Source organism: Heterodontus francisci, chromosome 10, assembly GCF_036365525.1.
Source record: "Heterodontus francisci isolate sHetFra1 chromosome 10, sHetFra1.hap1, whole genome shotgun sequence".
Taxonomy (NCBI): domain Eukaryota; kingdom Metazoa; phylum Chordata; class Chondrichthyes; order Heterodontiformes; family Heterodontidae; genus Heterodontus; species Heterodontus francisci.
In genome coordinates, this window is record NC_090380.1 from 28,308,601 (window position 1) to 28,596,958 (window position 288,358).

At 42.2% G+C, this 288,358-nt stretch overlaps 4 protein-coding genes across 8 annotated transcripts; 2 read left to right on the plus strand and 2 right to left on the minus strand.

The window, feature by feature from the left end:
* Window positions 1-5,736: 5,736 nt before the first annotated feature.
* serpine3 (serpin peptidase inhibitor, clade E (nexin, plasminogen activator inhibitor type 1), member 3) lies at window positions 5,737-29,655 on the plus strand. The gene is made up of 8 exons (XM_068039857.1): window positions 5,737-5,995; window positions 17,451-17,684; window positions 20,736-20,933; window positions 23,446-23,644; window positions 25,362-25,462; window positions 25,782-25,868; window positions 27,590-27,659; window positions 29,601-29,655. The coding sequence occupies exons 1-8, from the start codon at window positions 5,737-5,739 to the stop codon at window positions 29,653-29,655; spliced, it is 1,203 nt and encodes a 400-aa protein (XP_067895958.1).
* A 706-nt stretch (window positions 29,656-30,361) lies between these two features.
* On the minus strand, window positions 30,362-165,358 carry LOC137374367 (integrator complex subunit 6-like). 3 transcript variants are annotated; one of them, XM_068040336.1, is made up of 18 exons: window positions 164,992-165,358; window positions 151,592-151,669; window positions 149,559-149,708; window positions 125,690-125,779; window positions 119,165-119,348; window positions 109,403-109,531; window positions 105,823-105,986; window positions 105,098-105,250; window positions 100,012-100,144; window positions 92,160-92,254; window positions 77,538-77,648; window positions 71,159-71,374; window positions 65,292-65,418; window positions 61,242-61,384; window positions 59,188-59,416; window positions 54,581-54,949; window positions 49,575-49,668; window positions 30,362-31,187 (listed from the first exon to the last, which is right to left on the minus strand). In XM_068040336.1, the coding sequence occupies exons 2-18, from the start codon at window positions 151,628-151,630 to the stop codon at window positions 31,094-31,096; spliced, it is 2,520 nt and encodes an 839-aa protein (XP_067896437.1). In that variant the 5' UTR covers window positions 151,631-151,669; window positions 164,992-165,358; the 3' UTR covers window positions 30,362-31,093. The 3 variants fall into 3 exon arrangements, with proteins under 3 accessions (XP_067896437.1, XP_067896436.1, XP_067896438.1); XM_068040335.1 differs by lacking the exon at window positions 164,992-165,358 and adding an exon at window positions 151,819-152,278; XM_068040337.1 differs by lacking the exons at window positions 30,362-31,187; window positions 49,575-49,668; window positions 54,581-54,949; ... (5 more) ...; window positions 92,160-92,254; window positions 164,992-165,358 and adding exons at window positions 97,844-97,960; window positions 151,819-152,284.
* Window positions 165,147-222,681, plus strand: wdfy2 (WD repeat and FYVE domain containing 2). 2 transcript variants are annotated; one of them, XM_068040339.1, is made up of 13 exons: window positions 165,277-165,347; window positions 167,240-167,394; window positions 179,517-179,584; window positions 187,443-187,516; window positions 191,410-191,464; window positions 193,487-193,637; window positions 193,756-193,868; window positions 196,430-196,556; window positions 196,667-196,772; window positions 201,991-202,092; window positions 212,377-212,507; window positions 214,628-214,736; window positions 222,308-222,681. In XM_068040339.1, the coding sequence occupies exons 3-13, from the start codon at window positions 179,578-179,580 to the stop codon at window positions 222,335-222,337; spliced, it is 1,005 nt and encodes a 334-aa protein (XP_067896440.1). In that variant the 5' UTR covers window positions 165,277-165,347; window positions 167,240-167,394; window positions 179,517-179,577; the 3' UTR covers window positions 222,338-222,681. The 2 variants fall into 2 exon arrangements, with proteins under 2 accessions (XP_067896439.1, XP_067896440.1); XM_068040338.1 differs by lacking the exon at window positions 167,240-167,394 and having other exon boundaries at window positions 165,147-165,347.
* A 14,000-nt stretch (window positions 222,682-236,681) lies between these two features.
* dhrs12 (dehydrogenase/reductase (SDR family) member 12) lies at window positions 236,682-284,801 on the minus strand. Of its 2 annotated transcripts, XM_068040340.1 has the most exons (10): window positions 284,449-284,801; window positions 266,410-266,543; window positions 258,633-258,715; window positions 254,469-254,564; window positions 251,441-251,522; window positions 246,356-246,417; window positions 246,094-246,198; window positions 241,595-241,685; window positions 241,327-241,464; window positions 236,682-237,854 (listed from the first exon to the last, which is right to left on the minus strand). In XM_068040340.1, exons 1-10 carry the CDS (start codon window positions 284,502-284,504, stop codon window positions 237,733-237,735), a joined length of 969 nt encoding a protein of 322 aa, XP_067896441.1. In that variant the 5' UTR covers window positions 284,505-284,801; the 3' UTR covers window positions 236,682-237,732. The 2 variants fall into 2 exon arrangements, with proteins under 2 accessions (XP_067896441.1, XP_067896442.1); XM_068040341.1 differs by lacking the exon at window positions 254,469-254,564.
* Window positions 284,802-288,358: the final 3,557 nt, after the last annotated feature.

A 288,358-nucleotide genomic window follows, 5' to 3' on the forward strand; every position in this document is an offset into this window, starting at 1 on the left:
CTATATGAGATACATTGCTGTGGGGTGTCAGAGAGATGTGAAACTAAACGCAATACGTGTAGAACTTGTAGGTACAATACTGGCGAAGAATGAAGTGCGGATCAGCCATGATTCATTCACTGGTTGCAGTGAGGTCGTTTATGTAGATTCAAAAAATAACTAATTCCTCAAACGCCTATGCAAATCTCAATTCCTATTTCTGACATATAACAAGTGTCAGAATAACTTTCAGAATGGTTCAGTTATCATTGAGGTGGACCCAGGTAGCAAGCCACCTGCTATTTGCTGGACATGGATTGCTTGTTGAAATTGATCACATTTCCATGATAAGACTTCAGGTTTCGTGAATGCAACGTGAAGAGGGAATGGAAAAAAGAGAGGGACAATGAATAAATAGAACACCAAATGGACGCAGGAATCGCAGCTATGTTGTAATAATAGACAGTGTACAAGAGGACGTGGGTTGTTTGAATGGAAGGTGCTGTGTGGGATTTGGGATTTGTTTGTGGCTGTGACGCGCTGTCCCCTCTCTGTTCGTCTGGCTCTGTATAAGAGTCGCTTGCAGGATTCCGGGGAGAGTGGTACAGACATCGCCGACAGAGAGAGAGAGGGAGAGAGCCAGAAACTGCAGACACTACCCACAGCATTAGACTCAGTCTTATGACTTCACTCAACTGGGTATGAAAGAGAACGTGAGGTAGAAAGAGGGCAGGAGAGCTAGAAAACAATGTAAGTAATTCAAATAACGTTGTCATTGTCACTTGCAGAAAGTAATTTTAAAATATGCATTTTAATAGAGAAATTAAGTAGCATAGTTTCAAATATTGAAATCTCTCCAAATGTACTGTTCACTTTTCATTTAACAAAGGTCATGCCTAATTAAGTAGAGTTGTGACGTATTTTATTATTTAAAGAATTATAACAAAGTATATAGAGGTTTAAAAGGGAAAGTTGAGAGTGGCACTTAATAAAACTAGAAAATATAGATAAGTGTGAAGTGGTACATTTTGGTGGGAAGAATAAGGAGGCTACATACTCCTTAGATAATAAGAATCTAAATGTGTTCCAGGAACAAAGGTGCCTGGGGTACAGATACACAAGTCATGAAAAATAGCAAGACAGGGTTAATCAAGACATAACAAGACTGACAAGTTCATTTCTAGAAGGAAAAAAATTGAAAAGCAGAAAAAAACCTATGCAGGACCTTGGTTAGACCACACTTGGAAGCACTGGGCACAGTACTGGTCTCCATGTTATAAAAAGAATATACAGGCACTGGAGAAGATACAAAAGAATTTACAAGCATGATACTAAAGACCATAACTATCAGGAAAGAATAGAATAGAGAAGGCTGAGGGGGCGAACTGACAATGGTCAGTAAGACTGTGAAAGGGTTTGATAGGTTCAAGGCAAGGATGATGTTTCCACTTGTGGGGAGACCAGAACTAGGGGCCATAAATATAAAATAGTCACTAATAAATCCAATAGCAATACAGGAGAAACTCACTATCATATGGAGTAGTTGAGGCAAATAACATAGATGCATTTAAGGGGCAGTTTGATAAACACATGAGGGAGAAAGGAACAGATGGTTATGTTAGCAGTGTGAGACATGGAGAGGTAGGAGGAGGCTTGTAAGGAGCCTGTTTCTATAGGTTCTAGGCAATTGTGTGTAAAATAACCTGTAAGGAAATTCACAACCCGAGGGAGAGCTGTAGATGTGTCCCAGTGCAGTTGGGAGTGTGAGGGGCAGGATGGGTTGGGGAGGAGGACATCAGACAACAGGTTATGGGTTAGACCAGTGTATAAATCAGTCTGTTCATTTATATTTGGTAAAGAATTTCAAGTAATATGAAGCAAAAACCAACCGCAGTACAATTCATTAACAAATTAGTTCTTCCATTCTGATGGGTCATTTATATTTACAATCAGGAACCAAATGTCATTTTGCGAACGCTTCCAATTTCTTGGAAAGTTGCAGTGTAACTATGGTATAAGAACAGATCGGCTTCATTTTTGACCAAGGAAATTTGCGCATAACTGATTTGCACCGAAACATCATTACCTGCAATTTTCCTTTACCTTTTGCCCCTTGTTCAAGTTACTTCTGCGAAAACTCCACTTGTCTCATTAACATAACTCTGTCCCCATGCAAAACACCGGAGAATGAGAGTTTCCTGAACAGTCATAAATTTACATTCAAAATTCGAAGTCACTATTTCTGGCGTTTTATAGTGATTTTTCAAAATAATTGAATATTCCTTACAGAGAGCTGCACTGCATTTTATGTATCTTTTTTAATGCCTTCAGAATCTGTTATATTAAAAATAAAAGATTTTGTAATTGCATTTTAACTGTGCTGTTCCTATTGTGCATAAATGACAGTTTGATGGCTTCAATCATTAATTTTACGAACGTCAATAAGATAAAGAGGGACTTACAGAAGGACAATGTTCCATTCTTTCCTTGGACCTTGATTGTATCCACTGGTTATTACCTTCCAGTATGTGATGACAAGATTTTGGCGAAAGTGCCCATCACCAGCATTTTCACTGTGGAAATTTCAGTGTAATTTTGCCTCAAGTCGGATTGAGGAAATTCTGCCCAATAACTCAGTCTTACTAGCGGTAACAGTGATTGCACAGATTAATTGATCCGACCAAACAGGTGAAGTGTATTTTAACATCCTGAAAAAAATGTGGAAGGCGCCTAGTTGGAATTACAAATTACAGTACGACAAGTGAGATGAACAACACATGACTTTAAACCCCCTCCCTTTGGCTCAGCAAGTTTAGCCACTGAGTAGCAAATTCTTACCAAGCAGGAAAATGCCAGCTTCAAACCCCACTGATTGCTGGTAGCTGATCTTTAATGGAGCATCAGTTGGCTTCTGTGCCATTTGATTAAGAATGAGGAAAAGAATCATCCAGGGTTTCCACTCCTGACTGGCATCTCATGACTCCTAGATAATCATTTAGGAATTGGGAACAATTGTTTTTTTATCCCTCTTCACCCTACTTCATCTCACCCCATCAGCATATCCCTCTATTCTTTTCACCCTCATGTATAGCTTCTCTTAAATGCATCTGTACAATTTGCCTCAACTACTCCATGTGGTAGTGAATTCCAGATTCTCAAAAAGTTTCTTCTGAATTCCTTATTGGATTTATTACTATCTTACATTTATGGCTGCTAGGTTTGGACTCTCCATATGTGGAAACATGTTCACTACATTGACCTTTTCAGTCCTCTTCATTATTTGAAAGACATCTGTCAGGTCATCCATCAACCTTCAGGCTCATGTGGAGCATAAAAACCAGCATAGACCTGTTGGGCCGAATGGCCTGTTTCTGTGCTGTAAATTTAGGAACATAGGAACAGGAGTAGGCCCTTTAGCCCCTTGAACCTGTTCTGCCATTCCCTGAAATCATGGCTGATCTACGACTTAACTCCATATACCTGCCTTTGCCCCATATTCCATTGATTAACAAAGATCTATCAATTGCAGTTTTAAATTTAACAATTGATCTATCAATTGCTGTTTGCAGAAGAGAGTTCCAAACTTCTACCACTCTCTGCATGTAGAAGTGTTTCCTAACTTCATTCCTGAAAGGTCTCGCTTTAATATTTTTTCAAAGTGACTCCTGACAACGCGGAGCATGCCCAGAGCCATCATGGATGTCATCAGTGTGTGCAAACCTTTGCCAGCTTGCCAGTATGAATGTGCGCATGACGTCACCATGCAATGACATCCTCACTTCTCAATAGTCGTCTCCATTCACCCGAACAGTACTCTGCTCCCTCCCACCATCCCTGCTTCAATTGCCGCTTCACCCCGCTAGATCCCCCCCAACACGGCTACTCGCTCCCGCCCCACCGGCTGCTTCCCCTCCTCAGCCACTCGCTCCAGACTTCGCCACTGCTCCGCCCCGATTCCCCTCGGCTGATTGTTCCCTGCTCCTCGTTTCCCATTCATTACCCCGCTCTCCAGCAGCCTGCTCCCCGCTTCCCTCCCGCCAGCAGCTAGCTCTAGGCCGCGTCGCTTCTCCTCACCTGGCCACTCGCTCCTACGTCGACCAGTCACAAAGAATGATCGAACGTGGGAGCGAGTGGCCAAGATGTGAGGAGTGGGGAACAATCGGCTGAGGGGAGTGGGGGGGGAGCAGTGCCAAGGTCTTGAGCGAGTGGCTGGGGCGGGGGGGGGTTGAAGGGGGGAGTGAGTGGCTGCAGGCAGCGGGGAGCAAGCAACCGGAGGCAGGGGGGAGCAGTGAGGCTGGAGCCAGTGGCTAAGGGAAAGCAGCGGGGAGCCAGTGGCAAGAAGACGGGTGCAGGAGGGACTGGTAAAGAGAAGCACAATGGCAGGAGGGAGCAGGGAGCTGTTGGGGGTGGGATGGAAATGACGATAGCAACCTTTGAGGGCATTTTCGGGTTGAATTTGTTTTCTGTGATAAATTGAGCAGCGCCATCTTTAATCCTGGCAGCTGCCTGAGACGTCGCAGACAGTGACGTTTCAGTAGAAGAGGCTGCATTGGCGCATGTGCTAGTACTGCGCCACCTAGTGGTTGCATTGTCAGCAAACGCAGCCTTTTTTTTTTACCATGCCCCCTAGTCCTAGGCTCCCCAACCAACAGAAATAGTTTCTCTCTATCTACCCTATCCGCTCCCCTTAATATCTTGAACATTTTGATCAAGTCACCCCTTAAATTTCTATGTAATTTTATGTAAGTTACCCTCTAATCCAATTGCACTGAAGTCCTTTTAACATCTCCACTACCATGTGTGGATATTGAATAATTACAGGAGCATGCTTGGCTGTGGTTCCCCCTGTACTCGAACAGGTCATTATTGCAGTTTGTGGGACCTTGCTGTGCACATATTGGCTGCCATGCTTCCTATATAGTAACAGTGACTACACTTCCAAAGTTCTGTATTGGCTGTAAAGTGCTTTGGGTCAACCTGAGATTGCGAAAGGTGTTCTATAAATACAAATTCTTTCTTACCGATGGTGACATCGTCTAATACAGCCTTGTTGTGTGTCAGATGATGCTGTATGTACATTAGGACCATATATATATTCCTTTGGCTGCTTTGCATAAGCTTCAGTTGTTTTCTTTGCAATTGGTGTAGCTAAGAATAGGAACATCTGACTTCGGAGCAGGAGTAGGTCATTCGGCCCTTTGAGCCTGCTCCGCCATTCAATAAGATCATGGCTCATCTGGTTGTGGTCTCAACTACTGTCTGCCCCCCATAACCTTTGACTCCCTTGTTGATCAAAAATCTATTTGACTCAGCCTTGAATAACTTTAATGACCCAGCCTCCACTGCAGTTGGGTGAAGAGAATTCCAGACTAACAACCCTTTGAGAAAAAAACCTCTCATCTACATCTTAAAAGGAAGACCTCTTATTCTTAAACTGTGTCCCCTAGTTCTATCTGCCCCACAAGAGGAAACATCCTCCCGGTATCCACTCTATCAAGTCCCCTCACGATCTTATATGTTTCAATAAGATCACCTCTCATTCCTGTAAACTCCAATGGGTATAGGCCCCAAACTGTTCAACCTTTCTTCATAAGCCCTTCATCCCCGGAATTAGTCGAATGAACAATCTCTGAAGTGCTTCTAACACAATTATAGCCTTTTTCATTGTTTTGTTTGTTTTGCCCATTTACCTATATTTATAGATACTACATCTTTGTCCTGGCAGACTCAAAGCTCACAACAAGCTACTTCAGCATCATGTGTTCCCTCTCAATGCCCAATTTGTTGCTGCACTTGCTATTCATCATGAGGAGGAGCTGTGCTTCCCAGGACACCATCAGACAACTGAACATAGAGTTTGCTCAAAACCTTTACCAAAAATTCACAGAGGGTGAAGAGAACCGCAGCATCATCATATCTCCAGTGGGTGTCAGTGTTGCATTGGAGCTGTTACAGTTAGGAGCCAAAGGAAACACCTTCACGCAGTTGGAAAACGCACTAGGATACACTGTTCACGGTACTGCTGAATCTTTCTCATCTGTGCTATACACATTAGTCACTGAGTTTAAAGAACAAAATAAGCAATTTGATTTAAGTAGGAGTAGAGTTTCCACAGGTCTGATCAGCGCAATCCAGGTGACATCAGCCAAAACAGTACAAAAGATCACAAAATTTTAAATGCAAGTTACATGGAGTGTGAATCACATCAAGGGTAAATTGAGTCTCCACGATTTTCAACTCTTGGTTTTAAAATCACTTTGCCTGAAACTGGCCTCACCAGCAGAAATAATGAGAATGGTGCATTTCCACCAATTACAGTGGAGGCTCTTCAAATTGAATCTGTTATATTTTCAGGCACACAGGCACTAAGAGGCAGGTTTTAAAAGTTATACATAAGAATTATTTAGTTTAGTAAGAAACCGACTAGGGTACAGCAATGAAGCTAGGAAACAGTTCAGAAATCTTCAAGCCATTTTAAGTGATGTAAGATCAGGTTTATAGCAGATGGTGGACTAATAACTTATTAAAATGCTTGTTTTATGGATAAACACATTTTCATCTTAAACTGCACCAAGTGACCACTCTTAAATACATAAATGAATATTTTTTAATGCAAAAGGAAAAAAATAAACAATTATGTTTTATTATGCTAGCTGATTGCGGTGGTTTAAGAAAGATTTTAGGTTTATCATTATGCAAATGAATGTTCGTGGAAGCTTGAACTGTAACCTAATAAGAGTAATTTTAAGTACAATTTGCACCCAAAATCTGAATTGAGCCCAAAGCAGAAACTTAACATCACCGCCCCCACCCCCCAATATGTAAGTGACAAGCATTGATTTCCAGAAATTTATGTTCTACTTGAAAACTAAAATGCTTTTTCTGTCTCTGCCCACCCTGAAACCCTCATCCCTGCTCATATTCAAATAAATCTCCTCTGCATGCTCTCCACTTGGGTGAAATAGTCAGACCTGGGACTGAATTTTACCAGGCCTCTGGCGTCGGGGGTCGTGGCATGGGGGCCCGGAAAATTCTTCTGGGAGAGGCCCGCCACGACCCCCAACGCCAAGAAGGCCCTGCTGCATTTTACCAGCAGCAGCGAGGCCTCAGTGCGGCCTCCCGCCGCTCAGCAGCGGGGCCTTGATTTGCCTAATAGAATTTATACAAATGCATGTTAATTAACTTACTTGGACCTGAGGGCCGTCCCACACCAATATTCTGACCGGTGGCCAGAAGTCACGTGCCTTCCAATCTCCGTTTAGGGATTCAAGGCGAGACACGGGTGGGGAGGGAGAGGAGTTTAAATTTCAGGTCGGTGGGGGGGGCGGGGGGAACAGAGGAAACTTATTCCATTGGCTGAGGGGATGGTGGGAAGGGCAATGATCAAAAGTTTGGGGGTGAAAGGCCAGGACTGGCAAAAATGGTTTTAGGAGGGGGAGAGGGAAATAAATTTATTGGTTGATGATGGGGCATGCTCATAAAATTCAGCCCTTGGTCTTCAACTATGGAGATAGTGCAAGAGGCATGAGGTTGACCTCTCGCTCTCAAAGAATGGAGTGATGGAGAAAGACTGGAGAAACTGGGGTACTTTAGCCTTGATAGATGAATGAAAGGGAGACTTTTTAGAAATATACAAAATGTTAAGCAGTAGATTAAGGTTAGAGCACAGCTTTCAGGTATGTCAGGATACTGAAGCAATGGGGGAAGGTGGTGAAAATTTAGAAGAGATCAAAGAAGTTATTGGAGTAGCATTAGGGGTAGGATAGACAAGCAAAGGGAAAATCTTAGATTCATTCAGTGACCACTTCAAACATGTGATGGGGAAATGTGCATCCTTTATTGAGATGGATGAGCCAAGTTGGACCAAATGGCTTTCCTCAAACCTTGTGTCAACTAAGATAAACAAAAGTAATTGTCCAAACACATTAGCCCACTTCATACCCTGCAGAGTGAGGTGACAAGGCCATTCAGCCCATTGAAAACTAATCATCTCTACAAACTGCTGTCCGCTCCTTACACACACAGTAAGGCTCCTGAATCAAGTATAACTCTTAAATACAATACAATACCAAAGTCTTCATGATTCAGCTCCAAGCAAGAAGGAATCTTGGTTCAAAGGAACCAAACAAAATGCCCTAATAAAAAGAAAAATACTGGAAAACTGAAATAAAAACAGAAAATGCTGGAAGTACTCAGGAGGACTGGCAGCATCTGTGAAGAGAGAGAAACAGGATTAATGTTTCTGGTCGATGATGTTTCATCATAACCGATTTCTGTTTCCCTATGTGCTGCCTGATTTGCAGACTATTTCCAGATTGTCCCCTTTTTATTTCAAACAAAATGCCTCATTTAAAAACAAACAACCCTCATTTAAAAAAAGAGCCTAGTTTTCTGACTGGAGGGCAGCAATTGAATTACCCATGTTAAAAACAACAACAAATTGCATTTATATAGCACCTTTAACATAGTAAAATGTCCCACGATGCTTTACTGGAGCATTCAAACAAAATGTGGTACAGAGCCACATAAGGAGATATTAGGGCCAGTAATCAAAGGGGTAGATTTTAAGGAGTGTCTTAAAGGAGAAAAGAGAGGAAGAGAGGCGAAGAGGTTTCAGGAGGGAATTCCAGAGCTTAGGGCCTTGGCAGCTGAAGGCACGGCCACCAGTGAGGCTGGAGAAGATTACAGAGCTAAGGAGATTCAAGGCCATAGAAGGATTTGAAAACAAGGATGAGAATTTTAAAATCAAGGCACTGCTTAATGGGAGCCAATGTAGGTCAGTGAGCACAGGGGTGATCGATGAACGGGACTTAGTGCAAGACACTAGCAGCAGAGTTTTGGATGATTTCAACTTTTGGGCGGGCAAATGTGAGAGACCAGCCAGGTCTTAGTGATTACATGGATTTGTGGTTGGAAGCTCATTTCAGGGTCAAATACGACACCAAGGTTGCGAAGAGTCTGGTTCAACCTCAGACAGTTTCCAGGGAGAGGGGTGGAGTTGGTGCCTTGGGAATGGAGTTTGTGGTGGGGACCAAAGGCATTGGCTTCAGTCTTTAGTTGGAGGAAATTTCTGTTCCTCCTGCATAGGGTGTCAGTCAAACAATCCGATAATTTAAAGACACTGGAGGAGTCGAGAGGGGTGGCGGTGAGGTAGAGCAGGGTGTCATCGGCATACAGGTGGAAACTGACACTTTGCCTTCGGATGATGTAGTCAAACATGTAGATGAGAAATAGGAAGAGGTCAAGGATAGATACTTGGGGGACACCAGAGGTAACAGTGTGGGAGCAGGAAGAGAAACTGTTCCAGGTGAATCTGTGCTTACGGTTAGATAAATAAGAACCATGTCTGTGCAGTTCCACCCAGTTGGATGACAGTGGAGAGGCATTGGAGGAGGATGGTGTGATCAACTGTATTAATGGCTGCAGTCAGGTCGAGAAGGACAAAGGGAGAAAGTTTACCTTTATCATAGTCACATAGGATATTATTTGTGACTTTGATAAGGGCTGTTTCAGTAATGTGGCAGGGGTGGAAACCTGATTGGAGGGATTCAAACATGGAGTTCTGGGAAAGATGGGAATGGATTTGGGAGGTGACATGTTCAAGGATTTTCGAGCGAAAAGGGAGTTTGGAGATGGGTGGTAGCTTGCAAGGACGGAGGAGTTAAGGTTTGACGTTTTTGAAGAGAGGGGTGCAGTTGTAAGCAGCAGCTCAAAGGTAGTAATCTCCGGATTACTCCCAGTGCCACACTCATGCGAGTAGAGAAATAGGAGGATAGTACAGATGAATGCATGGCTGGAGAGTTGGTAGCTGAGGGAGGGTTTTAGATTCCTGGGCATTGGGATCAGTTCAGGAGGAGATGGAACCTATACAAGCAGATAAGTTTCCTCAACAGGGCTGGGACCAAAATTATGGTGGAAGGATTTAAAGTAGCTTAGCAAGAGGATGAGATCCTGAGCTTAGATTCAGTACTAAGAAGCTGTGTAAAGTTTTAGTCTCATTTAAGGAGGAATATACTTGCACTGGAGGCAGCTCAGAGAGGGTTCCCTAGGCTGACTCCTGAGATGAAGAGTTGTCTTATGAGGAAATGTTAGTGTTATACAGCACAGAAATAGGCCATTCAGCCCATCATGTCTGTGCTGGCCATCAAGCACCTAACTATTCTAGTCCCATTTTCCAGCACTCTGCCCTTGTATGCTATGGTGTTTCAAGTGCTCACCTAAATACTTCTTAAATGTTGTGAGGGTTCCTGCCTCTACCACCACTTAAGGCCCGTTGAGCCTATACTCATTGGAGTTTAGAAGAATGAGAGGTGATCGTATTGAAACATATAAGATTCTGAGGGGATTGACAGGGTAGATGCTGACAGAATGTTTCCCCTCATGAGGGAATCTAGAACTAGGAGACACCATTTCAGAATAAGGTATCTCCCATTTAAGATGGCAATGAGGAGGAATTGTAAAATCTGGCACAGACACAATAGGCTGAATGGCCTCCTCCTGTGCTGTAAATTTCAATAAATCTATATAAGTGAATTGGAAGGGATCTTTTTTCCCCAGGAGTGAACACTGATTGAAGTAGGGTTGGGAGAAGGAAGTGAGTTATGGGTGGTGAATGATACAAGGTGGTGATCAGGGTTGGCCTTATCTGTAACAAAAACAAGAAATGCTGGAATCACTCAGCAGGTCTGGCAGCATCTGTGGAAAGAGAAGCAGAGTTAACGCTTCGGGTCACTGACCCGAAACGTTAACTCTGCTTCTCTTTCCACAGATGCTGCCAGACCTGCTGAGTGACTCCAGCATTTCTTGTTTTTGTTTCAGATTTCCAGCATCCGCAGTATTTTGCTTTTATTATGATGAGTTGAGATGCAGGTTGAAATTACTGGGGATGAGAAATTACTTGGTGCAGAGGCTGGGGGGGAAAGCAGTGAAGACATTTCAGTGAGAACATTTTTATGGTGCTTGAGCGGGCAATAAAGAACCATGACTTTAGATGAGAAATGAGATGGTGGAACAATTTGATACTCGAGGAGAAAATGCCGGAGGACAGACCAAGAGGTGATTTGGTGATAAGAGTCACACCATCACTGTGATGGCCTGGGCAGGAAAGTGGTAGAAGGTATAGACAGATGGAAAGGCTTCATTTAGGGGGAAGTGTCATAACTCCTCAGCCAAGTTTCTGTCAAGGCCACGATGTTGATGCAGTCAGCCACAATGAGCTCGTGGATAACAAGTGCCTTGCTCACAAGTGAATGGACATTCTGGAGGGAGATGTGGAGAAGGGAGGTAACAGCTGATCTGCAGGCAGAGTCTACAGGATCAGCACTGGGAGAGGTGAGCTGGACGGGGAGGAGAGTGGCAAGATTAGCTCCCAGTGGGTGCATTGGGTGGGTAGGTCAGCGAGTGTTTAGGATGGGGCAGTTGTTGCTTGTTGGGCCCTTCGGAGGATGCCAAGGGGGGCGCAAAGGGAAGCTGTAGGCTTATTGAAGAGTGAGTCAAGTGTGGAACAGGGCAAGGAGAGTAGGAAGGTCAAGGAGTACTGAAGGCTTGGGATAGGGATTTGGGAGGGCAGAGTACTCATGAGGACAGAAATGAAAGGAGGCATGACGACTGAAGGGTCTAGGAAGGATAAAGAAAGAAGTAAAAAGTGATGGGGGAGAAAAGGTGGAAGGATCGGGTTCGGACCTGGAGCCAAAACACACACACACACGTGGACACAGAAAAAACTTAAGTTACATCGGCCTGGTAATGTATCAATTATTAGAATATCTATCCTGGTAGTAAATGGGGAAAAGGAGGGAGCCCAGAGTTAAAGTTAGAGGTCCCGTGGTGGGATTAAGTTGACATAGATATGGTGGATCAGCATGGTGCACGAACAAACTGTTGTCCAATTTCAGAGTCAGGTATGGCAAGTGAGTGAAGTCCTGAAGCTATTTGTAGGGTATATTATCAGAGGGCACACTGATGGAGATATTTCATAGGATCATGGTATCATAGATTGTCTACAGCACAGAAGGAGGCCGTTCGGCCAGTTGTGTCTGTGCTGGCTCTATGCAACAGCAACTCACCTAGTCCTGTTCCCCGGCCGTTTCTCCATATCCCTGCAAACATTTTCTCTTCAGATACTTGTCCAATTCTAGTTTAAAGACCTTGATTAAATCTGCCTTCTCCACACTCTCAGACAGAGCATTCCAGATCCAAACCACCCGCTGCATAAGAAAGTTTTTCATCATGTCGCCTCTGGTTCTTTTGCCAATCAACTTAAATCTGTATCCTCTGGTTCTGGATCCTTTGGGCAATGGGAACAGTTTCTCCCTCTGTACTCTGTCTAGCCCCCTCATGATTTTGAACACGTATCAAATCTCTGCGTAATCTTCTCTTCTTCAAGGAGAACTGCCCCAGCTTCTCCAATCTATACACGTAACAGAAGTTCCTCATCCCTGGAACCATTCACGTGAATCTTTTCTGCACCCTCTCTAATGCCTTCACATCCTTCCTAAAGTGTGGTGCCCAGAACTGGACACAATACTCCAGTTGAGGCTGAACCAGTGTTTTATACAGGTCTATCATAACATCCTTATACTTTATGCCCCTATTTATAAATCCCAGGATCCCATATGCTTTATTAACCACTTTCTCAATCTGCCCTGCAACCTTCAATGATTTGTGTACATTTATCTCCGCAGGTCACTCTGCTCCTGCACCCATTTTAGAATTGTACACTTTATTTTTATTGCCTGTCTACGTTCTTCCTACTAAAATGAATCACTTCACACTTTTCTGCATTAAATTTCATCTGCCACTTGTCCGCCCATTCCACCAGTCTGTCTATGTCCTCGAAGTTTATCGTAGTCCTCCTCACAGTTCACAATACTTTCAAGTTTTGTGTCATTCGCAAGTTTTGAAATTGTACCCTGTACGCCCAAGTTTAGATCATCAATATATGTCACGAAAACCAGGGGTCCGAGCAGTCTCGGACTTGCTCTTGAAGCCATTGTATTTATGTGGCTTTTCCAGTTCAGTTTCTGGCCAATGGTAACCCCCAGGATGTTGATAGTGGGAGATTCAGCGATGGTAATGCCATTGAACGTCAAGGGGAGATGATTCGATTCTTTCTTGTTGGAGATGATCATTGCCTGGCACTTGTGTGGCTAAAATGTTACTTGCCACTTATCAGCCCAAGCCTAGATATTGTCCAGGTCTTGCTGCATCCAGACATGGGCTGCTTCACTATCTGAGGAGTCGTGAATGATGCTGAACATTGTGCAATCAGTGAACATCCCCACTTCTGACCTTATGATGGAGGGAAGGTCATTGATGAAGCAGTTGAAGATGGTTGGGCCTAGGACATTACCCTGAGGAACTCCTGCAGTAATGTCCTGGGACTGAGATGATTCACTTCCAACAACCACATCATCTTCCTTTGTGCTAGGTGGGACTCCAAACAGCTGAGAGTTTTCCCCCTGAATCCCATTGACTCCAGTTTAGCTAGGGCTCCTTGATGCAATACTCAGTCAAATGCTGCCTTGATGTCAAGGGCAGCTCACCTCTGGAGTTTAGCTCTTTTGTCCATGTTTGGACCAAGGCTGAAATGAAGTCAGAAGCTGAGTGGCCCTGGTGGAACCCAAACTGAGCATCAGTAAGCAGGTTATTTCTGAACAAGTGCAACTTCTAGCCTTGTCGACGACCCCTTCCATCGTTTTGCTGATGATCGAGAGTAGACTGAGAGGGAGGCAATTGGCCGGGTTGGATTTGTCCTGCTTTTTGTGTACAGGATATACTTGGGCAATTTTCCACATTGTCGGGTAGGTGCCAGTATTGTAGCTGTAGTGGAACAGCTTGGCTAGGGGCCCAGCTAGTTCTGGAGCACAGGTCTTCAGTATTCTTGCTGGAATATTGTCAGGGCTCATAGCCTTTGCAGTATCCAGTGCCTTCAGCCGTTTCTTGATATCATATGAAGTGAATCGGATTGGCTGAAGACTGACATTTGTGAAGCAGGGGACCTCAGGAGGAGTCCAAGATGGATCATCCACTCGGCACTTCTGGCTCAAGATGGATGCAAATACTTCAGCCTTATCTTTTGCACTGATTTGCTGGGCTCCCCTATTGTTGAGGATGGGGATATTTGTGGAGCCTCCTCCTCCTGTTAGTTGTTTAATTGTCCACCACCATTCACTGCAGAGCTTAGATCTGATCTGTTGGTTTTGGGATTGCTTAGCCCTGTCTATCACATGCTGCTTCTGCTGTTTGGCATGCAAGTAGTCTGTGTTGTAGCTTCACCAGGCAGATACCTCATTTTTAGGTATGTCTGGTGCTGCTCCTGGCATCCTTTCCTGAATTCTTTATTGAACCAGTGTTGGTCCCTCAGCTTGATAGTAATGGTAGAGTGTGGGATATGCCGGACCATGAGGTTACAGATTGTGGTTGAATACAATTCTGCTGCTGTAGGTGGCCCACCATGCCTCATGGATGCCCAGTTTTGAGTTGCTAGAGCTGTTCAAAATCTATGCCATTTAGCACGGTGGTAGTGCCACACAACACGAAGGAGGGTAACCTCAATGTGAAGATGGGACTTTGTCTCCATGAGTATGACTATGCCAGGCTATTGCTCAACTTCTCTGTGGAGCAGCTCTCCCAATTTTGGCACAAGCCCCCAGATGTTGCAGGGTCAACAGGGTTGTGTTTGTCATTGTTGTTTCAGTGGCTAGGTCGATGCCGGGTGGTGCATCCGGTTTCATTCCTTTGCTTACATTTTGTAGAAGTTTAATACAACTGAGTGGCTTGCTAGGCCATTTCAAAGGGCATTTAAGAGTCAGCCACATTGCTGTGGGCTTGGAGTCACATGTAGGCCAGAGCAGGCAAGGACATTGGTGAACCAGATGGGTTTTTACAACAATCGACAATGGTTTCATGGTCACCAATAGACTAGCTTTAATTCCAGATTTATTAATTGAATTCAAATTTCATCATCTGCTGTGGTGCGATTCAAACTCATGTCCCCAGAGCATAATCCTAGGCATCTGGATTACTAGTCCAGTGACATGACCATGATACCACCACCTCCCCAGTGCCCTGTTTTATGGCAGTTTAGCGAATGTCTTTTTAAAGTCCATGTATACCACAACAGGATTATCCTTATTAACCCTCTTTGTTACCTCATCAAAAAACTCAAGCAAGTTAGTTAAACATGATTTGCCCTTAACAAAGCTATGCTAGTTTTCCTTAATTAATCCACATTTGTCCAAATTAGTTAATTTTGTCCTGAATTATTGTTTCTCAAAACTTTCCCACTACCAAGGTTAAACTGATTGCCAAGGTTAAACTGATTGGCCTCTAGTTGCTGGGCTTGTCCTTGCACCCTTTTTTGAACAAGGCTGTAACATTTGCAATTTTTCAGTCCACTGGTACAACCCGTGTCTAAGGAGGATTGGAAAATTATGGCCAGTGCCGTCGCCATTTCCACCCTTGCTTCTCTGTATCCTCGGATGCATCTCATCTGGTCCTGGTGACTTATAAACTCCAAGTACAGCCAGCTTGTCTAATACCTCCTCTTTATCAATTTTTAGCCATGGTAATGAAGATCCAGGAAATGTGCAGAATGAGTTGTGGGGCAGAAAACAACCATGCAAAGTTGGAGGTCACGAAGATGCAGGAATGGCTGAGAATTATATTTCAGCACAGGAGAGTGCATCTCTGGGCGGGAACCAGACTGTAGCTGAAGCTAAAAGAAAAGTGAGGCGGTAGCAAGCTCAACATGGAGCAGAGGCGATGGGGAAGGGCTGTAAGATCAAAATTACTTTGAAATTTAAGCAACAGAGCAGCAGATGAGACACACCAGAGCTGAAAGGTGTAGTTGGATGCAGAAACAAAGTCTTAATGGACAGAAAAGTCCAGGAATTTGGAAGCCAAATTTAAGAAAAGATCTAGTGCCTACTGAAGGCAACAGACCAGAGATGGGGCAGTGGTGTTTTAAATTAGCAGTTAACCTTCAGTAAGGGGTAAAATGCAGCCAGTATTAGAGCCAGCGAAACAGTGGAGGAGAGAAGATTGCGGGAAAAAGGGCAACAGATGGATAAGGAGAGAGCTACACAGTAAGGAAGTTGCTTGGGAGCAGACTGTGCAGGGGTCATCCTGTTTTATTGCAAAAGCAAAACAATGCAGATTCTTGAAATCTGAAATAAAAACAAAATGCTGGAAATACTCAGCAGGTCAGGCAGCATCTGTGGAGAGAGAAACAGAGTTAACATTTCAGGTCGATAACCTTTCATCAGAACTGGGAAAAGTTAGAAATGTAATAGGTTTTAAGTAGGTCAAATGGCAAAGGGTAGATAAAAAACAAAAGGGAAGATAGAAAATGCTGGAAATTTGAAGTAAATACAAAGTGCTGGAAATACTCAGCAAGTCTGGCAGCATCTGTGGAGAGAAACAGTTAACGTTTCAGGTTCTGATGAAAGGTCATCGACCTGAAACATTAACTCTGTTTCTCTCTCCACAGATGCTGCCAGACTTAAGTATTTCTAGCACTTTCTGTCATTATAGATCTCATATTTTCACACTCTTCCCTTTGAGAAGTGTGTGAAGTAGTGCAAGGATTCACAGACGAACAATCTTACAGTCCATAGGGCGGCACAGTGGCGCAGTGGTTAGCACCGCAGCCTCACAGCTCCAGGGACCCGGGTTCGATTCCGGGTACTGCCTGTGTGGAGTTTGCAAGTTCTCCCTGTGTCTGCGTGGGTTTTCTCCAGGTGCTCCGGTTTCCTCCCACAAGCCAAAAGACTTGCAGGTTGATAGGTAAATTGGCCATTATAAATTGTCACTAGTATAGGTAGGTGGTAGGGAAATATAGGGACAGGTGGGGATGTTTGGTAGGAATATGGGATTAGTGTAGGATTAGTATAAATGGGTGGTTGATGTTCGGCACAGACTCGGTGGGCCGAAGGGCCTGTTTCAGTGCTGTATCTCTAATCTAATCTAAATGTGAACAATCCTTCCATTGCATAACCATGCATAAAGTAGCTGAATGCGTGGCTAGTCCTATACAGCAGGAGTGTTTTATGGGCTCCCACAATCCATAAAAAAGGGGGTGGGGCACCCACACACACACCAGTCACAAGAGGGGGGAGGGGGGTGGGGGGCACCCACACCAGTTACAAGTATTCCACAAGATTCGGAGCTGGAGCTCAAGTAACCAATTTACTGGGAATGGCTGGGGACGGGGTTCGACTCAAGCAGGAAAGATATTGCTAAATCAAGTCATCTTATCAAAAGAAGCACATTCTAAGATGCCCATCTCATGACTGACATCACTATTGGTCTGCCTCAATTTGTGTTTTGAATGGTTTTATTAGATTTTTAATTTACATAATAAAGCAGAATAAGTATTAGTACAATTTTTAAGGTTAGTTACCATCGCTAAGCCGTCTTCCATAGCAGTTTCTGGATGTATTTGAAACGCAGCCGTATATATTTTGCAGACTCGCGAGCACGGCATTTCTTGCGGAGCGTGTATGGGAATTTGACACACTCTACCCACACTCCAGCAGTTCAGCTGGCCTGTGGCCTCTTTGTGGAATCCAGCATCCAGCTCTCTCCACATTTCTCAGAGGACACTGCAATCTGGGTAAATGGCAGCCTACAACGGGTGAACTTCAACAATCCCAATGAAACCGCAATGCTGATAAACAAGTGGGTTGGCACCAAGAGTCGAGGTAACCAGCACTTGCCTGAACTTTTTATCATGTGCTGATACTTTGTAGCATATTTGCATCTGAATTTCAGATGATTACAAATGGAAGAACTTGATTTGTTTAAGAGATAGAATCACAGCTAGGATATTATTACACTAACTCTAGTTTCTGGAAAGAAGAAAGATTTGCACCGGTAAAATGCCTTTTCCAACTGTGGGACGTCCCAAAGTGTTTTACACCAATGACTACTTGTGTGACATCTAATCACTGATGTAATGTAGGAAATGCAGCAGCCAATTTGCATGGAGCAAGATCCCACAAACAGCAATGCCAAAATGACCAGATAATACTTTTTTTTTTCAAGTTTTAGGTTGAAGGATGAATATTGGCCAGGACACTAGGGAGCACACCCTGCTCTTCAAAATACTTCCACTGGATCTTTTATGTCCACCTGAGAGGGGAGGCAGGGTCTTCATTTAAAATGTCATCTGACAGTGTATCTGTGACAATGCAGTGCTCCCTCAGGACAGCAATGGAGTGCCAGCCTATATTATGCATTCCAAGTCTCTGGAGTGGGGCTTTAACACTCAATCTTCTGACTCAGAGGTGAGAGTGCTCCACTGATCCGAGGCTGACACCGAAGAGAAAAGCTAGCTGCTCTGAAAACTCTGGTGCAGTTTGAAAATTTAAATTGTTTAAAAATCTGGTCATAAAAAGCCTACACCAATAAAAGTGACTATGAAGCTATCAAATTGTTGTAAAAACCCAACTGGTTCAGTAATATCCTTTAGAGACACAAACCTGCTGTTCTCACCCAGTCGGGGAGTGTATGTGACTCCAGTCTCACACCAGTTGTGTGAGGACAATTGCTGTCCTCTGAAATGGTCTAGCAAGCCACATCAGTTGTATTAAACTGCAACAAACGGGCTACAGTAGTTCTAGAATGTGGCTCACTACTACCTGATCAAGGCAGAGAGATGGGCAATAAATTTAGGTCTTGCCAGCATCACCACATGCTGAGAATACAATAAAAGGCTCACTATTATATGCCATTGTAATCTTGAAGACATTTCCCAGTTTAACCTTTTATTCTGCATTGTGGAGCTGCAGCATGTTGGAGTATCATGTAAGGGCAGAATGCACATTCAATTTCCAGATCTGCAGGGTTCCTGATGTCCACCACATTGTTATGTGGAGGTGATGAATACAGGTCCAGGTGGAAACTTGGGGGCTGGTCACTCAATCACCCTCTTGGTTACGGCCACTTCTTGGCTCAGAGAAATAAAGGGATTCTATAAAGAAAACTGAATTTACAATGACAAAATAATAATCAGGACACAAATAAAAGATAATTGGCAAAAAGACACAGAGGGGAGATGAGAACTATTTTTATACAGTGAATGATGATGATCTGAAATGCACTGCCTGAAAGGATGGTGGAAGCAGATTCAATAGCAATCTTCGCAAGGGAATTGGATAAAACACTTGAAAAGGACAAGTTCTTTCAGGCATGATGGGCTAAACAGCCAGTTACTGTGCTTTAAGATTTATAATCCTGTAGAGAATTGGAATGGAGATGGCATTGGTTCCTGATACCTTCATCTCTGCTTACTCAAGTTGATTTGCAGATCAGTCCAACTAATGCATGGCTCCAATTTGGTTAATGTTTCAGTTAGAAGGGTGTTGAGATTAGTAAACAGTTGTTTCAATTTAGTTTCAGCTTCCATTAGCACTCAAAGGGGTACTTCAAATATTTTTTAAATCTTCATTTTCAGGTCTTTTGTGGTTGCTGTACGAAATGATCTGATTGGCCCTAAACATGTGACCAATAATACCATACCATTAGCTTGGACTAAAGGGAGAGTGTAGAGAGCTTTTCTCTTCCCTGTTGAAAGGTTGTGGGGTCTTGAGCACATGATTTATGCTGACACTCCAGTGCAGTACTGATTGAGCACTACACTGTAGGAAGTGCCATCTTTTGGAGGAGATGTTAAATTGAAGCTCAGGAGGATGTTATAGAGCCTGTGGCTGAAGACAATGAGAGGACGTCGCCCTGGTGTCCTGGGCAATATTTTTCCCTCAACCACCATCAGGAATAGATTTTCTATTGTTTGTGTTTGTGGAACCTTGCTGTGAAGAAATTGACTGCCACGTTCATGATCTTATAGCAATGACTACATTTCAAAAGTATTTCATAGGTATAAAGCACTTTGGAACCTCCCGATATCATAAAAGGTGCTCTACAAATGCAAGTCTTCCTTTTCTTTTTATTAACGCGTCCTAGATATAGGCATTCATGCATCAGATACCAAATTTCTTGTGGACATTTACACACACATCCAAAACTGCATAATGGCATAAGAAGTAAAACCTTTAAGACCCAAAATTTATTCTGTCTGAACGGTTGCCTGCAAGGGGTTATAACTTTTTTTAAACAAATGATCCTAATATTCAATAGGTAAACAAAGAGGGTGCATCCAACTAATTAATAAGAATGTGATTCTAATACACAAACAGTACAATAAAGGCATTACGAAAGGCCTCCCCAATTCAGTAGTCTGCTTCTGATTAAAGCAACAAACTAATATTTTACAAGTCTCAACATCTGGTCTGTTTGTTGAATATCCTATTTGGTAGGTTTTGCTCTTCCTTCTCAGAGGGCACCTGAATTGAAGGTTTGAGAAAAGGGTGTGAAGAAACAGAAATCGTTGCAAATCCAGTCTCCCTAGCACTCGCACAGACTTCTAGTCTTGGAGCTACACATAAGCCCAGGAGAGTTTATTTGTTAGTCATTAGAAAATGAGCCAGTAGGTGAAACCTGCTTAAAACAATATCGCAATTCTATTAATACTTGATGACTTTCATTGGATAAAGGTAGCCATAGCTTGCAACTACGATACATATTTGTAGATTTGTCAAACCACAGTTATGACATTGTAAAATTCTTGTGCAATTATGGTATCAGTCATATTCCACCATTGTTAAATGCAAATTTTCAATACACTACATTCTTGGAAATGCTTAGGACCGAAATAATCTGGCATTCTATAACAGTGTCACTTATCTTTACAGGTGAAATTAAAGATTTTATGTCACGACCCATGGCAAGTCCATCGCTTACACAGATTGCTGTAATCAGCACTATGTATTTTAAAAGCACGTGGCAGAATCCCTTTTCACTCTCAAAGACCCAACACCTCTCATTTACCAAAGCAGACGGCTCTGTCATTAAAGTGCCCATGATGTATCAAACATCAGCGGTAAACTATGGTACGTATCATACCATGACTGGTAATGCAGTGGTTATAGGACTGGATGAGTAACCCAGAGAACGAGTATTCAAATCCCACTATGGCAGTTTGGGAATTTTAACTTGAAATTAAAAGCGGGCATCTGTAAGAGTGACTATGAGGCAGATAGTAAAAATCCAACTAGTTCACGAAGATGCTTTAGGAAGGAACCCTGCTGTCCGTTCCAGGTAATGGCCATTTGTGGTGCAGTTCCACACCAACGTGGCCGATCATTAACTGTCCACTGGACTGGCCAAGCAAACCATTCAGCTGAATTGTTACATCTCAGGGCAATGGGTACCAAATACCAGTCTTGCCAGCGACACCCAAATCCTGAGAATAAATTTTAAGCATTTGATGCAAAGTGTCAATTCTGACCTTCAAGTTGACAGAATTATGTTTGTCCATTTAAGAGGTAAAAGAAAGTTGCAAATGTTATTGGCAGCTTGGATTTAAAAACAATGTACAAGTTAGAATCATACAGATTTTATCCCTACTAGGAGCTCTTGACATTTGTGTCATCAAGGACAGAAATTGAACAGAAACCAGGAACATCTATTGAGCAAGCCAGTGGGAATTATGGAAGTATTTTCAAAGAGCCAACAGTGGATCAGCTTCCTGCCCTCTTGACCAAAAGACATTATATGGAATGCAAGAACTGAACTAAAGCAGTGAGAAAAATAACTAGGAAAAATGTCTGAATGATAGAACCGAAAGGAAAAGGGAGAAGGCTTTCCACATAGGAACAAAAGTCAGCCATTCAACCTCTCAAACCTGCACTGCCATTCAGTTAGATCTTTACCTCAACTCCAGTTACATGACTTTACTCGATATCCTCACCCAACAAAATCTGTCTGCGGGCTACCTGCTGGTCAATATTAGTACTTGGCCTGGCAAATTTGAGAGTTCACACAAAAGAAAAAAAGTTAGTTGCATAAATATTGCAATTACATGGTTCCAGGTTCAAGTCCCACTCCAGGGCTTGAGCACAAAAATCTATGCTGACACTCCCAGTGCAGTACTGAGGGAGCACGGCACTGTTGGAGGCACCGGCTTTCAGATGGGATGTTAATAAAAGCAAAATACTGCAGATGCTGGAAATCTGAAATAAAAACAAAGGGCTGGAAATACTCAGCAGGTCAGGCAGCATTTGTGGAGAGAGAAGCAGAGTTAACATTTCAGGTCTGTGACCTTTCATCAGATAAGATGTTAAACTGAGGCCCCATCTACTTGTTCAGGTGGATGCAAAGATCCCATGGTACTATTTCAAAGAAGAGCAGGGGAGTTATCCCTGTTCTCCTGGCCAATATTTATCCCTCAATCGACATCACAAAAATAAATGATCTGGTCATTATCACATTGTTGTTTGTGGGAGTTTGCTGTGCGCATAGTGGCTGCCGTGTTGCCTGCATTACAACAGTGACCACACTTCAAAAAGTACTTCATAGACTGTAAAGCGCTTTGAGATGTCCAATGGTCACGAAAGGTGCTATATAAATGCAAGTCTCGCTTTAAAAAAAAGTTGTACACAGCCACTTCTAAATCTTAATTCAATCTTAAGTTACATTTGCCATAACAATGTAAAACTGGGACATCAGACTGATTTTTTTTTTAAAGCACTAAGTAAAATAGAAATGTTCTGGCCAGAAAATTTCTGGTTCAACCAACCTTCCCTTCCAAACTTACCAACAGGGTCTTTAATGGCAATTGGGGAACTAAGAGTCCAGCTTCCACTGTCCTAGCTTTTTAAAAACCTGTCACTATCCCTTGATTTATAATTATATCAGCCTCTTATCAAACCAAATAGAAAAGCAAAATACTGCAGATACTGGAAATTTGAAACATAAACATAAAATGCTAGAACTACTGAGCAGGTCAGGCAACGACTGTGGAGAGAAAAACAGAAAAAGTGTCATGTCTGCGTGTGTAGCTTCTTATTAAACAGACTAATTGAATTGCTCTTTCAAAGAGCTAGCACAGGCATGATAGGCTGAATGGCCTCCTTCTGTGTTGCATGGTTTTATGTTTCTCTATGTACGATTTCCTCATTTAGCTTCACTATTCTGCAAGAAATGTTGCAGGTCAGTTTACTTAGCAATCCATTTACTGTCTAATTAACTGAGAGACCCACTGCCCCTTATTTTGTCCCAGATGGTTCAGTATTTTATCCAACATCACAGCAGAAAAAATATTCTTCTTTCACTTTTTCAAGTCAAGTTGCAGCTTGCTAAAAATCTGCTCCCTGTGGGGATTATTCCAATAACAGATACATGTCAAGTCTTAGTCAGCACCTTCTCATTTAAGCATAAGATTTCCATAGGGGCTATTACAGCTTCTTTGCAAGTATATTGAGAACAGAATGTGTGTGACAGCCTGACTCTCCTTGACATCTCTTCCCCACCTCCCTGAATATAAACTGCCCCATTATGGTTTATTTTTTGTCAAGGCTACTTTTAATACCAGTATTTTCCCCTTTCCTTAATAATTTACAGGCCAAATCAAGACTGGAAGTAATCAGAGGTTTATAGTGGTTGAACTTGCCTATCTGGAACATGCGGTAAGCATGTTCATTATCATTCCCAGTGAAAGGAAAAACCCTATCTCCTCTGTAGAGCCGCACATCACAGCTCGAACACTTTCAACATGGACCAATAGCATGAGAAGAATGAAAATGGAAGTTTTCTTACCCAAGTAAGTCTGCTCTGTATTATATACCTCAATGGGATCCTCAGTAACCTCAATGTGTTGAACTTTGTAATTGCTATTGATGTCAGTGATCGATTCATGAATCTATCAACTCCAGAAATCTATTTCCCATCAAAATAAATCCAAACTCTTGCAGTGGCTGAAGCACAAAGCCACCACTCAAATTGATCTGTTGAAAATGACAGACTACTGTTGTACTGTGATCGGGACCGCAGTTTTAGCTTCATTTTAAAATGTAAGACACCTGCTGAATTAAGCTTATGATGAGCTTCCAAATTGTGCTAATAGCCATTTCAGTGCCTGGGAGACCCACTTATGAATGAATACATCTCATCAATTTATTTTTGGCTTCCTCTTGGTTATTTGATCTTCCTGATTGTTCGGTTCATTTAATGTTATCTTGTTTAATCCTTTTGTGCTTCAGATGAAGCTAGTTGAGCTGGGATATCCTTCAGCAGTTGTTCCTGCTTTACAGTGTGGTTAATTTGTGATCATTTTTGATGATTAAATTTCTCTGTCATTATTGCAAAACTGAGCCAAATACATTAAGATTGGTGTTTACTGCAGCTATTTTGTTTAATTTTAGGGAAAAATGATAATATATTCATTTATTTCTTCTTCTATAGATATGTAATTGAAATCTCTTCTGCTACCTATGGTGAGATTTTATCCCACTCTTTGTTTAGTGAATGTGGTACTCAATAAAATGAAGGGCACAGTGCTTGGGAATGCATTATTTTTCTGCTATTTTATAGGCAGTATCAATAATATGATCTCCCAGCCAGATGCAGAGCATAACTGCCTCCACTTTGCCCCAACCAGTGAGCTATTTCCATTCCCTGCAAAAGCCATCCTGTACCACTGAATGAGATTGCCAACTACCAACAAGTTACATGACGATTTTCACAATGGATTAATTAAGATCCAGGAAGAAGCAGGGACGAGGGTGAATTTTGGCCAATCGACCTGGACTGGACTGGAATCCAGATCTGAGGTGAAAGGATAGTGCTGCAACTTGTAGCAACACCCAATCCCTGAAATTTCATTTTCAAACTTTCCTTTTGGTCTATTAATCCAATTTGCCAGTTTCCTCAATGGTACATTCAATCTGCCTTTAAACTTTGCAAAAAAATGTACAAAGAGATCAAGGCCACTGGCCATTGGATTTCCTCCCTCCCCATGGAGCAACTCATTGCAACTGAAATATATTCTAATAAGTAAGGCTCCCTTTACAGTAGGGAAATCATGGCACATACAGGCTTTAACCATGCTGAATTGGAATACTGCACACATGACCTTTAGCAATAGGTTTTGTTTGACGCTACAAGAACATATTCCTCTCTTTTACAAATTTCTTTTACTTCATCTTCCCCCAGACCATACCTCTCGTGTACTCAAAGCAAGGTGCGGATAATCTGCTCAAGTCCAGACTTAGTCCACTGGAAAGTTAAAATTAGTGGGGTGGGGAGTGGTTGAGAGATCAAACCTGCATCCCACCACTCCATGATTGCATACACTTATATACTGCTATGTTGTTTTAATGACCCTCAATTTTTAAACAATCATATTTGGGGGTAATTTTAATCTACCCCATCTGACAGAAAACTGACAGGATCAGACTGTCTACCTGTCTTACACTACACCCACTGTCTTGTAGTAGAGCATTAAACTGACTGTATCTTGTCCCACTTTTAATCTGTAGGTTTAAGGTGCAAAACAAGTTCAACCTTAAGACGGTGCTAACCACTTTGGGAATCACTGACCTTTTCAGTCCCAGTAAAGCAGACTTCAGTGGAATTTCTGGTAAGCAGCATACTAATCCTAATAAGCCAGGATAGGTTTATATTTCAGTTCAAACTGTAATATTTTAATAAGATGACTTTTAATATTCTTGTATAGTCACAACCAATTTGGATCTCCCGTGGTAAAATCTTCAAAGCATACATGCAGAAAAATTATTTACTTGTTGACATTTTAAGCATTTTTTTTCCAAGATGAAAGAAAGTAAGCAAATGGCTTCCGGCAAACAACAATGAAAGAAACAAAAATCAAGCTCCATCTTTAAATGCAAAATATGATTTTGAGTGTTTGAGTAATAACTTGTGTGGTTTCATAATTTTAGAGCAAGAAAAACTGTTTGTTTCTGAAGCTATCCATGAAGCAAAAATAGAAGTAACAGAGGATGGCACCGAAGCAGCAGCTGCTACAGGTATTTAACAAGAAATGCTGGAACCACTCAGCAGGTCTGGCAGCATCTGTGGAAAGAGAAGCAGAGTTAACGTTTCAGGTCAGTGACCCTTCTTCGGAACTGGAACTGGTCACTGACCCGAAACGTTAACTCTGCTTCTCTTTCGTGACCCTTCTTCGGAATTGGAACTGGTCACTGACCCGAAACGTTAACTCTGCTTCTCTTTCCACAGATGCTGCCAGACCTGCTGAGTGGTTCCAGCATTTCTTGTTTTTATTTCAGATTTCCAGCATCTGCAGTATTTTGCTTTTATGCTACAGGTATTTACTGTCTTGAAGGAGGATCCCAGAGTATTGAGGAGAACAAGTTTCTTTCACACCATGATAGACATTCATCTGAGACATACAAAAATAAGGACAAATCTGTTCCCTTACATTGGAATGGCAGATGCAGTGCTCAGACATGGTGAGAGGGCTCATCATACATTTTCTGGAAAGTTAGCAAGTATATTAAATCTGCCTTAAACCTGTGGTGTCAGCTGTGGACAGCACTCTTACCTTTTGAGTCAGAAGGTTGTAGGTTCAAGTCCCACTCTAGAGACTGGAGTAGAGTGTCTAGGCTGATACTCTAGTGCTGCAATGTCAGAGGTGCCATGAAACCATCTGCCCTTTCGGGTGACGTAAAAGATCCCTTGGCACTATCATGAAGAGCAGCAGGGGAATCCTGACCCTCAAACAACATCACTAAGATGGGAGTATCTGATAATTTATTCCATGACCGTTTGTAGGACCTTTCTGTGCACAGATTGGCTCTTTCCCCTGTTGGGGTGGGGGTTGGGGGGGGCAGTCAAAGCGCATCTAAACTCTGTTAGTGGTCGAGGCCTTAAAATTGCCATGTCTCATCCCAAGAGAGCATGTGGAGGATGTTGCAAGGATAAATGGATTTTTAAGTGTTAGTTTCAAAAAGTAAAGCTGGGATAGGTGGCAGGGATATGAAAGGAAGAGCATTTCACACCTAATCTGATTAGATATAATCACTTCTCCTCACTTGTCATGTATATGGCAGTGACCTTTTCCCAAAGAGGAAATGCATCTGGTCAAATATACCAAATTTAGGGTTCAGATTCCAATGTCAATTGGGCTCATAAAAAGGAAAGTAAAAGGGTAGAAAATTATACGATACAAGAGATTCCTTCAAGGCAGTAAAATGAAGGATGTACAAAATGGCTGAAGGATGATCTGAAGGATAGATCTATTCATAAGCAATGTAATCATACGGCTAATAACAGAGCAATTTACAATTAAATGAAAGATAGGCTGAGCCAATCTCAGCTGATGCAACAGAACCCGGGGTTTGGTGGTGGTGGGGTGGGGTGCCAACTGACAGTCTGGGTTTCTATTCCCATGCGGGGAGAATTCACTTGCATGGAAAATGTGAAGATCAGGGTTGTAGCCAAACAGCCTTACCAAGAAGCCTGTACTTCAAGAACAACACTTGGGTGAAGCACCAGAGGGTTGGTAGCACCCACAGAACATCAAATTCAAGTGAGGGGCACAGGGGGAGAAAAATTTGAGTGGGGAGAAGAAATGGAACAGTTAAGACAAATGTAAACTTAAAACGTGGGTATTAAATCTTACTTAAACCTAGAAAGTATATTTCACAACTATAGAAGTAAACACAAACCATTTTGAATGGCCTTAAACTTACCGTAGATCTCGTAACTATATTCCATTTTGTTTTAGCTATGATTTTACTGAAAAGGTCCCGAGCACTTGCATTTAAGGCGGACAGACCATTTTTCTTTCTACTGCGGCAAGCCAACACAGGTAATATATAATATTTATATCTATTGTTTATTATGCACAACATAAGTAATACGACTAATCTCAGCTGCTATAGCTCTTGTTCAAGGTCGAATGTATTTTACACACTAACTCAGTCGTACAAACAGCAAAACCGGGCAAGGCGATTGAACAACCTGCCCCTATGTTGCACAGAATGTGTTCAATTCACAGCCAGTAGAAACAAACCAACATTAGTTATAACTTACATTTTTATAGCACCTAAAATGTAGAACATCTTAAGGCACTTCACAGAAGCACCAGCAGCCAAAAATGGCCACCGAGCCAAAGAAGCAGATAGTAGCAGGACTCACTAAACTTTTGGTCAAAGGTGAGCTTTAAAGAGAGTCTCCTGACTAGACAGGTGGAAAGGTTTAGGGAGAAAATTCCAGAACAAAGGACTTACAGGGCTTAAGGTATGGCTGCCAAAGGTAGGGTTGCCAACAGTGGGGCAAAGGGAGGAAGGATGCATACACACTAGAGTTGGAGACAGAGCTGTCAGGGGAGTTGTGGGTCAGCTGGGAGAGGTTACAGAGATAGGGAGGATCAAGGCTATGGCGGGATTTAAACACAAGGATAAGCATTTTAAATGTGAAGCATTCAGGATTGCGAGCCAATGAGCACAGGAATAATGGGTGAACGGGACTTGGTCCAGGATAGGATACAGGTAGCAGAGTTTGGATGAGCTCAAGTTGACAGAGGACAGAGAGTAGAGGATGGGAGACCAGCTAGGAAAGCATTGGAAAAGTCAAGTCTGGAAGTAATAAAGGTGCAGCTGACCGTTTCAGCAGATGGGCTGAGGCAAGGGTGGAGAAAATCCCACACAAGTTAGAAAGACTGCATTTTCACCCAGGATGCTGACTGGTATACTGCACATAACATGGGTAACTCTCATTGCAACACTGCTCCACACCTTGCAGCTGGACCGATTGTACTGGATGCAGGACAGAAATGAACACAGCCGTGCTACACTGAAATATACTCTTGCTTAAACCATGTTTAGTGTGAAGTTGGTTATCCTTCAATGATAAGGGAATGAAAGCCACCCATCTTCATGCATCTGTCACCTTGATTCCCATCTTGATAAAAAGTACTTCACTCCGCGCATTTCCACCTCTGCAAGACTTAGAATGGTACAACAGAGGTGGCGGCCCAGTCAGCCCATCGTGCCTGTGCCACTTCTTTGGAAGTTACTAATTAGCCCCGCTCCTCTACCTTGCAAATTTTTCTAAACGGAGATCTAATTCCCTTTTGAAAGTTACTATCGAATCTGCTTCCGCTATCTTTTAGGCAGTGCATTCCAAATCATAGCACGGCTAGTAAAAAAAATTCTCATCTCCTCCTGGCTTTTTTGCCCATTATTTTAAAATCTGTGTTCTCTGGTTACCTGCTGCCAGTGGAAACAGTTTCCCCTCATCTGCTCTATTAAAATCCCTTATAATTTTCGATATATCTATTAAATCTCCCCTTGACCTTCTCTGCTGAGGAGAACAATCCGAGCTTCTCTAGTCTCTCCACATAACTAAAGTACCTCATCCCTAGTACTATTCCAGTAAATCTCCTCTGCACCCTTTCCAAGGCCTTGACATTGTTTCTAAAATTTGGGGCCCAGACTTGAAAACCATACGCTAGCTGAGATCTGATCAGTAATTTATAAAAAGTGACTTGCCTTACTTATGGTATGTGTAGTATATCAATTCATGTTTCTGGTAATTGCATCAGTGACATTTTACATACTGACTGTAATTAAATCAAACAGTTGATCATTTGTAACTACTGCTCAAAAATAACACTTCTACATATGAGCTAATAATTATAATACAATACATAGCATTCTAATTCTTCAAACTGATTGGACTTTTAGTTTTTGATTTATGAATATGTAAAATGATAAATATTAATATTGTCCCTTTCATTCCACAGGAACAATTCTTTTCATGGGCCGAGTAATGGATCCTCTTGAATAAAGACATTCCAAAGTGTGTGCTTTTTCCAATTTTCAATTTAGACATTCTGGCTGTTTGGAGAAATTTATAGTGCATTATATTTATTAACTACCTACCTTGTCAATTTAAAAAGCAAACAGTCTAGCTGAAAGAGGGATTATATATTTACCATACATGTGCTTTCTTATATAAATTTGGAGTGCCAAACTAAGTTTGCATGCCATTATACATCAATCCTTATTTAATCGACAGCATTGTAATGCTAAAGACTGCAGCTAACATGCACGCATTGAACACAATAGTTCCTGTGAACATTAATATTTCTGCTCATCGCTCTTCTGCCAATCAGCATTTGCTCAGTGAAAGTGCTATTGATATGCGTCAAAGAGTGAAGTCATCCATGAGAATTTTACACTGTCAGTACATTTCATTCCCTCCAACCTTCCCTCCCCTTTAAACATTCAGGCTTACCTTGTATAAAAGGGGACGTTCAATCCAAATCTCATGCAACCTGTGACCACCAATTGTGTGTGCTACCAACACATTACACAGCTGAGATGATAATGGTCAACACTGGTAAAAGTGGCATCCACTCCAGTAGGCAGTATTTTTTTCATTGCAATGGAGCCAGTCACTTCCCCTTTACTTGGGGTAAAAAAAAGCACCCAGAGTCCCGGAGGCTGGTTACATATACATAGGAAAACAATCCAATATAAAATAGATTTTTTAATGCAGAAAATAGTAACAAAGGCATTTTAAATAATTTTCAAAATATGGCCATTTACAACACACACAGTGTTCCATTCAAAAATAATTTGCTATAGACAAATCTTAGCTTTAAGACAAATGTTCTTATATTGTGTATACAGTTTGTTTGGCAAGGGCCAGTTTCCAAGGATTTACTAGAAAGGTTCACCTGGGAAGCTAAGCCAGACTAGAAGGAAACTGTGACAAAATGCAAAGCAGACAGAAAAACATTTCAGAATTCATCGGACACAAAAGACTTTTTTCTCCTTTAATTCCAATGCAACATAAAATCAAATTGGGTTCACTGTTGCCAAAATGATGCATCCCAGTTTTGAAGCAAGCTGCTTCAACACAAAAACAAGGATTAATTACAGAAAGCAAATGTTGCTACAAAATGGTGCCTTTCAGAAGGTAAAAACAACATACAAGTCATCCACTGGGATAGTGAAGTGTCTCTTGCCCAGTGTGCTGAATGTGTTGTACAAACATCTCATTAACCAAGTGGCAGATACACCATCAGATGGCACTTTAAAAAAAATATTCCTTTTGCCAAGGTCCAGATAATCTAACCGTGCAAAGAAAAATGAAGGCAAATTTAAGCGCAGAGCAGGTGAAAGTACAGTAAAAATACGCTTGTGATCCAAATGGGGCTTTCTTGGGTGCTCTAAGAGAATACCAAAAAGAGTCCAATTTCATGGTTTTTCAAGATTAATTATCTGTTATTGATATGATTTACCCGACTGGATTTACTTTGTATTTCTTCCAAAATCCCTTCAAGCTCTTCAATTAGTACTCGTTTTTTAAATCTATATAAAGGAAAAGAAAACAGCATTAGTGTTATGTGGCGTATCCACCACCAACCTGCTCATCCCAGAAAATACATAAATAAAAGAGCATGAAAAGTGGGTAGACATTTAGATCGTGAATATGAACCGTTGAAATTTCAAAAATCGACATTTTTCCCCGTCACTATTAGCTTAGCTTCCTTTTCCAGCCTCACTGCTGCCAGTTGTTTGTTCTAGTCGTTTTGCATCATATATCACAGATTAAGATTCACATCTATTTTCTGGTCACTAGGCAATATGAAGCAGTGCAATGAGTCATCCTGGGTAACTTCCCTTCCCTCTTCCATTTACATCAGGATGCAATTAATCTCTTGGATCTCTGCTCGACAGGAATCTCAACCACTTCATTTTTCCTTCAAGATGATACTGGTAAAAAGCAGCTCTTCCTCACTTTTCTCCCTCCTCCCAAAAACAAAACCGGTTAACACACTTCTCAAAGTTCAACCCAATTTACTTGCCATGACACATGCACCTGACCTGAAGCCCGAGGACCGAGAGTCTTAAACGAGTTCATTCACTCTATTTAGTATCTACCTATCCAACAGCATAATCTGTGGGTGTAACCATACCATCCCTTGTCACCTAAACCTAGTGCATCTATCACACATGTATTCTTTCACTCTTTTAATGTTTGAAACCAGAACAAGAGGACAACCGGTGAGACATGGTTTGATTTGATAAACTGCCTCATCAATTAGTACAACTTATCTTCACATAATGCTAAATGACAAATGTGCTACTTCTTTACTTCAGGTGAGTCAACTCACTGGACTCAACCAAGATGTCCAACTGCCCAGAAGCATTTCTATGCTCAGTCAGGTCAAAAGCTCTTGCAGCTTTCTCTTTCAAAACCTGACTGATTGCTGCTTTTTTCCTTCCTCTCTTCACAGTTGGAAAGATACCCAAATCCTTCCAACACAACGAGCTGTCCAATTATTGATAAGCGTAATTAACTGTGCATTAATTAGTCTTTTAGGTGCCTTTTTAAAAAAAATACTTTGGTTTAAAAGCCCAACATTGAAATCAACTTTTTCAAATCCTGTGACAAAAAAGATTAAAACAATTACAACATTTAACAGCTTTCCTCTGCTTTCTTTGCTTCACCATTGTGACAACATTCACCAGCTCGCCCAGAGAAGCAACTCTGCTGCAGGCAACCATTTGGGCCAACTTACCTGTCAAAGGCTAACCTCCTTAGTAGTCTCACCATTTCTCTTACTGCTATGCACCACCTGCAAACCCAGTCAGATGAATCTATCAAATTCCTTCAGAATCTCTCCCTCCAGGCTCTCCTCATTCAGGACCTCATAACAAATCTATTGCCAGCCCAGAAACCTTACTAATGGGCAATGACAGTCATCACTGAGCTTCCTGGCTGGCTTCACATTGCATAATCTAACTGACCTAAGGGAAAGTTTGAATGGATACTTTTCACCTTGGCTTCTGGAACCTTCAAGCAGCTCACTCTCTTCAAGCCTCCTGGGGACAAGAATTGTTCCCCTGCATTATAATTAATTCAATATCAAATTCCAACACTCGCTCCTCGGGTCATTGATGGACGGTTCAACTCTTTTACCATCTCTCACAGAAACCCACGTTCCCACCAAATCATTTACCATCTACCATCACTCATCATTTCTTTTTCTCCCACACCCTGCTTCCACCAATGCTCTGAATCCCACCAAATCATTCAGTGCCTCTTGTCCAACTGGCCCCCAGTATAATGCCTGGAAATGCTACTGCATGATTTCGAAGAAGGGCTATTCCACTTGGTCTCCAGGACACCTGCCAGGTGACAGAAGTGCAGCATTCTCTGGAAGTGACAGCACCCAAGGTCCACGCTGGCTCCAGTATTTGCAGAATCATATAATTAAGATGGTGGCAGCATTTCAGAAAGCTGTTAATATAAAGATGCTCACATCAGAAATAAATGTGCCAAAATGAAAGGCAAGAATGGTCAACCACAGCAACGCATACACGAATGCCACCTCAATCCCAAGCTACCCTACTGAGATCCAGCCACTACATTTACCCCCTTCCACCTCCACCTACAAATGATCAGTAAGGAATAAAGAGAGTGCACAAGCACCTAGAGGAAGTGCCAAGCAAAATGCAGTAAAATTACACAGCACCCCTCCTCAATAAAACCCACATTTGAGCCCGCTGTCCTTGCAAATTAATGCCCCATCTAGAACCTCCTTTACTCAACAAAATCCTTGAACATGTCACCTCCCAAATCTATGCCCACCTTCCCTGATACTAAACGTTTGAACCTCTCCAGTCAAGTTTCCGTCCTGCCACATTACCAAAAAGGCTCTCGAGTGAAAAACATCTTACATGAATGGGACAAAGGTAAACTATCCCGCCTCATCCTAACTGCAGCCTTTGCACAGTTGACCACATCATCCTCCTCCAACACCACTCTTCTGTCGTCCAATTGGGTGGGACTGCCCTTGCCTGGTTCCATTTTTACCTAACCAGTCGTAGCCAGAGAATCACCTGCTATGGCTTCTCTTCCCATTCCAGCATCTCAACTTCTGAAGTTCCCCAACGAAGTATCTTTGAACTCCTAGCTGCTCCTTGGCACCATCAACTGAAAGCATGTTCCACATCTACCCTGATGACATCCATCTCTACCTCACCACCACCTCTCTTGATCCTCCATTGTCTCTGATTTGTCACACTGTTTACCGACAGAGTACAGGTTGAGCAAATATTTCATCCAAAAAAATAGGAGAAAGACCAAAGCCACCGTCTTTGGTTCCTACCCCAAACTCCATTCCTTTCCCCACTTATTTTGTTAAATTTTGAAGATTTGTGTTTTAAACTGGAAAGCAATCCATTAACTTTTTTCCTTTACAAGAGTCACTGAGACGTCTGGACAGACGGGAAACAGAGAGCTGGAATAAATGGGTCTTTTTCTGGATGGCAGGCAGTTACTAGTGGTGTACCGCAGGGATCAGCGCGTAGGCCCCAGCTATTCACAATATAGATTAATGACTTGGGTAAGGGAACTAAAGGTAACATTTCCAAGTTTGCAGACGACACAAAGCTGGACGGGGGCGGGGGGGTGGGGGCAGGAAATGTGAGCTGTTAGCAGGATGCAAAGAAGCTCCAATGTGATTTGGACAAGTTGGGTGTGTGGGCAAATGCATGGCAGATGCAGTATAACGTGGATAAATGTGAGGTTATTCACTGATTGTAAAAACGGAAAGGCAGATTATCTGAATGGTGACAGATTGGGAAAGGGGGAGGTGCAACGAGATCTGGCTCTCCTTGTCCAACAGTCGCTGAAAGTAAGCATTCAGGTGCAGCAAGCAGTTAGGAAGGCGAATGGTATGTTGGCCTTCATTGCAAGAGGATTTGAGTACAGGAGCAAGGATGTCTTACTGCAGTTCTGCTATTATACAGGGCCTTGGTGAGACCACATCTGGAGTATTGTGTGCAGTTTTGGTCTCCTTATCGGAGGAAGCATGTTCTTGCCACGGAGGAAGTGCAAAGACGATTTACTCGGCTGATTCCTGGGATGGCAGGATTGACGTATGAGAGGAGATTGGGTCGACTAGGCCTATATTCACTAGAGTTTAGAAGAATGAGAGGGATCTCATAGAAACCGATAAAATTCGAGCAGGACTAGACAGGCTAGATGCAGGGAGGATGTTCCCGATGTCTGGGGAGTCCAGAACCAGGGATCATAGTCTCAGGATACAGGGTATGCCATTTAGAACCAAGATGAGGAGAAATTTCTTCACTCACAGGGTGGTGAACTTGTGGAATTCTCTACCGCAGAAGACAGTAGAGGCCAAGTCATTAAATATATTCAAGAGGTAGATAGATATATTTGTTAATGCCAAAGGAATCAAGCAATATGGGGAGAAAGCGGGAACAGGGTACTGAATTAGACGATCAGCCATGATCTTTTTTGAATGGCGGAGCAGGCCTGAAGGGCCAAACGACCTACTCCTGCACTTATTTTCTATGTTTCTACTGTGAACAGTTACCGGAAAGCACCTGTCTTCAAATAATTACCCAGCAGAGGTTGTTTTTGACTTGGGGAAAGATGTTTACGTAGTAGTGACAGGTCAAGATTTATAGGGGTCAGGAAGCTTGACTCTTGTGACATTGTTGTTGGTTTAGCCTTGGACAGCAAGTTGGGATATGGATGGTTTGAAACGACAGTTGGAGAAAGCTTGCCAAGGGAGCAAAATCCCAACTCAGTCCGTTCCAGCTCTTTGGAAAAGCCTGCCAGTTTTCTATCTCGAGAAGCTGAGAAGCAAGTGTAAGAAACTGCCTGAAACCCCTCTTACTGCATTTTCCCTGGAAAGCCTGCTCAAACTGATCTTCAATGTCGCCTGACAAAAACAGTTCCAGAAAGATCCCAGTGACAGTCTTCAACACATATTTGGGACGCCATACCAAAAAAAGGACATCTAACATTTTTTCATATCTTCTCTTTTGTCTTCAAGAATTAACAGGTATTCGGCCAATGTAATTTTTTTGTACTAGAGCTCTAAAGAGTAAATCTCTTTTCTGTTAACCAGTGTGTGTGTGTGTGTGTATATATATATATATATATATATATATATATAGAACTTTTATATTTAATTCTGTGTGTTTATGTTTTGCTACGTTACTGGTTAAGCTTTGTTTTATAATAACCTAATAATTTTGTTGTTTATTAAAGAAACCTGGTTGGTACGTTTTATTCTGGGATAAAAATAGAGTCTATGACTGACCGTATTGGTAAGTGGGAAAAAATGTAATTATATGTCATGACATGTGGAGAAGTGGAACTAGAACAAACGGTGCACTCCTCCTGCCTTGGTTGTAACATATAATTGGGGGCTCTTTGCAGATAATCCAACGCCGATGACGTGCAACTGTAAGTGCGGTAATAATAATTGAAAAGAGTAAAGATGAAAAAACAGGCTCCTTGTGCAGAAGATTAAAGATTACACTTCTGGAATGTCTCTATCAGTTACTGCAACCTTTCTGGGGAAGGAGGATGTATCCGAGTGATTTGAGAAACTTAACGAAGGTTAAACTAAAGGATTTGGCAGAACTGCTGGTGTTGAGTTAAAACCAGGAGTTAAGGAAGTGGACATAATTGAAGGAATAGCACACAAAATGGAAGGTGGTGGCAAACCAGAGGGTAGTGCAGCTGAATTAGCAAGGATTCAGTTGCAATTGGAAATGATAAAACTTGAGCAGGAACAGAAAATGGAAAAACTTAAGCTTGAACAGAAAAAGGAGGAAAAAGAATTGAAAAAAAACTTGAGTATTAAAGAGAATTAACAATGAAGAAACTTGAATTTGAAAAAGAGGAAAGGGAAAAAATACAGCATTTCAAAGAGAAAGAGAAGGAAAGGAATTCAAAGTTAAAAAGATAAAACTAAGACAAAGGGGTAGCCTCGACTCCAGTGAAAGTTCTGGTGAGGAAAGATCTGGCGCCAGCCCAGATCCCAGTGGTGAGCTGTGAGCTGTTTAAATTTGTGCAAGCCCTCCCTAAGTTTGAGGAAAGGGACGTAGAGGCATTTTAAATTTCTTTTGAGAAGATAGACAGATGAATTGGCTGAACATAAGCGGGACGCTACTTATGCAAAGCAGGTTGATGGGCAGAGCTTATGCCATGCTTTCTGAGGAGCCTTCTGCAGATTATGAGATGGCAAAAAAGGCCATTCTCGCTGCGTATGAGTTGGACCCTGAAGCTTACCAGCAGAAATTTCGGAACCTCCAGAGATTGTCTGGGCAGACTTATATAGAATTTGAGAAGGTAAAGCAAATTAATTTTGATCATTGGATATGGGCACTAAAGGTTGAGGCTACATGTGAGAACCCTAGGGAACTAATTCTCCTGGAAGAATTTAAAAATTCACTCCCTCCATTAAGAAGAACCCATGTGGAGAACCGGGAAGTTTCAATGGCCAGAAAGGTAGCAGAAATTGATGATTACGAGCTTGTTTATAAGCTCAAATCCTTTGTCCATCACCCCCACAAACCCGAAAAGAAGGCAATTCGCCGGGTACAAAAGGAGACAGCTGGGAACGCCCCAGGATCTCCTCCTCAGGTCAGAAAGGTGCCAAGGCTGGAAGTGAAGTCTGCAAGCCTAAGTGTTACCATTGTCACAAGTTGGGATACCTTCATGCAGATTGCTGGATGTTGTGGGGTAAACCCATGGGACTTATTGGGGTACACAAAGTCAATGTAGAGAAAGGGACCCTGAGCGAGAGCATGACAGATCAAGCTGCAGCTCTGACTGCAGCAGTAAGACCAAGTACAAAAACGGCTGTGAGTGCGGGGGTTGTGAATAAGATACCTGAGAGTTATAGGGAATTCTGGTCAAAAGGAAAAGCAACTCCTTATCCCTCAAGTGAGGCAGTTAAACCTATAGTTATACTTAGTGATACAGGAGCCACCCAAACTCTTTTGCTGGGGAAAGGCTTAACATTTCCACCAGAGAGCACACTGAATGCTGAGGTTTTAATGAATGGTATTGGCCTTTGGGGGCAGGGTGGGGCGGGGTTGCATATACCCGTACCTTTGAATCGGGTGCACCTAGAGTGTGACCTAATGTCTGGAACTGGAACTGTAGTTGCCCATAGTTTGCCAGTAAACGAAATTGACTTACACCTGGGGAATGAAATGGCCAGAGCAAAGGTAGTAGCTTCTGCAGTGGTCATGTAAAAACCAAGTGAAGTTAGAGACAGAACAGTTGCAGAAAAAGGTTCCAGGAATTTTTCCTTCATGTGCAGTAACCCGAGCAATGGCTAAATAAGTTCCATTGTCGGAGGTAAAGTTGGCACCACAGATGGATAACCAAATATCTGAAACGTTCTTTGGGGATTTGGATAATCTGAAAGAAATGTTCAGTAAATCTTCTCTGATCAAGGCTCAGCAAGCCGATCCAAAGTTAAGTGGCACAATGACCTCTACCAGAAGCTGAGACAAAAGGAGTTCCAGAAGGCTATTATATTAAAAATGGGATTCTGATGAGGAAGTGAAGAGCTCACAGACCTGCAGATGAAGAATGGATGGTTGTTCATCAGATAGTGATACCGCCAAAGTATTGCTAGGAACTATTAAGGATACCCCATGAAATTTCTATAGCAGGACATGTGGAGATCCGGAAGACCCATTCAAGTATAAGTCGACATTTTTACTGGCCAGGTCTTTCCAAGGAAGTGGTGCAGTTTTGTAAAACGTGCCAGATTGTGGGAAAACTGCAACCTGCCATAAAACTGGCACCTCTAATTCCCATACCTGTTTTCGGGAACCATTTAGTAGGGAGTTGGCAGACTGTGGAGGACCCTTACTGGAAACAAAAGTGGGACATCAATATACACTCTAACATGGATATGGCTACTCTGTTCCCACAGGCCATTCCCTTGAGAACAATTTCTGCTAAGGTAGTGGAAGAGAAGTTAACCCAATTCTTCACCAGATATGGATTACCGATTGAAATTCAGTTGGATCAAGGTTTCAATTTTATATCGAAAATGTTTTATCAAGTTATGGGTAATTTGGGTATAACTCAGTTAATGTCTTCAGCATACCACCCACAGAGACAAAGAGCTTTTAAAAGGTACCATCAGACCCTCAGAATGATGATTAGGGCATAGTGTCATAAATATCCCCACGATTGGGATGAAGGGCTAGAATTTCTTTTGTTTGCCACTATGGATTCACCAAATTAATCTACTGGTTTTAGACCTTTTGAATTAGTTTATGGACATGAAATAAGAGATCCTATAAAACTACTTAAAGAAAGGTTTTTAGACCAGAGACGAATCTTCTGTGCTAGATTGTGTATCTGTGTTCCGGGAATGGTTCACGAGAGCTTGCATAGTGGCTCAAGAACACCTTAAAGCTTCCCAAACAACGATGGAGAAATGGGCAGACAAGCATGCCAAGACCCAAGCATTTCCACCAGGAGATTAGGTAATACTGTCTTTACAGGGTGAACTGCTGAAAGCATGGTTCAGTGGTCCATATAAAATGGTCAAGAGAACTGGTAAAGTAAATTATTTGATTGACACCCCAGAGCGCCAGAAAAAGAACCGGCTGTGTCATATCAATATACTGAAACAATATTCTCGCAGGGAGAAGGATAAGCAAGCACAGGTATGTCAGGTAGTAGGGACAGAGAATGATGAAAAGGATACTGAGGATGAGGCAGAAGGAGGCCTAGACAATTCTCAAATTGAACCTCCGACTATCCGGTTAGCAATACTGAATTGTTAGGGAGATTGGACACTATGCTTTCATATTTAGATTGTTATGATCCTGTAGTTTTTCCAGGAAGAACGCGGTGTGCCTTTAAGGCTGGAAAAGGAGCAGTACTACTTTAAGGCAACAAGCTCCAGAGACTGAGTCAAAAAATGCATTCTTGTTGCCCCGGAATACAGCCACTCAGGACTAAAGACACGAAATTCATTGTTGTCGATTGAAGTCTGAAACTAGTTGAAAAACTGGATTTTGACAGAGACACAGACAGACAGCTGGACCAGCATATACTGAAGGAAATGAGAGCTCTCTCTCTCGGTTTATTTAAACCTTATTTATTATACTCTCAAAATTCTGATGTCAAGCCAGATTAATTTCTTAGAAGAAAATAACCAAATTCCTTTAACTACTGAACTGTAATTGTTGAAATTCATCGCTGGAAAAGAGGAGCATCAATTCAACCGCTGAATTAGACTACGGACTGTTCAACTGTTAAAGAACCTTTTTTGTCCCCCCCATCGAACAGCTGTGAGGACTTCAAGCAACCTTGGACTATTCCACATTGGAAAATTTCACTTCGACAGGAGTATAAATATGCAAGAACTCAAAAAAAATTTCTATTTTAAATGTTGTTTACATCTCAATAATGTTTAAGAATTTAGTTTTTCTAATTAAACAGTTAATTTGTTGATCTAAAGACACCTGGTTTAGTTAGCCTCATTCAGGGGTTAATAGATGGTACAATTTGGCTGGGTCTTTCTTTAATTTGGAAAGTTTAAAGTGATATGTTAGGTAATCTGTGGAGGGACGGGACTGAATCAAAGATGCGTTTCTCCCACCACGATCAGAATCGTATATTTTGATTGGGGGGGCTTTGACTTGAACGGTTGGTCGTAACAAGATACAGAACAACGAGAAGACCTAACACTACTCACAGCATTTAAAAAGGAGTCTGTAGGGATGAGCCACGATGTACAACCTTAGACACACATCATGTGGATGTAGGGGAATCCTTTCCTATAAAACAGCATCCTTATCGCTGAAGTCCAGAGAAACAGGCTCAGGTAAAAGCAGAAATCCAATACATGTTGGAAAACCACCTCATGGAATCCAGTCAAAGCAGCTGGATTCTGCATAGACTACAGAAAGGTTAATGAGGTAACAAAGACAGACTTTTACCCAATTCTTCGCTTGGAAGACTGTATTGACAGAGTGGGCAGTGCCACGTTTCTTACAAAAACATATGTGTTAAAGGGATACTGGCAAGTTCCTTTAACACTTCCAGCTAAAGATTGGCCTTCGTCACATCAGACGGTCTTTTCCAATGCCGTGTGATGCCACTTGGGCTAAAAAAAATACCCCAGCAACCTTTCAGAGACTAATGAACCAAGCGGTAGCTAGTCTTCCTAACTGTGTAGTTTACCTTGATGATGTGCTGGTATACAGTGACACTTGGAAGGACCACTTGGAATAACTAGAAAATTACAAGTGGCTGATGTAGTAACAAACATCGCCAAAACTTGAATTTGTAAAAGCAAGAGTAACCTACCTCAGGCATATAGTAGGGTAAGGACAAGTGTTGCCAAGAACAGTGAAAGTACAAGCACTGGTGGAGTTCCCCACCCCTAGGACTAAGCGAGAAATCATGAGGTTTTCGGGGATGGGTGGTTTCTACTGCAAGTTGCCACCAAATTTTAGTACTATTGCTGTCCCACTGACAGATTTACTACATAAAAAGAACACAAAGGTAGTGTGGTCAGGGGAGTGCCAAGCATCTTTTGAGAGGCTGAAAGCCATTTTGATTAATGAATCAGTGTTCATTTTTACTAAGCCCTTCAAGGTAGCAACTGATGCTAGTGACCTGGGGGTCGGTGCCGTCCTGTTACAAGACAATGAATCAGGTATAGAAAGGCCAGTGGGATACTTTTCCAAAAAGCTAAATCCACAACAAAAGACATATTCAACAGTGGAAAAAGAAACCTTAGGTTTATTATTGGCTCTTAAGCATTTTGAAGTCTATGTCCGCTACGACTAGCGACACTGGTATATACTGATCATAACCTCCTCGCCTTTGTGGAAAAATTTAAAAACCAGAATGCCAGACTATTCCGATGAAGACCGTATCACTTAAAGATCATCCACATTGCAGGCAAAATAATTTAATTGCAGATTCTTTATCTAGAATCTAACGTTACTTTGAGTTATCTGAGTGCAAAGATGGTACAAAGCAGAACTGTATTAACTACAGGTAAAGAGTGAATGAATGTGTGAAAATGTGTTGTAAACTTTTTCATCTATTTTTTTCTACACTTTGCAATGAAACACATTTAAAATGGTGTTTCATTCCTCCAAGGGAGGAGGTCTAATGATGCTTCCATTTTTTAGTTAAATTTTGAAGATGTGTGTTTTAAAATTGGAAAGGAGTCCATGGATTTTTTTTTTAAAACCAGGGTCACTGAGAGGTCTGGATTGTAAGGTTACTGGAAGGCACCCGAGTTCAAATAATTACCCAGCAGGGGTCGATTTTGACTTGCGGAAAGATATTTACAAAGCAGTAACAGGTCAAGATTTATAGGGGTCAGGAGGCTTGACTCTTGACATTGTTTTTGGTTTCGCTTTGGACAGTGAGTTGGGATATGGACAATGGTTTGAAAAGACAGTAGGAGAAAACTTGCTCAGGGAGCCAAACCCCAGCTCAGTCCATTCCAGCTCTTTGGAAAAGCCTGCCAGTTTTCCATCTCTTGAGAAGCTGAGAAGCAAGTGTAAGAAACTGCCTGAAACCTCTGTTACTGCATTTTCCCTGGAAAGCCTGCCCAAACTGATCTTCAACATCACCTGACAAGAACTGTTCCAGGAAGATCCCAGTGACTGTCGTCTACACGTATTTGGGATACCAAACCAAAAAAGGGCATCTGTTTTTTTTTTTTTAATATCTTTTTTCTTCAAAAATGAGCAAGTATTTGACCAACGTATTTTAAAAAAATTCTTTTGTACTCAAAAGGAAACTTTAATACTTCAATCAGTGTATTTAAGGTTTGCTACGATACTGATTAAGATTTCTTTCATCATAAACTGATAATTTTGTTGTTTATTAAAGAAACCTGGTTGGTGTGTTTAATTCTGGGATAAAAATAGAGTCTATGATTGACTGCATTGGTAAGTGGGAAAAAATTTAAATATATGTTGTGACCTTTGGAGAAGTGGAACTAGAATAAACAGCACGCTCCTCCTGCCTCGGTCGTAACACTAGCAATTGTCTGAAGTAGAATCAGACCATTCACAATCTTCGGTCTGTATTTGACTCAATATAAGCTCTGGGCCACATATCCACTCCATCAGCAAGACTGCCTACTTTCAACTCTCTATTGTTCCCCAACTCCACCCCACCTTGTGCATGCCCATTAGCTCGAGACTTGACTATTCCAATGCTCACCCGGCTAGCATCCCATTTTTCACCCTCCATAAACAACAGCTCATCCAAAACTCTGTTTCCTATATCCTGACTCACCAAGTTCTGTTCACCCATCACCTGTGCTTGCTGACCGACACTGACTCCTGGCTCACCATCAGCTCCATTTTAAAATTCTCATACTTGTTCTCAAATCTCTCCATAGCCTCGCCCCTCCCCATCTGTTACTGCCTACAACCCTCAGGTCTCTGTGCTCCTCCCATTCTGGCCTTGAGCACATATTCTTTGCTCCATTAGCAGCCAAACTTCAGCTGCCAAAGTTCTGAGCTCGAGAATTCCCTCCCTCAGCCTCGCCGCCTCTTTCCTTCATTAAGACCTCTCTCTTTGACCAAGCTTTTGGTGATATGTCCGAATATATCCTTACACGCGTTGGTGCATTGTGTTTGATGACACTCCTGTGAAGTGCCTTGGACATTCTACTATGTTAAAGGTGCTATATAATTGAAAAGTTTAATATAAGTTACGTGTGTAATTTTATAACTAGATAAACTGTCTAGAATTTATTTGTGGGTGCAAAATTAGGCTGCAACATAAAGAATGGTTATGGTTGGCAACTGAGGTAGTATTGGGGACAATGTTGGGGAAAGCATTCTGGAACACTTAATTGAGTACATATGGGTTCATTAAAAGGTGTTGCTAAGGTACTTAGTTGAATGTGCCATATGTGAACTTGCCACATGAAGCTTACTGGCTGCAAATTATATTCCTGTGGCAACATCCTCTTTGCCATGGTCTGTGTCTAGCTCTGGCTTTCATTGAAGGTGACATTCCCTTCTTCATGGTTAAGCCCCTTCATATTGCAAAACTGTACGAGACAAGCAACAGACGATGTTTTTTTTAATTCATTCATGGGATGTGGGCGTCGCTGGCTAGGCCAGCATTTATGCCCATCGCTAATTGTCCTTGAGAAGGTGGTGGTGAGCTGCCTTCTTGAACCGCTGCAGTCCATTTGGGGTAGGTACACCCACAGTGCTGTTAGGAAGGGAGTTCCAGGATTTTGACCCAGCGACAGTGAAGGAACAGCGATATAGTTCCAAGTCAGGATAGTGTGTGGCTTTGAAGGGAACTTGCAGGTGGAGGTGTTCCCTTGCATTTCTGCCCTTGTCCTTCTAGTTGGTAGAGGTCGCGGGTTTGGAAGGTGCTGTCTAAGGAGCCTTGGTGCGTTGCTGCAGTGCATCTTGTAGATGGTACACACTGCTGCCACTGTGCGTCGGTGGTGAAGGGAGTGAATGTTTGTGGATGGGGTGCCAATCAAGCGAGCTGCTTTGTCCTGGATGGTGTCGAGCTTCTTGAGTGTTGTTGGAGCTGCACCCATCCAGGCAAGTGGAGAGTATTCCATCACACTCCTGACTTGTGCCTTGTAGATGGTGGACAGGCTTTGGGGAGTCAGGAGGTGAGTTACTCACCACAGGATTCCTAGCTTCTGACCTGCTCTTGTAACCATGGTATTTATATGGCTACTCCAGTTCAGTTTCTGGTCAATGGTAGCCCCTAATGCCATTGAATGTCAAGCGGAGATGGTTAGATTCTCTCTTGTTGGAGATGGTCACTGCCTGGCACTTGTGTGGCGCAAATGTTACTTGCCATTTATCAGCCCAAGCCTGGATATTGTCCAGGTCTTGCTGCATTTCTACACGGACTGCTTCTGTATCTGAGGGGTCACGAATGGCGCTGAACATTGTGCAATCGTCAGTGAGCATCCCCACTTCTGACCTTATGACTGAAGGAAGGTCATTAATGAAGCAGCTGAAGATGGTTAGGCCTAGGACACTACCCTGAGGAACTCCTGCAGTGATGTCCTGGAGCTCAGATGATCGACCTCCAACAACCACAACCATCTTCCTTTGCGTTAGGTATGACTCCAACCAGCGGAGAGTTTTCTCCGATTCCCATTGACTCCAGTTTTGCTAGGGCTCCTTGATGCCATACTCGGTCAAATGCTGCCTTGATGTCAAGGGCAGTCACTCTCACTTCATCTCGAGTTCAGCTCTTTTGTCCATGTTTGAACCAAGGCTGTGATGAGGCTGATTGCAGTATTGCCCTGCCAGAGTTTTATCAAAGCGCCACTTCGTGTCCATTGAGACATTTGAAATGCTGCTTGAAAATCTCTGCTATGCTCTAAAAGGATAGCAGTGGCTGTATGGGTTTCATTATGGTGCTTTGCTTTGGTCAGTGGCTTAGGCAAGAAGGACATAAACCATGGCTGAAGGGGTTAACTTGTGTCATCCATGCAGTTCATCTTCGCATTCAATGAATGTTTTACAATGAAAGTATGGATTATTGCCTGGGATGCAGACAGTAACTGGCATGATCTGGTACTCCTCAACAATGATGGAGTGGAATAAAAACAAAAAATGCTGGAAATACGCAGCAGGTCTAGCAACATCTGTGGAGAGAGAAGCAGAGTTAACATTTCAGGTCAGTGACCCTTCTTCAGAACTGAAATATTAGAAATATAAAAGATTTTAAGCAAGTAAAGCGGGGGGTGGGGCAAGAGTTAACAAAAGAGGTGTTGATAGTGCAAGGTCACAGAGAATACCTGACCAGAAGGTCATGGAACAAAGGCAAATGGTATGTTAATGGTGTGCTGAAAGACAAAGCGTTAGTACAGAGAGGGTGTGAATAGATTGCAAAGCACAAAACACTCCAAGCACTAACATTAAATTTTTTTTTAAAAAACAGCAACAGTGGGTAGGCACAGTAGAAACAAACTAAGCACACTAAAATGGCTAAAATAAAATAACCAAATAAAAAAGAATAACTAAACATAAAAAGGTAGGGCCCATCATGCTCTTAAATTATTGGATTCAATGTTCAGTCCGGCAGGCTGTAGTGTGCCTAATTGGTAAATGAGATGCTGTTCCTCGAGCTTGCATTGATGTTCACTGGAACACTGCAGCAATCCCAGGACAGAGATGTGAGCATGAGAGCGGGGTGGGGGGTGTTGAAATGGCCAGCAACCGGAATCTCGGGGTCATGCTTTCGGACTGAGTGGAGGCGTTTCGCAAAACGGTCACCCAGTCTGCGTTTGGTTTCCCCAACGTAGAGATGACCACATTGTGAGCAGCGAATACAGTATACTACATTGATACTACAGTATCGCTGCTTCACCTGAATGGAGTGTTTGGGGCCTTGGATAGTGAGGAGAGAGGAGGTAATGGGCAGGTATTACACCTCCTGAGATTGCAGGGGAAGGTGCTGTGGGAAGGGGATGAGGTGGTGGGGGTAATGGAGGAGTGGACCAGGGTGTTGCGGAGGGAACGATCCCTTCGGAATGCAGACAGGGGAAGGGAGGGGAAGACACGTTTGGCAGTGGCACACGCTGGAAGTGGCGGAGGACGATCCTTTGGATATGGAGGCTGGTGGGGTGGAAAGTGAGGACAAGGGGAACCTTGCTGCAGTTCTGGGAGGGAGGAGAAGGGGTGAGGGTAGAGGCGCGGGAAATGGGCTGGACATGGTTGAGGGCTCTGTCAACCACAGTGGGGTGGGAATCCTCAGTTGAGGAAAAAGGAAGACATATCAGAAGCATTGGTCATGGAAGGTAGCATCATCAGAGCAGATGCGTCGGAGACGGAGAAACTAGGAGAATGGAATGGAGTCCTTACAGGAGGCAGGGTGTGAAGTGGTGTAGTCGAGGTAGCTTCGGGAGTCGGTGGGCTTATAATGAATATTAGTAGACAGCCTATCCCCAGAGATGGAGACAGAGAAGTCAGGGAAGGGAAGTGTCGGAGATGGACCATATGAAGGTGAAAGAAGGTTAGATATTAGAAGCAAAGTTGATAAAGTTTTCAAGTTCCGGGCGGGAGCAGGAAACGGCACCGATACAGCCATCAATGTACCGGAGAGAGTGTTGGGGGAGGGGGCCTGAGTAGGACTGGAACAAGAAATGTTCAACATATCCCACAAAAAGACAGGCATAACTAAGACCCATGCGGGTACCCATAGCAACACCTTTTACTTGAAGGAAGTGAGTGGAGTTGAAGGAGAAGATGTTCAATCTGAGAACAAGTTCAGCCAGGCAGAGGAGGGTGGTGGTGGATGGGGACTGGTTGGGCCTCTGTTCGAGGAAGAAGCGGAGAGCCCTCAAACCATCCTGGTGGGGGATGGAGGTGTAGAGAGATTGGACGTCCATAGTGAAGAGGTGGCGGTTGGGGCCAGGAAACTGGAAATTGTCAAAATGACGTAGGGCGTCAGAAGGGTCACGGATGTAGGAGGGAAGAGACTGGACCAGAGGAGAAAAGATAGAGTCAAGATAGGAAGAAATAAGATCAGCGGGGTAGGAACAAGCTGAAACAATGGGTCTGTTGGGACAGTCCTGCTTGTGGATTTTGGGAAGGTGGTAGAAGCGGGCTGTCTGGGGTTGCTGGACTATGAGGTTGGAAGCTGCAGAGGGAAGATCTCCAGAGGAGATGAGGTCAGTGACAGTTCTGTGGACAGTAGCTTGATGTTCAGTGGTGGGGTCATGGTCCAGGGGGAAGGAGGAAGAAGTGTCTGAGAGTTGGCGTTGAGCCTCTGCAAGGTACAGGTCAGTACGGCAGACAATAACAGCACTACCCTTATCTGCAGGTTTGATGACCATGTCGGGGTTAGACCTGAGAGAATGGAGCGCGGCAAGTTCAGAGGGGGGCAGGTTAGAGTGAGTGAGGGGGGCAGAGAAATTGAGACGGCTGATGTCTCGCCAACAGTTTTTAATGAAAAGATCAAGAGCAGGTAAGAGGCCAGAGGGAGGGGTCCAGGTAGAGGAAGAATGCTGGAGGCAGCAGAATGGGTCTGCTGGTCGGGGGGAGGACTCCTGGTCAAAGAAGTGAGCCCGGAGGCGAAGGCGACGGAAGAAGAGCTCAACGTTATGCCGAGCATGATATGACGGATGGAATCTCTTTCAGTTCATAGAGATTATCAGGTTCTGGGTGCAATGACTACCATATGGGAATCAATGGTCTCTTGGTAATCCAAAAATACTATGTGAATTGGCCAATTATGCCATGCTACTATTCAGTTGGCAAGAAAATGAATGAGCTCAGCATTAAAAATGAATTAATTACTAGCACGACACATCTGTGCGCTGCAAATTGGTTTGTATTAAAGATATCCCATGTGGGAGCCTACTAGGAGCCTTAGGCAGTACTGATCTTGACTGTCCATGTTGGATTTCTAAGAGGGCGGGGGACATTGACCACAGATCTGTTTGCAGCTGATGGCACTGTTCTGCAAATACTTCCTATGTAGGGGTACAGTAGCATACAGGTTATGTTACTGAACTAGTGATCCAGAATACATCTAAATACTTAAAGATGTATTTATTGTGTCAAAGCCTTTTTGTAAAGCATTTTTCAAAAGACTTAACATGCTCATTTCATATAGTCATAAACTGTGCCAGCCACAATTGCATATTAATGCAGTAAAGAGGGTGTGCAATAACATCTGGGTTATGATTTGAATTAAAGATCTTACAGCAAGCCAAGGTACTGGCCAGAAGCACAAAGTACATCAGCCAATGTACCTGGCTGCTGTGTATCTAGGTTTCTTTAACAAGACATGGCCTCAGAGGATTGTTTGCTTCAATACCAGATATTGCCAAAACTACTTTAATATTAGCACATCTACTTAGATGAGGGCCACTGCTGCCTCCTGTTTTAAAGCTGAGGTCAAGGTTGAAAAGATATTCAGTTGGTGTTTTGAGGATAGCACAGTTGAATTGTTATAATTCACCTTCAGTGTAGTCTGCATACGTTTGTTTTGAATGCACTGGGGTTCCACAATTTGTGCTCATGTAAAGAGAGCAGAGATCTTGATTTTGCAACATGTCAAGCTTCAACAGTAATCAGTTTGAAATTAGTACATGCATTATAAAAAAATGATGCAAGCATGGAAGGTGGCGCAAGCACTTTCACTGCGGCAAAGTTTTGGTCATACGAAGTGCAACTTCTAAATATGAACTGAGAGACCAACAAGTTCGAGATGACCCAAGTTAACTTCCATCAGCATGCCACAATTTCAACATGTCTGGACCAGAAAACAAAATACAACAGTCCTCCAAACAGAAGCTGCTACAGACAGTAAAGAACACCAAGAGAAAATCAAAAAAACTTATGAACTTCAAAATAAAAGGCTACAAAATATCATTCATGGGGAAATTGTTAGCTCTAGTACTGTTGCTGAGAGTGGGAAAATAATTCAGAATGATACTGAATTATATATATGTGATAAGCAACACCTGCATGACTAATTTGCGGTTGAAAAGAACAGTATACTGCTTACTCACCCTCCCCTTCCCAAATTGGAATTTACAAGGATGGGTGAATTTGGAAAATATCTATTTCTGAATAAAGCCAGATGAGATGCCAGATTTTCTGATTTTTTGTTCTTTAGTGGGCTTGGGCAATTTATACCACTTTCTAAAAAGTATCCAAAATAATCAATCAGGTATGAACTGAAGGAACAAAAATAAGGTTATAAGTGGTTCTTAAAATGAAAGATGACAACAGATCAGTCTGAAATGTGAATGGGACAAGGCATTTAAAAAAAAAATCCTGATTATGCTACTACAAGTATGTATTTGTTTAACTTGGTCGCTTTTGATAATTAACTTAAGCTTTATTGGACATGATAGACTGACCTTTCATTGATATTCCAAATGTCTATTAATAAGAAATTACCTTGCTGCCTCTTTAATGACATTTTGCACAAACACCATTCGGGTCTCCAAACTGCCTTGCACTAGTTTCAATAAATAGAAGATATTTTCATAATCTGAAAGGAAAAAACAATGATCAAATAGGCAACACTGCTGGAACCCATTATAGTTTTTTTCTAAAACACAAACATTATACGTTAGTACCAATTTTTTTTTTTACTGTGGCATACTTGGATGAACGTTGTGATACCCTCCAACCAATCCTATATTTGTGTAATGTCTAGTGACAATGGGATTATGCCCCCACACACATTAATATTCTGACTCCTGCATCCCGAACATGCCACAGAACAGAAATGGAAAACTGAACAAGGGGTTTTAGTTTGATTGTTACTATTATGGATTATGACAGACCCCCTGCCCCCAACCATGCCAGTCAGCAGCAAGATGCATTATGATGAATACGACTGCAAATAGCACAAGTACTGGGAGAAGATCTCAGGATGCTTGGCCCCTTCAGAAAAGCTTGATCCATTTCATAGATTCCAACTTCAATGTAACACTCCAATCTTTTCTTTTTCCCTAACCCGCAGAGACTATTTAGCAAATATGAGGAAACAAAAAGGATTACTTTTCTCCAATTAATGTTTAAAATTAATATGGCTTTTTACAAAAGAATGTCTCCTTACCTGCTACATATTTTATACATCAAAGATCACCGCAGAACCTGTTCTAGCACACACAAGTTTTTGTATTGTCAAAAACGTCTATTTACATCAGAATCACTTTCAATCCAAGTTAACACCCAAAGGAGGTTGATTGCTGATACCATCTTCAGTGAGTGATCGGAGACAGGGCAAATCTGGCAGATTTAGGTCTTATTCACAACAGATAATACCTAGCACTTTTGCAATGAAGAAAGCTGCCTCTTTGAGTTGTATGGTGCACAACAGGCATCAGCATATTGCCTGGTTGCTGCAATTCAGGTGTTGCCTTTCCTTCCAGAGAACTTTGATTCAGTACGAGGGGCAAGAGCATTAAGATTTTTGGGAAGAAAAACTTCAACAGAAAACTCTCGAGTGCAACCATCTCCACAGTTTAGAAACAAATCTACTGTATGTACCAAATCAAAAAGCCTTCTTGGTTTCTACACAGCATTTAGTTTTATGAAACCTCAAGTGCAAACATTCCAGTACCAAAAACAGAATTTGTGCTGTAAGGTAGTGAGAGAGATGGACAGATTATTTAGAAAGTCATGGTAACTCACATTTAAGATGGAAAGCATGCAATGCGTTGAAAACTGAAATGGCTCCCAAGACATTTTTTCTAACCCACAGGGCAGAAATCTTAGATCAAGAACTCATGAAGGAAGGCTCTCCTTAATGGGCCAGTGCATTTGAGATGGGATTGGGAATCTGCAATGTTTTGTCAGCTCTAATATAAACTGTATTATATTAGAATGATTTAACTGTTTCCATCGTCCTCCATGTAAAATTGAGTTTTAATTTCCGGGTCTCATGTCTGGTCGAGATGCTTGGAAACTGTAGGGGACGGGTGCCACTATCCCAAGTTATCACCCATTGTCTACCAAGATACTGGACAGTTGATATTGTCTGCGCTTTTAACAAAGCAAGTTCAAAATAACTTTCCTTCAGTGGCCAGCAGTGCAGCCACATACAACAAATCCAATAAGTGGATGGCACGTTTGTTACAGTAGCAGTCATGTCAGGATATAGCCAAGAGGGGCTGGGAGAACAGTGGAGTCTAACAGTTATCTGAGTTTTCTGCATTGGTAACAATCACTTACACTGCACTGTATTCTGTTAATATCTTGGATTATGCAAATTTCCAATTATAAAAACCTGATCACCAGTTTAAGCCTGTACACGGTGCTATTAGCAAGAGATAGGAGATTTAGTGGGCATCCACCATGGACCTCAGTAAGTAATTTACTGTGATTGGGTTTAATTACCAGACCACAGTTACAGTAGTAGCACAGTACAGCAGAGAGCAAATAGTGCAGGTTTCAGCTTGAGAGACATGGTCTGCTTAAGAAAACAAGTCAACCCATTTGAAACAAAAAAGAAGTGTCGGGAAAGGCCCGAAAGTAAGGATCCTGACTGCTTCTTCAGTTATTGGTGATACTCCCTGTCCAATGGTTACAGGGTACATTAAAATCCACTGGCACAATCAGAAAATGAGAGATCACTCAATTCCCCCTTTTGGTGTGCGCAAAAATGCCGGTCACTTTTTCAAACACGAGAGTCCGCATACGTCGAAGTAATTACATAAGAAACATTTAAGGGCTGTGGAAGCTCAATTATTGAGCATGTCAAGACAGAAATCAATAAATTTCTGGATACTAATGATATCAAGGGATATGGGGATAGCGCGGGAAAGTGGCATTAATGTAGATGATCAGTCATGATCTAGTTGAATGGCGAAGCACGCTCGACGGGCTGAATGACCTACTCCAGTTTCTATATTCCTATGTGCCTATGATGGTGTGACACAAATGCAAATCAACCTTTTCCCAAAAGGTTGCAAACCCCAAAACAAGTTCCCCCATTCTAAGTCTTGAAATGTCAACTACTCACTGACCTAGAATCATTGTTTGGATTTGGATCTTGAAAGACTGCAGGTTGGGTCCTCATGCAGCTCTTTTACTATTACTGAACTATTGCTGAATGATGTCACTTGAATTCTGTTGTGACAATTTCGTGGTCACAAAATAGATTCTGATTGTACTATATTCAAAAAAGCCCATTTGTCCCATAGCATGTGTTTGCATTGGAAAGGAAAGAATATGGTTTTAGAACAAACTATCAAAAAGTTGGATCACTTTAGCTAAGCAAAGGTGATGTCTCACTGGCAGATCTAATACATTCATATCCAGGATATCACAAGCTCTTCGGAACTGTAATATAACTGTTCACACAGTCAATAAAGACAAATTGCATAAAGCTTGCCTAATTTACTTATTCACTAAAAAGGGAGTGGGGGAGGGGGAAAATTTCTACAAATCAAATATAATTCTGCAAAATCTGTTGGTGCAGTATTAGGTCAGATCCTAGGAATTATCTTGTTTTTCAGAAACCAACTTCCAAAATGTGGGGAGAATGAAGTTGGTATCGTCCTTGATAAGTGAGGTCAACATGTTCCCAAGAGAAAAGGACAGCAGGAGGGCAAAATGACAGGTCAGAAGTATAACAGACAATGGTGGCTCCTACAGCTCACTTTAAATTCAGTTTTCCCTTAATTGACCAATGGATTTTTGCCTCTTCTAGGAAAGGGCGTTATTATAGGGTGAGAGGACAGTATGCAAGATGAGACTGTTCAAGAATGGGCAAACCTGCTGGATGTTTACAAAAACAGAAAATGTTGGGGTTTACATGTCTGCCAGCAACTGTGCAAATAAAACCCGTCTCTTCTCTTTGCAGATGCCAACAGACCTGCTGTTCCTCGTATTTCATGTTTCTATACCTGATCAATAGTCGGTCTTACCTGAATATCTTTTGGGTACACTTTGCAAACTGAAAAATCTAAACGCTCAATTCCCCAGCTGGAAGGATGCCAGAGTTTAAACAATTAACTTCAAAACCATTCAAGGTAGTGACTAAGTGGGTGGTTCCTCGTGCTTGATTCACACGATTAGCTTTCCCTAGAGATACAGTGAGGGTAGTGATGGAAACAGCTCTCTGGAGTACAGGTTATGATGCAAATAATCCAATCCGCTATCACAATCAACTGACTTAAGGTGGATTTTCCCAATTGAAGACTGGAGGAACTGTCTATAAGGAAAGTCTTCTTGAAGGTGGTGGTTTTGATTTCTTGCCCTCGATCACATTTGCTAATGTGAGGAAAACCTTCTCCCCCTCACTGATGCATCTCGTGGCCAGCAGGGTGCAGGAGATAGCTTGTCTCGGCAACCTATAATAAATTCATATCTCACCCTAGTCAACTTTAAGCAGGAGGTAATTCTGCACTGCAAACTACATTTAATACAGGCTACTTTGGAGACTGCTTTTGTTACCCCTCTTAATACCAACAGAGACTGAGACCTTACAACTGGCTTCAGTGCCCCAGGTTAGGGAAGTGACAAAATCAACTACTGTTGACTGTAATTCAATGACAGATTGTAGAAAATGTGTATGGATGACTATCAAATAACATGACCAGGCTCAGCTGGGTCTTCCACTGCATAACAGCTTAACACCCAAGTTCACATTCTGAACAGATCTGTGGAACTGTGCTCAGCCAGACTACGCGTGTTCATGCAAGGAAGAGAAACACCAGGGAAAATCTCCCAAGCATTTAGGATAACCTGACCAGTTCTCATTTTTAGCTATTTCTTAAGAAATACTTTTTTTTTTGGTAATTATAATCAGAAAATATTGAGAAGGGAATTCTGTTTTTGATCTACTCACCAGCCAAGCGGTATTATGACTATAAGGGCTGGGAAAAGCAGTGACCACTAATATTGTACCCAAGAAGCTGATAAGGATTAAATGTTAAAACTTGATGCATACTTGTTAATAGATTGGAAGTTGACGACCATCACCAGAGAATCGTAGTGTACTCTTAAATGCAATTGTACATGTCTAATCCACAGATCCAAATTGGTGCAGTTCTGCACAGCTCATTTCTCAAATAGTCACAGGAAGATTGGGAAAGAGACTAAACGTGGAAAAGCTAAAGAGGATTGAGGAAGTCACAGGTAGCTACATCAAGTGAGGAAAAGAAAATCACATGAAGCAATGAGGCAATGCAAGGGCAAATTCAATGGGACTGCTTTACTGGATCAGAGCCTCGCCAAGTGGAAGTGCAATTCACACAATGAGCTTTAATATAATGGCATCCCAAATGTCCAACCCCAGCACCTCTGGAACCAGGAACACAAGCTTGCTGTATTTGCCTATTGGTCTCAACAACAAACATTCTGAACAATTCCAATATGGAGCAGATTGCTGCAGACAGTCACTCCTGTGGAGCAAAACTAATGATATGTTATTTTTCAAACATACTTACGCCTGCCTGGTTTACGGATCTCCTTAAAAATTTGTGCCCTTAGTTCTGTGTTAGTCTCTTGCTGCTTTGACTTCATAAGTGTTTTAATGGCATTTGGTGAAGATCTGTTCAAAAGGCCATCCTGACATATTTCACTGTCCTTTGATTCCTCATGGTTAAGCTCAACACTGCCGATTGAATTACTGACTACTAAAATACCACTGTTCATCTGATGATTTGTTAATTCTTCTGTGGACTCCACACAGCCAGATGTTGAGTGGATTAAAGATGGTGCTGACTCAAGTCCGTGTGTTGGAATTTCATCTTGAAGTGGGTCTGCAATATTATTTTCAACATAGTCAACGCAGAGAGTCTGGTTTTCTTCAGCTTCTGGAAAGGAGAAACACGCGATAATAGAACTCCAAATAGACACAGACTTTTTTTTTTATATTTACCTGAAACATGCACTTTTAAAAAATAACGTTGTCCCATAGTTCTTTTTAAGTGCCATCTTGCTTCAGTATTAGCATTCTCACCATAATCAAAAGATCGTGGGTTCAAGCCTTAAAACTGGACTTGCACCCATAATCTAGGCTGGCACATCAATGCAGTACTGAGGGAGAACTGCACTGTTGGTGTTACTGTCTTTTGGATGAGATGTTAAACTGAGGACATAGCTGCCTGTTCAGGTAGATGCAAAAATCTCATAACACTTTATCGTAGAAAAGCCATGAGTTCTCCCAGTCTCCCTGCTAACTTTCGACACTCAAGCAACATTGCCACAGCAGATTAACTGATCAGTACTGTTTTAAGGATCTTGCTGTGGACAAACTGGCTGCCATGGTCGCCTACACAACCACAGCTACTACACTTCAAAAGTAATTAAATTGCAGGTGCTTTGGGACATCCTGAGACTGCAAGTGCAATAGAAATTCCCTCTAAGCCCATATGCCAGATACAATACCCAAGACAAAATGAAGTATTGTTGTTTGATGTGTAATTGATTTTTGTTATAGTACAGATCGGATTAAAGACTAGGTTCTTTCAAAATGAACTAGCTTATTCTGAACAGATGTTATATCTGAGACAAGCATCCAAGTCAGGACCAAGTTACTCAATTAAATTAAATTAAAAGGTTCCTTGTGAAATTTAATGAATTGGCAGCTCTATCTGAGCTTAAGAAAGAGATCATAAATTTCCTCATCTGAGTCAAAGTTTAAGAATATCTGCAGTATTTTACTTTTATTTCAGAATATCTCAATCTGTTTCATTTCGATTAAGGGGTTTGTCTGAAACCAGAAAGATACATTGGACATAGTACAGGGAGAGTTAGCCATAAATCTTCAAACTCAGTTGATTCAGGGACACAGACAGGTTTGGTGTGACAGACACAAGTATTATTTTCTATCGCCGGAGGAGATATAGTGAAGGTACAGTGTCTCACTTAAGCTGATGTACCAATTTACAATACAAAAAACCCATTTGGCTGTTTTCTGTTGAAGCCATGGTCTACTGGAGCATTTATTCTGCTACCAATCAAGCTCGAGGAAGATCTCTAAGGCAGGTGATGCAACAAGTTAACCAAAATACAATTACAGGATTTTCAGTTCAACCCAACTACTTAGGCTAGATATTGGGTAAGTAAAGGCACACTCCATTTCAAAGGAGGAAGGAGTTTGCTTATCAGTGACCCGACATACTGAGGCACAGAAACATAATTGGGGCAAAACTTCAACAAAAAAGCACAGGTCTTCCTGTCAAACAAGCAAATGGTGCAGTAAATTCAGGCGAAGGGTAGATGCGCAGTTAAACACAAATATTCAAAAGCTGCTGTCGGAGTTGCACCATTCTGCTATTATTTCTGCAAGAACGACATCTTGCTGACTGTCTCACCATTGAAATGCATTGAATGATGTGAAGTTGCTGTAGTTGTGCAGTACATACCAACTAAACTTACCACAAAGTCTTGTCTATTCCAGTCTAAGTACCCTCTTAACGACGTGGTAAGTGTAAACTACTGCCAAAAAAATTCTCTGGCGCTACAAATTAACTATTGAAAGTGTGGAGACTCATGCCTCCCGTTTATAACTGTTGGAGGTGTTGAGTCAAATTCTAAATTTCAGTTTTTCTTTAAACTTTGCTTCTCCCCCTCTGGACACTGTTGGATTCCCTCCTACAGCAAAATCTGTCCTGATGCAATTTATTATGGCATCGAAAACAAATCGGTTGAGAACAAGAACTACTGTTGCCAACAGTGCTGTCACACTCAAGATATTAAAAAGTTAAGACGAGTTATGCTGGAAGCCAATTTAAATTCACCTGTTAAATGTAAAATTGCAGCACAATAACCTCACTGAGCATACTTAATGTTAGCAATTTGAAAACCTTTGAAGTGAATAAACTCCTTCAGCACCACAGAACCAAACGATGTTACTTACAGATTAGTCGCTGAAAAATAAAGGGACGCAAAATGGATGCTAAGTTACAATCATCCAATGTTGGGGTTCTCAATCAGGCTTCCGCGAAAAGATTTCAGGGCTTCTACCAAATCAGACTCAGAATTCCAGAACAAAACGCACCAACAGGAGCTCTGCAGAAGTGCCGGCTGGTGAACTTAAAATCATTTACTAAAGCAAGTTGACTGCTGCACTCGCAGAAGACAGCCCTGATCCTCATGGTTTCAACAGACCTGCCTTGATAGATTTTGGGAACCACCAGCCAGTTTTCTGACGGCCAACTGGGTTAGTTCCATTAGCACTATGTCCCCCCTTTGCACAAGCCAACTTAAACAGCACAGACAAGACGGGCAGCTTTGAGCCCACGGATGTGTCAGCTTTAACTTTTGTCATTATGTCCAGCAAAACTGCACGCAGGCTAAGCATTGCCTTCTCCACCTCAGCAAGCCCTTTCCCCTGCCATTGACCCAGAGAAGATCCGATGTTCTGAACCAAAGCGAGCAGAAAACTGGGTCAACACACCCTCTTGCCCGAGTCAATTGGGGCCAGCGCAGCCAAATAGCACGTGGCAGTGCAAGCGCTTTCCAATGAGCAACTCCCGAGGAAACTGGACTCAACTCTGGAGCAAAATGCCTCCGACCGGGGCTGTATGAGGGAGGGAATGTACAATGGGAGATGAACCAAGGTAACTCCAAGCCTCTGCCCCCAGAGGACAGCACTCTCTCAGGAAGGTAACTAACCAACTATTGAGAACAGAAAGTGCCGGAAATACTCAGTAGGTCTGGTGTTTTGAGGGCGCGCGCGGGAAAGTGTGGCTGTTACATAAAAGAATTAAATCAGTATAGTCGCCTGTGATAAAGACATAAGGGTAGACTTCAAAGTTAGTTTCACATCAACATCTTCGGTGGCAGCTGCAGAATCTCAGTAAATAATATGCTAAACTCCTTTTGGTCACTGGGACACCCAATTTGCTGGACCTTTCAAAAGGTAGAAACTGCACTCTTAATTAGGATCTCGAGTCCCACTGAAGATTTTCCTCAGATTATGTTGCTAAATGATACTGCAATCTTGAGCGCAATAGACATTACTTTCAATAAGCAGCATACACACAAACTTAGCACTGCTCTATCCTCAGGTCAAGACAAGATATTTCAGCAAATGCACCCAAGTTCACTAAGCAGGCAGCAGGCTTAACATTAACATGGTATCCAAAATAGTTTGGCCAAGGGCTCAAAATGACTGATGCACAACCAAAGTGGTATCAGATGAAACAGTGATGCTCAAGCCTATGGTTTTAATGGGTGATCCAGTTTTCTGAACACTTCTGTGAATTTGGAATCCTTGGTGTACTCCTGTAAGGTGCTCCCATCCATTTGCAGCAGTGGTTGGAACACTCTAATGGAGCTACAATTAAGCTCTCCAAAGTTATATAAGCAACTGGCTGCATTTCCTTGCTAGTGTTAAGAATATAAATTGTTATTCTGACAGCATCTGCCTAGAAACTCTAACAGCTCAGGTTAGAAATTTCCAAAGGCTCAAGATCTGACAATTCAGCCCTTTCTGTATGCATTAAATAGCGCAATGTCAGCATCACTTTGTGCTAGCTGTCCCATTTTAAGTTACAAATGCAATAAAAGCCCACGTAAATATATTGGGAAAAATGAAAACGACAATGTCCCAGGTTTAATCCTGGTCTGTGCGGAGCTCATTGATCCTGTGGGTAGGAGGGGTGTAAGGATAGTCTTTAAAGCTCCTGAACAATGGAGGGAAAATGTTAGTTAGAGATGAAGCCACGCAAGCAAAACACAGGACATATAAAAATAGTAGCAAAACAAGTCTCCAGCATGGCATTCCAGAGAAGGTGGAGGGTGAGAAAGCAAAATTATAAACATGCTCAATTTCATAGTGTATTCAACAAAAACAGTAATTAGTGTGCAAAATGTCTGAATTATATTACAAGTCACTATAGTTTAGGCAGATTCAACAAAGCAGTCAGCAGATTTTGCCTTCGTTAGTTTTATTACATCAAACATTCATATGAGTCTGGAGATAACTGGTTTTCACTGGTTCCAAAAGGCTGCCATCTAAATGTGGGCTTCTTTCAAACCTCAACAGTATGACGCATCTACAACAGTGGACAGACTAGAGCACTTGGATTGTATACCACCTTACCTTGAAGAACAGGTGCATGCTTTAAAAGGTCTGGCTGTGGCTGTGTAACTGGTATAAGGGGAGGGCCCTTTCCTCCAATGTAATTAGTTGCTGTTAGTGGGCATCCCTTCAATAATGGCGACATACAGCGACGCCTTTTTGGAATTCCTGCCATGCTCTGCTCCATCGGTCGTTTGCTTCTGTTCTGAGGTCCAGACACAAATTCGTCTGCTTCATCAATCATCATTCCCTGTAATGGAAAGGTCTGTAACTTTAATGCCCACAAGAGAAAATAGCTTGCATTGTAGTCAAATTATATTACCTTGACCTATCAGCAGATACTGATCAACTCACTTTAATCTCAAGTTACAGCACAGACATAGCCTACAGAGCTCACATTCATACACCAGAAGTTACAAAAAGACTTCACTTTCTAACCTTTGCAAATGACATCAGGTAATCAGACTTGGGGCAACACTAAGCGTATGCCTTTAGGATAGAGGCTGTTGACGATCAATTATAAATCACGATTTATAAATCACTGTACATTTCATACAAGTGAGCTTCAGAAAAGGTATCAAGTGATTCAAAGTATTGCAAAGTGTTTCCCATGAAGGATCAGAAAATTCAGTGTGAAGTACACCATCACATTATACTTGAAAAGGAAAAATTTGTAGGGCTAAGGGGGGGGGGGGGGGGAGAGAGCAAGAGAATGGGATTTATCAGATAGCTCTTCTGATACAGGCACGATGGCCAAATGGCCTCCTTCTGTGCCGTATAACCCTATATGATCAAATAAAATATAAACAGGTCCTGTCAACAAACAGCAAAGATGTGCAAAGTCAAAGGTTCAGAGGAAAGGAGCTTCTGCCAAACATTCCATTTGATCAAGTGGGTTGCTCGCTCGGTCAGGGCAACAGTATGGGGGCTCCTATTAATCTCATCACATCTACTTTAGGGAAAGAGAACACAAATGAAGCACCAAAGTTCCAACTCCTGCTAGCCATCCAGCAGCTTGTGCTGCACGTGTGTGTGTATCTGCTAAAGATGCATTCAGCCTTGGCTGAGGTAGTCAAATAACCTACACCGTCATCAGAGGCTCACTCATGATCAAAGCCTACTTGAGGATGCTGGAGGGTACCCAGCACCTGTTCATCTAGTTTTGATTATGGAGTGAATGTTTTTAGGAGGGGAAGAAACTGACAAAAACAAGTTTGATGGGATATCCATTATGGCTTAAGAACTTAAGAATTCTCCAGAATTAAAGGCTGATCTGACTTTAGATAAAACATTCAGATCAAGAATTCAACAATCAATTCAGCATATCATTTGGAAGAGATATTTAAAGAAGCAGATTCATTCTATATCCAACTTGGAAAATATAGGGATATTCAACATTTAAGTGATTTAATCATGAAGGGATATTGAAGGAATGTTTAAATATATTGATGGCGGTGTATCAAAGTTTTTGCAATAATTCTAAAAATGGAAAAAACTTAAGTGCCCTGTATGTATCAACTACATTTCCACACCTTTAAATTTTATTGAAAAACAAAGTTCATTTTTAATGGTCATGATCTGCTCTGAATATTGTGCAGCAACTTTTTGCCCCTTCCAAATACAATTGTCACAAGCAACCTACAGCTTAAGTCATCAGCTACTACTGAAACTTACTTGTACTTAAAAAAAAAAAAATGACGTATGCCATTCTATTTGCAGAATTGAACAGTGGCTATATATGCAAACCACAGGGTAGGTGACATCTGAGCACTGATTTAACTCGGATACTAAATGCTGTACGTAATCAAGAGCAGAGTCAGAACAGCCAAAAGACTCATGGGGGCCATTAGTGTGTCTATCGAATTATTTATGCCACTTACAGATCCACCACCTTAAACATCTCTAAAATAAGTACTAGGGTAAAAATAGCAAATAGCTCAAGAGACTTAAATCATATTACAGCTGTAAACAGATGTTTAGAGACCTTGCAGGAGCACAGAAATGCACAACCTCGAATGAGAAAGGACAAGGCACTCTCAGTCCAGCAGACTAAACATGAATAAATGGTTACAAACCTTCTTGTCCAGTTTGAAAGGATTTCCAAACGTATGAAGTCGTCTGGGCTGATCAGGGTCAAGTTCACGTAGGGGTGAAGGCACATGCTTCAAGAACTCCTGGTAATTGCCCATTTGTGCTATTGGGACACTGTGCACTTGATCTACAGGGAAAAGAAAATCATATGCAAGGGGCCACACTCCCAGTTTTTCAATGCTTCACTGAGGCCTTGAGCAATCACACCAGAGAATCTGCAAAAGTACAACCTCAGCATTTCTATAGCAAACAACCGTACTATTAACTTGCAGTATTTCATTAACCCTGAACTCAAAAGCAGCGTTACAGCAGGAATTAACCGTACATACAAATTACACAACAAAAAAGATAAATATGTAGATGGGGCACTTCATATAAAACTATAAAACACAAGCCATGCATGAACTTGGGGCAGAAAGTTATTTGCCCACAGTTGAGCATGTTTGGACAACTTTTCACATCTTTGAGCTTACGAAAAGGTTGCATTGCATTCCTAGAAACTAAAAAAAAATTAGATGTCAAGGAAATACTCATTTACAAAATTATGTTATGAGTAGCAACTTTAAATTTAGAGTTGTGTGGGGATGGGGAGAGATTAGACTTAAAACATGAAATATAAACTACATTCACTCTCCATTTTAAAACAGTAGTAGGTTTCTACCTTCAGTTTTCTTCCCCTCTGCCCCACCACCAATAAGGTGGCAACATATAGTGTCTTTAACACAGAAAAACAACCCACATGCCTAAACATCTCGTTAAAGATCACCCATTGTTCTGTGACAGTTTTTCCTGTCAATCTTTGGTTCCATTTTACCCTGGCTAGATCCCCCCTCATCCTACTGAAATTAGCCCTCTTCCAATTTAGAAGTTCTACTTTAGATTGGTCCTTACTCTTCTCCATTACAAATCTAAACCTTACGATACAAAGATCACTTTTACTCAAGTGCTCCCCCATAGACACTTGGTCCATCTCATTCCCCAACACCGGATCCAGCAATGCATTCTTCATAATTAGACTGAGAACATAGTGGTCATGGAGGTTCTCCAGAACACATTTCAGGGATCCTCCCCCTCCTTGCCTTTTCTACTCTAACATTATCCCAATCGATATTTAGGTAATTAAAGTCCTCCAATATCACCAATATTTTGTTCTTGCACATCTGATTTCCTTGCAGATTTGCTCCTCTCTCACTATTTGGAGGCCTACAAAATAACATGATCATCCTCTTTTTGCTTCCCAGCTCTAACCAAATGGATTCTACCTTTGCCCCCTCAAGAACATCCTCTCTTTGCAATGTGTTCCCGAATCAGTACTGCCATCCCACCTCCCTTTTCTCTTTCCCGATCTTTTAAGACTTTGTATCCTTGAATATTGAGCACCCAGTCTTCATTTTTAAGTCACGTATCCGTTATTGCCACTATATTATACTCCCATACAGCTATTTGTGCTTGTAGCTTACCAACTTTATTTAGCACATTTTATGCGTTTATATGTATGCAATCGAAACCAGTCTTTGCATCCCTCAGTTATTCTTAGTCTGCTCCTATCTAACATGGTACTACTTCCTTCTCTAGTACTATCAAACATTCACTTCTTTATGCACCTTATTCCTCTTTTTTACTGCTATATGATGGTGTGCATTCCCTGCCAATTTAGTTTAAACCCTCCCCAACCACAAGTGAATCTCCTCGTGAAGACACTGGTCCAAGCCCTGTTGAGGTGCAACCTGTCCGTTTTGAATAGATGCCTCCTGCTCCAGAACTGGTCCCAATGTCCCAAGAATCTGAAGCCCTTCCTCCTGCACCATGGCTCAAGCCACAGACTGATCCTCCCCATCTTCCTATTTCTACTCTTGCTAGCACATGGCACTGGCAGTAATCCAGAGATTATTCGCGTCTAAATCCTACTTTTTGACTTCTTCCCTAGCTCCTGAAAATCTGACCGTTTGGCCTCAATACCTGCTTTTTTTATATTGTTGGTACAGACATGTATCACAACTTCTGGCGCACTCCCTTCCCCCTGCAGAATATTCTGCACCCTCTCCATGATGTCCTTTACCCTGGCACCAGGGAGGCAACACACCATGCAGGACTCATGACTACGGTTACAGAAATGCTTTTCTGTCCTCCGAACTATGGAATTTCCTACAAGTGCATTTCTACTCTTTACTGTTCCCTCCTGGGCAATCCCTTGCTCATTGGTGCCCTGGTCTAGCCTGCACTCCTTCAAGGTGTTGACACTCCCAGCAGTCTCCAAAACTCAGTATCAGTTTGAGAGTGGCACACACCCTGAAGACTCCTGTACGTCCAGCCTCTCACCACTCTTCTGGATGGCCACCCATCTTCAATCCTTAACTCTGACTTTGGGATGGCGACCTCATGGAGCGGACGATCTAGGAAACTCTTGACGTTACGCAGTGACTCCAGCTGCCCCTCAAACTTGGATGTCCTGAGTTTGAGCTCAAACATCTGGGGTCACTTCCGACACAGGTGATCAATTACCTCAAGTTCCCACATGGCGCTGGAATTGCAGGAAAGGTCTCAGCCACCCAATGGAGCCTTATTGGCAAGTTAAGTTATAAATCTTCACATATTTCAAGCTGCGATTCCAAAATAATTTTTTTTTGTTTTGGTTCAGTGCTATCACTACGGTCCAAATCAGAAGGCTGTAGGTTCAAGGCCCACTCTAATATTCAGCATACACTGTAAGTTGATACATCAGCGCAGTACTGAGGGACTACTGCATTGTCAGAAACTCTGTTTCAGATGGCATGTCGAGCAAAAACCCTGTCAGCATGTTCAGGTGGATGCAAAAGATTTCATGACACTAACCTACAAAGAGCAGGGTGGTTTCCTCACACCCTGGTCAATATTCTCAGCTCAAACAGTAGCAAAAACTCATGTATTGTTGGAGGTGGAACTGTACAAATTGGCTATTGCAATGCTCACCTGTTCGGCCTCCCACCCTCCACAAATTTCAGCCCAAAGGCTGCTACCTGTATCTATCACACACCAAGTCTCATTCACCAGTCAACCTGTGCTTGTTCACCTGCAAGAGCTCCACATCCACCAACGCAGCAATTTGAAAATTCTTATCCTTGCACTCAAAATCCTTCGAGGCCTCACCCGCCCCCATCTTTGAAACCACCTCCAGCCTCTCAGCCCCAAGAGCTGCTCTTTTATTCAACTTTGGCCTCTTCTGCAATCTGACTCCATACGCTATGCCTTGGGTCGCCTATATCCTACACTTTGGAATTCTGTCCCTAAATTTCTCTGCCTCTTACAATGCCCTCTTCTCTTTTAAGATTCTCCTTAAAATCTACCTCTTCGACAAAGCTTTTAGTTAACCCTCATGTTTCCTTTTTGGCTCAGTATCAATTGTTGTCTGATTACCCCGCTGTGAAGCGCTTTGGGATTTTTTTCTGGGTTAAAGGAGTTAGATACATGTAAATTGTTGTCCTCTTTGCCTACATAACAATGAGAGTAAAGTACTTTAGGATTTTGTCAGGTGATAAGATGCTATATAAACTAATTTCCTTTCCCTTCTGATTTTGGAATAGGTGCAAGCACTTCTTTCCAGATTTCCAGCTCACTAAATTCAAATAGAATAAACAATAGAAGAAAAAGCACATAAGACAGCTGTTGGGCATTCTGTGAGCCAGACTGTCGAGATTCAAGTGACCACACGTGACCTGCAGTTTGGGTCTTGCAAACTGCACAAGTATGTTGTCTTTTAGTGGCACCATTTAATAATGACGAACGACACCTCACCTAAAATAAATCAGCAGCAGTCCAGAGCAAGAATTCATTTTCATTATTAGCTGACTGCTGTAACTCAAAGGGAAATGGGAAAACACTACATACTTTCACAATGTATCACAAAATCATGCAGTTATTTGCTCTTAACACTTGGCCCTTTTAAAACTGAAAAGGACGCCTGTAATTATAGAAACAGTGCGGTGTACCATTACCATGGCACCCATTCAAATGAAATATAAAAATTGTTAGGCTACATCTTGTAATTTTATTTTTACCTTCATCTTGCCCTTTCAATGCAGCATGTGCTGTTTTCAACAGGTTTAACCTCATGCGTGTAAGTTGATCCAGAAGATTTTGCCTTGGTATGTCATAAGCATTCTTGTAACTTTGAGGCTTCAAATCCTTAAAAATAGAAAAAGATGAGTCTAATGGTACCATCCAGGTGGCATTGCATTTTTTGAGTGCTGAATAGCATTCCCAAAGATACACCTTTACCTCAAGTAACCAGGTTCTGTTGGCAGGGGAGGTATGGTACCTTTGCATTTAAGGAGTGACAACTCCATGTAAGATACATACACTTGTGTATATGTACACACACACACATAAATAAACAACTATACACACATATCTGCACATAGTTGGCTGATTACTGCAAGTTTTTCGAAATCAAGCTCATTCCTGCAAGCCAGAAGTGCCAAGTGGATGATCCATCGCTGCCTTCTCCTCAGGTCCTCTGCATCACAGACGCCAATCTTCAACCAACTCGATTCACTCAATGTGAAAACAAGAAATCACAGAATCGTCACAGCATAGGAGGCGGCCATTCAGCCAGTCTTGTCTGTGCTGGCTCTCCGAAAGAGCAGTTTACCTAGTGCCATTCCTCTGCCTTCACCCTGTATGACTGAATACATTGGATACAGCAAAGGCTATGGGCCCCAACAATATGCTGGGTGTAGTGCTGAAGACTGGTGCTCCAGAACTGGGAGTGCCCCTAGCCAAGCTGTTCCAGTATAGCTACAACACTGGCATCTAACCGACAATGTAGAAAATTGCCCAGGTATGCCCTGTACACAAAAAGCAGGACAAATCCAATCTAGCCAATTATCATCACTATCAGTCTAATCTCAATCAGCAAAGTGGTGGAAGGTGTCGTCAACAGTGCTATCATCAAGCAGCACTTACTCAGCAATAATCTGCTCATAGATATTCAGTTCGAGTCCCATCAGGGTCACTCAGCTCCAGACCACAACCACAGCTTGGTCCAAACATGGACAAAAGAGCTGAATTCCAGAGATGAGGCAAGAGAGACTGTTTTTGACATTAAGGCAACATTTGACAGTGTGACATTATGAAGCCTTAGAAAAATTGAAGTCAATGGGAATCAAAAGGAAAATACTCCACTGGTTGGAGTCATACCCAGCACAAGGATGATGGCTGTGGCTGTGGAAGTCAATCATCTCAGCCCCATAACATCGCTGCAAGAGTCCTCAGAGGAGTGGCCTAGATCCAACCATCTTCAGCTGCTTCATCAATGACCATCCCTTCATAAGGTCAGAAGTGGAGATGCTCGCTGATGATTGCAGAGCATTCAGTACCATTCTCAGGTAATGAAGCAGTCCATGCCTGCATGCAGCAAGAACTGGACAACAATCAGCTTTGGTTGATAAGTGGCAAGTAACATTCGTGCCACTCGAGTGCCGGGCAATAGCAATCTCCAACTAGAAAGGATCTAAACATTTCCTCGCGATGTTCCACGGCATTACCATTACTGAATCCAACAGCATATCACAGACTGGGAATTTTGAGGCAAGGAACTTATGTCCCGACTCCTCAAAGTCTGTCAACCATCTACAAGACACAAGTCAGAATGTGATGGAATACCGTCTACCTGCCTGAATGAGCACAGCTCTAACAACACAAGAAGTTCAACACCATCCAGGTCAAAGCAGTCCACTTGATCTGCATCCCATCCACCGCTTGAAACTTTCGATCCCCTCCCCACTGGTGCACAGGCTGCAACTCGCCAAGGCTTCTTTGCCAGCACCTTTCAAACCCATTACCCCTCTCACCGAGAAGAACAAGGGCAGCAGACTCATGGGACCACCACTACCTGCAAGTTCCCCTCCAAACCACACACCATCCTGACTTGGAAGTACATCATTCCTTCACTGTCGCTGGGCCAAAATGCTTAAACTCCCTCCCTAGCAGCATTATAAGTGTACACAAACCACATGGACAGCAGCTATTCAAGAAGCCAGCTCCTCACCATCTTCTCAAGGGCAATTAGAGATGGGCAATAAATGCTGGCCTTGCCAGCAACGCTCACATCCCATGAATGAATTTGAGAGAGAGAGAAGGGGGGAAGCAGCTGGAGACTCTATGTTGGTGATTTATGCCTCACACGTAGGTTATGTTATGGATGCTCTGTCAAGGGTGATTACAACTGGAGTTGGTGAAATGCTTTTGAAGATTCAAAAAGTTGAACTTAAATGCAGTCTACCATATTGTCTTAATGCTACTGGTTAACATTTACTTACACACGGCTTACCGCCGAGGTCACACAATACTCTATTCTTCCATATATGAAGGCTGAGCATGAGGAGAAGCATGGATCAGATCAGAAAGTTATTATAGAAACAAGGACTTCGGTTTGACCCTGAGGCAACACAAGACACTCAAGTTGGTAAGGAGCAAAGGCTCAATTACAGGAATGGCCTTCGGCACTAAGCACAAAGGAAATATCTGGAATATGGCTAAAAATGTAACAATCGCACAAATTATTTTAATGCAAATGTTGGATGCAAAGGCAAGATAGGAGGGAAGCCTGGCATCTAATGAAGGCTGCATCGAAAGCATGTGGTGACCAGACAGTTATTAATTAGCTGATAACTACTCTTCAAAATGAAGTCCCTGTTGCGGTGCTGGCATGTAGCTATTCTCCAGAGTTCTCAAAATGACAGTATGACACAGCCAAACACAGATTTAAATCTGGAGAAAATGAAAGGGTTTCAATTCAGTGTTGATTTAGGTATTTAAAGCCAGTATTTGAATTTGTAAAACTTGCTAAGTATTTGCCCAGGGAAAAAGCCATCAGGGTAAAACAAAACTCAAAATTGACATTGGTTAAGGCTATATCACATAGAAGTAGCAATCAATAGTCTTTGTTAAACTAACTTCCTCAATAAATCACCCTTTTCTTTCATTAGTTCAATTTTGCACCTGGAAAATGCTGAAAATAGGGCCCCATGATTTGTGTGCATTGCATGACTGGCATCCTCACTGCCACATATGCTATACATGACACGTTAATGTCACGTGCATCTGGGGGACGTTTTTCAGTCTAGATTCTTTCAAGGGAGAATGGTCCTGAAGCCTTGGTCAGTTCAGACTTTGCAGTCTTCAGAATCACCTGTGATGTCTATGTGCCAACTACTGAACTGGAAAATTCACATGGTGCCTGATTAAAAGTTTTCCAGCGATAATTTTCCAACAAGTTTTAGATGACTTCAGAGCAAGACAAAGGTAAACAAATTTAAGTTACACTACCCAAGCTGAACTTCAGTGTCTATCATCTACCTCTGAGATCACACATTCAGAACTGGCTTTAGACAAGCATAATGAATCATCAAATGGAGGGTCATTGGTTTACTTTAAATTGGCTAAAGATGGAGAGGGATTCGCTGAAACATCTTCTTTAATAGAATTCTGTCAGTTGTTTCAAGTTGCAGGTGCTGTGGTTGTATTAAGACATTGGAGATTCAAGTGACCATGCATCAAGTTGAAGTTTTTCAGTGGACCAATAATTATTTTTGGCAGATAACCAACCAAAGCATAAAGTAAAAACATTCCTGTAAAGATGAAAGGATGCAGATAAAAACACTAACCACTGCCTTGCAGCATGGCCTTCTTTCCAAAAATGAAGTTCAAAACGCAAACAGATCAGCCATGATCTTCTTGAACGGTGGAGCAGGTTCGAGGGGCCAAATGGCCTACTTCTGCTCCGAATTCGTATGCTCGTATGTAAATGTAGTTAATCCAACTCATGCGAGCATAAACTTTTGAGTTGCCACTCAGAACCACTCCCACCAAAAAGGCAGTGCCATGAATCATAAAAATAAAAAAACAATACCTTAACTGCAGCTGCTTCTTAAAAGACCTTAAATTTCCTTCCAAATAAAAACTGACTTTTTCCAAATTTACCCTTTATTGGGTTCAATTTCTTCCTCCTGCCTTCACTCTCCCTAACAATTTTGATGCTTAAATTAGAACTTGTCATGAAGTTTGCAAGTTCTCCCCGTGTCTGCGTGGGTTTTCACCGGGGACTCCGGTTTCCTCCCACCACCAAAAGACTTGCAGGTTGATAGGTAAATTGGCCATTATAAATTGCCCCTAGTATAGGTAGGTGGTAGGAGAGTATAGGGACAGGTGGGGATGTGGTAGGAATATGGGATTAGTGTAGGATTAGTATAAATGGGTGGTTGATGGTCGGCACAGACTCGGTGGGCCGAAGGGCCTGTTTCAGTGCTGTATCTCTAAATAAAAAAATAAATTAAATAAAAAAGTTTGTAAATTAAGAAAAACAACTTCAGCAATTCTTAGCTATAAGGCTCAATCTGCTACTCCAGAATATTTAAGAGTAATTCTGTACTTCAGTTACCTCTACAATTTGTTCATTTGACAACTAAACATGTGCACAGTCGTTAGATAGCAAAGAGTATCAAAGCAATGTTATAGTCATAACAGCACAGGTGGCCATTCGACCCATTCAGCCCATGCCAGCTCTCTGTAGAGTAATGCGATCAGTCCCATTCTCCTGCTCTATCTACATAACCCAGCAGGTTTATTGCCCTCAAGTGCCCATCCAATTTCCTTTTGAAATCATTCATCATCTCCGTTTCCACCACCCACATAGGCAGCAAGTTCTAGGTCATTACAACTCGCTGTGGAAAAAAGTTCTTGCTCACATCCTGCGTTTCTTACCCAAAACCTTAAATCTGTGTCCCTAGCCCTTGTATGATCAGCTAAAGTAAACAGCTTTTCTTTGTCTACCTTATCTAAACCTGTCATCGTCTTGCACATCTCTATCAACCAGGTGTAGGAAACCTGCGTTCCTGTATATTAAGCCCAATCATTGCACCATCAACTAACTCAGTAGCAGCCAAGGACTCAGACTTGGGACATACCAGGTCTGGACACATCAGGATCACACATTACGCCAAAGGAACCCATATGCTACCTTTCAAGGCTACGTGGCCCTCACATAAAGACCAACCCAAACATAATTGTTTGACAAGAGTACAGCAATTGCTTAATGGCAAAATTCCTCGATAGGATGTCAAAATTCTCATATTTGCTATTAAGTTCATTCCATTATATAGCAATACATCACAGTATTAGAAAAATCTAATTTCATTTAGGAAATAATCATTTTGAGCTTGTTGGATAAGAAATCACAATACTTCATTCCATAACGATGATTTATCCTTCCCAAGTTACCATCAGCACCAGGTGAGCTAACGTATGATAACTGCAAGATATAATGTGACAATTCTGAACAATTTTTGCTTTCCTATCTAGATATCAAGCTAATTTCAGAGTGTTAACTCGGAAATGATGGCTATGGAATGCACCATATCGCTCATTAGCAGAAGAAAATGCCTTTACTGGAAGGATATTTAATTCAGGATGCTTCTTTCTGCGCAGAAAAGTTCTGTTATAAGTTCTTGTGCAGCATTTGCTTCCCAAAGACACTTAATTCAAGTAGTAACTAGAAATAAAGGTCTATTGCTTCTGAGAATTGCAGTCTTGGAGATTCTGGTTCAAAATCTCACACGGTAAGCAATGTGACACCAAGGTGTTGAACATAACTTGTAAAATCTACACTGAGACAGCAAAGTATCAGAAAAGAATAAATCTTAAGTGCTCACTACAAGTTTCCCAGCTAGTTTTTGGGCCAAACGCTCCAATCAACATGAGGATTTAAGAGATTTCCAAAACCAGAAACCTTCGGCAGTTATTAAAAATGTTAAATCTTTCGAACTATTACAATTGCTGACCTTTGCACTGAAGAAATAATTCTGCAGAAAAATATATTCTTGAACTTCAAGTCAGATTAAAAATACCTGAAAGAAAGGTGTCTCACCTTGTTCAGGATCCCAATTTGGAATCCAGCAAACTCCTTCACATTTAAATCCAGAAGTCTGTAAGGAAGCTCCCCCGTGATCCCCATTAGGATGTGCCTCAAGTCTTTCCGATGAGCTAACGAGAGATTGTTACTTCTGTTTTTCACTTTAATGGCAGACTCTTGAACTGGCTTCTTACCCACTGAACTTATGATTCGGTCAGATTCCAGTTTAGCCTGAGAATTGGAAGCAAGGACAAATGGTTTATAATCCAAGACAAATGCCTGCACAACAAAGTATTTCAAAAATAACTTAATACCAAAAACATTCAGCTGAAAAATTGTTAAATCATAAGGATTATATACAGTGACTGAATTAATATCTGAATAAAATATCCATAGAAACAAAACTAAACAATTTGCTTTCAGTTAAAAATCTATGACACACACATGCATACACACAGAAATTTCCTATTCCTAAAAAAGGCAAAGAAGGAACTTGAATTCACATAGCGCTTTCCCAACCTCAGGATATCCCAAAGGGCTTTACAGCCAATGAAATACTTTTCAAGTGTAATCACTGTTGGACAGTATTTAAGCTCCAGCATTTATCTCATGCACCAAATCTGGTTGAAAACCTTGAGCAGGCAGACTTCATGTATAGTACCTTCTGCAAATAAGTCACTACACTTGCTTAGTATTTAACAATACCAGTTTTGAAGGGGTCAATGAAAGAATATGGAAGCACTGGAGTTTGCAAAAAAGATTTACAAGGATGATACCAGAAATGTGAGGTTATACCCAACAGGAAAAGATCAACATGGATGTCAAGGATGTGTCTGAACGGACAGGGGGCATTCTGAAGGGGGAGGGTGAACAGCCAGAGGTTGTGGTACAAATCGGTACCAACGACATAGGCAGGAAGACTGACGAGGTCCTGCAGGGGGAGTTTAGGGAGTTAGGTAGAAAGTTAAAAGACAGGACCTCTAGGGTTGTAATCTCGGGATTACTCCCTGTGTCACGTGCCACTGAGGCTAGAAATAGGAAGATAGTGCAGCTAAACACGTGGCTGAACAGCTGGTGTAGGAGGCAGGGTTTCAGATATCTGATCATTGGGATCTCTTCAGGGACAGGTGGGACCTGTACAAGAAGGATGGGTTGCATCTAAACCGGAGGGGCACAAATATCCTGGCTGCGAGGTTTGCTTGCGTCACTCGGGAGGGTTTAAACTAGTGTGGCAGGGGGGTGGGAACCAGAGCAGTAGGACAGCAAGTGAAATAAATGAGGGGGAACTAGTAAATAAGGCCAGTAAGACTAAGAGGAAGAGCAGGCAGGGAGATGTTGCGGAGCACAGCGGGACTGGTGGTCTGAAGTGCATTTGTTTCAATGCGAGAAGTATAACAGGTAAGGCAGATGCACTTAGAGCTTGGAACTATGATGTTGTTGCTATTACAGAGACTTGGTTGAGGGAAGGACAGGATTGGCAGCTAAATGTTCCAGGATTTAGAAGCTTCAGGCGGGATAGAGGGGGATGTAAAAGGGGTGGGGGAGTTGCATTACTTGTTAAGGAGAATATCACAGCTGTACTGCGGGAGGACACCTCGGAGGGGTCATGCAGCGAGGCAATATGGGTAGAGCTCAGGAATAGGAAGGGTGCAGCTTCGATGTTGGGAGTTTACTACAGGCCTCCCAACAGCCAGCGGGAGGTAGAGGAGCAGATATGTAGACAGATTTTGGAAAGATGTCAAGGTAACAGGGTTGTAGTGGTGGGTGATTTTAACTTCCCCTATATTGACTGGGACTCACTTAGTGTTAGGGGCTTGGATGGGGCAGAATTTGTAAGGAGCATCCAGGCGGGCTTCTTGAAACAATATGTAGATAGTCCAACTAGGGATGAGGCCGTACTGGACCTGGTATTGGGGAATGAGCCCGGCCAGGTGGTCGAAGTTTCAGTAGGGGAGCATTTTGGGAACAGTGACCATAATTCCGTAAGTTTTAAGGTACTTGTGGATAAGAGTAGTCCTCGGGTGAAGGTGCAAAATTGGGGGAAGGCTAATTATAACAATATTAGGCAGGAACTGAAGAATTTAGATTGGGGGCGGCTGTTTGAGGGTAAATCAACATCTGAGATGTGGGAGTCTTTCAAACGTCAGTTGATTGGAATCCAGGACCGACATGTTCCTGTGAGGAAGAAGGATAAGTTTGGCAAGTTTCGGGAACCTTGCATAACGAGGGATATTGTGAGCCGAGTCAAAAAGAAAAAGGAAGCATTCGTAAGGGCTAGAAGGCTAGGAACAGACGAAGCCCTTGAGGAATATAAAGACAGTAGGAAGGAACTTAAGCAAGGAGTCAGGAGGGATAAAAAGGGTCATGAAAAGTCATTGGCAAACAGAATTAAGGAGAATCCCAAGGTTTTTTATACTTATATAAAGAGCAAGAAAATAACCAGGGAAAGGGTTGGTCCACTCAAGGACAGAGGAGGGAGTCTATGTGTGGAGCCAGAGGAAATGGGCGAGATACTAAATGAGTACTTTGCATCAGTATTCACCAAAGAGAAGGACTTGGTGGATGATGAGTCTAGGGAAGGGAGCGTAGATAGTCTGGGTCATGTCGTTATCAAAAAGGAGGTGGTGTTGGGCGTCTTGTAAAGCATTAAGGTAGATATGTCCCCAGGGCCTGATGGGATCTACCCCAGAATACTGAGGGAGGCAAGGGAAGAAATTGCTGGGGCCTTGACAGAAATCTTTGCATCCTCATTGGCTACAGGTGAGGTCCCAGAGGACTGGAGAATAGCCAATGTTGTTCCTTTGTTTAAGAAGGGTAGCAAAGATAATCCAGGAAATTATCGGCTGGTGAGTCTTATGTCAGTGGTAGGGAAATTATTAGACAGGATTCTTCGGGACAGGATTTACTCCCATTTGGAAACAAATGAACTTATTAGCGACAGGCAGCATGGTTTTGTGAAGGGGAGGTCGTGTCTTACTAATTTGATTGAGTTTTTTGAGGAAGTGACGAAGATGATTGATGAAGGAAGGGCAGTGGATGTTGTCTAAATGGACTTCAGTAAAGCCTTTGACAAGGTCTCGCATGGCAGACGGGTACAAAAGCTAAAGTCACACGCGATCAGAGGTGAGCTGGCAAGATGGATACAGAACTGTGGAGGGCTGTGACTAGTGGTGTTCCAAAGGGATCAGTGCTGGGACCTTTGCCTGTTTGTAGTATATATAAATGATTTGGAGGAAAATGTAGCTGGTCTGATTAGTAAGTTTGCGGACGACACAAAGGTTGGTGGAGTTGCGGATAGTGATGAGGATTGTCAGAGGATACAGCAGGATATAGATCGGTTGGAGACTCTGGCGGTGAAATGGCAGATGGAGTTTAATCCGGACAAATGTGAGGTAATGCATTTTGGAAGATCTAATACAGGTGGGAAGTATACAGTAAATGGCAGAACCCTTAGGAGTATTGACAGGCAGAGGGATCTGGGCCTACAGGTCCACAGGTCACTGAAAGTGGCAACGCAGGTGGATAAGGTAGTCAAGAAGGCATACGGCATGCTTGCCTTCATCAGTCGGGGCATAGGGTATAAAAATAGGCAAGTCATGCTGCAGCTGTACAGAACCTTAGTTAGGCCACACTTAGAATATTGCATGCAATTCTGGTCACCACACTACCAGAAGCACTTGGAGGCTTTCGAGAGGGTAAAGAAGAGGTTTACCAGGATGTTGCCTGGTCTGGAGGGCATTAGCTATGAGGAGAGATTGGATAAACTCGGATTGTTTTCACTGGAAAAACAGAGGTGGAGGGGCGACATGATAGAGGTTTACAAAGTTATGAGCGGCATGGACAGAGTGGATAGTCAGAAGCTTTTTTCCAGGGTGGAAGAGTCAGTTACGAGGGGACTGGGTGAGAGGGGTTTAAGGTGAGAGGGGCAAAGTTTAAAGGGGATGTGCGAGGCAAGTTCTTTACACAGAGGGTGGTGAGTGCCTGGAACTTGCTGCCGGGGGAGGTGGTGGAAGCAGGTACGATAGCGACATTTAAGAGGCATCTTGACAAATACATGAATCAGATGGGAATAGAGGGATACGGTCCCCGGAAGTGCAGAAGGTTTTAGTTTAGACAGGCATCAAGATCGGCGCAGGCTTGGCGGGCCGAATGGCCTGTTCCTGTGCTGTACTGTTCTTTGTTGGGTCTCTTTTCTCTTGAAGAGAAGGTTAAGGGATGATCAAACAACAACTTGTATTTATGTCGCACCCTTAATATAGTAAAACATCCCAAGGTGCTTCACAGGAACATTACCAAACAAAATACAAAATTTGACCGAACTACATAAAGAGATATTAGGGAAAATACGTGGCAAACAAAATAGATTTTAAGGAGTACCTTAGAGGAGGAAAGAGAAGATGAGTTTAGGAAGGGAATTCTGGAGCTTAGGGCCTTGTGCTTAGGCACAGTGATTAAATTGGGGACACTCAAGAGCTGGAGATTCCAGAGATAGGGAGTGGTAAGGCCGTAGAAGGATTTGAACAAAGGATGAGATTTTTCAAAACAAAGCATTGCTTTATTCAGAGACAATGTATGCAGGTCAGCAAGCAAAGGGAGGATGGGTAAACAGGGCTTGGTGAGAGTTAGGACACAGGCAGCAATTTTGGATGACCTCAAATTTATGGAGGGTAGAAAGTAGGAAGCCAACCAGGATTTCGTTGAAAGTGTCAAATCTAGAGGTAACACAGGCATGGATGAGGGTTTCAGCAGCAGATGAGCGAAGGCAGGGATGGAGTCGGGCGATGTTGCAGAGGTGGAAATAGTTGGTCTTAGTGATGGTGTGGACATGTGGTCGGAAGCTGATCTTGGGGTCAAATAATATGACCTGATTGGAAGGATTCAAACATGGAGTTCCAGGAAAGATGGGCTCAGATTTGAGAGGCAGTAGCAGGTTCAAGGGAAGAAAGGGAGTTTTGTAAGGGTGGGACAATTAAGGGTTTTTTTTTTTTTGAGGAGAGAGGTGATGATGGTAGATCTGAAGGAGAGGGGGACAGTGCCTGAGAGGAGAGAAAGCTATTAATATCAGCTAACATGAGAGCCAGTAAGGGAAGTTGTGGAGGTCTTTAAAATTATGAAAGATTTTGATACAATAGATTCAAACAGTGTTTCCACTTGTGGAGGAGCAAAACCAATATAGGATAGTCACCAAGAAATCCAACAGGGAATTAAGAAACTTCTTTACCCAAAGAGAGGTGAGAATGTAGAACTCAACCACCACAGGGAGTAGTTGGGTTGAACAGAATAGATGCGTTCAAGAGAAAGCTAGATAGGTATATGAGAGAGAAAGGAATAGAGGGTTATAGCGATTAAGGTGAGGAAGGATGGGAGGAGGTTCGAGTGAGCATAAACACCAGCATAGACTGGTTGTACTGCATGGCCCATGTCTGTGGTGTATATTCTTATTAATTCTGTAGAGTAACTGGGATGCGCTTGGGTTATCTCTGTAAATTGGTCATGGGAGTGGCTCAAAAGAGCTTAGATGTGATGTAACTTCTTTAGCCAAAGCAGCATTAGAGGCTGGAAAATAACTGGATCAGGGTATTAAGACAATACTCAGTGTGCATTTTGCCATTATTTTGATCTTTTTTAGATAAACTATTTTGTCCGAATCTGTAACAGAATCTGCCACGGTAAACTGGTCACTAAGGCTGAAAGGTGATTTGATAGAGGTATTCAAAATCATGAGGGGTCTGGATAGAGTAGAGAGAGAGAGAAACTGTTCCCACTCAAAAAGATAGAGAACGAAAGGGCATAGATTTGAAGTATTTGGTAAGAGAAGCAAAAGTGACATGAGGAAAAACTTTCTCACACAGCCAGAGGTTAAGGTCTGGAATGTGCTGCCTAATAAAGTGGTGGAGGCAGGTTCAACTGAAGCAGTCAAAAGGGAATTAGACAGTTCTACGAAAAGGAAGAATGTGCAGGGTTATGGGGAGAAGGCGGGGGAATTGAACGGAGGGAATTGCGCTTTCAGAGCGCCAGTGCGGACACGATGGGCTGAATGGCCTCCTTCTGCGCTGTAACCATTCTGTGATTCTGAAATTACTGTACTGCAGGCCAGAGGTTGGGGGGGGGGGGGGGGGCGCAGCGGGGAGATATTTAAAAAAAGAAAAAAGCATACCAAGGCAATTTCTCAGCAACACCCACTTAGTGATTGGTTACAAAGTGTGCCAATTCACATGAAGTGGCTTTTTTTTTTGCTTTTATCTTTGGTCAACTTTGTCCTTTAGAGATATAGTTTGACCTGCTGACAGACCTAGTGCTACCCTATTGACTTCAGAAAAACACAGTATAGGAAGACAGCTGGGAAGAACGAAGTTAGATAACTTACAAAAATAAATGGGGATTCTCATCTTACCTGTTGACTAAGTTTTTTGAGGTACGAAATGACACTGTAGCTCAGACCATAATCCACACCTTCGGCAATCAGGTTAGGAGCTCCCATCATCCTCAGCGCCTTTTTCAAAGGCTGTTGGTGAAATTCAACACAAAATATTTACTGAAACGTTAAAGCATAAAAAAAGTCAATCAACTTTCAGGGCATCAAAACACAGTCTATGGTGAATTTTTACTGGTCACAGGTCACGTAAAACCTATACAATGCACGAACAGTTGTCCAAATAATCAAATTGTGATACTTGAGGTTTGAACAGCCTGAAGAGGAAAGTAACTGAAATTAAGATTTATACAATAAAAAGTGTTTGAAACACACGCAGTTGTCCAAATGTTGGGAACATCCACAAACTGCTGTCTCTCTTGACACATTGAGTCACTATTTAAATGTCTAAGATCAGCCTGACATTTTTGAAATTCATTTTTGTACAACTTATTCACTTGTTTGAAAAATTTGAAGTTCCTTGGCAAGCCAGAATTTGTGGTCTCCTTAAAGGCGCTGATCGCATACTGCAGCGATAAGAACAGGGTACCCAATACTTTTCTTGCGCCATTCTGGGAAACCACACGACAATCCATAGAAGCCACATTATTTACATACTCCTCCACCAGTGTGAAAAACTGCAAAACTAGAAAAATCTAGTGCAAGACAAATGGAGCTAGCAATCTGGTATAAATGACTAAGCGAGTCCCAACACTGGTGAAAGGCAAACTCAACAGTCTGTCATCAGTGGCAACAGAAATCTCCCAATATACCATGATTAAATATTTATGAGCAGAGAGACAAGCATCGGAAATCAAGTGTACATCTTGCAACACACACAGATCAGTCCAATTAATTAGGACAGCAAAGGCCAAACCAGTATCTGTCCATCACCCAGGAATTTGTACACTTCTACACCTTAGAATCCCAGTCCAGTTCACAGACATGCGCAATTCTGTGGTATGACAAAGGCATCATTAGACTAGGTTAACTTAACAGAAGGCAGATTACACCCTCCCAACAACTGAGACGATACCCAGCGTACACAGCATTTGCAAAACTCCAAATTAAAGATCGCCTCCAAGACCCAAACATGCTCTCAAACTCCAAAGCCAAATTATCTGCAGTTCGCTGACATGCTCCGATGGGATATATCGCAATTCTCAGTACCACATTTACTTCCAGGTCAACAGAAAACACAAAAAGAATTATTTTAGCCTGGATGTGAAACCTAGGTCACTGGATAGCATAGAAACAATGAAGGCACAGAAGCATATCCTCTAAACATAATGTCCATTAACATTGCGCTTATCGTACAGCTTTCTGGGGGCGATGCAGCCATGGGGTACATTACAGCACACATTCTGGTCCTGCATCCCTAATTCAACTTTTTAGGATAACAATTCATCAAGTTGCAGTGTGGTTTGCAGGCCTAATGCCTGCCATTCCTGAAAGCACACAACAACTGGGATCACACCCAAGAAAGTCACCAAAGCCACAAACTCAACCCCCTACTGCTACTCTACAAGGCACAATGCCTGAGCCGACACAACTTGTCACATTTCTAAAACCCTTGATACTGTACCTCCAATCCAGGGGCCATCACCAAATCATCCTGGACCTTGAATAGCATTCACCATAGCCAGTATATGTACAACATATCAACTATTTGACTGTGTCAATACCCCTATAAATATACACCCAAGTATCACGTGACAAATAGCACAGAAACTTGTTTTTAAAAATTATGTAAATTTAAAAAATTCAGACTCCATTACATTAAAATCTCCAAGGTTAAAAATTTAAATTCAACTGACTGGTGTTCCCCTCTTCCTAACCTACCTTGGCACCCTCGCATTGCCACACTTGGTCTGTTCTAACTGATGTCACTGCCTTCTCCACCTTATCCAGTGCTCACAAAACCTACTGTTTCTTGGCCCATTGTTTATTGAGTATTCTTGGTCTGGAGGGTTGGTAGAGGCTTGCTCCCAGATTGGTGCATTTAGACCACTATGGGATCGGCCTTGCCCAAACCCATCAGGGTTCAATTCACCAGACTTGCAAAATTCAAGATGTTACAACCAACAGAAGACATTTGTGCACAAATAAAAACTATGCGCATCTTGGATACCCACCCTGTACAGAACAGTGTTTGAGTGCCTGATATAAAGAAAGCAGAAATCACTGACTCAAATCACTTACCTCTGTCTCCCAAAATTCTCAGGCCCCATTTATTTTAAAATGTTTTCCAGCATGAGCCACGCCAAGAAATTCTCAGATTCTTGCGCCTTTCTAGTGAGTCTGCATTAAAAATAAAATTTTCTCTTCCTAAACTGGTTTTTCTCTCACCCCCTTTCATGGTGCATCTGAACTCATTTCCCAATGTTTCTGCCTCTCCCATTCCCTTCTGCTTCTCTTTTGGAAAAAACACACCTTTGAACTCAAATTACCCTCAGTACCCTGCCACCAAGCTCCTAATTTTTTTTTTTAAGTTGCAGTGATGTTATAGATGCACAGCTTCTCGAATATTGCACTGTAAAGAGACAAAATCTCGACTAATTTCTCATCAGCAATAGCAGAACCTATTTAGGAATTAATTTCCCCTTCCCTCAAAAAATTCAGATAATACAACATATTTTAAGGCAGAATATTTTTAAATGGAAACTTCCAGTCATCAGCAGGAAAGTCAAGGAATTTTTTTCAAATAGTAATGATTCCTGAATTTAAAACAGGTAGAGTTTCATTGACTGGTTCAGTTTTATAACGGAGATAAAAAGAACTCGGGTCTTCAGAATATTACATACAATGTACAGCACAGAAACAGGCCATTCGGCTCAACTGCTCCACAATGGCGTTTATGCTCCACAGTAGCCTCCTCCCAACATTCTTCATCACACCCTAACTGCAGATCCATCTATAACTTTCTCTATTATGTGTTTATCTAGCTAGAGTGGTCACTTCGCGTATTCGTACTCGTTTTAACCGAATTAGAGTTTTAAGGTTAATAAACTTCCACCTTTCTTGTTTAAATCTAAGAAAACCTGTCTGGTTGATTTCTTTGCCTTACAATTGGAGAGCAGTGAACAAGGATTCACTGAGGGCGAGCCAAAAACAGTGTTTTAAAAATTAAACCCTGATACAGTTAAACCAGGCGAAGGCTAAGAGGAACACCCTAGATCCCTTTCTCACCTGGTCGCAACAGAAATTTGGGGCTCGTCTGGAATTTGACCCCCAAACAAACGAGGAAATCGGAAGTGGGAAGCCAAATTAGAGTCAGAGTTCTTCGGCCCATCATGTCTGTGCTGGCCATCAAGCACCTATCTATTCTAATCTCATTTTCCAGCACTTGACCTGTAGCCTTGTATGCTATGGCATTTCAAGTACTCATCAAAATACTTATTAAATGTTGTGAGGGTTCCTGCCTCTACTACTAGTGTGTTCAAGATTCCAACCACCCTCTGGGTGTAAACATTTTCCTCAAATCCCCTCTAAACCTCCTGCCCCTTACCTTAAATCTATGCCCCCTTTTTTATTGGTCCCTCCGCTAAGGGAAAAAGTTTCTTCCTATCTACCCTATCAATGCCCCTCATAATTTTGTATACCTCAATCAGGTTCCCCCTCAGCCTTCGCTGCTCTAAGGAAAATAACCCTAGCCTATCCAGTCTCTCTTCATAGCTGAAATGCTCCAGCCCAGGCAACATCCTGGTGAATCACCTCTGCACCCTCTCCAGTGCAATCACATCCTTCCTATAGTGCAGTGACCAGAACTGTACACAGTACTCCAGCTGTGGCCTAACTAGCATTTTGTATAGCTCCATCATAACCTCCCTGCTCTTATATCCTATGCCTCGGCTAATAAAAGCAAGTATCCCATATGCTTTCCTATCCACCTTATCTACCTGTGCTGCTGCCTTCAGTGACCTATGGACAAGCACACCGAGGTCCCTCTGACCCTCTGTACTTCCTAGGGTCCTACCATCCATTGTATATTCCCTTGCCTTGTTAGTCCTCCCAAAATGCATCATTTCACACTTCTCAGGATTAAATTCCATTTGCCACTGCTCCGCCCATCTTACCAGCCCATCTACATCGTCCTGTAATCTAAGGCTTTCCTCCTCACTATTTACGACACCACCAATTTTCGTGCCATGTGCGAACTTACTGATCATACCTCCTACATTCACATCCAAATCATTAATGTACATTACAAACAGCAAGGGTCCTGGCACCGATCCCTGCGGTACACCACTGGTCACAGGCTTCCACTCACAGAAAAAACCCTCGACCATCACCCTCTGCCTCCTGCCACTAAGCCAATTTTGAATCCAATTGTCCTGGATCCCATGGGCTCTTACCTTCTTAACCAATCTCCCATAGGGATTGATCCGTCTCAAAAAGAGAAAAGATTTCAATACAGGTTTTCTTGTGGTTGCGTGTGCTAGAATACGAACATGTCTGTGACAGAAGCCAGGGTGAAGTAATTTGGAATAAATCAAAAGCACTGTCTATGGAAGAGTTGAGAAAAATGGCTCAGCAATGTGGAATCACTGTCCATGCCAAGGCTAGAAAGTCTGAACTCCTAAGACTAGTGGCCAACCATTTTTCCCCTGAATCTGAAGCAGAAGAAACAGGGCTGGAAATGGACTCCGACAGGGTACTGCTAGCAAAGATGCAACTGGAACAGAGGAAACTTGAACTAGAAGCGAAAGGGAAAGAGAGAGACAGTAGAGAGAAAGAACGAACCTTCCAGAAGGAATGCGAGGAGAGCTGAGGCAACTTGAGTTAACTAGGGGATGACAGATAACCCCAGTGAAAACATGGCCAATATGGAGGATCGTAATTCAGGGTTGGGTACAGAATTGTTAAAACTTTCTCAATTGATTCCAAAATTCAATGAGGGAGATGTGGAAGAATTTTTTGTATCTTTTGAAAAACTTGCAAGGCAGTTAAAGTGGCCAACTGAGACTTGGACTCTCCTGCTACAAAGCAAGCTAATAGGAAAAGCCCATGAGGTTTATTCCTTGTAGCCAGATGAGTGAACTGATGAAAAATGCTATAATCAGCTATGAGTTAGCGTCGGAAGCCTATCGCCAAAAGTTTAGAACCCTCAAGAAGCAAGCTGATCAAACTTACTTGGAGTTTGCGAGAAATAAGCAGCTGGCTTTTGATCAGTGGCTGAGGGCTCTTAAAGTGCAGCACAGCTATGAAAATCTCCGAGAGGTAATTTTGCTCGATGAATTTAAAAACTCTCTCCCATTCTCCATAAACACACATGCAAAGGATCAAAATGCTCATAGAGCCCGGCAAGCCGCAGTTCTGACTGATTAGTTTGCTCTCATTTCTAAGTCGGTTCCCCAGGGGAAAACCTTTCCTAGTCACACCCACAAATCCGAAAAGGACAAAGGGTGGGAAGGTGATAGAAGCCCAAACAGTCCTGGGAGGGAAAGAAAAGCAAGAGACACAGGAGCCCTCCTCCAGCCAAAAAGGTGCTGTAAGTAGGAGTAAGACCTGGAGACCTGTGTGCTTCCATTGTAATAAAGCAGGGCATCTAAGAGCTGACTGCTGGAAACTAAAGGGAAAACCTGTAGGGGTTAATCAGGACACACCCACTCAGTGAAGGAGAAAGGAACCTGATGGAAAGCACAGCAGAACAAGCTGTGGCTTTAACTGCAGCAAGAGTGAGACCCAGGATGCCTACTGCTGCAAGTGCAGGAAATTTTTATAGGATTCCTGAAGGTTATCAGGGTTTTGCGTCTGAAGAGTAACCCCATACCACTCGAGTGGGGCAAGCAAGCCCAGAGTAATCCTCAGGGACTCAGAGCCACTTGATCCCTTTTACTGCGAAAATGGGATGCAGGGTGAGCTCGCAAATTGGATACAAAATTGGCTTGGTGATAGGAGGCAGAGGGTGGTAGAGGAGGCAGTGGTAGAGGAGGGTTGTTTTTCAGATTGGAGGCCGGTGACCAGTGGTGTGCTGCACGGATCGGTGCTGGGCCCTCTGTTGTTTGTCATATATATTAATGACTTGGATGTGAATGTAAGGGGCATGATTAGTAAGTTTGCAGAGGACACCAAAATTGGTGGTATAGTGGACAGTGAAGAAGGTTGTCTAAGGTTACAACAGGATATAGATCAACTGGGAAAGTGGGCAAGGGAGTGGCAAATGGAATTTAACGCAGACAAGTGTGAAGTGATGCAGGACATGAATGGCAGGGCCCTGGGAAGTGTTCTTGAGCAGAGAGACCTTGGGGTGCAAGTACATAGTTCCCTGAAAGTGGCAACACAGGTAGACAGGGTGGTGAAGGTGGTGTATGGCATGCTTGCCTTCATCGGCCGCATCTGGAGTACTGTGTGCAGTTCTGGTCACCGCACTACAGGAAAGATGTGATTAAGCTAGAGAGGGTGCAGAAAAGATTCACAAGGATGTTGCCTGGTTTGGAGGGCTTGAGTTATAAAGAGAGATTGGATAGGCTGGGTGTTTTCCCTGAAGCGAAGGAGGCTGAGAGGGGACATGATAGAGGTATATAAAATTATAAGTATAGAGAGGGTAGATAGCCAGAGTCTGTTTCCCATGGTAGGGTGACTAAAACTAGAGGGCATAGATTTAAGGAGAGAGGGAGGAGGTTTAAAGGGGATCAAAGGGGTAAATTTTTCACACAAAGAATAGTGGGTATCTGGAATGAGCTGCCTGAGGTGGTGGTGGAGGGAGGAACTGAAGTGACATTTAAGAGGCATGTGGACAGGTACTTGAATGAGCAAGGCATAGAGGGATATGGTATTAATGCAGGCAGATGGGATTAGTATAGATAGGCATTATGGTCAGCATGGACGGGGTGGGCCGAAGGGCCTGTTTCTATGCTGTACGACTCTTTGACTCTAAGGTCTGAGCTTTCCCCCAAAGAGTGCAGTAAACACCAGAATGGTGATGAATGGTATTGGAGGACAGTGTATGCCTGGACCTTCACACCAGGTGCACTTGGGAGTGTGACCTAGTTTTGGGACTGGTGACCATAGGGATTGTCCCTAGTTTGCCCGTGGACGGGGTTGACCTGCTCCTAGGTAATGATCTGGCGGGGGCGAAGGTGGTAGCTTCCCCAGTAGTGAAAGAGAGACTACAGGAGATCAGAGAGACAGGGCACTGGCAGGAGATGGTCCCCTGCAGTTTCCCTGACTGTGTAGTAAATCAGGCCATGATCATACCAGCTCCCCCAGAGGAGACTGAATTGACACTGCAGGCAGATGACCATGAGGTCTGTCTGTCTGAGACTCTGTTTGGAAAGATGGAAGACCCAGGGAATGAATTAAATGAATCTTCCCTAGCTGAGGCTCAGCGAGCTGACCCAGTATTCAGAGAGTTAGCATAGCCTGCCCAATCTGAAATTGAAACAGAGGGAATCCCTGACTGCTACCATTTAAAGAATGGGGTACTGATAGGGAAGTGGAATTCTCCTCACAAACCTGAGGGCAAGGAGTGGACAGTGGTTCACCAGTTAGTGGTGCCGCAGAGGTACTGGAGAGAAATATTAAGAGTGGCTCATGAGATTACAATGGCTGTACATGTCTGCAGAAGACATCAGTTTGACTGGTCAATACTCCACAAAGATGTGGTGGAATACTGTAGTAGTTGCCACGTGTGCCAGGTTGAGGGGTAACTCCAACCTACACTGAAATCTGCACCCATAAGTCCAGGATCAGTGTTTGGAGGACTCTCCAGCAGAGCGCTGGTGAACTGTAAGGGACCCCTGCCGAGAACAAAAGGGGACAGGCAGGCACAAGGTGGCAAAGGGTTAAAAAGGAAAGGGGAAAAAGGGACAAAGAGGACAGGTTAAAGGAATTTTCGGAGGATTCCCAAATGGAAACCCCTAATGTCCGGTCAGCCAACCCCGAAATGTTTGAAACGTTAGACCTCACATCCTCCTATATTAATGCAGGCACGAGAAGCACCCCAACAGTGTTGCTAACAGCATTTACAGGAACCTGCAGAGACAAAGAAAGTCCTCAAGATGGCAGAGAAATCGTAAGGGTGATGCCTTACCTAGTCAAAGTGCCACAGGTGGGTGCAGTAGAATCTGGACAAATACCTGAGAGCAGGAGTGTCCCAGAGGTCAAAGGGAAGATTAGCAAAGAATCCTCCACAGTCAGGACAAAAAGGGAACCGACCATCCACTAAAGTGACAAGCCTTTGCATGACCCATCAAAGCACTGAAAGAGTTCAGAGTGGATCCACCCACTGCCGACGCCCATGAGCAGAACTCCAACCTAAGGCTAACTAAATCTAATCCTCCCCCCGCAGACCTCAACAGAAACAAAGACACCCTAGGCAGTCATGGAAATGTGCAAACTGAAAAACTTCTCCAAAAATCACATGTTTATTGGGATGGCAAAAAGGCAGTTGAAAGCAGCACTGCTACCAAGAAAAGACAAGCTGTAACAAGTTTTAGGATTTCTGAATGAATGAGAGAGATGCATGTGTGTTTTCCTGTACCTACTCTTCTTTCTACTCCCTTTTAATGAAATGCTCTTCAAAAAAAAAAAAATCGCATTGCGTTCCTCTGGGTGTGGAGGTGTCATGAAGATCCCACCTGACACGAATGAAGCATATTAATTTTTCATATGAACATTAATTTTAAACTGTTATTGGACTGAAGAGATGAATTGTTTTAAGAGATCAGCAGTAGCTGGAAACATTTGCATACTAAGACAATTGCCTAGAGAAACAATAGAACTGCTACCTGATCCAATTAACCCAAATGGATTTTGATCACCAGACATTGAATGTGCAAGAAAGCCAGCATTCCAGGGTGTCTGCTAAGATGGAGAATCCACAAACGCAGGAGTTTGTTTAAAAAATAACCAGTCACATGACTAACCTGCTGGCCCAGGTTTGGTTTTGAACTGCTCACAGAATTGTTTGGGTCAGATTACAACTGAACTTGGAAGAAGAGAGCCTCTCTCCTGCCTAGCTCTCTCTCTCTCACGAATCTCCGGATCCACTGAAGTCATTTAAACCTCAAGAGAGAAAAGACTCCTACATCGAAACAAGTTTGAAAGTGTCCACTGGGCCTCAACACAAAGTCAAGATCTAATCCTCTGACTTATTAAAAATAGTCACAAGAGTAAAGTAAATATGAAAAACTTCCAAACCTCTCATCTCAGTCAGTAGGTTGTGAATGCAAGTCCCACTCCAAAGACTTCAGCATAAAATCTAGTTGACACTTCAGTGCAGTAATGAGGGAGTGCTGCACTGTCAGCAGTCCAATTAAACCAAGGCCCAATCTGGCCCCTCAGATGGACATAGAAGAGCCCATGGCACTATTCAAGGAACAGCAGGGGAGTTTTTCCTGGTGTCTCTGCAAATATTTGTCCTTCAACCAACATCACATCATCAGATTATCCGATTATCAAATTGCTGTCTGTGGGAGTTTGTTGTGCACAAAGTGGCTGACACATTTCCTAAACTACAACAGCAACTACACACTTCCAAAGTACTTCATTTACTTCGAACTGCTTTGGGATGAAAGGTGCTATATAAATGCATCTTTTTTCTGTTAACGATGATTTACACTATTACGCAAGTATTGTTGATACCTGGTGGCATTACGCAACAGAATGCTACGACTTGTTCTTACCCCGCCCCACCTAGAGTGCCTAATCTTAATTAGGCCAAAGCTGGCAAATAACAGCAAATGGAAAGAACACTACTGTAAAAAGGGAAAAGTTCCAACACCATTCAGCATGTCGTGCTCATGTGCAGCCACAATGTCTGCCTCTAGACCAACATTAGTGTTGGCAGTTATTAGCACTATTCCATTTCTTAAGGTACTGCATCTTTTCAGTCACTTTTGGAACAGTAAGAAATTTATAAACAGCAGTTTTTATGACTTTATTTTCATTTGAGCTCAGAATGCCCAGACTAGATACGAACTAAACTATTTCCCAAGACCATTTTTAAAGTATACCAGAGACTTTTTTTTTAATATACAAGTATGCTGTGAGAAGTACTTCTTGACATGCCAGCATCAGGAAACTACAGTTCTTAAAGTTCTAGTCCCCATAATGTCACATGCTGCATTCAGACAAAACCACAATCCTCAGGCTAACCCATTACCAGCAAAAAGGGCTCAAGCAGTCGAAAGTAAAGTGGGCAATTTCCACCATGGCATGGAATGATTCAGCCACTTCACATTTAAATAGATATATTTTATTCAACTGTGCTGGGAGATAAAAGCAAGTGATGAAGTATTGTTTGCAAATCCAGTTAATCCTCAGAGTGACACTGATATGCATCAAACCTTTGTTTAGATTAAAAATGTCACCTTTGAGATCTACTTTGGAGGAGTGTCTAACATACATTTAAATTCTGAGTTATTCATGAGCCAGAAACACTAACCTCCAAAAATACAGCATCAAAATTTGATACAATAACCACCCTAAAATAACGTAACAGGGAGCAAAAGTAAATTAGCCATTCAATCCCATAAACGTCAACTCAAACAGCCACCGAGTTCAATCAGGAACACCCTCAGAACTAACAAAAGGAAAACTTAATCTAAGTTCAAAGCATTTCCGTGCAGTAGAACTATCAGCATTGAAATCAGAAATAACAGGCCCCCTTTACCTAACCAAAAGAAACCATATTCATACAGCAAAGCCTGACATTAAGAATATGTAACAGAAAGTGCTGGAGGCACCCAGGTCACACAAAATCCAATCAAAAAAGTGAGACAATTAATATCTTGGGTATAAACCCTTTTTCAAAATAGAGATATTACAGATGAACTGCATTTAGGAACAAACAGAACAAGGGGAAAGACGAAGAAAATAGACACAGTTTAGAATGACCTGTAAAGTGCTTTGGTGGGGATCAGGAAATGGTTGAAGGACAGAAGTGATATCAATACACAGCAGACAAAAGGAAGCACAAGAAAACTCAAAGTTAAAAGAACAGAGAAGAATATGTAATCAAACATTTTCTGTTCTCTCCACTGATGCAGACTGATTAGCTGAGTGACTTTGGCATTTTCTGTTATTTTGTGGTTCCCAGCATTTGCTTTTTTTTTGCCTTTCATTAAAAATGTTAAGACATCAACACAGCAATGCAAACCTTAAATGGGAATAGAAAAACTACATTTTGCATTGATCAGTTTCACTGAAATTTGCCAAAGGCCAAAGCAAAAAATTTCTGCACAATGGTGAATATCACATGACAGAAATTACAACACGATTCATAGTCCACTACATTGTATTCTAATTGGAGATACAAAATGCAGTAGGCTGTGTGGTACATTTCCGACTACTGTAGTTCTCTGGAATGGTCTTATTCATAAATGTCAGCTGGTATTTCAAAGTTGCCAAAAGCCCAACAATCCAGTCCCCTTTTAACAGGTCAAGAGTCAAAACAGATGTCAAATGTTACTCGAATTATTTGAATCTGAGGGGACTAAAGTTCAAGTGTATGGACCACAACTTATATTTATATAGCACCTTTAACGTAATAAAAACATCCCAAGGCACTTTACAGGAGCACTATAAAACAAAGTACAACACCGAGCCATTAAGAGATATTAAGTTAGATGACCAAAAGCTTGGTCAAAGGTTTAAAGTAGCATCTTAAAGATGCAAAGGAGGAGAGGCAGAGAGGTATAGGGAGGGTATTCCAGAGCTAGCGGCCTAGGCAACTGAATGCGCAGCCACCAATGGTGGAGTGATTAAAATCGGGGGGATGCACAAGAGGCCAGAATTATATCTTGGAGGGTTGTGGGGCTGGAGGAGATTAGAGACAGGGAGGGGCAAGGCCATGGAGGGACATGAAAATAAAGGATGAGAATTTTAAAAATCAATATGTTGCTTGACTGGAAGCCAATGTACATCAGCAAGCTCAGGGATGATAGGGAAGGGGACTTGGTGAGAGAGTTAAGACACAGGCAGCAGAGTTTTGGATGACCTCAAGTTTACAGAGAGTTGAATGCGGGAGACCAGCCAGCAGTGCATTGGAATAGTCAAGTCTAGAGGTAATGAAGGCATGAATGAGGGTTTCAGCGGATGAGCTGAGACGGAGGCGCAGTTGGGCGATATTATGGAGGTGGAAATAGGCGGTCTTAGTGATGGCACGAATACGAGGTCAGAAGCTCATCTCGGGGTCAAATGTGACATCAAGGTTGCGAACAGACTGGCTTAATCTCAGAATATTGTTAGGGAGAGGGATGGAGTCAGTAGCTAGGGAATGGATTTTGGAGCAGGGAGTGAAAATAATGGCTTGAATCTTCCCAATATTTAATTGGAGGACATTTCTGCTTATTCAGTATTGGATGTCTGATAAGCAGTCCGATAATTTAGCGAAGGTGGATGAGCTGAGAGAAGTGGTGAGATACAGCTGAGTGCCGTCAGCATACACGTAAAAACTGTGAATGATGTTGCTGAGGGGCAGCATGTAGATGAGGAACAGAAGGGAGCCAAGGATAGATCCTTGGGGGACACCAAAGGTAATGGTGCAAGAGCAGGAAGAGAATCCATTGCAAGTGATTCTCTGGCTACGAATGGACAGATAAGGATGGAACCAGGTGAGAGCAGTTCCACCCAGCTGTATGACAGTGGAGAGACTTTGGAGGATAGTATGTTCAACCATGTCAAAGGCTGCAGACAGGTCAAGAAGGAGGAGAGAAAGTTTACCTTTTGTCACAGTCACATAGGATGTCATGTGATTTTGATAAGAGCTGCTTCGGTACTGTAGCGGGGCGGAAACCTGATTGGAGGGATTCAAACATGGAGTTCCAGGAAAGATAGGAGTGGATTTGGGAAGTGACACATTCAAGGACTTTGGAGAGGGGAGGTTGGAAATGGGTACGGTAGTTTGCAAGGGCGGTGAGGTCAAGCGTTAGCTTTTTTGAGGAGGGGGTAATGATGGCAGATTTGAAGGAGAGACAGAGATAACAGCCAAAGAGGAAGAACCATTTACAATATAGGCTAACATGGGGACCAGGAGGGGAAGATGAGTTATCAACAGTTCAATAGGAACAGGATCAAGGGAACAGGAGGTGGGTTTCATGGACAAGATGAGCTCAGAGAGGGCATGAGAGGAGATAAGAGAGAAACTAGAGAAAGATGCGAGTTCAGGGCTAGGACAGGGGGAGCATTAAGAAGTTTGAGGCACCTGATTGGCTAGCCTTGATTTAGTGACAAAGTAGTCCATGAGTTCCTTGCACTTCTTATTAGAGGTGAAGGTGGAATGCTGACCAAGATAAGGGTCAGTGAAATGCTGAACAGGACTCAACTGTTGACCTTAGCTCAATGAATGCATAGTTACTTACTCACATTACACAGTGAACCTAAACTGAATGATCTAATGCATGTTATGCGTCATTTTAAGAGCAAGTAAAGAAAATTGCTTGAAGATAACTAGGAGAGTAAGACAATGAAGTGGATATGTGTGCACACAAAACAAACTGAAGCAATACAAGAGCAAAAGCAGAGAAACAATAAATGCTTTCATATTCCATTTGTTCTTTCTCCTGCAACCTCTCGGAAGAGAGACCATTGCAAGCCTCCAGTGATTCCCTGTGGTGGCAAATTTGAAACAGTAAATGTTGGAGATTCAGAAGCAAGAAGCAACGTTACACCTTTGGGTTTCCTTATGGTGTCTCTCAAGCTCCACTTTGAAGTGAGCCTTGGCTGTGTCATGAACAGTATTTTCATTGTGTAGCATCCCTTGTAACAAACAGAAAACTCTCATCAGTTTATTTCAGCCAGTTGTTTTATGACCTGATGCTCCTGGTCTTCAGAAGGCAGCACAGTAGCACTACACTTTATTTTGACTGATAAACAAACTTATGGTAAGAGAGCAAGCAAATCAAGCAGTCATAAACTAAGCTAGCTCCTCCAGTGGAGAAACTGACTGCTGTGATAAACTACAATCACAATAACATGTAGAAATTCCTCCTCTTTCCTATAAATCATAGAAATTATTTCTTTGAAAGCTTTAGGCAGACTTCCTAATTTGAACAGGACAGGCTAATAAATTAATACCTTCAAAAAGTGACAAAGAGCAAGCAGACTTAAAACAACTTCAACTCAAAAATGTCATCAAACATTTCTGAACAAATTCCACAATGTGCTTAGATTTGAATGGCATGGCTTGATTCTGCGCTCTGCCATCAGGCTCAGACAACCAAACCCTGCAACAATTATATCGAGTTAAGTTAGGACATGTTGCGAGTGAAACTTTTGTTTACCCCCTTGATACCATAAATAGACAGAATGAAAGCCAATACCACGCTAAATTTTAAGATTAAATTTTAATACTTGTTTCGTTTGCCCTACTACTTCATAGCACAGCACAACAGAACCATCAGTTAAAAACCCACAATCGATGGCCTCTGTGCATCAACATTCAACTAAAGCAGCAGTGGCCTACTGCAAATTAAGGAACAACCTTTCTCCCTGTTTGACTGACACAGGTGCAAAAGTACAATTAGAGGATAACATTTTTAAAACTTCATTCATTTGTGAGTGTTAACTGACTGTAGGCAAAGTGCCTCATCTCCAATATTGAATCCATATATATAAATGCATAATTTACAAAAATGCAAAATATTAAATTCAGCATACCCCAATATAATAGGGAGGCATGGTCTTCAAGTAATTTTCAAATGCCTGCCGCCATTTCATATTTGGCTTCAGCTTATGCACTTTGAACAAATCATCTGCAAAATAAAAATCAAACAATGAGATATTATGCCAAAGTCAATCAGGAAATCCCATTTTGCAACTTGATCTGGATTCTTAAAAAAAAAATTAAGTTATTCTCTAGTGACGATAAATAGATAGATCCCCAGTTTTCACCCTTTTTTTTAAAAAACATCCTACGCTTCTACCATCAGGAACGTGGCCTGCTTAGATCTTGGTCAGTGCCAGAGCAGGAACTAAAGAGAGAGGAGTAAATTCAGACCTGCACCAGCCCATCAGAACTCTATTGCATCCTCCAAGTTATAAGGTGGGCTGACTCTGAATCCCAAATTCTGAAGTTCTTCAATGATACCTTGAGAGTACATCCAGCAGAAATCCACATTGCAATTAACCTTTGGATTCTGGGTTTAAAATAAAACAAGAGTGGTAGAATGAATATTTCCTCTTTTCTGGCTGTAAAGGGCCATCAAATGAGTTTGGGCAGTCTCTCTCTAGTTCCTACTGTGTCTGGGTACACATCAGAAGCCACTTACATACTGCTGCTAATTTAGATCAGATTCCAGGGAACCGGCGTCCATTACCCATTCTCCGCATTTACACAACTAAATCTGGCTTCCTTTATCGTGGCAGCAGAACCTCATCTCCTGAAAACCAATCTAACCAAGCATAAATATAAAAGTATCACCAAGGATGGCTGCTGTTGCACTTGGGGATGCTCTTCCAACATTTGTTATGAAAGCTTTTCAGTGTGGTAGAACAGAAGGAGCTTTATTCTATAATTGGCCACACTATATCCGACCTGCCAAAGTCCAGGCATGCCTAAAATGTAAAAGTGCTCTATCCTCCATCTTGAACATTCCATCCTTTGTACACAAAAATTAATCAAAATTTAAAGTCACCGGGAAATGTTAAAATCCAATTTGTGGGTCAGTGTAAATTGGTGGCATCACGATGTTAAAATTTACAATCAAAGTTGAGAAACTTGATTTTTTAAACAAAATACATAACCATACCAGAGCTTAAGCATGCACTTGACTATACTTTCTCTTTGTTAAGGCATCAATTGATGAATGTGATTTTTTTAATAGAGAGTCGGGTCACGTGGTATCATTTAACATAACACTACACAACTTCATAAGGAATCCAGTACTCAAAGGCCACTAAAGATATCAATGGAGTAAATATGCTCCATGGAACCACCAAGATGAAGCATTTCTATTTGTTTTGGCTCATGGTATTCTAGAATACTGAATTTGTGTAGTAGTTAGCCAAAGACCATGTAAAAGGCCCCTCTACATTTCAGCCAGGTCTCTGCACAGCAAAGCAAAACTTATTCAAATTCACCAATTATAAAGCTAGTTCTGAATGCCATGTAGACAGGGTTGAAAATGGAAACCTGCCATTCCAGCCTTGCTAGTTCTATCAGGATGCACAGAGTGAGCTAGCTTGTGAATCTGCTGCTATGCTCATATCTTGCGGCAGTGTGCCCATGTCATGGTGTTGTTTCCCACCACAATGTTGAATATATAACATAGCAACATAATTAGACTATTTAGTTATTTTGAGCTTGTTCTGCCATTCAATGAGATCATGACTGACCTGCAATCTAACTCCATATACCTGCCTTTGCCTCATATTTCTTAATATCTCTAGAAAACAAAAATCTATCAACTTAGATTTAAAATTTACAAATGATCTAGCATCAATTGCCAACTGTGGAAGAGGAACTTCATGTGTATGAATGTTCCTAATTTCACTGCTGAAAGGTCTGGCTGTATTTTTTTTTAGACTATGCCCCCTAATTCTAGACTGCCCAACCAGCAAAAATAGTTTCTCTCTATCCATCCTATCAGTTCCCCTTAATATCTTGGAAACTTTAATCAAATTATACCCTAGCCATCTAAATTCCAGGGAATACAACCCTAGTCTGTGTAATCTCTCTTCATAATTTAATCCTTGAAGTGCAGGTTTCATTCTGATAAATCTATGCTGCATTCTTTCCAAGACAAGTAGCATCTTAAGGTGTGGTGTCCAGAACAGCTCCCAGTATTGCAGATGTGGCCTAACCAAGGATTTGTACAGCTGAAGCATGACTTCTATCCCCTTGTATTCTAACCTGCAGATAAAGACCAGCATTCTATTAATTAAAAAACAAAAAATGCTGGAAAGATTCAGTCTGGCAGCATCTGTGGAGTGAGAAGCAGAGTTAACGTTTGAGGTCTGTGACCCTTCATCAGAACTTGCAAAGATTAGAAATATAACAGGTTTTAAGCAAGTGAGCAAGGGTTGTGGGGGGGGGGGGGGGGGGTGGGAGGTGGGGGAGGTGGTGAGAAAGAGAACAAAGGGGAAGGTGCGTGATACGGCAGAGGGCAGGAGAGATTAACAAACATGTCATGGGACAAAGACAAAGGGAGCGCTAATGGTTGTGGTGAAAGAGTGTTAATGACAGAATAACAGACAATTCCATTCAGAAGCATAAGCATGAAAAAACAAGTTTAAGGCAGGCACATGGTTGAAAAATAAAATAAAATGATAAAAAAAAAGGCCAGTCCTGCTCTGAAATTATTGAACTCAATGTTGAGTCCGGAAGGCTGTAGAGTCCCTAATTGGAAAATGAGGTGCTTTTCCTCGAGCTTGCTTTGATGTTAACTGGAACACTGCAGCAGACCGAGGACAGAAACATGGGTGAGAGTGCAGTGGTGTGTGTTGAAATGGCAAGCAACCGGAAGCTTAGGGTCATGCTTGTGGACGGAGTGGAGGTATTCCACAAAGTGGTCACCCAATCTACGTTTGGTCTCCCTAATGTAGAGGGGACCACACAGGAAGCAGCGAATACAGTATACTAAATTGAAAAAATTACAAGTAAATCGCTGCTTCACCTGGAAGGAGTGTTGAGGGCCTTGGATGGTGAGGAAAGAGAAGGTAAATAGGGCAGGTATTACACCTCCTGCAATTGAATGGGAAGGTGCTATGGAAAGGGGACAAGGTGTCATGGCTAATGGAGGAGTGGACCAGGACGCCAGGGAGGGAACGATCCTTTCGGAATGCTGACAGTGGAGGGGAGGTGAACATTATTTTGGTGGTGGCAGAAATGGCGGAAGATGATCCTTTGGATGTGGAGGCTGGTGGGGTGGAAAATTAGGACTGTCGCACTTCTGGGAGCGAAAGGAAGGGAAGGGGTGAGGGCAGAAGTATGAGAAATGAGTCAGACACACTTGAGGGCCCTGTCAACCACAGTGGGGGGAATCCTCAGTTGAGGCAAAAGGAAGACATATCAGAAGCGCTGTTGTGGAAGGTTGCATCATAACAGATGTGTCAGAGATGGAGAAACTGGGAGAATGGAATAGGGTCCTTACAGATGCTGCCAGACCTGCTGATTATTTCCAGCACTTTCTTTTTTTATTTCAGATTTCCAGCATCTGGAGTATTTTGCTTTTATTCCAGCATTCCATTAACCTTTCTGATTATTTTCTGTACCTGTTCATAACATTTTAATGATTATGTACCTAGACCCCGACCCCGCCCAACTGTCTTTGGGTCTCCACTTTTTCTAGCTTTTCACCATTTAGAAAGTACCTTGTTCTATCCTTTTTAGGTCCAAAGTGAATGACCTCACAATTGCTGATAGTGAAGTCCATTTGCCAGTTTTGTCCATTAATTTAAGCTATCAATATTGCTTTGTAATGTTATGCTTGAAGTGCTGACCCAATTCGACAGGCTTTGGGAGCAGGTCAACAGTGGAAGAAAATGGCAGGACACAAAAAGTGGCTCTCTGCTGCTCTTGCCAATAAACACCATGAACTCTCCCCACTTTGTCTCAAATCAACTGCTCTTTAACAAGAACATCTGAAAATTACACCTTTCTGAGCATGGCCACAATCAGAAAGGGCAAACTTTATGATAGCAGCATTAAATAAATTTTGGGAAGTGGGGGGTGTGGAGAGAGCTTGTGTCTCCACAAGACACAACTATAGGAACAGAACTTTCTTTTCAAAAACCTTTAGAGTCACATCAAGGAACTCGGGACATTACAAGCACATCATAAATAATGTCATTAGTTTGAGGGCAAAAGCCATTGTTACACAGCATTACAGGATTTTGGGATTGTAATTCTTCAATTAATGCACTGAAATATAGGACTTCGAAAAAAATTGAAGTGCATATATGCCACAAAGAAACTTGGGAGTGAGACTAGAATATATGCAATGCTGTGCTAATCCTCTCAACAGCCACCCAAAATAGTGAGGTGAGAAGCGTGCAGCTTACATGGACATTCCAAGATGGAGTAGGATTTTAAGATGTCCATCTGTATGATGCAGTTTGCACTTGCAATTATAAATCCTCTCTCCTATTCCCACTCAGTTCCTCACTGCAGAACTACCCAAAACTCTACAGTATTTTTCAAATGGATACACAACGGATTTTGGCATGTTTTGAGTTCCTCAATTTGCACAAGTCATGTGCTTGTATGAGAGAAGGGGAGAAACAAAAGAAACCAAGCAATACAATGTGGCTATAAACCACGATTAACAATTTTCAAAAAATAAGACAACCAGTTTGAAACAAATGTGCAGTGTAGTAGGGCATATTCCAATGCTATGACTGTAAAACAATGATTTAGTTTGGTCAATGTTAATGCAAGGAAATCTGTTTGTGATCATCATTTTATAGTTCTTTTGAGTGTAGGAAGTAAGATGGAGGTGAAAGAGGAAGTAGTAGTCACATTATCAAAATTCTTCAACTGAACGGAGTTTAGAAGCACTTCTGTGGTAATGAAACAAACTCAGACCTGAGGAAATGTAATGAACATTGAGAAAAATTTTCTACGTAACACCTTGTTTCAACAATGACAACTTGCATTTATATCGCATGGCAAACGTCCCAAGGCACTCCACAGGAGCGCGAGACAATAACTGACACTGAGCCCAAGACAATGACACAGGGACAAGTGACCAAATGCTTTGTCAAAGAGGTAAGTTTGAAGAAGCATCTTAAGGTGGGAAGGGAAGGGGGAGAGGGCAAGGGCAAGGGCATTCCAGAGTTTATTGCTCAAAATGGCTGAAGGCATGGCGGCCAATGGTAGGGCAAAGGAAGTGGGGGTGTACAAGATCCCACATGTCGAAGGGTTGAAGTGCTGGAGGAGGTCAGAGATATGGAGGGAAAAGACAATGATGCAACTGGAACACAAGGCTAAGAATTTTAAAAATCGAGGTGTTGCTGGACCAGGAACCAATGTAGGTCAGCAAGGGGTGATGGGTGAAGGGGACTTCAATGTTAACTCATTATGAAGAACAAATATTAACTGCCAAATCAGTTTTGAACATTGCTTTCAAATATTTCATCCGCTTCTCTAGATGATGTCACATCGAGCTCAACGCTTGTGCATAGAGATACTCAAAGAAATGCAGTTTATTTGTTGATGCACTATCAGATCCCAGTAGGTTTTAGCATATTCTATTACTGGTCTACAACATAACCCACTGGCAAATCATACTAATTAAATTAAAATGTAGCTACATGAAGAAATCCCAATGAGTTGGAGGGAAGCAACTGCACGAGAAAATGTAACGTAATACCCGAGTTCAGCAAAAGTTACCTACCCATGAAACAATGCAACAGCAATGGCGGGCCTTGGTGTCGACCAATGAACCATGTTTTCTGACTGTCAGAGGAAGTCGAGAGAGAGGCTTATTGGTCAGGCCCAGTTCGTGCTGATTGCATTTCTCCGGACATGTAAAGACACACACATATATACCATCATTAGATTCATGTACAACAAACAAATGCAACATATAGCAATACCAAGGCTGAGAAGCAGAGAAGCAAAAGCAGGCTCATTTTTGTTCTATAACTGTACAAAAATTAAGCTGTAAAATAAAGTTTCACCCAGTTTTGCGAGCATGACCACCAGTGACGAGCTACTCTGCCAATTTCCATGTCAAACACAGTGCACATTCCTTACATTAACAAACCATTAACACATATTAATTGAATAGACTGAAAAAAATACTACTTTTGGAGCGGCAATTAGTACACAACTGGAAATAGGCCAGACTGCAGCGTCTCATCTTCTATGCAAAAGATTAATTACGTTGCAGTACAAGTTCAAAGAGCAGGAAGATATTTAATTGTAGATTTTTTTACATGTATATATAGACAGATGATGCTCAGCCCTTCGCATCTACAATGTTTAAAAACCTGATCACTGTTTTGAGTTATAGCATCTTCTTTCAAACAAGAGCAAGCTCCTGCATCCATGTGAGGTTTGCTTTGTTAATTAATAAAAGAACTTCATGCCTCAATCCAATTTTCTCCAGGTTAACTGGCAGACACGATGGTGAATTCATCATGTCTGTTACAATCCTATGAGCAGTGTGTGAAATGGGTGGGGTTAAGTCTCATTTGGGCAGAACATTCTATCTATCTTTCAAGAGGTAGGCCTCTGCCAATGCCACCAAAGGCACTTAAAAAAAAAATGACAATGTTCTAGGACTTGCAGTGAGCAATGAAACATTTTTGCTAGGACATTTTAGATCCACAATAGCCATTTCATCAGCATTTATTATACATATATTTTTTAAATTAAATTTCATCCCCAGGCCAAGGGCAGGCAAGATGCCTGTGCATGGTTTATGATGCTCTTGAATAGACTGCTAGGACGAGCACAAAAATCATCCAGTGCATTAATGCCCTCCTTTCTTTCCATCCACATGGCAAGGCTTTTGATTTCATTAAGAGCAGGAATTCAATGCATGAAACATTCAAACACACCAATGCACTGCATCATCCTCAACATTTTTCTTAAATTTGAATCAATATTCTGCAGTTTCCAAAACTCTCATATTCCAGCTGTTACCCCACAGTGCAAATACAAAATTTTGTTTTATAGTATTAATTTTTAATTGATTTAACTTTTAGTATTAGTCTGCTTGATTTGAATAAAGTACTATATAATCTTTGCTAAATGTGCAATCAGCACCCAATGATCATAAATAGACACTAGGAATGACAGTCCATCAGCGCACCATATATTGGTAGTTATTATCTTTTGACTCATGGTGCCCCAGCGCAGCTGAGTTTAACCCGAAAAATAAGAGGTAGAGAATAATTATTTTTCTTCCAGGCCAATTGTTAAATATACAAACAGAGGAATCCTGATTACACCTTCTAGAGGATGCTTTAAAAGATGCACACTGGCATGACTCTGAACAAGTATACACTCTTGCCAGCAAAAAAAAGGTCAACCAGGCTAACAGCCCAATCTGTCACCTTTCATTTTAATGTGCAATGCTTTCAAATTTCAATTGCTTTACTGGACACTCAACTGTGAGTTGGCAATCACACAACTCAGGACAATTCAATGCTTCTTTGCAGGATGATGATCTGCAGTCAGTGTTAAAATAAGATGACTCACAACAAAAGCATCGATCATATGATTCTATTTCAAAAGGTATTCCTTTCAAAGCAAAAACCTAACTTATTGCAAATTTTGAAAGGGACAGATGGCATTTTCTGCCTTAATAGAACCTTTGGCTTAATTGCACAGACACTGCAGAAATTATTTCAATTCAATAACTTCTCGGTTGCCAATTTCCATTTGTATCCATAGAATAAATAGATGTGGTGACAGTTGTTCACAGCAAAATTATACATTTGAAACATTTTACCTCTTGTAACAAAAATGTAAAATAAAAAAGCAAGTAACGCACACACTTTTACTGTTAACCTCAAAACTTGGTCTTCCATTAGAATCCTTGTAAAATATCATACTTACCTAAAAGTGGAAGCAGTACAGGATAGTTGTAAGGCATCACAAAAAGGTTAACACAATTCAAAGCTGTACTAGCTTTTAGGTAACCAAAAGGATGACCCAGGTCACTATACTTCCCACTGTTGTTCACATACACCTGGAATGACAATTTGATGGGTTACAATTTGTTATACAAAACTCTGAACTCTGGTTTGGAACTCAATTGCCTACACAACTACTCACTGATATTTTCATTCAATAGAAAGAAACTACATACGTCAGACCAAGGTTAGAGCAGGGAACATTCAATATGTTAAAGCTCGCCAAAAAGTAATTGGAGGAAAAAATAAAGTTTATGCAACAAGAGAAATTTCTCACTCCTGCTTTTGCCTCAATTTTCTTTCACTAATTAGTCCATAGTTCTCACTCAACACTGATCACCACATAAATCTTTAACTCTCCAGCTGTGGTTCCAGTGACCTCATCTCTGGGAAACTCAAAGCCAAAAGAGCTTGAAAAATTAGACTACCTGAACATCCATTTGATTAACACCGTACAAAGACTGAACTTAATAGGCCATTCAACCCTTGAGCCAATTCTGCTATTCAATTTGATTATGACTGACCTTTACTCCAGTTACACAGCTTTGCTACATATCTGTCAATACTCTAACCTGACAATCTGTTGATCTCAGTCTGGAAAATTTCAACTGTCCCCCCAGTTTCCACAGCCTTTTGGGGAAGAAAGTTACAGATTTCCAGACCAAGGGGTCTGTACAACTGAAGCATAACATTGTCATTTTTAAATTCCATCCCTCTTGAGATAAAGGTCAACATCACATTAGTCTTTCTGACGACTTTTTGTACATTTGCACCAGAATGATAGTTTCTTACACCACAGGAGGCCATTAAGTCCATTATGCCTCTTTCAAAAATATAGCCAAATAGTCCCTGCCCCCACAGCACTGCAAAAGTTTCCCTTTAAATATATAGCCAATTCGCTTTTGGAAGCTACTATTGGATTTGCTTCTTCCACCCTTTCAGTGATATGTATATGGACGCCTAATTTGTTTTGCTCCTCCACACCACTAACTTTCTCATCACAAAGAAAATATCCTGATTGGTCTTTCTCAGATTCCAAGTGAATGACCTCTTGTATTCCCACATTGAATTCCATCTACCATGCCCACTTAAGTCTGCCTACAACTTCCTTCTCCCATCCACACAACTTACTGTGTCCTAACTTAGTATCACCTGTAAACCTGGATAAACAACTCTATCCCTTCATCAGGGTGATTAATATATGTTTAAGTAGATAAAATCTAATTCCCTGGTACAGATGCCTGGGGAACATCACATCATTTCCCAATCAGAAAACATTCCAGTACTGACCAATGTCACAAGGCTACCTCGAAATCTGTGCACTCTCATATTTGCTAACAATCTCTTGTGCAGAATCTTATAAAATGCCTTCTGAAGGTCCACATACATGACATTCATTGACACTTCCCTACCTACTTTATTAGTGACCTCTGCAAAATATTCAACTAAATTAATCAGACATGACCACAGAATATAATCTAGAAATTCACTGCCTTTGCTACTTGAGCTGCTCTGCTCCTCCAGTCTGAAAAATAAAATCTATTACCATCACATTGTTTTTTCCATGTGTTTCTCTAACCTCCATATTTATACAGCTGCATTGATAAGCAGAATTTGTGATTCTATTATAACCATGAACAATCAGAATCTATTCAGTTAATGCTGTCATATCTGGTTTCACCAGAAAAGTCAGATTTCTAGCATTAAGACTTAGCTTTCTTCATTCTTGACGCTTACAAATGATGCAGAGGAAGATGACATAAGGCAATAGCCATCAGTTTTAAAGCACTACATAAATGAGGCAGTCATGTAGTCTTCTTTCAGCTCTTGCACTTCAGGCTTCTTTCTGAAGCATAGCTTAGTGCAAAAGAGACAAAGAGACCAAATTGATATGATAAATTAAACAAAAAAAAATGGAAACTCAATACCCCGAGAGAGAACCAAGGGGAATGCAGGGAGTGGGTTGTGTGCATGGAGGTGTCAGGAATAAGGGAGATTATACCTATTTTAAGTAGTGGAACATTATTCTACATACATTCAACTAGCACAAATTATTCATATTACAGTAGTACAGAAATTAAGGGGTGTGGGACACTAACTTACTACTGAGGTCACCTTAAGGGGTCAAACCAAGACAGTACTGCTTTATAACAGTAATGTCTAAACTCATGCAGCCATTTGGACATATTGCCTAAAGAAAAGTGGCCACTGTACAAACAGAAGGAACTTTATACACAGAAAATAACAGGTGCACTACACTGGAGTGAACACTGTTTAACGATGAAGCCTTCTCAACCAATTACCAAATGTTCTTGGACGAGGTCTCAGCATAAAACTAAAGTTGAAGCTTCCTTTTAAAACTAAGCATGGGTCGATAAAGTTGCAGTACGTTGGTTTTCGGCAACAAATCTTGATAAGATTTAACTTCTAAATGTGTAACTCCAGTTTGGGCTTCTGAACTTTCTTGTATAATATGACATTTTCCCCTTTCTGCCAGCTAAAAGGTCCTACATAACATTATTTTGTGCAGTTTCAACATCATTTCTTAATTAGCACATATTTGCAGTGTCAAACCTTCTACAGTTTGGCAGAAGTTAACAATGGTAGCCAATGGAACCCTCAAGTTAACTGTCGTAGATATGAAAATAAATTCACCTTGGGGTGCAGGAGGGACAGCCTTCCAAGGTTATCAAACAGCAGGAAGGGTTTTACTCCATCGCGCTGTCTTATGCTTGGACAGACTGTACTTGAGATTTATATGGGATGCCCAGAAGAAAATTGGGATCAAAGGGCAACATAAACAAGATCAACTGGGTCGTATGCTCATTGCAACTGAAAACCCACACCCACTAAGTTGCCTAATAGAGTGGATATTAAAGGCACAACAGCAAATATTGCTGAAAATAAAAAGCTCAATGTTATCTACTAATCATCAAACAATAGTTTTAGAAAGCATCAAACTTTACTGAAAGGACTCTCAGACCTTACCATTCCAATCCACTTAAATATTGAATCATTTGGACAGAGCAGGAAATACTCCAATGCATTAAAACTTTTAGCTAAAATAAAATTAACCATCAGCCTGAGCTCAGTATGCAACATGCAAATCTAATCCACTTTTGGCCTTCCCAATGAATGAAATTAGGTTTTCCCAAGAGTCGTCACTGAAACATAAACCACCGGCCAGTCACGGTAAGAGCCACAAAACTCCTGCTGCAAAAGGAAGTAATTACAATGACTATGCCAGTACTATTTACCTAGCTATGGAAACTTGCACGTGTGGTCATGTTGGCTGCTTGCACTGGCTAAGCAGTGGGGGCAAAGGGAGTAAGGTCTGCATAGGATTGCTTTGTGCCCACATTTTAACCTCCAATTAAACACAACTTCTTTGCAAGCTTTTCAAATGAATGGGTACTTGGGTGAGGAGTGCTAACAACTGTACACTGGCAAGAGTCAGCAAGTACAAGTGAGGAGTGAAGGAGGAAACAGGAAAAATAAATCTCCCTTTCAACAGAACAGCCATTTTGGCAGTTGTTTAAGAGTCTAAAAATGTTTTGAAGTGCAACTAACAAATAGTTCCGTGCCAGGTGCAGTTAAATTAGCATGAGAAAATTCACTACACAGCAGCTTTGGGGTTTGTGCTGTGTAACGGCAGTCCCTCCACTGTGTCGTATCAGAGGACGCTCAACCACCTCATCAATGATCAGCTACCCTCAAACTCAACCATAGTAATAAATCTAAGACTTGGATGAAGTGGCAAATGAAATATATAAGCCGAGTTTCTTTTCATCCCTCTTAGTCAGATGTTTCCAATGTGCTGTTCTTGATGCATCCATTCTGCCAAAAAGGCTTTCATTTTATGTACATACAAACATACAAATTAGGAGGAGTAGGCCACTCAACCCCTCGAGCCTGCTCCGCCATTCAATAAGATCATGCTGACCTGATTGTAACCTCAACTCCCACATTCCCGCCTACCCCCAATAACCTTCCACCCCCTTGCGCCCTGGAGATGAACAGAAATTATTTCTCTGAGGATCGTGAGTCTTTGGAACTCTCTTCCTCAAAAGGTGTTGGAAGTAGAGTCTTTGAATATTTTTAAGGCAGAGGTAGATAGATTCTTGATAAGCAAGTGGGTGGATGGTTATCGGGGGTAGGCAGGAACGTACAGTAATCAGTTCAGCCATGAACTTACTGAATGGCGGAGCAGGCTCGGGGGGGCGAGTGGCTTACTCCTACTCCTAATTTGTATGTTCGTATGTTGCTCATCAAAGAATTAATCTACCTCTGCCTTAAAAATATTCAAAGACTCTTCTTGCACCACCTTTTGAGGAAGAGAGTTCCAAAGACTCATGACCCTCAGAAAAAAGATTTCTCCTCATCTCCGTCTTAAATGGGCAACCTCTTATTTTTAAACAGTGATCCCCTGTTCTAGATTCTCTCACAATAGGAAACATCCTTTCCGCATCCATCCTGTCAAGACCCCTCAGAATTTCATGTTTCAATCATGTCAAATTGTCAAGAAATATATCACATTCCAGGTCTGAAGTGGAGGTATGAAGATATGCTTGGTGGCACTGCAGTTAAAAATGATAGTGTTGAGTTTTAGTTCCATATCTCTCACAACTTGCCATTTCCTGACTTAGTCACTATTCACTTGCAGTTTGTACTTTCTAACATGCCTATCTGTTTAATCTGAGGTGTTATTTGTTTCTGACACACCAAAGGTTCAACTCATTAACCCAATCTGGTCTCCATAAATTATATATGCTCAACCTCAAATACTAGCTGGATGAGCAAAGGTACAAGCTTTATTTTCTTTGTTGATAAATTTTATAGACAATATGAAACAATGACCACTGCTCTTGACGGACAGAATAATTAGAATTCGGAATCATCACAATTAACAGTAATTAGGATATTCTTCAATAATTTCTGGCAGGATTTCACCTGAAGATTAATTTTAAGGTGGATATACAAAAAGACAAACCTGTATGGGACCATCTTACCTGCCAGCAGGTGTGAGGAGATTTGCGTTCTAGAATGTACTGGGTTAAAGGTGAAGGTTCCAGCTCATACTTATCAAAAGGCAGTTTATCAATAACCATCGGCTCACAATCAATACAGGAAAATTTCACCATAGGATGAGCATTGCGAGGTGGCTGGTTTAAGAAAGTGTACATCAAATACACTAAATTAGTTGCACAAATTAAAATAATTCTCTATAATACTCAGTCAGTTAAGTTATTCTGGAATTTGGGTGTATATATTATGCATTTTAAATGTTGTTTAAATGAGAAGGGTAAGATATTATCTAGACTATGAAATATTTACATATAATACACACATTTCGCAGAAGTTCCTTGATTGACTGTTACCTTTCTAGAGGTACCTCGAACTTAAATAATCAAGTGGTCTTAAAATGTGTAAAGGTGCTAGAGCAGTCAGGAAAAGTTTCATCTCCTTTGATTCCCACCTGGCAAGTTTTGGAACCGTTTGTGCACAGAGAGGCAACCAAAGTCCAAACAACTCCCATAGGGTGTCAGCTGGCTCAGTGGTGTTCTCGTGCACACACAAACAGCCAAACACTGCAAGGTCGCAAGGAAAATAAAATTCTTTCAATTGCCATTTTAGACTAATATATACACACTTGAATACAGTACTTGTAATTATTTAATATGCAAGAAATGTCCTGGAGATGAACAAATGCATTAGTAGATTGGCAAAAACTTACTAGGGTTGGAGAGTTTTGGTCTGGCCAGAAGGACTCTGGGATTGGCCAATGCCCAACTGGAACACCAGTTTTGTGGTTGGGCCGTACATAGATGAGTTTGTGACAACTGTGCCAAAGATGTGGTCCAAACGGAGGGGCAGATTTAAGTGCATCAAGAATACCATCTAGACAAGATTAATAAAATGTAAGTGACAAACAACCATACCTACAATTCTTTGGTTCAATTTACTGTAATATGTTGCTTACTGATCCCATCTTATTTTCAGCCTACTGTACACATCGATTAGAATTCTAACCACAAGGAGGTGAACATACTAGATGACTCAATAAACTATATACTGGCCTTTCACTTGAGACCTGGGTTGAAATCCAACCCAGACCAATAGGTTCAATGAATCCTGTGTCTGATTTTCAGGAACTTATTTGAGGAGAGTTTGGGCTATCTCTAGTGTTTGGTGAACACAGTCTGACAGCATAAAACTGTCCCTAATAAAACACGAATTGGCAATCACGCTGTGTGGAAAACAGATAAGCTATCATGCTGGTGTAGTTGATGGCTACATCGGGCCTAGGTGTGCTTGATGTTCCCTGAAATGCAGAAAATTTCCCTCTCCAGCACCAACAGCCTTGATGACCACAAAAATATTTACAGCATAGATAACCACAAGGGCCTCCAATAAAGGCAGTGAAACTTTATCCAGCGCTATTCACTCGGCTGCTGACACTCAGTCAAGGCTCACTCTCAAGTGAAGGCAATTTGGGGGAGTCATCAGTGGGCCACCGGCACCTGTGGATCTGTACTTCAGCAAAGAGTCAATATGTTCAGGAGAACAGGGAAGATAGACCAATTCAAAAAAACACAGAAGTCCCCAGTTCTGATAAAGGGGCTACAAGAAGTTAACTTTTCTACTCTCTGTACAGATCCTGCACATTTCCAACATAGCTTTGCTTTCCTTATGAGTAATTTCCTTCCCAATAAAATGTTTATAGGGCAAGGATGGCCAAGTTAACAATGAGCAATCCAACAGAAGGCAAAACCACCTTCATGGAAACATGCACTCTACAAATATAGTGGTCTCAGAGGTGTTTTCACCATTTTAGGCAGACAGTCTTCTTCATACATGTTGCATCAAAAGGAAAATTTGTTTCAAAGATAGTCAATAAAAGCAAGGAAGGATGCAGGTTCAATGCAATTCAAGATGGCCTAACAAAAAGGTTCTAAAAATCTGTATTAAAATGTTGGTCAAAGGTTCATTAAATAACAAATCAGGAAAAACATTATCTTCATAACTAGTCATTATTTACATCCAAAATGAAAGCAGGTGCAGAACTGTCTATTGACTCAGGGAAGATAGAAGTTTCATGGATCAATCTATTGATGTATGTAAATAGCCTGTCGATGTCCTATAATGATTAATCAAGGGTGCTCCATCACCATTTGGGGTGGTGGAGGTGGGGGGCGGGTGGGGGGTAGTGGGGCAGAGAGAGAGGTTGAGAGTTACCAGCAATGGCTCCTTCCTTTAATCTCCAATTATTATAAAAGAGCTGTTTTGGCCTTCAGCGTGAACTCGAAGAGATGCAGAACTAATGGGAATTATAGCGGTGTAATGTAATCAAACCTCTCAAATGAAGTCATTCCCACAAAACTGATACTTGACTCACTTTTTAATCTTAATTCCAGCTGCACTACTGCTTCAAAATCCTTTGTGGGCAATTTTGGCTGTCACAAATCTTTTCAGAATGAAATCAGAATTCATTTGCTTTTACATTGGGGAAAATAATTTCAGCAATTTCAGGTTCTATGTTGCCACTAACCCCTTATGCCCTTTTGTGTTAGTGCATCATACGAAGTGTTGAATTCAACACTCTGAAGCATTTGACCTGGTCTTTCAATTTGACCTAATTTTCCAGATCCACCTTCTCTATAACATTTATCATAATACACCTCCCTATCACTTGCCTCTTTTCATTTCTCAAATCTTTTCTCATACCGCTTACACTAAAGATCAGCATAGCCCTCCTCCCTGAATGTCTCCTTCATACCATTGACCAGAACTGGACACAATTCCTGACCAGAACACTCTACAGTTTGAGTGGTACTTTGTTGACTGTTACTCCACCATGCTGGCAGTGCTGGAAGGATACTTCAGCATCTGATTTATTTTCTCAATTACTGCTCTGCACTGATTTGATGTGTTTAAGCACTGAGCTGATGGGCCGAAGGGCCTGTTTCTGTGCTGTTTAACTCTATGACTACGACTCCTCAATCACATTCAACCTCATTCTTATTTTGTCACCGCTATAAGCAGTACTTTACATTTACCTGCATTAAATTTAACTAGCCACTGTCCCATCCACTTAGATAATTTGTCGACCTTCTTTTGTATTTCACAAGCAGCATCAAAATCTACTGTCCTTGCTACTTTGGACCATAAATCGCACAATTAACAGGGTCCTTATGACATGAAACACCAGCCCTATTATAGCTGCAACAAGACTGACGATGCAATTAACATTAACAGCATAAATCCAGCAATTTTGTGACACAATCAATCAACTTCAATTGGGATACTCAGTGACGTTACAATTTATTTTAGTGTTGTTGAGACTAATAGCGAAGTGGTGCAAATCGTCCAGCAGTTTGTGGAGAATCAGAACTCATGGCATATCTCTTCTTTGCCACAAATTGCAAGATTCTTTTTAAGGACTAATAATGGTGAACACCATTAATGTGTCATTGTTTTTCCAACAATTTCTGGGCAAGATCTATTGCATGTGGAGGACATGGAATTCAAGTAGAATAAAGTGAAAGGGCCTTCGACACTGAAGATCTCTCACTGTGACTCAAAAGTCATCTGCTATTAAGTATATAATCTTATTAGAAGGATGGAATGCTGGAACACTTTCCACAATAGCTCCAATATCCCTTTATTGCATCATGCAACAAAGCTACCATCATATTCAGAAGACCATCACGGTGGATACACAATATTGATGGCTAGATGTCAAGTTTTGTCACTTGCTATGCAAGATGCCACCCAAGCTCATGCGCGACAACCTAATTTAGGGATTTGATAGGATAGAGAAACTATTTCCTCTGGGTGGTTGCATGCAGAACAAGGGGCCATAACCTTAAAATTCGAGGGTGATGTCAGAAAGCATTTCTTCACACCAAGGCTGGCAAAAAACTGCAACTTTCTCACCCCGAAGCAGTTGAGGCTAGGTCAGTTGAAAATTTCCAAGCTGAAATGGATAGATTTTTGTTAAGCAAGTCTATTGAGGCTTAAGGAAACAAGACTGGAGTTAAGATTGAGATCAGCCGTTATCTAACTTAATGGTGGAACAGGCTTGGGGGGAGTTGCCGGGCTTAATGATCTACTCCTGTTCCGATGTTCCAACATACCAAACCAGCCATTCCATTTTTAGTGCCATCACTACTAAGTTGAAATTTTAGAGGGCTGATCTCAACACACCATCTCATTACCCACATGTCTTTGAACAAACTCATTTCTAAAAGCCATAGGGATTAAGCAAATTAGTTTAGTTTAGGCAGTCAATACACACAAAAGCATAAACTTACCTTCTGCAACAGGTGCTGGATCTGGGCCAGTTTTTTCAAAGTTTAGTACCACTCCACTTTGCACTTTCTGCACGAGTGATTCCAGACACTGCAGTAGCATCCGCTGTGTGCACACACAGTATGAACGACCTGGATTATTTTCACAAAGAAATGCAGATAGAGCTATATTTGGGTGCACTTCAGGTATAATCAGCAACAGCAGATAACAAATATTAGGTTAGTTTCCAGTTTTATGCACTAACTGAAACTCAGCCACCATCTATTGAATGTGGTTCAAATTTGAAAAGGCAATAGAATGTCAATTTATATGCAATACTCAAAAGGCTTTGCAAGTTGATTACTTAGATTAAACTTAGTGGAGATAAAATGCTAATACTTTTAAACATGCATCAGAACCTGATTCACCTCTCAAGGGATAGAACTGAAAAGCACAGAAGTTATGTTGAACCTGTATAGAACCGTTACACCACTTGGAGTACTGTGCACAGTGCTGGATTCCATATTACCAAAAAAAAGCACAGGAGTAAATGCAAATAGATTAGAATAATACCAGAACTGAGAGGTTATACCAACTCTCTACAGATGACTAAGAAGTGACCTGATAGAGGTCTTCAAGATTATGAAAGCATTTAATAGGGTAAACTTAGAGATGTTTCCACTTGTCAGGGAAACTAGAATGAGGGGGCCTTACATATAAAGTACTCAATAAATTGAATAGGGAATTCAGGAGAAATCTCTTTATCCACAGAGCAATTAAAATGTAGAACGTGCTATCACAAGGAGTTGAGGTGAATAGCATAGATGAATTTATAAGGGGAAGCTAGATAAATACATGAGGGAGAAAGGAGCAGGACGATATGTTAATGGGGTTGGACGAATAGGGGTGAGAGGAGCCTCAAGGAACAAAACCACCAGCATGAACCTGTTGGGACCGAATGGATGTTTCTGTGCTCCAAATACTTTGAATGGAAAAAAGTTGAAAGTTGAAATATTTGTCATAAATAGGTTGCCAACCACTCTAGTTCCAACTCACCTACAGGGGTGGGAGCTTCCTGTCACTTGTCATTCTAATTCTTCACCTTGCTCCCACTCTGACCTTTCTGTTCCTGGCCTGCTAGTGTTCCAATGAAGCTCAACGCAAGCTTGAGGAACAGCATCTCATCTTTCGATTGGGCACTTTACAGCTTTCCAAACTCAACACTGAGTTCAACAATTTTAGATAATTACCTCAGTCCCCATTTTCCCCCTTCTTTTCTTTTATTTTGTTGGTTTGTTCCCCCCCACTGCCCCACCCTTGTTTCTTTCTAAGTCCCTTTACTGTGTATTCAGATGGCTGCTACCCTGCCATCTACACCTCATCCAGACACATTCTTTGTTTCTTGACCTGGCTTTGTACTATGAAACCTTTTGTCATTTAATCCCTCCTGCCCTCTACCCTATCACAGACCTTCTCTTCTGTTCTTCTTTCACCCACGGCCTTCCCCCTTTCACTTGCTCAAAACCGATCACATTTCTAACCTTTGCCAGTTCTGATGAAAGGTCAGCGACCTGAAATGTTAACTCTTCTTGCCTCTCCACAAATGTTGCCTGACCTACTGAGTATTGACAGCAATTCTTGTTTTTGTAGCAAAGCAACAACCCAGGCCAAGCTATTGAATGGAGCAACAGAGCACTTCACTTCAGGTGGGAACAGTTTTTTTTGGGGGGGGGGGGGGAGGGAGTGTGTGGCAGGGGCGTGGTGGGCGAGTGGTGCGTGGAGGTGCAGGTGTAGACAGAAGTCGGGAAAAAATAGTGTGAGAAGAGGAAACAACAAATTAGCAACAATCAGGCACTTGCCCCTGTTGCAACAATACTTCCCACTGGTCACCACGGAGTAAGTTCGCAGATGACATGAAAATTGGTGGTGTCGCAAATAGTGAGGAGGAAAGCCTTAGATTACAGGACGATATAGATGGGCTGGTAAAATGGGTGGAGCAGTGGCAAATGGAATTTAATCCTGAGAAGTGTGAGGTGATGCATTTTGGGAGGACTAACAAGGCAAGGGAATATACAATGGATGGTAGGACCCTAGGAAGTAAAGAGGCTCAGAGGGACCTTGGTGTACTTGTCCACAGATCATTGAAGGCAGCAGCACAGGTAGATAAGGTGGTTAGAAAGACATATGGGATACTTGCCTTTATTAGCCGAGCAGGGGGGATTATGATGGAGCGGTACAAAACGCTAGTTAGGCCACAGCTGGAGTACTGTGTACAGTTCTGGTCGCGACACTATAGGAAGGATGTGATTGCACTGGAAAGGGTACAGAGGAGATTCACCAGGATGTCGCCTGGGCTGGAGCATTTCAGCTATGAAGAGAGACTGGATAGGCTAGGATTGTTTTCCTTAGAGCAGAGAAGGCTGAGGGGGGACCTGATTGAGGTATACAAAATTATGAGGGATGTAGATAGGAAGAAACTTTTTCCCTCGACGGAGGTGTCAATAACCAGGGGGCATAGATTTAAAGGTAATGGGCAGGAGGTTTAGAGGGGATTTGAGGCAACATTTTTTCACCAAGAGGATGGTTGGAATCTGGAACACACTGCCTGAAGGGGTGGTAGAGACAGGAACCCTCACAACATTTAAATAGTATTTCGATGAGCACTTGAAACGCCATAAGCATACAAGTGTGGAAAATGGGATGAGGATAGGTGCTTGATGGCTGGCATGGACACGATGGGCTAAAGGGCCTGTTTCTGTGCTGTATAATTCTATGACTCTAACCCAAGTGGATATATGTATAGCCTGCAGCAGTATCGTGCAACAGAAATCACCACAGCATGCCTTACAACAATGCCATTATAGCCACATGCACTAATGTTATTGGTTAATATATTGGACAGCACTGGACTACACAATCCTTTTGACTGGAATAGTGTTGTCAGTTACCAACATTAAGGAAATAGTTTGTTATTTTCTTCCCTTCCCAAAGACACAGTGTTAAGACACATCACTGCAATGAAAGTGATAAGTTACTTTCCGCATCACAACCATTCTTTAAACTTGGATTTACTTCAGCTACAGAGTTATCCAAGCTAACTTTGACGTGGAAACTATAAGAAACTTTGTTTTTCTTAAACAGAGTTTTTGGGTGAGACTATATCTTTTGCTCCCCCTTATTATTCCTATTTAGTTTAAGTGAAAACTTTCTCTGAACTTATTACCCAACCACCACCACTGCCTTAGCTTTCAATAAATTGTGGACCTGCTACAGTTGAACGACTTGCAAATGTCGCACAGCAATCTGTCACCATGAAATGCAAGAGATGCACTCACCACATGGCACAAATTCTGGGCCACCAGGGCAATAACTTCTTGGAAGTTGGTATAATTTGTTCACCTGCAAAGCCACAACATTCATTATGGGAGCGGGGAGAACTCTAGCTTTATGGTTTCGCTTATCCTTAATCAGTATCAGAAAACAAAACCTTGGTCCCAACAGACAGTAAAATACAGCCACACGAGAATTGGGGAAATATGCATTTTTGGTCGTAAGTCTTTGTATATTAACACAGATGAGTACAATCTGTTAAGATCTTTGTTCTAGGCAAGTGGTGAGATAGAGATTACCCTGTTAATGGTGCCCCACAGATGAATGGTAGCAGCTGAGCAGTGTCTCAGGAGACACACGATCGCGTCAGAGATTCTGCCTGGGAGAGCATTTTTAATCCTCTCATACAGGCCAAGAGAGTTGATTGATGCATCAACAGGTCAAATGCTTCTGTTCAGAAAATGGCACCCTTGCATACAGTTTAAATTTGCAACATAATTAGCATAAAGTGCTTGGGTTGTTAGCTGATGTCACATCCTGTCAGAATTGTCAAAAGCCTCAGATAAAAAGGAAGGAATCTTAATTTCTAGTAGCTAAAAAAGGAATTGAATTTCTAGTAGCTACCTTTGAAACAAACCCTAGATGTGATTTCAATACAGCCTTCATCTGGGGGGTATCAATGGGAGCTTATCCGGCACACAGTTGGCCGAGCCATCCATTGTCAGATCTGGTTTATCAAGCACTGTTGTGCTTCGCATCTCCTTAGCCAAAATAGCCCAATATCCCTAAGATCATTCTGGAGGGCAAGGATGACCGCAAGCTCCTATTCATAATAATCAATCACTCCTTAAAACCAACTCATCCACCTTGCCAGTTCAAGTACCAAGTGTGAGGAGCTCCTCATGATCAAGGATGTCTGCACCAACACCTCAAGTTTACAATAACCATTCTCGTAAAATTCCTCAAGGCCTTGCCCAACCTTTTCGCTGCAAACTCTCCCAGTCTATATCGCATCACCAACATTCCCATTGCCTGATTTGGATTTTCCTTCTCCTTTTGCCCAGAATTGGCAGCGGAACTTCCAGTTACCTTGATCCAATTCTCAAATTCTTACTCTAAATCTCTGCCTCCTGCCTCTCTGTAGAACCATAGAAAAGTTAAGGCACAGAAAGAGGCCATTCAGCCCAGCATGTCTGCACTGGCTGAAAAAATGGGCGTTCAATCTAATCCCACCTTCCAGCACCTGATCTGTAGTCTTGCAGATTACAGAACTTTAGGTGCCTGTCCAGGTACCTTTTAAATGAGTTGAGGGTTTCTACCTCCACCACTGATCCTGGCAGTGAATTTCAGACACCCACCACCCTCTGGGTGAAAACGCTTTTCCTCATGTCCCCTCTAATCCTTCTGCCAATCATCTTACATCTGTGCCCATTGGTAATTGACCTCTCCACTAGGGGAAATAGGTCCTTCTTGTCTACTCTATCTAAGCCCCTCATAATTTTGTACACCTTAATTAAGTCACCCTTCAGCCTCCTCTGGTCTAAGGAAAACAACCCTAGCCTATCCAATCTTTCCTCATAGCTGCAATTTTCAAGCCCTGGCAACATTCTTGTAAATATCCTCTGTACTCTCTCCAGAGCAATTATGTCCTTCCGGTAATGTGGTGACCGGAACTGTACCCAACACTCCAGCTGCGGCCGAACTAGCGTTTTATACAGTCCCAGCATTACCTCCCTGCTTTTGTAGTCTATTCTTCGGCCAATAAAGGAAAGCATTCCATATGCCTTCTTCACCACTTTATCTACCTGTCCTGCCACCTTCAGGGACCTGTGGACATGCACTCCAAGGTCTCTCACTTCCTCCACCCCTTTTATTATGTATTCCCTTTTTTTTCTTTGCCCTCCCCAATTACCTCACACTTCTCCGGATTGAATTCCATTTGCCACTTGCCGGCCCACTCAGCCTTCCTTTTTTATCCCCCCTCTATCCTGCCTGAAAACTCTATATCCAGGGATGTTGAGCTGCCATTTTTGCCCCTCTTTAAGCCAAGTTTCCATTTATAACAATGATATTATGTTGCCATGAGTCTATCTGTGCCCTTAGCTCATCGGCTTTATTTGCTATACTCCTTGTATTAAAATAAATACTTTTTAACACTGCCAAATTCCTGTGCTGCACACTTTTTAACCTTTGCTTCTTTTGGCTTTCAGAGTCACTCGCTAATTTTCTGCCTCCCATTCCCTGCTCTGAATTTGTCCTATCTGTAACTGCCCTCAGGTTCCCAACCCCCTGCCAATCTAGTTTAAACCATCCCCAACAGCACTAGCAAACCTTCATGCAAGGATATTCATCCCGGTCCTGTTCAGGTTCAGATCGTCCAGCTTGTATAGGTCCCACCTTCCCCAGAACCTGTCCCAATGCCACAGAAATCTGAAACCCTCGCTCCTGCATCATCCCTCCAGCCACGCATTCATCTGGTGTATTCTCCTATTTCTATACTCACTAGCATATGGCCTTGGGAATAATCCAGAGATTACTACCTTTGAGGTCCTGCTTGCTAATCTCTTTGCTAACTCCTTAAACTTAGCCTTTTTCTACCTATATCGATATATACCAAAGTTGACCATGACCTCGCCCTCCAGAATGCTCTGTAGCTGCTCCGTGATATCAATAACCCTTGCATCAGGGAGGCAACATACCATCTTGGAATCACATCTGCGATCACAGAAACGCTTGTCTGTTTCCATAACTGTACAATCACCTACCACTATTGCTCTACTGTCTTTTCTCCTCCCTCCCTGCACAGCTGAGTCATCCATGGTGCTCTGGTCCTGACTCTCGCTGCACTCTCCAGAGGAACCCTCTCAACCATCAGTACTCAGAACTGAATACCAGTTAGAAAGGGGAATGCCCTCCAGGAACTCCTGCACTACCTGCCTTGTCCTTCTTGTCTGTCTGGCAGCCACCTAGTCCCTCTCTACCTGCGCTCCCTTAAGCTGCGGGTGACCACCTCCTGAAACGTGCTATCCATGTATCTCTCATCCTCGCGAATGCACCTCAGTGAGGCCAGCTGCAAGAACAAAGCTAGAATTATGCACTAGCCATTTGAGCCTGGAGATCAAATTAAAATTGTAATCCTGTGGTCCAACCAGTTTTTTTTTGGAGATATTTGGGTAATTAACCCGTCAATCATGTCTGGAGACCCCACTGCTGCAAGTGACAGACTGATTTTACACACATAACGTGTACTTAATTATTCTTTACTCACTGCATTTTACTGGCAAAATCACCCTGCTTTTATCAGGAGACGTTATTGCATTTTCAACCATACATTCTGTTTATTGTATTTTGTAAACACTTTTAAAATAGACTGTAAAGTTTTTGCTCTCGTGCATTATTTAAACAGCCTATTTTGAACATCCAGACTTAGTCTGCTTTGCAGCTTGCAGACTTTGAGTCCTACCCTCCTCCAACTCATTGGCTGACACAGTGAAGTCAATAGGCACACTGCACAAAATGACGCAGGACAGTGGCACAGTGGTTAGCACCGCAGCCTCACAGCTCCAGCGACCTGGGTTCAATTCTGGGTACTGTCTGTGTGGAGTTTGCAAGTTCTCCCTGTGTCTGCGTGGGTTTTCTCCGGGTGCTCCGGTTTCCTCCCACAAGCCAAAGACTTGCAGGCTGATAGGTAAATTAGCCATTAGCAATTGCCCCTAGTATAGGTAGGTGGTAGGGAAATATAGGGACAGGTGGGGATGTGGTAGGAATATGGAATTAGTGTAGGATTAGTATAAATGGGTGGTTGATGGTCGGCACAGACTCGGTGGGCCGAAGGGCCTGTTTCAGTTCTGTATCTCTAAACTAAACTAAAATTTCTAATTTGTAGCTATTTACACACACACCATAACAGTAGTGTACTAACCTAGCTGTTTAGATACTCCCTAACAGCAGTTACTCACCAACCAATCACCTTACAGATTTCCTGTGATATCACTGAAATGTTTTGTAAATTCAGTCAGTACGCACCAACTCCTGAAGAGGTGCTCCCTTTCAGGTCCACCTCCAGCTCTCTCAGCTCCCGAAGATAAGTGCAGGTCCTGAGCCTGGTGTTGTATTTATTCTCTTCTGGGTCTAACTGCTTCCTCGCAGGTCCAGTTCCAGCCCTCCCAGCTCCTGAAGGTAACCTCTTCAAAACCTAACCATTAAACCAACCTTTTGATTGCCCCTCCTACTTTCAGCTTTCCAAGTTTGGCATTCATTTTGCACATGCCCATTTTGAAAAGGCTTGGGATGTTTATCCTCAAGGAAATATATAAACAAAACTTGCCATTAAATATATGATAGGTGAGATGCACCAAAAACATATGATTATTTCTCTGTCAAAAAATGTACATCAGAAACATAGAATGATGGGTACTGAAATTTCAAGAGAATCTGAAATTGTCCTCGGAATAATACTCATCCTCAGCTGGTGGTGCAATGAAGAAAACAGACAGAGTGCTGGTTTGGATCACCATACGAGTATACAAATCCCTGGAGATGATGCTGGGGCTGGATGAAGCAATGGTCAGACTTGAACTGGAGGAAGTTTGATCAACTCTGTTCACCACACCCCAAAAGTTAGTGACGGAGACAGTACAGAGACCTCAGGACATCCCAAAGTATTTTAGAGCAAATGAAATCATTTTGTAATGTAGGAAATGTGGCAGCCAATTCACACACAGTAAAGTCCACAAACAGCAATTTGATAACGAGCAGATAATTTGTTTTCGGGATGCTGATTGAGCGATAAATATTGATCGATAAATATTGATCAGGACACTGGGGAGAATTCTCATGCTCACCTTTAAAACAGTGCCATGGAATCTTTTACTTCCACCTGTGAGGGTACACAGGGCCTCTGTTTAACATCTCATCCAAAGGACGGCATCTCTGAGAACACTGCATTCCTTCAGTAGTCCACAATCAGAATCAGCCTGGATTGTGTGGCTCATGTCTCTGGAGTGGAGCTTGAACCCAAAAGCTAACGACTCAGAGGAGAATGCTGCCAATGAGCCACGGTTGACACTATTATAAAATATTACACTTTTGATAAGGTAATATTTCAAGGTAGACCAGGAAAGGATGAATAGAGGATATAAGTTCAAGTTCATGAGAAATAAATTTAAAGTACCTATTGGGAAAAATTCTTCACTCAGGGTGAATTGGCAAAAGCACAAACAGGTGAGTAATATAATGGATACCAGAGGGATTAATTTCGGTGGGCTGCATCACTTCTCATTCTGAACTTCTGTTTTGTTCCTAAGCGAGACAGCAGCCCAGCTGGAAACATTGGCCAATGCTGACGCCAGTGTGACAGGCAGAAGTGGTTCCAGAAGTGCAAGAACTGCACCCTTAGCAATACTATGGAAACTAATCAAAAAAAAGAAATGGGCACATCCCTTTACTTGTCAAGGTTATTTATTAACTAATTCATTTTGCTCAGATCTCCAAAGGGATAGATGTCTCAATTAGTGTTCTTAGTCTGTTAAACTTGGAGTCATGTACATTGTGTTACAAACATGAGCTGGATAACCTGCATGAGCATTTGACAATTGCATCTTTTGAATGGCTGGATTTTTCACTAGCCACAACAAGAAAGTATACTCAATAAAGTTTCCACTCCCTGTTGCAAAACTAACCCAGTTTAAGACAAAATGGTTGCGAAGGGAATATGGAAGGAAATAAAGTGGTGAGCAGAGCATTATAAGAAACAGCAACATAACTGCACACAGCTAAAGCATAAGGACACTATAAGGGTAGGAGTGGATTACAAGACAGTAATCCAAATCGAAACTTGAGAAGATGTCAAACTGCAAGAACAAAGCTAGAATTATGCACTAGCCATTTGAGCCTGGAGATCAAATTAAAATTGTAATCCTGTGGTCCAACCAGTTTTTTTTTGGAGATATTTGGGTAATTAACCCGTCAATCATGTCTGGAGACCCCACTGCTGCAAGTGACAGACTGATTTTACACACATAACGTGTACTTAATTATTCTTTACTCACTGCATTTTACTGGCAAAATCACCCTGCTTTTATCAGGAGACGTTATTGCATTTTCAACCATACATTCTGTTTATTGTATTTTGTAAACACTTTTAAAATAGACTGTAAAGTTTTTGCTCTCGTGCATTATTTAAACAGCCTATTTTGAACATCCAGACTTAGTCTGCTTTGCAGCTTGCAGACTTTGAGTCCTACCCTCCTCCAACTCATTGGCTGACACAGTGAAGTCAATAGGCACACTGCACAAAATGACGCAGGAGTACAAAGATCAGGGTCTGCTGACATGTAAAGCAAGGGGCCAGCATTTGTGTCATGGCTAATTTTAGTTAAACAAATGAAGCAAAAAATATATTTCAAAAAAGATGGTCCATTCAAAATTTCAACTATATACCATTTTGATCTCACCTCCTGTAACCTCACACATGGGTGTAATGGCAGATTCATCAGATGGCACACTACCCAATTGCTCTGCTTCAAGAGGCATCAATCCAGGAAGACGCAAGACGAGGGAAAACAGTCGCTGATCCCATCGAAATGGCTCCTTGGTTAATTCACTCCCTGGCAAGGGAGAATTGAGCGGTAGGTGGAGCTGGAATTGTGAAAAGAAACCGCATACTTAGTATTTTACTAATTTGGTAGTACAAATTTCTTCATTTCTCTCTAAATTGTCAACTTTTCAATAATTTATACAATTATGGAAATACCAAACACAATTAAGTTACAGTTAAGTCAAGCGATTCCAAGCTCTCCATTAGCAATTATTTAAAAAAAAATTAACTACATTGACTTCGTGGTGTAGTATCGAGCCATGCAGACCAATGAGATGCAAACCTGTGCTAAGTCAGCCCCTCATGGCCAGGGTGGCAGACGAACTGCTTCAGCATCCCTGAGGTGGACAGCAAGCAGAGGGTGAAGGAGGTGGATGGAGAAGAGCCAATACTGATCAGTGTGGGACCGGAATTCCTCCCCCCCACCCCCACCAACTGGACTTTGCGGAGTTTGGGAAAGGAAGCTCAACCCCCACGGGTACTAGTACTGTGAATAAGAGCCAAACCTCAACACAAAGCACACAGAGGCAGGCTGCATTCCGATGAGTCAATTTTCAAACATCACAACAGAACTGATACTGTTAAATGACTGGAATTTGGGACATTATAACAGTGACACAGGATAACTGCCATCATGTTAAGTGATTGGGGAGGCCATTGTTACAACTAACTGGCCCCAGAACATAGCATTCACTCCTGTCAAGATAGGAGAGAAATCTCTTTCATGGATATTAGTTTTGGAGCCTGGATTACCTCACCTTGGTGGAGTTCATTGTTCTCGGTCAGTGAAATCTTTCTTTTCTTTGGCCTCCTTGTCTCGAGAGACAATGGGTAAGCGCCTGGAGGTGGTCAGTGGTGTGTGGAGCAGCGCCTGGAGTGGCTATAAAGGCCAAATCTAGAGTGGCAGACTCTTCCACAGGTGCTGCAGAAAAATTTGATTGTCGGGGCTGTTACACAGTTGGCTCTTCCCTTGCGCCTCTGTCTTTTTTCCTGCCAACTGCTAAGTCTCTTCGACTCGCCACACTTTAACCCCGCCTTTATGGCTGCCCGCAAGCTCTGGCGAACGCTGGCAACTGACTCCCACGACTTGTGATCAATGTCACAGGACTTCATGTCGCGTTTGCAGACGTCTTTAAAGCGGAGACATGGACGGCTGGTGGGTCTGATACCAGTGCCGAGCTCGCTGTACAATGTGTCTTTGGGGATCCTGCCATCTTCCATGTGGCTCACATGGCCAAGCCATCTCAAGCGCCGCTGACTCAGTAGTGTGTATAAACTGGGGATGTTGGCCGCCTCGAGGACTTCTGTGTTGGAGATACGGTCCTGCCACCTGATGCCAAGTATTCTCCGGAGGCAGCGAAGATGGAATGAATTGAGACGTCGCTCTTGGCTGACATACGTTGTCCAGGCCTCGCTGCCATAGAGCAAGGTACTGAGGACACAGGCTTGATACACTCGGACCTTTGTGTTCCGTGTCAGTGCGCCATTTTCCCACACTCTCTTGGCCAGTCTGGACATAGCAGTGGAAGCCTTTCCCATGCGCTTGTTGATTTCTGCATCTAGATACAGGTTACTGGTGATAGTTGAGCCTAGGTAGGTGAACTCTTGAACCACTTCCAGAGCGTGGTCGCCAATATTGATGGATGGAGCATTTCTGACGTCCTGCCCCATGATGTTCGTTTACTTGAGGCTGATGGTTAGGCCAAATTCATTGCAGGCAGCCGCAAACCTGTTGATGAAACACTGCAGGCACTCTTGAGTGTGAGATGTTAAAGCAGCATTGTCAGCAAAGTGGAGTTCCCTGATGAGGACTTTCCGTACTTTGGACTTCGCTCTTAGACGGGCAATGTTGAACAACCTGCCCCCTGATCTTGTGTGGAGGAAAATTCCTTCTTCCGAGGACTTGAACGCATGTGAAAGCAGCAGGGAGAAGAAAATCCCAAAAGGTGTGGGTGCGAGAACACAGCCCTGTTTCACGCCACTCAGGACAGGAAAGGGGTCTGATGAGGAGCCACCATGTTGAATTGTGCCTTTCATATTGTCATGGAATGAGGTGATGATTTTTAGTAGCTTTGGTGGGCATCCAATCTTTTCTAGTAGTCTGAGGAGACCACGTCTGCTGACTAAAAGGATCTGTCTGGTTCAGGCAGATGACAGAGGAAAAGGATTAAAAGGTGCTAAGTGCTGACCATCCAGCAGGATGGCTTCAGGAGATGTGACCATGATATTTCAATGAGGATCATCATAAAATGACAAGATCGAAGGGTTTGGCATTGCAGTCGAGGAGAGGGGGTGGGTTCTGGAATGGTCAACCTGGCTCGTGGACCTACAATTCTCACCGGAAAGACCAACCACATTGAGGATTGTAAGTAATCAGCCAAATCCAAGGGGTATTTGGGGCCGAGAGTTTTAAACAATTTTAAGTGTAGCAACCAAATCCTGGGAGGGTTTGGGTTTTGAATTGAGTGAATTTGGGGCAGAAACATGGGGTTTTGCCTGTGGTTTTTTCGAAATGGTTTATTTTATAAGTCGTGGTGACTTGTGTGCTTGGGAGAGCGCCGAGGTTAAATCGTGGAGGGATTTAAATCAGACTAACCAATCAAGGTGTCTTGTGGTGTCCTTTAAATTAGTTTTGAGGTCTTTGTAACAGGGTGTTAGGAGGGTTTTTGTTTTTTTAAATAAACAAATTTGTGGTTCAGCCCAACCTATGTCTGTGCAATTTGTCCTTTATAAAATCCTAAAGTCAAGAACCATCAGTAAGGTGGCAAACGGGAGCGGGAACCTCGTACATCAGTTTGCTGATTTATAATTGGTGTTCCAATCAGCCCGTCTTTTGGATGTGAAAAGAAATGCACAAAAGGCACACGCGAGATTACAGTATCCAGTTCACATAAGGGGTTTCATTGTTACAACCCCCAAGTGAGAGAGAGGGGCAAAAAATACAGTTTCGCATTTCCATATATATATATATATATATATATATTAAAAATTTACATACAAGGATGAAGTCTGAGATAGCTGAAACATTATTTGACAACAGCGCAAAATAGAGGTACATTTTTAATTTAAATTCTGTTCACTTTTACTCACTGTGCTTTCAATTAAGGGGAAGGTGAGTTCATTTTCTGTTTAAAAAAAAACAGCAAATGCATATGGGGTTTTAAGCTAAAGAGGTGTGAAAGAGGCCCATGGTGTTCATGAGGAGGGTTGTTTTCTGTTTCATTCCTATTTAGATGGCTAGATCCCTCACCCTTGTTTTGTTTACAAGCTTCCAGAATTCTTAACTCTGGACAGCAGATAGCTCCTTCTATGGACACACAACAGTTAACCTTACATCAATTACACGACTTCGGATGTCCTGTGTCATACGTAAACCAACTACCCAACAGAACAGTCCTCCAAGGTTAGACAGATCTATTATTCAGCCCAAGACCACAAGTGATATTATGTTTCAAATTAGGGCACACTATTTTGTTTACAATAGGTTGATCAAAAGCTGGTAGTGCTAAGCCAAATCAAAACCTGATTTGTGCTGTCAGAATTGGTGCATAATCATATCTCGTCACTTATACAGTTAAATCGCAATGTTGGGGTTTGGGAAAGTGAAGGATGGGATTTTAGTGGAAACAGCAGGAAGGGAGAAACCAGTTCCTGCTTCCTTTGAACAAGAAATAAGAACTGGCCTCAATGTGACAAACTGCTATTTTCTCCAGGTATATTTTAGTCAACTTGTTCATTAATAAGTTTATCTCAAAAAGCATTTAAAACCAAAATGGATTTTTCCCCACCAACTCAAATGCTAATGGTTGACATGACATTGTAGATGCCATGATTCATTTGACAGTTGGATAACCAACCAACATCACACAGGACAATAATAGCATTTTCATTTGCCACAGACTGGTGGGGGGGGGGGGGGGGGGGCGGGGGTAAGTGAACAAAGCTGCTGCATGCCATCATGCATTGCCTACGAGTGCAGTTGTGTTGAGTGACCAATCTTCTGGAACCTGTGGGATGAGGACAGGGAGGAAAAGAGTGCTGATCCAGCATGGCTCTTCCCACCATAGCAGAGTACTGCACAGTTCATAGGAATGACTCAATCAAGGAGGAATACCAAACATTCAGGGATGCCCCCCATCAGCCCCACCAAGTCTGAAGTGTAGGTCAAAATAAGCCATCCAATGGTCAAATAACCCATTTAATGTTTTCTCCACATTTGTGGACTCAGTAAAAGGAAGGACTCTTCCCTGGTAGCAGTGAGAATGTGCCAGTCTCCCTTTTGGGGCACTATTTGATTCCTTTCCCACCTCCCCCCCCACCACCCCCCTCCTCCCCCACAAGCAAGCACAGTAGGGAACAGGGTGGATTTAAGGGCATACAAAGAAAGACTAGCTGGCGCATATGGCATCCTGGACTACCGTCCAGAATGGTTGGATTTGTCAGGAATGGGAGGCAGGGAGGATTAGCTGTGTAAAGGCATGGTGTGAATCTCTCCAACACCCTGGGATGGACCCAGATGGTTCTTGTCGCAGTGGGTACAAGGCAGCCCGCAGAACCCCTCTGAATGAGAGCAAAGCACCAGACAACACTTTTTGTCAATTCGTTCTTGCAGGAAGAGAAATAGGTATTGAAACTTGTCGAGGTTAGTGTGGTCCAAGACAGGTGCAACACAATGAAGTGTTCTGCTTGGAGGACAAGCAGGACAGATATTGTCACTTGTCGCTGAAGATAGCAGGTGGCTTGATGCACTTGAAATGCAGCTCATTTCTAAGCAGAATTCAAAACAAAGCAAAACAAAAACACAGCTTCCAGTTATCTGTATAGCTGGTACTTTCAGCCTTGATCCCAAAGTTCTTGGGAGGATCACCAATCACCTTAGCATGCCTGGCACGCAATATTGTGGGTGATCTTCCTAACTGTATTGTTCCTAACAAGGCAATAGAATTATGCAGTTGGGAGGCCTGACTCAGCACAGAAAACCAACTATCTTCATGAGACACCTTCAGAAGTACTGGATTTCCAGCTGACAGAATCTTAAAGAGAACAGCAATATGTTAGTTACTAGCCAGCAAATTGCAATGACTCCCAATCTTTCAAACCCCCTGCTCCACCCCAAAAATTTCACAAACCCACTCCCCCAACTCCCAATGTCATGAACCCCCTCCCACCACCACCCCCCCCCCCCCCCCCACCGACGCCCTGGGGTCTCTTGGGGGTGGTGCTGCTGCTGTGCAAAATTTTAAGTTCCACCCTGACATGTGTCTCCTATTCCGGGATACTTAACAACCTGAGGTGCAGAATATCATGGGTCTGATGAAACTTTCCTATGGATTGAATGCTTAACACCCCTAGTTTAAACACTTGTGTTAGGCATCAGAAATTTATCAGAGGAAGATATGGCAGATTTTGAGCTAACAAACTATAGGAAGTTGGTGATCAATCTAAACAAGTTTACATAGGCAATTCCAATTATAAATGTGGATATAATGGCATAAAGTTGACAAGTGTAGACAGAAACATGAAAATACAAAGTCACAGACAGGAAATATTAGATGTACCATACACTCTACATACTAAGTAAATTACTTTCAGTTTTTTTTATTCATTCATGGGATGTGGGCGTCACTGGCTAGGCCAGCATTTACTGCCCATCCCTCACTGCCCTTGATTAGATACAACAGAGTGGCTTGCTAGCCCATTTCAGAGGGCATTTTTGAGAGTCAACCACTTTGCTGTGGGTCTGGAGACACATGTAGGCCAGACCAGGTAAGGACAACAGATTTCCTTCCCAAAAGGACATTAGTGAACCAGATGGGTTTTTACAACAATCGACAATGATTTCATGGCATTCATTAGACTGGCATTTAATTCCAGATTTATTAATTGAATTCATGGCCTTCCAATTATCTGATCTGACTGTGGTATCATGTCTCTTTTCAATACCTTCACTGGTACTGTTAATCACAGGAACATTGATGCATTTTTCATCTTTCACATTAATCTCTCAGGTTCCAAAATCTGCTCCACATCCACAGATACGCCCTCTTCCTAGCCCAGACATTTAAATCTCAACATATTTTACTGATTTTCATGCAAGTCAGCAGGGCAATTATCAAATCTATTTCCAATCTTCAGAAAAGAAACCTATAAGTTTTTACTGCATGATACAAAAATTGGATGTAAATGACATAAAATGTACGTTGAGAATTTGCTAAAAAAAAGAGTTCAACAATTAGCTGACTCTAAATTCACTGGATTGAATATAGATCCCCAGCCATTGAGGTAATCAAAACAACACTCCAGGGACAAGAGCATAAGCACAAGGGAAAAATCTATTCTCATTTAATAGAAATTGATATGAACATTGACAAAAACAACTTACTTCATCCTGTATACCACTATTGTTTGTCAATTTGTTCCCATCAGTAATTGTAACGATGATTGATGGTTCCAGAAAGAAAGGATTTCTCCCCTGAAAAAAAATCCAAGGAGGAAGGTAATGCATATTTTAGAAAAGCTACACGCTGATATTGATGTTCCTACCAGCATCTCAGCTACTACAAATTCCAAGCTAGCCATTAAATTGGGAGAGCAGAGAAAGGAATATTTTTACTTTTTTTTTTAAACAATGAGCAATGGCACTAAGTCAACAAGTTTAGACATTAAATCTTAACTAAAACTGAGAGGCAAAACAAGATGCAAATACAATTAATCAAACTGATACTGAATATCCTAATTTCACAGCACTTCCCTTGGGAAAGAAAGATCATATATTTGAGGAATACGGGAAAGACAATGATCAATAAAATAACTTTAACCAATTTATTTTTTGGTGGGGTGCGAGGAATAGAACATTTTTCAAAGGATCAGCAAAATCCTTGAGGGTTGAAAATATAACACAAATAAATCAGTCTTGTAAAAGTAATTCCTCTTGAATATGCCTCTGCATGTGTCAGCTATTCAGATTAATTTCTGGAGATATGACTGGTCACAATCTTTACCTTTCAAGTAGGTTAATTAAAAAATGCTGCACCTTTGGACATATTTTAATAATTAGGTAAGGAAAAAACTAGGACCTGTAACAATAATATTCATCAGGATACCTGTGATCATGCCTGAACTGTTTAATATCCAGCACAGGCGGAGCAAACGCGACAAGTGACATAATATTTTTCTTCATTTGAAAGAAAGCTTCTATGAAGGACAAGACAGGATTAATCTGCTGCCTGACAATTGGAATTTTTGTTAATTGTTTACAAATTCTAGCAGTTCTTAGCCTGCTGAACCCCTCTTCTTCTACCTCAGCAAAAAAACTCAACCAGCTTCAGATGGATATAGCTGACATTAGCTTAGAAAAGCCACAGCTGCCAAAAACATGCTCATAGCCAATGTCGCAAGGTCAGACAAGCAGTAAGAAAACATGCTGATGATCGCCCCATTCACACTATTTCGGAAACTGACCCTAATGTGAAACTCCTTCCTAAAAATCAACTAGAGTGAGATCTCCAGTCCAGAGATGTGTTGAACTTCACCTTCATGGTTCAGTCAATTAACACCATGGTTAGGATCAGTCAAAAAATTTAACAGCTGTGAAACCAACAGTTATGCATCTAGTTGGCAAAAGTAAGTCACTTGGATTTGGAATCCTCAGGTTCCAACCTTTTGTGAAGATGGTGCCTGGTGTACACTCAAATGCTCTCCTCCAACTTCTCTGGATTCTGGCTGGAACTAAAATTGCACTCTGCAGAATGCAGGCTCAGAGAAAATGTAGGGCAATGCCCAGCATCCCCTCTGACATATATAGAAGTGAAAAGGATATGGCTCAAATGGAACTTAAAATGATTTCGAAGAGTGCAAGCTGCAGATATCAAAAGCAAGGCAGTGATTTTACATTCTAAACATGCATTTGTTCTTTTTAAAGAAAAGGTAACAGCAAAAAGAATGTTTAGCTCAGAGCTATTTCGTCCATCAAGTCTATGCTGCTGTTCGTCTTCATTTGAGCAAGCTGGCCTCATCCTACTCTCCTAACTCCCAAACTCTTCAATAGCCCTCTTTTTCAAGTAACTATCAAATTCCTTCAAAAAAAAGATTGATCCATCTTCAATTATTCTAACCATCCTTTCTGAATTTTTTCCCGTAATCTCTTTAAAATGAAAAGGTTACTGAAAACATTTGAAAGGACGGAAAAGGCAACGGTATTCAAAACAGGAAATAATTTAACAAGAGATCAGAGTGTTTAATTCTGTTTCAACATTAGTTATATTTAAAGTGCACACAACTGGGTGCAGACAGACTGGAAACTGCCAGAGCACTAGCTCTGTGTACTTGAGTGGGTGCATTATTAAGCTATTTATGTCGTGACAGTGTATTAGAAAACTAAAGAATAGACAATTAACATGATGGAAGATAGAAGACCCAGAAAATCACAATCTGCACTGTTGGCATTCTCGACAGGTTGGGTTATTTATATCTGGGAATGCCTTCGATGGTGCTATCTTACACAATTGATGAGAAGTAAGCTTCTGACTAATGCTACTTACCTGCAATATCCAAATAAATCAAATTCCCTTTTACTACATGGGATTCTAGGGTCTTTACGGATGTCTTGGGGATCAATTTTCACAGCACTGCCCACTTTTCATACATCAATAAATTTGTGTCTTTGTTCATATTTGGCTGTATTGTGGTATTTTGTACTTCACAGTTGTGTTGCCAAACCAAATCTGTGCGCAATGAAAGATTTCAATTGACCATATCTAGGATGTTAAAAACTTCTTGGCCAGTGGTGCAAGATTAACATTAAATGTGTCCCACATAACAGTATAATAGACGTTAACTTGCATTTATAGAATGCCTTTAACATACAATAACGTCCCAAAGCCCGTCAGAGGAGCATAATCAGGCATCAATTGACACCAAGCCAAAGAAAGAGGATATTAGAAGGGATGACTAAAAACATAGGCTTTAGAGAAGTTCTTAAAGAGAGGTGGGAGAAGTGTTGAGGGAATTCCACAGCTTGGGTGTAAATGGTTGAAGGCATGGCTGCCAATGGTGGGGCAAAGGAAATGGGGCGGATGCAAGAAATCATCCACAGTTTAGAATTGTGGGATTGCGAAAGGTTATAGAGGTCGGGAGAGGTGAGGCCACAGAGGGATTTGAAAAAAAAGATGAGAATTTTAGTAGACTGGGAATCAGTGTAGGTCAGCGAGCACCAAGGTGATGGGTGTACAGGACTTGGTGCAAGTTATGTGGGCAGCAGAGTTTGGATAACCTCAAGTTTATGAAGGGTGGAGGATGGTTGGCCACCCAGAACAGCATTAGAATAGCAAAGGCTCGAGATAATCAAAGCATGGATGAAGGTCTGAGCAGTAGATGGGGTGAGTCAGGGGTGGAGACGGGTGATTTTACATAGGTGAAAGCAGGCAGTCCTTGCGATGGAAAGGATATGGGTTTGAAAGTTCAGCTCAGCACCAGAGAATGAATAAATCAAGCAAAGTACTTGCTCAAAGGAGGTACAGGGAAACACAAAAGCTTAGTAAGGGTACAGAAAGGTACAAGAAAACTAGAAATCCTTTCAATTTAAATACTCCCATATAAATTATTTCAATCAGTTGGTCAGGACTGTAGGTCAACTGCTACATAACATCTAAATTAGTGCTATTTGTACAGTGCTGTAGCAGTGCTACATGCTCAAACACCAAACATACAGCCCTAATCCATGGAAAGCACTCAATAGCCAAGCAGCATCTCCCAATCAGTAAGAGATGAATCAGGATAGGTAGTCCAGGGTAGCAGGAAAAAGCAGCGGTGTCAAAGGCCTGGAAGCAAGAAAACCACCAAGACTGATATTCTGTAAAAAAAATAAACAAACAGGAAAGAAAGCAGGCATCCACCCTCATTAGAAGTGTAAATACAGTACCACCAAAATATGCTTTGGCGCTCATGTAAATTACCAGTTGAATAGGAGTACTTAAAGGTGATTATTTTTCAATAAATTGCTGATCAGTGCAGCTGGCTCACTAAATGAGTGAACTGTGTAATGAAAGCCCAGGCAGGAAGCCATTCCAAACAAATTAGACTGCCGCAAAAGCTATCAATGTAGTATAATGTAAATTTGCAGGTGGGAGGGTGGAGGAGGTGGAGAGCAGCTATCTTTTGGTCAAAGAATATCAAGAACGAGGAAAATGCTTAGGGTTCAACTCAGTTTGCTCTGCCATTTTGTTAGACATGGCAGCTTTTAAATCCAGAATTTCCTCTCCCATCTCCAATAATTCCTCAACACCATCACTTCCCAAGAGACAAATTCCTCACACTTCAACTGACTTTGTGGCTGTGATCCACTGCAGCTGCATGTTTCAAATGCTCACAATTTTCTGTGTAAAAATGCTTTTTCCTGAATTGACTTTTAGCTCACTAAAACTTAAATCTAATGATACCGCCATTTATATTCTGGTGTGGAGTTCAGATGAAAGATCACAGACCCGAAATGTTAACTTTATTTCTCTCTCCACAGATGCTGCCTGACCTGAGTATTTCCAGCACTTTGTTTTTATGTTCTGGACTCTCCTAGTAGAGGGAATAATCAACCCCCACTTTGTCAATTCCCTTCATTATTTTCAACATCTGAATCAGATCATCCCGTAACCTCATCTCCAGAGGATTATCACATCGCTGTACTTTCGGCAAGGTCAGTATATAGAATCATAAAGCACACAAGACCATTCAGTTCATCATGTCTGCGTCAGCCTTGAATGAGGTGGGCAATTTGTTCCATTCCCCTGCTCTTTTCCCAAAGCCCTGCATTTTTTCCTTTCCAAATCTAACAATGCCACTATTGACATTAAATTCAATCCCACTGTCACTTCCTTTTTGTTTTAAAAGGAAAAGTGTAATATTTACCACTCAATCCTCTAGTACTATTCCCAAAGACAGCAAGCTTTACAACATTGAGATACCCCTTGCCTCACTTATTTCTTTTCACAGCCCCCAGTGGAAATGATCCAAGGTTTCAATCCCATTGGTTTATCTATTAATTCTTCTATGTATATTAATCCCTGAAAATTTATCCTGACCAACTTGAGGCCTTTCCTATATCTCTAGTATTGTGTATTTCTCCACTGCAAAGATCAAAGTAAACCAATTTAGCATTCTGCCATATCCGACCATTTCCTTAGCATTTACCAGTGTCCTGATGAAAGCTGTTTCCAGAAGGGCCCACTTACTCTAGCACTCTCCTTGGTGTACGTATTAAACCCTTTGAGATTAGCCTGGCAAGAGTTTGTTTTGTAAAACACCACATTCTCCTTTTTGCCTTCCTTCACTACTTCCTATAATCCTTACGATCCCCATTGTTGCTTATCTTTAAATAAGACACCTCCTTTTGTTCAATACTCATCCTACTCTGAACATTACTGCAGTATCCCTGAAAATAGCCATTTCAACTTTCAGGGACAAACCAACAATTTCCTTCGTGAATAAATTGCACTTTTGTGTTGTATATTTTCCATGATAGGGTCCCAACAAATAATCCAGCCTAACTCCATGGATTATTGGAGGGTCCCGAAAAGTAATCTGTTTGATAATTTCATTATTGGGTCTTCATGGCTTGATATCTCCATGGATTATTAAAGGCCTTTGTGAAAGTTATTGATGCAAGTATGGAGGTGGCAATGATGGATGGAAGAATCCCAGCAAGAACCTTTGGCCAATCATTAGCTTCAGTCCCAGCACAAACTGTTCCCTCACCACTGATTCCATCCCTCTCCCTGGCCACTGTGAAACTGCACCACTGTTCATAACTTCGGGGTTCTATTTGACCCTGAGCTTAGCTTCCAGCCCTCTACCCCCTCGTGACCAAGACTCCCTACATCCACCTCTGTAATATCACCCATCTCTACCCTTGCCTCCATCCATGTGCTACTAAAACTCTCATCAATGCTTTTGGTTCCTCCAAGCTCAAGTAGTTCATTCTTGGTGGCCTCCCATATTCCACACTCTAAACTTCAGTTCAGCCAAAGCTCAGCTGCTTGTATCCTGACTCCCACCAAATACCATTCACCTATCAACACTCTGCTCACATTAGCTCCAAGTCCAGAAATACCTCAAATTTAAAGTGCTCTTTCTCATGTTCAAAACTCTCCAAGGCCTTGCCCTGCTCATTTCTGTACCCTCCTCTAGCCTACAACTTGGAGAAATCTGATCCTTCAATTCTGGCCTCTTGTACTACCCTGATTTCCTTCACCCCTTCATTGGCAGCCGTGCTTTCAGTTGTCTAGGTCGTAAGCTCTGGAATTCTCTCCCTGAATCTCTTATCTTTTCAGACACTTTGACCAAGTTTCTGGTCACATGTCCCAATCTCTTATGTGGTTCAGTGCCAAATTATGTCTGATAACACTAAACTATAAAACTATATGGCAGCTGTTTGGGTTCCCACTAGCTATAGACAATAGCAAACTTAGCTATGGTAGGGAGCATGGCTCCTACTGATTTTGCCAAGTCACTGGCTTATTCAGGGAGTTGAGAGCCAAGAGAAAATGCCATACTTGCCTCAGTGTGCTCAAATCCTCCTCTCCAAGATGGCCTCTGATGTTTTAACAGAGCAGATGGGGACCATATCCACTTCAATGGAAATGTGGTACCCATCCCCCATAGTTAAGGCAGAGTACAATGCCAGAATTGTTTGGAAAAGTTTTCAAATTATGGTTTGGGAAGCTTTCCAATATCCCTCATAGGAATACTTTATTTTAATTAGCATTGAAGTATAGCTCTAAGGATGCCCAATAACAACGGTCTTGGGTGATGCCTCCAACTTGAAGTTGAGAAGCCTCTCAGGGGATTCTTGTCTGATTGTGCTCATATTTGCTTCCTTTGAGATACCTTTAAATGGTACAGCATTCATGTAAAACAAGTTATCAGTGCCAGTGAACTCTCACCACTAAGCAACAAAAATATTGGCTGTTGCACCAGTTGATGAGCAATTGCTGGTGTATCCTTGCATTAATTATTCATGCTCAGCAATATCTAACTGGAAGCTTCTGGAGTTCTTGAGCTTAATATGTTTGTCAATGTTATGAACAATGCAACTATCAATGCAGCCATTCTTGAAGAACAATTAGGGAGGGGAAATACTCGCCTTGCCAGCGATGCCCACGTCCCAAAAATGAATATCAAAAAATATGTTTCATGAGCAGTCTGGCAAGTCACAAGGTAAGATTTAGGCATTGTGCATTTTACACAATGATCAGGACCAGTCATTTTCAATGAACAATTGTATTTTGCACAGTATTTAAAATACTGTGTGGGTTAGTGGTGATGGGTATACCTCATTACAGCCTGGCTGGGACAGTCTGTTCAGTCTATCAAACTCTAATACATTAACCCCTTGCATACTCATGTCCATTTATTTTGTCTGCTTTATTTGGCCTCTACTGACACAAGAGGAGTCCAGCATTCTGCAAAGTCATTTGTATTTGACTTGCAAACGCATTAACATGGAACAAAATTGATGTTTTTCTTCTAAATGCAGTGCTTGCATTGTTTTATTTTGGGTGGTTGACACAGTTAAAATAAAGAGGTCGTTGGAAGCGCATCAATATTTGCAGGGGTTGCTGTCCCCTTTCCCCACAGAAAAGTTTGAAAAGCACTGATCAGGACAATTTAGAATTGGTTGCTGCTGTTACCACATAAAATTGAGCATAGCTTATTTTCAATTTATTTATATGCCTGTACTGGTAGCAACAGCCTAGTGTGTTATTTTCTGGAAGCTTGTCATTTGATAACACCCAGCATCTGAAACCTGAAAAAGAAACAATGAAGTCCAAACAGAAAAGAGACATCAACAGAATGTTTGATAGTGTCTGACTGTTTCAACCTACTCCTGTAGACTGACTGGACACAGTTTACTGTATTGGCAGTAAGAGGTTCAATGCAAGGAGCAAAGCACCTTAAGCAGGAGAAAACAAACTATCACAATGGCACAGATACTGAGGCTTTAGGAAATGAGGGATGAAGAGACTATACACAACAAGACTTGTTGGATATTTCCATGCACCTGCTCAACATGTAGATTCGCAAGAATACATCAAACTTGGGTCAGATAGTGCAAAATGCAGAATGAGGAATGAAAATTCTCTAAGTTCACTTTAACTAAGCCATTGCTCAACTGAAAGAGTGCTAAACTCTTCATATTGTCACAACTCTAGGAGTGAAGAAGAAAACAAATTCAATGGATGGTACAATTAGTCAGTTAAAGTAGACTGGTCAAGGCTATATCACCAAGATGGATGCTACAGCCAAGGCTTAAATCAGGCTACCTGGAACATGAATTATTCCACTTTAGAAATCCACAAATGCCTTTCCTTTCAGTATTGTGCTCGAGGAATCCCTGTCTGTTTTTGCCCATCCTTTACAGGGCAGTCCCTGTGGAATTGGCTAGATCCAGGACTTGGGAAATTGTGTTCCATTCCTTTAAACTTGGAATTTTGTCTGTTTATTCATTGATCTTTTACAGCTTTGTGTCTGTGGTCCAGGATTAACTAGTTAAGAGATCTATAGAAAATCTATGAAATTTTACCAAAAATGCAAGGGGAGTGGCGGGGGGGGGGGGGGGGGGGGGGAGGAGATAAGAGAATCTACAAAGCTCTGTGATAACTTAGTGTCAGCTGTGGTTCAGTTGGTAGCACTCACCTCTGAGTCGAAAGGTTGTGGGTTCAAATCCCACTCTAGGACTTGAGCACAAAAAATCAAAGGCTGACACTCCAGTGCAGTACTGAGGGAGTGCTGCACTAACAGGTGCTGTCTTTTGGATGAGACGTTAAACTGAGGCCTCATTTCTACCCTCTCAGGTGGACATAAGAGATCCCATAGCACTATTTCGAAGAGGAACTGGGGATGTTATCCCCAGGGTCCTGACCAATATTTATCCCTCAACCTTCACTCAAACAGATTATCTTGTCATTATCACATTGCTGTTTGGGGGAGCTGCTGTGCGTAAATTGGCTGCAATGTTTCCTACATTACAACAGTGACACTTCAAAAGTACTGATTGGCTGTAAAGCACTTTGGGACATCCTGATGTCGTGAAAGGCGCTATAGAAATGCAAGTCTTATTTTTTTCTTTGTGGGTAACAGGTCTATTCAGTGTAGTACTAAGTTATACAGATCACAAGGCATTAGGCTCAATGCCTCGTCTGTGTTGAGGAAACTTTTATTTAGAGTGGTAGCTAAGTGTGTTACATGACCCTGAGCAACCCTGTGCAACGGAATATTTTTTAAAAACACCTCCAACTGCTATCCAGCGGCCCCTTCTGGAAAATGCATGTGTGGACTTCAGGCGATAACAAGAAATACGTTCACTTGCGATACATACACTTAAATCAGATCCTAATACACTTTTTTGGATTCACACAGAAAAATAGCCACTTGGCAAGATACCATACTTCACTAAATCAGAGCCTTTACAGGGTGGAAATATTGGGGTAAATCAATTTCATAATAGTGCAGGAAGAGTAAAAAAGAGAAAGCCAGCTCTGATGTGTTCCTGATTAAACAAAATCACAAACCGACATTCAAACTTGTTGAAAAATGATGGCAAAATTCCATGTTTTAACAAAATCGAGGAATATTCAAGGAGTTCATATAACTTAAGACAAGCTTGATCTTTTATGAAATACAGTAATAAAATACAGAAATGTAATAAAGAATCACAATTTAGTAATCAAGGGATTTGGAGCACATCATAAACAACAGGTTAATGCAGTTATTTGTTTTTGAACTTGTTTCAATTTCTTTGGTTACCCCTCCTCTCTTGAGGACACTGATGAATGGGCAATGAGATTCCACAGATAGCAGCAGCTCTCCAAAAATCTTTCCCAAGAAATCATTCTTATAAGTAAGCCTAGACAACAATGCCAGTGGACTATACTTCCATTCAGCCATCAGAACCAAACACAAACCTGTCCTCACCTATACTTGACTTTTGAGCAAGGAACACTAGATAGTTATTATGTCCTGGAATCTTGGCCTTTTTTACCCTCTTCAGCTTTCAGTCAACTCACTGTTACGATAGATGTGATCAGCTAAATCAACACAGGCTAGAAATCCAAACATAGGACCTTCTTGACTGTCATGGATCAGTGTTAGTTGATGCACTGACCCACTATTTAAGCATCAGTGTGTAACTGAAGCACTTGTCAATTTTCCGTTATGTGGCAGATAAGGCAAAAGCAGCAGTCAATAGGGTCATAAAGCAGCTGTAGGTACTAAGGCACCAAACACTTTTCCAACATAATGGGAGCAGTTAAACACTTACTTAGAACTGCAAACACCTTAAACGCCAAGTTAGGCACCCACTCTAGGAGGCTAGCCTCTCAGGAAGAAACTTAGAGTAATGTGACTCATTCTAATACCACTTTGGGGCAAGTTTCAGAGCAGCATTAATAGAAACTACAGAATCAATAACTGCTGTACAAGTCTGAACGTTCACAAGTGAAAATAAGGAAATAAAAGCAGACTTCAGAAAGGCAATTAAATCAAAAGCACATTAAAGTATTCAGTCCATACACAGCGAGTACAAGTGCTTGTTCAGAACATCTAAAATCTCACATTTAGCTGCTAGGTCTACCGCATTTTACCAATCCAAAAAATTCACACAGCCAATGATTCTATTCAGCATTAAAATTCCTGGCAGAAGTCATATTTTCCACTTAAATTACCTAAAAATCTGAATTATTTAACAGATAACAGCTGAGAAGTTCATGCTATAATATTTTGATCAGATACTTTGAAATAAACAAACTTTGAACTGAGTAAACTGTACTGGCATATTTCAGAAATTAATTGAAAATATATAATGCTGTTAGGAGACTCTTTACTGTGGCAATATTGAATTTTATCTCATCATAACCAGGTCTGACAGGGACACTTTGCTCATATGTAGAAAAATCAAGTTTAGTGACCACTGAACATGGTTTAAAGTGTAAAATCAGATTATGCCTCAGTTCAGAAGACTTGGTTGGGAGGCAGATTACATGCCAAAAGTTTAGTTTAGTTTAGAGATACAGCACTGAAACAGGCCCTTCGGCCCACCGAGTATGTGCCGACCATCAACCACCCATTTATACTAATCCTACACTAATTCCATACACCTACCACATCCCCGCCTGTCCCTATATTTCCCTATCAACTACCTATACTAGGGGCAATTGCTAATGGCCAATTTACCTAAAAGTGCTAACAAAGTTATTCCTTTAAGATGACCATTACCACAGATGGAACTGCTGATTACTAATTAAAGGGTATTCAGTACAGGTATAAATATTAATTCAGGATAGTTCGGAGAGGGTCAAATATAGCATTATCAGGAATACACTACATGGAGATCTTTAATTCTTGTGAACAAAGACCCCTGCAAAACATATTATATACAAGTCTCCCTGGACTATGCAAGCTTTTAAAATACAGTGTAGAAACACAGCATATGATACCATCAGTTTCTTTCATAACCTGCCAAAATCATTTTAATTCAATCACACTAACAAGTTTACTCTTCAACATTACAAAAGAAAAGCTTTTCAAAAAAGCTGGTAGTGGAAGCTCTTTATGTTGTGCACCAGGGTTTTGCAGGGCACAGCCTTGCACAAGACTGCTCAAATGCAGTTTCTTTCACTAGTTGCAGTCCATCTCATTTTCTAGCTCAATAAAGATTTTTTTTTCTTCAATTGCATTCATTGCCTTCATTTCTTCAACTAGAGTACTGGTATACCATGCGTGCAAGACCAAAACGTAGGAAACTCATTTATCAGCCAGTTTCCAATAGCCACTGGAGGTTCCGCATCATGAAGGCAGGTAATGGAGGTTTCACAGCAGTTGCCTATCTGTTTCCTTACTGAAGTTAAAATTGGAACGCAGCATTTTAATATCAACTTCTAAATATGGAAATCGCAAGTCTTCTACTGAGATAAAGGGCATAACCAAGAAGCAGTGGCAAAAAGAAAGCAGCCCCTCACCCATATTATAGCAGCCATGACACCACAACAGAAGCTTAAAAGCAAACCACTTGCCTGATTCCTCAGGTGGTCACCTGCATGCATTCCAAAATGAGTGAGGGCCAAAAGTTGAGAAATTAACCAGTCTACTAAAGCCTGGCTCGGGTATAAAATTAAAAACCGTTCCAGGCCCGACCCGACAACAGCCGAATCCGACCTGGGCCCCGAGTCCTTTAATTTTTAATTTTTTTTAAATACCCTACCCGACAATAATGAATATATTAATGAAACAGAAAAAAATTGTAGATTAAAATGAAAATACGAAACAAAACAGTACAATACAGCCTTATACCTCAACCTTAAAATGAAATATTCCTGTCTGCAGGCTGTAAATGGGTTGCATAAAATGATTCTGAACTTGGGCAGTTTCAAGCTATTTACAGTTAGCATGGGCCTTCAGTATAAAACTGTCCCAGTTTTGGCATCAATTGAGTGTGTTGCAAACAGGCCTAAGGATGGTTGGTGTAGGAAATTGAAAAGGACGCCTTGCAGTTACAATAGAATATTCAGATAGCAGCCATGGTACAATGCTGGCACGGAGTAAAATGAGCTTTCTTCGACACCTAGCTGTGCAAAACCTGACCAGAGACAGATTGGTGCATTGAGTGTCTGAAATGGAAAGTGTTTCATTCTCCCTATTCCTCTTGTCTTAAGAAATTTAGACCTCTCTAATCTCATCCCACAACAGCCAACAGATCTTTTTCAACTGTATTTCCACCCAAAAGTAGAAAGAAATAAAATCTAGATCTCACTACCTTATTGCTTACTTATAAAGTCCAACTAGGAACTGGTCACAAGTGAGGCTTGATCCAAATAGGAGACAGTCCTGGGGCCTCTATTTGAAAGCTACTGCAGTGGAGATAGACTTCATATCCATCCAGAGTCCAGCAAAAAACACAACTAAAGCTGGCTAACCTGAGCTTCCTTCTGCAGCTCGGGTTAAAGCAACTGTCACTCAGTTTAACTGCCTGGTTGACCAACTCAATCCAAACCTATGAAGCTGAGGTTGAGTTTAGCACTTAGAGCAGCAGAAGTTATCTGACAGCCCACTCTTAGCCTACTGAACCACTCAGCATGATTAATTATTTCATCATACAGTGAATCAGCATCCATGCTGAATGCCACTGAAGTTAATGTGATCAGCTATCTGCATTATTCACTTACCTAGCATGCTCTAAACCATTTTGATAAACTGCATTGTATGTTACATCACTGGGAAAAAAAAAAACTAAAGCAGATGTGCCATGCTCAAATTACATATCTTAAAACACAAGTCAAGCACAATTGGGAGCACAAATGTTGGCAGTGGACCTTTAAAACTTCCTTTCTACTCAAATAGCAGCTTTCAACCGTCCCAGTTTCTGACCTGCAAATATTAGTTACTGCAGTTTTGTTTTTCTGAAAAGAAAGCGCATCATTTGTTCCATTTTGTTTCTCCATACAAACCTAAGTGACATCTTGCCGGCTGCATAGTTCCTTTGCATACCTGCAATAACCAAATTCTCACTGTTCATCCAGTGAAATAAGACTCAATCCAATCTTACAAATCCATCACTCCAGCTTTGCACTCCAGGCAGCAAGGTATTAACAGTGCTCTTTATTCACCTTAGGTTTCTGTGGAATAAGGTCAATATATTATACTCCCTTCCTGAAAATTAAGCAGAGCGAGCAAAGAGGCAACCCAGAGTGGGAGTGTCTGAATGACTCCCACAATTTCTCACTGGTGGACCAAGGGTACAGTATATTAATCTCCCAAATTCACCGCTCAAAAAAGGATGCACGTTTGTGAATGATTTTCCACACAGCAAGCTGACGACCTTCACTGGGCTCTTGCAGAGAGGCACTTGTTTCTTGTCCTGTGGGGAAGCAAACATCAGTCTGCATGCATCCCAGCAGCCAGTCACAGGACAATATCAACAAGATGACTGTACAGGTCATCTGACCATTCAGCAAGGGAAACACAGTGTACAATGGCAGATGAGAGGGAAGGAGAGTCAACGGGGAATTTGGAAAATAGCAAACAAAAAAATAACAATTTTCTTTTCAGTTTTGATACTCTGGGCTGTAGACTTTAAAAACAAGGAAACTTTTAGTTATCAGTACTACATTTCTATTTCATCTACTTTCTAAATCATGTCCCAACTCTCTCTGCCACAAGAGCTAAAATTCCACTGGTCGCTATTTATAGAACTCTACTTACGACACTTGCATAAAACACATATGGTGCATAATCTTAATAATCCCTTGGATTAATGGTAGCATTTTTGCCTGAGTCAGTTGGTCATGAGTTCAAGCCCCATTCCACAAACTTTGCACACTATCTTGACTTACATTATTGACGGAATGCTGCAATGTCAATAGTGCCAACTTTCCGATGAGACATTAAACAAAAGCTACGTCTGCCCGCTCAGGCAGCTATAAAATACCCCATGGCATTATTTCATGGATCCAAAGCAGGGAAATTTTCCCTGATGTCTTGACCAATACTTATGCCTCAAATTATTAAAACACATTATCTCATTGCTGTTTGTGGGACTTTATGTATATAAAATGGTTTTCATGCAGTCCCAATCACAAGTGGCAACACATCAAAAAAGTACTTCATTGGCTTTGAAACACTTGGCACAATCCAAGGATGTGAAAGTCTCCTTTTATTTAAGATCATTCTCAGAACATGGTCACCACTGGCAGGGCCAGCATTTGTTTCCCAACCATAGTTGCCCTGAGATAGTGGTAGGAACATACTAACAGGAGTAGACCATTCAGCCCCGCGAGCCCGTTCCACCATTCAATGAGATCATGTTTGATGTGTATTCCAATTCTATCCTTGGCTCCATATCCCCTAATAATCTTGATGAGCAAAAAAATTCTCAGAATTATAATTGAGCTAGCATCTATTGCTTGTTGTGGGACAAAGTTCCACACCTGTAACACTCTTTGCATGAAGAAGCGTTTTCGAGCATCTCTTCTAAAGTGACCTGGCTCGATTTTAAGGTTATGTCCCCTTGTCCTAGACTTCCCACCAATGGAAAAAGTTGCCGTCCATCTACCTCATCAAATTGTTCAAAAAAATCTTAATCAAACCACCCCTTGCCCTTCTATATTCCAGGGAATACAAGCCTAGTTTATGCAATTTCGCCTCACCCTTGGAACCTGGTAACATTCGAGTGAATCTGCATAACATTAGTGTCCAGATATGGTTGAAGCAGGGTTCTGCATAGCTGTAGCAAAACATCTTCCCCTTTACATTCTAGCCCACTAGTTATAAAGGCTAACAGTCTATATTAGCCCTTTGATTTTTTTTGTAAAAGACAATTTTAGTGATCTGTGCACATAAACCCCTTAAATCTCTTTGGATCTTCTCTGTTCATAACTTTTCACCGTTTAAAACAAAACTCATGCTTTTTTGGTCCAAAATGGATGACCTCACTCAACTGTACTGAAATCCATCTGCCAGTTTTGCCCATTTAAATTAATCTATCAACATTTCTTAGTAATTTTATGCTTCCATCTACACTACTTACTATGCCTCCAATCTTTGTGTCATTGGCCAACTTTGCCATGTGGCTATTGTGTTATCCAATGCATTAATAAATAGCGGCTCCAGCAGAGATCCTTGTAGGGCATCATTGTCACTTCATTCCAATTCGAATAGATACCCAATATGCAGATTATTTTCTACTGCCTAACCAAACTCCTTCATCGCTCTTTGGGCAAAGAAGTATGAGTGTGGAACTTGCTACCACCAGGAATAATTAAGACAACTAGCATTTAAGAGGAAGCTAGATAAGTGCATGAGGGAGAAAGGAATAGAAGGATATGTTGACAGAATTATCTGAAGTACATAAAGTGGGAGCAGGTTCATTTGGAGGATAAACACCAATTTAGGATTGGTCCAAAAGGTATATTTCTGTGTTTATAAACTCTCAAGTTTTACCAGTATCACGGCCAGCATCCTGCCCTCAACCATTGCATACACACAAATATCAATTCATTCAACTCATTTCTGAGATCTGGACAGTTACAAGTTGACTGCTGCATTTGCCTACACAACTGTGACTGCACTTCAAAAGTATTGCATTGTATGTGAAACTTGTTGGGACATCCCAAGAATATGAAGAAGCTCTATGTAAAACGACAGCAGTTTGTTTTGCTTACATCAGTATGATATCTGGAATCAATGTCTCAGACTCTTTTAGGTAGAGATTAGGGCAAGAATTGCATAATGAAGGGCATCTTCATTCTAAAGCAGTAAACTTTGGCATTCAAATTACAAGTGAAGCAATAGCTCCCCCAGTGGCTTATTGTGTAAATACATCACCTGGTGTAGGTACATAACAAAACTGGCCCGTTTGTTTCGATGCTTGGTTTGTAGAGTTCACCAATCTCATCGGGGCAACAGTAACAATGTCACAATCAGCATTTGCACTCTAGGCTGGCAAGTTGGATTGGGCATGTGGGGGTGAGGAGGAAGTGAAACCAAAATCTACTTCCAGGTACTGCTGGATAAATATAGGTGCGGATATCATTGAAGACAGTCTTGTGCCGTGCTGTGATAATATTTCTCCCTGTATTTCAGAGTCAAATAGCCTGATGACGGCTATTATCTAGCGTAATCCACTAATATCCCGTTGGGTAAGGTACAGGAAGGCAGTGGTGTGTCTCAGCACAATACTGCACAAAAATCATAAGCTAATGATGAGACCATTTAGCCCATCAAGCCTACTCCTCCAGAGTGGGAAAGAAACAACTGGAGGGTGTGAAAAGTTTTTTTTTAAATAAACACCAATTTAAGTAGGCATTTTACAGAATAAATCAGTTTCAAGATGAGTTCAGCTTGTTTTTTTCCTGATCTGTCCCACCCAACTAACAATTCCAAATAACTCAACTGCAAATCTTCAATCCAGAACTGGGACAGAAAAAAGCTAATGTGAAAAGGGAAAAAAGTAACATGATTGAACTTACCGGAACCTAAGATTGAGAAATTACTCTTTTTTTTAAAAAATGGAGGGAATAGAAAGGTGCAGTTCTTCATAATTTCACAAGAACAGTGACAAACTTACTCTACTGCGAGGATAAGCATCCTACAGAAACACAATCTCACCACAAAAATGCTAGGAATTCAATTTCTGACAAAACGAATTTGGTCACATTTTTGCCATATGTATGGACATGTTATGTACAATAAAATATTGCTGTACTTTATTGGTCGTGACAAAAAACAATTTTAGGAGATCTGTTGCATTATATATGGTTTGCTTCCTTATACTTGTCTGGGAAGGATGCACTGCTGGGCTTGATTGAAAAACAAACACTGGTGCTTTAAGAAAATCCTCCATCAGGTTTAACTTAAAGGAAAATCTCATGGATCACAAAGTACTCCTCGAATAGAGAGCATTTGGTGACTACTGCGATACAAACATTTAGCCCAGGTAGTTCCTCACCTTTCATCAGACCTTGAAATCACAGCATTGTGACATTTAAATTCTATGAAAAGCATTGTTCGACTCTGTCTTTGTATCAGTGCCATTTTAGAGGTTCTAAATAAAAGCAGACTTGAAATATTTTCAGGCATGAAGCCCAAGACATTGCACTTTTCACTGCATTGAAAGTCTGAACCTGTATCATTAATTCAGATTACAGAACTCCAGCACTGCAATAAAACAACTGACTATACTTTGTCAAAACTCCACCCACCTCCCAGTTTGATTCTTGTTGAAGTAGTTCATTCATGTCATTCATGAAGCTCAAATTACTGCAGGAGCATTCTGGGAACAGAGGCAGATTGAATGCAAGGTGGAAATAGCTTTTTCTGGGGACAATGTGAAGCCAATATACTTTGCGTAATGATGTTATGAGCCAGTTGAAAAATAGCATTTTAAAAAATCCATCAGTCTCTATGTTTATAAAGTTAAAACAAAATTTGGAAGCTTCAGATCTCAAGCAGGCATGTCAATTTGATACTGCAGCCTTCCTGAGAATAAACAGGACACGTTGCGCTCCTTAAGGGAGCCATAGAATTCAATTACTGGTTTGTATCACTACTTGGCCTATTTCTTGCATTATCGACATTGATTAATTCTATGAAAATATATGATACATTACTTTAAAAACCGAGAAAGGCAGTGAAATCTGATTTGCTTAACTAAAAACTGTTTTCACACTGATAACCAAACTGAGAACCGGTGACAGAAATGTATAGACGACAAAAACTTTGCTTTTTTAGTGTGTGGGCAAACCATAGTATTTTCAATAAATGGATTTCAAAGTACCATTATAGAACAAACTATATACTGCATGAGTGATGGTCACAGTATTGTTTCCTTCCTACACCAACCAGAGGGGTTAGCATACTTTTATTTTTATGATGTCTATTATTTAATAATATTTTTTCCACAAAAAAAATTAAATTATATAAAAAGTAGTCATCAGCTCTGTGAATTGGATTGAAAGACTTGAAATTTGGAAAATTACACAGTGCATTCATTCAAATGAGACAGTTGTCAGAGATGAAGAAAAATGCGCTTCACCAGTCCAAAGTGAATTTCCAAGTAATCAGTACACAAGGAAAACTGGACATTAGCAATCATGGAGAACTTATATATGCAGTAAGAAATGCTCTTCACATGATGGGGTTGGCACAGAGGCCATGTATGAACTCAAGATTGCCAGGATAAACTAGGCATCACCTGTGTTTTCTCAAAATGTTCCGCTCCAAAAGTTCTGACCTGATGACCAATGTCCAACTGCAGAAAAAAATGTTGCAGATCACATGACATCTCAGTCCAGCCTAGTCAACTAGGAGATTTTTTGTCTGAGAAAAACTTATCAATTGTAATTTTATGCCAATTTATATTTTTTTTAAACTCAGTATAAAACTTATTCCATGCACAGTATAACTATGGAAAAGCAATTTTCCTGCTTTAAAGATTCCAAAGTTTAACAGTGTAGTTAAGAAATGAGCCCTCCAACATGATTTATGGCATTGAAACCTTGCTTTGTCAATGAGACCTTGGGCCCGATTTTAGTGAATTGGTTTTGAGTGAGTTAAAATCAGGCCCCTTATCACAATAGGGCAACTATGCCAAGACTGGCAGCATGCATTATAGTGCAAATTGAATGGAATGCACATCTACCTTTACTGAAGTCCAACAGTGATTAACTTTTTTTTCTAAACCCAGTGTCATAGAAGGTCAAGGTACAGTTTCCACATGGGGGAAGGAGAGTGGCGTAAATGGGAAAATAGAATTAAAGATAAAAGTTGCCTGTATCGAAGGGGAGACCATCAGCTTAACCATCTGGCTAATAATATCCCGATTCCACATTGCCTGCGTCAGATCTTTTCCAAGCGTATTGGTTAGAGGACAATGATGAATCTCTACTTACAGAGACATTATTTTGTTTATTTACAGGTGGCGTGAGGAAAATGAACAAGGATTTTAATCTTCATTTCTGCCACATACTCCCCTCTTTTTTGTCTTTGGATCACTGACTCTTGCTGGAGTAGAGGCTGACAGGCACCAGTCCCCCTCTAATACTTGACCCAAGTGGTGACTTTTCAGCTGTGAGCTTCAACAGCAAGTACTAGCAGGCCATTTGATCTCAGAGGCATCACAGCCTGCACAGGTCCACACGAGTATTTTCTGATGGTTCATTGGATAGCAATCAGGACCAAAAGCCCCAGCTGAAACCTTCCCTCTCCAATCAACCCCAGACCAGTTAAGCACAGACCAGAGATAATCAAACCTGAACACTCAGTGTAACTTAGTATCCATGATGCCTACAGCAGTACTGCGGGGGAGGGGGTGGTGGTGATGAGGATGGAAGAGGAGGAGAAGCCCATTCTTTTTCTCCCGCTCCCAAGCTCTTTCTATCCAGTTCCATAAGCAAACAGCAGCCTCCAATAACTCACCAACACAATTATTCAGGTGAGAGCCAAATCGGGCTATTCAACTGCGGGGAATCAAAGTCCAATTTATCGGACATCTCAAATGCACTCAGAGCATGGATCCCTACTGCTGCCACGGCCAAGATCAGCTAAACCAAGGTCTCAACCTGAATCTTGATCTGCTCTGCTCAACTACTCACTAGAGATATCTGGTAAACCACCAAATGAGCCAGAACCACTTATAGTGTAGTTTTAAAATAGATTGCGTTACTGAGCTTGTCACACACAAGACAGCCCAAAATCAAATATAACTTTTACTCATCATCCTGTCCTCTTGCTCTAGTGCAAGAGACATTATCCAAATGGGTAGAAGCTGCAAGTTGCTAAATATTGAATTTTCACATTAGCATCAGAGTTATAAATGGTTTAATGGGCTAAAAGGCAGTTAGTTGAACACATTTCTAAAACTGAAAATGTCCAGAATCCCATTGGCAATCGAATCAGCAGCTGACAAGTCAGGGCTCCTGGATGAACCTATGCCTTGAGAGTCCACATTTAAATCCCTGCTCACAAGTTTAGCTCACTGATATGAATTTGACTTACATTGGTGTCTACTATTTATTTAAGTCCAGTATGAACTAAAGGCTTTTCCACTGTTGAGCGGCAGTTTATGGCATATTGTTGACAAGTACGATCAAATTACCTTTACTCACCATCACTAGAGAAGCATTCCATTTGATCTATAGGCATGTAATTCCCATTAGAACCACAACGTACATCTTCAAAAGGACACAAGGGAGCAATGTAGATTGTTTATGGCATTAATCCATGTGTATTTTGAGCCTCCCCATCAATGAACATCAGTCTTGTGAAGCTTGCCCAATTGGTGCAGATGGTCAACTTAATAGCTGAACGATATAGACTGTGTCAAGTTAACTGATCTCAGTTGGGACATACAGAGGCAGTCCACTCAGATCACTCTCTACTGACACTTGCTCAAAGTGTATGCGCCAAATGTTGGGGCAAGGACAGATGAAACTCAACTCTGATGCTTCATGGTTGAATAATCCACCCAAACTCATTATCTATGGTCTGTCATTTAGAATGGTAACTTGGACAACGTAATGGAGGGCACTCAAGCAAGGCATGGAAAAAATGTAGTGGGGAGAGGAGGGAAAAAAGAAAATCAAGCCAGCCTCGTAGCATACTATAAAGCATTTTAAAGTTATTCAGGTCCAAATATTGCTCGGCTCACTGCAGGATTATTGAAAGAAAGTCAGAGTCTGACAAAATGAAGTCACTTAAATGGTATAGTTAAAATTACACAAAGCCTTTTCAAGTTGCTTTCAGTTGAGCAAGATTAGAACAAAAATTGCTTATCTTTGCCTTCCACAACTTCTCGAAGATTAAAAATGATGAGATGTTACATGAAAATTTCTTCAATCCCAAATAATCACTCCATACATCAATGCGGGCAAAACAGCATATTATGGAGCAAGGGCTTGCAAAACTAATCTTAGACGAGCTCTTTAGGGCCAATGGGTGGGGTTAAAAAGAAAGAGGAATTAGGTTTGTTATCAACTAATAAGCCTTTCCAAGCTGATCTTCCATTTATGATAGCAGCCAGCAGCAAGACTTGGATTAGAAGTTTGAACAGTGCACAACTCAAGAATTGCCAAGGGAGGAAGAAGTTTTTTTTTAATGTAAGTGAAAGGGAATATTTCATTTTTTTTCAAATGTTGCTTTAAGGAGGATTAACACGAAGTTGGAACTCTGTCTCACTGCTTTTAGAAGCAGACGTTAAATCAAGCAGTGGCAGTTTAAGTCTTGCTCAATGCTATAAACTGAAATGTTCCATCACAGGCACTTGACGAGTGCAAATTCAGCCCTCTCCAAATGCTTTTGTTTACTAACAATAGTATAAATGTTCTTTAAATAAGCAAGATATTCATAACTAAATATAAATTACTTAATCTTTGCCTTCCATTCTTCATTTTCTGAGGAATGTTTAAAAAAGGTCAAATAAACTATTTATGGAAGGATAAAATAAGCTGCAAAATAAGGTTGTTATATCTTTTCTACTGGAGACTTATACATCCATACTTTGGAGATGGGTCCTGTGTTTTGTAAGAGAACATTTTTTAAAAAAAGATGTTACCATTTCCCAAACAGATTCCCTGATAACTCGGCCAGGGTAACTTGAAAAATTCAAAATCTTTCAAGCTGCAATGGAAAGCAGTTATTGATCAAGCATTATTATATTAGTATTTTGGCTATGAACACATATGCACAAGGCATCTTCAGCTGGTTCACCATGAACCCAAATCAACTGTAAATGATCGAGCACAAGAAAAACTTTTAAACATGAAGATTCAAATATTGGAAAATTTAAGTTTTACATGTGCAGGAACATTATGTAGAATGATTTTTTTTTAACCAGCAGTTGAAGTTCACACTTCAATCAACCTAGGAGCACAATGCATTAATGGTAAGACACTGGTTTCAATGCCAACCTCAGAACATTTGTGCTTTCAGTTCCAGTTGCCCATCCTTGCCATCAGATGCAGATCAGCAAAGGCATGGTGCTAAGTCAATAAGGATAATAAAAATAATCAGCACTGTTACATATCTGGCATGTGTTCAATTTCTATATACATACACTGGCTCACCACAGTAAAGCTGCAGAGATCTACAGTTGTCACTCATTCTTTCCTACAGCCTAGCTTTGGAGATCGTGAAGTTAAGAAATCGAGATAACGTGGACGCACAAAATTTTTAAGAATATGGTCTAACAAGACATTCATGAAGGGTACTTTGGAAGTAATATCCTGTCCATCCAAGTGTTATTCTGATCTACAGAAGTGATTTTTTTTTAAAGTTATGACCAAAACACATTTTACAATGTAAGTTTTAAACTCATACTTCAACTTTCATCCAGATCTAGGAGATTCACAAAAGTTTTAAGACAAACTGACACATTCAAGCACAATCTTCTCTCTTCACCCAAAATGCACTGGGCTTTACTTTCCCTTCTCTTGAAGACTGTGCTTGGGTACAGTTCTGCTGCCGCCAGTTACCTTGAGTAACATTCCTAAGTGGCCATTATTAATGCGTATGCCTCAACAGCAAGTATCAATAGGCTACTTGACTGCTGGAGTTGGGGGCCAGATCACAATGAAGGCCAAGCACACACTCTCTCAACCCATGTCCAGCTGAGGCCGTTGCATGGCAATATCAGTGGGAGGACAGATAGTTATCCCCTCCAATCCTTGAGACATTGAGGCTAACTTAACTGTACAACCTCCAACCCAGCACAAACCAGGGATCAAACTAAGGATTTTCCTGATCTCGATGGCCAGCTATTGACTGGATAAACTCTGGCATGGGGGGAGCCACAGTCCATGTGATGACTTGAGCTGCAAGGAGCATTCCAGGAATATGCTGAAATCATCAGAAAGTAATGGGTTGAAGAATTAGAGAGGAGTTGAGAACATTTTTCACTTAAGAGGGCAGTGGGTGTCTGGAACTCACTGCCTGAAAGAGCAGCAGAGGCAGAAATCCTCATTGCATTTAAAAAGCACTTAAATATGCACTTGAAGTGTCGTAACCTACAAGGACACGAACCAAGAACTGGAAAGTGGGATTAGGGTGGAGAGCTCTTTGGCTGACAGACAAAATGGGCTGAATGATCTCCTTCTGTGCCATAAATTTTCAAGATCCTGTAACTCATGGCGCACTGCTCTTGTGCAAAGCTGCATCATTCATACCCCACTCATTGTTTGGTCCATAATTCCTCCCCTCTTCTCCTGAAGATATCATACTGGGATATAACTAATGCCAGCCTCCATCTAGTAGGCTCAGCGGCCATTCTTCAGATAGATCAGCGAGTTGTATTTAACTTTCCATGTCAATCATGCCTGCATACACGAACTTTGCAGCATGGACTACTGTATCACTACTGATGATGTTCCCTTCCTTTAGCCCAGGGACAGTATACCACCACCCTAGCTGAGATCAGATAACTAACCACAGAACAGCAATCAGGCCTTGGAATATACCCATTATGTTGAACAAAGTGCCATACCAGGCAGCATATTCGATCCATAACAATTAGGAGGGGTGGGAAAGAAGGGTAATCAAATCGCTGAGTTATGCAAATATGTGCAAGTATGAAGTGATTTGAATCACCCAACTCCATCCATGTGGTTTTCTGCATTGAAAACTGTGAAAGGAATAATTATAGGGAGTTTTTATTTCACCTGTGTGTAGAGGGTTTACTTTTTTGTAAAATTAGATATTTATGCTTGCGTTAAACATACCTGCCCATAGTTGTCTATTCCAGTAACTAATCTATTTAAATTTAATAAATCAAAGGATGTCCTTAAAGACTGGCCAAGAGTTGATAGTCCTACAGCTTGAAGATTTTTCAATTCGTTCATGAACGTTGCATGGTTTTCCTTCCAGCCAGCCTGAAAAATAAAACATTTCAGTCATGCTTTCTCTGTTCAGAATACATCCAATTCTTTCACTCAAGTTGCAGGAAGTCAGTTTTCGCAGGTCATTTTAGCAGGATATCAATACAGAAAAGGTACAGAAATTTGTGAATTAGTAATTTCAGAAAAATAAAGTGCAAAATGCAACACATTTTCATAACCTCTACACTGTTAAACTTGTTTGCCTTTCTCTTGTCAATTTTCCCCGCACCCCAAACACATTGACTCTTCATTAGGGAGATAGCGCTGCAGACACTGGCGCCTCATCGAAGTGGTCTTTAGGCATGAGTTTTAACAGTGGTGTCAAAAAGCATCATAGTCCAAATTGATCCTGTCAATCAGCTTCAACCCATCTGTACTTCCAGCAAGGCAATGTAAGGGAGGGGGAGAAGCAGTCAGCTGGAGCCAATTTTATAGCTGAGACAATTCCAGTTTTGAATCCTCCTTGATCCAGGATCACTAACAGCCTAATGCTGTCCCAGTTGAGATTTGCTAACATGCTCTGGACCTAGATCAGACTTTTTTTTAAAACTTTGAGCACATACCCTTTTGGTTCATCACCCCCGCCCAACCCCAATGATCTTGACATACCTTGAGGCCTATACCACAGCCTTTACCACTCTTTGACTATGTCAAGAAAAGCATCATAGCTGAGTCTGCCCAGTTTTTCCCCTCTCCCACTGTAAAGTAGCAGTTCCCCACTCCCAAAATAATGAATAGTGCCCAAATAACATGGCCCAAGATGGAAACTCAGGAGTACATATTAATTTAAGCTGCTTCTGCCCCTTCCACAGCACATTACCACACTATACGGCATTATGTGCATTTTTAAGCTATTCCTCACTTGTGTTTGTGCTTGTATCTCAGTAATTGCAGTTACTCAGAAACAGGTTTAATTACAAACCCACAAAACTGATCAACACAGAAAAAAAACTGGCCCATCAAGTCTTCAGCTACGAAGGCCCTTATCTCTGGAATGGCCTCCCTAAACCTCTTCGCCTCTCTAGCGCACTCTTCCTTCAAGACACCCCTTACAACCTATCTCAATCTGTCAATACCTCATATGTTGCTCATGAGAAGTTTTATTTACTAACATTCTTCTTGGGCAATTTACTACATTAAAAATGATACATAAAATTCAAATTACTGTTGTACACTGTGCCAAATTTATTTCTAGAAAGCAGGAGAATGTTTAGAGTTCCACAAATCCTTATGAGAGGTTGGTTTCTCAAGCCACAGCTTCTCCATTTCCAACAGAGCTGCTCCAAGACCTTCATCAGTGATATAATAGTGTGACTTAGCCAGACTGAGAACTAAACTACATGCAACTCAAAAACATTTAAAGTTAACTTTTTTTCTATATAAAAATGGGAAGGAATCAATTTAAAGAAAAGGTATCTGACTTACACTATCCTTCCCCTGAGAAAGTCTGACTACTCATCTTAAGACTGACGTTCCCCTTGAAGAAACAAGTCTGGACACTTGCCTGTCTGTTGTGTTCCCCTTTAAAGGACCAAATCTGTCACACACCTAAGTAACTCAATTTCACAAGGGAGTTTTGCGCCACACTTAGATTCACCATAAAGTCGATTTAAACATCTGTGAAACTGTCTAAGTTAGTTTCTTAACATCAGTTTCCCCCCCACCACCACCTTCCTTGTTATGCTAAATAAGGCGGCGTGTCCATGGTAAAACCATCCCCCCGCCCCCCCACGCCAATCACCCTGAGCTGTACAGCAGGAGGAATATGTCGGCCATGTTTAGGGTTCCTGAGTGGAGAGAGAGCAGGGAAACCCCTCTCAAACACACCAACATACAAAAACCAGAAAAGCCCAGCATTAATGAGGGTGTGGGTTTACCTTGATACTGTACGGCGGATCATCGAAAGTCACCAGCATGTACCTGTCTCCCCGGCTGGCAGGGTCGCGGGCTCGCAGCTGTTTACAGGCGGGGAGTAAGATGGAGGCAGAGGGAGAGAGAGAGAGAGACAAGTTAGGATCTTATTCGGCGTTAGCGCGGGGCCTGAGGCCTAGCTTCCCCTCGCCAACCCCCCTCCCCCAACCTTTTCAATTCCTTTTTTTTTTACCTTCATGAAGGTTTCAACCGCGCCTTTGGCTATGTCCAGATAGGTGGTGCCCAGATGGGTGCGCTGGCTCATGGAGGCGGACGTGTCTATGAGGAAAAGTAAGATGGGCATGATGGGGGGGGGTGGGGGTCAATGAGTTAGACAGGGGGTTGGTGGGGAAAGAGAAAATGTATTGTAATCAAACTCGAGCCCCCGGACTTGGACGAGGCCTTGGGATTTGGAAGGGGGTGATTACACTCGGGAGCTAAACCTCGGCTTTCCAGTCAGCTGGGCACCACTGGCTCAACTTTCTGTGGGAGAATTGGAGGAAAGGATTTGGGTGATGGGAGGGCATGAGGGTCTCTGCCCTGTTGTGTCTGTCTTTCACCTTTCCCCCCCACCCCTCCCTTTTCCCCCGAGCTCTGGGGCCGCTCCGTGGGCTTGCAAACTCCCCACTCCGCCCCTGTGACTGTCTCTCCCTTAAATGCCGCTCAGCACAACTTTGCTTCTCGTTTCAACTCCCCTCCCCCAGCCCACTCGCCGCGGCATCATGTGACGCGCTCCCTCCACCCACCGCCAACTCTGATTGGTTGGCGGCCAGCCCCTTCGTTTGCATATTGGAACTCACCGCTGCTGCGAGCCGCTGCACGAGGCCCCTTGTGCGCATGCCCGCGCTGGGCGAGGGGAGAGAAACACGTCATTTGCGGTGCCTGCGCATGTGCGGCTTTTTTCAAACGCCACCTTCCTTCTAGTCCAGCACATGCGCAGTGGGTGAAGGGCAACTCCAGCGGGTCTGGTGCTGGTACCCAAAGGATTCTGTCATGAAATATAAACACAATAGACTGCAGATGCTGGAAATCTCAAATAACAGCAGAAAATGCTGGAAATACCCTGCCAGTCACGCAGCATCTGTGGAGGGAGAACCAGAGTTTTAATGTTAAAGACAAGAACCACTTGCATGAAAATAGCGTCCTCCCCGACCACAGGTTGTCCCAAAGCGCTTTTCAGCCAAAGAAGTGCTTTTTTGAAGTGCAGTCACTGCTGTAATATAGGAAGCATGGCAGCCAATTTGTGCCCAGCAAGCTCCCACAAACTGCAATGGGATTGATGATGACCAGGTAATTTGTTTTTAGTAATGATTGAAGGATAAAGGCCAAGTCACTGGGGATAACTCCCATGCACTTCAAAATAGTATCATGGGATCTTTTACACCTACTTGAGAGGGCAGACAGGGCATCAGTTTTAACATAAAACAGAAAGTGCTGGAAATACTCAGCAGGTCTGACAACATCTGTGGAAAGATCTGTCTCCACAGATGCTGCGAGACCTGCTGAATATTTCCAGCACTTTCTGTTTTTATTTCAAATTTTGAGCATCCGCAGTATTTTGCTTTTACCTCAATTTTAATATCTTGTCCAAAAGACAGCACCCCCAACAGTGCTGCACTGGAGGGTCAGCTTAAATATTTGTGCTCAAGGCCTGAGGTAGCACTTGACCCCACAGCCTTCTGCCTCAGAGGTTAGACTGCAACTGAGCCATGATTGACACTTTTGAATAACATTTCAGGTCGATGAAATGATACAGGATGTTCTGTTGAATTTAGAGGCTTGGGGAGCTACCAAATGCAAATTGGGAGACCGCTTTGCAGAATATCTCCAATGAATCAGCAACTGTGACCCTGACCTTCCAGTCGCCTGTTAGTTAATTCTCTACCCCACTCTGACTTCCCTGTCCTCAGCCTCCTACACTGCTCCAATGAAGCTCAACATAGGTGCGTGGAACAGCACCTCATCTTTCAATTAGGTACTTTGTAGCCTTCCAGACTCAACATTGAGTACAACAACTTTGGATCATAACCTCTGCCTCCACTTTTTCAGATGGCAGCTGTTGGCAATGATTTTGTGATTCCCATTTACAGCTCCTCTAGACCCATCTGTTAATTGTCCCATCACCATCTTCTTTTGCTATGTCCCCTCATCCCGTTCCTCATTTAATTTCCTCCTGCCTTCCACCCTATCACAGACCATTCCTTTTGTTCTTTCCCCCTCCCCCTTTTGTTTGCCTCTGTACTTGCTTAAATCTTGTTACAGCTTTAACTTTTTTTTCTGTTTTGACGAAAATTCATTGATCTGAAATATTTCTCTCTCCACAGATCTGATGCGTATTTCCAGAATTTTCTGCTTTTATTTCAGCTCTGTCATAAGCCTTTCTTTAGCTAGTACATTTAATTCAATGATTTGATGCACTTTGTTGTGACATACATTGGCCATGATGATCCATAAGCCAGAGTTTGTGCATTGGACTTAAACTGAGATGAGCCCAAACCTCAATAAGCAAACATCCCCACGAGTCCTGATATATCCAGCAAATACTAACAAGCGAGTTCGTCAAAATTTATTGATTTATGGATTACGCCAGTGAAAAAGACGCGATTGTGTTCACCTCAAGAGCTCAGGCTTCCCTTATGTAACATGTAAGAGCTGATAAAGATGATGGTTCCTTATAGACCCCTCAAATACTAGAAATACCTGCTTCTTTCTACCCTATGAACAGATGCCCCTCTACGTTGCTTTCATTGATCTCACCAAAACCTTTGACCTTGTCAGCAGATGTGGTCTCTTCAGCCTACTAGAAAAGATTGGATGCCCACCAAAGCTACTAAGTATCATCACCTCATTCCATGACAATATGAAAGGCACAATTCAGCATAGCGGCGCCTCATCAGACCCCTTTCCTATCCTGAGTGGCATGAAACAGGGCTGTGTTCTCGCACCTACGCTGTTTGGGATCTTCTTCTACCTGCTGCTCTCTCATGCATTCAAGTCTTCAGAAGAAGGAATTTTCCTCCACACAAGATCAGGTGGCAGGTTGTTCAACCTTGCCTGTCTAAGAGCAAAGACCAAAGTACGGAAAGTCCTCATCAGGGAACTCCTCTTTGCAGACGATGCTGCATTAACATCTCACACTGAAGATTGTCTGCAGAGACTCATCGACAGGTTTGCGGCTGCCTGCAACGAATTTGGCCTAACCATCAGCCTCAAGAAAACGAACATCATGGGACAGGACGTCAGAAATGCCCCATCCATAAATATCGGCGACCACACTCTGGAAGTGGTTCAAGAGTTCACCTACCTAGGCTCAACTATCACCAGTAACCTGTCTCTCGATGCAGAAATCAACAAGCGCATGGGAAAGAAAGGCTTCCACTGCTATGTCCAGACTGGCCAAGAGAGTGTGGGAAAATGGAGTACTGACACAGAACACAAAAGTCCAAGTGTATCAAGCCTGTGTCCTCAGTACCTTGCTCTACGGCAGCGAGGCCTGGACAACGTACGTCAGCCAAGAGCGACATCTCAATTCATTCCATCTTCGCTGCCTCCGGAGAATCCTTGGCATCAGGTGGCAGGACCGTATCTCCAACACTGAAGTCCTCGAGGCGGCCAACATCCCCAGCATATACACCCTACTAAGCCAGCGGCGTCTGAGATGGCTTGGCCATGTGAGCCGCATGGAAGATGGCAGGATCCCCAAGACACATTGTACAGTGAGCTCGTCACTGGTATCAGACCCACCAGCCGTCCTTGTCTCCACTTTAAAGACGTCTGCAAACGCGACATGAAGTCCTGTGACATTGATCACAAGTCGTGGGAGTCAGTTGCCAGCGATCGCCAGAACTGGTGGGCAACCAAAAAGGCGGGGCTAAAGTGTGGCGAGTCGAAGAGACTTAGCAGTTGGCAGGAAAAAAGACAGAAGCGCAAGGGGAGAGCCAACTGTGTAACAGCCCTGTCAACCAATTTTATCTGCAGCAGCTGTGGAAGAGTCTGCCACTCTAGAATTGGCCTTTATAGCCACTCCAGGCGCTGCTTCACAAACCACTGACCACCTCCAGGCGTTTACCCATTGTCTCTCAAGACAAGGAGGCGAAAGAAGAAGATTTACCCTATCCCTTCATTTTATAATTTTAATTACATATATCATCCAAAATATGCATTTTTCTGATGAAAAATACAAATTTGGAAATTTTCTTTCTATTTGTATTTCCTCACATCAGGTGACATCCTAATGAATATTTTTTGTGTGCACTCTCTTCAAAGCCTCAATATCCTTACAGACTGGAGCCTAATACTACAGCATCTAAGATCTTAATGAGGATTATATGAGCTTATCATCACCACATGAAAGGCCGCAGCAAAATTTCAAGATTATATGAAGGTAAATATTATCAACTGATAATTCAAAGTTGTTTTCTTTGCTTTAAAAAATTGAACAGGAACATATGAACAGGAGGAGGCAATTTAGCCCCTTGAGCCTATTCCACATTCAGTGAGATCATGGCTGCTCTGTGATCAAACTCCACATGCCGACCTTTGCCCTACATCCCTTAATACCTTTGGCTAACAAAAATCTTATCAATCTCAGATTTAAAATTAACAAATGACCTGGCATCAATTGCCGTTTGCAGAAGACAGTTGCAAACTTCTACCATGATTTGCATGAAGAAGTGTTCTCTAATTCCACTCCTGAAAGGTCTGTCTCTAATTTTAAGACTATGCTCCCTAGTCCTAGAAAAATAAGTAGCAATAGTTTCTCACAACCTACTCGATCTATTCTCCTTAATATCTTGAGCATTTTAATCAAATCACCCCTTAACCTTCTAAATTCCAGGCATTACAACTCTAGTTTGTGTAACCTCACTTTGTAATTTTACGCTTGGAGTCCAGATATCATTCTGGTAAATCTACATTGCACTTCCCAAGGTGTCATGCCCAGAACTGCTCACAGTACTCCACGGATCGTCTAACCAGGGCTTTGTTAAATTAAGCACAAAGCAAGGTGTAAGCTCAGTGGTAAAATCTTCTCCTCTAAGCCAAAGGGGCAGGGTTCAACCCCACTGTGGATAGTCCTGAAGAGGGGAGACTGGAGCTCTGGCTCTGAATTCTGGTTTGACATTCAATGGGATACTTGCGACTGATGAGTGTGAATGCCCACTCCCCTTCATCATATGGGTTGTGGGAGCCCATAAAACCCTCCCAGTGTACATGACAAGCTGCCCTATTAACTGGTAGAAAGATGGTTCCCACCATGAAAAGAGCCTTCAGGTGTGACCTATCAGCCTGTGAATCCTCCCATTATTTCATGTTGTTTTCCAAGGGAAGAGTGTGTGATAAGAAAACAACAGCAACATAAGGATCTAATGTTTAAAAATGAACTATCAGGGAAGTTGAATTAATTGTGAAGAGAAGCAGACTGTAAATGTTTACTTAGCATTTCCCATTATAAATGGTTATATCATAAATACCAACCGAAAAGCCTGACTCAAAAATAGTAACTACAGGAAGTAAGGCAGTGCGCACTGTAAACAGAAATAGGCTGGGGAGCACAGCATTGTGTGGTAAGCAGGGTCGCAGAGGCCGGGTGTGGGGGGTAAACACTCCTTTCATGGCCTTAACCATCTTTATACCAGTAGGTAGGGTGGTTTGTCATATACAGAAGGGGGGTTTTGTGGTCTCTCACAACCCATGTGATAAATTTGGGGGTGGGCCATCCACACCCACCAGGCACAAATATTCTGTTGGATGCCAACCCAGAGAGTTGAGTAGGCCTGATTTGGAGCTCTCTTTGAGAAGCATTTGGGCAGCAGCCAGCCGTGAGGAGAAGCAGAAGAGAAGCTCAGTGATCTTTGTGGCATTTTTCCTGAGGGACTTTTGAAAGAAGCAGAGTGGGAATTAACAAAACTATTTTAAGAAAAATACTCGCAAAATTAAACAAGTTTTGAAATGATGTTTACTAGTTATGGTTACACGCCAGGGATTTCGGGACCTGAGCTTGGAAGAGTTGTGAAGAATGCAACAGCACTACTCAGTGGTCACAGCCTGCAACTATATTGTATTGCCATAATATCCTATCATCCTGTCCAGGACAAAGTGGTCTATTTGACTGGCATCCTGCCCACCAGCTTAAACATTTACTCCCTCCAAAACCAGCCTGGTGTGGCTGGAGTGTGTACTATCTTCAGGATAACTGCCAAGCTCGCCAAGGCTTTTTAAGCAGTAATGCCCAAACCCACAACCTCCACCACTTAGAAGGACAGAGGCAACAGGTGCATGAACACCTCACTTCCTAGTTCTCCTCTAAGCCACATACCATTCTGACTTGGATATATATTGCTGTTCCTTCATCGCTGCTGTAAAGTCCTAGAACTCCCAGCCTAACAGCGTTGTAGGATCACTTCCACCACATGGACTGCAGTGGTTCAAGAAGTAGACCATTCACCACCTTCCCAAGGCCAACTAGGATTGGGCAACAAATGCTGACCTTGCCAGCAGTGCCCACATCCCAAGAATGAATTGAAAAAAATGATATACCCTTTCAACACTGAACATATTGAAATAAAAGTGTAACCAAGAATTGTGACAGTGGGAATTAGGTTTTCTGGACCGGAAGTGTGCATTGTATACAAGTGTTTTAATATTATGCCAGCCAATCACCCATGACAAACAAAGGTTACCCCTCAGTCTTCACTTTTCTGGAGAAAAGCAGCCCAGCTTGTTCAATCTTTCCTGGTATTTCTAACCTCTTGTTCTGGTATCATCCTTGTGAATCTTTTTTACACCTTCTCCAATACCTCTATATCTTTCTTACAGTATGGAGACCAGAATTGTGCATAGTACTCCAAGTGTGCTCTAATCAAGGTTCTATAAAAGTTTAACGTAACGTTCCTAACAATGAACCGCAATGCTTTGCTTGATTTTGTTATGGCCTCAGTCACTGTACATAATGGTTTTCTTCTATCGGTAATCCCAGATTCTTTTGCTCCTCTACGTCATTTCGATTCCTTGTTATCCAAGTAATACATGACCTCCTTACTCTTCCTACCAAAGTGCAGCACCTAACACTTAATTATATTGAAATTCATTTGCTAAGTACATGTCAATTCTGTAAGTTTATTGTCCTCTTGACAAGAATGTCTTCGTGTATTTTGTTGCAATCTTCCTTTGGCTTAACTCAACACCCCAATTTGGTAGCATGTGCAAATTTAGAAATTGCTCTTCCGATTCCCAAGTCCAATTCATTAACGTTAATTGTTACAACGGAATGAAGTTGGTCATTCCCTGGGAATTAAATAAAATATTCCTTTCCAGGGAACTGCTGCAAGTAACCTGTGAAAAAAATCACATGGGGCATTTAAGTGTTTTTTTTTTACATTTTCTTTGAACACTTTTGTTTATAAAAAATATTGATGAGAAAAAAGGCTGTTTGACTGACAATCAAGAATCATCCAAATGGCGTGGAATGGTGCAACACCATGAAAAGATCTTGTTGGGTGAACAATGGTGCTAGGGTGGCAGCGTGGTGGTTGAAGGAGGGAGTCATGTGAAATTCCAAGAATACATGCAAACAAGGTTGATAAACTTAGTGTGGGCATATTTAGAAATTTTCCAATAGGTCATAAGTTTTTGTAGATAGAAAGTGCATGCAAAGACAAGATTTTTAATATGTTATTTGTCAAACTTTTGTAGCATTACATACTGTGAGTAAAGACCAGATCTGATTTTCAGGTGATGTGGGGTTAGACAGCAGGGATAATTTGGACAAGTGAACAAAAGGAACTAATTCTCCATTTAAAACCATTACATTCTGTTGTTATTTTTATAGTTTCCATTACAAATTCCTCAGCCCACATTGGCAGCTTCCGTTATAAATGTAAAATTGAGGCACCCTAATTACACCCTCCTGCCATCATATTTGTTCCAATGAAACATCATCGACCTGAAACTTATCTCTGTTTTAGATGCTGCCTGACCTGTTGAATATTTAGAACATAGAACAGTACAGCACAGTACAGGCCCTTCGGCCCACAATGTTGTGCCGAACCTTTAACCTACTCTAAGATCAAACTAACTACCTACCCTTCATTCTACTATCATCCATGTACCTATCCAAGAGTCACTTAAATGTCCCTAATGTATCTGCTTCTACTACCACCGCTGGCAGCGCAGTCCATGCACCCACCACTCTCTGTGTAAAGAACCTACCTGACATCTCCCCGAAACCTTCCTCCAATCACCTTAAAATTATGCCCCCTGGTGATAGCCCTTTCCGCCATGGGAAAAAGTCTCTGGCTATCCACTCTACACAGTGGCGCAGTGGTTAGCACTGCAGCCTCACAGCTCCAGGGACCCGGGTTCGATTCTGGGTACTGCCTGCGTGGAGTTTGCAAGTTCTCCCTGTGTCTGCGTGGGTTTTCTCCGGGTGCTCCGGTTTCCTCCCACAAGCCAAAAGACTTGCAGGTTGATAGGTAAATTGGCCATTATAAATTGTCACTAGTATAGGTAGGTGGTAGGGAAATATAGGGACAGGTGGGGATGTTTGGTAGGAATATGAATATGGGATTAGTGTAGGATTAGTATAAATGGGTGGTTGATGTTCGGCACAGACTCGGTGGGCCGAAGGGCCTGTTTCAGTGCTGTATCTCTAATCTAATCTAATCTAACCTATGCCTCTCATCATCTTGTACACCTCTATCAAGTCACCTCTCATCCTTCTTCGCTCCAATGAGAAAAGCCCTAGCTCCCTCAACCTTTCTTCATAAGACATGCCCTCCAGTCCAGGCAGCATCCTGGTAAATATCCTCTGCACCCTCTCTAAAGCTTCCACATCCTTCCTATAATGAGGCGACCAGAACTGAACACAATATTCCAAGTGTGGTCGAACCAGGGCTTTTTAGAGCTGCAGCATAACCTCGCGGCTCTTAAACTCAATCCCCCTGTTAATGAAAGCCAACACACCATACGCCTTCTTAACAACCCTATCAACTTGGGTGGCAACGTTGAGGGATCTATGGACGTGGACCCCAAGATCCCTCTGTTCCTCCACACTGCCAAGAATCCTGTCTTTAAGCCTGTATTCTGTATTCAAATTCAACCTTCCAAAATGAATCACTTCACACTTTTCCAGGTTGAACTCCATCTGCCACTTCTCAGCGCAGCTCTGCATCCTGTCAATGTCCCGTTGCAACCTACAACAGCCCTCCACACTATCCACAACTCCAGCAACCTTTGTGTCATCGGCAAACTTATTAACCCAGCCTTCCACTTCCTCATCCAAGTCATTTATAAAAATCACAAAGAGCAGAGGTCCCAGAACAGATCCCTGCGGAACACCACTGGTCACCGAGCTCCAGGCTGAATACCTTCCATCTACTACCACCCTCTGTCTTCTATGGGCCAGCCAATTCTTTATCCAGACAGCCAAATTTCCCTGCATCCCATGCCTCCTTACTTTCTGAATGAGCCTACCATGGGGAACCTTAACAAATGCCTTGCTAAAATCCATATACACCACGTCCACTGCTCTTCCTTCATCAATGTGTTTTGTCACATCTTCAAAGAATTCAATAAGGTTTGTGAGGCATGACCTGCCCCTCACAAAGCCATGCTGACTGTCTCTAATCAAACTATGCTTTTCCAAATAATCATAAATCCTGTCTCTCAGAATCCTCTCCAATAATTTGCCCACCACCGACGTAAGACTGACTGGTCTGTAATTCCCAGGGTTATCCCTATTCCCTTTCTTGAACAAGGGAATAACATTTGCCACCCTCCAATCATCTGGTACTACTCCAGTGGATAGTGAGGACGCAAAGATCTTCGCCAAAGGCGCGGCAATCTCTTCCCTCGCTTCCCGTAATAACCTTGGGTATATCCCGTCTGGCCCCGGGGACTTATCGATCCTCATGTCTTTCAAAATTTCCAGCACATCCTCCTTCTTAACATCAACCTGTTCGAGCATATCAGCCTGTTTCACGCTGTCTTCACAAGCGACAAGGTCCCTCTCACTAGTGAATACTGAAGCAAAGTATTCATTAAGGACCTCCCCTACCTCCTCCGACTCCAGGCACAAGTTCCCTCCACTATCCCTGATCGGCCCTACCCTCACTCTGGCCATCCTCTTGTTCCTCACATAAGTGTAGAACGCCTTGGGTTTTTCCTTAATCCTACCCGCCAAGACTTTATCATGTCCCCTTCTAGCTCTCCTAAGTCCATTATTCAGTTCCTTCCTGGCTACCTTGTAACCCTCAAGAGCCCTGCCTGATCCTTGCTTCCTCAACCTTAAGTAAGCTTCCTTCTTCCTCTTGACTAGCTGTTCCACATCTCTTGTCATCCAAGGTTCCTTCACCCTTCCATCCCTTCCCTGCCTCATCAGAACAAACCTATCCAGCAGTCGCAGCAAGTGCTCCCTAAACAACCTCCACATTTCTGTCATGCATTTCCCTGAGAACATCTGTTCCCAATTTAAGCTCCCCAGTTCCTGCCTAATAGCATTGTAATTCCCCCTCCCCCAATTAAATATTTTCCCATCCCGTCTGCTCCTATCCCTCTCCATGACTATAGTAAAGGTCAGGGAGTTGTGATCATTATCACCGAAATGCTCTCCCACCGAGAGATCTGCCACCTGGCCTGGTTCGTTGCCAAGCACCAAATCCAACATAGCCTCCCCTCTAGTCAGCCTATCTACATATTGAGTCAGGAAACCTTCCTGGACACCTGACAAAATCTGCTCCATCCAAACTATTTGCACTAAGGAGGTTCCAATCAATATTAGGGAAGTTGAAGTCACCCATGACAACAACCCTGTTACTTCTGCACCTTTCCAAAATCTGCCTCCCAATCTGTTCCTCCGTGTCTCTGTTGCTATTGGGGGGTCTATAGAAAACTCCCAATAAAGTGACTGCTCCTTTCCTGTTTCTGACTTCCACCCATAATGACTCAGTAGACAAACCCTCCTCGACGACCTCCCTTTCTGCAGCTGTGATACTATCCCTGATTAGCAATGCCACTCCCCCACCTCTTTTACCTCCCTCCCTATTCCTTTTGAAACATCTAAACCCCGGAACATCCAACATCCATTCCTGCCCGTGATATCCAAGTCTCCGTAATGGCCACAACATCGTAGCTCCAAGTACTGATCCATGCTCTAAGTGCATCACCCTTATTCCTGACACTTCTTGCGTTAAAATAGACACACTTCAACCCATCATACTGGCTGCAACTTTGCCCTGTCAACTGTCTAACCTTCCTCACAGACTCTCTGCACTCTGTATCTGCCTGTTCAACAGCTACCTCATCCACTGATCCGTAGCTCTGGTTCCCATCCCCCTGCCAAACTAGTTTAAACCCTCCCGAAGAGCTCTCCCAAACCTCCTACCCAGGATATTGGTGCCCCTCCAGTTCAGATGCAACCCGTCCTTCTTGTACAGGTCCCACCTTCCCCAGAAGGTATCCCAATGATCCACATATCTGAAGCCCTCCCTCCTACACCAGCTCTGTAGCCACGTGTTCAGCTGCACTCGCTCTCTGTTTCTAGCCTCACTAGCACGTGGCACCGGTTTCAATCCTGAGATTACTACTCTGCTCGTCCTGCCTTTTAGCTTCCAACCTAACTCCCTATATTCGCTTTTCAGGTCCTCATCCCTTTTCCTAGCTATGTCATTGGTACCGATGTGTACCATGACTTCTGGCTGCTCCCCCTCCCCCTTAAGAATCCTGCAGACTCGATCCGAGACATCCCCGACCCTGGCACCCGGGAGGCAACATACCATCCGGGAGTCTCGTTCGCGACCACAGAATCTCCCGTCTGTTCCTCTAAACATTGAATTTCCTATCACTATCGCTCTCCTATTCTTCCCCCCTTCCCTTCTGAGCCACAGAGCAAGGCTCAGTGCCAGAGACCTGGCCGCTGTGGCTTTCCCCTGGTAGGTCGTCCCCCCCAACAGCACCCAAAACGGTATACTTATTATTGAGGGGAACGGCCACAGGGGATCCCTGCACTGTGCGCCTATTCCCTTTCCCTCCCCTGACGGTCACCCAGCTACCTTTATCCTGTAACTTAGGTGTCACTACTTCCCTATAACTGCTCTCTGTCACCCCCTCAGCCTCCCGAATGATCCGAAGTTCATCCAGCTCCAGTTCCCTAACGCAGTCAGTGAGGAGCTGGAGTTGGGTGCACTTCTCGCAGGTGAAGTCAGCAGGGACACAAGTGGTGACCCTTAACTCCCACATCCTGCAAGAGGAGTATGCAACTGCCCTAGCATTTTCTATTTTTGTTTCAGATTTCCAGCATCTGCAGTATTTGCTTTTGTATATTGTAATTGCCTTAATGAGGGGAGAAATGCAGGATATTTATCACAGAATCACAGAATTGTTACAGCGTCAGAGGCGGCCATTTGGCCCATCGTGCCCACTCTAGCTCTCTGAAACAGCAATTCACTTAGTTCCATTCCCCACCTTCTCCCCATAACCTGCACATTCTTCCTTTTCATACAACAGTCTAATTCCCTTTTGAATGCTTCTGTCGAAACTGCCTCCACAATTCCCGGCAGTGCATTCCAGACCTTAACTTGTCGCTTTTGCTTCTTTTACTAATTATTTTAAATCTGTGCCATCTCATTCTCAATCCTTTCATGAGTGGAAATAGTTTCTCTCTCATCCCGTCCTGCCACCTTCAATGACTTATGTACATATACACCCAGGTCCCTCTGCTCCTGTACCCCCTTTAGAGTTGTACCCTTTATTTTATATTTTCTTTCTATGCTATTCCTACCAAAATGAATCACTTCACATTTCTCTGCATTGAACTTCATCTGCCACCTGTCTGCCCATTCCACCAACTTGTCAATGTCCTTTTGCAGTTCTACACTATCCTCCTCACAGTTCACAACGCTTCCAAGTTCCGTATCATCTGCAAACTTTGAAATTGTCCCCAGTACACAAAGGTTTAGATCATTAATATATATTAGGAAGAGCAAAGGTCCCAACACTAACCCCTGGGGAACTCCACTACAAACCTTCCTCCAACCCGAAAAACATCCACTAACCACTACTCTTTGTCACTCAGCGAATTCCATATCCTCGTTGCTACTGTCCCTTTTATTCCATGAGCTATAACTTTGCTCACAAGTCTGTTGTGCGGCCTTGTATCAAACGCCTTCTGAAAGTCCATGTACACCACATCAACAGCATTGCCCTCATCAACCCTCTCTGTTACCCCTTCCAAAAAAACTCCAGCAAGTTAGTTAAACCAGGTTATAACCAGCAAAACTGATACAAGCAGTAAATCCAATTACATTTGTGAAGTTTTATTTAAGCGACAATGACATCAAAATAGGTAACATTTTAAACGACCATAAATTACTTTATTCCCAATAGGCCGTCCACAGCGTACAAACACATTCCTCGTCCAGGCTGTAGTTCCTCTATTTCCGGGGGAAACATTTCTTTGTCGCACTGGCTGGACTGATTACGGAGCTGCACGGCTGCGATAGTTTCCGGAGTTGCGCTATGGTGGCTGCGCAGTAGTTGATGTGACGCAGGGTCGGGGCGGTCCGCTCAGAGCAGGCACAGGAGCCTCAGTATGGCTGCGGAGAGTAAACCCAAAGCGTTGACTCGCAGACCCGTTCTGCTCAGCAAGATCGAGGGTTCCCAGGATGTGGTGAACATGGCGGCTATCATTCCCAAAGAGGATGGAGTCATCAGCGTCAGTGAAGACAGGTCTGTGCCAGGAAGGACGGAGAGGGTGGGCGGGGGGAGAAGTAGGGGTCAAGGGGTTGGAGAGGAGAGCTGAGGGGAGAGAAGAGTGGGGGAATGGAAGGGATAGAGTGGAGAGGGGGAAGGGGCAGGATAGCGGGGGGAGGAAGGAAGATCGGACGAGAGAGGAGCAGTGGGTGGAGAGGAGATGAAAGCAGGACGGGGTGGGCGAGAGGGGCGGGGATGGGAACGGGATGTGGGGGTAGGACGGAGTTGTGAGTAGTGGGGGAATGGGATGGGAGAGGAGGGGGGCAACAGCGGGGCAGAGGAGATGGTGAGGTGGGTTGGTGGGGGGAAGGAGATGGGGTGGGGTGGAGGACCATGTAGAGGGGGGTACGGGATGCTGGGGGAGGAGATGGCAGGGAGGGAGGTGGATCGGTGGTGGGGAGGAGATGGGGACTGCACGGCAGTGGGGAGGAGAGGGGGATGGCGGGGGCAAGAGAGGAGTTGGGAGTGGGATGGTGGGTGGGCAGGAGAAGAGGGAGACGGGCTGGATGGTAGTGGGGGAAGGGGATGTTTGAGAGGGGTGGTGGGAAGGAGGAGAGAGGGACGAGGCAGGACCAAGGTGGGAGTTGAGGTAGGGAGAGTTGAAGAGGTTGATGGGACAGAGGGGGAACGAGAGCAGCATGATGAGATGGGGAGTAGAGGGAGACGGGAAGTGGGACTTGGGCGGGAGGGGGAGGCAAGGGGGACCTGAGTGGCATGGCGTAAGGGAGGCGAAAGAGGGACTGGGGTAGCACAGGACGAGGAGAGGGGGACTTGGGCGGCATGGCGCAAGGGGGATGATGGGGGACTTGGACGGTGAGAGGGGGTGTGGGATGGCAGAGAGGAGAATGGACAGAGAGGGAAATGAGGGGGCAAAGAGGGTGTGGGGTTGAGGAGAGGGACAGGTCAGAATGATGAGACTGGGATGATGAGGTCATAGGAAGGGAGACATTCATGGAGTGGGTGGAGGGAAGACAAGTGGATCGGGGCGAAGAGTAGGACAAGGGTGGGGGGAGGTGAGGGACAGTGAAAGAACGTGATTAGTTAAGAGGTTGAAGAGTGGGACATGAGAGGAGGGCAAGAGCAGCAATGTCTGCTGGAAGCAGTGGACAGGAAAGAGGAAAGGAGAGGGTAAGGAGACGAGGCAGACATGAGGAATTGAGAATTGGAGAAGAGAGAAGAAGGGTTGTAAGGGAGAGAAAAGATGTGAGGCCCCCGGGGCAGCCATGGGACCATAGAATAGGAAAAGGGGAAGATGTGAGAATTGGGGATGGGGAAAAAGTGAGAGTTCAGTGGAGGGATGGAAATGAGAGGTCAGTAAGAGTAGGGACTAAGGAGAGAGATCAGCGAAGGATTGAGAAGAAGGGGTTCAGAGCAGAATGGGATAAACACAAGGGAGGACAGAAAAAAAATTCTATTAACAATAGCACTAAATAAAGAGAAGTAATAGTTTAAAGATACTGTGTAGACTAATAGATTTAGCTAAATGTAGATTTATACATAGTGAAGTTACCATGTAACTAAGTCATCAGTTGATAAGAAGTGAAGCACTAAAGATGAAGTATTTTCAAGAGAAGCTGAAAATTTATCTGTCACCACCTGTTTCCAGCTTATGTTGGGTTTTCAGAAGAGGGTAGCCAAGTGGAAGGAAGTTGTTGATACTTCTGCGAAATGTGTCTTCCACTCGTGACTTAGAAAAATCACATCACTTCCAAAACCTTAACAGTTAAAATGGTGGCTGGATACTACTTTTATAAATGTTGTGGTGTTGTCTTCACGCATTCTTAAAAGCATTGTTTTTTCTGAAAAAAAAGACAGACCTCTGAGCCTAATTCCGGTATTTCCGACACTTTCTGTTCTCAATCCAACAGGTTGTGGTCTTACTCTTTGCTACCTTAGCTGGAGTGATTTGGTTTTCCCCTGGGATTGTATTACATACATCCTGAATTATGGGTCAAGCTTCTTGATCATATGCCACAATGGAAATGGGCAAATTATTGAGCATCCTTTCATACTGAATCTGCAGGCAAGTTTCAGCTAATTTTCAGTTGGACGTTAATTGCTAGCACTGATTTGGAAGATCTGGGGTGAGATGTTAATGCTTATGAGAGAAACTTCCAAGTCTGTTTATGAAGAAGGCGCTGAGACTGTTCATTGCTTGCCACAGAGCTTACTTCTCCACTCCTAACACCCAGCACCTATTCACCCTGTTAACCTTCAACTATTAGGTATTTAATCATTAACACAATTATTAGACACTAATAAATCCCCCTCTTTTCTTTAAATTAAATACATATATAAAATGAAAAAGAAGAGAAAATAATACATTTTTCTTTATCTTACATTATACCATCGATCTTCAACAGCACCAGCCATTAACATAATGTATATTAAACCTTTTTTAAAACAAAAAAAAACTTGTTTAAAGAATTACAAAGCAATCTTAACATTTAAAAAAATCCACATTTTCCTAACACATCATAACACTAGACATCCCTCTTTTTTTGAACAAGCATCTCTCTTTTTGTGAAACAATCCGACAACCGATGCCTTGCTTCGACCCATTTTATTTTGGAAATTTCTTTTCTTTCCAACATTTCTTTCACACTCGCTAGATCAATCCTCAACCTCTTTTCTGTGACACTTTTTGTCAAATGGACATTGTCCCAGAGAGAATGGTTATCTATATAGCATTCTATAGGAAAGTTTTTCTCCGATTGCCCCTTAAATATGAGTTCCTTTAAAATACTTGATAAATACATACCCATATCTATCGCTTCTGTCAGTGCAAGTGTCTCAGCAGCTAAGGTACTTTTAACTATCCTCTTTATTTTCTTCGATTCCCAGGCAAATAGACAGCATTTATCATTTCTCCCCATCAAGCTAGACTATGATGTATTCGACTTGAGCACCGTGCTGAAACATGCTACTGTTGGGGAAGTGCTGAAAGCAATAAAACATTGAAGAAATTGAGTTTAGACAAATGTACACTCAAGTTCCAGCATTGGGTGACCCAAAAGAAATGAAAACCCTGCTGCGATCGAATAATTATTGGGAAGATTAGCGTGTGAGGCATCAATTACTTCCCTTTGAAATTTCTTCCTTTGCAATTCCCATGTGTGTGTCGATAAAAGGGCTAGGAATATCATCAAACTTGCTTTTCCTGCTGTTGAGTCTATTGTAACTTCTTGGTCGCCTAGCTGTTCCTCAAATCCCTGAATTACAAGTCTGGCCTTAGCTTTGTATGGACTACCAGGAAGTACTTTCTCTGTACAGATCCATCGATGGGACAATGCTGGTTGTCCTCGATCTGGCACCTCTGTGTATATGCTAAACTCTCTCCAACTGTCAAGCTCTTTTTATTTTGCATCCTTTACCAACTTACTATCTAACATAAATAAAAACAAAAAATGCTGGAAATACTCAGAACCCTGAGCATCAGTTCTGATGAAGGATCACTGACCTGAAACGTTAACTCTGCTTCTCTCTCCACAGATGGTGCCAGACCTGCTGAGTATTTTCAGTATTTTCAGCATTTTTCGTTTTTATTTCAGATTTCCAGCATCTGCAGTATTTTGCTTTTATATTACCATCTAACGTAGCCACTAAAGCTTCTCTATCACAAGGTCTCCTACTTCTTGTGGCACTCCTCGCCTACACTCTGGTCTTTGCTGTTGTGAAACCAGGTCCCCTACTAGATTTCCTATCCCTTTCTGGACTACTACTACTCAACCTGTCCCTCCTACGACCAGGCTTCTTTTCACAAGTTTGTGACCCTTTCCTTGGACTATGATCATCTTCAGGCCCACTGACTGAACTTACACTACGTTTTCTAGCCTTCCACATTTTCACTTCCTTCTGCCAATCTATAGATCTGATATCCTGTCCCTTGTCTTTCACATTCAGCCACTGTTTGTATTTCACTGTGGCTTTTCCTGCCCTTGCTATAATGGTGGCTTCCCTCCATTCACTAGTCCCTTCTGGCATATATGTCACTCTAGTCCCAATTTCCGGTAGTTGCCCTTTGGGATAAATGGCCTTATCTGGATCTTCACGATCACTTGGCCCACTCTCAGTCAGCCCATTATCTGCCATAGTCTGTTGCTTGTAAAGGTCAGACATATGTGCATGCGAAGTACATGCTGCATCATCAGTGTCCATCATTTGTTCAGATTCTGTTAATGTATAATCAGTCCCAATAAGCCGCGAGGAATGTACTCTAACGGTTTGGTTGCCATGTTGCAAAACTACCATCTATCATCTATCCATTCTTTCTGCCCTTCTCTTTTGTAATACACCATGCCCCTGGTATTAAAATTCTTTTCTGTTGGTCTGATCCGATACCTCAAAGCTGTCCTGAGTTTTTCTGAAACCTACACCGTAATAAATGCTCTTCTCCCTGCATGCATGGCATTCAAGTGTTCCACAAAAATTGAACTAATTGTAGTCCCCTTTAAAACCGGAGGATGATCCCACATTACCAAAGGTATTTTTGGATTCCTGCCATAAATTAATTGATGAGGGCTGTAGCCCCCCACCATTTGAAGCGTGTTTTTCACATGTACTGCCCACCCAGAGCAGTCGTCAATTTACAGTTTGGATGGTCAGCTAAAATTTTTCAGTGCATTTCGTCAATCACGGCATGATTTCTCTCTCAAATTCCATTACTATAAGGACTTTCTGCTGCTGTGTGCATTGCTACAATATTCATATTTTTGCACATGCTCCTGAACTTATCATTGGCAAATTCTCCATTGTCAGTTAGAAGCCGGTGCTCCCAGTCCCCTTCCTATCCACCTTTCCATTAACTTGTCCTCTATTACTTTTTTATCTTTACTATAAATTACTGTTGACAGACTGAATCTAGTCACTATGTCTAAAAAGTATAGCAGAAAAATGGTTTTGTCTTTATCCTGTACCTTCAAGTCCATCGCTACGGTTTCATTAAAGTCCTTGCTACTGGGAGACTCACTACGGGTCACGATGGCGTCGTGTATTTTTTTTTTTTACAGATATCACATTTTTCACTGATATCCTCGAGAAATTTAGCGTAATCATAATCTATTACCCTTGCATCTTTTAACAGAATCTTCAACCTTTGACGAGATGGAAGTGTAAATTGTCGATGTAGTTTTGAAATAATTTGCCCTTTCTCCTTTAAATCCATAACCCCGGATGCCATTAATGCCTCTAACATCCCGCTTAGAGAGATGTTGGGTCTCGCTAAAGGAATACAATAATGTCCCGACTTTGTAAACTGCAAAGCTACAGATTTCCCAAAGACAATCGCCTTATCATATTCCATATCCAATTTCATCTGAGCCTTTTTGATAGACGGTTTATTTAACGACAAAGGTATTTCACTGAATACTACATCTGCACTGATAAAGTGGTTTGCCCCTGCTATTTTACATGGTGTTATCATCCCCAAACCTAAAACAGGTAGAACTGTCGTGTTCTTTGACCTTACCTCGGTCTTCTTTACTTAAAGAATCCATGTAACACCTTAACCAGTCCACTCCACATAGCATGGACGTACACTCACTGTCTAGTACTGCGCAATTGAATGAATCTGCGACTAGGACACTCATTACCGGACTGAAGCTTTTCATGACCAATACAATTCCTTCTGATTGATCAGTAGCGTCATTTTCGCCTTCCGAACCTTCCACGTCATGTGTCATTTCAATGACCCTGTTGTTCCTTTTTGGACAATGCAACGCATAATACTACTTTGGGTCACATAGGAAGCATCTGTTGACCACCCCTTGGTTATTCCTGGGGTTCATCTTTCTGCCATAATTGCCTAATTCCTGCCATCTGTTATAGCTGCCTGTAGTGTCTCTATCCTCATTTGTTTTGTTTGTGATTCTCCTTTCGCACTGACGTTTGGGCCCCATATTTGAACAGCTTCGAAATACAGCTAGCATTGTATTCACCACCTTTGGTGTCACCGCTGAAGAGCCCATTTGCGCCATGAAAGCAGCCGGAAAGGAATGTTTTCGCAAAAGATTTTTCAGGGCGTCAGACATCTGATCAAAAAGCGTATCTCTTTCTTTGAATCTAACTCGGGTTATTACCAGGAGCCTATCCATGTTCGATATCCTAGCACAATCCAACAATTTGAACGGTCAGTTAAACACGATGATCTATTCTTCTATGGAACAACCATCCATTTTTCAAAATTTATCAAAGTCCGACCACGCCTCATGGGCACTCGATAACTCATCTTTCATATAACTTTTATCCAAACCTTCTTCATTGTCCAAATGATGAGCCTCTAGCTCTGAGAACACTTTGTCCCTGATCTTGCTTCTAACAGGAAGTGCAAGGGCTATTCCTTGCTTGTTTTTAGTAGATCAGCTTCACTCTTCCATTGATCATAAGGTTCGGCTTCACAAAACAGCGGTGCAGAATCATATCCTGACACCTTACACCTGGTTTCAGTCATCTTTCTTCAAAAAAAACCCTCCAGTTGTAATCTCCTGATTGAAAACAAATCGTTGTCTCCAATCTTCACTTTCAGGCAACCATCCTCTGCTACCAGTGTTAGCGAAACTTCCAAGCCTGTTTGTAAAGAAAACACTGAGACTAGGATACTTTGATGAGGACTGTTTGTTTATTGCTTACCATAGAGCTTACTTCTCCACTCCTAACAACACCCAACACCTGTTCACCCTATTACCTTCAACTACTAGTTTTTAAACATCCATTAACAACTTATTAGACAGTAACAATGCTGAGGCCCCATCTTTCTGCTCAGGTAGACAGAAAAGATCCAATTGGCACTATTCGAGCATCTGAAAGTAGGAGGCCATTCAGCCCCTCAAGCTTGTTCCGCCATTCATTTAGATCATGGCTGACCTATATTCAACTCTATTTACCTGCTTTTGCTCCATATACCTTATACCCTGTCCTGATAAACAATCTATTCATCTGTCTTGAAAGCTCCAAATGTTTCAGCTTCCACAGCCTTTTAGGGGAATGAATTGTGATTTCTACTGCATGTTTGTGTGAGAAAGTGCTTCCTGATTTCACTCCTGAAGCAGAGCAGGGAGTTCTCCTAATGTCCTAGACAACACTCTTCCCTCAACCGATGCAACAAAACCATTTGTTAATTTTTCTGTTTGTGGGACCTTGCTGTGCTCAAATTGGCTGTGCATTTCCCTAGATAATAACTTCAAAAGTAATCAATTGCATGAAAAGCACTTTAGGGACATCTGTGAATGTGATAAGACACTAAATGCAGTATCTTTCTTCTGACTTGAATTCCCAGTATGTGTACATAAGACCCACATTTATCCTTTCTTAAAATGAGATATTCATGAAAAGTTTCTGGCAATTTAACTTTGGCTGGTTTCCTGAGCCAGAAACTCGATCCAAGGCGCGAAAGCAGAACTTCTCTGGTCAGGAACCCAAAGTCTGAAAAAATAAATCAATGAAAATGCTCATTTGCGTTTTTGCTGGGTTATGCCAAGCTGAGCCTTGATTCCCAGGGACATTAGCAAATAAGTGGCATCTCACAATAAGGCAGTGAACTAAACCTACCCACCTTCCAAATGGTGGTGGTTTTCATGTCTTCTCACTCTTTCTGTAAAGGAAGAGTATGAAATAGTGGGAGGATTCACAGGCCATGACAGGAAGGCTGCTCCCATGGGAGTAACCATCTTTATGTCAGCTGATGGCATAGTGAGTCCCCTATGGCGGGATGGTTTAATGGGCTCCCACAAATCATGCAATGAATTTGCGGGTGCGGGCACCCACACCTACCAGACATGAGCTTACTGCTGCATGTCAACCCAGAATTCACAGCTGGACCTCTAATCTCCACTCATTGGGACTGTCTCGAGTGGCATTTGAATTTTGCACCTTCTGACTCAGACTGGAATGCTACCACTGAGCCAAAGACTCAATCTTACAGTGAGATAACAGGAGCACCATTCCATTGGCAGATCAAATAAATCTGCAGCAATGCTAAAAATCCAAGAAATAGTTCCCTTTAAAATCACTAAGAGACAACCAAGCAGTTTGGGTCTTGATTTATGTAAATGCTATTCTCTGTGCTGCCTGCTCTTAACTTGTGTCCATTTACAGATATTCTGCTTTATGTATCTGCGTTTCTTTGGCTTGTATTGATTCCTTGCACTGGAGTATTTTTAGATGGTGGAACTATCCTTTAGCTTATCTCATTGTGACATCATACACATTTATACTTTTACTGCTTTTTGTATAAAAAGTTCCAGAGGCAGCTGAAATGCTTATTTCTAATCCATTGCAAGGGAAAGGGGTGACTGCATTTAAAGAATCATACAACACAGGACATCATTTGGCCCATCTTGAAATTAGGGATAGTATTAAATCCAAAGATGAGGCATATAAAGTTGCCAGAAAAAGCAGCAAGTCTGAGGATTGGGAGCAGTTTAGAATTCAGCAAAGGAAGACAAAGAGGTTGATTAAGCGGGGGGAAATAGAGTAGGAGAGTAAACTTGCGGGGAACATAAGCTGACTGTAAAAGCTTTTATAAATATGTGAAGGGAGAAAGATCACTGAAGACAAATGTAGGTCCCTTACAGTCAGAAACTGGGGAAACTATAATGGGGAACAAAGAAATGACAGAACAATTAAACACATACTTTGGTTCTGTCTTCACAAAGGAGGACACAAATAACCTCCCAGAAATGTTAGGAAACCAAGGGTCTAATGAGAGGGAGGAACTGAAGGAAATCAGTATTTGTAAAAAAAAAAGTGCTGGGGAAATTATTGGGACTAAAGGCTGACAGATCCCTAGGGCCTGATAATCTACATCCCAGAGTATTAAAGGAAGTGGCCCTGGAAATATTGGATGCATTGGTGGTCATCTTCCAAAATCCTGTAGACTCTGGAGCAGTTCCTACAGGTTGGAGGGTGACAAATGTAACCCCACTATTTAAAAAAGGAGGGAGAGAAAAAGCAGGGAATTACAAACCAGTTAGCTTTACATCAGTAGTGGGGAAAATGCTACAATCTGTTATAAAGGATGTGATAGCAGAACACCTGGAAAGCATAAATGCAATTGGTCAAAGTCCGCATGGGTTTACGAAAGGAAAATCATGCTTAACAAATCTACTGGAGTTTCTTTGAGAATGTAACTAGTAGAATAGATAAGGGAGAACCAGTGGATGTGGTGTATTTGGATTTTCAGAAGGCTTTTGATAAGGTTCCACATAAGAGGTTAATGTACAAAAAAAGCACATGGGATTGGGGGTAATATACTGGCATGGATTGAGAATTGGTTGACAAACAGGAAACAGAGAGTCGGAATAAACTGGTCTTTTTCTGGGTGGCAGGCAGCGACTAGCGGGGTACCGCAGGGATCAGTGCTTGGCCCCAGCTAGCCACGATTAATGACTTGGGTGAGGGAACTAAATGGTACATTTTCAAGTTTGCAGACGACACAAAGCTGGGGGGGGGGGGGGGGGGGGTGCGGGAGGAGAGCGAGAATGTAAGCTGTGAGGAGGGTGCAAAGAGGCTCCAATGTGATTTGGACAAGTTGAGTGAGTGGGCAAATACATGGCAGATGCGGTATAACGTGGATGAATGTGAAGTTATCCACTTTGGTTGTAAAAACAGAAAGGCAGATTATTATCTGAATGGTGATAAATTGGGAAAGGGGGAGGTGCAACAAGATCTGGGTGTCCTTGTACACTAGTCACTGAAAGCAAGCATTCAGGTGCAGCAAGCAGATCGGAAGGCGAATGGTATGTTGGCCTTCATTGCAAGAGGATTTGAGTACAGGAACAAGGATGTCTTACTGCTATTATACAGGGCCTTGGTGAGACCACATCTGGAGTATTGTGTGCAGTTTTGGTCTCCTTATCTGAGGAAGGATGTTCTTGCCATGGAGGGAGTGCAAATAAGATTTACTAGGCTGATTCCTGGGATGGCACGATTGACGTATGAGTAGAGATTGGGTTAACTAAGCCTATATTCACCAGAGTTTACAAGAATGAGAGGGGATCTCATAGAAACTTATAAAATTCGAACAGGGTTAGGATGTTCCCGATGGCTGGGAAGTCCAGAACCAGGGATCACAGTTTCAGGATACGGGGTATGCCATTTAGAACCGAGATGAAAAATTTCTTCACTCAGAGGGTGGTGAACCTGTGGAATTCTCTGCAGAAGGCAGTGGAGGTCAAGTCATTAAATATATTCGAGAAGGAGATAGATATATTTCTAATGGCCAAAGGGATCAAGGGATATGGGGACAAAATGGGAACAGGGTACTGAATTAGACAATCAGCCATGATCTTTTTGAATGGTGGAGCAGACCCAAGGGGCCGAATGGCCGCCTCCTGCTTCTGTCTTCTATGTTTGTATGTCTGTGCCTGTTCTATGAACAAGCTCTCCAGTTAGTTCCACTACCCTACTCTTTCCCTGTGGCCTTGAAAATTTCTCTTTTTTGAGGACTTATCCAATTCCCTTTGGAAAGCTGCTATTGCACCTACTTTCACCTCCCTTTCAACCAGTGAATTTTTTTTTTTAAAGCCTTAATAGAGATATTGCTCCTGTAGTGTGTCTGGTTTTTCTTTTTTGAGTGTACGTGCCTCAACTAAGCTCAACAGCTGTCAGCGTTGGGACAGTTGAACTTGGGGGCAGAGTACGAGGAGCCACAGCTGCTGCCTTCTAACCCCACCACTCTGGCGCAGCATGTTGAAGCACTCGTGAAGCTAGTCCTCAAGTAAGACATTGGTTGGGATTTTGGACCTCAATGAAACATTGAACATGTAAACCAAGTCTATATAGATTAAAAAAGAGGAATCAATTAGCTATTTACTAAATTGTTACAAAAATCAAAATCAGTGTTAGTGAAAACCACAGGACTTCATCAGTCTCTTCTAGGCAAACCGATGAGTTATACAGAGAGAGGCAGATGTTCAAGTTCATTTTGATGAGGCTTTTATTTATTGAGACATGCTAGATGTATTGCTGACCGGGAGTTAAATATTAGGGCAACTGATAATTGCTTCTGTAGCTGTCTACTTCCTAGTAGCTAGATTATTGAACTGTCAGGTGATCGTGTCGTTCACATGCTTCAGAGATTTCAAGCTCAAACAGATGGAATTTATTTTTAAATAGACTTTTTATTTTAGTTTCATGTCACACAGCTAAAGGCAATATAAGAGGATGTTCACTTTTCAAGCCCTAGTATTTTTGGACCAAGGAAGCTCAAACCCATGCTTACAGTTCAATGAATTGAGTTAGTTCCTCTTTCCAGAAGTCTGCAACACAAAGCCTGAATGATCAGACTAAGTTCTTGGGGTTCTGTCGTGCACAGTGAATTTACAATGTTTCTATGTGAGTTTAAAATTGAACTTTATTGGAGACCATTTTTTGTAATTTGTGTGCTTGGATTCAGTTGTCAGAGTCAAAGGGCCTGGAATCCTTTTAAAGTGCTGAGTGTTATGTTCACATTTTATCTTTGCAAAGACAGAAGCTTAAGTTTATTGGATTTTGATAAGTATGATTTTTTTCCCCCTAAAAAAACACTTAAAATTACAATAGGAATTGACCCATATGAATATTCATGGGAACATCCCAAACAGTTATTGGTGACATTTAGATTTAATTGTTTAGATACAATTTCATTCGGTTAGCATTCAGGGTTTATTATAGAAATTAGCTTAATGGATCAATTAATAGTCTTTTGTTAGTTTCCTGTCCTTCCCCGCCTCCATTCTTTCAAGTTGTTGACTCTTGTTGTGGTAAGATTCCATAAGCAGCAATTCCTCTGCGTCTAATTTTGGCACCATTTTCAAGCTGGACCTGTGTATGGTCGCACGGAATAGTAGAATGTAGGTTCACTCCCCATCTTAGTTATGATCCTGACCATGGCTGCATTCTGAGGTGTACTAAACAGAGAGGGAACCATCTCCATGTTTAACTCCTGTACCTCTTGCAGTCTGTTCAGAGTGATATTGATGGAGGCCTCCCATAATGCTGTTGGGTAGGGAGTTTGATCCAGTGACAAATAAGCAATGGTGAAATATGTCCAAGTCAGTATGGTATGTGATTTGGAGGTGATAGCATTTGCTGCCTTTGCTTTTCTACAAATGGAAGTTGCGGATTTGGGAGATGCTACAATAAAAGCCTTGGTGAGTTGCTGCAGTGCATTCTGTTGATAGTACAAACTGCAGCAACAGTAAGCTGGTTGTGGTGCTGATCAAGCGGACTATTTCCTGTCCTCTTGGCTTGCCTCTACTCATACAACTGGGTTTCTATTTGCTGCCCATCTGCTTGCGTGGCATTTTGGGTTCAGTGCTGTCATTTCTCCTCTAGCTTTCCTGTGAGACCAAATTAAGTTGGCCCAGCACTCACTGAGCTGATTCACGTGTGGAACATAAACGTTTAAACAAGCTTTCAGTCCTATTGTTTCTCCCATTTCTTGAGGGCAAGTGCATGAAGTTCATTTTGAAACTGTCTAACTTTGTTACTGCAGCGGCATCGCAATTGCTGAATAGCAGCAATAAAAATCAGTTTCTCTCTGTCCCCTCCCAAAATAAATGTTATGTGACCAGTAAATAAATTGAAGGCTATAATTTTGTAGTGGAGTTTAGATGAACACACCTCTCAACTTAGCCCTTGCATTCAGTTACAGACAAACCCACCCCTTCTATTTTTATTGTGGGTATGCTGTCAGTGGCCATGTTGGTAGCATTCTTGCCTATGACTGACAAGGTTCCAGGTTCAAGTTCCACTCCGGGGCTTGTGCACAAATGTCAAGGCTGACTGTCCAGTGCAGTACTGAGGGAGCGCTGCACTGTCAGAGGTACTGTCTTTCGGATGAGATATCAAACCAAGGCCCCCTCTCCCTGGTCTGGTCTTTTGCAATTTCAAAGAAGAGCAGGGGAGTTATCCTCAGTGTCCTGGCCAATATTTATCCCTCAATCGACATAACAAAACACAGATTATCTGGTCATGATCACATTACTGTTTGTGGGGGTTTGCTGTGTGCTTACTGGCTGCTGTATTTCCTGCATTACAACAGTGGTTACACTTCAAAAAATTACTTCATTGACTGTAAAGCGTTTTGAGATGTCTGGCGGAGATGAAAGGCGCTATATAAATGCAAGTCTTTCTTTCAACAGCAGTGATAAGCATCTCATTCTTTTCTTGCAATTTCCCCTTTGATGAAGGGCAGGCTATTGTACTGTGTGACGTACAATTGCCCATTGCAGTGAAATCCATAGCAATCATCTTTGTGGCCCAGTTGGGCAAAAGATTGCGAAGGAGCTGGTGTCTTAGCAGAGACTCTTGATTCATGCTTGTTTCCTGCAAGAAAACTTAAAATGAGCTTTGTTAGTCACTGTATTAAGTTTGCATGAACAGCAAATATATTTGGCACCACATTGTTGATTTGAAGTTTTCATATTTTTAACAAAAGCAAGAAAACATTTTAGCAACAAATATGCTTGAAACAATCTCTAATATCATAACATCATTGAAGCCTCTGTGGTGCGTAAATAAAGTCTTTGCAGGACATTTTGAGTGGCTTTTAACTGGTGCTTGATTTGCTTAAACTTGGACAGCAGCTCTTTTAAACTGGTTGCTTTCTTCCCAGTGTTAATCTGGCTCTTTTATCCTGGTGTTGGAATTGTAAATTAATCGTGATTCCATGAGCAGGTTAAGGGAGCTGGATTTAGCAGTCTAAATGTGCAGATATGACTCGGGCACATTCCAGAATTCATTGCAAAGGAACACCATTGTGAACATGGCTTTTGCTGTCACAGCATTGCCTGAGATTCAAACAATTTGGTGGTGAGCTCCAGGCTTGAGATATCTCTATTTCATGAATTTGTTTTTTTTTCCTGCTCCTCTGCCATTGTGAAGATGTTGACTTTGCTGTGAGTTAGGCACATGGGAGCAGAATGCCCTCTGGCACCATGCCCAAGTATCCATTATTCATGTGCCTTGATGTTGAGTGTTGGCAGGTTACCATGGCTCCTAAACAGAGCCTCGTGATCTATTGTTTTTGATTGTGTATGCAAAAGTCAGAGGTAAGCCCAATGCAAATACGTGTTTTGAGAACTTGAACACTTGTTTGTTCCCCTACTTTATTGAATGAGTGTGTGAAGAAAAATTAATGTAATGCTCTTTTCTTTCCTTTTCCAGAACAGTTCGTGTGTGGATTAAGAGGGAGAGTGGGCAGTACTGGCCAAGTGTTTATCACTCAATGTCATGTAAGTGTGTTTTCCATCAAAATCTGAACACGAGGATGCCTCTGGCAATAGTCAGTCTGCGTATTAACTGACATGAAATAAGAATTAAAGTTATACTTCTGGAATAACTCAGAAAATCTTATTTGCTCTTCCCCCTACTCCAACAACACTCCTCTTCCAACTCCTGTGCACTCATTTCCTTCATAAGAGACATCTCCTTTTGCAACCTTGCTAATCTGTCCCCAGTTCCTGACCATTCAACTGCTTCTCAGTTCAGTGCTCACTGACCTTTTAACAGGTGTTGTTTTTCCTTCTTCAAAACTGTCGCTATCATCCCCACCTAAAAACAAACTCGACTGCAAATCATAAAATCTTGCAGCACAGGAGGAGGCCATTTGGCCCATTGTGTCTGTGCCGACTCTTTAAAACAGCTATCCAATTAGTCCCACCTCCCCATCATCCCTCGTTCCCTCCTGCTATTAGTCCATCACAGTCCTCTTTACCGACAGGTCTTTGAACATGTTGTAGAAATCCAGATCATCTGGAGTTTTAAGTACAAATTGATGGGTGACTCATAGCCAGTGTCTGTAATGTGAGTAAATCAACAGGTTGCATCAAAAAAGGCGTAGGAACTGCTGACATTGGAGGCACTGAGAATTATCAGACATGCCATATTACATCTGGATACAATATAGTACTATAGCTGAGAGAATTAATTATTTATTTCCCCTGGATATCTATGAAGTGTAAATTCTTCAGTCTGATCATAATAAGCGACTTAATCCCAAAGAGGTGTACTTCACAGCAGGTACTGTGATGAATTGAAACTTTCTCAACTTTGGTTGTTGTCTGCTTTACCCTCGCTCCTTGTATCAGCAGAACTGAGCACTCTTATTTGTAGCTTATCTGTGGCATAAATTCTAAATCAAAGGGAAGAGGGAAAATTAAAAGGAGTGATCAGCCTTTGACTGTAGTGTAGACTGAGAATGAACTATGGCATCGTTAACTGATCAGACGTTTGCCCGGGCTCCTTCAGTGTGGTATTCCACGCACCAGATTGGCAGTTGGATTGAAGCCATAAAGTTCAGTTGCAGATCATTTGTTTTATTTTTAGTTTGTTGCAAATTTAGCTTTGTGCAGTACATTACACCAGTGCACTCTGCAGTGGGTAGCATGCATATTCCTGGCAGTGGCTCTTCTATGCAACTTGCCATCTTCTGATCTGTTGGGGAGAGGTGCAGAGTAAGGACATGGTGAAGTTGCACTGGAAAGGTTGTGAAAGCAGACTTGTAACTGCTCTCCAATGAGATGCTGAGAAATGGGCATGTGTATGATTTTGGGTGAGGACAAGATCACTTGGTTTCAAGTCGCCCATTTTCAAGTACAGGTCCGATTTCCAAAATCCAGCATCCTTGGAACCGAGACCGCGCCGAATTCCGTATTTTCCCAGATTTTGGACAATGAAATCAGTAGTCTATCCTAGGCCAAAACAATGAATGAGATACCTGTGCATGAAATAAAGTATGAAAAAGAATAAATAATGCATTGATGAATGAATTGATGTAAAGTATCCTTGCCTGAAGGAGTTTCAGTGGTTCAGAATTTTCATTCAGTAACTTAAACTGTCACAAAAAAATATCTCGCTGCAACTGTCAAATACCATCTGCAGGTGGTTTAAACATTTAAATACTGTACTAAGGTTATGTTCAGTGAGTGCAAAAGTGACCACAGGTTCACTGATGAACTGGCTTGACCAGCTTAGTTGTTCTTTAATCTTGCTTCTAGAGGGCCCTGTTCTACAAAATGGGTTTTTGACTATTTTCAAAAAATGTCGGTTTTCGGACAATTCCTTCTTTTGGGCAGTCGTATTTTGGATATCGCACCTGTAGTATGCTGATGTGAAGAAGTACTGCTTGGATGGGGTGCAGGTGTTCAAATTTATTGTACTTCAGTACTAATCACTATGTTCAGGAGAGGAGAAAAATGGAACATGTTGCCTGGTCATTTGTTTATAATCAGATAGAATAAAAGTTTCACTGTTGGTTACTTGCATTATAAATTTATATTAAAACCTTCGGATAAAAAGTAGTTATTTAGGATAATTGAAAAATATACTTTCTGCAATGTATCGAATTGGCTGTCATCATCGATCAAACTTTGGAGTAGCAAATGAAATGTTATAAAAGTTCACTATTTCAAACTAATGCTTGCTAAGTAGAATATGCATGTTAGACTCTTGGATGCTGGTTTAAATACGTGTAACTTCTATAGTATTGCGATATTTATGTTGACGCTCAAGTGCCCTGTTTAATTTTGCACTCTGCCTTGTTCAGGGTTTTCCACATGTGAACTTTACAATGTGCTTGTTACACAAACACTGCAGTTCATAGAATCATATAGCACACAGAAGGAAGCCATTTTGCCTGTCGTGCCTGTGCTGACTCTTTGAAGAGATATCCAATTTGTCCCACTTCCCTTGCTCTTTCCCCATAGCTCTTGACATTTCTCCTTTTTAAGTATTTATTCAGTTCCCTTTTGCAAGTTATTAATCTGCTTCCACCACCCTTTCAGGCAGTACTTTCCAAATCATAACTCGCTGTGTTTTTTTAAAATAAAGTCTCCTATGGCTTTTTTGTCAAAGTTAACTGAGGATCATAAGAGGTAAATATTGTAATTGCCTTAGTACTACGGGATCTCAAGCTGTGGGATAACAATCCTGCTGCTCTACAGCAATTTGAAGAGTGTGCCATTAGCTTTTTGGCAGACAGGGGTTTTTTCTATTATTTCAGCTGTACCTGGCCCAAGATATAGTTTTAGACATGCAAAAAAGTGGTTCAGACAAGACTAAACTTCAATTGATTTTCCATAACTCTTCTTTCCAAATAATATAAATTGTTCTAAATGTGAACATCCAGTATTTATCGGAACATATTGCATCAACTTTATTGTGCAATTACAATATACAGTCCAGTCTTCTATTGCTAAATTGACAATCAATTACTGCAGCCTCGAACTCCTGCTTGTTTTTAACAGTGTGACCCTGAGAAAGTAACTTGTTAGTTGGTGGATTAGGCCATGTGTGTTTTACTCAGTGAGTTCCGGTGTATGTTTTACCGTTATATTATGCGTTACTTATTGGAGAGAAGAAAAATTGGCAAAGGTTGCTACTTCCGATTACTGTTGAGTACCTCCTACCCTCTTTGCCAAAAATCCAGCTGTGAGCATTTTGGACAAGAACAGAATTGTGCCCATGGGTGATCAACTTCTTTGATTGAACAGACTGGACACTTGCTGCCCAAGCTCTCTTGTAGAATGGCTGCTTGGGTCAGGTGTGGCCACCTCAAAAGGAGTAACCAGCCTGAGGATAGGATGTATGAGAGGGGAAAATTCACAGGGGGAAATGTGCACATCATGTTTCCAAGTGTTTTTGTCTTTTTGGGACCCATTGATTCAGAAAAGTAGCTCCAGATTAGGTGTGTCTTTGATAATGTAGAAGAGAATGTAATGCGTAACATACCAAGTTTGATTTGTGTCAGCGAAGAGTGTCTCTCAGAGCAGTGCCCAAGTATGTATGTGATCTGTGCACTATGATGAAAGCAAGGGGAAAATGGAGAAGGGGAGAAAAAGAGAATGAAAAGAAATGTGAAATCCTCTGCTGTACTGAACTGAAGGCGCAGTGTGAATTTTCTTCTCACAGTGGGAACTTACTTGCATTATGAAATTGGGAAGGTTGAGTGGCGCATATATTTAGTGAAGTTCATACACAGAGCACAGCTGACTCTTCTCCCACTGCAGATGTGCTGATCACTAAAAAGAGCGATGTCCTCTGCTGTCTTCACTCACTGACATGTAAATGTTTGTGCAGTAAGCCACCAAAGATTAAGATTGTCTTTATAAACAAGAAATGCTGGAACCAGTCAGCAGGTCTGGCCGCATCTGTGAAAAGAGAAGCAGAGTTAATGTTTCGGGTCAGTGACCCTTCATCGGAACTGACAAATATTAGAAAAGTCACAGGTTATAAGCAAGTGAGGTGGGGGTGGGGCAAGAGATAACAAAGGAGGTCTAGATTGGACCAGGCCACATAGCTGACCAAAAGGTCACGGAGCAAAGGCAAACAATATGTTAATGGTGTGTTGAAAGACAAAGCATTAGTACAGATTAGGTGTTAATACACTGAATATTGAACAGCAGCAAGTGCAAACCTGAAAAAAAACGGTGGGTAAGCAAACTGAACAAACTAAGATGAAATGAAATAAATGCAAAAAAAAGATTGTAAAAAATGTAAAAAAAAATTTTTTTTAAAAGGAAGAAAAAAATAACTAAAAATGAAAGTAAAATGGGGGGCTGTCATGCTCTGAAATTATTGAACTCAATGTTCAGTCCGGCAGGCTGTAGTGTGCCTAATCGCTAGATGAGATGCTGTTCCTCGAGCTTGCGTTGATGTTCACTGGAACACTGCAGCAATCCCAGGACAGAGATATGAGCAGGGGGGGAGTATTGAAATGGCAAGCAACCGGAAGCTCAGGGTCCTGCTTGCGGACTGAGCGAGGATGTTCCCCAAAGCAGTCACCCAGTCTGCGCTTGGTCTCCCCAATATAGAGGAGACCACACTGTGAGCAGCGAATACAGTATACTACATTGAAAGAAGTACAAGTAAATCGCTGCTTCACCTGAAAGGAGTGTTTGGGGCCTGGGATAGTGAGGAGAGAGGAGGTAAATGGGCAGGGTATTACACCTCCTGCGATTGCAGGGGAAGGTGCCATGGGACGGGGACGAGGTGGCGGGGGTAATGGAGGAGTGGACCAGGGTGTCGCGGAGGGAACGATCCCTTCGGAATGCTGACAGGGGAAGGGAGGGGAAGATGCGTTTGGTAGTGGCATCACGCTGGAGGTGGCGGAAATGGCGGAGGATGATCCTTTGGATATGGAGGCTGATGGGGTGGAAAGTGAAGACAAGGGGAACCCTGTCACGGTTCTGGGAGGGAGGGGAAGGGGTGAGGGTAGAGGTGCGGGGAATGGGCCGGACACGGTTGAGGGCCCTGTCAACCACAGTGGGGGGAAATCCTCGGTTGAGGAAAAAGGAGGTCAAATGCAGTCAAAAACCTCCTTTTTCCTCAACCGAGGATTTCCCCCCACTGTGGTTGACAGGGCCCTCAACCGTGTCCGGCCCATTCCCCGCACCTCTACCCTCACCCCTTCCCCTCCCTCCCAGAACCGTGACAGGGTTCCCCTTGTCTTCACTTTCCACCCCATCAGCCTCCATATCCAAAGGATCATCCTCCGCCATTTCCGCCACCTCCAGCGTGATGCCACTACCAGTCGCATCTTCCCCTCCCTTCCCCTGTCAGCATTCCGAAGGGATCGTTCCCTCCGCGACACCCTGGTCCACTCCTCCATTACCCCCGCCACCTCGTCCCCGTCCCATGGCACCTTCCCCTGCAATCGCAGGAGGTGTAATACCCTGCCCATTTACCTCCTCTCTCCTCACTATCCCAGGCCCCAAACACTCCTTTCAGGTGAAGCAGCGATTTACTTGTACTTCTTTCAATGTAGTATACTGTATTCGCTGCTCACAGTGTGGTCTCCTCTATATTGGGGAGACCAAGCGCAGACTGGGTGACTGCTTTGGGGAACATCCCCGTTCAGTCCGCAAGCAGGACCCTGAGCTTCCGGTTGCTTGAATACTCCCCCCCCCTGCTCTCATGCTCACATCTCTGTCCTGGGATTGCTGCAGTGTTCCAGTGAACATCAACGTAAGCTCGAGGAACAGCATCTCATCTAGCGATTAGGCACACTACAGCCTGCCGGACTGAACATTGAGTTCAATAATTTCAGAGCATGACAGCCCCCCATTTTACTTTCATTTTTAGTTATTTTTTTTTTTAACATTTTTTTTTACATTTTTTACAATTTTTTTTTGCATTTATTTCATTTCATCTTAATTTGTTCAGTTTGCTTACCCACCGTTTTTTTTTTCAGGTTTGCACTTGCTGCTGTTCCATATTCAGTGTATTAACACCTAATCTGTACTAATGCTTTGTCTTTCAACACACCATTAACATATTGTTTGCCTTTGCTCCGTGACCTTTTGGTCAGCTATGTGGCCTGGTCCAATCTAGACCTCCTTTGTTATCTCTTGCCCCACCCCCACCTCACTTGCTTATAACCTGTGACTTTTCTAATATTTGTCAGTTCCGATGAAGGGTCACTGACCCGAAACGTTAACTCTGCTTCTCTTTTCACAGATGCTGCCAGACCTGCTGAGTGGTTCCAGCATTTCTTGTTTTTATTTCAGATTTCCAGTATCTGCAGTATTTGCTTTTATTTAAGATTGTCTTTATAACGGCTTACTGTTTCTTTGGGGCTTTGCACCATCTGGATTTGTACTGTTGTCTGTGCCCATCTCTGACAGCATGAGACCAACCTTTCCAGGTGGCTACACTAACAGACCAGAGTTAAATTTGCCTATTTATGCTGCCTTTTGGTGTTGCCCTTCCACCAGCAATTCCTGATGGCAGAAATGCAGTCAAAAACCAGCATCTTTGTTGAAATCCAAGATTCAGATTTCTTGCAGAGATGTCCATTTAGGGAATGGGTTACTGTGCTCAGAGCAGCTTTAGGCACGCTTACGGTGGTCAAAACAGATCCCTTGATTTTTTTTTTATGAAGGGTCAAGTTTCTGATTGGTTGGTATCAGACAACCAACAGGTTTCATGAAGTAAAAGCAGCCACTTGGAACACTTTGTTATGAGGGTGCTGTTTTTGTCCCACATGATGCTGTGGGATTCTGCTTCTTTTGATGTCTTTCCATCCATCTTGCAACCTAAATTTCAAAACTGAGATTGATAGATTTTTACAAAAGCAAAATACTGCAGATGCTGGAAATCTGAAACAAAAACAGAAAATGCTGGAAGTACTGAGCAGGTCAGGCAGCATCTGTGGAGAGAAAAATAGTTAATGTTTCAGGTCTGTGATCTTTCATCACACAGACCTGAAATGTTAACTCTTTCTCCATTGATAGAATTTTATTGGGCAAGTGTATTAAGGGATATAGAATCAAGGTGGATAAATGGAGTTGAGGCGCAGATCAGCCATGAGCTAATTGAATGACAGAACAGTCTCGAGGTGCTGTCCGGTCTACTCCTGTTCCTGTGTTCTAAACAACAGTTGGTCAGTGTACTGTACCCTCAGGACTCCTGAAACGTTTTTGATGCACCTTCACTGCCACAAAAATTGCAGTAGTATTTTGGTTATGCTAATTCTTATATTACATTTTTCCAACTCTTAAGAGAAGTAGTTGCTGCACGGAGACTGAGGTTTGAGGTTTTAAACACCAGGCCAGGGTCTGTACAAAGAGGCATTTCAGTGTTTATACTCAAATTACAATATGCTTGAAATTTCTTTGTGGGTGAAGGAATGTTATCTATGGTATCTTTGCAATATTGCTTGTGGCAGGGTTTGAGAGCATTAGCCAAGCCTTGCCAGAAATTGTGTGCTTTCCTGTGTTAAATTGTTAGAGTATGCAGCTAAACGAGGAGTGAGAAATCATGTTAGCTGCTTGGTATTGCAAAGGACTCGGTGTGGTTATTGTGTCACATAATTATATATGTTGACGTTTGGGAGAAGAGTAATTGAGTGTACACTGTTTAATTAATCTAAACCTATAAATTTATTGCATTGTCCAATTTTATTTCAAGTATTAACATCTCAGTCGACAAATTGTTTCCTTTTTATTGAATGTGTTATGGAACTTCATGGAACTATATTGCATTGCAAAGTAGAAAAGTTTAAAATATGAATTAAAACACAGTGGCTTTTGACATGCTCAAGATGTTCATGTCGACTTATCCAGCATTACAGTGAGCATTTTTCTTTTACAGCTTCATGTTCATGCATGTCCTTCAATCCAGAAACAAGGAGGCTTTCATTAGGACTGGACAATGGTACAGTCTCCGTGAGTACCTGACTATAAACTAGAGGAAGTTCTTGTAAATGGCTATCAACAAGTGTCACCTATCTTTGGTATATCTAGCACTTCTTTGGGGGGAATCTTCTTCGTTCATTTAATAGCTATGTAGAAATAGGAATTCCTTCCATTGGACAACAACCAACTCTTATCGGGGCAAACAATTGGAGGTTTTTATAGACCGAGTCAGAATAATGGAACAGTTTCCCTTCTAGGAAGGTCCACTGCCCTTCCCCCGCTTGATACTTGCCTTTATTGGTGCATAATGTCCCTGCATTGTTGCCATTGGATGGCAAAAGAGGGTTGGTTGGAGTATGGTGCTTGAAGTGGCCTGAACTGAAATTAGCTGTTCTCTGTTGTGGTAGGAGCACACTTCAATTCCTTGGCACAGTCAGAGAAATGTATTGTGCAAACAAATTCACAAACCATTTTGGTTGAGGGTTTCCGAGGTTCCCTGTTAGGTAGAAAAATTAAAGGATTTACTTTTGCAGTGTTGTACTCCCATCAAATCTAGGATTTGAATGCCTTCAGTCTAAAGGGAAGTTTAAGATTGTAACTTCGCTGCATAGCTGTTCAAGAGAGTTGGACAACTGATGAACCTGAAGGAGGCCGATGTCTGCACTGGGCGACCTACAGGGAAGAAAGTACCTAACGGTTCATTACAGGTGAAGTGAAATACCAGTGCAAAGGTTCGTCTGACAGCTTCCAGGCTTTGTCCCAAAAGCTTCAAAGCAGAAGAAATCCACAGGTATTATTGGAGAACGGAACACGGACAGCAGTAGCAAGTTGCTAAAGCATTTGTCAGTATTGTTAGGGGTCAGGGCACAGTGGGATGTATTTACGGAGAGATGGGGCACAGTCCTGTAGCTAGAAGCAAGGACAGAGTACTGCATGGCGATGAATTGATGTGGTCTGTAGACATTAGACGGAAACTGAGGGTTCTGATGTTGTCAGGAAGAAACTAGTACTTGATTGTGGAAGCATTCGGGGCAGGGGAGCACAAGTGGCACTTTTGTATGAGCAAACCAGGGATGATGGGCACTGACATTATTTTAACAAGAATTGTAGGAAGGCCTCGGCAAATATTTCATTCTTGGAAGCAAGTCCGATGCAAGGCTAAAGCGATGCTGAGGGGGGAGGCCCATGCAGTAGAAATTTGGAGGCATTTGTGCAGAAACCTCTCCAGGTGCTTTGCCAGGTAGTGCATCATGAGTAGGCTGAGTGGGAAGGGAAAAGAGACGTGAATAGCAGCATCTTGAAGGAACATTTGCAGGTGAGAAGGAAGGTGGTGGCACGGCAGAGGTGCTGGAGGAGTGAGTTAGTGGTTAATTGCAATGGAGAATAGAGACTGAGGAGCAGAGAATACAGAATGAAGAGTTGAGCTGTGTATTTAGACACATCAAGGAGCGAAGTGTAATCTCTGCTGCATTTGTTAATTTTAACTCCCTAAATCGAGGACTTGTTCCTTAAACATTGGATATGGGTACCTGAATGAAAAGCTAGGGTAACAATGGCAGGTCTTTTGTTGATCTCGCATAAACAATAAGAGTAGAGACTGTTTTTTTCAGTGATAAGTGATTCCCTTGTGTGAATTTAAAAGCTATTTATTTTAAGCCAATGCCTTCAAGTACGAGTGAAACTTCTTTGGCATTCATCCAGCAGACTTTTGAGATTGCGTGTTTTCAGTAGCAATTTCTTCCAGACTGGTTGACCCTTCGTGGAGTCAGTAGTTCTGGTGGGAGGCTTTGGCACTGCATCAAAGGTCAAGCTCTGCATTATGGAAACGCGCTTGTGCAGGTTCGTTACAGTTCCATTTGTCGCTTGGAAATCTTGAAAGGGTGGGGGTGGATATGCAAAGGCATCATTTGTGTGCGCATGTTATACATTCACCTGGAATTCTCATGGGAAGTCTAGTTTGGTTTGAGCTAGTTTGCTTTGAAACTTATTTTGGGACAGGTATGAATTTACTGGTGAGACACTATTGCACCAACTTAATTTTTTTTCAGGCAGAGTTTTCCATTAGGGCCAGAGAATTAAGTCAGTCATTATAATAAATAGCAAAAGTGTGCTGATCATCGGGGAAACTGGCTTGGATGAGGGTTGTGAAGGAGCTGTATTTAGCATGGTTGCAATGATAGTTGTTATAAAGGCACTGCTAAAAGAATCTCGGGAAGTGATAGCAGAGACACTATTACACGTTTAGTAATGCATTATAAAAAGGTGTAGTGCCAGAGGAATGGCCGATAGCTAAGGTTATACCTCTATATAAGGTAGATAGAACATGTCCAAGTAACGAGACGAGGCAGTTTAATGTTGGTAATAGGAAAAATAATGAAAATCTTACTAAAGAAGCAAATAGAAAAATATCCATAAGTCAAAAATGTAATAATGAATAGGCAGCATAGATTTCAAAAGAGGAAGTCTTGCTTGACCGACTGCATTGAATTCTTTGAAGAGTTAACAGAGAGGACATACAAAAAGGATATATCGTAGATGTAATATATCTGGATTCCAAAAGGCCTTTGATAGGGTACCACAAAACTGACTAATGTATAAGGTCAGAGCATGCAGAGTCAGGAGACAAGTAGCCGAACAGATAGCTGGCTGGCTGCAAAACAAAGTAAGGATAGCTATTCAATGTGGCAGAAGATGGAAAGTGGAGTCCCACAAAGATCAGTGCTGGGATCATTGTTGTTCACAATTTGTATTAACAATTTAGACTTTGGAATCAACACAATTTCTAAATTTGCGGACGACACCAAATTGGGAAGTATAGTCAACACTGAGGAGACTTTAAGAAATTGCAAGGCAGCATTAATAAACTTGCAGAATGGGTATATAATTGGCAAATTAATTTAAGCATACGTGCAAGCTATTACATTTTGGTACGATAAATAAGGAGATCACAACTTGAAAAGGGAAGGCTGAGGGTTGACCGAATGGAGGTCTTAAACCTTATATAATTTTAAGTAGAATAGACCCAGAGTGTGTTTCTACTTGGGAAGAGCAAAGGTAGATGCCAGCAATGTAAGATATTCAACAAGAAATCAAATAAGAAATTCAGAAGAAACATTTTTACCCAAGGAATAGTGAGAATGTAGAACTCACTACCACAAGGAGTAGTTAAGGCGAATAGTATAGATGCATTTTTAAAGGCAAGCTAGATTAGTATATGAGGGAGAAGGGAATAGAGGATTATGCTGATAGATGAAGAAGGTTGGGAGGAGGCTTGATTAGAGCATAAACACTGATGCGGACTGTTTGGGGAGAATGCCTGTTCTGGACTGGTAAATTCTATGTAATCCTATGTAAACCATATTAAGTGGGGTGGCTTTTTATGTAGCTCCTAATTATCTGTCATTAAGTCCAAACTCTCTGTGGCATCTAGAACTCTTGCTATTCTTACCTCTCTGCAGAGTTGGACACATTCTGGCTTGTTTTAATGATTTGAAAGAGGTTTGTCCTTATCCAGTAACTTTCAAATACTGAAGAAGTGAGTTGACACATTCCGTGTCCATTTTAATGAGAGAGCCTGCCCAACCTTTTTAACTCCCCTTCCTACATACACCTAATGGTTGCAGGGCTTTAGTCTTGGCACAATTAACAGATTCATCTGTTGTCAGTGCAGGCTTCCGAATCACCCTCTGTATGTACTGAACAGAATTATCCTGAGATCTTTTATGCTAACTACTTCACATGATCATTTGTTTCTTACACCAGTCACTTATAGCAGGCAATCATGTTCGCACGAAACCGCCAGCTATAAGCGTGGGGACTAATTTTAACTGATCAAAAGCAGTGGTGGTTTAATGTATTGGCTTAAATCTACATAGGAATGAACTGAGGAAAGGTTACAACTAAAATGTTACGTCTTTTGTCAGGAGTTTATTTTGTCGGAGGACTACAACAAAATGACTTCTGCAAAGAGCTACCTGGGTAAGGAACGTCTTGAATCTTGGAATTGGAAGGGAAGGAAAAGCATGAGAGCACAAAAGCTAATGACTAGGTACTTTGTCTACTGCCAAGGGTGAGGAAACTGCTACTTTACCCATCTTTGTTTCCAAAGGATTTACAGTATAGTCTGGAGCTGTTAACTTGGGACAAACGGTAGGTGGGAGTTTTTGTATTGTGAGATAGCCAGATACATGAGGTATTGCCTCATTATAATGAGGCTGAAAGCAGCAGGTTGATTCTATATTGCAGAGGTTATGGAGCAGCCCATCTGCTTCATTCCGAGTTCGCTGCCCAATGATTGGATTGTTTCCAGTCTTGATTCTTGCATATGAAAAATGACAGACAGGGAAAGACTTGCTCTTCCATTCAGCCTGTCCTATACAGTGGCAATGTCCCTTGCATCATGATACAGACACTTCCCACCCCACCTGATACTACGTTATCTCCTAAAAAAGAGTTAAAAAACCCAGATTTAAAATTGAGGCCAATTGTGGGCTTGATGTTCATGGTGGGTGGATGTTGGAGCAATACCTTTTAGGTGACCAAAATTAGTTGAAGGACCACTCTGGTCCTGAATAACATTATACAGTACCGACCTCTTGAGCAAGGTGATCTGCACCCTAGCTGGAAACGGGTCCAACTCTTGCTTGAAGGGATTCAGTGCACAAGCCAGCAGCCTATTCCACAGGTCCACTATTCTCTAGCAAAAGAAGTACCTCCTAACATCTAACCTTGTTCTGGCCTTTACATAACTTGAGATTGTGATCCCTCATCCTCCCTAACCTATTTAGTTGAAAGAAACTACCTACACAAACAAAAACAAATCCTTTCGTCAGCTTATAAACCTCAATCAAAACACCCCTAAGCCTGTGCTTCTCTAACGTATTGAGGCCCAGGGCTCTTTGAGTTGAGCTGGGTGACTAAGGTTTTTAACTGGCAAATGTCATGGCCCATGTTAAAAATAGAACTGATAAGCCACTGCACCTCCATTTCAATAATTGAGGTTGAATTAAGCTGATGATATTATAGGTTGTTCCAATGATTAAAAGCCATTCTTGGGAAACTGGTGGGCATTGTTACTTGCAATGTTTGGATGCTAAGCATGCAACCCTTGGATTCACCAATTTCACAAAAATGTGAGCAGCCAGTGAATGTGCAGCACCTATATGCGTCGCTGTAATGGCAGCCAATACCGTAAACCTTGGTGTAGCATAGATGTTGCCCTATGTTTCCTTGTTTTTTAAAATCTTTTCCTATTTCTGCCTGCTCTCTATCTCCCTTTCCATATACGCAATTACCTGTTCAGATTGTGAAAAGTGACTTGTGGACTACAGTCCAACAGTCTGGTGATGGTTGGAGACATTTTTTATTCCTGGGTATGTGAGAAAAATTACATTAATGAGCTATAGAATCAGCTATAGAATGAGACACTTAGAGACACGGTGTCTACCCTGAAACAGTTCCAGCAGTGAAATCCACATTTGCATGAACCCACAGCTTTTTTCATTTTTGGTGTTCAGTGACAAAGTACATTTTTAAGGTAGAAATTTAATAGTACATGTCTGTTTTCTCTCGCTCTCCAGCAAGAAAAAGAATAACTACATGCCTGTGAACTATCAGCATGGACAGCCTTGTAATCTTTCTGTTGGGCAGACTGAGATTTCAGTCTTGTGCAGGGAGTTAGTGAGATCTGGAAGACTGGTTTGTGTTGAAACCAACAGTAGAAGTGATGATTAGTAATATTTTGTGCCTATCTGTTTTTCCTTGCCATTTGAAACTGGGCAGCAATATTGAACTCGTGTGTACAATGTAAAATGTTCCATGAACGTAGCAATGTCATGGGTTGGCAGGCCGAAAAGCTATTGAGAGACAGACTTTGCTCTGAGATCTCTGATTTATTGGAAAGTGCCACTGCTATTTGCCACTTCTATACATTTTGCTTTATGCTAATGTGAAATTCATGAGCATTCAAGAATCAGTGTGATTTGTTCTCCTTTTTTTCAGCTCATCAGAATCGAGTGACAATGGTCCTATTTATCTTGGAGATGGAATGGGTGCTGAGCACAGGGCAGGACAAAAGCTTCACATGGCATTGTTCAGAGAGTGGCCGAAGATTAGGTAGCCACAGAACATCTGCTTGGGCCTCTTGTCTGCAGTATCCTAAACATTAATTGTGGACTATCTTGTGTAGAGCATAACTTGTGATATTTTTTGTAAACTGTAGCACTTAAGACTGCTTTTCTCTCAGACTTTTCCGTAACCGGTGCTCTCAGATTCGACATTGAAACACGACATGCGTTTGTGGGGGATTATTCAGGGCAGGTGACAATTTTGAAGCTTGAACAAGACAATTGCTCTGTAGTTACGACATTTAAAGGACACAGTGGTAAGCTGACCAGAGCTTGTCTAGTTACTGAGTTCACGTTTGTCTCTCTATCTCAGCCAAATGATGCATCATTACACAATTTCCAACCCCTACCCATTGATTATACAATATTTCCCTCATTGCTGATGTGTAAGCAAGTTTAAATTTGGAAGTTGCTTTAGATTATTTCGAGATAAAGTTCCAGACACATTCCCATCATTGGGATGGGGAGCATTGCAGCTGCTATTGGTACTGAACTGGGAGTAAGTTGAACAAAATACCAAGATGCAATTGAAACCAAATGTGGTGTAGTTAACTTGCCAGTGAATGGTTTCAGGCAGCCGTCCGAACTCTGATTCATATCATAGCTACAAACCTCTGGAGCTTCACTGTGGTTGGTGGGGGAATAGAGATGTTGTGTCTCTGAAGTACTTGATTAGATTACTGTACTATAATCGATCCCATATTTTCTGTATAAATTTACTTGCACTGACACAGCTGGACGGAGCTTGCTGTGTCCAAATTTTCTGGGTGGAGATGAGGAAACGTTTTGCAGCATTTATGAAGAAAAACCGATGGTGTGTTCAGCATTCCTACATCTAGCTAACTGTCCAAACTGCTTCAATGTAGTTAGTTTCATTTTCATGGAGACTTGCTGTTTCCTGGAGAACAGGTCAGTGCAGGGCAGTGGAACCACAGTACTCTACTGGGCCCATTTTCCCTATCGCCCTGCCCCTGCCATCCATATGAACCAATCAAGGAAGCACCTGCAATGTATACTTCCTGAATAAGTCTGAGAGGGGATCCAAAGTAATTCTCACAGTGGATAATAAGGTGTTATGAAAGTACTTCAATTTTTTAATATTTTGTGAAGACTCGTGCTTTAAAATTGTGGAAATGGATTCTTTGGATGACTGAAGAGATTACATAGATGGTGGACTTTGTTTTTTTTTAAAAAAGCTCACGGGAAGGACTTTAAAACTTGGTTTAAAAACACTGGAAGTCACATGTCTTCAGTTAAGTAAACAAGAGCCTTGGTGACTAGGGGAGTTGTTTATAGGGAAGTGACATATCAAGATGTATAGTGATCAAGAGTTGGTTTCGTTTTGGATATTGTTTTGAGTCAGTTGGGTTTGCAGCCTGCTGAGAGAAGTACCCAGCTGATCCTTTCTCCACCTCTCTGAGAAACCCTGAGAATCCAGTGTGTGATAGCTGAAACCCCTGATGCTGCATTTCTCCTGCAAAGCCTGCCAGACTAATCCTTGATGTCGCCTGAAGAGAACTGCTCCAAAAAGATCCCAATGACAGCCATCTACGCATATTTGGGATGCCAGAAAAGGGACAGCTAATACCATTCCATATCTTATCCTTTTCCTTCAAGAATTAATAAGTATTTGACCACAGTTTTTTTGTAAAGTGATCTCTGCAAAGGAAACCTCTTCACTTTTTTCCTTTTCCTGTGTGTATGTATAAAGAGTGTATATTTCAATCTGTGTGTGAATACTTTGCATCTTTACTGAATAGATCTTGTTTTATAATAAATTAATTATTTTGTTGTTTATTAAAGAAACCTGGTTGGTGGACTTTATTCTGAAATAAAAATAAAGTATATAATTGGCCGTATCGGTAACTGGGTAAATATTTAAATATATGTTGTGACTTGTGGTAAAGTGGAACTAGGGAAAGGCGGTGCACTCATCCAGCCTCGGTTGCAACACATGTTAATTGAAATTGTGCATGTTTTATGCGTGTATGTTCCTTTTAATAGATGTTGAAATGTTCTTTACGTTGTAGCTGCTCCAGGTCGTACTCCTGTTTTGAGTAAATTATTTGTAAAGATTGGAAACAGTCCAGAGGTTATCAGCAGATGGGGTGAAATGCTCATTGTGTATAAACAGGTTATGTACTTCGCTCTGTTCAGTGAGGTAATTCATCTGACTACAGAGCTTAGTTTTATTTCCCTTAAGGTAGAATACAAATTAATGGATGTCATCTGTATTTGTATCAAGAACAAAACTCTTGCTGCATATAACATCATCATTTCACATCTGCGACTGAGTTTAAATCTAGCCCAGACTGAGAAGATAAAAGTTTGTTCAGTCCTATTCCACATGGGGCCCATGGCACATAACTCTAGGAATCAGTCATTTCACCCAGAGCGATTAGAAACGGGGCTAATCTGAGAAGAGGAAAAATTCTCACTGATGTACAGGATGCTCTTCTAAGGTTGGGGTTAAGGTGTGCTTTTGGAACTAAGTAAAGCAAGCTTTGATTTGCATCTTAGACCTGCCCTTGGAGTGTTTACTGTAACTGCAAGTGAGAAGTGTTCCATTCTCCAGTGCTGGCAACCTTGAGCACAGAAAACTCACCAAAAATATAAAGCAAATGGCACTACGTAAGTTTACCAAAGAGTAACATATGGTAGGAAGGGCATTCTGGAAATTAACTTTTAGCACAGAGCAATAATTGAATTGACTTACTCAATGCCAAATGTTATAAGCTTATTTCTCGACTGCTTTGAAGTTTTGTTGTATTTTCAGAGAGTAATTACCAGGATCGCATAAAATCCCTCTGTCTTTCAGGCAGCATCACCGCACTTTGTTGGGACCCAGTTCAACGGGCACTGTTCTCAGGCAGCTCTGATCATTCTGTTATTATGTGGGATATAGGAGGAAGAAAGGGAACTGCTATTGAATTACAAGGCCACAAGTGAGTATTCAGCTTCTGTATTGATTTACACGTACACTTGTTTTTCCTACCAGTGCACAAGTGCAATTGTGCTGCTTTAGCTAACTCTTTGTTCTGTTTCTGTCATACAGTGACAAAGTTCAGTCCCTTTGTTATGCACATCATACTCGGCAGCTAATCTCTTGTGGTGCAGATGGTGGGATTGTTGTGTGGAACATGGATGTAAAAAGGCAAGAGGTCAGCATGCAATTTCATTTAGTCCTTGAAAATTTGAACACCATGCAAATAGAATCCAGCTCATTTCGATGTCTCTAGTTCACATGCTTTTGACAATGAAAGTTCCACCTCCCTCCATCGTGAACTGCACTAGAATCAGTGCAAGGTAGAACATGTTCTTGATTTTGAAGCCACTTCTTTTGTAATAGTTTACTCATGCACTTAAGGTGTTGGTTAACGTAAATTGCATTCCCATAACTATTGTTGGGAGCCAAGTATGTTTCATGGCTTTTCAAGAAAAGTGTCAATTTGTAGCTTTGTACTGCAGGAATGCTGAGGCAAGCAGACTGGGAAGCTTGATCTATGGCTCTGCTGAGTTGACTTATCTCTTGGTGCAATCCAGTTGGCGTCAAAACCTCTGGGTTCGGGTTGGGGGCCATGATACTAGATCACTATTCCCAAGTTACTCCCCCACAGTGACATTCTCCACTTGACCCACTTCATTCCCCAGGACTGGATCTAACTGTGCCTCCTTATTGGGCAGGCAACATACTGATCAAGAATATTAATTTTTTTTTAAATTCCTCTTCTCTACCCTTAACAGTCACCTCCCCATTCAGTAATCTCCCATTATCACTCCATATTTTGTGCATCTCTCAGTAATTTCCCTGCCAATCTGCTCCTCCATCTCCTTCCCACTATTTGCTGTCCTATAAATACACCAAGTAGCTCCTGTATTGTTAACTAGCTTCAACTGAATATATTCTGTCTTTGATCCCCTCAAGAACATTCTCTTTAGTGAACCTGTTGAGTTATGATAATTTAATAGGTTTATGGCCACTTTTGCTGAAACAGGCTTTTTATTTCCAGATTTCTTGTCAAACTAAATTCACACTCCCGAACACTGGAATTTGAACTCCCATTCTCTGGATTATCAGTCCAGTTTTAGCTTGATAAAATCTTTCGAAACACTTGAGTGCACTGAAGCTTTGGTTCTTGTTAACCTGCATCTACATTCTCTTGCCTTAGAAATGTGGTACATGCCCATACAGGGGGAGTGTCTTGGTCAAAGTTGCGACTCTGCCTATGAAGATTTCTCTAGTTTGGTCTGGAAATTGTTCAGCTGGGTTTCCCTGCTTGTCAGGCACCCAGCTGACCACAAAGAAGAGGATCAAAGATGCTATTTAATTAAATCAACACTGCTGTGGTATTTGTAAAATACTACTTCTGCCATATTTACACTTTTAAGACAACAGATTGTTGCCTTTTTAAAGTTTAAGTCAGGCTTTTAATCCATTAACCTAGAAAACTATGCTGCTTATTGGAACAGTTTGGTGGTGTTGTTTCGTCGTTCCACTGTATCTGCCGCAGAATAGTTGAATAAGAGCCTGTTCTTGCACTTTTTATTTGTTGCATTCCTAATCTCAAATGCTGCCAGATAGGGATACAGGCACTCCTCCACTTTCCACCAGATGAACCTGCACAGACCATTGAAACTCGAATCATACAGGCTGTCTTTTGTGCCTGCTAATAGCCAGCTTAATAGTAACAGGGAATTTTGAGTTTTGTGAATTTTCTTTTGGACTGGACCGAAAATGGATTTAAAAAGAAATGAAGCTTAAAATTGTGTGGGTGAAGAGGAGGGAAATAATCAGTGCAGCACTTCCATGTATCCAAACCAACTCATAATTCCAAGTCATTGAGATTGACTTTCTAGTACACCAGTTCATAAACTGCCTACTTTTTGAGCAGCGAAGTTCTTTTTGGCGCTGCAGCTTGCACTCTTCCCAGTCTGCAGTCAGGAATTGGGGTGGGATGTTTGTGTGGAGTGGCAGTTGCTCAGTTATATTATTTACCTCCCGCTGCCCCCGTCCGTCGTCTTCAGAGTCTGGGCTGTGGTAAACTTGATTTGACCTTTGGAAGCTCGGAGCACAATTTTATCTGTCGCTGCAACTCTGCTATCAAGCAAACAAGACCACAGAATCGCTAGAGAGCAACAAGCTGGTAAAAAGCGATTGGAAATTTACTGATTTAAAAGAAACAAGCAGTCAAAAACCATGTATAGTCAGCTGCAAAGGTGGGTGTTGAGGGGAGAGATGTCAGTTAAAAATCTGCACGTGAAACTTTCATGAAGTATGTGCTGTTACTAGAATATACTGTTTCAATAAAGCAACAATCTTCCAAGCTGAACTAGTCTTTTGCTAAATATAAACAGCAAATGGACTAATGTTCACTTCAAACCCTGTGTGTTAGTGCACACGATAAAAGAATGAGTCCACATGATGCTATTAGGTTTTTGCTTGTTAAACAGTTGTGTTGATAAAATAAGCTGTTTTTAAAAATCAAACAAATCAATTTTAATGTAATTTAACAATATGTGCATCAGTATTTTGTGTTTTTTTCCCCCTAAAGTCTGCATTTTCTTTATTTTTATACAATGAAGCTGTATACCTAAAATGTTACCCTTAATTTCAAGTTAGTCCCTGCATCTTATGCATGACTTCCAGAATTTTGGCATCTGATGTTTTCAATGAACAACTACCGATCCTCTCAAACAACCCAGCAAAATGAGTTAACTGTGGATTGGGAGAATTACAATCTGTAGTGTCAAACGGAAGCTAGTCAGACATTTAACGTAGTGTGCGCCTGTTGTGAAATGTTTAAAATATTTGTCTCCTAAACTTGAATGAAAATGAAGCCAGAATATATTTTGCAACTGTTACAGTTCTGCTGGGGAAGAAGTTACTCTGGTGCAAGAGCTCTGGACAAATGGAAAATAATGCTGGTTCCACAGGAACCATCTTAATACTCTGCAGTTCACAGTTTTCCTTGGCTTGCTTGTGTTTTTATAAAGATTTTGGGGACTTTTAATGCTGCAGTGATCTACCTGGCAAAGATGCACTGAATACAAGATATAACCTCATTGCTTTGCCTCCCAAGATTTATTTGACTGAAACTTACAATGGACTAAACACCCGTGTAGAAACCAGATTGTTGAATAGAGCTCACACCAATGTTCCCTCTAAGCTGTGCACACGCAGGGACGTGCAGTAACCAGGAAGGTACTGTGCAGGATGCTCACAAGTTGTCCCCTATAAGATAGTGTGCAAAATAATTTACAGGTACTACATGTCGAAGTGAATGGGCCACACACAAGAGCAATAAATTATAGGGGCATTGACTCACTGCAGCTTATTGCCATCATGGAAAGCATCCACTGTACAGCTGAGTGCAGACAAACATGTCAGTTGGTGCCTGGATAGCCAATACAATCCTCTAGCTGTTTTGACTCCATTATCTGTGTAAGGAGAAAACTGGTTGGAAAATGGACAGAGAGTTGGGATAAAAGGGACATTCTCAAATTGGCTGCCAGTAACAAGTGATTCCCCTCACAAATTTTTCACTCCACAGGTAAATAACCTGTATTTGGGAATAGGTGGTAGTTTCATTTTTAAAATTTCATAATAAACTAGGAGACTTGGTGAATTGTGAAGTAAGCAGAAAATTGCAAAAGGATAAAGCGATTAAGCAGGTGAGCTGAATGAGAGCAAAATCGAGCAAGAGTTTAAACATTGTTCAGGATAACTTGTGACCTTTTCAAGACACCGAGCAAAGCTGGGATCTCTCAGACCATTGCTAAGTGGAGCTGATGCTCTGAGGAGGGAGGGAAAATTGATCAAGGGTGACCAAGAGAAGTTAACAGTAATTCTGTTTGTGCTATGGCTATGTTAGAAGAAACATGCAAATTGTTCCTCAATACTGTGTATATAAAGTAGCATGCATGCTTTCATAACACATCATTGTCTTGAACTGACAGCTCAAAGTGGCAAGTGCTTTGGTGCTGTATTGCTCAAAGCTGGCCTCAATATTAAATCAGAGATTCCCAAATCCATTTCCTACTTAGCTTTTGTATAACTATGTTTGGAAGTTGAATGAGGGAGAATTAGTATAGTTTTCATTCTTTGAATGTAGTTCACCCTCTCTGCACAGTTGTCCTATCAGGACTTGGCATTCTTGATGAGTGAATGCAATATTCTTGTGTGAATTTAAGGTCATGATCTCCCTCCTGTCTTGTTTCAAAGAACTGCGTTGCACCTCCAGGGTAAGGCAGATACAGTGGATATAGAGCTCCTTACACCTGTGTTGTGCATGTACATATGTGGGAAAGAACCATGTCACCATTGTGTTTCTTAGCTCGCCCAAATATTTTCTTCCCTATATTTTGGTAGTCTGCTAGTTTGTATGTGAAGGTTGACCTTGACTCAATGACTGAGGTAGAGCATATCCAAGGTAGGTAATCTAACTTTTCTTCGTACATCATTTATTGAAAATGCTATGTTCACATGGGACTGGTGGCAGTGTGTGTTTGTTTTCTTTCATCTCTCTCTTCCTCCACCTAATCTTCAACCATGTTTAGGATGAGATGTTAAACTGAGGTCCCATCTGTCCTCTCAGGTATAAAAGATCTCATGGCACTATTTTGCAGAAGAGAAAGGGAGTTCTCCTCAGTGTCCTGGTCAATATCTATCCCTCAATCAGCATCACTAAAACAGATTATCTGATCATGATCATATTACTGTTTATGGGAGCTTACTGCGTGCAAATTGGTTGCTGCGTTTCCTACATTACAACATTGACTGACTACACTTCACAAGTAACTCGATGACTGTCAAGTGCTTTGGGAGTTCCTGTGTGAAAAGTGCTTTTTAAATGCAAGTCTTTGTTTTTAAAATTAAGCTCCATTTGCATGCGCAGAACAGACGGCTACTTCAGGCCAATTGTGAACAAAGCAATATTGAGCAAATGGCTGGCATTCTGTGGTACTTTTATGCAAAGATTATTGCAGTGGCCTCTTAATACTTATCAGGGAATGAATGTGTCATAGATCAATAGTGATATCTTTCAAGCTCCATTCTGGAGCATTACACTCTGAATGTAGTTTATGTCAAGAGACTATATTAAACACTCCTAGATTATGTGGGTGAAGTGTGGTGTTGAACTCTCTTGGCTGTCACAGTATTTGAATCTCAACCTTACTGGCATATGCATTGTAGTACCAATGGCCTGTGCTCTCTTCAGACAGATACAATGAATTATCATTGTGTCCAGTGGCAAAAAGGGTTAAAACAACCCTACCTTTAATAGCCAGCAGGCTTATCTGAGTTAGGTTTATACCCAGGTCCTAAAGGATTGAGTTGTCTTTAATAATAACTTTTTTCCTTCTCCATTTTGATGCTAGACTCCTGATTGGCTAGATAGTGATTCCTGCCAGAAATGTGACCAGCCTTTCTTCTGGAACTTCAAACAAATGTGGGATTGTAAGAAAATTGGCTTGAGACAGGTATATCTTCATTTTCACATACAAATGTTGTGTATTTGAGAAGTTATTTGATTGTATCTTGGACTTGAGCGGACATTCTCCAATTTTGCATTGCACCATTCAAAGATAATTGAATTTAGAATCACAAATGATTCCCCCATTTAATTGATGGAAAATCAGAATCTACCTGTGCCTCATCGGTAGCAGAACTAGTAGAACACAGTGGATTCTCTGGAGAAAATAAACTAATTATTTTATGTGAATTTGGAATAATTTAGATTGGAGCTCTAAACTTCAAAATAGTCACAGTGCAGTTACATAAATATGAAAGACTGTATTGAGCTACTACTTTCTGCAACAGTATATTTACAAAATGTGAAAATATATTTATGATGAATATAATGTGAATTAGTGCTCATGAGATACTATCTTGAATTGATGAATAATGTTCTGAATGCTATTTGCAAACCTAATAAAAACAACTACATTTTTAATTAATCCCCCTTGAGATCCCATGAGTAAAAGGGTGAACAGGATTGAAGACCAGGGTGTTGCCAATGGATTTTTGAAGCTGCCCACCAGAGTGTGAAAATACTTCAGGCTGATCTGTCTTGTCAGCCTTTCTTTCCTTCTCCCAAGTACTTTGTCTCCATTCAGCGCTTCTGCCTTGTTGGCTCACTATTCCATGGGGCAACCTGTCAGTACATTGAAGCACTACATTACTGCTGTCCGTCACAGTATTGCAAGTTAACATCGACTTGTTAATTTGCTTTAGGTTCTAATAAGGCAAGTGTTCCCCCGCTGAAATACACTTCTTTGGAAGAATAACTGATGTGCACAGGAAGGCAGGGTAGATAACTCCACACGCATCTAGTGGCTATCTGTCTCTGTCGTGTGGCATTGTGCCATTCTCCCAGATTTCATTAAGAATGTCTTTGCAGGTAAACGGCAAATCATGTTTTGCACCTCCAACAGGTAATTGGCTGCAGTTTTTGACTTTTGAGGTTACACAGAATTGTGAATTTTCTAGTAAAAGCAAAATAAATGCACAAAATCTGAGTCTGCCTGTGATGAGCAAAGACCAATGTTTTCCCATCCCACCAGTGATACCAGGAAACAGGTTTGCTACTGATTTTGTCCATGGTTTCATGTGTGGCATCACCGACCCAAGTCAAAGAAGTGTTTTTCCTAATTCCATTCCAAATTAATTAACTCTTCACATTATTCATATTCCAAGCATGATGGTGAGTTTTATTTTATTAAAGAGAAAAAACTTGTCCATATGAATATTTTTCATCTTTTGTTTTCCCTTTTCACTTTAGGCTTCACCATTGCAGAATGTGTAGTATTGGTCAGTGAGTGGCCAAATCCTATACAAGATTTTCATAGAAAAATAGACTAAACTATGGAATATGATTTCCAAAACACAATTAAAATTCCAACTGCCTGTATAATAAAAATGTAAATGACTCATTTAGTCACAGTAAAACACCCAATCTGATGCCAGTAGACTTGCTGGGGTTTCTCTAATGCAATTGCAAATTCCATTTCCTATGTGGATAGATATTTCTTCAGTTTGAAGAAAATATTTGGGAGGCTAGAACTTTGGGCAAAACAATAAGGAGTTGTGTATAGGATGGTAAATTTAAACTACCCCTTTACTGACACTGGCTTGAGTCTATACCCATGAGGGAGAATTTCATTCAGGTAATAGCTACTGCTGTAACTCTTAACCATTTGGCCACATAGTCCACTACTAGTTACATTTCCTTGAATACTGGCTTGAAATGAATTTTTTGCAATCAAATACAGCAGTGGTGTATTGCAGCAAAATACACGGATGCAGAGTTTAATGCTGGCTGGAGGAGAGATGTGCATGCACATGGTAATAAGTGTACAATTTATAAAATCACACTGCTGTCGTACCATAAGCCAACTGTTACGACCGAGCTGGAAGGAGGGTACCGTTAATTTAGTCCCACTTCTCCACGGATCACAGCATATCAATAAAGTTTCCCACTTACCGAAAACAGCCAGTTAGATACTCTATTTGTCCCCAGAATAAAGCACACTAACCAAGTTTCTTTAATCAACGTAATTAACTTTATTATAAAACCAAGTCTTAACCAATAATGAAGTAAGACTATATACGAATTGAGATATTAAAGCTCCTTATTTCCGTAGCCCATGCGCACACACGTGCATCCAGTTAACCGGGAAAAAAGGGATTCTTTTTGTTTTATAGTTGTTTCATAGGAATGAAAGGAATAATTAAATAACTTAGTCTGTCACGATCTGGTAGGAAGTTCTTCGGTTTGGTGATGTGTCCCAAAGTCGAATATTTGGATGCCACTTGAAGTCTTTCCAGGTGAGGTTGATGAACAGGCTGTGATGCGGAGACGTTCAAGGAAATGCAACTGCAGCACACTTCACATAGCTCTTCCATCAGGGATGTAGTAACAGGTGTCAGTTCTCTGTTACACATTCGTTGCAAAAGTCCTTTTTAAAGAGAAGATTTCTGCAAGCATTCAGGGTTTCTTAAAAATGCAGGACGCAATAGTACCACTCTTGATGTAGGGATTCTTTACAGGGAGGTAACACTTTTTCTAGTGTTCTTCTGATTTACAGGTAGGTCAGAATCAAATTTCGGAATGCCTGCTTTTTGTCCAAACTCACTGGCTTTTTAAATTTCAAAACTGAAACTTCTCTCTCTAGTCACTCAAAGTGTAGCTCTGAGGTCAAACCCCTTACTGGTTTCCTTGAAGTTACCTGCTTTCATGTCCTTGTTTACAAATTCAACTCCTGTTGAACTTCCTTTCAAAACAGCCATAGAGTTCAGCTTTTGTTGAACTTCCTTTCAAAGCAACCGTAAAGTTCAGGTGTCTCAATGTCCACTGAAATCCTTTTTCAATTTTTTATAACACGCAGAATCCTAAGTTTTTAATACAAAAACAAATTCCTTGTAACACAACCAATACACCAACTGTGCAAAGGATTCTATTCCAGAAGTCAGTGATTTTTAATGTGCAGTAAGATGGATGTTGGAACGTGAATCCATTTAGAATACTATTGGACTGTTCTGTCGACTTCGAAAAAGTTTAGGATATTTTTAAGATATAATATTTTTGGTTGTGCTAATTCCGGATGAGCTCGAATAATTGGTATAAATATACAAATATATGCAATTAGCAATTTCTTGTAAGCCAGTGGATAGACTGATATAAAAGATGTTAAAGTGTAACGCCAATAAATCATACCCTTGTAGCTGGCTGTGGAATTATATCAGTTTATCTCAGTACATTCTTTTAGTTCAGTAATTGTAAATTTAATGTTTCATAAATCTGAAATTGATTATTTTAATACTTATTCAAACAGTCCATTCTGTGGAAAGTTTAATTAGCATGTCTCAGCTTTATCCTTGACGCCTGCATCTTTGCAAACTACCACCTCATCACCGATCTCCCTTTCCTCTCAAGTTCTTGAATGCATTGTTGCTTCCCAAATCCGTGTCCATCTTTCTCAGAACTTTATTTGAATCTCTCCAGTCAGCTTTCTGCCCCTGCCACAGTACCGAAACAGCTCTTAGCGAAGTCGTAAATGACATCCTGGTTGATTGTGACAGAAGTAACCTGTCCCTCCTCATCCTTCTCGATCTGTCTGCAACCATTGATACAGCTGACCACACCATCCTCCTCCAATGCCTTTCCACTGTCATCTGGCTGGTTGGGGCTGCAATCTCCTGGTTCCATTCTCAATCTATCTAGTCAGAGCCAGAGAATCACCTGCAATGGCCTCTCTTCCTGTTCGTGGACTATAAGTCCGGTGACCCCCAAGGATCTACCCTTGGCCTCTTTCTGTTTCTCATCTACATGCTGCCCCTTGGCAACATCATCCGAAAACGAAACATAAGTTTTAGGGAAGGAAATCTGTTGTCCTTACCTGATCTGCCTACATGTAACTCCAGACCCACAGCAATGTGGTTGACTCTTAACTACCCCCTGAAATGGCTTAGCAAGCTGCTCAGTTACCTTCTCAAGGGCAGTTAGGGATGGGCAACAATTGCTGGCCTTGCCAGCGACACCTACATCCCATGAAATAATTTTTTTTTTTAAAAGCTGACCATACACAGCTCTACCTCGCCTCCATCACTTTTGACCCCCTCTCCTGTCTAAGTTGTGAGACTGCTTATCCAACCTTCAGAACTGGATGAGCGGAAATTTTCTCCATCTAAATATTGGAAAGACAGAAGCCGTTGTCTTCGGTCCCCATCACAAACTCTGTTCCCTAGCCACCGACTCCATCCCTCTCTCTGGCAACTGAGGCTGAACCAAACTGTTTGCAACCTTGGTGTTATATTTGACCCCGAGATGAGCCTCCCATCACCTATCCATGCCGTCACTAAGACTACCTATTTCGTCCTCCGTAATATCTATTGCTGAAACCCTCATCCATGCCTTTGTTAGCTCTAGACTTGACAAACAACGCACTGCTGGCCATGCTCCCGAGTTCTAACCCCCAAAACCTTGAGGTCATTCAAAACTCTGCTGCCTCCATCCTGACTGACTTTGACTCCTGATTAAGCAACCCATTTATTTTGATATTCTCATCCTTATTTTCAAGTCCTTCCATGACCTCACCCGTCCCTCTCCAGCCCAACAATCCCCAAGATATCAGTGCTCTGCCAATTCTGACCATTTGAACATTGCCACTTTTAATCGCTCTACCATTGGTGGCTGAGCCTTCAGCTGCCTAGACCCTAAGCTCTGGAATTCCCTCCCTAAACCTCTCAGCTTCTCCACCACTCCTTCTTCCTTAAACCTATCTCTTTGACCAAACTTTTGATCATCTGGCCTAGTATCTCCTTATTTGACTCAGTGTCAAATTTTGTTTGGTAACGCTCCTGTGCAGCACCTTGGGACATATCATTACATTAAAGGTGCTATATAGAGTCATTGAGTTATACAGCACAGAAACAGGCCTTTCTGCCCATTGTGTCTGTGCTGGCCATCAAGTACCTATCTATTCTCATCCCATTTTCCAGTGCTTGGCCCGTAGCCTTGTATGCTATGGCATTTCAAATGCTCATCTAAATACTTGTTAAATGTTGAGGGTTTCTGCCTCAACCACCTCTTCAGGCAGTGCATTACAGATTCCAACCACCCTCCTGGGTGAAATTTTTTTTCCTCAAATCAAATATAAATACAAGTTGTTTCTTTTCACTCCTGTTTTGGTCTCTACCTCCCTCCCTCCTTGTCAGCCCAAAGACACAGCTAAGTACAGTGCATTTGCAGCTTAGAAACTGCTCCAATGGGAAGGAAATAGTGCTGCTGGATCTTCAATGGCAGTAGCTGTGGCTGAGATGCCCTCAACTTTCAACAGCCCTATGCCTGTTGGCTTCTGCCTGACAATTCCACAGTATGTTTGGCTTTGGACAAAGGGGAGAGGAGCACTGGAGGTGTGAGTCTAGTGTGCGTGCTCCAGTTGCAGGAGCTGGCAGCATTACATAGGAATGCAAGAACAGGAGTAGGTCATTTAGCCACTTGAGCCTGTTCTGCCATTCTGAGATTGTGGCTGAACTCCGTATACCTGCCTTTGCTCCACATGCTTTAATACCTTTGGCTAACAAAAAGCTATCAGTCTCAGTTTTAAAATTAACAAGTGATCTAGCATCAATTGCCATTTATGGAACAAAATTCCAGGCTCCTCCTAGCCTCTGTGTAGAAATGTTTCCTAACTTCACTGCTGAAAAGTTTGGCCCTAATGTTTTGACTATGTAACCTTGTACTGGATTCACCAACCAATGGCAATAATTTCTAACTACCCTCTCAGTTCCCCTTAATATCTTGAAAACACTGATCAAATCATTCCTTAATCTTCTAAATTTCAGGAAATACAACCTTCATTTTGTGTAATCTTTCCTTGTAGTTTAATACTTGGATTTCAGGTATCATTCTAGTAAATCTAGGCTGCACTACCCCAAGGCCAGTATATCCTTCCTAAGATGTGCCCAGAACTGAACACAGTGCTCCAAGTGTGATTTAACTAGGGCTTTATATAGTTGTGGCATGACTTCGAATCCTTTGTATTCTAGTCCTCCAGCTGTGAAGCCAGCATTCCATTAACTTTTTTGATTTTTTTTTTGTAGCCGTCAACATTGTAATGAGCTATGTTTGTGAACACCTAAATGTTTTCAGATATCCACTCCTATCTTACCACCATTTAGAAAGTATTCTGACCTATCTTTTTTAGGTCCAAAGTGGATGATCTCTCACTAGCCTATATTGAAATCCATTTGCCACAGTTCTGCCCATTTGTTTAATCTCTTTGTAATTTTATGTTTCCATCTACACCACTTACAATGCCACCTAACTTTGTATAATAAGATAGAATGTCACTTTTCCAAGTTTGCCTATCATCTAAGTTAATCTATGAATAGTTGATGTCCCACAAGGATCTGCATTGGGGTATCAATAGTCACATAGCACCAAATAGAGTATCTGTCCATTATCCCTACTCTCTCTCCTACCACTTAGCCAATCTCCGAACGAGGCCAATAATTCGGCCTCAAATCCATGAGCTTCAACTTTAGCTAACTATCTTTTATGTTTTTCTCTCTGTTAAATCTGCTGTCATCACCCCATTCCTCAAAAAAACGAACCCTGACCCCACTGTTATTGTAAACTACTGTCCCCTTTCCTCTCAAGTCCTTGAACGCATTGTCACCTCCCATATTCGTTCCAGTTTTTCCTGGAACTCCATGCTTGAATCCCTCCAATCAGGTTTCCACACCTGCCACAGTACCAAAACAGCTCTTAGTAAAGTCACATCTTTTTTAATGTGACTGTGACAAAGGTAAAGTTTCCCTCCTCATCCTTTTCGACCTTTGCAGCCTTTGACATGGTTGACCAAAACCATCCACCTTCAACACCTCTCCACTGTTGTCCAGCGAGGTAGGACTGCTGTCATCTGATTCCATTGTTATGTATTTAATCGTAGCCAGACAATCGCTTGCAATGGTTTCTCTTCCTGCTCCTGCATCATTACCTCTGGTGTCCCCCAAGGATCTATCCTTGGCCCCATCCTGTTTCTCATCCACATATTGCCTGCCCCTAGTCGACATCATCTGAAAGCATGGCTTTGATTTTCACACGTACTCTGACAACACTGAGCTCTACGTCACCACCACTTCTCTCAACTCCTCCACTGTTGCTAAACTATAAGACTGCTTATCCAACATCCAGTACTGGATGAGTAGAAATTTTCCCCAGTTAAATATTGGGAAGACAGAGGCTATTGTTTTCAGTCCCTGCTCCAAACTCTGTTCCCTAACTACCAACTCCATTCTTCTCCCTGGCAACAGTCTGAGATTAAGCCAGTCTGTTTGCAACCTTGGTGTCACATTTGACCCCAAGATGCCATCACTAAGACAACCTATTGCCACATCCAGAATATTGCCCGATTTCGCACCTGTCTCAGCTCATCTGTTGAAATCCTCATTCATGCCTTCGTTACCTCCAGACTTGACTCTTCCATCGCATTCCTGTCTGGTCTCCCACGTTCTACTCTCCATAAACTTGAGGTCATTCAAACTCTGCTGCCTTGTATCTTAACTCACGCCAAGTCCCGTTGCCCTGTCACCCCGTGCTTGCTGACCTACATTGGCTCCCGGTCAAGCAGCATCTTTATTTTAAAATTCTCATCCTTTGTTTTCAAATTCCTCCATGGCCTTGCCCCTCCCAATCTCTGTAATCTCCTCCAGCCCCACAACCCTCCAGGATATCTACACTCCTCTAATACGGGCTTCTTGTACATCACTGATTTTAATTGTTCCATCATTGGTTACCATCTTCAGGTACCTAGGCCCTTAGCTTCCTAAACCTCTCTGCCACTGCACTTCGCTTTCCTCCTTTAAGATGCTCCTTAAAACCTACCTCTTTATCCAAGTTTTGGTCATCTGATCTAGAAGCCCCTTTTGTGGCTCATGATTGTGCTTTGTTTTATATGCTCCTGTAAAGTGCCTTGGGATGTTTTATCACCTTAAAGGCGTTATGTATGTTGTTATGAGGAACTTTATTAAACTTCTGGAAGTCCAAATAAATAACATCCATAGACATTCCCCTGTCTATTACTTCAGTCACCTCTTCAAAAAAAAAATTCATTGAGATTCGTCAGCCATCCTTTCGAAATCCATGCTGGCTCTCTCCGATCAGCTGAAATTTTTCAAGCTCTTCAGTCACTCCATCCTTAATCATAGACTTTAGTAAGATAGAGATAGACATCAGTAATAAAACATTGGCTGTATCACTTTCCACAGGCTCATGAGTTGTCTTTGCCAGTGTTTTTCTTTAGTGATTTCAGTAGCATTTACCTCACCTCTGCAGGGAGTGGGGAAAAGGTTGCTGCTGAGGCTTTAATGAGCCCATGTCGAGCACACAAATCGGTCAAAATGTTCACAGACTGCTTCTGAGCTTGAATATGCCCGCAGTCCCTATCTGCTGACGGCCTGTGCACCACCAAGGAGTCTCTGACACTACTTAGCCCCAGCATGTGGCAGTGTTTCCAGCATTCCCTCCCATAGAGCTCCAGACTGAGTTTCCAATGATGCTGCTGCATTGAGCTCACCCTCTTGAGTCTTGCAATTGTACAGGAGAAAAAAATAAAAGGAGGCATAAGAAAGGGGATGGGGTGGAAATTAATAAGGAGTAGAGGGAGGGGAGAAATCTACGATAAAGATTGGTGTTCATGACCCCCTGGTTTAGGGTCCTAGGGACTAAAAACAATGCATCTTGTAACAGTGTGCTATGTGGAACTAGAAAGCTGTAAATTTGAGTCAAGACTGCTCCTGGTTTGGAATTAGAGCTCAATCTTGTCATAGTGATATTTCGAGTTGGCTTAAATGACTTCACATAAGAAACATAAATGGAAGTTAGTTAGGTCATAAAGGATTAAACATATTGTAAATTCAATTGAATATCTTTGATCCATTTGGCTTTAGAAAGGTCCCACAGTATGTTGTGAAGGAACATAACCAAGCTCAGAATTGGCGTTAGCTATCCATCCTTTCAGTTGGTTTTTAAGTAACTGGAAATTGGACGTGGTGCTTTGATCATCGTTCCGCCTGACTTGAAAGCAATTTAGTCATAAGCAGTCCATTGTTGTTGCACCTGGATCCAGCCTAGTGCTGCAGTTTTCTATATTCAAGGTCGAAACTGTTTACACCCTTAAAAATATTGTTTTCCAGTCATAACATCACATTTACAGTTGAAAGTCATCTGAGGCACAATAATCAGGCAGAACCCTGGAATATAACGTTCTGTGTGACTGTCAGCATATTTTAAGTGAAGCAAGCAATTCACTTTTTCTTGCAAGTTAGCTGTTCTGTTCAATTCAAGGAACAGATCCTTTTGATAAATTTGTACAGTTTGATCCCCAACTAAACAAAAGAAGCAATACATGCTTGTGATGGGTTAGGTGACGTTTTCTAGTTCCAACATTTGCATTAAACAGTGTAGAGCATGTAAAGTTTACCTGCAAAACTACAAGTGCGAGTACTGTGTTCTTTGTGCACATTTAGGGATAAAAAAAAAAATCAAGCAAGTGTCAATTTTCTAACTGCCCAAAACTTTCCACATTACCTCGGTGAATTTTCTATCATGTCTTCATTGGATCCTCTATTGTCAGTCAGTCAGTCAATTTCACCTGCTGCAAACAAGTCATTATTATTCCGACATTTCCTAACGGAGACTGGAACATAGAAACAGGAGTAGGCCATCATCCTCGAGCCTATTCTGCCATTGAATTAGATCAAGGCTGATCTGTAACTCAACTCCACATACCTGCCTTGGTTCCTTATCCCTTAATATCCTAATCTAACTAAAATCTCTCCATCTCATTTTTGAAATTTTCAGTTGACTCACAGTCTCAATAGCTTTTTGGGGCGAGAGAATTCCAGACTTGCACTACTTTTTGTGTAAATGTGCGCTTCCTGAGATCACCCCTGAACAGTTCAGATCCAGTTTTAAGGTTACACATTTAGTTCTGGATTCCCCACCAGAGGAAGTAGTTTCCTTTAATTATCTTAAACACTTCAATTAAATCACCACTTAATCTTCCAAGTTCAAGGTCATACAAGCCTGGACTGTGCAGCCTGTCCTCAAATTTAACCCTTTTAGCCCTGAAAACTGTTCAGCCAGGATTATATATCCTTTTATGCCAAATATCAGTCCAGTTTTTGTGTTTCTGTTTAGCTGAATCTGTGGCAGGCTCTGTTGAAAATATTAAGTGTTTATCTTTTGTTCCCTTCAGCACCACTGCAGGAAATGTGGGAAAGCTCTGTGTGGGAAGTGCAGCTCAAAGCGATCCTCCATTCCATTGATGGGCTTTGAGTTTGAAGTGAGGGTCTGTGACAGCTGCAATGAATCAATAACAGATGAGGAGTAAGTATATTGCAAAATTACAGTTGGGAAAGCTGGTATTGTCAGGTTTTTTATTAAACTTTAAAATGCTGGTATAATTCAAAGCTAACTTGATTTTGATTAAACCCCATTTGATTGAGGATATCTTGGCAGTACATATCAAAATTGGTAAGGTACTTCAGACATTTGAATTCTGGCCAAGTCACCATTTCTAGTTCTGCTTGTAATTGTCTCATACAATAATTGTCTCTCAATTGTCTGGCTGCACGATTTGCCTTTTTTCAAATATAAGATCAGTTTAAATTGCCTTTTGTGCAATGAGTCAACTTGGCTCAGTATTAAAATTCTCGTTTGAGTCAGAAATTTGCTGATTCATGTCCCATTGTAGGGGACACAAATCCAGGCTGATGTTTGAGTGGAGTGCTGCATTGTCAGAGGTGCCGTCTTTCAGCTGATATTAAACTGGGGTCCTGTCTGACTTGAGAGAGTGAAGACGGGGCCTGTACCAGAGGAAATGACCAGGATTGAAGAGGGTAAAAGTTTTACTGGTGGAGGTGAGGGATTGGTTGAGCAGATAAACAATGAAGAAGTGAGCAGGGCCAAAGACTAGGCAGTTTGCAGCTTGAAAATGCAATTGTAAGTGACTTGGGGGAGAATTCATGGAAGGGTGTACTCTGAAGAAAGTGAAGTTAGAAAGAGGTGGAGGGATTATAGGTGGTGAGGGTTACAAGGATGTGGTTGGAAAGGGCCTTGTTTGTGATCAAGACCATAGACCATGCAAGACAGGAGTGACTGTGAATATGATCAGGAGAGTCAGTATGGAGGGAAAGGTTAAGGGAAGATGGAAAGAAAAGTGAGTTGAGATGGAGATTGAATTCACCAATGATGGAGGGTCTCTCAGGGAGAAACTTGACTGTGGCACTGGGGATCTGTGTTTTGAAGGTGAGGGAGAAGGATGAACAAGGTGAGGCATTCAAAGGAAGAAAAAGTACCTAAGGAGTTAGGAGAGAGACCAAGGTGTGATTTTGTGATCAGGGCCACACTGCCACCATGGTAGATCAGGTCAGGTGTGGAAAGGTATAGCTGGGTGGGGAGGCTTCAGTAAAGATCAATTGTCAGTCAAGGCCAGGGTGTCAGTGCAATTCTTTGCAATAAAGTGGATCTTAACATCTTAATTCCTGCAGAATTTATGAATTTCGAATATGTAATAATTGTATGTAACAGTGTAGGAATTTTACCAAACATTTTAGAAGCGCTCTTTTTGTAGAAAATTCACTTCTTTGGTTTAACTATAATATCGGTCGCTTCTGCATATGCCAGATAGTGCAATCTATGAAGAAATTGGGCTGAACTTTGCCGTCAGTGGCAAAGTGGCACTTGCTGCTGACCTTAAAGGAAGTGGCTCACAAAGATCTGACAATCTCTGGTGAGGTCTTCCCCTTTCCCGATGTCAGTTTGAATCAGGTGCCAAGTAAAGGGGATCTCCAAGCATCCAGCAGCAGTGATGCCATCAAGCAGGGTTAGTAGCCAGTCACATTGAAGTATTCTCACAGACAGCAAAGCAGGAAGTTAAAAACTGAATTCCTTCGCTTTTTAAAAATTTTACAGATAGCAAAATAAGTGGTTGGGACATACACATGGGATTAAGGTAGAAGCTAAAATATAAACAAACTTTAAAAAACTATATATTTTATAAATATGTGGAAATATTTTTCAGGGCCAGAGAGATTTCTGAGCAGTAATTATGAAGTTAGTATGTCAGTAAAAATCCAGTTACACCTCAATCAAAAAGGTGTAACTTCAAATGTTTTGACAGTGAAAATAAGAGCGTATGACTCAAAGTTCTTGTCAGTTCAATATTTTCTAATTGATTGTATCCTTGGGGGATCTAGATAACGTGCCCTCTAGAGAAGCATAGAATCACTTGGAGCAACTTATGGATTTTTGGGTTCAGCTGTACGTATACGGATTACAGAAGTTGCTAGCAGTTTTAGAGGAGTCCTGATGGTGAACAATGATAATTTTGCCATCATTATTAATGCAAAATCCAGGCCTTTATTTTTATGTTTATTCATACCTTAGATGCTAATTTGCCTGTCTTTTTTTATTTTTATGAACATTTTTTCTTTCATGATGTGTAGTCGAGCCCCCACAGCTACTTTCCATGACAGCAAGCACCACGTGGTCCACATGCACTTTGATGTAACCAGAGGTTGGCTATTGACATCAGGCAACGATCGGGTTATCAAGGTAAGAGTGATGAATGTCCCTCCCAGTGCCTCATGCACATTTGGAGCAGAATTTGGTGTATCCGTTTGAAGCGGGAACGGTGGCGTGGGGAGATGGAAAATCGCGTCGGAAGCGTCCATCTGAAAATCCGGCATCGTAACATCGGTTCTGGATTTAGTCAGTGGTGGGGGAAAGCGCCATGGCAGAATTGCCACCCTGACATGATGGGAATGTATTCATTTCAATGCATTTGCATCTAATTCGTCACGATTCAGTGGGGGCGGCTTGGGATTAAGTCAACAGTGGCAGCCCGTGCGTGCCTTCAGGTTCACAACTGCTAAAAGCTGATGACAAATGGCGAGGCTTCAGTGCCACGACAGGTAGGCAGCCATGACCAGCACAGCATAGGAGGAGAGGGGAGTGCAGAGACCATTTTCGGACTGAGGTGCTGGCTGCTCTGCAAGGGGATCAGGGTCTTTGGGACCCTGCAAGGGTGGGGCGGGGGGCTTGGGTTTGTGTGGCTGTACAGGGTGAACAAACTGTTGGGTGAGATGTGTGATTGCCAGTACTGCTGGATGAAAGGATTGGCCATCAGCAAGGCTGGGCACTGTGGAACTTTAGGGTTTCTGCTAGGAGAAGTAGCAAAAGCTCAGTTGCCGGATCAGGATAGTCTCTGCATTGACAGCGCTCTGTAGGCCCACAGGTCACCTGGCATGGGTCTCATACACCCGGTCTTTTTGGATCCCCATGGTGTGATTTGGCGCCTCCACAGGAGGGATGGCCAAGAGGCAGCTGTGCCTGCCTGTGAAGTTCCACGATGAGAACAGCAGCAGCTGACCATGCCAAAAAGGTCCCATCCATGCCAGAGTGTGTACCAGACCTGAATCAGCTACCTCTAAATGTTCGAAAGGCATTGTCAGCTAAAACTACGCCTCTCCAGGGAGGCCGTCATTGACTTATGCGCCCTGCTGCAGGATGAGTTGCATCCTATGAGATTTGAGGGTTCACCCTTTGCCAGTGGCCCTGAAGATCACAGCGGCACTAAACTTTTCAGCGTCTTGATCATTCCAAGGATCTACCGGGGACATGTGTGGGGTCTTGCGGGCGGCAGCCCACCACTGCATCAAGGAGGTGACCAATGCCCTATTCAAGAGAGCCAGCGACTTATGTGTGCTACCAGACCTACCATGACAGTCAGGTGGAGGTTCGGAGCCAAGGCTGGATTTCCCCGGGTGCAAGGTGTGATAGACTGCACGCATGTGACCATCAAGGCTCCCACAGACCAGCCAGTCATCTTCATCAACGAGAAGGGCTTTCATTCCGTCAACATTCAACTCGCCTGCGACCACCGAAAGCGTTTCCTGCAGGTGTGTGCCTGCTTCCCGGGAAACAGCCACCATGCCTACATACTTCAGCAGTCTCAGGTGCCGCAGCTTTTCAGGCCCCCCGCTCACCTTCGGGTTGGATTCTCAGGGACAAGGGCTACCCATTGAAGACATGGCTACTGACGTCTGTGAGGAACCCTCACAATGCAGCAGAGGAGAGGTACGACACTTGTCACAGCTCTACCCAAGTGACCATCGAGCAGGCCGTTAGGCTCATGATGAGATTCTGCTACCTAGACTGATTTGGTGGAGATCTTCAGTATGTCCCTGCAAGGGTCTCTCATATCATGGGGGTCTGCTGTGCTCTACATAACCTAGCACTGGAGAGTGGGGAGACCTTGAATGAAGATGAGATGCATGAGTGACATTTCTCCGCTAACGTGCAGGACGCAGAGGAGGGGGAGGAGCAAACAGCACTGGATGTTGAAGCCCTGGCACTGGAAGCCATGCAGATTGAGCGCCGGGCCAAGGAGGCAAGAGACAATCTCATACTTATCCACTTCGAGCCTCCCTGATGTCCGCCCACAGAGAAACCAATAAACACTGACCTCCATGCATGTAGTCTGTCGCCTCTTTTCCATTTGTGTTCCGTACCTAGCATGCAGCTGAAACACACACTAGTGCCCATGAGAGACCATATTTAAATGAAGGCTGTACTCACATTGGCATTCCACTCGGGGAAGGGTGAAGTCAACAGCTTACAATTAAGGCATGATAGAATAATCACATTTACACAATGAACGTCAATGTCTTGAAAATAAATAACTATATGAAGCATCATACGTCACATATCAAACACCCATGAACCCCCAAGTGTGTCTAGGTGCTTTTCTTTCTTTGTTTGCGAGTGCTTCTATGTGGTATGAAGCTAGCAATATCAGCTGGGCTGGAGACAGGCTGCTGATCAGGCTGCCCCTTGGCCTGTGACATTGGTGGCCTTCCTCTGGCTACCTGAGGCCTGCTTGCAGTGGTGCAGGACTCTCCTCAAGCATTGCAGCTGCTGGAGCTGGGCTCACTGGCAGAGGGGCTGAGGAGCCAGTGTCCACAGTCGCAGCATCCTGAGGGGCCCCCCCCAGCTGTGGAGGTCAGCCTCTCCCCCTCCCTTTCAAGGCTCACTTGAACCTCCCTGCTGACCAGAGAGGGATGAGGAACTGGAGAAGACTCCAGGTGCCTTGTCCTTCTCTCGTCTAGTCACTGCTGTGTTGAGCTCATGGCTAAGGCGATGGTGTGCAGGTCTGCACGCATCTGTGGGATCTGGCTCTCCATGAGGGTTGCCAACCTCTCAATGGAGGAAACCATCCGCTCACATGCCTGAAACATGGCAGCACTTGTGGCATAGATGGACTACTCCATCATCCACTCATGGCTGCACATTGCCTCTGGCATCTCCGCTAGATTTTGCCTTACTCCTCTGTGCAACTGCAGCATGCCCTGTGCTGTCGACACCAGATCTCATCATGACCCTGGGGCTTAGCATGAGCCTGGCCACCCAGAGTCCTCCAATTGTCGGAGGCCTTGGCTGTCTCGGCCTCAGCCAGCTGCTCAGACGTGTGTGTGGTGCTCTCAGCAGCTTGTGACCCTGATTCTACAGCCAAGCAGAAACCCACGGGGGTGAAAGGATCTGCGCTGGTGGAAAGTGCAGGAGAGTCTTGGGACGGTCCATCCTTTGATTGCTCCTCCTCCTCAGAGGTGGACTGCTGTTCCCTTTTCAGTTTGAGTCTCCTATGGATGCCGACCTGCGTGAAGGAACAAAAACGTGTGGGTTCAGCTTTGCATATCTCGTCATGCCAACCATACTTGATCTGGATGTCCAGAAGTGAACTCTGTCGATGGAAGCCAATCATCGCTCTCTTGCACAGAAACATCAGTCTCTCCATCTGAAATGGTGCAGCTACTCTGTGTCCCTGCAAGCTCCAACGCATCTTCCTCGGCTGTAGTGAGAGGCCGAAGATCCTGTATGTCTCTGCCTGTTTGGGCTGTCTCCCTCCTCTTGTGGGCCCTCTTGTCCGTAGTCATACTTCACCGAGAGATCAACATGACAGTTCTGATAGTGTCAGCCGCTCGTCACCTAATGGGCTTTAACATATAGCTCATGCTGCCTTCAGCTCTCAGGAGTTAAGGGGGTTGAGCTGTGAAAGAAGGTGGCCTGTGGCGAAGATTCAGCCATGCATCTATTAGGATGAAGTGAAGCCTAATCCCCTCTGCCATCACCGTTGTAGTGTCATCCTCTCCATGTCCCACTTTTGTGAAGCTGCTTGCAATCACTAAAAAGGAGAGGTGTGGAGCACTCAGCTTGACAGAAGGAAGGAAGTAGTTAACCCTCTTGCGGCACTGTACCCAGTTCCGGTGGGGCAGCGCCCCATGGCTGTTGACCTCCTCAGCAATCTCCATCCAGGCTTGCTTCGTCAGGCAGGAGGACCTCCCCTTGCCATCACTGGGGAAGAGAACCTCCCGCCTTTCCCTTGTGTCTGGAGGGAGACATCACTAAACCGTGGGGCCACCCTGTGTCTTGGCTCTGCCATCCTGCGGGGTCTACCTTGGGGGGTTGGGGGTCCAGAGTCGATGCAAAACGAGGCCCCAGTTTGGAGCAGCTAGCAGCAAATGAATGCAAGGAAGTAAGGCAAGCAGGGCTTTAAATATGGCGCCAGCACCTGTTCCGGAGTCATCTGGCGCTGTATTTGGGGTCTCTCCTCCTGCCCTCAGCCCCCCACCCCACTACTGCATGCTTGGGCAGGCCCCACGACTCCAATATGCCTAATGCATTGTGACCTCGTGACAAACGCAAACAGCACCCATTTCCGGGTCCGCCGCTGGGACTCGTGGCAAGCTCACTAAATTCAGCCTGCAGTTTCTACTCTCATCCCTTTCCTGATTTAGACGCATCTTTGTTAACAAAACAAGAAAAGATCAGTCCATAGTAAGGTTTGCAAATCGTCATAACACACCAATTTTCTTTGCTTCTTTTCAGATCCTAGCTCCTATTTAGAAAATCTAACAATTTGCCTTTCTTGGGTTCAAAACTGTTGACTTCGCTCTTGCCCCCCCCCCCCCCCCCCCAATAAACTCCATCTGCCAGTTTTTCCCATTCACTTTGTCCTGACCGACCGCTCAAGTCAAAGCCCCCAATCAAAATGCATGGTTCTGATTGTGGCGGGAGAAATACACTGTTGACTCAATCCCGTCCCTCCACAGCTCGCCTAGCATATCATTTTTAAACTTTCCAAATTAAAGAATGATCCAGACAGATTGTACCATCTGTTAACCCCCGAATGAGGCTAACCAAACCAGCTGTCTTTAGATCAACAAATTAACTGTTTAATTAGGAAAACTAAATTCTTAAACACTAGTAAGATATAAATAACATTTAAAATAGAAAAAAAATTAGAGTCCTTGCATATTTACGCTCCCGCCGAGGTGAAATCTTCCAATGTGGAACCGTCCAAGGTTGCTTGAAGTCCTCCCAGCTGTCCGATGGGGGAATTAAAAAAAAAAAGGTTCTTCAACAGTAGAACAGTTCGTTGTCTAATTCAGTGGTTGAAATTGATGCTCTTTTCCAGCGATGAATTTCAATAATTACAGTTCAGTAGTTAAAGGAATTGGTTATTTTCTTTTAAGAAATTAATCTGGCTTGACATCAGAATTCTGAGAGTATAATAAATAGGGTTTAAATAAACTGAGAAAATCCTCTCATTTCCTTCAGTATATGCTCGTCCAGCTGGCTGAATCTGTTAATGTGTCCAAAAGCTAGTTTTAACTAGTTTCAAACGTCAATCGGCAACAATGTATCTCGTGTCTTTGGTCCTGAGTGGCTGCATTCTATGGCAACGAGAATGCATTCTTTGAATCACAGTCTCTGAGTGGCTGTATCCCAGTCAACAAGAATGCATTCTTTGACCCAGTCTCTGGAGTTTGTTGCTTTAAAGCAGTACTGTTCCGTTTCCAGCCTTAAAGGCACATTGCATTCTTCCTGCGGAAAAAAAACTACAGGATCATAACTTATTGTGTCTTATGTCCCTATGCAACTTCCTGCTTGCATCTGCACGACCTACTGTATCTCCTAATTTAGTATCATCTGCTCACTTGGGCATATAACTCTCTTCCCTCATCTAAGACACTAATTTTTTTATATTCGTTCTTGAGATGTGAGCGTCGCTGGCAAGGACAGCATCCCTAATGGCGCTTGAGAATGGTGGTGAGCCGCTGCCTTTAACCACTGCAGTCCATGTGGTGTAGGTACACCTACAGTGCTATCTGTAGTGGTTTGATACAACTAAATGGCTTGCTATACCATTTCAGAGGGCAGTTAAGAGTTAACTGTATTGCTGTGGATCTGGAGTCACATATAGGCCAAGTCAGGTATGGGTGACAGATTTCTTCCCCTGAAGGACATTAGTGAACCAGATGGGTTTTTACAACAATCCAGTAGTTTCATGATTATTAATAAGACTATCATTTTATTCCAGATTAATTAATTGAATTTATGTTCCCCCAGCTGAAGTGATGGGATTTGAACTCCCATCGCCAACACATTAGTCTGGGTCTCTGGATTGCAAGTCCAGTAACATTACTTCTGTGCTACCGTCCCATGGTGAAAAGCTGAAGCTGCAGAGCAGATTCCTGGAGATGTAATGAGCTGATAATATGACAGAATTGCGTGCCTATCCAACTCTGAACCAGCTCCTGCCATCCCCCCAAGGTCTTAACCTCTACTTTTCACTACCTCCCAACTCCCATATGCTTTTTCCAGATTCATAACCTTGGCTCATTGCGACTTGGTCCAGGTTGAAAAGAGGAGCGAATGGGTTGGACCCTGTCTTGTTTACGGCCTCTCAAACTCTCCACCTGTCTAAGATGAAATGTCATGAACAGACCAGCCGGTGGGTCAGGAAATGTTTCCCAGGATTATGATGGGAGCAAAGGTCCCAGCTTGATTCCCAATCTATGCTGATTTAGCTGGTTTTTGTTTGGGTACTGGAAGTGCACAGTGGATCATCTGTGCCCCTTGGTTAGGCCAAGGAAAATAATCTCACTAAGTTCTCACTCCTGATTATTGGAAAGTAGATTTGTGTGGATGTTGGTTGAGATCAGCATTGGTCTACTTTGGTGACCACCCTTGGCCCAGTGATCAAAGAAGTTGCTAACACTTTGTTTCAGCTCATGTGGTCAAGAATGGCCACTTGGATGAGGTCCCAAAGTGCTGCTGGTACCCATGGAACTGATCCCAAAAGGTAATGGCCTCTTCAAGAGAGGAAGAAGGAGCAGTAGGCTCAGGAATAAATTCGCAACTTCTTACTTCCAGCATGATGAATATGCAAACAAATCGAGCATGAAAACCTGGAACTTATAGCAAGCCTTGCCGCACCTGGTTATTTTCCTGGACATTTATTGTTCATGCTCAAAGTGAATCTTGGTTGTGTTCAAGTGATAATATGGATTCTTAGAATGACATCTCAAGCATTAAAATTGGATATTTGCTTAGGTTGTATCAAGAGAACCATAATCACTAAAGTAAATGGTTCCAAAATTGAGCTACATGCGGACAGTTCCAGCGATAGTACATTAACACCCATGGTGCAAAGCCTGTATTTCTGTCTCTGCTCCATTTTTGACGTGCATTTCATTTACATGACACATTAAGTTTTTCTTTGTTTCATAACTAATTTTGTTTTAATATAAAATTGAATTTTACAGTTAATTTTGATTGAAGGTGAACAGTTGGTTAAATTCTCCTGGGGATTTCCCAACATTCTCTGCAGTTGCAGTCAGTGTTGGATTCTGCTTTATCTGGAATGCTGTACACACTGTTGGGTGCTTCAATGCTTAATGTGTCTTGTGACAACATTGAGTGCAAGCTGAGTGGTATGGCCTTGGGAGGACAACTAGCAATTAGGAAAATGTGAGAGAGACCCAGTGGCTGAGGTGAGAGGCTATCTTCAAGTTACTGGGGGAAACAGTGCAGCTAATTCCAGTAATAGTATTTGTGACCTGTAAAACAATCTTCTGAAGCTCCCAAGTATTTAATTCACGTACACCAGTGTTAAGTTCCTAAAAACAACCATATAGTGAGATTATAGTTACTGGTGCTGAAACCAAATGGAGCTATAATACCCCAGGGGTTAACATTAAGTTATCTAGTTGAGCTCAACATATAAGCTGCCTCCCAAATCTTGCAAATTTGATAATGAGAAATCTGACTGTACTCCACAGCTTTGGGATATGACTCCTGTGGTGTCGTGACATGCTGCTGGTGACCATAATAAAAGATTCTGTGGAATGGGCTAGTCTACACATGGAGGATTAATCTGCAATGGTAATGCAGTGTGATGGCTTCGACGAGGAACAGAAAGGAATTAGACATTTTTCAAGGCAACCCTCCAAATCCTGAACAGTTTTTGACAAGCCTAAGTGCAATGATTCTGGCAAAACTTGGCTGTGAGGAATGAAGTACAGTTTTTCAGAGGGTAATTTGTAGAGTTGAGGTGTTTGTATAATTTTGCTGGAATTTTTTGATGGACCTAAACAATTTTTTGAGAGCTGTGTGTGTATTTTTAATTGCAGTGATAAATTCTGTCTGTGTTGTTTTTGTTTTGTATTTCAGTTTTTTTTTTGTTACTCACTGATTAGCAACCAAACTTCATCTTAAAAGACACTTCCTGTTTTGGTAACGTTCTTTGTAATGTTTCACTGTGTGGGTTTGTATTATAAGTTTTCATTCTCTGAGAAATAGTTTAAGCTGATAATTTTGCGCTTTTTTTCGACAGCAGAGGAAAACAAGTTTATTTAAAACAAAATTGCAGTGAAGGAAATGATAAAGGTCTAATTGTCTAGATATTCATTTTCTCTATCTCAAATAGAAAGTGAAATCTCTGTAGTAAAAACATTCCAAGTTGTTTCCAGTGATTTTATATAGTTAATCTGATCTCTTGCATCTGTAGAAGTGAATTATGAGAAAACCTGGTGTTTTCCAGAACGTGTAAGGTGTGTTAAATTGGAAGATATAAATACAAGCTCTTGGCATGTTTAATGGAACTTGGGTCTGTAGGATGAACAGTAGTTCCAAACAAGTCAATGCAACAGATACTCAGCAAGGTTTACTATGAATGACTCAGTCTTGATATCAAGACTCCTTTACATAGAATAGGATTTTGATGCTTAAAAACTAAAAATATATTCTTGGATTTTGCACTCCTTGTTATCCCTTCATATCTTTGTCCTGTTGCCTCCTTCAATAGAGGGGAGGTGGTAATTGAGATGCAGTGTGAGCCCTTTGCAGCTACCTTGAGAGCAGCTCCTTGAGTTCCAGATCAATGCGTTCTTCATATTAGCTTCTACTTTTCTCCCTTCTCTCATTCCTTACAGTCTGGTGATGCATTCACTGATTTCATTGAACCCACTCTCCTCAGAAATGGGTGTTACAGTCTGTTGATGCATTCAGTGATCTAGTTGACCACTAGTCTGATCAGTAATGGGTACACTTTGGTGGCCAACATGGAATTTGAACTTATGGTTGGTAGGTAAATGTTAAACAGGCTGCTTTTTTTCTCGACAGTGTCTTTTTTATTATTCTGGAAAATATTGTGGAAATTTTAACCGCTTTCTTTGGTTTCTCATTGAACTTCTGTCTACTCATTTCCATGTTTCCCAAAGTTGAGATTTAAATGTTGACTCTGATCTAGCCTTTGCCTGGATGGTTTGTTGATAAGGATGTGAGCCTATGTTGGGACTGGTGCCTCCAGTCATGAAGTCATATAAATTTGAGCACAGAAGGAAGCTGGTTCAGCTGATTGTGCTGCTGCTGCTCGCTCCACATGGGAGCTCTCAACTCTACTCCCATTCCTTGCTTTTTACCTATGGCCCTATATTTTGTTTTCGGTTCACTCAATTCTTTGGAGATTTGCCGAATGCTGTATTTTCAAATGTGGTCAACCAGTCTTGATTGCAGATACCCTTGTTAAATAGAGGGAGCTGACTCCCATCTGAACCTGTGCAGCAATTTCTGAAAACTGGATGAGGAGGTGGAGTAGCTAAAATTTAAATAAAAGACTGCCATTTATATAGTCCCTTTCACATCCTGAGAAGGTTCCACAGTGATTCAGATCCACTGAATTATTTTGAAGCGTAATTAACTGTTATGTTGACAAAGATGGCAGATAGTTTGCACACAGGAAGAATTGTGACTGTTTAATAATAGACTTTCTCTGCAATACAGGAGGCTTGAGGATATCTCTGATTGGCCAGGCTAATATCGATTCTTGTAATCTTTTGTAATTTGTATTCTTTTGCCTTCAGGAAACAGATCATGTCCATGCTTGATCGTCTTCATAAGTTATGTAATAGACACATTAAAGAAAAACTCTTCTATTAGAATGTGTGCAATTAACCTTCATCTGTTGTGCTTTTTTAACTAATATAAGGAACAAAGATCATATTTAAGCACAATATAAGCCAGTAATAACCAATTTAAGCACACAACATACTGCAGATTAAATACGTAAAAATGTACATAGGAACATGGGTAGGTCTCAAACCTGCTCCATATCCCTGATACCCTTACAAAAGCTCCAGTTGACCCCTACATCCTTTTTCTGGTGGTGGGGGAGGGCTGTGGAAAGAGAGCTCCAGACTTGCACTACCCTTTGTGTGGAAAAAGTACTTCCTGTTTCCACTCCTAAATGGCCTATCTCCAATTCTAAGATTATGTTCCCTCATTCTTGATTCCTCCATCAGAGGAAATAGTTTCTCTGTTTCTACCCTATTTTATCTTTTTAACATTTTAAACACCTCGATCAGATCACCCTTTAATCTATACTCAAGAATACAAGCTTATTCAATCTGTCCTCATAATTTAACCGTCTAAGCCCTGGTATTCTGATGAATCTGCGCTGCACGCTGCCCCCCCATAAGGAAATGTATATCCTTTCTGCGTATAGTGCCCAGAACTGAGTGCAGTATTCCAGGTGGAGTCTGACTAAAGCTGTACATAATTGAAGGACAACATCTTCCTCTTTGTAATCCAGTCCCTTTGAGATAAAGCCCAACATTCTTTAACTTTTTTGAATGTTTTTTTTGTACCTGTCTGATAGCTTTAAATGAGGACAGGTAGGCAGGAGGATATACAAGGTGCATACAATGGTCCAGTCATTCCTCGTGTGTGAAAAATTATGGTTGTTATAGTAGCTAGCAGTCTGATTTTTGTTTGGTTGATACGCCAAGCACAGGGGAAGGATTCAGGGATCTGGGGAAGGAGAGAGATGGGAATAGATGGAACTCTCCCTCACACACAGTAGTGATCATTAAGGTAAAGAATAAATTGGCCAGTGTTCAAGAGCATCCTCCGGGCAGGTCGGAGAATTTGAGCATATGTAAGCAGATGAGATAGTTCAAAGCTAGGTCTTAAAGATGGGGTAGGGGTAGGGAAGGGCCGATTAGAAATGGAACTGGGGTTGCACTTAACTCTACACCCAAGCAAAGGTGACTGGAGAAGTCCAAGGCTACATCTAGTGATTGCCTTATCAAAAATAACATGAAAACTTTGGAGGGGCATAAAAAAACAGATTTCTGCCATTTTGAAGAGCTTTAGGAACAGTGACTTGGAGCAGAATATTAATCTTTGAAACACTAACTCTGCTTCAATCAGCTAGAAGAAGGGAAGCCAATTAAGTATTGCCTTCCTGGATGGCATGTCAAACTACAAATTAGGAATTCTTTTAGTGATGATATTGGAGGGATTAATGGTGGCCAGAACCACCCCTTGCTGCTCTTCGAACAGTGCCATGAGTCTTAAACATCCACTTGTACAGGCAGATGTGGCTTCAGTTTTAACATCTCATCTGAACCATGATGTCACTGGCAATGTACCATTCCCTCAATACTGAAGGGTAAACTTGAATTACTTGCTCAAATCCCGGAGGGGACATGAACCCATGGCCAGATCATTAAGTATGGAGATTAGCTAGTCAGAAATACAATGTTCAGCTCCTGGAATTTTTGAGGGGTATTTTGCTTGTTGACAACCCCATTATTCTGATCTTTTGCTTACACCTTTTAATCCCCACTAATCACTAATGAGACATCATCCCCAATCCTTCACTTGCATCAGAGAATTACATGAGCTTCATTGTTCATGCTTTGACTGGCTCCAGCCTTGATGGTCAACTCTATTAAATATTGCCTGGTGTGGCTTAGGAGCCCCACTCTGACATAGCACACCCTGCCGCACTTGCTGCAGATAAAGGCAGTGGGCTGAGAAGATGCAGAATTCACTGGCCTCTGTTTTCTTTGGGCCCTCTTAGTCATATGAGCTTTCTATTTCTCCTCGCATGTGTTTAGCCACCAGGATACAGGTTAACAGGGATAGACAGATTGCTGTAGAATTATATTAGATGGCACCTTGTCAAAACCTTTTTCTGCATCTACAGATTACCACAAGATTGAAGTGTATCTCATGTGCTATGGACAGTGTTAAACAACTGACCCACACTAGATGAGTTTTTCCAAATGTTGAACTCTGTTTGACCAGCTTGACTGAATTTACTTATCAGATTATTAAGATGTTAATTTTGGGTAAAATTTTGGAATCTCAATTCATGAAATGTTGCTAAATGCGAATTGCACTACAAAAGATTCTTATCCCTTTGAAGGTTGAAGCATCTTGTGAAGGATTCAAGGTAATTTATGATAATTAACATATCCTATGTTAAGTAGCAATGGAGCTAACTTAAATATCATTATAATAAAAGCAAAATACTACAGTTGCTGGAAATCTGAAATAAAAACACAAAGTTCTGGAAATACTCAGCAGGTCAGGCAGCGCCCGTGGAGAGAGAGGCAGACTTAATGCTTCAGGTCTGTGACTGTTCTGATGAAAAGTCACAGACCTGAAACGTTAACTGTGCTTCTCCACAGGTGCTGCCTGACCTGCTGAGTATTTCCAGCACTTTCTGGTTGTATTTTAAATATCATTATGTTAAAATCTTGGGATTCTGCAAGATTTTGATTGGACTCTTGGCCTGTCTCTGTGAATCCAATTATCTGTGACCTCTCATTCAACATGGAGATCTGGCTGTGCTCACCACTCACTTCTGCTTCAGTCTCTTGCAGAATTTAAGACATGTTTGTTCTGAAACTACTTTCATGTTGAGGACCGACCAAAGGTCTGTCTTGAAAATTCCAATTCTTCCAGCGGTTTGCCATAATTTTGGTTGCATATTATGCTGGTGAACAAAGTCCACCAGTTAGACTTTCACAGGAGGTGACGGAAATTCTGACTTTATAACACTGCCAACCAAAATAGATTCCAGATTTCCACTCCCTTTTTTTGTGAAGAATTGCTTCCAAATATTGGTCTCGCTCTAGTTTTAAGAATAGGAGCAGAAGTAGACCATACGGACCCTCGTGCTTGCTTCGCCATTCAATATGAACATGGCGAATATGCCTCAACTCCACTTTCCCACCCACTCCCAATATTCCTGGATTCCCCAAGAGATCAAAAATTTGTCTGTCTTGAATATCTTCAACAACGGGGCATCCGCAACCCTCAAGTCAAGAATTCCAAAGATTCACAACCCTCTGAGTGAAAAAATTTCCCTTCACATCTCAGTCGTAAACGATCGACCCCTTATGCTGAGGCGGTGCCCATGTGTTCTAGATTCTTCAGCCAGGGGAAACAACCTTTCTGTGTCTGCCCTGTTAAGCCCCTTCAGAATCTTGTATGTTTCAATGAGATCACTGCTCATCCTTCTGAACTCCAGAGAATATAGGGCCAATTTACTCAACCTCTCATCATAGGACAACCCTCTCATCCCAGGAACCATTCTAGTGAACCTTCACTGTACGGCATCCAACGCAAGTATATTTTAAGAAAGGATTAGCAGCTCTAGGTGAGGCCTCGAGTCGTACTGCTTGTTTATGGCAGTCATTGTTCTCTTATGTTTGTGGCTTAAATGACATTAAAGCTTTTGGGTTTTATTGAGACTTAATCCGAATTTTGGACTTTACCATTTTTTTGTATGGAGGAGAACATGTAACTATTTAGTTAATGTGAAAATCAGAAAATAGATATTGGGGCATATCTGCAGGAAAGTTGGAAGCATTGAAGATGACAGCAGGAATTCAATTCTTCCATCATTTGTATACAAGAGAGCGCCAATGTGAAAATTCTGTATAGATACAGTACATTGTAATTTTCCCAAATCCTTATTCCAGCTAGCACTGTTGCTATTGGTGATGGCTTCGACTGCACTTCTCCCCATAGGACAGCTTGTCACTTGTAAAGGGGAAGTAAATTATTAGCTTGTTCTGACAAACTCCCAGGCTCTAGGACAAAAATGTGAGAGGAGCCTCAGATGTGCATTGGCTAATGAGTAGGGATTTGGGGCAAAGATATCGCTATTATGTAAATAATGAAAAATTAGGCAATCCAATTGCTAATTTGTGTATTAATGTTCTTAAATTGGCCCATAATATGGGGTACATGGTTGATCTTTGCTGTTTAGGCTGTATACAAGTGTGCGGATAGCACAGGTTTATCATTTACACATCTTTCTGATAAAGGTCATGTTCAGATGCTAGCTTAATCATCTTGAATACTGTTTTTAATAATTGTCAAAATAAACACACTTGTTACTATATAGTGCCTGAAAAAAATAACTTTGTGGAATCTGGTTAATTATATATATATAGTGCACATGAAAACCATGTTTGGGCACATTACTTCACACTCTTCTCCAGTGGGGAGAGGTGAAGATTTGGAAAGAAATGCTAAACTTTCAGTGTACTTATCATGTACTTAAAGTTCTGTAAAGTCATGAGAGGTTCTGATTCATGTTCAACTGGGATAACTATTTTCTTGTACAACGCAGAAATCCCTTTAGATGTGGGAACGTTAAAGTGCTCATTAAAACTTTAACAAATAACTTTGAATTCACACTGTTGTATTAAACTACAGACCCATTGCAAAATATCTCCTAAATTTTAAGATTTTGCTGTAATCAAACCTACCTCAACGCAATTGGAAAACACAAGGTGACAACTGTCATCCACAACTTTGGATCTTTCTTGTACACTAAAGTTCAGGATCATTTGAATTTTGATTGAGCAGTTATTTCTTGGAACACGTTACTCAATTGTGCAGTAACATTTATGGGCCATTGAATAAACTTAAAGCTTTCCCAGGAATACACCTTTTTTCTTCAGAGTGGGCACAAGCTTGGTTTCTTCATGTATAATAAACATTGAATAAACCAAAAATGTAAAAATCGACACCACTACAGAGGGACTCTGCAGCTGTTTTCAGATCAACTTTGGAACTCATTTGTATAGCGATGTAAATCACGAAGTTATAATTCCAAGTACTGTAATTTTTCTGTCTTAATTTTTATTCCGTGATATTTTTTAACAAAGTCTGTGTCTTTCCCATCCAGTCTTAATCAGTGTGAACAGACTGTATGGAGGCAAACTGAGTCTGACCTCTTGCAAATATCTCTCCGGTCACCTTAAGGTGCGGTAAGCAATCTACTTAGTGGAACCATTCCCGCTATTCGTTATTTATATTATTAGCGTGTGCATGAAGAAAAACAGTACTCTACCATGAGTAATTTACTGCAGGAACTTTCACACAACACACTATTTCAGCTTCTTGCACACCTGAGGGCTCTACTTGGGGAGTAGGTTTGAGGCTGATTGTGTGAGGTACAAGCTGTCTGAACAATCCAATAATCCTCTCAGAATAAATTCTGCGATCTCGTAACAAAATTGAAAATGCTGCAAATGCTTGCAATCTGAAATTAAAGGCAGAAAATGCTGGGCAACTCTCAGCATCTATGGAGACAGAGAAACAGTTAACATTTCAGGTTGCTGATTTTTCATCCGTTCTCCACAGACTCTCCACAGACACTCCCTGACCTGAGTGTTTCCCGCATTTTCTCTTAATTTTTGTAATATATTACATGTATTAATGTGTTTGGTTTGAATAGATGTGATTTGTCTGACTGGATAAACTTAAGAATTATAACTGTGGCCTAAGTTCACCCATTTGGTACAAATCTGGAGAATGATCTCATATTGCTTTATGATGAGAACAGTGATATTGAGAATCATCTTCTATTCACCTAGTGGTTTTGTTAAACGTTCAGTGTTCCCCCTTCATAAAGACACTCATGATTCTGGATATTCATGGCTAGAGCTTAGTTTACTCTGCATATCACCATTTGGAGCAGTGCATTGGCTTTGGATATTCAGGAGATATCAGAAATGTTGCTAAATAATGTTTGTGATTGTAAGAGAGAGTGTGTCACCCATGGATCACCTTGGTGCTTTATTTATCAAAACTTCTTTTGGCCATACAGTAAAGTAGTATTCTGCTCCAGGATGAAGTTACATATAAAATATATTGCATGCCACCAGCCAAAAATTCTGTGGTGGCGGTGGGGGGGTGTATAATTTGATCTTGACAATGTCTTTTTGTTTTAAGACTGAATTAATGTTTTACAAGCTAACGTCTTGCCAAGGTGAATGCCATGGTGGTAAATGAAGAGGTATTACATAGAGGGACGGCAGACAATATGGAAAGGCAGCAGATATAGGAGACTTTCTGTGATAGGTCTGGTAGACAGCAGTCAGAGGCTAATACTAGAAAAAATTGTTCAAATTTGCTACCTTTTATGATTTAAAATACATATATGACGTGTGTCTGATTTGAAATAAAACTAGCAGCATGATCAGTCTTGGTGAATGGGAAGTATTAACTCTTGCCTTTGCCTTTTTACAGTGGGATTACTGTGCAGCAGTTTTCTTTGTCAAGTAGGAAGTAATCTTAAAGGGGCAGTGTTTTCCTCATAAACTGTCAAACAAGAGACTTGTTTGTAAGAGCCTGGTGTAAAAGTTCAAATTGCAGCATTTGCTGAATTATGAATTTAGGAACATAGAAACAAGAGGTGGAATAGCTGATCTGTACCTCAATTCCATTTACTCACCATTGCTCATATCCTTCAATACCCTTACCCAACAAAAATCTATCTCAGTCTTGAAAACTGCAGTTGCCCCTGGCATCCACTGCCTTTTGTGGGGAAGAGATTTACAGATTTCTGCTACCTTATGTGTGAAAAAGTGTTTCCTGATTTCACTCCTAAATGACCTCGCTGCAATTATAGGATTATGCCCTCCATTCTTGATTTCCTCCATCAGAGGAAGTAGTTTCTATCAACCCTTGTCAACACTATCGTGCACCATGTTTTTTTCTTCAAAACAAGCCTGGAAAAGAATTTGCGAGAAATCCCCCCCTGTGGAACTAATACCTATTTAAGAAGCCTCCAATGAATTGGCACAAATTATTGAAAATATGATCGCTGCTCACCTGATCTCAGTTATCCAGCCAAGTGTACTTAAGACCTCCAGCTGAAAGAAAATTACAGTCTAACACTAAAATGTGATCAAGTTTTTTATTTATTCCATTTTTCTGAAGATTCCAATATCTTTAGATAGGACAGCAAAAGCCTACATTACAGAAGACAGCCATCTGGAAAATTGTACCTCTGCCAGCTTAGCATGAGAGCTACCATGCCCAGCTTTCTCCCTGTATCTTCCTTAGTTTTCAATATCTTTCCACTTTTAAAAAGGATAAGATGCAGTTGTCTCTGCCTCAACTGCTCCCTGTGGCAAAACATTCCATACTCTTAACATACCCTTTGAAAAGACCGCCATTAACTTGCACCGACTTGAACAAAGAACAGTACAGCACAGGAACAGGCCATTCGGCCCTCCAAGCCTGTGCCGATCTTGATGCCTGCCTAAACTAAAACCTTCTGCAATTCCGGGCACCATATCCCTCTATTCCCTTCCTATTCATGTATTTATCAAGATGCCTCTTAAACATCATTATCGTACCTGCTTCCACCACCTCTCACGGCAGCAAGTTCCAGGCACTCACCACCCTCTGTGTAAAGAACTTGCCTCGCACATCCCCTCTAAACTTTTCCCCTCTCACTTTAAACCTATGTCCCCTAGTACCTGACTCTTCCACCCTGGGAAAAAGCTTCTGACTATCCACTCTGTCCATGCCGCTCATAACTTTGTAAACCTCTATCATGTCGCCCTCCACCTCCGTCGTTCCAGTGAAAACAATCCGAGTTTATCCAACCTCATAGCTAATGCCCTCCAGACCAGGCCACATCCTGGTAAACCTCTTCTGTACCCTCTCCAAAGCCTCCACGTCCTTCTGGTAGTGTGGTGACCAGAATTGCACGCGATATTCCAAGTGTGGCCTAACTAAAGTTCTGTACAGCTGCAGCATGACTTGCCAATTTATATACTCTATGCCCCGACCGATGAAGGCAAGCATGCCGTATGCCGCCTTGACTACCATATCCACCTGCGTTGGCACTTTGTGACCTGTGGACCTGTACGCCCAAATCTCTCTGCCTGTCAATACTCCTAAGGGTTCTGCCATTTACTGTATACTTCCCACCTGCATTAGACCTTCCAAAATGCATTACCTCACATTTGTCCGGATTAAACTCCATCTGCCATTTCTCCGCCCAAGTCTCCAACTTGCTTTTCTCTTGGAAAAATTGGGCCGTTTAAAAACGAATCAGTTTATATCAAGAGATATGTTAGTGGTGTGATCATACTGTCCAGTAAGTGGATCCAGTAAGTGAGGGAGATTGATTAATTTTAATGAGGATGGAGCGGGGGAATGGGACTGATTGGATTGCTCTACAGAGAACTGACATGGGCTGAATGACCTTCTACTGTGCCATTATGACTCTGACTTTATGATTTCCCCGTTATAGGTATACACAGTATTTGCTTGTAATCATTATGTAATGAATGTTTGTCATTTGTCATGCTCTAATACACGCAATGATTTAAGTGCGTGTTTTGAACTGAGCTTTCCTAGTGAATAGCATACAAAATTTCAGATATTTTGGTCATCAAAGATAATTAGACTTTACAAAAGTGGAGGTGGAGTCAAGAAAGTCGCCAATTGGCTGGGAACCACAGTAAAACTTTACTTTATCATAGAATCACAGAAAATTACAACACAGAAGATGATCATTCAGCCTGTCGTGCTTGTGCTGGCTTTTTTAAACAGCAGCCGTGCTTAGACCCACATCCCTGCCTGTAAGTCCTTCATCCTCAAGTACCTTTCCAACTCCCTTTTTAAAAATTATTTATGGAATCAACTTCCACCACCTTTTCAGATGGAATGTTCCCGTTCCTTACAACTCTGAATGGGGAAAAAAATATTCATGATCTCTGCTTTATAATCAAATCCTCCATTTATAAACCCAACTAACTAAAGCTTTTTAACCAATGTAGCAACTTGCCATGCCACCTTTAAGGATTTGTGTATATGGACATCATGGCGCCTCTGTTCCTCTTTAGTTCTTTGTCAGAATCCTTTCAATGCTGTCCAGACGAACAAAGTAGGGAAGGGATTGAAAATTTTACAGCAATGTGTTAACACTTGCCACCTAATAGTTCTAATGGCTCATTGAATGCAGTTCCACCTGATATTCACGCTTGCAGTATCTACATGAAAACCCAAAGCCTGTTAGAATAGGATTGAATTTACTCTCAAATCTAATTAACTGAAGATGCTTGTAAACTGTTACTTTTGTTGAACAAATGATTGCTTGTAATGTGACTAGCTATCACAGTGCAATATTTAAAGTCTACTTTATCAAATAGTGAGCAGTATTGTTGTGCATTAGCTTATGTTAGTGCTTGCAGTAGTGATCCATTTAACCTCTGATCATATCAATAATGATGGAAGCACAGCTGTACACTTTCAGTAGGAAATTTTACAACTGCCACAACAAAACTGAAGACTATTCTCTCAGGTTAGGGAGCCTTTTTGGATTGTCTCTCTCATGCTCTCTTCAGTGGCATGCAGGAGCCATCTGTTCAGGGGCTTTTTTCTGCACGAGCTAATACATAAGGGCATATTTCAATTCTTGACCCATTGGCAACAGAGATACTAATGTGAACAATGGAAGTTTAAGCACAAAATAAGTTGAAAGAAAGGCTACAGCTTTGATTGCAATTAACGATTCACATTGAAATTAATGGTCAATGGTCTGATCTCTAATCTTTGAAAAAACAAGTGCCTGTATTCTGTATGAGCAGTTCTGTTATGTGTCTGTCTCTTTTCATAAACTGTGGTGGTTTTAATACTTGAGGCATTTCGAGTAGATGTATTTCTTGCTGTAATCCAATCCAGTTAACTTAAAGCTGATGGATTTACTGAAAATTAATTCCAGGGCAGGAAAGGTTCTCACAGTAAGGTCCACTGAGCTGTAAGTCACAAAAATCCCAATAACCAATTGGGTAGCAACTGTTAAATTTGTAGAAATACTTCTGCAAAGAGTGCATCACGATCCAAGTATTTTTCATCAATTTGATGCTGTAATGTTTGACAAAACAATTTGACTATTTTGATTTGTGTGTGGTCTTTGTGTGCATGTTTAAATGCCTCACATCCCAAAAGATTCAATAAAGGTAATCCATCTAGTTTGATTCTTTCCTCCATTCTCCCCACAACCCCCCCACCCTCAAAGATGAGTACCTCGCTACTGTGGCTTTCAGAGGTGATAGCTACTCAGACTTGAACAAAATTTAATAAGCACATTTTGCCTATTTAAATTGTTACTGATTGAGCAGAAGGAAGTCCAAAAACCAGTTCCAGCAATGCAAATGTGGCTGGCCTTTTAATGAGAATGGGATTATGAGTATACTACCTGTGGTGGGGATGGGGAAAGGAAGGTTGATTTAAGCAATATACGTTATCAACCGATTAAACAGGCACACATACTGGTTGAGTACTTGTCTTTTCCTCAGTCCCCTTTAATATATTAAAACATCCCAAGGTCCATTCAGTTCCACTATGGGCAGGAACAGTGCAGCTGGGTACCCCTAGCCTTGAGAACACTGCATGAGTTCCAATTGTCTCACATCTATGCTATCATTAACGTTCACCTTTGTAACAGGAACGGTTGATAACCATTACTCAACACTCAACTTTGAATAGCAAGTATCAGGCCCCAGTAAAAAAAGTTTTTACATTTAGTTTGACACCAGTTATAACTGGAATTTAGTCTGCATGGAAATCTGTAGTTTAAGGTACTGTAATGTATTAATGTGACTGAACTATACTGCTAAGAAGTAGGTACATCTGTAGGTGGAGGAATCTCGTGAGCATAGATGAAGTGTAATGCACACAACGTGTACCTCTATGTACTTAAATGAGACTGCTGTTAATGCTTCAATGCACAAACCAGTTCTGTGTTCTGAGAAGGTGCTCTTCCTACTGCTAAAACAATTAAACTGGTGTTTGTACAAAGGCAAAATACTGCAGATGCTGGAAATCTGAACTAAAAACAGAAAATGCTGGAAATACTCAGCAGGTCTGGCAGCATCTGTGGAGAGAGAAACAAAGTTAACATTTCAGGTCAATAACCTTTCATCAGAACGGAGTATTTCCAGCATTTTCTGTCTTTATTTCAAACTGATACTGTTACGTTTTGATAAATCATTCCAAAAGTCTTGTACACCCAGGTTTTGTTGAACTTCGGCATTGGTTTCAAAATTAAAACACTCCAATTCAGTTCAGAACTTCAATGTGTCTCATTATGTATCTAAATTGTTATTGTATTAATGTATTGGCAACCAAAATAAATGTGTTTGAGAGATGTTTGTTTCTATAATTATCATAATCTTGAGCATTGTAACAAGTATTGGATGATATCCTCTGGCTGCATATGTTGTGCATTATCCTTCGTCGTCCTTGACCTATATGTAGCCTTCAGTGCCTCTCCCATGTTGGGACTTCCCTTGCATGGTTCTCAGCAATAGCTTCTCTTTATTTCCCTGCACAGTCATTTCCATAAGTCCTTTAAGGCTTTATCCTTGCCCACTTACAGATCGATGTGCTGTCCCTTAACCACTTCACCTGCAGATGCCACATGTTTCCTAGCTCCACTACTAGTCTCGCGTCCCAACCCTAGCCCTCAAACTGCTTTGTGATATTAAATCTTGAATGAGTCACAACTTCCAGCACGTCAACTTGAATAAGACTAATATCATATTCAGCTCCCATTACAAACTCCAGTCCTTGACTTTTAATTCCATCTTTTTCCTTGACCACACTCTAGCTGAATCAGAACATTTCCAATCTTGGTATCCTTTCTGATCCCCGAGTTGAGTCTTAAACCCTGCATCCCATTCATCACCAGGACCCCTTATTTCCCTTTCAGCACCACTGTCCACCTCCAACCTGACATGTGCCTCTCAACAGCTGTAACCCTTATACGTGCTTATGTAATTTCCAGACTCGACTATTCCAATACCCTCCTTGCTGGTCTCGCACCCTCTTCCTCAAACCCAGTGTCCAAATCTCTCTTGCCTAAATACAGGTCCTTCTGACCAATCACCTACAGTGTTGCTACCTTTCACTGGCTCCCTGCAAAAGAATGGCCGAAAAATGCCAAGAGCATAAACACAAAGCCAGTTATTTGTGCATAAGGCTGATGGAATTTCTTGGCTCTCAGAATAACTGATAGTGTATGAATTCTTAATACGTTGGTCATATTTTGCCCACTTTTAATAGGGAAGGTAATCTAGATAAAACTGCTTTACATCTCTATTAAAATAATTGACAAAGGAATTTCTTATCAATGCATTAAACATTTACACTCTTAATATCACACAGCATAAAGTCCTTGCTCGTGGGAAGATGCCCCTGTTAAATGTCCTCTTAGTTGAAGTAAATGAATGTTAACACAATCTAACTTTAAATATTTATGTTGAAATCGCTGACATTTTATTGGTTTCATAAAGACGAGAGCAGTTAAACCAATATCTAGGAGGCATTTTAAATATTTAATAGCTGGTCTAGAGAAAAAGTGCAGTCAGATTTTTAAATAACTGGAAATGTGAACTGAAACTAAAAGAATTGGCAAATATGCAATGGATTGGTTTGCAGTTGGAGAGAATATAGATTTAATATTTCAGTTATCGACCCTTTATCAGAACCGGGGATTAGTCAAGTGCCCTTATAGGACTGAATGTAATGAATGGTTAAAGAACAAGAGTACGGATGTGCTAACTATAGAAAGCAGCAGCTGAAGACTTTAATAGCTAGTGCAAAGTCAGAAAGCTGGAAGAGATTAAAAAGGTGCTCGGTAAATGCATACAGCAGGTCAGGAAATGAAAAATCATTAGGCGAGTAAAAACAGCCTCAAATAGAAGTTGGAAGGAGGCGTGGGGAGAAGCTGAAAGGAATATGGAGGTAAATAGCAAAAGGCTGAAATTGCTAATCAGTGCTCAGCTCAAAGTGTTGCAGATGCTCAGGATGAAAATGAAATACTGTTCCTGTCTGCACTGAGCTGTGCTTAGAAGATAAATAGGGAAGATGAAATGCTCAGTATCTGGGACATCACTTGGAGATAGACATTGAACAAGTGATCACCCAACCTGTGTTGGGTCTCCTTAATATGGAGGAAATTGCACAATGAACAGCAAAAATAGGACTCTAGCTTGAAGAATGATCGAGAAAGATTTGCATTTACATAGCACCTCATTTACAACTCCTCAGAAACACCCTTATGTGAGACATTGCCTTCCTACTGCCATTATCAGGTTGTGTCAGGTTTATGGTTTGCTGTTAGTTCCTCCAGGCTTTTCATCAGTTTCTCCTCCTCTGCGGGTGTTGCTCTTGTTTGGGCCAGAACAAGATGAGTTGACACAGGTTTCCGATCTGATTGGGGGAAAAAAAGAGTTGAACACAGTATTCTTTGGGTATGGTAAACTGCTTGTGCAATACAAAGTGAGAAAACTGATGGAAAATTAAATGAAATATTAATCACTTAAAGGGCCTGCACAAGCGATGCCATTTTAGAGCATTTCGGAAGCTGAGACAGAATAGATGTGCACAATGAAACAATGTTATATATTGTGAGATTAAACTGTTGTAGTATAAAAACGTGGGGAGATGTGTTCTCCCTTGCCTAGTACATAAAATCGTAAACCACAGAAGACTCTTTGAAAGATCAATTTAATCCCACATCCCAGCTTTTTCCCATAACTCTACAAATTAGTCGTCATCAAGTACATTTCCAGTTGCATTTTAAATGTTCCTATGAAATCTGATTCTACCACCCTTTCATGGAGTGCGTTCTAGATTTCAAAACCCTCTGTGTGAACATACCCTAGAGACCAAGTAACAGCCTTATGCCAGGGTTCTACTAATGGAGATGAAAAAAATATTCAAGAATGCCATACATTAGCCATCTAAATCAGTGGTTCCTAAGTTTCTATACTATCAAAACAATTCATACTCCTATTTCATTGGATTTACTGAACAATGTTTCAGTGGGCAAGTGGTCAGTTTATAGAATAGGCTGCCTTGGGAGATGGAAGCAGTTAGTGTTAATTCAAATGCAAATTAGATTTCTTTCAGAAAATAACATTTTAGGATACAGTATATGTAGGGCCCTAATAACTTCACAGCCGTGAAAAATGCATCATGAAACGTGAAATCTTGGGTCTTTTGAAATCGGACATTTTGCAAAGTTTGCGCATTTTATTCATTGACACAAGGCTCACTTCGCTGATTGTTGGGCATGTTGTGAACATCGTGCATTTTAGTGATTGACACAAGGCTCACCTCGCTGATTGGTAGGTGAGGGAGGGCTTCTGTTGCGGTTTTGAGAGAAGCAGTCTCAAGTATTAGCAGACAAGTGAGAATGCCAGAATGAGCAAATCAAAAACGACCACAACCATTACTACAGCACATCAGGTGAAAGAATTGGAAGCCAAATTCTGCACACCGATGGTGGAATACTGCTTTGTACAAGCTGCAATGTTTCATTGGATCTCACACAGCGAGCAATGGCTCAGCACCAGTTAGAGTCTGCAAGCCATTGCAGCAGAAAAACAGTATCCGACATTGCACTTGCGAGAAAACAAACACGCAAAAAAAAGCACCCATTTCATCTCTCTTTAAGAAGTCGACAGAGAGCTCAGAAAATCACCAGCTGGTTACAATGGAACATGTGGATGCTTTTGCAGCCACCAACATTCCATTGGAAAAACTTGATCACCCAAAGCTGCGGGTATTCATTCAATGTAATGTGCAAAATGGTGGTTGCTTGCCAAGTGCATATAAACTACGAAAGGACTACCTTCTGAAGGTATGTGCTACACATTGTGAGGCGATGAAGTCTCAGATTGACGCATGTGAGTCTTTTGCAAATATTTGTGATTGAGTCCACCGATGAGCAAGACAACTATGTGCTGCATGTTTTGTTTGATTTTAAGTCTGGTAAGGCCGAAGATGTACAGTCAGGAAAGCTAACGACAATGATGCAGACTGCGTCCACTTAGAAGTTGTTAATTACACCACAGTTTCCCAAGCGATAAAACAGTTTCAAAATATGGTGAAGATTTCAACAAAGTGTCGGCTTTCATTAGTGACAATGCAACTTACATGACAAAATCTTTCAAATCTGTGCTCCAAGGTTCTGCCTAATGCTGTTCATATTACATGTAACGCACATATAATTTCTCTCGTCATTGAGCTGTGGAAAAGCGAGTTTGGCAAAGTCGACAAACTGGTCAACTATATTAAAAAGATCTTTAAACGCTGCCCGAGCCACAAGCTTCGATACAGGCAATGCATTGTAAATGCGGCTAAAATTGAGGAACAAAGTATCGCCCTTCCTCCAGAGCCAGACATAGTTTTGGGCAGTACATTATCATGCAACTCACCTGAAATACTAGACAGCAAGAGCTTACACTGGCACCAAAAACACAGGTTTTAACAGACATTGTAACCCTTCCAAACAATGCTCAACTTAATGAGGTTCAGTTTGTTGTCAGGAATACAACACGACTGATGGATTTAATCACTTGGTTTGATCTTGCCATATCACAATTCACAATGGATGTACTGTCCTGAGCTGAAGCACAGTCAAGTGAACAACACTTTGCCTGTGCTGCAGTTTTGGAATGCAGAATCCCCCACCTTGCAAGGCTGGCATGGTGCTGTCTGACAATTCAGACAAACTCGATGGATGCGGAGAGGGCTGTGTCTAAACATTGACAGGTGTTCACAGTGCAGTGACAGGGAATGAAGAAAGAGACTGTTGCTCCATGGTCACATTCAACCACAGACTTCACAGAGTAAAGAATGTGACTTTTTACAATAGCTTTTAAGTATACAATAAATGCCATTTGAAACCAGAAATCTCCCTCTTTCGTTTTAAATAGATCATTTTCATGGTTTGTTGCGACACTGTGAAATCCACAACTCTTAAAATGCTGTGACCTTGAAATTTGTTAAATTTGACAGTGAATTTGGTAGGGCCCTAAGTATATCAATAATTTGAGACATGTGGTAAGTGTAGCATGCTTAGCAAGAATGGTAAACTTTGGACCTATAGTTCCCAAAGCTCTCCATGACTGGGAGCTGGCGGGCAGCCATAAAGACAGGGCTAAATTGTGGCGAGTCGAAGAGACTTAGTAGTTGGCAGGAAAAAAGACAGAGGCGCAAGGGGAGAGCCAACTGTGCAACAGCCCCAACAAACAAATTTCTCTGCAGCACCTGTGGAAGAGCCTGTCACTCCAGCATTGGCCTTTATAGCCACTCCAGGCGCTGCTTCACAAACCACTGACCACCTCCAGGCGCGTATCCATTGTCTCTCGAGATAAGGAGGCCCAAAAGAAATGCCATTTGAAACCAGAAATCTCCCTCTTTCGTTTTAAATAGATCATTTTCATGGTTTGTTGCGACACTGTGAAATCCACAACTCTTAAAATGCTGTGACCTTGAAATTTGTTAAATTTGACAGTGAATTTGGTAGGGCCCTAAGTATATCAATAATTTGAGACATGTGGTAAGTGTAGCATGCTTAGCAAGAATGGTAAACTTTGGACCTATAGTTCCCAAAGCTCTCCATGACTGGGGTTTTCCTCATCTCATGTCTGGGTCTATTGTAGACTAATTCAAAGATATTGATTGCTCTGATTGTCAACAACTCCATTAACATTGCATATGCGACTTCCAGGACGGTAGAAGGTTTGCTGGAAGACCAGTTCCCTCATCTGAACGACTTGCTTCTTGATAAAGTACTGTGTGAAAGATCTAGGTTTCATGCAGGAAAGAGAGAACAAATGGTTAAAATATGCCTTGAAATAGGCCCTGGGTGGGCTGAATCAATCTCTCTCACCCTGGAAATAGAGGCCACTGGGTTGTTGTGCTGCCATGCTGGAGATAGCAAGCCACACCAGTGTATCTGCCCCCTGGGCTGCTGTCCTCAGTCTGTTCCTCATCTTTGTGTAGAAATCAGGCATGGAAGATCTCACAGCTAGGAAAAGAATACATAATTTTAGAATCAAATCTAGAGATTTAAAGTCAAACTGTGATCTACATCAGTGCAGTGAAAGCAGATTAGTTTTCTCAGCGAAAAACCACCATTTGGTATCATTTGACATTACCTTCTGTATCAGCCCAGCCAGGATGCATGGAAGAGAAGTGGATGTTCTTATATATTTTGGCCCATTGCTCTGTCATAACAACCTGTTGTCGCTGGGTTGGAAAGACAAGTTAAACACAAAAGAAAGACTCAGTGGAGGACAAGGTTTAACACGAAGCCCATAACCCTCAAGCTGATGCTCAGATTTAACCCAAAATGCAGAATTGGGAAGGGGATTTAAAAAGGTTTGTGTGGTCTGTAGACCTAACAAGAATGGATGTTCCACTAGGACCCAGAGTTAGTCTGATCTTGGCCAGGCAATTACAAACTTGTGCTGCATGATACTGGCAGAGCAGCTCCAAGTTTGTCCTCACATGGGGTACAGTGTACTGGAGCCAAAAAATGGTCATTTAGAAGATTGTTCAGTTATAAATTTAATATTGTCATAATTCAGAAATCTGCTAAGTGTTTGTTTACCTCTTCTATTGTCCTTTTAGATCAGTTAAGCTGTTTTCTTTTTGAGCATTTTTCTGATGATTTCTAAAACTAGGATTCCAAGTAGGGTACGTATGGATTTCATGAATTTCAAATCATAAAATAAGTGGAGTCCAGGGAAAGAAAAAGGAAGCTACAAAAAAAAATCTGACAAATGAATGCTCAGCCCTTCTAATTCTGGTCTTCTGATGAAAGGTCATGCATAGACCTCAAACATTAACTCTGTTTCTCTCTCCACAGATGCTGCCAGACTTGCTGAGTATTTTCCAACATTTTCAGTTACTATATTAGCATAAACTCCTTGCTTTTGTATTCTCTACATTAGCAAAGGCAAGCATCCCATCTGCTTTTTTAACAGCCTTCTCAACATGTCTACCACTTTCTGTATGTCCTATACATATAGTCCCAGGTTTCTGTTTGTGCACTCCCATTTAGTTCCTATTATCGCTCCTCTTTCTTCCTACCAAAATGTATCACTTCATGCTCTGCATTAAATTTCATCTGCCACATGTCTGCCCATTGTACCAGTCTATCTACATCCTCCCGTTACTATCCTTATTGTTTATTACATTTAAGTTTCATATCCTCTGCAAACTTTGAAATTATGTACTGTATACCCAAGTCCAAGTCATCAATAGATATCAAAAAGAGCAGTAGTTCTATTATCGACCCCTGGGGTATACCACTGTACCCTTCCCTCCAGTCTGAAAAACTATTTTGCACCACTGCTCTCTGCTTTCTGTCCCTTAGGCAATTTTGTATCCATTCTCCCACTTTCCCTTTAACCTTATGGGCTTTAATTTTGTTAACAAGTCAGTTATGTGGTACTTTGTCAAAAGCCTTTTGATAATCCATATACACATCAACCGCACTACCCTCATTAAACCTCCCAATTATTTCATCAAAGAACTCAATCAAGTTAGTCATATACAATTTGCCTTTATCAAGTCCAAGCTGACTTCTACTTAGGAGCCCATACTATTCAAAATGCCAATTAATTCTGTCCCAGATTACGGTGTTTAACAGTTTCCCCACCACTGACGTTAGGCTATTTGGCCTATATTTGCCAGATTTATCCCTCTTTTTTTTGAACAGGGATGTAACATTTGCAATTCTCCAGTCCTCTGGCACCATTCCCATATCCAAGGAGGATTGAAAGATTGCAGCCAGCGCCTCTGCAATTTCCAACCTTACTTTTCTTAGTAACTAGGATGAATTGATCTGGAAAGGGTGACCTTACTACATTAAGGACTGACAATCTATTAAATGCATCATCTTTATTTTTATTCTATCCAAAATTGCTACTACCTCCTCCATTACTGCTACATTGGCAGCAGCATCTTCTCTAGTGAGGACAGATGCAAAGTGCTTATTTAGTACATCAGTCGTGCCCTCTGCCTCCACAAGAAAGTACTTTTTATTGGTCCCTAATTGTCCCACTCTTCCTTTGACTACCCTTTTCCAATTGTGTTTCTAAAAGACTTTTGGGCTCCCTTTTATGCTAGCTGCTAATCTATTCTCATACTCTCTTTGCCTCTCTTATTCCCCATCTTAAATCTCCTCTCTACTTTCTATATTTTGTTTTGGTTCTTAGCTGTATTATGAACCTTATAATTGTCATAAGCCTCCTTTCAAATTCTCTGTCTTTAGTCAGCTTGGGAATGCTAGCTTTGCTTGTTTCCTTCTCCCCACATGGGGAATATGTATACTATGTAGTCAAACCATTGCCTCTTTGAAGGCCTCCCATTGTTCAACTACTGGTTTGCCTAGCAAGTTTCTATTCCAATCCACCTGGGCCAGATCTCTTTTCAACTCTCTGAAGTTAGGAGTCCTCCAGTGAAGTATTTATGCTTGATTGTTCCTTGTCCATAGCAATTCTAAATCTGATGATATTATGATCACTGTTCCCTAAATGCTCTCTCATTGAAACATGCTCCACTTGCCCCACTTCATTCCCCAGAACTAGATCCAGCATGGCTTCCTTCCTCATTGGGCTGTACACAGTTCAGGAATTCCTTCCCTGTCTTTTCCTTTCATACTGTTACCATCCCAGTCTACAAAAAGTCCCCCATTACACCACTCTGTAGTTACTGCAACTTTCTGTAAGTTGCTGGAACATTTGCTCCTCTGACTCCTTCCCACTATTTGGTCTATAGTATACACCCAATAGCATAATAGCTCCTCTTTTGTTCCTTAATTCTAACCAACTAGATTCTGTCTTTGACCCCTCAACTACATCATCCCTCTTCAGTACTATGAGGTTTTTTTGGATCAATACTGCCATCCAATGTTCCCTTTAAAATTTAGTTGTTGCGCATAGTTTTTTCAGCCCTTGATCCCTTAAGCTTTTTTGCACAGTCATGCATGGAACAAGGCCTGCACAGTACCTTCCAGACTGCTGCAGTTGCACACCTGTGCAGCTTGCTAGGAACATTGCTGCTACCCACCCCTGCTCTTTCTCCTTCCCTATTTTTCCTGAATACTTTGTAACCAGGAATATTAAAATCTCAATCCTCCCCTTCTCTGAGCCAGGTGTCTGTCATTGCCACTATATCATAGTCCCATGTGGTGTCTTGTGCCTGCAACTCACCAACCTTATTTACCACACTGTGCATTTATGTACATGCACTCTAAACCCCTCTTTGTCTGCTTCGCATTTGTCCCGTCTGATAACTCTTATTTCTGATTATTTACTCTAGTGTTACTTGCCTTTCCTAGTCCTCTGTGCACCTTGTTTCCCCTCTCTAATGTTTCATCCAAGTGCCCATCCCCCTGCCATATTAATTTAAATCCTCTCCCACAGTATCAGTAAATCTTCCCATGAGGACATTCGTCCCAGCTCTTTTGAGGTGAAACCCGTTCACCTTGAACAGGTATGTCCCGTTTGCCCCAGAACTGGTCCCAAACCCCTCCCTCCTGCACCATTTCTCCAACCAGTTGTTAACCTGTTTTATCTTACTATACCTATACTCACTTGTGTGTAATCCAGAGATTACCAACTTTGAGGTCCTGCTTTTTAACTTCCTCCCTCATTCCTGAAACTTTGACTGCAGGACATCAACCCTTTTATTTTCGATGTCATTGGTTCCCACATGGACCACAACTTCTGCCTATTCCCCCTTCCCCACTCAAGATGTTCTACATCCCCTCAGTGATATCCTTTACCCGGGCACTTAGGGAGCCAACATACCAAGCAGGACTCACATTTACAGAAACTTCTCAATATCCCTCTATCAAATCCCTTATGCCTGCTGCATTTCTATACTTTGGTCCTACCCCACCCTACCATGCAGTCATTTGCCCCATTGTGCTGTTGATGTGTTTTAGTCTGCACTCTCCCAAGGTGTCATCACCCTCACTAGTATTCAACATTGAAAACCAGTCTGAGAGTGCCACACTCCCAGAGGATTCCTGGACTGCCTGCCTCTCCTACCCTGCAGGATAGACACCCATTTACTATACTCCTGCACACTCTGTATATGTGAGGTGACCACCTCCTGGAAGGTGTAGTCCAGGAAGTTCTCAGCTTCCTGTATCCCCTGCAGTGACTTCAGCCACTTCTCCAGCTTAGAAACTCTAAGCTCGAGTTCGAGCAACTGGAGATACTTCATGTACATGTAGTTATCCAGGATATGTGAAGCATTCTCGAGTTCCCACATGGCACAGGAATTGCAGGCAACAGTCCCTGTTATCCTATCAGTTTGCTCGAATTAATTATGCTGATTATTTATATTTTTACTTTTGCCCTTTGGTTTGAAGTACTTCTCCCTCCTTCCCTCGTGCACTGAATTCCCACCTCAAATTCCCCTTTCCACTCTAGCAAGCCACTCCTAGTTCAGCAAGAAGCTCCTGTGCGAGTTGACAACCCTGTATTTATAAATAATTAAAAACAGAAAATGCTGGAAATACTCAACAGACCAGGCAGCATCTGTGGAGAAAGAAACAGTTAACGTTTCAAGTAAATGACCTTTCATCAGAATTCCACCTGTGTTATATATACACACAGCTCTCTTTCTGAAAACAAACCTTGTTCTGTGCATAGGCCATGGTCCCATCAAACCTCCCTTTCTCAAACTGCAAATCATCCACATTTAGTTTCTGGACCAACATTCCTCCTGACGATACGGTGATCTAGGAAATAGAGTATTTGATCATCATGCATCAACATGAAATTGCAAATATGTTTGGAGGGGGAAGAGGGAAGGGGCAGGAGATATCACAAGTCAAAGAACACTGAAGAAACTGTACTGCGGCTTATAACATGTTATGGGAAACACACTGAGCTCACCACTCTGGCATCTTCACATTTTTCTAGTAGAGGTACCAAAGCTGTAGTGAGAATGTACGTACCTGAGGAAAAGAGGAAACCCATTATGTAATCATTCGCAAAGGTCATTAATCCAGAAAGGGTCACCTGCTGTTTAGTCATTACTTAATACATTGGTTTTCTAGAAAGGCCATGAGGGAACTCCCTTATCAGAACTCGAGCTTGCTGTTTCAATTGCTGTACACATTACAACTCTTGCATATAGTACCCACTTCCTGTAACACTTTATATGCTGAATTTGTAATGGAAACCTCCTACATAAACATTTAAAACGGGGTTCTGTATGTAGCCATCTAATAATGGTAAACTATACGTAAACATTTCAGCATCACAGTTTAATGATGATCCAGTTGGCAAAATGTTCAAAATGCTTTTCGAAAGCAATGTTCAGCTAACCTTTACCCCTCAGTATTTGAAAATTATAATGTTCAAAAAAAGTTTAAACAAAACACACAGTACTTCCATTAAAGTTTTACTTGATGATCCCAATCTAGGCTTGAATTTAATATTGTTGAGGAGTTCTAGGAGCATAAGCATAATTTATCTGCAGCATTTAAGCTTTTCTCTCTAATAAAATCTATTGTTTTTCAAAGTTCTTTGAAGAAATGCTCGAGGACAAATTTCAAAAGCTATGTCCAGGTAAAATTTTGGTTGAGTTTCTTTAATTTACAGAGACCTAGTGTGAGAGAGAACATGGCAAAGCACATTTTATACATCTATTGTAGCTTTAGTTCAAATTCTAAATAACAGTGTATTCCTGATAAAGTAGTTTTGTACAAAAAATTAAATTATCCATTAATTTCAATTGAGCAATGTAAATAACCATGTGAGAACTTAAAGATTGAATTATCAGTTAATTTGGCTAAAGCAACTTCAACTTGAGAATTAGATCATACGCCTTAAATTTCAGGAAGTGTATTGAGCTGAAACACACACACATAGGCTTGAATTTTACTCCCCGTGCAGCCGCTTTGAACTCGGTGGCGTGCCCGCATTCGCTGGCCAACGCCAAGACCCTGCGATATTACTCGCGGGGGTTCATTACCATAAAAGTCGCGCGCCCCCGCCCCCGCAATATTACAGGGGGTGGGGGAGTGGCAAGACTGCTTGCTCCGTGTTGCATGCCAACACAGCTGCAGGCCATGTGTTGGGGGCCTATTTAAAGGGAAGCCAGTACAGCAGCTATGACTGCATCCAAAGAAGATTCCTGAAACACAGAGCAGTAAATTTAAAAGATATTTCGTTATGGAAAGAAGGCAGCGTGCCAGGGTGGCACCACGGTTCAGTGATGCCTCCCCAACCGCCCCCCTCCAGGCTGAGCACGCAAGGCGGAAAGTCCTCTTTCCCAGCGATAGCAGGAAGAGGCCCTCTCGCCTGACCAAGGCAGCCTGCCTGGAGGTGGCTCAGGAGGTGAGCAGCTGTGGTGCCATCCGGCGCAACTGGGTGCAGTGCCGAAAACCAATGAATGATCTGCTAAGAAGCCCGAGAGTAAGTACCAATGTCTATCAGGGCTCCTTTGAAACTGGGTGCACCCACGCAGAGTGGCATATGTGTACAACTGCTGTGCTGAAGAGTGGGAGGTTGGGTGGAGAGGAAATAAGCGCAGTGAATGGTGCAATGCATGACAGACGTAGCCTTGTCCGATGCTCAGGGAATGGCACCTACATGTGTGGCTCACTCAGTAGTGCACACCGAGTACCCCCCACCTTTGTGGCCAGCAACTATCTTTTGACATATGTCGCCCTGTTGACATGCCATTGTCAATATCTGCCCCTTTGCTCCTCCAGGCAAAGATGGCCCATGATTCAAGGGAGTCTCCCACACCGGAGAAGGTCCAGCTCATCTGCTTAGACTAATGTATGGCGAGGAGGGGGCCCTGCAACTGGCACCAAGGCAGCAGGCACGCTCATTCAGGCAGACTGACATCGGGCTCCAAGGTGAGCAGATGTCCAATTGAAATGAAAGATGGGCACTGTGGACTGTTGGTTCAGTAATGCAATGCTGCTGACATTGTGAAATGTGTTACATCAGAACTGACAATGTCCTCTTCCCGTTGTGACTTCCAGGTGTAAGAACGGAGTCGAACCCGGCTGCACGCGTGCCATCCACCACCTCGAAGGAAGAGCCAGACTCCGAGGAAGCAGCGTCCCAGGACACTAATGCACCTTCCACCAACACAGATACTGTCACCATGGTGGGTATCCGTCTGGTTTTAGAGTGTGGGTCACAATCTGGTGAAAGCACTGCACACACACCCGAACAGCTGACTGAAGCTGAGACAACCATGGCCCCTGACAGTCGGAGACCTGTGAGTGGCCAGGCCCATGCTGAGCCCCAGGCTACTGATAACCCTCTGCTGTCGACAGACCAGGGCAGGCCGGAGGTGTTGGAAAAGTTATGGAAACTGCAGGCGGAGATGCCACAGGCCATGCGCAGCCTCGAGCAGACGATAGGAGATCCATCCACGCCATGACTGCTGCCATGTCACAGGCATATGAGCGCCTGGCGTCATCCATTGAGGTGGCAGCGGCCTCGTGGTGATCCAGAATCAATCGATATGCTCAGATCTGCTATCCCTCGCCGCTACCGTCACATCCATTGAACAGTGGCTAGGCGCGATAGGGACCAGGGGCAGGGAGAATGCCCCTGCTCCTGGTCCCTCTCGGGAGGGCAGAGGGGTTCCATGGAACTCTGAGATGGAGGAGGTGAGCCAGCGGACTATATCTGGGGTTCCCCCCTCCAGACAATTCCAATGTGGGTGCTGGCCCTTCCGTCTGTGAATGGCGCTCCAGCAGCCGTGACAGCTGAGGAGGGTTCTGTGATGACGCAGGATCCTCCCAGCCCGCCGGGGCCCTCCAGGCCTCGTGCACACAGAGGATGACTGCTGAAGTCATCCACAGCAAAGGGGCAATCTGATCAGCAGCCTTCCTCCAGTCAGGCTGCTCGCACGGAGGTTGCACTGAGAAGGGGCACTCGCAAGCGTTTAAAAAGAGCACACTGACACAAATGGGACTGCACGGGTGTCACAGCAATATAAATACTCCTTGCACTAAACCTTATTCACCAACATGTGTGCCCTGTTCTCATGTGTGAATGATGTGTGCCAGCATGGAGCACCAATGTCACATCCCTTGCTCCGTTGGCCCCCCAGGAACGCTAATGTATGCAGTCGACCTATTGCCATGCCACCATATCTCATGAGCCTCTCAACGGATGCAGTGACATGGACCTTGGCTCAGTCAGCTGCTGGATCTAATGGTTTACACTGACATGCTGCAGATGTGGACTGTTACACAGCAGGTGAGCGAGGCCAATGTGTGGCTTCCAGAGCTCATGTTGGCTCATATGGAGCAGAGAGGCTTTGACTGCTCAGGCACTGCCGTTCATCCCTAGATCCCTGCTAGCCCTGCATGCGGATCCTGGGTGGCATCTGCTCTCCCATGCACCTTTCTGTTCTAGGTCCTCATTGTCCTCATAGTCCGAAGATGAATGCAGTTGATGTCTCTCCTCATCATTTCAAGGGTGCCCCCTGTTGGGTGTGTATTTGTGCAGACTACCACAAGCAGGATAAAAAGGCCATGCCCTTTTCTGCCCATAGTACAGGACACCACCCGATCTATCCAGGCATCGGGAGCGCATTTTGAATATGCAGATCGCAGGCTCAATGGCAGATCTATCAGCTTAGTGGCTGACATTTTTTCTCTCCTCTACAGCAGTGGTGGGGTCTCACTGGTGTCAGGAGCCATGTTTGCAAGGGCTCATGTTGGCTCATATGGAGCTTCTTGTCTCCAAGAAGCCACCCCTCAATATGAGCCAGTTCAGTGAACAGCGGTGGCAGCTGGGACTGGCGCAGGACCCAGGTGCAATGGCAGCTGCCTGAGAAGCGGTCACAGATTTGCATGAAGCATCTCCAGTGATCACATACCAGCTTCACCTAGATTGAGAAGATTTGAGCTTTCAAGGCAGAGATCGATAGATTTTTGTTGGGTAAGGGTAGCAAAGGATAAGGAGCAAAGGTGGGTAAATGAAGTTGAGGTCAGCCATGATCTAATTGAATGGCAGAATAAGCTTGAGGGGCTGAATGACCTATTCCTGGTCTAAGAGATCTCTGCAAACATGAATGGCCTACTCTAGCTGTAACAAATAATGCTGACAATATGCATCTTCTCCAGTGGTGACAGTCCCCCGAACGATTCCCCTTTTCCACACTCTCCAAAACTCAGACATCCCTTGCAAACAGTTCCAGCTTAATGGCGTCTTCAATACTTCTCAGTTTGAATGTGTTTCAGGTCACAAAACAAAAGGTTGTTGCCTTTGGAAGTCCTCATGAGCCCTGGGGTCCCCACTGCCTTGGAGAAATAAATTAATTAATAGCAGCAAATCGGTTCCCATCCTTCACCTATCCCTGCTTTGCAGTCCTCATGAACCCTTGGGTCCTCGTGATGTATACAGGGAGTAGATAAAATAAAATGGCCTCCTATAAATATTTTTCACTGCCTCAAAAAAGTATTTTATTGCCCAGTACTCTGCAACTTTCTGGAAAGTTTATTTTGCCCTGCTTGGATCTAGTGTCATCTTAAATTGAGAACTAAATGAATGGTGTCATCCACACTCATGGATTCACAAAAAATACTTTGTATTTTTACCTCCTATAAAGAAATCCAGTGACTCATTACTCCCTGCTCCCCCATCCTGCAAACAACCCAAGCATGGAGCCATTCTGGTTCCGGCTGCTACCACTGAGCCTAGGCTGATACCTGGTCGCTTAAAAACCAACAATCTTCCATGAAAAATAAAAGACTTCCAGCTTTAATGGACACCCTACAGGGCTTATACATCCAGTCCTGCCTGGAAAACAAATACTTTGTAAGTCAAACATGAAGTTTGTGGCAAACATTAACTGAATTACAGTAAGGCAATAGTGACCAGATGCTCACCCAGGCCTTTCCTTCCAAAAGTAGCTCGAAACGTCTCTGCATTATGGCAGTCAAAATGGTAGAGGGCAAAGTACACCAAACCTTTCACATCAGATAGCTCATAGCTTACCCAAGGTATTTGTGGCAAAGTTAGTTTCCAACTGATCTGCAGTCAGCTCTCTCTGATTGATCATACACCCCGCATTATTGATCTAGCAAAGAGTTCAAAACAAACGTTAATTTGCTTTCTTGATACTCAAACATTGTCAATGAGTTCAACACAAGAATTCACAGATTAAAGGTTAGCTTTCTGTGCAGCCTGTGGTCATTACCAGTTGAGTTTTTAAACTTTGATTACAATATAGACTCATTAAGGCTTACATGCCTATTATTGATCATTTCAATTCCATTTCAAAACTCAAAGACTCAAAGCTGCTTGCAGGAATAGGTCATTCGGCCCCTCGAGCCTGTTCTGCCATTCAATTAGATCATGGCTGATCTGTATCTTAACTCTATTTACCTGCCTTGGATACAAGCCTAATCTATACAACTCTTTTTGCCTTTGTATCATTCGGGTGAATCTGCACTGCACTCCCTCCAAAGACAATATCTCCTTCCTGAGATGTGGTGCCCAGAACTGAACACAGTTACTCCAGATGCAGTATAACCAGAGCTCTGAACAGCTGTAACATACCTTCCACCACATTAAATTCCATCCTCCTTGAGATAAATGCTAACATTTTATTAGCCTTTTAAATTATTTTTTTGTACCTGTCCACTAGATTTGAGTGATTTTTGTGCATGGACTCCTAAATCTTGCTACTTCTCCACAGTTCCCAGCTTCAACCACTTAGAAAACACTGATCTTAGGTCCAAAGAGGATGACTTTGCAGTTTTCCACATTGAACTCTAACTGCCATAGTTATGCCCACTCACTTAATCTATAAATGCCTCCTCCGTCCCCCACTCGGCTCCAACAGGGTGGGTAACCACTCCAATTATATCAGAATTATTTTTCAGAGAGTCACAAACAGAAATCAAGTCCTTCCTCCACCGTACTGTGTGTGAATAAGATGCCTAATTCCAACACAGCTGAATATTTTCCATATAAATAGCAGGAAAATGGCATCTCAGACAAGTCCACAGGGTTGAAATTGGTCTTGGGCAATAATGCAAAATGGGCAACAATGATTTGGATGCCTGTTTTACACACAGACCAATTTTTTTTTCCATTAAACTTCTCTTTTCCCTTCTCCCCGCCACCGCCTACCCCCCACCCCACCCGACTAAAGGCCTGCCATCCAACCCGAACCTGAAGGGACCCAACGACATGTGTTGGGTTCGGGGCGGGTCGGGTTCGGGTCGGTTCGCTCTTCCGGGTCCGACTTTCAGGCTCGGGTCGGGCCGGGTCTGTGTCGGACACACAAAGTAAGAATTGCATTTTGCTCTGCTGTTAAGTGTTAAAAGTAAAAAGCCTACCTGAGCTGGGAGTCCGGGACGTCAAGGAGGGAAACTCTGCGTCTGCGCAGTGAGTGAGTGAGCATCTCTATGACATCATTGTGCTCATGCTGCAGCTTCCTGCAGATTCGGAATCGGAAGGTGGGTAAAGTGAACATTCCGGTGGTCAGGTTGGGCTCGGGTCGGGTCGGGCACGGGAATAAAATGAGGGTCTCGGGCCGGGCTCGGGTCCGATGTGGTTCTGTCGGGTTCAGGTCGGGTTCTTTTCCCCTCACCTGAGCAGACCTTTACCCCCCACTATAAAAGACTCCTTGCTTTTTGTCATGCAGTCACCTTTCCTAATGTTTCCATTACTACTCCCTGTCTGCTTTACCCTATGTGGAAATGCCTTGTGATACATTTTTAACTTTAAAGGCACCACAAAAATGCAAATTTTTTTTATTCATTCTTGGGATGTGTGTGTTGCTGGACAAGACAGCATTTATTGCCCATCCATAATTGCCCTTGAGAAGGTGGTGGTGAGCTGCCTTCTTGAACCGCTGCAGTCCATGTGGAGTAGGTAGACCCACAGTGCTGTTAGGAAGTTCCAGGATTTTGACCCAGCGACAGTGAAGGAACGGCGATATAGTTCCAAGTCAGGATGGTGTGTGGGTTGGAGGGGAAGTTGCAGGTGATGGTGTTCCTGTGCATCTGCTGCCCTTGTCCTTCTAAGTGGTAGAGGTCACGGGTTTGGAAGGTGCTGTTTAAGGAGCCTTGGGGAGTTGCTGCAGTGCATCTTGTAGATGGTACACACTGCTGCCACTGTGGTGGAGAGAGTGAATGTTTGTGGATGGGGTGCCAATCAAGAAGGCTGCTTTGTCCTGGATGGTGTCGAGTTTCTTGAGTGTTGTTGGAGCTGCACCCATCCAGGCAAGTGGAGAGTATTCCATCACACCCCTGACTTGTGCCTTGTAGATGGTGGACAGGCTTTGGGGAGTCAGGAGATGAGTTACTCGCCTCAGGATTCTTATCCTCTGACCTGCTCATGTAGCCATGGTATTTATATGGCTACTCCAGTTCAGTTTCTGGTCAATAGCAACCCTCAGGATGTTGATAGTGGGGGATTCAGTGATCGTAATGCCATTGAATGTCAAGGGGAGATGGTTAGATTCTTTCTTGTTTGAGATAGTCATTGCCTGGCACTTGTGTGGCACGAATGTTACTTGCCACTTATCAGCCCAAGCCTGGATACTGTCCAGGTCTTGCTGCATTTCCACACTGCTTCAGTATCTGAGGAGTCGTGAATGGTGCTGAACATTGTGCAATCATCAGCAAACGTCCCCACCTCTGACTTAAGATTGATGGAGGGTGATTGATGAAGCAGTTGAAGATGGTTGGGCCTCGGACTCCACCCTGAGGAACTCCTGCAGTGATGTCCTGGAGCTGAGGTGATTGATCACCAACAACTACAACCATCTTCCTTTGCGTTAGTTATGACTCCAACCAGCGAAGAGTTTCCCCTGATTCCCATTGGCTCTAGTTTTGCTAGGGTTCCTTGATATCATACTCGGTCAAATGCTGCCTTGATGTCAAGGACAGTCACTCTGACCTCACCTCTGGAGTTCAGCTCTTTTGTCCAGGTTTGAACCAAGGCTGTAATGAGGTAAGGAGCTGAGTGACCCTGGTGGACAATTGCAATGAAAGGTTAAAAAAAAACTTACCAAAACATTCAATTTGTCATTTTCTTGTTGGAATTTATCCACAAACTCCCAGATCATCTTGGGCCTTGATAGGTCAAGAATATGGACAAAAACCTCCTTTAAAAAAAATGATAAAGCCATTTGTCAATTTTTAATTGAAACCAAGCAGCTCTCGAAATTCAACTTTCTTGAACCTAGACTTTTGCTTTTGGGGTGGAACAGCATGTTCATGACGGATATCCACCTTTTCCCAGCATCTCTCTATAAGGAACACCAAGAGTGGCTCAGGTACCCTCTTGCAGAGGAAGCCCGAGAGGAGTAGAGAAAGTGTAGGGGGGTACTTAAAAAGTAATTAGGAGAGTGAAGAGGGGACATGAAAAAACACTGTCGGACAAGATAAAGGAAAATCCCAAGGCGTTTTATAAGTATATTAAGGGCAAGAGGATAACTAGGGAAAGAGTAAGGCCCATTAGGGGCCAAAGTGGCAATCTGTGTGTGGAGCCGGATGACAGAGGTGAGGTTTTAAATTATTACTTTTCATCTGTGTTCAATATGGGAGAAGGACAATGTAGGTGTAGAGTTGGGGGGGGGGGGGGTGGTGGGTGGGGTGAGGGGGGGATTGTGATATACTTGAACAAATTAGCATTGAAAGGGAGGAAGTATTAGCTGTTTTAGCGGGCTTAAAAGTGGATAAATCCCCAGGCCCAGATGAGATGTATCCCAGACTGTTATGAGAGGCAAGGGAAGAGAGAGCAGGGGCTCGGACACAAATTTTCATATCCTCTCTAGCCACAGGAGAGGTACCAGAGGATTGGAAGACAGCGAATGTGGTACCATTATTCAAGAAGGGTAGCAGAGATAAAGCAGGTAACTACACGCCGGTGAGTCTAACATTAGTGGTCGGGAAACTATTGGAAAAAGTGCTGAGGGACAAGATTAATCTCCACTTGGAGAGGCAGGGATTAATCAGGGATAGTCAGCATGGCTTTGTCAGTGGGAGATCGTGCCTAACAAACGTGATTGAATTTTTCAAGGAGGTGACTAGATGTGTAGATGAGGGTAAAGCAGTTGATGTAGTCTACATGGACTTCAGAAAGGCTTTTGATAAGGTCCCGCATAGGAGATTGGTTAAGAAGGTAACAGCCCATGGGATCCAGGGCAATTTGGCAAATTGGATGCAAAATTGGCTTCGTAGCAGGAGGTGATGGTCGAGGTTTGTTTTTGCGAGTGGAACCTGTGACCAGTGGTTTACCGCAGGGATCGGTGCTGGAAACCTTGCTGTTTGTAGTGTACATTAATGATTTAGACTTGAATATAGGAGGTATGATCAGTAAGTTTGCAGATGGCACGAGAATTGGTGGTGTCATAAATAGTGAGGAGGAAAGCCTTAGATTACAGGACGATATAGATGGGCTGTTAAAATGGGCGGAGCAGTGGCAAATGGAATTTAATCCAGAGAAGTGTGAGGTGATGCATTTTGGGAGGACTAACAAGGCAAGGGAATATACAATGGATGGTAGGATCCTAGGAAGTACAGAGGGTCAGAGGGACCTGGTGTACTTGTCCACAGATCCCTGAAGGTAGCAGCACAGGTAGATAAGGTTGTTAGGAAGGCATATGGGATACTTGCCTTTAGTAGCTGAGGCACAGAATATAAGAGCAGGGAGGTTATGATGGAGCTGTGTAGAACGCAGGTTCGGCCACAGCTGGAGTATTGTGTACAGTTCTGGTCACCACACTACAGGAAGGATCTGATTGCACTGGAGAGGGTGCAGAGGAGATTCACCAGGATGTTGCCTGGGCTGGAGCATTTCAGCTATGAAGAGAGACTGGATAGAAACATAGAAAATAGGAGCAGGTGTAGGCCATTCAGTCCTTCGAGCCTGCTCCGCCATTCATTATGATCGTGGCTGATCATCCAACTGAGTAAACTGTTCCCGCTTTCCCCACATATCCTTTGATCCCTTTCGCCCCAAAAGCCATATTTAACTCCTTCTTGAAAACATACAATGTTTTGGCCTCAAATGCTTTGTGGTAGTGAATTCCACAGGCTCATCACTCTCTGGGTGAAGAAAGTTCTCCTCATCTCAGTCCTGAAAGGTTTACCCTGCAGCCTTAGACTATGACCCCTGGTTCTGGACTCCCCCACCATCGGGAACATCCTTCCTGCATCTACCCTGTCAAGTCCTGTTAGAATTTTATAGGTTTCTATGAGATCCCCCCTCACTCTTCTGAACTCCAGTGAATATAATCCTAACTGACTCAATCTCTCCTCATACATCTGTCCCACCATTCGAGGAATCAGTCTGGTAAACCTTCGCTGCACTCCCTCTATAGCAAGAACATCCTTCCTCAGATAAGGAGACCAAAACTGCACACAATATTCCAGGTGTGGCCTCACCAAGGCCCTGTATAATTGCAGCAAGACATCCCTGCTCCTGTACTCGAATCCTCTCGCCATGAAGGCCAACATACAATTTGCCTTTTTTACCGCCTGTTGCACCTGCATGCTTACCTTCAGCGACTGGTGTACGAGAACACCCAGGTCTCACTGCATATTCCCCTCTCTCAGTTTATAGCTGTTTTAATCTGCCTTCCTGTTTTTGCTACCAAAGTGGATAACCTGCCAAGCATTAGCCCACTCACTCAACTTGTCCAAATCACCCTGAAGCCTCTCTGCATCCTCCTCACAACTCACCCTCCTACCCAGTTTTGTGTCATCTGCAAATTTGGAGATATTACATTTAGTTCCCTCATCTAAATCATTAATATATATTGTGAATAGCTGGGGTCCTAGCACCGATCCCTGCGGTACCCCACTAGTCACTGCCTGCCATTCGGAAAAAGACCCATTTATCCCTACTCTTTGTTTCCTGTCTGCCAACCAATTTTCTATCCATCGCAATATACTACCCCCAATCCCATGCGCTTTAATTTTACACGCTAATCTCTTATGTGGGACTTTGTCGAAAGCCTTCTGAAAGTCCAAATAAACCACATCCACTGGCTCCCCCTCATCAACTCTACTAGTTACATCCTTGAAGAATTCTAGTAGATTTGTCAAGCATGATTTCCCTTTCGTAAATCCATGCTGACTCTGCCCGATTCTACCACTGTTCTCTAAGCGCTCCGCTATAAAATCTTTGATAATGGACTCTAGAATTTTCCCCACTACCGACGTCAGGCTGACTGGTCTATAATTCTCTGCTTTCTCTCTACCTCCCATTTTAAATAGTGGGGTTACATTAGCTACCCTCCAATCTGTCGGAACTGTTCCAGATTACAACAGATTACCTGGTCATTAACTCATTGCAGTTTATGCAAGTTTGCTGCTTGCAACCTGGCTGCCGCACTTCCTACATTACAAGTGACTACACTTCAAAAGTACTTCAGTGCCCATGAAGTACTTAGGGTCATCCCCAGGCACAAGTTCTTCTCTTTCTTTCATTGTTTATTTTTCAGGAATTCAGGATCAACAAAGGCCCACGAAATTCACATTCCGGTAAATCACATGCTAAGCCTAGGAGTAATGAAATGAGAAGTCACTAGGTTCCTGCTCCTGGTCACTGAGCTGTGACTTCCACTGAAAAGTGCCACTGTGGAAAACTAGCTAAGGGAAGAGACTCAGGTGCTCCAAATGGCCAAATAAGCTGACCACACTCTCTGTTGGGTTTCAAAATGAAAGGATCGTTGGTTAGGCGAGGCTCTGAGGGTGGTTGGCATATGTGGAATTGTAACCCTATTCAGAAGTGGTTATGTTAGTGAACTAGTAATTCTGAGAACACAAGTTCAAATCCCTCTTGGCAGTTTGAGAACTTGAATTGTTTTTGAAACAAAAAAGTGACCATGAAGCTGTTTGTTGTAAAAACGCAACTTGCTTTATTAATGTCCTCTATGGAAGAAAACCTGCCATCCTTACCTGGTCTGGCCTATGTATGACTGCGATTCCACAGCAATGTTATTGACTCTGAAGTGGCCACTCAGTTGTGTCAATCCACTTGCAGCAGTTCAAGAAGGTGGTGACCCACCATCACCACCATCTTCTCAGGGCAACTAGGGATAGACAATAAATGCCAGCGATACCCACAGCCCAAGAGTGAATCTTTTAAAAAGTTAATAAAAACAAACTTTCAGCCACGTAATCTCCACAAGTCTCATAAAATTGTTCAGCATTAACTGCTTTACCTCATTACTGGTCTCCTTCACAATCTCAGCTTTGGCCTCTTCAGCTCGCTCTTTATTTCGACAAACAAGGTGAACGATTCCCCCTGAAAGAAGCCAAGGATATTATTAAGTAATATATTCAGAATACCAGATAAAGGGAAAGTACTGGAATTCCAGTAATATTTTTCTATCCAAGATTATTGGAACATATGATGTAAGAAAATGCTGCCCTTTCTTGCAGTCTTCACAAGTTATAATCAATCCGATTTTAACAATGCACCTGTAAACCAGTGTCCACAATATATATATTGGACAGATTCTCAAAGGATTGATGAGTTCTGCAGTTTCACAGCTCAGGAGAACTTTATTAAACCAGTCAAGCTATGCTTCCGATTTAAGGTCAAAATTTCACAGCCTTTTAACATCCTATACACTTGATCTTCAAAAGCACTGAAATCTGAAGAAAAAAGTAACTATTCCCTAAGTTGTAAAGATAGGATTATTGTACTCAATGATAAGTCCTCCAGTTGCAAGTGCAATAAATAATTCTGTGCAGTTTCAGATTACCTCAACACTATGCACATTTACCCTTTCACTGGTTCTGGTTATGAACTTGCGTATTAACTAACGACTCTGTTGAGCTACACTTTGTTTATGTGCCTTTCATTTATGAACATTATGCAGTATAAAGAGAGTTCTACATTTCACAATTTGTATAGTTAATGCTATCGGCAATGCAGTTTGTTTAAATTAAAACTAGAAGAATTTGCATTTCTATCCTGCTCTTTAGCTGCAAGAAAATATCTCAAACTAGTTCATATTAAGAAGGAGAAAAAGATTGTTTTCAGGTTGGCAAGCTGAAACTAATGGAGTGCCACAGGGATCAGTGCTGCGGCCTCAACTACTTACAATCAATATCAATGACTTGGATAAAGGGACAGAATGTATGGCAGGTGCAACAGGCAGTAAAAAAGGCAAATGGTATGTTGGCCTCATAGTGAGAGGATTCGAGTACAGGAGCAGGGATGTCTTGCTGCAATTATACAGGGCCTTGGTGAGGCCACACCTGCAATATTGTGTGCAGTTTTGGTCTCCTTATCTGAAGAAGGATGTTCTTGCTATAGAGGGAGTGCAGCAAAGATTTACCAGACTGATTCCTGGGATGGCGGGACTGATGTATGAGGAGAGATTGAGTCGGTTAGGATTATATTTGCTAGAGTTCAGAAGAGTGAGGGGGGATCTCATAGAAACCTATAAAATTCTAACAGGACTTGACAGAGTAGATGCAGGAAGGATGTTCCCGATGGTGGGGGAGTCCAGAACCAGGGGTCATAGTCTAAGGATACGGGGTAAACCTTTCAGGACTGAGATGAGGAGAAATTTCTTCACCCAGACAGTGGTGAGCCTGTGGAATTCACTACCACAGAAAGCAGTTGAGGCCAAAACATTGCATGTTTTCAAGAAGAAGTTAGATAGAGCTCTTGGGGTAAAAGGGATCAAAGGTTATGGAGGTAAAGCGGGAACAGGTTACTGAGTTGGATGATCATGCATGATCGTAATGAATGGCAGAGCAGGCTCGAAGGGCCGAACGGCTTACTCCTGCTCCTATTTTCTAAGTTTCTATGGTTGCTAAATTTGCTGATGACACAAAGATAGGTAAAAAAGTAAGTTGTTAGAGTTAAAACCAAGGACTAAGAAAGCAGACATAATTGAAGTAACAGCACTGCATTTAAAATTGGAAGAGGGAAAAGGCAATCAGATGATAATTCAATTGAATTAGCTAAATTTCATTTGCAGTTGAAGCAGCTTGAACAGGAAGGAGAAATGAGAAAACTTGAACTAACATTTCACAGGGAGCAAGCAGAGTGGCAGAAAAGAGGAGAAAGAGAAATGGAATTCTTATGAGGAAGTGGAGACCTCCTCATAGACCTGCGGATGAAGAATGGACGGCTGTTCACAGATAGTGGTACCACCCAAATATCGCCGGGAAATATTAAGGATAGCACATGAAATTCCCATGGTGGGACATGTAGGGATCCAGAAGACCCAATCACATATAAGTCGACATTTTAACTGGCCAGGTTTTTCCAAGGAAGTGGTGCAGTTTTGTAAAATGTGCCGTAAGTGCCAGATTTTGGGAAAACTGCTACCTGCCATAAAACCAGCACCTCTTATTCCCATACCAGATTTTGGGGAATGATTTCGTAGGGTGTTGGTAGACTGTGTGGGACTTTTACCAAAAACAAAAGCAGGACATCAATATATACTCACTAACATGGATACTCGGTTCCCAGAGGCCATTCCCTTGAGAACAATTTCTGCTAAGGTAGTAGTAGAGAAGTTAACCCCAGTTCTTCACTAGATATGGATTACCGATTGAGATTCAGTCGGATCAAGGTTCCAATTTTATGTCTAAAGTTTTCCAGGAAGTCATGAGTAATCTAGGTATAACACAGTTAAAGTCCTCAGCCTACCACCCACTGATGCAAGAGACTTTAGAATGGTAACATCAGACCCTCAAAACAATGATCAGGGAAAACTGTCATGAATATCCCCATGACTGGGATAAAGGGGTTGGAATTTCTTTTGCTTGCCACTCGGGATTCACCTAATGAGTCTACCAATTTTAGTCCTTTTGAATTAGTTTATGGACATGAGATAAGGGGTCCTCTAAAACTACTTAAAGAAATGTATTTAGAACGGAGGGATGAATCTTCTGTGCTAGATTATGTATCCTTGTTCCGGAAGCGGCTCACAAGAACCTGCAAAGTTGCTCAGGAACACCTGAAAACTTCCCAAACAACCATGAAGAAATGGGCAGAGAAGCATGCCAAGACCTGAACATTTCAACCAGGGGATGAGGTGTTAGTATTACTGCCTTTATAAGGTGAATCGCTGAAAGTATGGTTCAGTGGTTCCATATAAAGTGGTCAAAAGAATTGTTAAAGTAAATTATTTGATTGACACCCCAGATCGCCAGAAAAAGAATTGACTGTGTCATATCAATATGTTGAAACAATATCATCACCAGGAAGAGGATAAGCAAGAACAGGTATGTCAGTGAAGGATGAAATGGATAGTGAGGATGAGGTAGAAGGAGGCCTAGACCATTCTCAAACTGAACGTCCTACTATCTGGTTTGCTAATGCTGAACTGTTAGGGAGATTGGACACTATGCTTTCATAGTTAGATGCAGAACAACGAGAAGACCTAACAAGACTACTCACAGCATCTAAAGGAGTCTGTAGGGATAAACCAGATTTAGCCTAACATGATGTGGATGTAGGGGAATCCTTTAAAACAGCATCCTATCGCTAAAGTCCAGAGAAAGAGGCCCAGGTTTTTTTAAATTCTTTCATGGGATGTGAGCGTCACTGGCCAGGCCAGCATTTATTGCCCATCCCAAATTGCCCTTGAGAAGGTGGTGGTGAGCCACCTTCTTGAACCGCTGCAGTCCATGTGGGGTAGGTACACAACAGTGCTGTTAGGAAGCGAGTTCCAGGATTTTGACCTAGCGACAGTGAAGGAACGGCAATGTAGTTCCAAATCAGAATGGTATGTGGCTTGGAGGGGAACTTGCAGGTGGTGGTCTTCTCATGCATCTGCTGCCCTTGTCCTTCTAGGTGCTAGAGGTCGCGGGTTTGGAAGGTGCTGTCTAAGGAGCCATGGTGTGTTGCTGCAGTGCATCTTATAGATGGTACACACTGCTGCCACTGTGCTTCGGTGGTGGAGGGAGTGAATGTTTGTGGATGGGTACCAATCAAGCAGGCCCGCTTTGTCCTGGATGGTGTTGAGCTTCTTGAGTGTTGTTGGAGCTGCACCCATCCAGGCAAGTGGAGAGTATTCCATCACACTCCTGACTTGTGCCTTGTAGATGGTGGACAGGCTTTTGGGGAGTCAGGAGGAGAGTTACTCGCCGCAAGATTCCTAGCCTCTGACCTGCTCCTGTAGCCATGGTATTTATATGGCTACTCCAGTTCAGTTTCTGGTCAATAGTAACCCCCAGGATGTTGATAGTGGGGGATTCAGCGATCATAATGCCACTGAATATCAAGGGGAGATGGTTAGATTCTCTCTTGTTGGAGATAGTCATTGCCTCGCACTTGTGTGGCATAAATGTTACTTGCCACTTATCAGCACAAGCCTGGATATTGTCTGGTTCTTGCTGCATTTCTACACGAACTGCTTCAGTATCTGAGGAGTCACGAATGGTGCTGAAAATTGTACAATCAGCAAACATCCCCACTTCTGACCTTATGATTGAAGGAAGGTCATTGATGAAGCAGGAGAAGATGGCTGGGCCTAGGAAACTACCCTGAGGAACTCCTGCAGTGATGTCCTGGAGCTGAGATGATTGACCTCCAACAACCACAACCATCTCACTTTGGGCTAGGTTTGACTCCAACCAGTGGAGAGTTTTCCCCCTGATTCCCATTGACAGTTTTGCTAGGGTTCCTTGATGCCATACTCGGTCAAATGCTTCCTTGATGACAAAGGCAGTCATTCTCAGCTCACCTGTCCATGTTTGAACCAAGGCTGTAATGAGGTCAGGAGCTGAGTGGCCCTGGCAGAACCCAAACTGAGAGTCACTAAGCAGGTTATTGCTGAGCAAGTGCTGCTTAATAGCACTATTGACGACACCTTCCATCACTTTACTGATGATCGAGAGTTGACTGATGGGGCGCTAATTGGCCGAGTTGGATTTGTCCTGCTTTTTGTGTACATGACATACCTGGGCAATTTTCTACATTGCCGGGTAGACGCCAGTGTTGTAGCTGCACTGGATCAGCTTGGTTAGGGGCGTGGCACGTTCTGGAGCACAGATCTTCAATACTATTGGGTAAGGTCAGGACCCATAGTCTTTGCAGTATCCAGTGCCTTCAGTCGTTTCTTGATATCATGCGGAGTGAATCAAATTGGCTGAAGACTGGCATCTGTAATGCTGGGGACTTTAGGAGGAGGCCAAGATGGGTCATCAACTCGGCACTTCAGGCTGAAGATTGTTGCAAATGCTTCAGCCTTATCTTTCGCACTGATGTGCTGGGTTCCCCCATCATTGAGGATGGGGATATTTGTGGAGCCACCTCCTCCTGTGAGTTGTTTAATTGTCCACCACCATTCACGACTGGATGTGGCAGAACTGCAGAGCTTAGATCTGATCTGTTGGTTGTGGGATCGCATAGCTCTGTCTGTCACATGCTGCTTACGCTGTTTGGCACACAAGTAGTCCTGGGTTGTAGCTTCACCAGGTTGACACATCATTTTGAGTTAAGCCTGGTGCTGCTCCTGGTATGCCCTCCTGCACTCTTCAATGAACCAGGGTTGATCCTCCGGCTTGATGGTAATGGTAAAGTGAGGTCAAGTATATTTTTCCCTCTTGTTGGTTCCCTCACCACCTGCCGCAGACCCAGTCTAGCAGCTTTGTCCTTTAGGACGGCCAGCCCGGTCAGTAGTGGTGATCCCAAGCCACTATTAGTGATGGACATTGAAGTCTCCCACCCAGAATACATTCTGCGCCCATGCCACCTTCAGTGCTTCCTCCAAGTGGTGTTCAATATGGAGGAGTACTGATTCATCAGCTGAGGGGGCGCGGTAGGTGGTAATCAGCAGGAGGTTTCCTTGTCCATGTTTGACCTGATGCCATAAGACTTGATGGGGTCCAGAGTCAATATTGAGGACTTTCAGGGCAAATCCCTCCTGACTGTATACCACTGTGCTGCCACCTCAGGTGTGTCTGTCCTGCCGATGGGACTGGACATAGCCAGGGATGGTGATGGTGGCATCCGGGACATTGTCTGTAAGGTATGATTCTGTGAGTATGACTGTGTCAGATTGCTGCTTTGCTCGTCTGTGGGACAGCTCTCCCAACTTTGGCATACGCCCCCAGACGTTATGAGGAGGACTTTGCAGTGTCGACAGGGCTGGGGGTTTGCCGTTCTCGTTTCCAGTGCCGAGTTCAATGCTGGATGGTCCATTCCTTATTAACTTTGTAGCAGTTTGATACAACTGAGTGGCTTGCTAGGCCATTTCAGAGTGCATTTCCACATTGCTGTGGGTCTGGACCCACATATAAGCCAGACCAGGTAAGGACAGCAGATTTCCTTCCCTAAAGAATATTAGTGAACCAGATGGTTTTTTATGATAATCGACAATGGTTTCATGGCCATCATTAGGCTAGCTTTTAATTCCAGATTGAAGCACATGCCAGTGGCATGGAGGTGCTGCCGGGAGATGAAGAGGATGGCTTCAGTCTTACCAAAATTAAGCTGAAGGAAAGTCTGCCACATGCAGGCCTTGATATTGGGGATAGAGTTGGAGAGTGGGCCAACAGCCTTTGGACCAAAGGAGCAGGCAGAGAGGTAGAGGTGAGTGCCATTGACATATAGGTGAAAGCTAACCCCATCCATGCAGGTGATATCGCTTAGTGGTAGCATTTAAACAGTGAAGAGGGGGAAACCAAAGGAAGAACAACTGGGATATGGGAGAGTACAGTGTAAATAGTGGAGGAAAAGCTGTTGGAGATGATTTTATACCTACCTCAAAATGGAGAGGATCTGAGCCAGGAAAGAGCAGTTCCACAGGGTGGACTGTGGAGGAAACACAGTGGAGGAGAATGAAGTGTTCAACACTGTAGATGGGAATAGAGAAGTCAAGAAAGCAGGAGGAAGAGGAGGCCCGAGATCAGGACTTTCGAATGAAAGGGAAGGTTGGAGGCAAGTAGCTAAATAGTTGCAAAAAATGTTTCGAAGTTATTCTTCAACCCTCTTACTGAAATCCCCCCTTGCTGTGCACATTTTCTGTTTAGGAAATGTGTTGGAAATCTACTCCCTGGCCTTTTTCAAACGTATATGAGGTGTGCAAAAGAAAACTTGTTGTCTTGCCTTCTGACTTTCTCTTCCTTATAAGCAGGTGTTTAGCCTCCATTCAGCAACTACTCATGATAGAAAAAATGGCTTCAGACAACCAGTCACATGGGAAACTGCAAACTCAAAGCTATATCTCGTCACTCACTAGCACAGTACACTGGAAATTCAGACTGCTGCACAACCATTCCGGGCTCTGAGGAATTCAGCATTCATATGGTGTTCCAGAAAAACAGGGTGAGGGCACTTACTTCTCCCACAGTCTGCAAATCAACTGAATGTTGTCATAAACTGACAGTGCCTTTCATGACTACAGTATGACCTAAAGCACCTTACAACCAATGGAGTGAAGGACTTTTGTAAGTGTAGTCATTTTTGTAATGCAGGAAATGCCTAAATACTGCCAATATACAGCCATCTTCTCTGAATTTTTATTTCAACATTAAACCATTTGTACCCAAAAGTTGCAATCCCTTCATTGTTAACTATCCTGTGAGCACTTGCCATCCATGCTCACATATTGGAAATATGTACTTGGCCAAGGGAACAGAGGGGCTATTGGTGCCTGTGGAACCATACCCAGCAGAGGACAGTGCCTTCAGGACAGAAGAGGAGAAAGCTGGAAAAGGAGATTGATCCATTTCCTAGATTCGAAGTGACTAAATTTCAAAAGTGCTTCATTGGCTGTAAAGTGCTTTGAGATATCGTGAGGTCATGAAAGGCACTATAGAAAATACAAGTCTTTCTTTCATTCAGGACTCCATTGAAGACAACACACTCTTGACAAACATAGTCAGATTAGTTGTCCTGCTGTGTATAAATACCTAGCAGGCTGTCTCCTGGGCTAACCATCCTCACTGCAACAAGCACGTGGTGTACACAAGCTGTCTGAGTACTGTTCAATCAGAATAATGCTAGATTATGGGAATACTCACCCTGTTTCGCAATTTCCAGTGCTGTGGCCTTGCCAATCCCGCTGTTTGCTCCAGTGATCAGGAAGGTCTTTCCCGACACATCCACATCTAGGTCCTTTGGAGCAAATTGCTGTGCTGCAGCTTCATATCCACTTCTGCAGGGCACAAGTCAACACCAAGAGTGGTAAACAGGGCTGAGCTCGCTTTGTTTTTCACACCACACACCCAGCCAATATGCAACAAATTGAAGGATGACTCCAGATTAAAAACAAAATTCTCTCTCACACCCAATATGCAACCAACAGCTTCCCAATGTCCGCATTTGGTTTCGCATGTGAAGAAAGGGCACTTGAGTGAGGTAATATCTTTGAATGGGGGAGGGGAAATGATTGCCCAACTTATTCAGACAACATTGTTCTCACTATGGAACAAGACTGTTAATCCAATTACCTTATACACCGTAAAGTCTAGCGTGAGGGTTGCAGTGGTATGGAATTCTCCTGTGGTCAACAGAATGTTGGTCTCACCCATACTGAAGCAGCAACCACAGGTTCATAAGTCATAAGAAACCTTGAGCTGTAGAATGGACACAGGCAGCTTTGGATGACACCAGTAAAGCCCAATGGGCAACCAGAACCAAATGATGTTGTTCAAAAAAAAATACTGACATCCACAGTTCTTTCTATTTGAATCATTTTGCCTCCAAGCATTTGTTTTCATTTAAGTTGGAACTATTACATGTTTATCAGCCTTTGTCCACCTCAGCTACAGAATGTATGGTTGCTGCAGTTAGGGTCAAGAATCAGGAGAATCTATTGCAGCTCTTCATGGGGGTGGGGACCCGAGGGGAAAAATAAACATTGCTTGCATTACCCTTCTACTCCTTTAATCCTATCCTCGGTGAACTGGGCTGGGATTCATGTATGTCACATCACCCAAAGAAACACTAATCCTCTCCAATATGATAAACAGAAAATGCTGGAAACACTCAGCAGGTCAGGCAACATCTGTGGAGCGAGAGAGACAGAGTTAATGTTTCAGGTCAATGACCCTTGATCAGTTTTGTTTTTATCTCCATAGATGCTGCCTGACCTGCTGAGTATTTCCAGCATTTTCTGGTTTTATTTCAGATTTCCAGCATCCGCAGTATTTTGCTTTTGTACTAATCCTCTCAGCCATACAAATTAGGAGCAAAAGTAGGCCATTCGGCCCCTCAAGCCTTCTCTGCCATTCAATAAGATCATGGCTGATCTGATTGTGTCTCGAATTCCACAGTCCCATCTACCCCCGATAATCTTTGATTCCCTTGCCTAACAAGAAAACAACTATGTTGTATTGATTTAAGCATCAATATTCCTTTGTGATTCAAATTCATTAGCATAGCGATATATAAGATACACTATTCCTATATACATATAATTACGATTTGGTTTAATCTCATACAATTATAGTTTTGGTTTTCTTTTGACTTAACAATAGCTTGTAGATTAGAACTGTAACTACAAATAATGAAATGGTTAATTTGTTCATTCCCAGTGTACTTTATGGTTTAATGCATGGGGATACAATTTAACTGACTGCTGTTTATTTTCTGTTAGAGGCACAAGATGCCTCTTTGGAAATACATTATGAAACAATAGCCTAGAGACAGGAAATGGGACAATGGGACCAAAATGATTAATACCATGTTTAAACAACACTGGCCATTTGGAGTTCAAGAGGGGGGGTCTAGTTCACAACAAATTACTATCATGCCATACTGAAACATCAAGGACAGTGTGTGACAAGAGGCCTATAAAGATCTGGTGCTTTCCTTCACAATGTATAAACAGACAAGAGAAAAAGGATCGATGAAGGTTACGAGTCCCTACCCAGAGGAATAGCAGGGTAACATTGCTTATTTCTTTGTATTGCCACTGCTTAGACATTAGGTTTGTCAAGACCTGGTCGAACACAATAAACAATTTAGCTGCAACCATATTTAGTGTCAGATTCAAATTCTCTTACAGATGCGATTGTCACTTTATGTGATACAAACTATTTTCCATCAATTCAGGCTTTAAAAGGGTACACCCTTTTTTACAAAAGTGCTATCTGCCATTTCATGGAACATTTGCAAATCCAGCAAGGTATTTGAAAGACAAAAGCAAAATACTGCGGATGCTGGTGTAAGGGGAGACTGGCCTATGGAGATCATGGGATACTTGGCGTAAAACTTAGGCCCCTGAAAAACTTGACAAAAGCTTATATGTGAGACACAGAGAACCACATGAATAATCTAATCGAGGTAGAGAGGGCTAGGGGGAAGACATAGGGAATCACATGAATAACCTAAACCAGAGGTTGACGAGGTGAATAACATGATCAAGGACAGGTGAGATCAGGAGAGAGAGTAAGATGGGAAGATGATGCAATTAAAGAAGCAGCTTGTCAAGTAAACCTCCTGTAAACTGTATAAAATGACTGCTCAAACATTGTCCTAGTAGAATCCCTACAATCATTCATGAGAGTAGGACTTCTCCTTGCATGCTCGTAATAAAGATCACTCGTTTGAACAAGACCTCCATCTCTCGAGGTGTTTTTGGTACTGGGGCAAGCCCTCACCCCTTATATTTGGCGTAGTTGACAGGTTACACCGCGACAGTGAGGAGACCAACCAAGGGGTGAGTACCTTTTATTTTACCACCCATGGTTAGTAAAGGTCACCCTCACAGTTGCAGGACTGGTACTTTAAGTGGGTATCAAAGAACCAACGCCTGGAGACTCGAGTGCTGAGCGATCAAAGCGCGCACCAGGGTAGCAGGTCGCGAGTTGAGAGAACCAGACATACAGCCACTCTGAGAAAGCCGCAACACAGAGCCACATTGTAGGTGAAGCCGCGCAGGGGATTTCGAGGTATCCTGAAGGCTGTTACCGCACAGGAGACTGCGTTGAGAGATACTGCAAAGCAGACATTCACAAGAGGTCAAGCTGCGCAGGGGATTTATAGGGTATCCTGTAGGTTCATATACCATGTAGGGGATTTAAAGGGGATCCCCATGTTCAACTCCAGAAAGTTGTTGTAGAAGGATAAGGCTGGAGCATATATTTACTCAGTTTCACATTTATTGTGCAGAGTAAAAGAGCTACAAACATGTAGCTCTTCACCAAATCCCTCTCCCAGTCCCAGTGAATGTCTGCTTTTAAGTGCTTAACTAAAACCCCAATTAACTCCCTTCACCTGCATATAATCACACAATTAACAGATATAATCACACAATTAACAGATTCCCTTCTTTCTTTTACAATACAACTTAGATTAACATGCTCAAAGAATATTTCAAAATAAATCAAAATTAAATTCCATATTGGGCACAATTTTTTTTTACATTGTGAGATACCCCTCATTTAGCATCCCTAACAATTTCTTTGCACTCGCATTTCTCTTTGTGAAACAATCTGATAGCTGATGACTTGCATCTACCCATTTAAGTTTGGAGATTTCCTTTCTCTCCAGCATTTGTTTCAATTCAGCGAGGCCAGTACGTAGTCTTTTCTCATTCACAATTTTTGTAGAGTGTACATTGGCCCACAAAGAACAATTATCCACCTAACATTCAATGGGTTACCTATCTTCAGGATGTTCCTTGTTCAGAATTTTACCTGAAATATTTGACAAATAGAACCTGATGTCTGCTGCCACCACAAGACCCAGTGTTTCCGCATCTAACGTGCTTTTAACAACCTGTTTTATTTTCTTAGCTTCCCAAGCTAAAAGACAACATTTCCCAATTTCACCCATTAGAAATATTATGAAGCCAGCTGCACTCGAATACCCATCAGCAAGATTAGCATGTGAAGCATCACTAAAAATTACTAGCTTCATGTTCTTTGGGTTACCTAAGGATGGGAACTTCAGTACACATTTCTCTGGATTTAGTTTTTTCAATGTTTTATTTGCCCTTAAACCATTCTCAACTTTTGGATGTTTCATTCTCGTGCTTAACTCCAGCACTTCAAAACTAACATCAGGCCTAGTCTGACAGCCCAACCAGTTTAATTGACCCACCAGGCTACGCAATTGCTCAATCCTGCTTTAGATCGATCTTCATCTTTCTGTGATGACCTAACACGATTAACTGGGGTGGGAGTAACACTCTCAATAGGATTGTTGATTCAAACTTATTCCCAACTTGGTCTGCTTAATATCTAAACCAATATATTTAAAGGCCTCACAAGCCTGACTCCCAATCTTAAATTCTGTCCTAATCTTATTCATAACATATTTCTCAAAATCTGCAGTACCACCTCATAAGAAATCATCAACGTACATCATGAAGATGCCTGAAAGTTTCCCTTTTTAATACCAATAGAATATTGCAGGATCTGTTTTGAGTTGAACACAACCAATTTTCAACAAAACAGATCTCACCAAGAAATACCACACCCTGGAAGCATTGTTAAGGCCATAGATGCATTTGTTCAGTTTCCATAGTTTTCCTTCTGTATCCGCTGCCTCTTTAGGTAGTTTCAGATACACTTCTCTCTGAAAAGTATCACCTTGCAGAAATGCAGCTTTTATGTCAATAGATCTACAGTTCCATGAGTATGTGGCCAAACGAGCCAAAAAGATTTTCAAGATTACTTTTCCAGCTGTGTAAGAGTCCACTCGAACATCGGTATCCCCCAGTCGCTCTTCAAAACCTCTGGCAACTAACCTCGCTTTAGCCTTATAAGTTCTATCGGAAGGACTTGTTCAGTACAAATCCATCTATGTGACAAAGCCAGCTGTCCCCTATCTGGTACCTCAGAATAGACTCCAAACTCTCTCCAACTCTCTAATTCCTTATGTTTTGCTTCTCTTAGTTTATCCTCAAGTTTATGGGCAGCCACTAAAACTTCACGATCATGAGGATTTCTGCTTCTAGTTCTATTCCAAGACTGCCCTCTAGCCTTCGTTTCATTGTGTACTCTGTTCGTACTTTGGCCTGTATTAGCACTTCTTGGAACTACTGCTAGAAGATATCCCCTTGCACTTTATCAGAGGCTCTTTCTCCAGTACATGATCCTTACGCAAGTGTCACTTCCTGACAAAATTTGCACTGCACTTTCTTACCCTCCCCTCTTTCACCCTATTCTGCCAGTCCATGGCTTTGGCTTCTTGGCCATCATCTTGAACATTTAACCAATATTTAAACCTGCTTGTAGATTTTCCTGCACATCCCATAATTGTCGCATCCTTCCATTTACCAGACACCTCTGGGATATCTGTCACCTGAGTACCTACTCTGGGCAATTGGCCTTTGGATGTGATAGCTCTTTCCTGAGCATCATGATTGGTTACATTACTATCCAACTCTTGATCTATCTGCTCCTCAGGACCTTCATCACAAAACACATGAGTATGAGGTACAAGGTGCCTCTGTTCCCTCTATCAGCTGCTCAGATTCTAAGATTTTGTAATCAAGCCTGATTAATGGTGAAGAATGAATTTTAACAGTTTGATTTCCATGCTTGATAACTATTGTCATACCATCCCAACTGATTTCCTTACCAGGGTCCTTCCATTCCCTATGGCCCTCTCTTTTATAATAGACCAAATCCCCTGAACTAAATTCCACCTCAGATGGCCTTATACGATGCCTCAGAGTTCTGCGAATTTTCTCTCAGACCTCAGCCTTGATGAAAGCCCGTCTCCCCGCATGTAAAGCATTCAAATGTGTAGAAAAAAATGGAACTAACTGTAGTACCTTCCAGAGCAGGAGGATTGTTGCACAGTACAGAAGGCAATTTGGGATTCTGCCCATAGACCAATTGATAGGGACTATATCCTATAACCATCTGAAGCAAATTCTTCACATGAACCCGCCCATGCCAGGGCAGTTGTCAACTTGCAGTTTGGCTGGTCAGCTAAGATTTTATGTAACATTTCATCCACCACTGTGTGATTCCTTTCACAAAGCCCATTGTTAAAAGGACTTTCAGCTGCAGTATTCATAACCATAATGTTCATGTTTTCACACATATCTCTGAACTCGTCATTGGAAAATTCTCCTCCATTATCAGTCAGAAATTTAGCGGGTGCCCCAAGCCCAGACCCTTTCCATTTCTCCATAATTTTGTCTATAATCACCCTTTTGTCCTTACTATTTATTACGGAAGAAAGACTAAATCTAGTTGCTAGGTCTATAAAATGTAGAATGAAAATATTCTTGTCTTTGTCCCATACCTATAAATCCATGGCAACTACCTCGTAAAAGTCACTTGCCAATGGAAGGCTGAGAATAGGATGTGATGGTGTCCTCCGATACTTTTTACAAATCTCAAACTTTTCACTAATCTCTTCTGTTATCCTCATATACTCTTCATCAATCACACCTGCATCTTTTAATAGCGTTTTTAATCTTTGACAAGTAGGGTGAGCAAATTGACTGTAACTTTAAGACAATTTACCTTTTATCTCTCTGATTTGTAACACCTGATGCCATCAACATTTCTCTAACACTCTGACTAGAAATTTCATGTTTTGTTAAGGGGATACAATAATGCCCTGACTGGGTAAATTGCAAATTCTCTGGCTTCCCAAAAACAATTGCCTTATCGTGGTCCATATCAAGTTTCATCTGTGCCTTTTTCATTGACGGCGTACTCAACAGTAAAGGTATCTCACTGGAGACTACATTAGTACTGATAAAGTATTTTACATGGGATTGCTACTCTCTTAAGTGACTTCAATGTGTTGTCATCACCAAACCTAAAGCTGGTAGTACTTTTATACTCCTTACCATTACGTTGATCCTCACTACTGAGTGAATCCAGGTAACACTGTAACCAATCAGTTCCACATAATGGCGACGTACAAGCACTATCCAGTACTGCACAGTTGAACAAATCCGCAACCAATGCATTCATCACAAGACTAAAACTCCTTGTGACTAGTACAGTTCCTTCAGACCCATCAGTATCTTTCTCTTCTGACTCAAAATTTTCTGCATCATGTGTTATTTCGAAGACTCTGCCCCTCCGTTTAGGGTAGTTCATTGCATAATGATACTTTGAGTCACATCTGAAGCATCTATTAACTGTTCCTTGGGCATTCCTGGGATTCATTCACCTATGATTGCTGTTTCAATTCTGTCTTCCACAGTAATATTCAGACCTGCTAAAGGTTCTTTCATCCTCATTCCTCCTGTCTTTAACTCTTCCATTGTACTTAGGCCTGCTTCCAGTACCTGGATTATTTCTAAATCTTGTAAACATCGAGTCCTCCATTCTTTGTGTCACCACAGAATGCCCTATTTGTTCTACCAGGATTGCAATAAATGACTGTGAAAAGTCATTGGCAAACAGGATTAAGGAAAATCCCAAGGCTTTTTATACATATATAAAGAGCAAGAGGGTAACCAAGGAAAGGGCTGGCCCACTCAAGGACAGAGATGGGAATCTACGTGTGGAGCCAGAGGAAATGGGCGAGGTGCTAAATGAGTACTTTGCATCAGTATTCACCAAAGAGAAGGACTTGGTGGATGATGAGCCGAGGGAAGGGAGTGCAGATAGTCTCAGTCATCTCATTATTAAAAAGGAGGAGGTGTTGGGTGTCTTGCAAAGCATTAAGGTAGATAAGTCCCCAGGGACTGATGGGATCTACCCCAGAATACTGAGGGAGGCAAGGGAATAAATTGCTGGGGCCTTGACAGAAATCTTTGCATCCTCATTGGCTACAGGTGAGGACCCAGAGGACTGGAGAATAGCCAATGTTGTGCCTTTGTTTAAGAAGGGTGGCAAGGATAATCCAGGAAATTATAGGCCGGTGAGCCTTACGTCAGTGGTAGGGAAACTATTAGAGAGGATTATTCGGGACAGGATTTACTCCCATTTGGAAACAAACAAACTTATTAGCGAGAGACAGCATGGTTTTGTGAAGGGGAGGTCGTGTCTTACTAATTTGATTGAGTTTTTTGAGGAAGTGACGAAGATGATTGATGAAGGAAGGGCAGTGGATGTTATCTATATGGACTTTAGTAAAGCCTTTGACAAGGTCCCGCATGGCAGACTGGTAAAAAAGGTGAAGTCACACGGGATCAGAGGTGAGCTGGCAAGATGGATATAGAACTGGCTCAGTCATAGAAGACAGAGGGCATCAGTGGATGGGTGTTTCTCTGAATGGAGGGATATGACTAGTGGTGTTCCGCAGGGATCAGTGCTGGGACCTTTGCTGTTTGTAGTATATATAAATGATTTGGAGGAAAATGTAGCTGGTCTGATTAGTAAGTTTGCCATAGACACAAAGTTGGTGGAGTTGCGGATAGTGTTGAGGATTGTCAGAGGATACAGCAGGATATAGATCGGTTGGAGACTTGGGCGGAGAAATGGCAGATGGAGTTTAATCCGGACAACTGTGAGGTAATGCATTTTGGAAGGTTTAATGCAGGTGGGAGGTACACAGTAAATGGCAGAACCCTTAGGAGTATTGACAGGCAGAGAGATCTGGGCGTACAGGTCCACAGGTCACTGAAAGTGGCAATGCAGGTGGATAAGGTAGTCAAGAAGGCATACGGCATGCTTGCCTTCATCGGTCGGGGCATAGAGTATAAAAATTGGCAAGTCATGCTGCAGCTGTACAGAACCTTAGTTAGGCCACACTTAGAATATTGCGTGCAATTCTGGTCGCCACACTACCAGAAGGACGTGGATACTTTGGAGAGGGTACAGAGGAGGTTTACCAGGATGTTGCCTGGTCTGGAGGGCATTAGCTATGAGGAGAGGTTGGAAAAACTCGGATTGTTTTCACTGGAATGACGGAGGTGGTGGGGCGACATGATAGAGGTTTACAAAGTTATGAGCGCCATGGACAGAGTGGAAAGTCAGAAGCTTTTTCCCAGGGTGGAAGAGTCAGTTACTAGGGAACATAGGTTTAAGGTCCGAGGGGCAAAGTTTAGAGGGGATGTGCAAGGCAAGTTTTTTACACAGAGGGTAGTGAGTGCCTGGAACTTGCTGCCAGGGGAGGTGGTGGAAGCAGATACGATAGCGACGTTTAAGAGACATCTTGACAAATATATGAATAGGAAGGGAATGGAGGGATATGGACCCCGGACGTGCAGAAGGTTTTAGTTTAGGCAGGCATCAAGATCGGCGCAGGCTTGGAGAGCCGAATAGCCTGTTCCTGTGCTGTACTGTTCTTTGTTTGTTCTTTGTTTGTTTGACTGTTTCCCCAAGCCGCGGACATTTGGTCCAACAAGGAGTCATTGTCCAAGAACTGAACCCCAGTTAGAACCAGGAGCCTGTCCATATGCGACACCCGAGCACAATCTAGCAATTTAAAAGCTAGCACTGAACCAGGCATCTCCAAATTGAATTTACTCAATCTTTTATCTTCTTCTTCTTTGGCCTCCTTGTCTCGGGAGACAATGGGTAAGCGCCTGCAGGTGGTCAGTGGTTTGTGGAGCAGCGCCTGGAGTGGCTATAAAGGCCAATACTAGAGTGACAGACTCTTCCACAAGTGCTGCAGAAAAAATTGATTGTCGGGGCTGTTACTCAGTTGGCTCTCTCCTTGTGCTTCTGCCTTTTTTCCTGCCAACTGCGAAGTCTCTTCGACTTGCCACACTTTAGCCCTGCCTTTATGGCTGCCCGCCAGCTCTGGCGATCGCTGGCAACTGACTCCCACAACTTGTGATCAATTTTACAGGACTTCATGTCACGTTTGCAGACGTCTTTAAAGCGGAGACATGGACGGCCGGTAGGTCTGATACCAGTGGCGAGCTCGCTGTACAATGTGTCCTTGGGGATCCTGCCATCTTCCATGCGGCTCACATGGCCAAGCCATCTCAAGCGCCGCTGACTCAGTAGTGTGTATAAGCTGGGGATGTTGGCCGCCTCGAGGACTTCTGTGTTGGAGATGCGGTCCTGCCACCTGATTCCAAGGATTCTCCGGAGGCTGCGAAGATGGAATGAATTGAGACGTCGCTCCTGGCTGACATCTGTTGTCCAGGCCTCGCTGCCGTAGAGCAAGGTACTGAGGACACAGGCTTGATACACTCGGACTTTTATACAGTCTGTTAAAGTCTATGATATATTCCTCCATTTAATAACCATCTGTTTTCCGAAATCTATCAAAGTCTGACCATGCCTCATACACATTCAATAGATCAACTTTCTCATAAATTTCATCCAAGAATTTTAACAGAAGATCCAACCGTTCATCAGTATCCAACTGACAAGCATCCAGTTCATAAAACACTTTACTTCTGACTTTACTTTTGGTAGGAAGAGACAACGCCAAGGCCATACCTTGTTTCTTTTTTGGTAGAAATGTAACCGGTGTCCACATATCCACTTGATTCTTCCAATGGTCATATGGTTCTGACTCCGAAAACACTGGAGTGCCAAATTTTTCACAATGACCCTTGAGACTTTAGTTTTCTAACCCCCCAAAATTTCCTATTTTTAACCATCAGCTTAGAGTCATAGAGTTATACAGCACAGAAACAGTCCCTTCGGCCCATCATGCCTGTGCCGGCCATCCAGCATCCAACTATTCTAATCCCATATTCCTACACTTGGCCTGTAGCCTTGTATGCTATGGCGTTTCAAGTGCTTTTCTAAATAATTCTTAAATGTTGTGAGGGTACCTGCCTCCACCACCTCTTCAGGCAGCGTGTTCCAGATTCCAACCATCCTCTGGGTGATAAAAATGTCCTCAAATCCCCCCAAAACCTCCTACTCCTTATCCTAAATCTATGCCCTCTGGTTCTTGACCCCTCCACTAAGCTTTAGGCAACCATCCTCTGCTACCATGTTCAACTCCAGAAAGCTTGTTGTAGAAGATTAAGGCTGGAGCCTATATTTACTCAGTTTCACAATTATTGTGCAGAGTAAAAGGGTTACAAACACATAGCTCTTCACATCAATCCCTCTCCCAGTCCCAGTGAGTGTCTGCTTTTAAGTGTTCAACTAAAACCCCAATTAACTCCCTTCACCAGCATATAATCACACAATTAACAGCCCGCAGGTCAATACTGCCCAGAGGATTTAAAGGGTATCCCGTAGGTCAATACCATTTGAGCAGACTACATTCTGACAGAATGACCTAAAGTGCAGAAGGCCTAGATTGGGGACCAGAGGGGTCCCTTACCAGATTTGTAGCAGATAAGTATGAGAATTTGATCAGGAGAATGAAAAAAGGTGGGTGGAAATCTAATGGCCCCCAGAAGCACAAAGAGCATGGTGGAAGGGCCGAAAGAAAGATCAGAAGGATAAGGCAATGATGATCATAATCAATTCTTATACGGGACCCTGCCGGCGAGTCCACAAACATTCCCAAAAGCAGAAACAAATTAACAGCCAGTCCAGAAACAAGTCCAGAGATAGAAACAAGTTTCAGAAAATAATTGGTAGAAATTACATTGGAAGTACCACACTGGTCTAGGATGCTGTTGAAAGGACAAACAAAGGAAAACTTGTGTGTTGGTGTTTGGTCTCTGTGTGTTCGGAAGTTGTTGAATGGTAAATGTGAATGTGCGTGAAACCTCTCTGAGTGAAGTTGTATTAAATTGGTGTAAGTTAAAAGAAGAAGAAGCTAGAAGAAGCTATGCAGAAGATGAGTGTTTAAGTTATTAGAAAGCATTGCTTTCTAACGTGCTTTGTTTGGTGGTAGTGAAATTTATCGGGTGGGTCCAGGTTATACAGATTTTGGACGACCCTGTCAGTGAGGCAGAACAGTAGATACAGGGGTCCACATGTAAAGACTGGCTGTTGGTGTATCAGGCTAAGTGTAAGCAGGAGGAAAAGTGTAGACAGTCGGAGTTAGAATTAAGTAAATTAAGGAAAGAGAAGGAAGATAGGTGTGCCGTAGTTGACAGGACAAAGAGTCAATTACAGAAAGAAAGCGATAAACGAGGGGAGGAATGACCCAAACATATAGAAGAGACAGGTCGGTGGGCTGGGAAAGTGGAGTTCCTGAAGGCATATTGTGCGGATATATCAAGGGAAAGGGAAAACAGGGAGGCGGCCGAGAGATTGTTGAAGCAGAGGTGTAGCGAGGCCCAGCAGGAATGACACAATGTTAAGGCCACCTACCGGGTTTCACAGTCAGAGTGCGAGAGCAGGCTAGACCATGCATTAAGCTCAGGGATTTACTCAGCCCTACCAGAGGAAGGGAGGATGGCTCGAGGCACCTGGGACGAAATGAGGACTTGGGTAACTCAGGCTACGGGCCTCAGCAAAGGGGACACATATCTGCTAGTTCAGAATACTCGTCAAAGAATGACTGTGAAAGGCTGCTACATAACCTCTTGGAGTTTGTCTGCTTGTGAGAGTTTATCTTTTTCCTTTAGTTTCTAATTATAGTTGTTGCAAGACATTTGAAGAAAGGAGAATTGGGATCGTTGACATAATTGATTTATTTCTGTTTCCCTTCCTTTAAGCGTACTCTTTTCTGTGTGTGTGTGTGTGTGTGTGTGTTTATTTTATTTGGGTGCATGATGTTTGTGTGCTTGAATTTGTGATTTTCCGTGCAATTTTCAAACTAAGACACACTGGCACAAACTGCTGGCTACTGGGGATGAAGCTCCAGTTTGTTTTCCAAATATAAAGATACAATCAAATGTGGTTAAGTAGGGAACTTCAGAACTTGGAAGTTATTCTAAAGGACAGGGACAAGTTGCTCGGAGTAGGGGATCAAGTGATTTTTAGGGTCCTACTTGCAAAACCAGGTTTAGCATCTCGCTGGCAAGGACCTTACAAGGTCCCAATGACCTGCAACACTTTTACATGTGGATGTGGAAGGGAAAGGCCGGTGGAAACACTGGACACAGATCAAGGAGCATGGAAACGCAAAGAATAATAAGGACTAACCGGTGACGACCGGCGTCCGTTCTGTTCTTTCTTTACAGGACCATGAAATCTGCAGTACTGCTGATATGTCTGGCAACCACAGTCATGGAAGGAACCAAGTCGGTTGATTTGGGGACCCAACAAGGCCTGTTGTATAAGAACTCGAGCAATGCCAATTGCAATCGGGTGCGTGGAACATTAAATGTCACGGTTAACAAACTAATATGCCTAAGGAGTAGCTCAGGGCAGTTGGGAATGGGGAACAGCAGTGCCTGAAGTTGCAAAGCATGGCAATGAAGGTTCCTTTTCTACTTAAAGCAGTCATGCATAAATCTACTGACAGTATCATCCACTGTAGTTCTAACTATATAACCCCTATTCTATCTGTATGCAGTTATTTGTTGGATTAAGTTCTATTCGAGTTATTTGTTATTAAATTGTCTAACCAACGTGAATGTTGACTGCAGACTCCCATTTTGGGTAATCTGTTCATTATTTCTTTCCTGAATGAAAGAGGTTGTCTTAGGTTTATTCCGGTTAAGTCAATTAATAGTCTAATAAATAAACGTATGGCAGAGCATCTCAGTCCAGTGGAGTGTACATCCTATTCCATGTGGGAACTCAAGGATACTTCTTATATTCTGGACACCCACATGTGGGGGCGTTGTCGTCCGCAACAGGAAGCCAAGGGTAATGGTCGAGAGGTGTTTTTGTTACCGTATGGCTGTTTCCATTGGGGTTCGGCATGGTTCAGCACTATACCTATATCAATGTCAGTATATATCAATGATTTAGACTTTAACGTAGGGGGAGTGAAGTGGTGTACCCCGGGAATACTGTAGGATTGACTTAAATTGCTGTAATTTATGTAGCATAATGCATAGTATCAATCCCAGACTAAGCCTGGTCACTAGGACACAGGTGAGGTCATAAGAGGATGCTAGGGAAGGATCTGAAATTCATCGAAACCGGTAGGATCCCCGGATTATCCGACGGGCAAAGGATTCTATGATAATGGCAACTATGGGCCAGGAGCTGGCCAAGGGCCAAAAGTGGGGGGGCGGGGGTGGGGTGTAAGGGAGACTGGCCTACGGGGACCATGGGATACTTGGTGTAAAACTTAGGCCCCTGAAACTTGAGAAAAGCTTGTATGTGAGACACAACAAACCACATGAATAAGCTAATCAAGAGGTAGACGAGGTCGGGGATGACACAGAGAATCACATGAATAACCTAATCAAGAGGTTCACAAGGTAAATAATATGATCAAGGAAGGATGATCAAGGAGACACGAGATCAGGGAAGAGAGTAAGATGGGAAGATGATGTAATTAAAGAAACATCTTGTCAAGTAAGCCTCCTGTAAACTGTATAAATTAACTGCTCAAACATTGTACTAGTAGAATCCCTAAGATCATTCGTGAGAATATGACTTCTACTTTCATGCTTGTAATAAAGGTTGCTCGCTTGAACAAGACATCCGACTCTCGAGGCGTTTTGGGTACAGGGGCAAGCCCTCACCCTTATATTGTAAATCTGAAACAAAAACAGAAAATGCTGGAAATATTCAGCAGGTCACGCAGCATCTGTGGAGAGAAAAACAGAATTAACATTTCAGGTCAACGACCTTTTATTTGAAGGTGTTGATTGCTATAAACGATGGCTCGGGGTGTCTTACTGCTATGAAGGTTAGTCCCTTAATGTTTAACGCAAACAGAAAGGGCAATGTTATTCATTGGTAAAGCTTTCAGTGAACTTCATGGAAGATTAACTTTAAAGAAGTAATTCCTTTGTGTCTATTAATAGGACAATGTTGTCAATGTAAAGGGAAAATTTCAATTAACTACAAGTCAATCTCCCATTGTGTTGTTCAAAATGGGTGGGGCTCTGGGGAGAGAAGGGATAAGGGGGTGAGGGTAGAGTTGATAGTGTACAGCAGGGAAGACTGTTCAAAATTAGTATTGAGGATCAGTCAGCTTGGGAGTGGAGAAAGCCAGATATCCATAGGTATCAGAGAACCGCTGCCAACCTGGGTTGGCAGACATGGGATTATTTGGGTTGGGGATGGGATAAGAAGTCATAGAGTCATAGAGTTATACAGCACCGAAACAGGCCCTTCGGCCCATTGTGTCTGTGCCAGCCATCAAACATCGATCTATTCTAATCCCATTTTCCAGCACTTGGCCTGTAGCCTTGTATGCTATGGCGTTTCAAGTGCTCATCTAAATACTTCTTAAATGTTGTGAGGGTACCTGCCTCTACCATCCCTTCAGGCAGTGTGTTCCAGATTCCAACCACCCTCTGGGTGCAATTTTTTTCCCTCAAATCCACTCTAAACCTCCTGCCCCTGACCTTAAGAGGGAGAAAAGAACCCTGGGACTGCACAGCAGGGACAGGCTGGGGGCAAGTGGAATAGAGATGCACTGGGAAGTGAGTGAAGAACAACATGGATGTGTTGTGTATTTTTCCTGAATCCATTCTCCAGATGTGATTGTTAATCACAAAGTACTACAGGTCATGTGGTCGCAGACTAACCAACAATACTACAATAATAGATATATCTGTTGATTTTTACTGCAACTGTGGTTTTCAGTAGACTTTAATCGACTCAAGTAAGAAATCTCTCTGATAATGAAACACAATCCCAATTTAGAGTATTTTTTAACTGATGAAACAATTTCTCTCATTTTTGTGAAGGGAGTCAAACCTCACATCCCCTTCCCTTCCCTTAAATGCATTCTTGAGGTATACAAACTGTCTTCAGGCCTTAATTCATGGCATCTTCCAGCCAGTTATTTGTGGAAATGCAAGAGTATTGTGAGACTTGGCTGATGAAGTTTCCCCTGTTTATATGGAATTCTGACCCCGACTAGAAATTCCCACCTGATATGATCAGACATAAGCTATACATTATCACGCAATGGCACATCTTGTTAGTACATAGTCTGTATGCATGTGCCATCTTTTGAATGACTTATTAAACCGAGGCTCTGTGTTAAGAAACCCCCAATATGCCAAATGAGAAATATTAATTTAATTGGTTGGAAACTTACAATAGATTTTCAATGGAAAAAATCCTACAGTTAACTTTAAGAAAAACTAGCAACCAAGATGGCCACTGCAATTTGCCTCTGAAATACCAGGAGATTGAACTGGAGACAAAAGTCTAACAAGCAGCCCAGCCAGAACAATGCTTTGGCTAACTGAGTAGATCATCCATATCATCCTTGTTAGCGGGCCATTCAAAGTCATCCTGAGGCATTCATAAGTCCTTCCGGGGATAAACGCTAACAACACCACCTGAGAGAGGTTTTGGGTTTTAGACTTTGTATTTCATTAAAAACAAAAGGGATTGAGAGAACCATGTGACCATCTGTCCATCTCTGAAAAAACTGGGAATTTTGTTACGCAAAAGACAAGCAGTAACTGAGACTGCAGCAGCAGAGAAAGCTGACTGCAGCAGCAGAGAAAGCTGTCTGCCTCCCTTTCTTTCTCCCTCTCTCTTCAGAAAACATCAAGTTTGAAAACTGACCATGGACCCTCCAAGCCTGCAGACTGCTACAGCCGGAGACCAGGGGAAGAGAGCCAACTGCAATTCTGCCTTCAAGAAAACCCTGAGCAAAGCAGGCCAACCACAAAGTGCACTGTGATCAGCCGAGAACTTAAAGAATACAGCTTCAGCCGGAGGACTACTGGATCATCCACTTCACAGACTGTGTATTTAAGTTCCATTTACTCTGGACTTTAATCCAACCACCAAATCTATTTTTCCCTCTGTAATCGAATTGTGTGTACATTATTCTTGTGTGCACATGTGCGTAAATGTGTAGCCATTTTTTTATTATTTTTAAATCGAGGTTAGAGTGTTAAGTATAATAAACTTACCCCTTTCTTCTTTAAACGCAAGAAAACCTGTCTGATTAGTTCTTTCATGATCACAGTAAAGGTAAAAGTTAAAACACTCACTGAGGTGGTAAGCACAACAACTGTTGAAAAGGAATAAATCCTGTTGCAGTCAAATAAGAGGAAGGGCAAGAGGGGAGCCTGAGACCCCCTCCCCACCCAACAGTAACACCCCGTCTGCCCTCTCAGGTAAAAGATCCCATGACACTATATCGAAGAAGAACAGGGAAGTTATCCCAGGTGTCCTGGTCAATATTTAACCCTCAACCAATATCACTAAAAAAACAGGATTAGCTGTTTATTATCACGTTGTTGTTTGTTGTAGCTTACTGTGTGCAAATTAGCAGCCGCGTTTCCCTACATTACAACAATGGCCACACTTCAAAAGTACTTTGTTGGCTGGACAGCGCTTTGGGACATCCTGGTGTTATGAAAGGCTCCATATAAATATCCATTCTTGCTTTCTTTTATATATCACAGCAAAAAGTGTAAACTTAATAAACATTTAAAGCTTTATCATTCGTTTAAAAAGCTTTTTAGATGCTGGGCCGGGTTGTCTTACTTCGGCCAGCTGAAATTGTGAACACTTTCAGTTTTCATTCTTCCCTACAACCTAACGTTTCATAGGTTTATTATTTAATTAATTCACATTTGAAAAGAGCAACTGAAATGGTTGCTCTGATTTTGTGGGCTGGGGGTTAGTTTTTGATAGTGGAAGATGTTTGTGGATTGTAATTGATCAGTCTAGAACCCGGAACTTCAACAAGGCACAAGAAACTACAACTCCCAGCATTCTTTAAACACTGCCCAGACATACACCAACACTGTGGGATTGACTTTAGCTGATGTACATTGCTCACAAATAGGGTTCTCCAACGTAATGGGAAAATACTGGATCAATCAGAGACACCAGAGGGTTGGATTTTTATTTTACTTTAAACCTTCTGCCCTGGATATCTAAAAAAGAGACAAAGCTAACTCATTTTAATGTTACAGAATCTCCCCAACACCCTGAGATTGACTCGTTTTGGTGCTTTCTCTTTTAGAAGTGCCGGGCGACCCAGCCCTTACTTATGTAAGCCAGTCCTGAAGTTTATGCAACACTGCAGGGTGGAAGCTCTGCAAGGTGGGTAGATTAAAATGAAAAGCTATGTCACAACCGCAGCTCTTAAATACTCCCTTGGCACAAGCTACTGTTGTTACGAAATGGAAAATCAAATTGCCGAGCAAAGTCAACAGCAAGAATAAAAACAAATCTTCACTAGTGACAACATGCACAGAAGCTAGGCTGAAAGGCATTGCCCATCAGTGTTGTTATCAGGGGAAGTGATTATTTATCAGTACTCACTTTGTATACTCCCGTAAGCCCTTTATAAACCACACGCTGTTCCGGTACAGGGACATGTCAGCAGGCTCTCTCCTCTCTTCCACTGTAACGCAATGCTCCGATCATGTCACGTCGTTAAGCAAGCTCCGGTATCAACACGTGTCTTGCTTCTCTTTCTGACAACGATATTTACCCTCCGGAAGCAAAAAGAAAAGTCAAGAGATTGCAACTCGGCTGAATGCATACAAGCTGTCTCTACATACAAAAAAACCCCTCTAACATATTGTTCTACTCGAGTTCCAGAAAATCTCTCTGTAAATAGAGCTGATGCAGACTGTGTTTCCAGGATTGTCCTGGAGCATCCAGGAATTAAGGATTAAATCTCCGAGAAGCAGCTCGACAGCCAGGGAGAAAAAATCACATGGATATTAAAAATATGGGCGTCATTTTCTTTGACTACTTCCATTTTATAGCTGTAAAAATAAGGTGGATTGGGGGGAAATAGGCTGTTTGCTGGGTGGGGCGGTTGGAAGTCATCTGATAGGAATATCTCCCTGTAGAGTTGGCAACGCTGGTGTAGACAACAACAATTTGCATTTATATAGCACCTTGAGACATTTTACTTCACAGGAGCATTACCACAAAAAAGACACCAAACCTCAAAAGGCGAGAGTAAAATGTGACAAAAGGTTTGATCAAAGAGCAAGGTTTTAAGGAGCAAATTAAATAAGGACCATCAGAACATAGGAAATGGGAGAAGGGTTAGGCCGTTTGGCCCTTCGAGCCTGCTCCAACACTCAGTACAAGTTGATCTTCAACATCATTTTTGCCTTCCCACAATATCTCCATATCTCTTGATTCCCTTCGTATCCAAAATTCTATCGATCCATGTTTTGAATATACTCAATGACTGAGCATCCATAACCCTTTGGGCTAGAGAATTCCAAAGATTCACAACCCTTTGATTGAAGAAATTTCTCTTCATCTCAGTCCTAAATGGCTGACCCTTTATTCTGAGACTGTGACCCCATGTTCTAGACTCCCCAGCCAGGGGAAACATTTCCCAGCATATACCCTGTCAAGCCTTTTAAGAATTTTATATGTTTCATTGAGGTCACATCTCATTCTTCTACACTCCAGGGAATATCGTCTAGTCTATGCAATCTCTCCTCATCGGGCAATCCCCTCATCCCAGGAATCAATGATCATTGCTGAAGATAAAGACATGTTGTTGAAGCTTTCCATATTGCACTCATCAGGACAATCCGCAAGAATAACCGATGTACTGGAAGCTACATATATTAATACACAGGGCCCCGTTCATTGCAGACAGAAATAATATGTACAAACATTGTGCCTGTTTCAGCTGAACAAAATAAGTGACAGCCATTCGCTGGTTCATTCCTCAGGGTAATGCCTTGACCAATCAGAGTCAAGCTGCCTGGATTAAATTACAAACAAAGCTTGGCAGTTAACTGTCAGTCACTGTAAACTGGTGTATTCTCCATGGCAACACCTCTACTAATCAGAGTTCACTTGCCAACCAATCAGTACTCTCTTCTCATGTAGTATAAGTTGTTGTTCTCCCTTACATTGGTTATTCTTGCGGATTGTCCTGGTGAGTGGAAGATGAAAAGCTTCGACAACATGTCTCTATTTTCAGCAATACTCAAGTTCTGTACCACTAAACAAATCAATGATCCTTCGTTGCACTCCCATTGAGACAAGTATATCCATTCCTTAGGTCAAGAGACCAAAACTGTATACAGTGCTCCAGATGTGGTTTCACCAAGGCCCGATACAATTTCAGTAACACGAATTTATTTAAACTCCAATCTCTCTGTAATAAAGGCTAACATACCATTTGCTTTCCTAATTGCTTGCTGTACAAGCATGTTAACTTTCTGTGCTTCATATACAAGGACACCCAGATCCCTCTGAATGCAATTTTTTTTAATTTCCAAAATATATTTTATGCATAAAAATGTGTAAGAAAAATACATTACAAAACAGTTCCAAACAGCACCAAGTCAAACAATACAAAGAGTGCAAAGGAGATCAGTTTCCTTCAATACAGGAGTGAGTTGCCTCATAACCCTTCCAATTCATTTTACATGCCATGTACATTTTACAGCAAACAAACATTTTCTGGATACAGTTCGAGGGGTTTTCCATGGACCCAGCCCCTCAGTTCAGCTTGGTGGGGGGACCTTACACAGTGATCTTTCCCCAATGAGCCTTTGCTGCGGCTGCCCCAAGCTTTAGTGCGTCCCTCAGCACGTAGTCCTGGACCTTGGAATGTGCCAGTCTGCAACATTCGGTGGTGGACAACTCTTTACGCTGGAAGAACAGCAAGTTTCGGGCAGACCAAAGGGCGTCTTTTACCAATTGATGGTCCTCCAGCAGCAGTTGATGTTTATCTCAGTGTGCTTCCCTGGGGACAGCCCGTAGAGCACAGACTCCTGTGTTACAGAGCTGCTTGGGATGAACTTCGACAAAAACCACTGCATCTCTTTCCACACCTGCTTTGCAAAGACACATTCCAGAAGGAGGTGGGCAACCACCTCTTCTCCACCACAGCCACCTGGAGGGCATTGTGCGGAGAGGGTGAGACTTCGGGCATTCAGGAAGGATCTGACGGGGAGGCCCCTCCTCACCACCAACCAAGCTACATCTTGGTGCTTGTTTGAAAGTTCTAGTGATGAGGCATTCTGCCAAATGACTTTGACAGTCTGCTCAGGGAACCATCCAACAGGATCCACCATCTTCTTTTCCCGTAGGGCCTTGAGGACATTCTGTACAGACCACTGCCTGATGGATTGGTGGTCAAAGGTGTTTTCCCGCAGAAACTGCTCCACGAAGGATAGGTGGTACGGCACGGTCCAACTGGATGGAGCGTTCTGCGGCAATGTGACCAGGCCCATCCTTCGCAACACCGGGGACAGATAGAACCTCAGCACGTAGTGACACTTGGTGTTTGCATACTGGAGGTCTACGCACAGCTTGATGCAGCCGCACACGAAGGTGGTCATCAGGATGAGGGTGATGTTGGGTACATTTTTCCCGCCCTTATCAAGGGGTTTGAACATCGTGTCCCTCCGGACCCGGTCCATTTTGGATCCCCAGATGAAGCGGAAAATGGCTCGGGTGACCGCCATGGCGCAGGAGTGGGGTATGGGCCAGACCTGCGCCACGTAGAGCAACAACGTGAGCGCCTCGCACCTGATGACCAGGTTCTTACCCACAATGGAGAGAGATCACTGCACCTACATGTTCAGCTTATGTTGTACCTTGGCTACTCGCTCCTTCCAGGTTTTGGTGCACGCCCCTGCCCTTCCGAACCATATCCCCAGCACCTTCAGGTAGTCTGACCTGACGGTGAAGGGGACAAAGGATCGGTCAGCCCAGTTCCCAAAGAACATGGTCTCGCTCTTGCCGTGGTTAACTTTGGCTCCCGAGGCCAGTTCGAACTGGTCGCAGATGCTCATCAGTCTGCGCACAGATAGCGGATCCGAGCAGAAGACAGCGACGTCATCCATGTACAGGGAGGTTTTAACCTGAGTGCCTCCACTGCCTAGGATTGTCACCCCTCTTATGCTCGCATCGCAAACATTTCCCAGTCTCTCACCATTCAAAAAATTCTGCTTTTCTATTTTTCCTAACAAAGTTGATAACTTTACCCTTCTCCACATTAAATTCCATCTGCCACGTTCTTGCCCATTCACTCAACCTGTCTTAATTCTTTTGTAACAAAAACAAGAAACGCTGGAATCACTCAGCAGGTCTGGCAGCATCTGTGGAAAGAGAAGCAGAGTTAACGTTTCGGGTCAGTGACCCTTCTTCGGAACTGACAAATATTAGAAAAGTCACAGATTATAAACAAGTGAGGTGGGGGTGGGGCAAGAGATAACAAAGGAGAAGGTGCAGATTG

Bases quoted from the DNA above. Each gene is read 5' to 3' on its own strand.
- serpine3 (XM_068039857.1), top strand. From the start codon at position 5,737: ATGTGTTCCCTCTCAATGCCCAATTTGTTGCTGCACTTGCTATTCATC. The intron at 20,934-23,445 runs GTACGTATCATA...AATAATTTACAG, and splicing joins AACATCAGCGGTAAACTATG to GCCAAATCAAGACTGGAAGT. The intron at 27,660-29,600 runs GCAAGCCAACAC...ATATTGTCCCTT, and splicing joins CCATTTTTCTTTCTACTGCG to TCATTCCACAGGAACAATTC.
- LOC137374367 (XM_068040335.1), bottom strand. From the start codon at position 151,929: ATGCCCATCTTACTTTTCCTCATAGACACGTCCGCCTCCATGAGCCAG. The intron at 109,532-119,164 runs GTGAGATCAAAA...AAAATAATCCAG, and splicing joins CATGTGTGAGGTTACAGGAG to GTCGTTCATACTGTGTGTGC. The intron at 61,385-65,291 runs GTAAAAATAAAA...TTTTCCCTGTAG, and splicing joins ATTGAAAGGGCAAGATGAAG to ATCAAGTGCACAGTGTCCCA.
- wdfy2 (XM_068040338.1), top strand. From the start codon at position 165,211: ATGGCTGCGGAGAGTAAACCCAAAGCGTTGACTCGCAGACCCGTTCTG. The intron at 179,585-187,442 runs GTAAGTGTGTTT...TTTCTTTTACAG, and splicing joins TGTTTATCACTCAATGTCAT to CTTCATGTTCATGCATGTCC. The intron at 193,638-193,755 runs GTATCCTAAACA...CGGTGCTCTCAG, and splicing joins GCTTGGGCCTCTTGTCTGCA to ATTCGACATTGAAACACGAC.
- dhrs12 (XM_068040340.1), bottom strand. From the start codon at position 284,504: ATGTCCCTGTACCGGAACAGCGTGTGGTTTATAAAGGGCTTACGGGAG. The intron at 254,565-258,632 runs GTAAAGCAGTTA...TTTTTTTTAAAG, and splicing joins TGAAGGAGACCAGTAATGAG to GAGGTTTTTGTCCATATTCT. The intron at 241,686-246,093 runs GTTTGTTTTCAG...TTTCCAACCCAG, and splicing joins TGGCCTATGCACAGAACAAG to CGACAACAGGTTGTTATGAC.